This window comes from Lepidochelys kempii, chromosome 21, assembly GCF_965140265.1.
Source record: "Lepidochelys kempii isolate rLepKem1 chromosome 21, rLepKem1.hap2, whole genome shotgun sequence".
Taxonomy (NCBI): Eukaryota; Metazoa; Chordata; order Testudines; family Cheloniidae; genus Lepidochelys; species Lepidochelys kempii.
Window position 1 is genome coordinate 8,718,312 of NC_133276.1, and position 219,014 is coordinate 8,937,325.

General features: G+C 46.6%; 11 protein-coding genes across 16 annotated transcripts; 7 read left to right on the forward strand and 4 right to left on the reverse strand.

The window, feature by feature from the left end:
* Positions 1 to 2,109: 2,109 nt before the first annotated feature.
* On the forward strand, positions 2,110 to 11,671 carry LOC140901169 (chitotriosidase-1-like). The gene is made up of 11 exons (XM_073319515.1): positions 2,110 to 2,236; positions 3,292 to 3,321; positions 4,348 to 4,549; positions 5,255 to 5,311; positions 6,391 to 6,556; positions 7,270 to 7,394; positions 7,535 to 7,658; positions 7,919 to 8,101; positions 8,327 to 8,443; positions 9,505 to 9,637; positions 11,039 to 11,671. The coding sequence occupies exons 1-11, from the start codon at positions 2,212 to 2,214 to the stop codon at positions 11,320 to 11,322; spliced, it is 1,446 nt and encodes a 481-aa protein (XP_073175616.1). The 5' UTR covers positions 2,110 to 2,211; the 3' UTR covers positions 11,323 to 11,671.
* Positions 11,672 to 12,509: 838 nt separating this feature from the next.
* Positions 12,510 to 23,845, forward strand: LOC140901170 (chitotriosidase-1-like). Its single transcript, XM_073319516.1, has 10 exons — positions 12,510 to 12,622; positions 13,201 to 13,230; positions 14,318 to 14,519; positions 15,124 to 15,180; positions 15,532 to 15,682; positions 16,611 to 16,735; positions 18,646 to 18,772; positions 20,765 to 20,947; positions 21,173 to 21,289; positions 23,347 to 23,845. The coding sequence occupies exons 1-10, from the start codon at positions 12,598 to 12,600 to the stop codon at positions 23,488 to 23,490; spliced, it is 1,161 nt and encodes a 386-aa protein (XP_073175617.1). The 5' UTR covers positions 12,510 to 12,597; the 3' UTR covers positions 23,491 to 23,845.
* An 8,325-nt stretch (positions 23,846 to 32,170) lies between these two features.
* Positions 32,171 to 36,702, forward strand: LOC140901483 (chitinase-3-like protein 2). The gene is made up of 6 exons (XM_073320408.1): positions 32,171 to 32,181; positions 33,146 to 33,283; positions 33,413 to 33,536; positions 34,245 to 34,424; positions 34,699 to 34,815; positions 36,497 to 36,702. Exons 1-6 carry the CDS (start codon positions 32,171 to 32,173, stop codon positions 36,638 to 36,640), a joined length of 714 nt encoding a protein of 237 aa, XP_073176509.1. The 3' UTR covers positions 36,641 to 36,702.
* Positions 36,703 to 63,342: 26,640 nt separating this feature from the next.
* Positions 63,343 to 71,264, forward strand: LOC140901161 (acidic mammalian chitinase). The gene is made up of 11 exons (XM_073319497.1): positions 63,343 to 63,367; positions 64,263 to 64,292; positions 65,878 to 66,079; positions 67,013 to 67,069; positions 67,176 to 67,341; positions 68,255 to 68,379; positions 68,848 to 68,971; positions 69,117 to 69,302; positions 69,847 to 69,966; positions 70,089 to 70,230; positions 71,026 to 71,264. The coding sequence occupies exons 1-11, from the start codon at positions 63,343 to 63,345 to the stop codon at positions 71,262 to 71,264; spliced, it is 1,416 nt and encodes a 471-aa protein (XP_073175598.1).
* A 2,058-nt stretch (positions 71,265 to 73,322) lies between these two features.
* On the forward strand, positions 73,323 to 80,227 carry CIMAP3 (ciliary microtubule associated protein 3). Its single transcript, XM_073319678.1, has 6 exons — positions 73,323 to 73,425; positions 74,129 to 74,271; positions 75,347 to 75,445; positions 76,808 to 76,941; positions 79,196 to 79,313; positions 79,889 to 80,227. Exons 1-6 carry the CDS (start codon positions 73,401 to 73,403, stop codon positions 79,955 to 79,957), a joined length of 588 nt encoding a protein of 195 aa, XP_073175779.1. The 5' UTR covers positions 73,323 to 73,400; the 3' UTR covers positions 79,958 to 80,227.
* A 4,090-nt stretch (positions 80,228 to 84,317) lies between these two features.
* On the reverse strand, positions 84,318 to 94,236 carry LOC140901160 (acidic mammalian chitinase-like). Its single transcript, XM_073319496.1, has 11 exons — positions 94,188 to 94,236; positions 93,551 to 93,606; positions 93,097 to 93,126; positions 91,617 to 91,818; positions 90,407 to 90,463; positions 87,815 to 87,980; positions 87,420 to 87,544; positions 86,844 to 86,967; positions 86,513 to 86,695; positions 85,938 to 86,054; positions 84,318 to 85,174 (listed from the first exon to the last, which is right to left on the reverse strand). The coding sequence occupies exons 2-11, from the start codon at positions 93,564 to 93,566 to the stop codon at positions 85,040 to 85,042; spliced, it is 1,155 nt and encodes a 384-aa protein (XP_073175597.1). The 5' UTR covers positions 93,567 to 93,606; positions 94,188 to 94,236; the 3' UTR covers positions 84,318 to 85,039.
* Positions 94,237 to 99,646: 5,410 nt separating this feature from the next.
* On the reverse strand, positions 99,647 to 107,003 carry LOC140901167 (acidic mammalian chitinase-like). Its single transcript, XM_073319507.1, has 11 exons — positions 106,979 to 107,003; positions 106,723 to 106,752; positions 105,536 to 105,740; positions 104,625 to 104,681; positions 103,539 to 103,704; positions 103,060 to 103,184; positions 102,609 to 102,732; positions 102,327 to 102,509; positions 101,349 to 101,465; positions 100,884 to 101,019; positions 99,647 to 100,062 (listed from the first exon to the last, which is right to left on the reverse strand). The coding sequence occupies exons 1-11, from the start codon at positions 107,001 to 107,003 to the stop codon at positions 99,794 to 99,796; spliced, it is 1,437 nt and encodes a 478-aa protein (XP_073175608.1). The 3' UTR covers positions 99,647 to 99,793.
* A 4,557-nt stretch (positions 107,004 to 111,560) lies between these two features.
* On the reverse strand, positions 111,561 to 124,035 carry TAF8 (TATA-box binding protein associated factor 8). 4 transcript variants are annotated; one of them, XM_073319730.1, is made up of 8 exons: positions 123,978 to 124,035; positions 122,540 to 122,696; positions 121,500 to 121,598; positions 121,132 to 121,194; positions 116,371 to 116,495; positions 115,876 to 116,023; positions 115,397 to 115,539; positions 111,561 to 114,934 (listed from the first exon to the last, which is right to left on the reverse strand). In XM_073319730.1, the coding sequence occupies exons 1-8, from the start codon at positions 124,008 to 124,010 to the stop codon at positions 114,791 to 114,793; spliced, it is 912 nt and encodes a 303-aa protein (XP_073175831.1). In that variant the 5' UTR covers positions 124,011 to 124,035; the 3' UTR covers positions 111,561 to 114,790. The 4 variants fall into 4 exon arrangements, with proteins under 4 accessions (XP_073175831.1, XP_073175830.1, XP_073175833.1 ...); XM_073319729.1 differs by having other exon boundaries at positions 123,869 to 124,023; XM_073319732.1 differs by lacking the exon at positions 123,978 to 124,035 and adding an exon at positions 123,958 to 123,973.
* A 1,134-nt stretch (positions 124,036 to 125,169) lies between these two features.
* On the forward strand, positions 125,170 to 185,639 carry CCND3 (cyclin D3). 2 transcript variants are annotated; one of them, XM_073320144.1, is made up of 5 exons: positions 125,170 to 125,437; positions 168,824 to 169,039; positions 178,619 to 178,778; positions 179,788 to 179,930; positions 185,156 to 185,639. In XM_073320144.1, exons 2-5 carry the CDS (start codon positions 168,869 to 168,871, stop codon positions 185,324 to 185,326), a joined length of 645 nt encoding a protein of 214 aa, XP_073176245.1. In that variant the 5' UTR covers positions 125,170 to 125,437; positions 168,824 to 168,868; the 3' UTR covers positions 185,327 to 185,639. The 2 variants fall into 2 exon arrangements, with proteins under 2 accessions (XP_073176245.1, XP_073176244.1); XM_073320143.1 differs by lacking the exon at positions 125,170 to 125,437 and adding an exon at positions 166,288 to 166,617.
* A 712-nt stretch (positions 185,640 to 186,351) lies between these two features.
* BYSL (bystin like) lies at positions 186,352 to 202,828 on the reverse strand. Its single transcript, XM_073320142.1, has 7 exons — positions 202,490 to 202,828; positions 200,712 to 200,877; positions 199,958 to 200,096; positions 198,442 to 198,575; positions 197,301 to 197,461; positions 196,413 to 196,515; positions 186,352 to 195,520 (listed from the first exon to the last, which is right to left on the reverse strand). Exons 1-7 carry the CDS (start codon positions 202,767 to 202,769, stop codon positions 195,172 to 195,174), a joined length of 1,332 nt encoding a protein of 443 aa, XP_073176243.1. The 5' UTR covers positions 202,770 to 202,828; the 3' UTR covers positions 186,352 to 195,171.
* Positions 202,829 to 205,186: 2,358 nt separating this feature from the next.
* MED20 (mediator complex subunit 20) lies at positions 205,187 to 217,158 on the forward strand. 2 transcript variants are annotated; one of them, XM_073319921.1, is made up of 4 exons: positions 205,187 to 205,380; positions 210,674 to 210,828; positions 213,687 to 213,940; positions 215,281 to 217,158. In XM_073319921.1, the coding sequence occupies exons 1-4, from the start codon at positions 205,223 to 205,225 to the stop codon at positions 215,494 to 215,496; spliced, it is 783 nt and encodes a 260-aa protein (XP_073176022.1). In that variant the 5' UTR covers positions 205,187 to 205,222; the 3' UTR covers positions 215,497 to 217,158. The 2 variants fall into 2 exon arrangements, with proteins under 2 accessions (XP_073176022.1, XP_073176023.1); XM_073319922.1 differs by lacking the exon at positions 205,187 to 205,380 and having other exon boundaries at positions 210,754 to 210,828; positions 213,692 to 213,940.
* Positions 217,159 to 219,014: the final 1,856 nt, after the last annotated feature.

The following is a 219,014-nucleotide window of genomic DNA, read 5'->3' on the forward strand; positions in this document are numbered from 1 at the left end:
TTCCTTGGCTTTCTTCTTGTTGCCAACATACCTGAAGAAACCCTTCTTGTTACTTTTAACATCTCTTGCTAGCTGCAGCTCCAGGTGCGATTTGGCCCTCCTGATTTCATTCCTACATGCCCGAGCAACATTTTTATACTCTTCCCTGGTCATTTGTCCAATCTTCCACATCTTGTAAGCTTCTTTTTTATGTTTAAGATCCGCAAGGATTTCACTGTTAAGCCAAGCTGGTCGCCTGCCGTATTTACTATTCTTTCGACACATCGGGATGGTTTGTCCCTGTAACCTCAATAGGGATTCTTTGAAATACAGCCAGCTCTCCTGGACTCCTTTCCCCCCCATGTTATTCCCCCAGGGGATCCTACCCATCAGTTCCCTAAGGGAGTCGAAGTCTGCTTTCCTGAAGTCCAGGGTCCGTATTCTGCTGCTTACCTTTCTTCCCTGTGTCAGGATCCTGAACTCGACCAACTCATGGTCACTGCCTCCCAGATTCCCATCCACTTTTGCTTCCCCTACTAATTCTTCCCGGAGGAGGAGGGCATAGATAAATCTGATACTTTGCTTTCATCAAAAATTAAGTTCTCTTTTCCCCTGGCAGGCTGCAAGACACTCATTGCTAAGTTATATCCAAGGCAATCCCAATCACTGTTCTCCATTGACTGGATTTTTTCCTAGGTTCGCATACATTCCTGGTGCTATACAGTGCATAAAGGGTTATTTGATGCATCCAGTGACAAGGTCTCCAGCCTCATATAAAGTCAACTGGTTTCTTGCCTTTGAGCAAAGATATGGTAATTAGCTTTTGTCCTAAACAGATTTCCACTTTCCAGACTTGTTTTAGGGCTTTATTTTCTTTCACAAGCTGGTTAAAGACCTGCCTTTAGCAGAGTCACTAGTGTAATAACAACAAAGTGACTGAAAAGGCCACTGTCTTAATCCTCCTTGTAGGTCTTAAAAGTCACATCTGCTGGCCTTACTGACAGGTGTTTGCTCTCTCCTCCCGCAGAGCTGTTGCAGACACGGGAGGAAGATCCAGATTTTATTCTGTCTTGTGCATCATTCAACAGAATGGTCAGCTAAATTCCGCCTGCAGAATCCTTATTCCCTGTGATGTCAGACAGCAGGAACCCAGCTGGATTTCTAGATTCAAGAGCGAGTTTGTGACCCCAGCAGTCAGTAAAAGTATCTTTTCACTTGTAAACTGAGCAAGTTTGATCTGGGAGTGATTGAGGCACAATAAATAGATGACCTCATGGTGTCATTTTACAGGTGGGAGCATACGTGCTAGAACTAAGGGTGCATAGCCCACCACTGAAATGCAGCCACCTCTGGGGTGAACGGCAGCAGCTGGCCCATAGTGCTACAAATTTCAGCTTGGAACACTGTGGCAGATTCCTATCCCCCTTTATGAAAGAGCTGTGGGATCAATAGGTCCTGGTTTTTAGCCAAGTCTTTACATGGTTTCCAATATTTTGAGACCGCTTGACTCAATTGCAAGGAGCCGAGAGGCACTGATCATTTTGTCTTTTTCTGACACAAGGGTGAGTTCCCTCAGAGAATGTATTGTAGGAACTCCTTAAAAGCCACATCATCTACTAGTGTTACAGGAGTGCTCCGTACAAGAGAGATGTCTGTATGTATGCAAATAATTACTAGATAATGTGCCAGTAGGTAGCACGCAAGATTACGTAGCATTATTTCTGGGTGTTATAGGATTAAAGCTTATGCTCAAATAAATTGGTTAGTCTCTAAGGTGCCACACGTCCTCCTTTCCTTTTTGCGAATACAGACTAACACGGCTGCTACGCTGAAACCTTCTTTTTGTTGTGCACCATATTCTAACAGGGCTGCTCTTAACTACAGCAGGGCTCCTGCCAAGGATCAGTGAATCAAAAGTATAATTAGTCAAACAGAACATGTGCCTCAAGAAATGACTTTAGATCCTTAAAATCTTGTGATTCAGTGATCACTAGTGCAATTGCAAAACCTGTCCTTGAAAATTTAGGCGATTGAGCAAAATTTCTGCACATGGCAAAATCCTTTAACTGAAGACTGGCGACATGCACTCCTCTCAGTTCAACACAGCTGCCCTGCATGGGTGTGATCAGCTATAAAGAGAAAGCCTGAGCCCAGGCCAATGCTGAGCATCAATCTGCAGCCAGAGGCACATCCCAGGTCTACAGAACCCAGCCCAGACCATCTGCAGCCACTATGGGCAGGGCGTTTGTTTGGGTTGGTAAGTTTGCAACTGGAGATGAATTTATGTGGGATGTAACTGAACAGGACTGTTGAGTTTTATGGGATTTGGATGTGAGACTGTACCATGTATTCTTCCCCCATGGCGTGGATGAGACATTGGGTTAGGCCAATGGCATCCTGCAGAACACCCACTACTAAAAAGTGGGTGAGAGAAAAGTTGCAACTGTCTAAACTGAAACCCAACATTTCTTGGGTTAACCAATGCTGGGATGCTTGACTACAGTGGTGTTGGTGGAAAAGAGGAACAATATCATCCCCATAAGGCAACGTAATATTATCCTCCATCTTGCAGCGGGGAAAACTTTAAGGGACTTTCTGAAGGCCATAGAGGCAGACTATTAGAGCTAGAGTTAGAATGCAGGAGTTCCTGGCTCTCAGTCCTGTGCTCTTATTCCACCTCTCCCTGCAAATTACTTAAATTACTTTTCAAGGTAGTTCTCTTTTAGTTCTCCTGGGTACGTTACAGGAGAACCTAAGCTCCGCTCCGCTATAACATGGACAGTCTTTGCTGCCACGTGCCGAGGCTGGAGACTGAGAGCGACTTTGTCTTTGGAACTGACTTTGCAACATGTGGTTCCCTCTGGTTTTGAGTTTATTTGTATTGCAGTAGTGCTTAAGTACCCCAGTCAGGAGCCAAGGTCCCATAATAACAAGTAAGGGAAAAGACAACCCCTCTCCAGGTGGGGAACAAGGAAGCAGAACAGAGGTGCAGTGGCATACGTTAGATAGTCACAGTGGTCTCAGTAATAACGGGTCCAAGAGGATATGTGTGGTCATTAGTTATGCAATGGACTGTAAACTTCTTTCTAGTAGGAGAATTTCTGCATTTCTGCACATTTTAACCTTGTAACAGTTACCACTAATGAACACGAGGCTGGAAGTTAGCAGGCCTGCGGGAGGGATTTTTAAATAACAATCCTCTCTGCATGCATCCGATGAAGTAGGCTGTAGCTCACAAAAGCTTATGCTCAGATAAATTTGTTAGTCTCTAAAGAACTCCTAATCTTCTCTTCTGTTTTTATTTTGTCATAGGTTTAGCTGTCTTGCTGTTTCTCCAATGCAGTAAGTCACCTTTTCCATGATTGTCCATTTCTTAAAAGAGTCATGGGCAGCAGAAAAGAAATCACTTTGGGTAACAGAATAAGGCCCAGTGTTTAGCTAGGATTCAGTAAAGCTGTTTCCTTGTTCAGAGGGTTAATTTTTGAAGTCTCTGTGGTCTCTGTGAGCCTGATCCAAAGCCTACTGAAGTTTCATTAACTTCAGTGGGGTTTAGATACCACTAATAAGCTCGAGTCAGTTACCTGTATGAATGGTACCTCTGTGAGCGCATCCACAGCCTGCATGAGTGTAACTTAGCTACTTTCAGATGCAATGCTGCTTGCAGGGCAGTGGCAAACAAACAGCTGCTCTCCCATACTGTCCCATACGACCACAAATGGACCATACGCTGGGGGACACATTCACTTTAAGAACAGAGGCAACAGAGGTTGTTCCTACTTAGCCGACTCTTTTCCTGTCTCCATTCAAAAATCGGGCGCAACAGACCCTCTTCTCACGAAAGCTTATGCTCAAATAAATTTGTTAGTCTCTAAGGTGCCACAAGTCCTCCTTTTCTTTCTGCAGATACAGACTGACATGGCTGCTACTCTGAGACCTGTCTTCTGGAACTGTAACACTTAGCATGTCTTAGATGTTCAAAGTCCTTTATCACTGCTGTACTGCAATTCTCAGTGGGGTGGCCACGGGCCACCGCTGTGGGACAAAGTACAAAGCAAAACGGCAGTGAGGCCTAGCATGACCATTTCTACACCAAGATGTGCAACCCAGCTTTTCTCAAAAGCTTTCGTCACCTCAGTACCAAAGCAGACCAGTCCCATTCCCCAGAGACAGGAAAGGAATTGGAAGGGAATTCCAGGTCCTTCTGGGTTTGGGGAACCATGACTCAAGAGCTTGAATACTGATGAATACTAATGAACTCAAGACAGTCTGTGAGGTCCCATGTTATCAGCCAGCTGAAGGGGTGCATCGCATTTTGATTTCTTGCCTCAATCCTCGTCTCCTCTTGACACCTCTCTCCTATTTCCACAGGCTCTGCTTGCAAACTGGTCTGTTACTTTACCAACTGGTCCCAGTACAGACCAGCCCAGGGGCGCTTCCTTCCTGAGGACATTGACCCCAACCTGTGCACTCATCTCATTTATGCCTTCGCTGGCATGGACGTCAACCGGATCACCACTGTGGAGTGGAACGATGAGCAGCATTACAAGACTTTCAACGGACTCAAAAGCAAGTGAGTCAAAGGGGAGAGGGGCCTATCTCCCAGGGCTGGGGTCTCACCCCTAGGTACTGGGGCCTCTGGGTTTATCCTGAAGGAGGAGGCAGACCTGGGATTTAAGCTAAGGCTGTTTCTAGCTTCACCGAGGGAGAAAACACCTTTGGAATCATTATTTATCATGTGCTCAGCTATGTACAAGACCAAGTCAGTCCTTGGCCCAAGGACTTTAGTGTTTAACCTATCCTCTCCACGAGAAGAGTGAATGTGACAGTTTGAAGAACTCATGTTGACATCACCATAAGTGTTAAAAAGCCCAACTTCTTGCGTCTGAGAGGGATTCTTCTCTGACAGATCTGCTCGGACACAGAAAAGGACATGAACAAGTTTTCAGTAGGGTTATAGCAAAATATAATGTATCATCAAGCACTGGGGCAGCAGCTAAAATAGAGGGGGAAAAAACCCACCATTCAGTATCTCCGCATAATCTGGGGACAGTTCCTTAAACTTCAGGGATGTCCCAACTTCTCCTTCCTCATGTTTATCTATAGGAAGGTTTGAGGGTGTTTACATTGCAGAAGTATGGAAGCTTTCCCCCAGATTAAGCATCCGGATTATGTCTGTGTTTATTAAGATCGGAGAACACTTGCAAGTCCAAGTGCGAGGGATACCATGAAAGTGAGCTTTTTCAGCTGCTTTTAATAAAACCTTTTCTCCCCCCAGGAATCCTGGGCTGAAGACCCTCTTGGCCATTGGTGGTTGGAAGTTTGGCTCTGAAAAGTAAGATGAGAGGATATTTGTTTTCTGCATGCAAAGCGTGAGGTGGGGGGAGTGAATTATGCTAAACCTCAAAATCCTGTGAAGTCCAGGAGAGTCAGAACAGTAGCATGGAGGAAGGAGATTGTGCATTCTGTCTACCTACATTACGCACATATAAGACCACCATTGCCATAGTATCCGAGTGCCCCATAACACACTTGTAGTTAGCCTCAACACCTCTGTTTTCCCCATTGTACAGATGGGGAACCGAGACACAGACACTCCGTGACTTTCCCGCTATCGCCAGTCGGTGACACAGCAGGAACTAAATCTGGGTTTCCTCACCCCTAGACTAGAGCCCAGTTCATTAGTATTCTATTTCAGAGCTCAGTCTCCAAAGGCAATCAGTATCAGCTGTACACCGCCTCGTGATGCCCACATCAATGTTCAGTACAACCGGGAGTTAGTGGAGTCACTCCAGCTTGACACTGGTTTAAGAACAAGATCTCGCCAGGGGGTTGTTTACCCCCTTTTTTTTACTAAAATTTGTCATGGCTGAGGTTGCCTCAGAATCTTCATTCTGGCCTTGTTGTCATGAAGAGGTGGTCTTGGAAGGCAGAAGCTCAAATACTGTGTCTAGCACTGAGATTTGTGTGGTAACATTTTGGGAAGTTTCCAAATCTCTCGTGCTCTTTGACAACAATACACTTCCTAGCAGCTGTGAAGTCTTTGGTGCTGACAACAATTCATGTCATCAGTGTTTAGCAACTTAGATTTTTTTATATTCATTTGTAAAGCTTTAAACCTGAAGCTCTCCCTGAAAGCTTCCTCCATAGCAAACAATATTCAGAATACTGTTTTGCAGACAGAAAGTCTCTTTCCTGCTCTGGATGTGACATGGGCTGGAATTTAAAGTGAACTTGGGCTGAATATGGCCCTGTGAGCACCAGTGGCCTTGCACCGGTTTTCTCCAAGCTGTATGTAGCCCTCTGTGCTGCTGAGTTTACCTTCTGGACGTAGCAACTCTAAACTAGCCCCCAAATCTGCAGCGGGTGGTTAGCGGCACGGATGGGGTAGTTAACGTGTCACTTCCGTGTTAGGTTCTCCAGCATGGTGTCCACGCCTGGTAATCGGCGGACATTCATCCTCTCTGTGGTTGAGTTCCTGCGCAAGTATGAATTTGATGGTCTGGACCTAGACTGGGAATATCCAGGTGCAAGGGGAAGCCCACCTGAGGATAAACAGCGTTTCACTGCTCTGGTCCAGGTACAGTAAGACCTAGAAGTACAGCCCCCTCCCTCCACCGCCAAGGCAGAGATATAAGGATTCAGGACGTGTGCTTTGTCCTCACATTCCACCTGCAAACACTATGCAGTCTGCAGAGTTGAAGTCAAAGCTGGAGCGCTCTCTAAAGTAGAGACAGACAGTTTACATATGAAAGGGTCAGACAAGTGACGGAATCAAGTCACCAGAGTGTTCAACCATCTGAACCATGTTTTTTGGATCCAAGGATTGGGCTCGTCTCTAGCTCAGAGATCTCCAAAGAGTGGGGGAAGAGTGTGATCAAGGGGCATACAGGTAAGGTCAGGGATTGGACTTCCTAGCCTGCTGGCGGCTGGCTCTAGGAATCCCCACCAGATGAGCAGACCCTTAATGCCACAGTGTCAGAAGAGATTGATCAGCCACTTTGATTACGTGCTTCCTGGAATCTATCATCAAGACCTGTGCCTTCGCAGAATCAAATCATTCACAGCATCAGCCCTGAATACGTTAATACATTGATCAAATATGTGATCTAATTGGCGTGACCCACAGCTACCAGAATGCTCAGGACCCTTCTCTAACTGTGTTTGTCAGACGTGTGCAGTCTCTCCTTTAGTTTAGATTTGCCTTTTTTAAAGAAAAAATAAAGATGGAAGGCACAATTAAAAGGGGGATAATTGATGGTTGTTTGTGGCTTTCTATTATTCCCCCATCAGGAAATGGCTGACGAATTCAAGGAGGAAGCCAAGAGGACAGAGAAGGAGAGGCTACTGTTGACTGCTGCTGTGGCAGCTGGGAAGGAAAACATGGATGGAGCCTATGAAGTCAAGAACATCTCAAAGTGAGTCTATCCAGCCATGCAGTTTTACAGAGGACAGTCAAGCTACAGGACCAAATTCTATTTAGACCAGGATGCTTTGCAATGCTTCTCTTGCAGAGGGGAAATCAATGTCATCTTAGTTCCTTATTCTCCCTTTGTAGGGCCTTAGACTTCATTAACCTCATGACATATGACTTCCACGGTTCCTGGGAAAAGATCACAGGACACGTCAGTCCTCTCTACAAAGGGAAGACCGACACTGGATCCGCTGTGTACGGTAACACGGTAAGTATCAAAGAACTCTGTTGGTGACCCCTCCGTCCTGACAAATAAATAGAGCTCAGCTGCAGGAAATGGTTGAAAAGTCACATTTCCAACAAACCTGCATGTATCCTCCTTCCCCCCGGTGCAAGTATCAGATCTTGCGTCACAAGCCCCAGACAACAGACATTCAGTGGCTGTATCACAGTTTGGTTGCAAACTCCAAAAACTGTTCCAGTGGCCCGGTCGCATGGAGAGACTTCATGTCTGATCCCCTCGTACAGGACTATGCTGTGACATACTGGAGGAACAAGGGTGCTCCAGCTGAGAAGATCATCATGGGAATCCCCACCTATGGACGGTCTTTCACCCTCTCTTCCTCCGAGACAGGTGTTGGTGCCCCTGCCTTTGGGCCTGGATCACTCGGCCCTTTCACTCGAGAGGCAGGATTTTGGGCCTATTATGAGGTAGGGAAGAATTCACTTTTCCTGTAAGCGGCTCATTAAATGGTCCTGGGTCTACTGTGATTTAAATATGGTGCCTTGAAACTGCCCCTTTGATCCTTCTATTGCCAAACATGCTAATATTCGTAAGATTCCCCAGGAGAATCGGCATCCCCCTCCGTATTAATTCAGAGAGGCAGCCAGTCTCGATGGTCTCTTCCCATCTCTCCATTTCTGTATTTTTTTCAGATCTGTACTTTCCAGAAAGGTGCCACCACCAAAAGGATCGAGGAACAGAAAGTCCCATATTCCTTCAAGGAGAACCAGTGGGTGGGGTATGACGACCAGCAGAGCATTAAAACCAAAGTAAGCAGTTCCTATGTATTCTTCTTGCCACACATTGTGGAAGGCTGAAGGGGGGCTGTCAGAACCTTCCCGGAGCCCAGAGAAATGGGCTCCGCTTTGCCTCGTTGTGCATATCAGCAGACAATGCTTTGTGTGTCCCTAGCACTTTGCCTCTGAGAATCTCAGTGCACTTCACCAAAGTTAACCTGTTAAGCCTCCAGTCCCGCCTACCTTCTGGGAAGGCTAGGGTTATCCCATTTTACAGATGGGGAAATCAAGGCACAGAAAGGGAACGTGACTCGCTTGAAGTCACAGCAAAAGATGAGACTAGAAGATGACTTATGTGGTGTGCTGTGAGTGGAAGCATGGTCTGGCGGCTAACACCTAAGTGAGAGCAGGATGCATCTCCTGAGCAGTGGAGGAGTAGGCCAAGTTAGAATGGAGAGTCTCCTCTGTTCCTATCTTAGTACCTGGGGTGCATTGTGATACACGAGAAAGGGAGTGAGCTGTGTGCCACAGCTGGGTCTTGTCCCCTTGCCAGGGGAGTTCAAAAGCCTTGCAGGTGAAAAACATAGAAACTACTCTCAGTGATGTTGCACGGGAGGAATCAGTCAAATTTGGCCTGTCAGCAGGTGAATTCAGCAAACAGGCCCCCCCACGAGCCCACACAATCTTTTCCTTGCGTGTAAGTGTAGCAGAGAGGATCCAGACAATGTTCTGGGGCAGGGAAGTTCCATGACTTGCAATCTGCTCCACCCTGGCAACAGGAACTTAAGGTCATATGAGATTTCAGACCAAGCAGGACGTAGCACAGGGCTGTAAACATCCCAGACATGAGCACCCTTCGCCCCAAAGGGATTCCTGCCTACATGGAGATTCATTCGTTCAAGCATAGGCAAGCTTTTAGCATGCACTTGCCCCTTCTCCCATCCACCTCTCAACCTCATAGCTGATTGTTTTGGATTTTCAAGAGGCTCCTTAGACAATAACAGTTGCTGGAGTTCTAACAGAGGCGAGATGTTTTAACTTCCATCTCCCACCAGCACCCAATGTCACAGTTTTGGAGTTTTTTCCCCTCCCAGGTTCAGTATCTGAAGAAAAAAAGTCTGGGAGGGGCCATGGTCTGGGCCATCGACCTGGATGATTTCAGCGACTCATTCTGCGGCCAGGGGAAGTACCCTCTTCTGCAAACTCTGAAGAAAGAACTGAGATGCGGTAACACATGAGTTCATGGTCTGCCCCACACAGATAATGCAATATCTTCTTGACACAGGTCTTTTTATTATTGGGCAAGAGAATTTGTGTGGGGTGGGGAGAGAGAATGAATTGCAAACTTGCACCACAGCCTCAGCCTCCTCTGAATGCTTTCGGGGTCCCCAGGGAAAGCCCTAATGACAAAAACATTTATGGAATGGACCATTCTTCTTTTAAATGCCCACATCCAGCTTTTCGTGTAGCGTGCAAAGGCTGGAGCTGCATCACTGTTGCAGGGCTCAAGCCTAAAGAAGGGAGCCTGGGACACAAAACACCCTGAAGAAAGTTGTCTAAAATCTTTGCATTGGGCCATGTTGTTATGCCTCCTAAAATGCACTCATGCAAGCCCATTGTGAATACTGGGGAAAAAAGCCACGTAACTAGGGAAATATAGAGAATTGGAAGAGTTTGCATCTAACGCTCATGATCTGTGCCACCAAACCTGCCAAAAGCAGACTGGGAAATTACACATCAGAGACCCCTCCCCAGAATCATAGCTTTGTATCTGATTAGCCCAAATCTGATTTACTTTAAAGCACGTCTCTGGTAACAGCCTTATTTATTAGTTTCTCCCCCAGGCCTGTTTCCATGTTGTTCCCCATGTGCCCTGTTCTCTCTGCTCTGCCAGACCACCACCTTCACACATTTGTATCCCTCTTGGAAACTCATTTCTCAGACAACCCTCCCCATCAACTTTCAACCCCACCCTATTTAGATACATTACAAAAAAAGATCAACCAGAAATACTGCCATGGTTTGTGCATGCCTAAAGTAAATAGCCACACTGCATTGCTGTAACATTTGTCCTTACATATCCCATTCCCCTCACTTGTTTTCCTCCCCTATGTCCTGGGCAAACTCTTCAGAGCAAGATCCTAGGAGACTTTGGGGTGCTATCAATAATCTATCCAGCCACCATGTATTTATGCTTCAGCATTAAGTCACCTTTAGTTTTACAGGTGTCTGTACCCAAAAAAGTCTTTGAATAGTGTCGCATAACATAGTCCATACTTATCGCACAAACAGTAATTCACCAGATCACTTTCTACATCATTTGATTCAGAATTAGAATCCTTGTGGACTTTATGCTGTGTCCACTACAACTGCTGCGTATCAAAAGGTTGTCCTGTTGTTGGTTTGTTCTGCCCTATAGAGCCCCTGATCTAGCTATCGGCACCTTTACATCATCGCTCGTTCATATTTCACAATAAAAAGCCCAGTGTCACCTAACAACCATTTAAACCCACCACCAAGCTGTCTAAAACCTCCAAGGGATTGACCATAAAATGTCTCCCTTCGTTCCATTTTCTTTCTGACTAGTAGATGCCGATAACACTGTTCCTTCTGTTAATGCCCCCGCAGGGCTGATTCAGACAACGCCTGTTTCAGAAACCACTATCAGCTCCACGACATCATCGCCAACTGTTTCCTCCTCAGCCCTCAGCTTCACTACACTACCATCTATCCCCGCCACAGCTACCAACTCCACGACCAGCAGGTTCTGCCTCCATAAGGCCAATGGTATCTACGCCGTCCCCGAGGCCAACGCCATGTTCTACATATGTGCCAACAGGCGCACCTTCCGAATGTCCTGCCCGGAAGGGTTGATTTTCGACTACTTATGCAAATGTTGCAACTGGCCTTAAAAGCAAAGAGCCTCAAATCACCTTCATGGAGAATTAAATAAGAGATCGATTTGTATCCACTCAGATAGTTTAGTTTCCTCCGCCATCAAATCAGAGCTTAGGAGATGGTCTATATTTCAAGTGTACCCAGCAACCTTCTTCTCTATCCTTGGTGAATTACTTTCAGGAGCAACAACTATCTCAGCAATGCATGTCAGAGTTAGGGAGGAGAGTGAGCGGGAGCAAAATATTGGCACTAACAAGCAGGGCTGACAGATTCTCAAACTGTCATGCGTTTATTTCTTCATTTTGCACTGGTCTCTTTTAGAGTCTGGCTTCATCCTCTATCCTTATTTCATGTTTGTTTGTTCCAAGAAAATAAAGCTTTCATTTCTAAATGAAGTTGTCGTACTTTTCGTCTATGGGGTAGAAGCGTCAGGCCCTATAAGCTCGTGTTGCTACTGAAGAATGGGGCAGGGAGGAGAGAAGGAATGAGGAGATTTATGGCCTCCTTACATCAATACAATACCCTAGAGTTTGACGTGTGGTTCACTAGACAGTACAGTAAAGCATAATGCTTTATCTCAGCTCCATATTATTCCTTTTGGCGAGCTCAGCAAGATAAATACAAGATGTACTGGAGTGTCTGTAGGAGAACACAATCTGCTACTAGTCCAGTCTGCCACGGGTGTCAAAGCAAGCCAAACAGTTTCTGGTAACACCCTCTCCTTGGTGAAGTAGCCACAGTAGCAGAAGTGGAAAAAAACAACCAGGCTTATCAGGGTCTGAGGCCCTTTGGGGCCAACCTTGCTGCAGTGAGAACTTGCATGCAATGATAAAGGAATGAGGCTTAGAGATTACACAAGTCTCTCCAGTACAATGACACTATTTAAAGAGTCTTTGCTCTACATCTTCAAGAAGAGTAATAAACCACAGAAATTTGTACCCAAGATCTCCCGCTCCTTGCCTCGGCACCATTTGTGTTTGTACATCAGGACAGAGCCAGGCTGATGGTAGGTATTGCAAAACCTACACAAGCGTGCACACACATGGTGCATGCTAAAATTGCACAAGAATTCCTTCACTAAAAATAGCCAGCTGAGTTCTCTGAGAGACAGAGTAAATAAGGCGGTTCCTTTGTGAAAAAGAACTTGCAGAGTTTTCGTAAATCAGGGTTATTGTGTCAGACAGGTATAAAATGTGGCAATGAAAAGCAGAGACCAACCATTTTGCAGTCAGATACTGTTTCCTCCACACCACAGTGAGAGAATCCAGAGCAGAGCTGTATGACCCAGCATGGGACAGGCAATCATTTGGGCTGGTAAGACTGGAGCTGGTGACAAGTAGTTTAACTCTTGTGCCAGGTGTCACTGAATAGTCCCTAAATTGTATGGCAGTTTGGTGAAGTGGACGCGATGGGATTCCCGACTGTGGAAATCTCAATGAAACAGGCACGTGGGGTGGATGTATTTGGAGACTCATTTGTTAATGGATTGTGACCAGGGCCACCACAAAGCAAATTTTAAAGCAAGAAAGTAATTGAAGATGCTTAAAACAATCTAAAATTTTGTGATGGGCCAAGCAGAAAAGTTCTTAAACATTCAGAAGAGATTTTAGAAAGAGAGAGTTCCAAATTCTGGCTTTCATTTTCGCATCTGCAATTTGTGCTTGCAATCAGGTGCTTCGACATTTAAGTGGCCTAAATTGCACCCACAAACTGCAGGTGCAAGAAGAGGTGTTGTTAAGGCCATTGTGAAGATTTCTTAGACATGTGCATATGCCTCTTTGGGAGTAGGGAGGTGGGGTATTTATCATCCAAAACTCTAATGCTATTTTACTCTCATATAATCCACACCATCTCAAAGATAGGTCTTTACCCTTGTTCTTGTATTTCTCTAGGTTTAGCTCTCTTGCTGTCTCTACAATGCGGTAAGTAGCCACCTTACATTATCCCCTGGTTTTACAGAGGCCAATAGAAACGTGATTGATCACATGGGATGGGGAAGAAAAGTTGTTGGGTTTTAGTAAGTCCAGTTTGGGTGGGATTTTTGATTCTTGTACTGGGCCCTGCAGTTCAAAAGCATAAGGGGAAAGTCCTTCTCCTTAAAAACATCTCCAAAAAAGCTGTGCAAGGCCTATTCACATCCTGCATGGGTACAAGCTGCCTGCAAGGACATGGAGTCATTTGAAAAGGAAGGAGGGAAGTTGCAAGGTTAGAAAGAACTGCAGGGATCATTCTGGCTGCACGTCCACTGCCTCCCTGTCTGAGACGACCACCAGCCAAAACCTCCCCTTCTCTGCCTCCCCCTCAATCCCAGCTACACCCATGGCAGAGAGACAGATGCACCCCCCTTCTTCCAATGATTTAATGACCCCTGTTTTACTGTAGAGCATGGGCAGTCTAGCGTGCCCACTTCAGTGCTCTGTGGTTAATATTGACTCCTCCATCTATGGCTTTCAGGTATAAATCCCAGATCTCTGCAGGCTACAGTCCTGTCTGCTAGCATTGCATTGCACAAAGGTGCACCATGATCCTTAGTCACTAACAGGGGGAGTGGATCGCAGAGCTGCTTTCATCCTTCAGAACTCAAGTCAAGATTCCTCCTCCTTTGGCTTTTGTTCACCCAGCTATCGCATTACAAGTAATGCACCTTCTAGCATCGCAAGCTGCCATAGGCACGATAAGGCTCAGTATGTTTTGATTCATCCTGCAGATCACAGCTTGGTTATTTTATCAGGTGGGGCCTGGGCACCCCCAGGAAGAGTCTATCATGGCGCTGCCCCATAAGAGTCATGCCATGTTACGGCCTCTCATAATAGATCACTGTCTACCCGAGGCCCCAAAGGAAATGCAACAGAAACCGCAATCCACTCACAAAGCTGTATTGATATTAGAGGACTAAGAGGCCATTCGGGCCCCTGGGGTATTGTCTTGTTGGGAGATCCCTGGGGGTGAGAGAGATAGCACAGTGATCTCAGGTTTTCATGGCACCCAGTCCTCTCACTGTCTCCCCAGGTTCTGCCTCTAAGCTGGTTTGTTACTTCACCAACTGGGCCCAGTACAGGCCTGGGGAGGGGAGATTCCTTCCTGATGACATCGACCCCCATCTCTGCACCCACCTCATTTATGCCTTTGCCGGCATGAGCGACCACGAGATCACCACCGTGGAGTGGAATGATGTGACACTTTTCGAGGCTTTCAATGGCCTTAAAGCCAAGTGAGTAACACGGGGGCACACCTGCTTCCCTGCATCTGGGGTCTCGCCGCCAGGCTGGCTGCGGGAGAGAAGGCTCACCCTATGATCGAAGGGTAAGAGTTTTCCCAGGGAGTATCGTGTCATCCTCAGGGGATAGAGTGCATGTAGCCAGAAAGCAACAGAAAGCTTCCAGGGGCGGGGAATTAAACAAAACTCCACAGCTGAGCATTCACTTCAAACCCAGTTCCGTGACAGAAGATGAGGGGAGCGGCTGCTCCCCACATCTCGCCCGCAGCCAGTTCGGAGCTGGATTTGCAGCTAAGCAGAGCCTGAGCAGGCGAGTCAGCCAGCTTTCCACTACTCCTGGGTAGGCCTGGCCTGAAACCACCCTGGGCATAGTTTAGATCATCCAAAGCTCTCCAACCTATTTTAGCTAAGGCAGTCCCACAGGGACCACTGTGCTAGCTGGATCCGAGTGCCACGCTCTCCCTTCCTTGCCCCCGACACCCACCTCCATGCAGACGGGGGGAGTGGGTGGGAAGGAAACTAAGTCTGTCGAGTGAAAGATTCCCCATAGGACAGCCAAGCCAACCTTCCATTGTTTAAATGCACGTTTCCCCTGCAGGAATCGGAACCTGAAGACCCTGTTGTCCATTGGAGGATCAAACATGGGAACCGAACGGTAATACTGGGATCTGCGTTACTATTCCACTTCTGAGTGTGGAAGTTAATCTACCCTCATGACACACCTGCTCAGAACAGCGGTGGACTCGAACCCACCACCTCCAGCTCTGGGAAGGCTTTTAGCTTATAAACCTGGAGGTTGAGGAAGGAGGAAATTGGTTCCCCCAAGAGCAGATGTAAAGGAGTTTGGGCACGTCTAGTGTGCCTTCGCTGTTGCATAATTATTGTCCTTGTAATAGACAGTTTGCAAGCTATGAAGTGTGTATTTTGAGTGCAGCCAATTCAAACCGTACTGGGAATCTATACTACAATATACATGAATACAGAAGGCATGTCACTTTCATTCCAGCTTCTCCCACATGGCTGCTTCGGCTGCTAATCGCTGGACATTTGTCCGCTCTGTGGTACAATTCCTCCGGACGCATGAGTTTGACGGACTCGACGTAGCCTGGATTTACCCAGGGAGGAAGGATAAGAGACATTTCACTTCTCTGATTCAGGTACAATAAAACCAGGGGGTGTGGTCACAGTCTGCAAAAGGGCTACCCAACAATGGCAGAACATACATGTCAAGCTCATAGCCTACTGCACCCAGCACATCACACACCCAGTGGATCTCCGGGGAGGTGAATTTTGTCCGTCTTTCGTGGAGACGGAACCACTTTCAGAAAGAGTTTGGACATAAGGGGAATTCAGAAACACATGAACATTTAGGAAGTATCACCCAGGAAAGCAACAACACAGTCATGCTGTGTCAGACTTTGGAAGGTCTGAACAATGCCCATGAAATCCTGCTGCACAGCCACTATGCTAGGATCATAGCCCAATTCCTTTCCCTCCAGGCACACTGTTGCGGGGACCCTTCCGGGTCTCATTTTCACTACAACCCATGTGCTCCAGCCTGGGGAGATGGAGAAACGTGGGCTTAGTACTAAGGAGCTGGAACATTGATACTGATCCTAAGAAGATCCAGAAGTAAACGAATCAGGGTTAAAAGAACCCACAAGGAGTTTCCGAAAGGATCTACAAAAAGAAAAGCAGGACGTGTGGCACCTTAGAGACTAACACATTTATATGAGCATAAGCTTTCAAAAGCTTATGCTCAAATAAATTTGTTAGTCTCTAAGGTGTCACAAGTCCTCCTTTTCTTTTTGCGATACAGACTAACACGGCTGCTACTCTGAAACCTGGCATTAAGAAAGGATCTAAACACTCCTAACTTCAAATCAGAAGCTAACCTCAGAGAGGCTAGATAGGAACACCCATGGAACCATCACTGCAGGGTTCCTTGCACCTTCCTCTGCAGCAGCTGGTACTGACCAGTCTCAGACAGGATGCTGGGCTAAATGTGCCCCCGGTCTAATCCAATGTGGGACGTGCCAATGTTAATTCGGATATTCAGGTGAGCTGCTTACTTATATCTTCTAGGAACTAGCAATGGCATTTGAGAAGGAAGCTCAGAAAACCAGAAAAGAGAAGCTTCTACTTAGTATTGCAGTGTCTGCTGGAAGGATAAATATTGACACAGGCTATGAAGTCGACAAAGTCTCCAAGTAAGTGTATCCAGTGACACGATTTTACAAAGGCTTCTAGAGAAGCTGTAACCAATCAGGAAAAATACCTGAGCATCGTCGTGAACAGTTCAATGAAAACATCTGCTCAGGTAGCAGCTGTCAAAAAAAGCAAAGCAAAGTTAGGACAAATGAGGAAGAGAATCTTCCTGAAACTGCTCCAATGATATTATATAATTCAGTGGTACATCCTCTGTGTTCAATGCAGGTCACCTTCTTTCAAAAAAGGATAGAGCAGAAATAGCAGGGATTCTGCCAGGCAATATTGCCTAGTGGGTAGGGCACTGGATGGGGACTCAGGAGAGCTAGGTTCAATTCCCAGCACTGCCACTGGTTAGCTGGGTGACCTTGGGCAAGTCAATTCCTTCCTGTGCCTCCATTTCCCAATGGGTAAAATGGGCATATAACAATATTGACCTCCTTTGGAAAGTGCTTTGAGATCTATGAATACATACACATGCAAATATATATAGGCAACAAAAAACTAGACACCTGGAGAGAGTTCCATAAAGAGATATTGGAGACTGGCTTAGAGAGATGAGTAAAAGGGGTTATGACAGAAAAATAAAATAGTGAATGGTATAGAAAAGGTGAGATTGCCAGCTCCTATTTACCATCTCATCATGGAAGAGAAGGGGAACATGAAATCACATGAATGCCACTGGAAATTTTACAATATAGATTAGCCTGCAGAACTCATTGCCACAAGATAAATGACAAGGATTAGACTACATTCATTTAGTTTTTTTGTTTTAAGAGCTATAAATCTTCACAGCTCAGGCCATCAGCCAGTCATCAGTTGACAAGGTTAGATGGAATCTTCCATTAGAGCAGATTCATTCCACAAATGTCCCCAATGGATTTTCTGGCACCTTTCTTTAAAATATCTGGTGCTGGCCGCTATCAGACAGGATAGTGACTAGATGGACCCTGAGTCTGATTCATTATGACAGTTCTTAAGGTACATAATCCACATACTTGGCCATATACAGTTACCCAGAATGCTTCATATCCTTGTATGCTGTTAGAGGTGCTAAAACTAGAATCTGGATTCTGAAACTCAATCACATGTCAGGAATGCTCCTGCCACAAGAGTTTTGCTTCCATGTTCAAGCCAGAGCCAGAAAGGGTCCATGTTCTTTTTTTCTTCTGTGTACAGCTGAGTTCAGGGCAGAATGAAATCACACTATTTCCACCTCTCAAGATTGCAGAAGTTTCACCAACAGAAAAAGTCAGCAGATCTTGTCAGATGAGACAAGTTGGGATGAAATGTTAGGAGGACAGTTTGCAAGAGATTCCACCTTATCAGTGGATCCAAACCCACACACTCATTGTGTGAGAGGCTGAGGGAACTGGGTTTTTTAGTCTGCAGAAGAGAAGAGTGAGGGGGGATTTGATAGCAGCCTTCAACTACCTGAAGAGGGGTTCCAAAGAGGATAGAGCTCAGCTGTTCTCAGTAGTAGCAGAGGACAGAACAAGGAGTAATGGTCTCAAGTTGCAGTGGGGGAGGTCTAGGTTGGATATTAGGAAAAACTATTTCAGTAGGAGGGTGGTGAAGCGCTGGAATGCGTTACCTAGGGAGGTGGTGGAATCTCCATCTTTAGAGGTTTTTAAGGCCCGGCTTGACAAAGCCCTAGCTGAGATGATTTAATTGGAGTTGGTCCTGCATTGAGCAGGGGGTTGGACTAGATGACCTCCTGAGGTCTCTTCCAACCCTAATCTTCTATGATTCTATGATTCCAGTTCAGCCTCAAAATTATTAAACCTAATCCAGATCCGAATGTAAATATTAGGTTGTCGATCCCTCGCCACACATTATTCCTGTGTGCCATTTTGAGGATGTTTATTTTGGGTTATGTAACTTATCTCATTCTCTTTTTCCTTTCCTGCAGGATCGTGGATTTTATTAACCTCATGACCTATGACTTCCATGGGGCCTCCTGGGAGAAGACTACAGGACATGTCAGTCCTCTTAACAAGGGAAGGAAAGACCTTAGAAGTGCTGCATACAACAATGTTGTAAGTGCCAAAGATCCTTTTGTCTCTCCTCCCCTCATCCACCTAAAGTTTTACAAGCAATACAAGTTCTGAAAGCGAGGAAGTGACTTGCTTTGGAACTGTTTCCACAGTAACTGAGCTAGCTACCAAGTAGACAGAGAGACTCGTGATTGTGACTCCTCCAGATGCCTGAGTACAAACAGCCCTGTACTTTGCAAACATTCCTACAACACAGTAAAGCAGGTCAAGGGGTATTTTCAGTGTCGACAGATGACGGGGCACGAGGGATGAGGTTCATCAACAGTAGGACCACATCCTTCCAGCTCTCCTGAAGATATTCGGATGCTGGTGTTGGGCTATAACCAGCTGCCCGAAGTTACATGGTGGCAGATAGTGTAGGACAGTAATGTGTCTTTTTTTTAAACTGTATTTAGTGTCTCCAGGTAAGTCCGACGTGGTCTGGGGTTTAAGTCTGGCTTGGATCACGCAGGAGAGGAGTTTGGCAGTCCCAGTGTAGATGCGAGTTGAAAGTCATGAGTAACTCCATTGTAGCCCAAGAGTGGCAGTTGTGTCAAAACAGCTTTAAGCAAGAGAAGAAATCTGGCCCCTTTGCTCTAATACAGCGTTTCTCAAACTGGGGTCCGCAAGGATATTCCGGGGGATCCACAGGCCCCGCTGATCAACGCCTCCCCCTCCCTCCCAGCGCCTCCTGCACTGTTCCCTGGCATGCAGGAGGCGCTGGGAGAGAGGGAGAGGAGCGGGGATGGGACACGCTCAGGGGAGGGGGTGGAAAGAGGCGGGGAAGAGGAGGGGCAGGAATGGAGCAGGGGTGGGGAGAGGTGGAGTAGGGGCAGGGCCTGGGGCTGAGCGGGGAGCTTGGGGGTCCAAGTAAGGTTGCCAACTGTCTAATCACACAAACCCAAACACCCTTGCCCTGCCCCTTCCCATGAGGTTCCGCCCCTGCCCCTGCCCCACCCCTTCTCCGAGGCCCTGCCCCACTCACTCCATCTCCCCTCCCTTCATCGCTCGCTCTCTCCCACCCTCACTCACTTTCACCGGGCTGGCGCAGAGGGTTGGGGTGCTGGAGCAAGTGAGGGGTGCGGGCTCTGGGAAGGAGTTTGGGTGCAGGAGGGGGCTCTGGGCTGGGGCAGGGGGTTGGAGTGCGGGGGGGGGAGGGCTCTGGGAGGGGTTGGGGTGTGGGAGGAGGTGAGGGGTGCAGGCTCTGGCCAGCAGGCACTTATCTCGGGCGGCTCCTGGGAAGTGGCGCAGCGGGGCTAAGGCAGGCTCCCTGCCTGCCCTGGCCCTGTGCCATTCCTGGAAGCGGCTGGCACATTCCTGCAGCCCCTAGGGGAGGGTCAGGGGGCTCTGCGCACTGCCCACGCCTGCAAGCGCCACCCCCGCAGTTCCCATTGGTTGTAGTTCCCAGCCAGCAGGATGGGGATGGGGGCACTGGGGATGGGGGCAGCACACAAAGCCCCTGGCCCGCAAGAATGTGCCAGCCGCTTCCAGGAGCGGCATGGGGCCAGGGCAAGCAGGGAGCCTGCCTTAGCCCCACTGTGCTGCCAGACTTTCAGTGCCTAAAATCTCCCAGTTTGGCTTCAGTAGCCTCCAGGAGATAGAGCCTGACTCCAGGAGACTTCCGGCAAAACCGGGAGGGTTGGCAACCCTAGGTCCAAGAACAATTTTAAATCAAAATTGGGGTCATCAGGTTGCTAAAGTTTGAGAACCACTGTTCTGATACACAAAATTATCATGCAATTTAGCAGTCCAAATGGTGAGGCCAGGAAGAGGAGAGGACATGGTGGCAAGAAAGAACATCCTGATCTCCTCACACGGGGAAACAGTTGTTTTGGGGGGAGTGATAGCTCAGTGGTTTGAGCATTGGCCTGCTAAACCCAGGATTGTGAGTTCAATTCTTGAGGGGGCCATTTTATTTATTTTTTTTAGGGGGGGAGGGGGGAGAAGGTCTCAGTTTAGGCTGCCAAATACACGTTTAATATTTCCTTCAAACAGGACAATGCTGTGAGACACTGGGAGAGAAAGGGCGCCCCAGGGGAGAAGATCATCATGGGAATCCCAGCCTATGGGCGGAGCTTCACCCTTGACACGCTGGATACAGGCGTTGGGGCCCAGGCTTCCAAGGCAGGACTGCCAGGCCCTTTCACTTCAGAAGCAGGATTTTTAGCCTATTATGAGGTAAGGGGCGTATTTGTTCCATCTGGGCGTACTTTGGGGGAAGCAGCTGTAAGAATAATCTGTGATTTTGCATAATCAAAGGGAAGCTGTGCTCAGTTTTCTAACTGAAAATGGTTTCAGTCTGCACGCCGAGGAGGAAAAGGCTCATTTCCTTTCCTCCCCTGTCATGCTGGCTCCGACCCAATACCCTCAGCCTCATCCTGCCTCCGATGTGTTTTGTTTTAGATCTGCACCTTTAAACAAGGTGCCACCACGGAGATGATTGAGGAGCAGAAGGTCCCTTACTCCTATAAAGGGAACCAGTGGGTAGGGTACGATGACGTGGAGAGCATTAAAACCAAGGTAAGGAGGGCCCCAACCATTTGCTTTGGGCCGAGAGTGACCCGACGTCTGGCGCCAATGAGCATGACACCTACTTCCCGCTGAGACGTATGGCCACTCAGCCAAGTCACATGACAACAGTAACAGCTTCATTTTAGGCAACATGCATGAGGTTTCATCCGCCGTATCAGGCTCCCATCGCCACTCAGGCTGAGGTTCTGCCAGCCAGGTCCATATGGGAACATTAAACAAAAGTAGCTGGAGGAATGTGACTATTGCTGCGACAAGCAAACACCATTAGGTGCGGTGGGAGCTGCCCGTTCCCACTTTTCCATTCTAAGCTTACCACGCATTTCAGGGAAAATATTGTTCTTCTGGGCTACAGCTTCTTGTGTCCTCAGCCCAAAAGGCAGCATAGAAATGAACAGAAATCAAGAGTATACCTGTTTGAATTCTGCCGGGGGGGGGGGGGGGAGAAAGAATTGCCACCACCCTCCTCCCCAAAACTTATTGTAAACATTGTGCTGGTGCTCGCATGCCTGGGTACGTCTAAATCTTCCAACTTGCCTTGGGTTGAGCATTCAGATCAGAACTAAGGAAACAAGTTCTACGCATCTGGGGCAGCGGAACTGTGGGGGTGGATGTCTGTGCATGACACACTGAGTGCAACATGAGGAGGACTGTCAGTATCAAGTATGAGGCCATACGGCTTTCTAAGGGCAGGCAACGGAAAACAGCCTGGCTTGATGAAAAGTCGGATAAACCTACCACAGATAGGTCAGCTGGCTGCTCTGTTTATGAGCGCCATGAGGGGAGGAAGGGTCATGCTTTTCTTGCTGTCCTGAGAGAAAGCAAGTCTCCATCCCCCTCCGCACACACACAGCGCAGCAGTGGCTGCTTAGGATTAGTGCCAGACTGAGCTATGGATATCCACCCATCAAGTTTAGGGGGAATATTCTTCTCCCCAGTCAATTCAACCTGGATCACACACCCCCTATTGTACTTCGGAGCTCTCTGTTGCGTTTTGACAAGGGACGTTGCGCTGTAGCCAGGCCTCACCACAACACTGACATCTGGGTTCGGAAGCCCTATTTTACAAGATAAATTGCCCAGGGAAATAATGCAGCTCTCAGAGCCAGTGTTTAAGTGTAAAAAGCAGATGCTGGAGAGAACTCCCAATGCCACCCGCAACATGTGGGTACCAGACAGGACCCAGCCAAGATGGTCAGGGACGCACCCCCATGCTCTGGGTGTCCCTAAGCCTCTGACTGCCAAATGGTGGAACTGAACAACCAGTGGATCACTCGATAATTGCCCTGTTCTGTTCATTCTCTCTGAAGCATCTGGCACTAGCTGCTGTCAGAAGACAGGATACTGGCCTGGACTAGTCTGACCCAGTATGGCTGTTCTTATGCTCTTATGAGTACTCACCAACACAGGGGTTCTCAAACTGTGGGTTGGGGCCCCAAACTGGGTCATGACCCTGTTTTAATGGGGTTGCCGAGGTCGGCTTAGATTTGCTGGGGCCCAGGGCTGAAGCCAAAGCCTAAGCCCCATTGCCCGGGGCCAAAGCCAAAACCCTTGGGTTTCAGCCCTGGGTGGCAAGGCTCAGGTTACAGGCCCCCTGGCTGGGGCTGAGGCCCTTCAGTTTGGCCCCCCCACACACACACCAGGGGCGGTGGGGTTTGGGCTTTGGTCCCCCCTCCTGGGGTCATGTAGTAATTTTTGTTGTCAGAAGGGTGTCATGGTGCAATCAAGTTTGAGAATCCCTGCACTAACACAATGAAATCCCTCCCTTAGATCCCAGAGGAAGGTCAAGCAGGGAACAGGTGTGAAATATGATTCACAAGAAAGCCTGTTTCAAGAGGCTTTTGCCCAAATGGAAAGAGAGTTCAAGATCTTAGAAAGTTTGGAGAGAGACTGTCCCGTTCACCCCTCTTGCCCCGTCAGGGCTATTTCTCACTTTAGTATCATGTTGAAAGGAGATGCCCACCTGACGGAGCTCAAATAGCACAGGGGCATCTAAATGTCTGTGCCTCATTTCACGCCCTCTGTTTTTTCCCCTTTCCCTCCCTTAGGTTAAATATTTGAAGCATCGTGCTTTGGGAGGGGCCATGGTTTGGGCCATTGATCTGGACGATTTCAGCGGCTCTTTCTGCCATCAAGGAGCTTACCCTCTCATACAGACACTGAAGAGTGAGCTGAGCGCTGGCAGACAATGAGTGATTGCACTGAAGTGCAAAAGTTGCCAATATATACAAAGAAAGTGATCACTGGAGGTTTTGGAAGCATATTGATTTACTTTGCCAGTAGATCTGAGTTAGCTTTGCTTGGGTGTCTTTAAGATAACAATTGTATAAAATTTGAACGGCAGCAGACATGAGAAAAACCCCTGTTAAGCAGAGACAGTAACATTTATTATTAACTATATGCACAAGTGGCTGCTTCTTTTCATATTTTTAAGTTGCTTTATAGCTAAAACTGTCCACCATAAAGACAAAGGTGGGGACCACAAACACACTGGATCTGGGTTTAAATTTTCCTGCTTGTATAGATTAATAAACTATATGCTAAGAAGCCCAAAGATCTATACTTGCTTAACACAGAACCACTTGAGTAAAAATCAGCATCTGAAGGCCACACACACAAAATGGGGTCAGAGATAGAGACGTTGCTTCTTAGCCAATCTGATCAACCGAGCACAATTTCCCATAGGACAAAATTTCCTTTGGGGGATTAAAAATCTAACTCATGATGGACGTAGCTGTCAAGGATTTAACGAAGCCAGAGGATCCTTCTCAACAGCAAGCCCTAGGCGGTGAACTCACTAATAGGGGACAGGATGATCCTTGCACTTTGAACTGAAGATTACAAGAATGAGACACATACACGCACCTCTTCATCAGACCATTCTTCCGTGAAACAGACTATCTTGCAATGCACTTTTAGGTAGAAGCCAGTGACCATGTCACAGAGCAGGATAAAGAGAAAACTGACTGTCCCCTCTATTCGACATTGGTGAGGCCTCATCTGGAGTACTGTGTCCAGTTTTGGGCCCCACACTACAAGAAGGATGTGGATAAATTGGAGAGAGTCCAGCGAAGGGCAACAAAAATGATTAGGGGTCTAGAACACATGACTTATGAGGAGAGGCTGAGGGAGCTGGGATTGTTTAGCCTGCAGAAGAGAAGAATGAGGGGGGATTTGATAGCTGCTTTCAACTACCTGAAAGGGGGTTCCAAAGAGGATGGCTCTAGGCTGTTCTCAATGGTAGCAGATGACAGATCGAGGAGTAATGGTCTCAAGTTGCAGTGGGGGAGGTTTAGATTGGATATTAGGAAAAACTTTTTCACTAAGAGGGTGGTGAAACACTGGAATGCGTTACCTAGGGAGGTGGTAGAATCTCCTTCCTTAGAGGTTTTTAAGGTCAGGCTTGACAAAGCCATGGCTGGGATGATTTAACTGGGAATTGGTCCTGCTTCGAGCAGGGGGTTGGACTAGATGACCTTCTGGGGTCCCTTCCAACCCTGATATTCTATGATTCTATGATTCTATGTCCCTTCTGAATGCATCCGATGAAGTGAGCTGTAGCTCACGAAAGCTTTAGCTCAAATAAATTTGTTAGTCTCTAAGGTGCCACAAGTCCTCCTTTTCTTTTGTCCCTTCTGACTAACTTTCTCTGCTCCTTCACACCACACAGACAGGATGATAGGTACTTTACAAACATTGGTAGATTAAGAGGTGGGACATACAGAGACATGCCACAAGACACTTCTTTTATGGCTCACAGGAAACACGACACAGAAATCAGTGTTTGTAATAATCTGATGCTATGGCAATTGACACTCTCCCCATCACAAACTTTGTCCAATATATCAGTGGAGTGATTGTCCAAAGGAAAGCCTTTTCTTTCCAAACTGGTGATTTGGCCTTGAATACAGTTGGTTGTGCCAACAATAAGTTTATTAGGCCATGTAGTTTTCCTGTCTGTACCTGCATTTCCTCAAATGCATTTTGAGGATCTAGCCTAGAAAGAGAAACTTTTCCGGATCACAAAGAGGTCCGGCCCTTATCATGGCTGCTAAAACAAACAACTTAGCTTAATATTTCAAGATTTGTGTCTCATCTCTAGCCAATGGCTTAGCATAGCTATTTTCCAGAGTTTTCATTCTGCAGGCCATTTTGAGAGAGAAATTAAATCAAGTATAAACATTGGGGGCCTCATATCATTGATTGTATTTCTGAAGGAGCCAAAACTCAGGATCTGGCTGGGAGATAAGGTCCATTTGGTAGCTCTTCTTTTTCCTTATAATCAACTATGGATAAAAATCACATGGTACTATAGCAGCCTACTGACACTGCATTCTAGTAATTGCCTAAATGTGATTTGCATTTGTCTTGACCCACTTATCTTTTCTAAAGACTAATATACACAACTTGGCATTTGTAGAGGGCCCTGGACAACTTTAGGATCTTGATTTGCTTTGGAACAATGAATGGTTAGCAACCTCTAGAGATGCAGCAGCTTTCAGGAAGCCAAAGCTGGGACTTGTACCACTGTTTCTAGTATTACAGAACTTTTCTTCTGGCTTGAAAAATGCAACTTCTACCAGCTAGGGAAACTCCTCTTTGCCACATTGATATAGAAGAGCAAGCAACACTGACACCTACTGGTTGGTGACTTGAATTGCATGGATAGACCCATCTGTGTCTCATTTCTTTCAATGTGTAGCAAAAACCAGGCAGCAGGGAACCGGGGAGGGTTGAAGGCAGAAACGCTAGAGTTAAGTGAGAGAAAAAGAAAAATAAGTCTCTTGGAATAACACTGTTTTCCTTATCCCAGTAAGAATGTCTGTTCCGTGTTATAAAAAAGTGGCTTTATGATTCATCATCATTGTGGCAACATCACCCTGTTCACAGGCCTGTTGGTAGGTAGTTTACTTCCCCTGTGCACAAAGAAACATTCCTTTTCCTTGCTTCTTTCTCTAAGTGTTCACAGGAGTCTTAAATCCTCCCCCTGGGAGTGAGTTCTCCCTGTTTTTTCCAGTTATTTCCCCCCCCCCTTCCCCAGCTTTTAAAAGAGACCTGATTTTTTTTAAAAAGTCAACTTAAAAATGTTTGTGTAATTTAGGAAAATGTGGGATCCCTTGCCACAGATTCTGGGGATGTCCCTCAAGATCAGAATCACATTCTGCCAGAGTCTTTTATGGATTGCTTATATTTTTAGAGGCAGATTGTTCATCTCCTCCAGACTCAACAGCTTCAAAGCCACCCCTTTTCCCCCCGACACACACCACCACCACCCCCTCCAGATTCAAACTGCATTTCTACATATGTGCTTTCATTTTGTCTCCTGTAGTGAGAGATCAGCAAGCAGTTCAAAGGCAAACCCAGGAAGCATACAGCCAAAGGAACTTTCTCTTTCCTTTACCCCTTAGAATTAGGTGGACCCTGAGATTGTTATTTGCAGCAATGCTGAGCTTATCTTGCAAGAGGAGTGATAAAACAGAATAAAGCTGGATACTTGTTTTGTTTGTATAGTCCACCAACCCAGACAAACCTGGGTTTTTGATCAGGTGACAGATCATGCTGGGTTTTCAGGGCATTCAAAACACCTCTGGCTACAAATGAGATTAGTTTTGTATAGCTGGTTTTCCTCACAAACTTCCCCTGTGAATGGAGATAGGAAAATCTTTTTAAAAAGGAGTACTTGTGGCACCTTAGAGACTAATCTTTGAATCAATAAGTAACTGCCAAGTTGCCTCCAGCATCTGAAACTTCCCCCAGTGACAAAGTACAGGACAACGATTTAAAGAGAAAGAGGGTCGTATTTTGCCATCTGAGCGGTCTCCTCTATTTGATGAGATCAAAGTGCTTTCCACAGATGAATCAAGCCTCACAGCCACTCTGTGCTATCCCCTTACTTTTTCAATGACCCTAAGTAGACCTAGTTTCTGACTCTCCGCCCTGCATATTAACCGCCACATCGTCCTTGTTCTCTTTGTTAGAAGCTTTAGATGTATTGGTTTCTAGTGATTTTATAGGATTGTGAGTTTTGCCTACAGTTCCCCACCTCCTGACTTAAGAGGAAAAAGACCTCTGGCCAGCCAAATACTGAGTAAGCATCTAGACTTACAAATCAGTGCATGTTTCAGAGTAGCAGCCATGTTAGTCTGTATCCGCAAAAAGAACAGGAGTAACAAAGAGACTAACAAATTTATTTGAGCATAAGCTTTCATGAGCTACAGCTCACTTCATTGGATGCATGCAGTGCATAACATTTAGAAAGAAAATGCCTGTTGGCAATGCAGAGAATAAAGATCAGCCTGCTTTCTCCTACATTAAACTGCATTACATTTTGCTGTGGGCAACACAGCTCCAACCTCTCTCCCTAAGTTTCCCTAGCAGAGTGCTTGTGTGGGAAATAAAGAAAGGGGGGAAAGACCCCCCCGAAATAAATACCCCACAACTCCCACATGCAGTCTTTAAGGGCTTCTGATTTCACACACCCACCTTCTCCACCGATCACTGCTTGCAAGATGCTTCCTCACTCATCCCTTTACAGCTGGGGAAGGTAATGAGAGTTATCCCAGGTGTCTTCCATTAGGGTCACTTCCAGCCTGTGTGAACACACAGAGACACACACCCAAGTGAAAAGTAAATTAAAGAAATAGTATTTTCTAAGTCAGTGGCTCTCTCGACCTTTCCAGACGACTGTACCGCCTTCAGGAGTCTGATTTGTCTTGCGTACCCCCAAGTTTCACCTCAATTAAAGACTACTTGTTTACAAAATCAGACATAAAAATACAAAAGTGTCACAGCCACTATTACTGAAAAATTGCTCACTTTTTGATTACCATGTCATTATAAAATAAACCAGTTGGAATATAAATATTGTACTTGCATTGCAGTGTATAGTATACAGAGCAGGATAAACAAGTCATTGTCTGTATGAAATTTTGGCTTGTACTGACTTCGCTAGTGCTTTTTATGTAGCCTGTTGTAAAACTAAGCAAATATCTAGATTAGGTGATGTACCCCCTGGAAGAGCTCTGTGTACCCCCAGAGGTACATGTACCCCTGGTTGAGAACCACTGGTCGAAGTGACAGATGAGAGTAGATATGGGCCAGAGCCAAAATGTGGGTCAGATGTGAATTTCAGAGGGGAGAGTATTGGATCAGATGATCTGGTTCAGATCTGTCTCTGATTCAAAGGGCAGATTCCCACACAGGCTTGTATCAGCGAGCTGATGCCCGTTCTCCTGCCCACCAGCAGACCTCAATCTACATCACCCAGTTCAATCCCCGTAATGCCCCAATGAAGCAGACACAGTGGCATGGTTCTATTCCCTGCCCTGTCACTGGGCTGCTGGGTGAGGCTGGGCAAGTCACTTAGCTGATCTGTGCCTCAGTTTCCCCATCTGAAAATTGGGATAATGATGCTAATGACCGCCTTTGTAAGTGCTGTGACACCTGAGCAGGATGTGGGGATTGTGGGATTTTGGCTGGGGATGGGTTCAAGACATCTATGCTGCTCATAAAATACAGGGGTACCAATGAACCTTAAACTCATTTCCATTAAGTAAAGGAAACATTCATTTCAGCCATATAGAGCATCCTGGCTTTTACATTTCTCACACACATACACACACACACACACCCAAACAAACTATTTTTGGCTTGACATTCTTCACACTTTGATTGTCTTAGGGCAGAAGAGAATCTCTTTGGGAATGCATGAGGTTAATCAGAAAAGCAAGCTGTTCATGATTTATGGGACTTAGAACACTTAGGGTATGTCTACATTGCAATTAAAAACCTGTCGTTGACCCACACCAGCTGACTCTGGCTCGCAGTGTTCGGGCTGCAGCCCAAACTCTGGGACCCCCCCACCTCACAGGGTCCTGCAGCCAAAGCTCCAGCCTGAGCCCGGAAGTCTACATGGCAATTAAACAGCTCCTTAGCCTGCGCCCCTTGAACACAAGTCAGCTGGCACGAACCAGTCACGGGTATCTAACTGCAGTGTAGACATACTCTTGGTGGCCTTTCATTTTTTGATAACCATTCTATAGACTCTAGCCACTAGCTCTAATAATACAGAAAATACCATACTCCTTTATGTACATTATCAGATACACAACCACAGCTGATCAATTTCCATGACCATAACAAGATTGATACCTGCCCATTATCCACATACGGCATTCCGGCTTTCCGTTGCTATGCCTTTAATTGTGAATATTGCTAAACTACATCTCTCATTTCTTAATAACTCCTATATGTTATTGTGGTCTAACTACCCAGTTACTGCCTTATTACCGGATTGCTAAAGGCACCCCCCGCCCCGCGACACACACACACATACTCCCTTCTTGCAGAATTCTGTGGTGTACTGTATTTTTCATGGTTACTTGTTTGTGTCTCGTAATGAAAGTTCAGAATTTGTGATCTGGGCTTATCTTCTTGGGCCTACCAGCATTTAGCTAAGATTCAGCCTTTGGTATGACTACTCCCACAAGGCCTCCCACTAAAAAAAACAAGCCTTTAACCATAGAAAAGCCTAAAAACCCAATTATGTGTGTTCTCCTACTTGCTGTCACAGACTTCATAATGTGCTAAGCATGCTTAGCAAAGAATTATATGTTACCCAAAACTACAAACCCTCCAAGATCAGGCCAGGGGAGCAACAGTCAACAAGCAGATACTCGCAGAGAAATTATAACTGCTTTCAGTAGGGTGTGATGGAGTGGACAGATATGGGATTCCAGCCCTACTTTCCTCTGTAATTTCTTATGGGTGTCTTGCCCTGTCATTTGCAGGACCCTGTATGAAATCTAGCATAAAGCTTTGTTCAATTCCCTCTCAAGATGAGCTCGCAAACTAAGTAAACAAGCACAGCTCTTTAGTTAGTAATTAAAGGTCTGAGAACAATAGACTTGATTTAGCTGCTGAAGGTCTCCATGGACGCCTAAATACAAGAGAACTAGAATTACTATAAAAAGAACTGAGGAGTACTTGTGGCACCTTAGAGACTAACATATATATTTGAGCATAAGCTTTCGTGGGCTAAAGCCCACTTCATCAGATGCATGCAGTGGACTCTTTGAAATCTGCAAGCTGAAGCTGTTCCTTGAGAAGGTAACAAAACCGGCATTCTCAGTCTCATCCTAAAAGCTGCAGATAAAATTTCTTTTTCTAAGCACCCACCCCTTGAGAAGATGGGTCGAAGACTTTCTGTCTAATATTGGATCCCCTAAAGGACTTCCAGACAAAATTCCTGGTTCCACAGGTTGGCAGTATAGGATGGTGTGAAGAAACTTCCGATCCTTTCTCTCAAGAAATAAGCTGAGTCTTCAAATGAACCAAACCACTCAGTGATGATTATTGTCTGATATTTTAGACTGCATGCTCTGCATTCTAGTCACCTTGCATAGAAATATGAAATGCTGGGCCAGATTTCCAGAAAAGTTGATGCGTAATTGCACTAGCTGAAGTGTGTGTGAGTGTGTGCACCTAATTTACATATGTCACTGCCATGACTACACTCCCAGTGTGGTTATTTACGCGTCCAGATAGCCAGTTAGATAAGAAGGGCCAGATTCTCAGCTGGCAAACAGCAGCAGTGCTCCATTGACTTCAAGGTACTATGTCCATTTACACCAGCAGAGAAAATGATCTGAAAAAAATCTAGTTTTGTTGTTCCATTATTCCAGGAGAACTGGAATTATTGCAGTGTCTTAACATCTGTCAGCTGGCACTCTGACTTGAGAGGACAGCAGCTCCTGAGTTTGGGATCGTGCCCTAAGATCTCCACAGTAAAGATTCCCCTTGGTAAATAATCCCCAACGGATTTAACAAAGAAACAGCCTCTAACTTCATTTTCCCGAGGGATCTTACTAATATGCCCCTATATTACCCTATATACCTATGTGGAGTAAAGAAAATACCATGTGAAGACCGTCAGTGCCTTTGGCATTTGCTGACAGCAGTTTGGATTTGCAAAGGTCCTAACAGAGGACTCTCTTAGGGTGACATTAATAAATATCTATGTTATGGTATTGTGCTAGGAGCTGTACTACAGTAGACATAGACATGGTCCCTACTACAGCTGGCCCGGGGCTGTAGGATGGCTGGGATCTACTGGGCACTGGCTCCCTAGCAGCTGGTCACGTAGGCTGCAGGAGAGGCAGGGAGCTGGCTGGACAGACAGAATATTTTTTAAATATCCATTCAGTGAAAATTTTTCCATATCTGACGTTTTGTTACAGTTCTGAGCAAACCTTCTTTGATTCCTTCACGGTCCAGAAATTCTGGTTCCTGCTCAGCTCTAGTTCCTATTCCAAAGATGTTACCGTCCAAATTACTTAACAGTGAGGACCCCTGGGACCTTCAGGGCTCCATTATACTTCTCCAAGGTCAACTGCTGCGCCCTTAATTTGGCCCCCTCGTATGTACGATAAGTCTTTAATGACATGCTTACCTACTATATTTTCCACCGGACCTCTGCCTCATTCAGTGCACAGGATAGATCTGCTCTGGGGGTGTGTAGTGAAGGGGGCTGATGCCTGTAGAAACCCTGCCTCCTTTGTTGTAGAAGTCAGAAGGTGTGCAATAGATGAGGCAGGGGACTGCAAGATGAGAAAAGAGGGTCTCATGATGAAGGCAACTGCATGCTGCCTTGCAGAATTGGGTCCTATCCCTGCTTCTGCCACAGAGTTCCCATAAGTTGCTGGGCAACTCCCTTAAACTGAACTTTCCACACGTCCGTTAACGGTGTGTTCTGGATGCCCAACTTGAGACCTTGGGAGCAAGCATTCCCAGCTGCCACTGAAGTCACTGGGAGCTGTGCTTTGAGAATTCAAAGTGCTATTTAATGCTACGTACTCTGACGTATCAGGCGTCATGCGCCTCAAGTAGGTCATCCAAAATTAATGGGCACTTTTGATCTTAATTTCTCGGTGCCTCATTTCCAGACCTGTAAATCAGGGATAACAGTATCCCCTCGCTGCACAGGGTATTGTGAAAATCAATCAGGTAATGTTTGTGACATTCTCAGATATTATCATGATGAACACCATAGAAAAGGCCATGAGGAAATTAATAATTCTCTATTCAGAGCAAGGTAAGTAAACAAGGCTTCAGGCTACATGCTGAGTAAGGAGGAGAAAACAAAATGTTGACTAGCTGGGCATTCAGTGAGCACCATTCATCCTGTGTACTCAGTGAGGCAGGGGGCGAAATATATGTGATCATATAATTGAGGATTATAGCGTAATGCATACACACAAGAGGGCAGAGTTAAGGTTGCCAGGTCCACCTTAATTCTGACATTTCCTAACTTTTGAGTGCTTGACTTTGCAACCTTAGGATACTTTTGATGTATTTTTTACGTGTAATATTATATACAGTGAAAAGTGTTGATGAGAACAGTGAACAAATGCATCCGGTGCAGGGAATATTGTGTAGTGGTTACAGCGGGGGAGTGTGGAATCAGCACTCCTGGCTTCTGTTTGTAGCTCTGCTACTGATTAACAATGTGCCCTCAAGGCAAGGTGCTGATCTGCAAGGTAACCAGTGTTTCAGGTTTTTCCTATGGGAGTGACTTCCCAAAAGGCATGTGGAGAACGGGAATAGCTCCACCCATCCAGAAAGGAGATTGCGCAGTCATTCCCACGTCGGAAAATCCCTTCCTAGCAAAGAGGAAGAACTTGTCTCTCCTATTTTATTTCATGGCTGCTGAGTTCCTGTAAATTGGGGAGGGTGTAACAGCCAGATCCATAAAAGGAAGGTCGAAGAACCCAGATATTGACACCGTGAACCTCTATTCTCTGGGCCACCACAAACAGAGCAATTGCACCCAGCCCATCCCATATCATGAAATGTCTTGGAGGAGCTGGCAAAAGCATTTCAGGAGAAAGCTCAAAAGACAGGGAAGCAGAAGCTCATACTGAGTGCAACAGTGGGAGCTGTGAGGGCACTAGTCGACACAAGCTATGAAATCGACAAAATCTCAGAGTGAGTGCACACAGCCGCACTTGGATTCTGCACAGAGTAATTAATCCACATGTTCAGCCATGATCCAAGATGCTTTGCATTTGCACCCATTCCCCAGGACACCTTCTCATTCTGTGCTCTCCTCTGCAGGGCTGTAGATTTCCTTAACCTCTTGACCTTTGACTTCCATGGTTCCTGGCAAAAAGTCACAGGACATGTCAGCCCATTTCTCCAGGGTAAAGAAAACTCCAAATCCTCTTCTTACTGTAATGTTGTAAGTGTCAACTTATGAATTTCATGGGAGATTTCTGGTACCATAACAAATGGATCATGGGGTTGAGGGATCAGGAATGTGAGTGATCAGTGTTCCAACAATAAATCAACATTTATGAGACTATCCCCTTCTAAAATCCTTAGGACTCTGTGTGTCACAACCCCAAGCATATAGAAATGAATGAGGAAATTCTCCATTTGTTTGTGCCATCTCCATGGGTGTAGACACCCATCTGCAGAACAGTTCTTTATCTCCAGTAACCAGAAATCACATTAACATTACAGAGTGGAATTAACATCTAGGGGCAAATGTTCAGTGACCCATCAAAAAGACACGTGCAAAATTTGCTGATGCAAAGTTGATGAGTTTGCACATGCTGGATGAGTAATTAGCCATGCAAATACACAGCACAAAAAGACCAAACTGGCGCACGAGACAGTGGGATTCTCTCTGCAGAGGAAACCCTTTGCCACTTCAGCCTGTAGGGAATGTGCTCCCAGACCACAGAACCGTTTGCCACCATTAAGAAGATCCATGCCCAGAAATATTAAGATGCAAGCTGTCATAGAGCTCTGATTGTAGGATTAGGTTTTCCATAGCAGAATAAGAAGCCAATCATTAAGCAAATGCCAGCAATGCTACCCTACTGTAAATTCAGTTTACGGTGCATAATATATTATAAACCATATGTCATACCCCCTCCCACAGGACTATGCTGTGAGATACTGGAGGAGCAAGGGTGCCCCAGCTGAGAAGCTCATCATGGGAATCCCCACCTATGGACGGTCGTTCACCCTCTCCTCCAAGACAGGCATCAGCGTGCCCGTCTCTGGGCCTGGATTACCTGTCCCATTCACTCAAAAGGCAGGATTATTGGCCTATTCTGAGGTAGGAAGGATGCTGCTCTATTTAATCTTGCCCTGATTTGGGGATGCAGCTGAATCAGTGTCTCTCTTTCTATTGGGACCAGCCGTTGGGATTAATTCACAAGGTTTTGCCCTCGCACCCAGGAAATCATCCTTATGCAATGTGAATATCTTAAACCTTCATGGCTGTCGTTTCCGGGTGACCGTCAGGCTTTCCAACAACACCTTGAGAGTGACCCAGCAATGACATTGTTCTCCGGTCTGCAACTGGTGGTGTGGTTTTGTTTGTTTTTTAGATCTGTACTTTTACACCAGGTGCCACCACCGAGCGGATTGTGGAGCAAGAGGTCCCATATTCCTACGAAGGAAACCAGTGGGCAGGGTATGACGACGAGCAAAGCATTATAACCAAAGTAAGTATGTTTAAGGAGGAGCAGGGTAAAGTCTGCTCTTCTTACGATTGTGACCCCTCCTCCCCCATTCCCCTCTCTACAGTGATCTATTCCAGGCTCTGGTTAAAAACCCATCACCAAATTGAAGGGAGGGTTGGGTTGGTTTTTCTAGCTGCTGATGGAGTCAGACACACCTGGATCCACATCTGGATCCTACCAAGGCACTCCCTGCCACGTCTCTGTTGGGGTTATAAAAATGCAATGGGAGAACAGTTGTGGAATGCATCAGCTCGAGGGGCGCAAAATGCTGGCTCGTCCCCCGCCCACCAAGGACCCACTGCCAAACCCAGCATCTCTTTCTAGGCACAGTTCTATTTACCAAACATAGGTGACAAGCACAAAAACAATTCCTCAGTCCATACAGCACCCAGGGGCTTTCCCCCTTTCCCTCTCTTAGTCCCTCCTGCTTCATGGCCTTCTACAGGATTCTTCCCTGCCTACCTCCCCATCCTAGGGCTTTCTCCCTGGAGGCCCTGTTTCCCTAGCCGGTTCCCACTGCCTCCCCTCCCAGGGAACTCCATGCGACTCCTAATCCCCCTTCCTCACTGACATCCAGATTTTTATAGGGAACACCTGTCCCCTCTGCAGCTGCACCTGCTTAATGAGCACCGCTGGCTGGCCCCAGCCCTTCAGCCCATCAAGGGGCAGGACACCCTTTGACACAGGAATTCACTAGAAAAGTGCTCATGGAGGAGATTACTCCATCACTCCTTCACCTCCTTACCCCTGCACAATGACACACGCTATACCCTGGGCAACAATATACATTGCCAGTGAAGTGCAGCCAGTGGACCAGCTTCCTGCCTTGGGAAAGAGAAAAGGTTCATGTTCAAAGAGGAAAACGGGATTGCGGGGGGGGGAATACCTCCCAGTGCACAGAGCCAGCATGAGGCTTAACATTTAACTCTCATTGGAGCTCCCAAAATAAGACTGAAGTAGGACTTGACAGCAGGGGTGTCGTTTCAGAAAAATTCCGGGCGAGGGGGTAAGGCTGGGGGATGGGAAGAGTTGTGTCAGCATATAGAGTATTATATGTGATTGTATGATATCCAGCAAGGGCCGGGGGAATGGAGCATATGGACCTATGAAAAGTCTGGGAGGTGGGCAAACCAAGATCTGGGGGGAGGGCAACGGCCCCCATTGCCCCATAGCAAATGATGCCCCTGCTTGAGAGTTGCATAGGCCTGGGGCTGGTGGATTTCACCCATAGCGCAGAGGGGGTCCAAATATTGTGTCTCACCTGCAACTAATCAGGTTTCAGAGGAGCAGCCGGGTTAGTCTGTATCCTCAAAAAGAACAGGAGGACTTGTGGCACCTTAGAGACTAGCCAATTCATTTGCGCATAGGCTTTCGTGGGCTACAGCTCACTTCATCGGATACATAGAATGGAACATATAATAAGAATATATATATATACATACAGAGAACATGAAAAGGTGGAATAAGAGGCTATGTTCTCTGTATGTGTATATATATATCTTCTTACTATATGTTCCATTCTATGTATCCGATGAAGTGAGCTGTAGCCCACGAAAGCTTATGCGCAAATAAATTTGTTAGTCTCTACAGTGCCACAAGTACTCGTGTTCTTTTTGCACCTAATCAGGTTCTTCACGGGTTTTCTCCCTGCCCCCTCTGTAAGGATCAGTATTTGAAGAACAACAAGTTGGGAGGTGCCATGATTTGGGCAGTGGACCTGGATGACTTTGCTGGCTTGTTCTGCAACCAGAAAAAACCATATCCTCTAATAGGAACTGTGAAAGCAAAGCTGAGCTCCGGCAATTGAGTCAACAGAGTGTGAAGCTATGAATGCACTATGAGGAAGACATCTCGCTTTCTTTCTTTGGATGGGGAAAGGGTTTGAAGACCTGCTGGGGAACATTCATGCAGCTCAAAAATAACACTCATGTGTGGCAGACCCGCTCTCTTTCACCAGCACATCCACTAATGGTTTCCTCTCCTTTCATTTTGTAATAAAGCCATGGCCAACAGGGCCCCTTCACCTCAGAATTGCCCAAGGCAGAGAGCACCACAAACACGCTCCTCACCCTTTTTCACCTTACACTGCGTATTGTGTCACCCAAGTGAACCAAACCAGTAGGAGTGAAAACTGTTTAAATGAAGCAATAGGAAAGGAGATGGACTTCCCACCCCCCAAATTCTTCCTCAGAAATAATGGTGGGTGAAATGTCCACCTCAAGCCTCTAACACAGAAAAGCACACGAATCAACTGTAAATGGAGCAGGAACCTCCAGCTCTGTAAACACAAGCTCATTAAGGGCTGCAGCAGTCTGATTATCACATCCCAAGCCTCATTATTATTATTCGCCCCCCGATAAGCTTCATCGCCTCTCTGCAAATTGGGGTTATTCCACAGCTGGCCCATAACTGTATCTTATCAAGGTCTTCAGCATAATCTTATCTTGGTCCAGTCAGTGAATGCTTGGGAAGAGATTTCCAAAGGCAAAGGAATGTTGGCAGTTTATGTTCCCCGGTACCGATTCCACTGAAAGCAGTGGCTAATCAGTCTCCTTTTAGAGCTACAGGGGGTAAGCAGTTAGCAGGTAGGGTGACCAGACAGCAAGTGCAAAAAATCAGGACGGGGGTGGGGAGGTAATTGGCGCCTATACAAGACAAAGCTCCAAATATCGGGACTGTCCCTATAAAATCGGGACATCTGGTCACCCTATTAGCAGGCTACTGGTAAAAGCCAGGATATGGCTCTCTGTTTTCAATATATCAAAGACCTATGGAGCAGTCACCCACTAGTAAACTATAATTCACCTGGAGGAAACTCTGTGTCATATTAACCTCTTCTGGTTGCCAGTGGATCTGCTGAGTGGGAGGTATGCCATGTGTGCCCCTTAGACTTTCAATGGGCATAGTCCATATACCCAACTATACTCACTACTCCAGGCTTGGAGAAAACCAATGTATTGCAACACCAATGTAAATGGAAAATGCCACCACCCTAGTACTCAGCATCAGCTGTTATTAAATAATCATTGTCTGACCTGCCCATAACTTCCCACAACTGTGAAAATTTAAATCAGTACAAATAAAAAATGCTTAAACCCTATAATTTTGCACTACTGTGAAAATGTAAATAGATAAAAATAGAAAAAGATGCTTAAAATAAAAGTTGATTATATATCAAAATGATTTTTAAAATATCAAATTCTGCCAAGCATCATGATATTGCACTGAACGGCTCTTTAGAAGTAAATGGACAACGTTTTATTTTCTTGCAACATGAGATAGATAAGATAGATTCATATAAGGACTCATACATTAGGCAAAAGATGGGGAGCCATGTTTCTGGAATAACTCATATTAGCATTTGCTGCTTTAGCTGAGAGCCACGCTGGACAGCTGGGTTGACATTCACTCAGTTTCCTGCATCAGGCACATGAAAACCCTTACACATGCTCACTGAAAGTGATAACTGTGGCTGCAGATCAGAGTTGGTCAAATTCAGAATTTCCATTTTGCGGGAAATTCTGGCATTTTTAATATTTGTTTTCATTCTGAATTGTGGGGAAAAAATAAAAAGGAAATTGAAATTTCCATGAAACGAAATTTGTTTAAAAATTTCATGTCAGGTCACTCGAAACATTGTGTTTTTTAAATAAAATCAAAACATTTTATTCTATTTTTGACTTTTTTCAGTCATTTTGAAATGAAAAATTGAAACATTTCACTCTGATAAGCTCAAAACATGACTTTTCCAAATGGAATTTCACCAAAATTGACATGTTCCCACAGAAAGCTTTGATTTTGATGAAATGGCATGATCTGACAGAAAAACGTTCCATCTGAAAATTTTTGACCAGTGTTATTGTAGAGTTGGTTATTCCCCCATTTTTCCTGCCTTCCATCCTTCCTCCACCCCCGTGTTGGAGCCCGGGGAATCTTCCAACCACCAGGAGCCAACCATCATCTTCTGGCTGGGGGTCTCCCTTCAGAACCCTTGTCATAAATATAAAGGGAAGGGTAAACCCCTTTGAAATCCCTCCTGGCCAGGGGAAAGCTCCTCTCACCTTTAAAGGGTTAAGAAGCTAAAGGTAACCTCGCTGGCACCTGACCAAAATGACCAATGAGGAGACAAGATACTTTCAAAAGCTGGGAGGAGGAAGAGAAACAAAGGGTCTGTGTGTCTGTCTATATTCTGTCTTTGCCGGGGATAGACCAGGAATGGAGTCTTAGAACTTTTAGTAAGTAATCTAGCTAGGTACGTGTTAGATTATGATTTCTTTAAATGGCTGAGAAAAGAACTGTGCTGAATAGAATAACTATTTCTGTCTGTGTATCTTTTTTGTAACTTAAGGTTTTGCCTAGAGGGGTTCTCTATGTTTTGAATCTAATTACCCTGTAAGGTATCTACCATCCTGATTTTACAGGGGGGATTTTTTTTATTTCTATTTACTTCTATTTTTATTAAAAGTCTTCTTGTCAGAAAACTGAATGCTTTTTCATTGTTCTCAGATCCAAGGGTTTGGGTCTGTGGTCACCTATGCAAATTGGTGAGGCTTTTTATCCAACATTTCCCAGGAAAGGGGGGGTGCAAGTGTTGGGAGGATTGTTCATTGTTCTTAAGATCCAAGGGTCTGGGTCTGTAGTCACCTAGGCAAATTGGTGAGGCTTTTTACCAAACCTTGTCCAGGAAGTGGGATGCAAGGTTTTGGGAAGTATTTTGGGGGGAAAGACACGTCCAAACAGCTCTTCCCCAGTAACCAGTATTAGTTTGGTGGTGGTAGCGGCCAATCCAAGGACAAAGGGTGGAATATTTTGTACCTTGGGGAAGTTTTGACCTAAGCTGGTAAAGATAAGCTTAGGAGGTTTTTCATGCAGGTCCCCACATCTGTACCCTAGAGTTCAGAGTGGGGAAGGAACCTTGACAACCCTAATATTCTGTGATTCTGTGATTCCCATGGCTTGGGATCTCCCTGACTGGCTCACTGCGCCGTCTCCTCTCGGACTATGCCATGAACTACTGGAAGGACAACGGTGCCCCAGCTGAGAAGCTGATGGTTGGATTCGGGGCCTATGCCCACACCTTAACCCTCAGCAACCCTTCCAACATGGCCTGGCTGCCCCAACGTCTGGCCCACGTGCCGCGGGAGCTTATATCCAGTCAGCCGGGACCCTGGCCTACTTTGAGGTAAAACTATGAAAACAGGTGTGGCAAATCAGAATGGTTGTTAGCTATGGGCATTCGCACAGTATTGTTACTGGAGGACGTGTCTGCAAAAACAACATTTCTGATAGAGACACTTGGGAACAGAACGACACAGCTATGTTTTATAACACACATGAGCTTACGCCATCATCGCAAAAATGTTACTTAGCTGCTCAAGGGGTTGTTTGCTCTGGTGAGTTCAGATAGTGTTGCCAGCAGACTGGTAACACCTTCACTGGGTGGAACCATGACCATATTTACTTTGGCTGCAAGTCGTTTGGGGCAGGGACCATCTTTGTGTTTGTACAGCACCTAGCACAATGGGGTCCTGGTCCATGAATGTGCTCCAAGGCGCTACCACAATACAACTACTAAATAATAATGTTCAGTCTTGATTCACACCTGCACCTTTGCAATTCCACCAAGACTGCAAAACTGTAGCCCTGTCACAACCAGGTTGTGAGTGGGCAGGCCTAATGACTGGGTCAGGAGTCAGGCCTAGTGGTTCAAGCAGGAATCAGGGAACTGGAGACAGGAAGCAGTGCCCAGGGTTTTTAAGAGACCCTCTCCTTTTCCTAATGCAATGTTAGTGACGTGAGGTTCTGAATCACAGTGGCTTCTTGACAGCAGGAGGAAGACCTCCAGCGGATGTCTGCAGCTGGTGGTATTCCTGAACATTAAAACTAGCCTGGTCGGACCTACAGGATACAGTGTGCTGGGTCAGTCCAAAGAGACTAAGGAGTTGAATGAACAGTCAGATATAGGCCTCTAGATCAGTTAGGATAGAGTCACAGACCTTCCTGGACCACCTTAACAAACAACTTTTATGTCCCAGGTCTGTACCTTCTTGAAGACTGGAGCCACCATCGTGTGGAATGTCCCTCAGGACGTCCCTTATGCCTACAAAGGAAATCAGTGGATTGGCTATGACAACCCTAAGAGCTTCGCCATCAAGATAAACCTGTTGTCTGTCATCTCTTTGTGCTCCGGGTAAGGGCTTTCATCCCTGTATCGGGCTACAGAGCTACACTGCTCTCTGGAGCGTGGGACAGAGGCCACTATTCCATACTATCCTTGCCAGTTAACGTCTTACAGGATCTCCACATTGCTTCTTCCTCAGCCTAGAGGATCCCACTATCGACTGAGATAAGAGTGAATTCCCCTCTGTTTCATCATGCTTCTCAGGACTAGATGTGAACCGAGACCCTTGATATTCCTTACAGGTTCCTAGGCTCAGGCCAGAAATGATCAGGGTACCAACACTATACAGTGTTAACACCTTGGGATAAAGTGCACAATTTACATCCAATACATATTGCTCTAGTTTGCTGTGAACCTGACCCAAAGCCCACTGAAGTCAATGGGAGTCTTGAATAGACTTTGAATCAGGTTCTATGCCAGCTCTGTTGCTATTTAAAGATTTAGCTTGCAGCCCTTTATCCACTCCCATTGACGTCCAGTCTTTAATGTGAGCAAAGACTGCAGGCTGAGGCCCTGAAACGTTCAGATAAGATATAACTTCAACACAAGGGAAAGCATGGTTTAGAGTATCTTTACTGATGCATTTACAACTCTGCTTAAAAATCTTCTCTCACAGGCAAAGTGGCTGTTGGAGAACAATTTTGGAGGTGCCATGGTTTGGGCTATTGATCTGGACGACTTCACTGGCACATTCTGTGGAGAAGGCAAATACCCTCTGATGAACTCCTTGAAATCTGTCTTGGGTGTCACCATGCCCAGGAAGTAACACCCCAGTGCCTGAGGCATGGAGTGAGATGACCAGCATTCATCTGAACTCTTCTCCAGGCCTGCATCTCCTCCTGTCTTACCTCCTGCAATCTCCTCCTCTTTGGCCATGCAGACACCCCTCTCAGGTCTATTCAAAGAGCTGCTGTTGAGACCATCTTCCTGGCATGTCATTTGGACCACGCCAGCCCCACCCTGCTCTGAATGTTCTTCCTTCTCCACCACACCAAATTCAAGCTACAACCTATCCTAAAGGGTGACCCAACACTCTCACAAATCTTGGGAGACAGGCCAGTCCTTGCCTACAGACAGCCCCGCAACCTGAAGCAAATACTCACCAACAACCACATACCACACAACAGAACCACTAACCCAGGAACTTATCCTTGCAACAAAGCCCGTTGCCAATTGTGCCCACATATCTATTCAGGGGACACCATCACAGGGCCTAATAACATCAGCCACACTATCAGAGGCTCGTATACCTGCACATCCACCAATGTGATATATGCCATCATGTGCCAGCAATGCCCCTCTGCCATGTACATTGGTCAAACTGGACAGTCTCTACGTAAAAGAATAAATGGACACAAATCAGATGTCAAGAATTATAACATTCATAAACCAGTCGGAGAACACTTCAATCTCTCTGGTCACGCAATCACAGACATGAAGGTCGCTATCTTAAAACAAAAAAACTTCAAATCCAGACTCCAGCGAGAAACTGCTGAATTGGAATTCATTTGCAAATTGGATACTATTAATTTAGGCTTAAATAGAGACTGGGAGTGGCTAAGTCATTATGCAAGGTAGCCTATTTCCTCTTGTTTTTACCTCCCCCCCCCACAGATGTTCTGGTTTAACTTGGATTTAAACTTGGAGAGTGGTCAGTTTGGATGAGCTATTACCAGCAGGAGAGTGAGTTTGTGTGTGTATGGGGGTGGGGAGGATGTGAGAAAACCTGGATTTGTGCTGGAAATGGCCCACCTTAATTATGCACAGTGTAGGGAGAATGGTCACTTTGGATGAGCTATTACCAGCAGGATAGTGAGTTTGTGTGTGTGGTTTTTGGGAGGGGGGTGAGGGGGTGAGAGAACCTGGATTTGTGCAGGAAATGGCCCAACTTTATTATCATGCACATTGTGTAAAGAGTTGTCACTTTGGATGGGCTATCACCAGCAGGAGAGTGAATTTGTGGGGGGGGGGGTGGAGGGTGAGAAAACCTGGATTTGTGCTGGAAATGGCCCACCTGATGATCACTTTAGATAAGCTATTACCAGCTGGACAATGGGGTGGGAGGAGGTATTGTTTCATATTCTCTGTGTGTATATAAAGTCTGCTACAGTTTCCACGGCATGCATCCGATGAAGTGAGCTGTAGCTCACGAAAGCTCATGCTCAAATAAATTGGTTAGTCTTTAAGGTGCCACACGTCCTCCTTTTCTTTTTGCGAATACAGACTAACACGGCTGCTACTCTGAAACCTGTCCTCCCCTTGAAACCCCTTTTTGGCTCTGTTCCCCACCTTCTTATCTGCTCTCACATCCTGTTGTGTTGCTCCCTCTGCTCTGCCAGTGAAGCCAGCCTTCCGCACCCGCTTGCTGCCTTATCCCACATGCACCTTTGCACTTGCTTCCACATCCCCCAGGCAAGGAAAAACCTCCCCAAACACCTCTGTGAAGCTGCTACCCTGCCCTCCTTTAACTCCCTCCTCGAGAGGCACGTCTACCGCCATGCCTCAGACGCTTAGAAGAAAGCACATTCTAATGCCTCCCCTTTGCATTTCTTTCTTTCAGACTGCAAGGTTCCAGCAACCACCCCGGGTACCAGTGCTAACCAGCCAGCCACGGCGGCTCCTTCCAAAGGCAGCGGCAGCTGCAGCGGAAGCTCCAGATGCAGCAACTTCTGCTCCGGCAGAGCCAATGGCCTCTACCCAGATCCCAGTAACAACCACGCGTTCTACCACTGCGTGAGCAGGAAAACCTACCTGCAGTTCTGCCAGGCCAGCCTCGTCTTCGACTCCAGCTGCTCCTTCTGCAACTGGGCATGAAGAGAACCCCCACTAGATTCGCAGAGCTCATGGCAACAGGTGCAGACCTCAGACGAGAGAATGATCAATAAACGCGCATTGCATTAAAATAACAATTTGTGGTCTCTGTCACTGTGTACGCACAAAGGTAGCGCTGGGCTAACAGAGCAGAGTTTGGCCTTTTGGGCAACATAGATTAAACAGCCATTAAATAAACTGTTTTGTGATACACATTCCCACTAATATGGTATGTGAATGAAGGAGGGAGACTGCTTCCCTTTCCTGGCTTGCTCAGAAGGGAGCTTAAAGGAGACAGTCTGGCCTACTGGACAGACCACGGGCCAGGGAAGCTGGACTTCTAGGCTGTTTCCAGCTCTGCCACTGGCTCGTTGTGTGGCCTTAGGCAAGTCACCCCACTTCCCCCCTGCCTCAGTTTCACCATCGGTAAAATGGGGATAATGATCCTGGCCTCCTTTGAGATCTACACATGAAAGTGCTATGTAAGAGCTATGTGTTATTTTGCATTATGGCATTAAGAATCGGCCCAGAACAAATAGACACCCTCTTTGCACAGAATAACATTATATCTTTAAAAGCCTCCTTGGAAATAGACAATAAAAGTAATTTTACTAGTCCTTCTTCACTTACTCCCAGTATGTTCCAGGCTGAATTAAAGCCTTCATGAAATCTCCATGCGACACTACCTGCATAAAGAACTGGAACACTAGAAATACTGGCAGGCTTCACCATTATATGGTTAGACCAGGGAATGAACAGAGAAAGCTTTATTATTAATAATGTTGCCCCTTTTGGCCCAAGCAGTTAGCCAAAATTCAGGGTCTGACAGGTTGTTTCGGTTAAGAGGAGAAATTGATGATAGAGGGTCAGGTACCTTTCATGCAATCATGCTTATTTACAAACAATGGACAAAGTTCTGTTTCCTTAAATAGAGTAGGACTCAAACAGCATGAGTCAGTTTCTTTGCTCCCAGTCCCAAGCCTCTTTCCAACCAGCACTCTGCCCAAAAGCTGTCTGATCTTTTCCCACATTCACAGTACACACATGTCTCTGGTGGTGTCTTGGCTTCCTCCTCTGTCTGCTCCACTGGTATTTCTGCTGCTTCTCTCTCACACACAACTGCAATCCAAGTAATCGCCAACTCTGTGTTTGTTCTCAGATCCATGAGAAAGCCCTTGGCCCACATGGCCCAGCCACTGCCCAGGGTAGCAAGCAGTCTCGTGATTGGGTGTTGGTTTTCCATTGTTTCTTCTACCACCAAACAAAGGGACATTTGTTCCCTGGTTTAGCCTGAACGGAAGCTTGCTAACACACCCAACAATTTCAACCAAACCCCAGCATAGCAATAATATTTATTATGTGTTATTAATATAATGCCCTATGTACCCATGGCATGGTGCATTTGCTTATGAAAATCTAGGCTTGAAACCTACTATATATAAAAAGGAAGCAAAAATTCAGCAGATAATAGATAAAACTATGAAATATTGATGGGAGAAAGCAGAGAGTGGCAGAATGGTCAAGAAGAAGAGAAAGTGCAAAAGAGAAAGAGGAATTCTAATCTCCAAAAGTACTTCACAAAGCCATACCAGAATCTAGTTATGCAGATTACAATTGTCTTTATACCAAGAACACAGAAAATCATCAGGAAACCAATGTTGGCTCCTCTACCACGAGTGCAGCTAGCCGTCGTACCAAGCAGTATTTCAATCATGTCAATAATTTCTAACTCCTTTCTATGAAGATACATTGACATACACCATGTGCTCCCTGGCTGACTTAAAGCATCTGCTCCATGGCTTGATTATTCTCAGTGGAAAGAAGTGTCGCTCTCATTCCGTTAAGTCTGGCCCTTTTATAGAATCAGTGTGTACCCCTTGCTCTAATAATCAGTGCATAATCAAACAGTCCTGTGGCATCTTTCCTCTTTTTCCATTTGGAATTGTCTCTACCTCAGTAGGGCCAACACCTTATAGTTTCTCTTCCTCACCATTTTGGGGCCATGGGGAAAGTCTGCCTGAGGGATCTGAAATGAGGCGAACACCCTAGCAAAGCAAAAGGATTTCTTAGTGGAGTGGCATGTTGCCCAGCAAAATATTGGTTTGCCCCATGCTTCATTCCAGCCCGTCCAGCATAGTCACTGGCCCCTGTAATGGAGTTGGGCAGACAAAAGGTAACTGCAGTGCAGGAAGCTGCGTACTTTGCACACGCTGCAGGGACTTACAAGTGAAGCGGTGTATTTTGAGTGTGCGCAATTTCAGATCTGAACACCCTTTGAGCATGGGGGAAGTTGGAATTTAGATTCAGACCCAGACTTCAGCTCTTGCTGGGCTGGGCCGGGCTGGGCTGGGCCATCAACTGCAAAGACCACCTAAACCTTGGGGAGATTTAGATTCTGCTCTGGTTACTGAACTCCACAGCTTGGGCCCATCTCTACTAACTACTGTGGATGCATTCTTCATGAGCCTTCACATTACTTGTTCTCTGTCTGTTACCATTTATTTCTGGAAGGGGAAAAAAGGATTAAAGTTAAATACTGAGCATTGCCTCTTTGTCTTTGTCCTCAGTGTGCAACCAGTGCCTAAGTCCTGATTGAGTCCTCTAGGCATGATTACAATATTATTGTTAGTAGAAGCCATGCTTCACATTTCCACCTTCCTCTGCAGCATGGGGTGTTGATAACCTACTGGGAACAGCTAGGCATGTCTCACCTAATCAGTTCCCTGCCACTGCAAGAATCACAGGCATTGGTGATGCTTTCGTCTCTGGGCACACCACCGTTTCATTTCCCAAGGATTAAAAAGTTTTAGTTTAACTAAAGTCATTGGGCTCAACACAGGGGCATTTGGGTAAAATTTCTGGTCAAACTATATCTGTTTGATAGTGCCTGTATCAGCACCACCTTCAAATGCATAGATTGGCTTTGAATTCTGACCTATCCGAGCCTGAAAAACAATATTTCATAACACTCTGTATCCTTCATTGTACAAAGCCACTGTTGCCTTCATTGACCTTCCCATCTCTCATTTACCTTCCCACAATCAGAATCATAGAAATGTAGGGCTGGAAGGGACCTCAAGATATCATCTAGTCCAGCCCTCTGCGCTGACGCAGGACCAAATAAGCCTAGACCGTCCCTGACAGGTGTTTGTCCAACCTGTTCTTAACACTCCGATGTCAGAGATTCCACAACCTCCCTTGGAAGCTTATTCCAAAGCTTAACTACCCTGAGAGTTAGAAAGCTTTTCTTAATATCTAACCTAGGTCTCCCTTGCTGCAGATTAGGGCCATTATGTCTTGTTCTACCTGCAGTGGACATAGAATCAGAGAATCACAGAAGATCAGGGTTGGAAGGGACCTCAGGAGGTCATCTAGTCCAACCCCCTGCTCAAAGCAGGGCCAATCCCCACTTTTTGCCCCAGATCCCTAAATGGCCCCCTCAAGGATTGAACTGACAACCCTGGGTTTAGCAGGCCAAGGCTCAAACCACGGAGCTATGGAGAACAATTGATTTCCAGACTAATCTCCGTAACAAGGACAGGTGGAACAAAGGACTTATATAAAGCAACAGACCTTATACGTTAAGGTTACGGGTATTTTCCCCAGTACGTCTTTTTGCACACTGCTTTTGTTACCGCACTGCCCGAGAAGCATGTTGGGAAAAATTTCCCAGGAGGCTCTGCCCTCTCACATCCATTAGATAAAAATAATTTGAAATGATTGCCTATGTGTCTTATTCATCTGCTCTTGAGTGAGTTCAGACCCAGCGTGGTCCTTTGTGGTTTTTTCCAGGGTCTAATGAAATGAAATCTAGATGACTTGGTGGAAATTCTCTGTCATTTCATTTTACAGGTTGTTACAAAATGTTTCCGGGCACAGGGACTTGGGGGTCTCTATGCTATGCTTTTACAACACCCTTTTCACTAGCATTGCTAGTGTTTCATGCTCCCAGTGTCTAAGCTTGGCCAGAAAACAAAGACCAATGGTGCCGTCTGGTCTAATAGGGGGATGTTGGGAAATGCATGGAGTAGGGGACAAGGAGTCAAACTCCAAATTCTTTGCTGGGGCAAATGGGCAAAACTTCACTGAAGTCCACAGAGATGCACTCATTAACACCAACTGATAATTGGGCTTCTAGACTCCTGGTTCTATTTCCAGTCTGGCACTGATTTGGTGGGTGACACTGAGCAAGTCATATGACCTCTCTAGCAGCTTTTTGGTGGCCCATGTGAAATGAATTAGCAGTCTCAGCCTATTTCCTAGTTCCTATCACAAAAGCACCAACTTAACTGGCCCTTGTAAGGGATCGGGACATAGGTGGTGTGGTCTGGCCTAGCAGTCACAGCTGGGCCAGTGTCCACAAATAGTTAAGGGTAGCCACAAGGCAGTAGTGGTGGGGATCAGAGTAATTACTAGAGCCAGGATCAACAGGTATGGGTCAGGGTCAGAAACCAGAGATGGTTACCATGCTCAAATCAGGACGCAAGAGTCAGGATCAGAGTCAGGCTGGGGTCAGAGACCGGCGATCAGAAAACAAGGTGAACTCTGGAGTCACAGCAGGCCAATGATCTGTACGATGGCCCAAACAGCTTCCTGGAGCACTGTGCAGGGTTAAACAGCGTGCATGGGCCAATTAGAAGGCTGCAGGCTGCTGTCTCTCTCAACCCTTTGGGTGGTACTTCCTGAGGGACCTAATTCTACAGTGCTCCTTGTAGCTAGCTCTGTGTAGCCTCCTTGTGGCAATGTGGGAATATCAGCTGTCCCCAGGTTCTAGACCTGTGGATTTTTACAGCACCAGCTGAAACACTGACTAGCCAAGGGTTGGCTGGGCCATAATGAAGCTGGAAATAAGCAACAGGTGTTGAGCAGATAGATCTTTGTTCATATGGCATAGCAGTGAAGGGGCATGTCTTTCACAGACACTGCAAATACATACACCCGTTATGAACCCAAGACATAAAAATGGACACAAAGTATGGTGAAGTCCACACACAGCTGACACTCGATCAGCAGGACACAGGAGGAATACGGACTGAGAAGTGACCGGTAGGTATTAGAACAGACTCTTAAAACACCACTCCACCAGAAGAACCAAGTGCAGAAGAACCAAGTCATCACAAGACACCCCCCAACTCTAACATCAAACTGCTTGCAAGTCTACACAGGACTTTGTGCAATAGAAGACAATACCTTAGTTCCCAAGCTAAGAGAAAAGGAGTTGTTTTAAGTTATATATACATGATGAGAGAGATTTTGAGAGAGTGTAATAGGCATTTATATTTAACATTCTGTTATGGTATTCATGTTTAATGTTGATGTCTCAAATGTGAGAAAAGGGCTATTTCCCTAGCTTTCCAATATGGACATTGTGGTAAGACAGTATGCTTATGTCTAGGAACTTAGAAAACTTTAAGAAAATGCTTGATGAGAAAAATGGTACAGGTGGAGAAAGGAATAACGCCTGAAATGTGCACTGTCTTGGCTCTCTCTTTTTATGCTCAAAAACTGAACATGGTGCCAGAAATGAGATGGCTCCTGCAGGTCTATGAAATCAGAGATGTAGAATGTTGTGGGGAGGGGGGTCAAACAAAGAGAAAGTCATCATAATCCTCATGGCAGCATACCAGATTCCTGTCCCTGAGCACACGAACATAAAAGGAGATGTATTAGCAATGGACTAGCCTAGCAGGGTAGTTCATACAAATGTTCTTTATACTCACTTTAAGGCCCCTTTACGCTGGCCATGTGGTGTCAAGTGGGCTTAGTATCAATGAGAATCTGGCCCAATAAATCAAGCAAAATTCACATCTCTCTACAATAAGTTTCTGTGTTGCAAACATGAAACATGCCTGTTTCAATGCCACCTTCAAATGCCAACCTTAGCTTTCAATTCTGACCTTTTCAAGCCTGAAAAACAATACTCCATATCACTCCATCTCCTTCATAGAACAAAGCCATTGCTATGCTGATTGATCTTTACATTTCTCTGCATTTACCTTCCCACAATGTCCAGACTAAGCTCAGTAACAAGGGCAAGTAGGACAAAGGATTTAATTAAAGAAACAGACCTTATATGCGAAGTTTACTGGTATTTTTCCAATTTTTGTTTTTGAATCGCTTTCGTTATTGCACCACCCGAAAAGCATGTTGGAAAAAATTTCACAGGAGGCTCTGCTCTCTTACCTGCATTACATAAAAATAACTTAATCTTATGAATTTGCTTTTGAGTGAGTTCAGAATCAGCGCGTGATATGGGATGGTTTGAAAATCCTTTGTGTTTTTTTCCCCCAGGGTCTCCAACTAAGTCTAGGTGACCCGGTGAAAATTCTCTGTCACTTCGGTTTATTACAAAACACTGCATAGGACAAGGTTGAGAGGGTCTATGCTGTGTTTTTACACCACTATTTTCACTAATATTGCTTGTGTTTCATGTTCCAATGTCTGAGCTTGGACATTTGTGGCTATTGGGCAAGGAGGCTACATAGACATGGCTACTGCAGCACGATGCAGTCACCACAAGGAGTTGGTGACCAGTTATCCCATCCTGAAATACCCCCGTGTGACTGAAGAGGCAACCATATAACGTGAGAGCAGTGAGATCAGGCTTGGAACATCACTCATATAAAAGGGACAGCTGGTAGTTCTGTATCATGGTCAGTATCACCAACTGAGCAGAGATATGCCTAAATTGAAAAGCAATGTATTGCAATAGCATTTTCGTGTCGAGAGTTTGACCAGTACGTTCAAGGATGGGAAACCATTCAAGTAGAAAATGATCATAAACCACTGGAGAGCACTTTAAAAAATCATTTCTAGTGGCCTTAAAATGCCTTCACCTCCGCTACTGAAAATACATGTAAATTGTAGCGTTGCAAGCCACGAGAAAGGGACTTAGATGTCTATAGCTAGCTTCTTATCCAGAGCAAGCCTTGGAGCATGAAAATGTGGTAACTGAACACGAATATGAGATCTTCGATCTGATGGCAATACAAAAATCATGGAAAGACACAGAAAGCATTGACCAACCAAGGCATGTGTTAGTTTCAAGGCAAACAAACTTTACAAGACTTGGAATTACTCATGTCGGCTGTTTGGTCAGGATGGCCAGACACCAGGGGAGAAGCGCCACCTGCCACCCAAGAATGCTAGAGCTAGGGAGCTGAGCTGAACATTCAAGATAGCATCATAATGCCCAGATTTTTTTAAAACAAAAACTCTGTCAAGAATCCAGAGCCACTCTGAAACAGCAGCCTGGATCTGGGATGCCAAAGACATCACGTACCAGCCAAACATGACGAAGGCTATCTGACACGTGTGGAGCAGCTGGGATACATCTGGGGAAATGCAGGGCAAGCAGCAAAAAGGGACCATTAAAATACACTGCATCCCCCACAGACCTTGGAGCAAAGTAGGAATAGACCTTTTCATGGCAAACCACACTCAAAGCAAACTAGGGAAAGCGGTCTAGATGAAATTACTATAAGGTGGGTACAAAACTGGTCGAAAGACCATGCTCACAGAGTAGTTATCACTGACTTGCTGGCAAACTGGGAGAGTGTATCTATTGGGGTCCTGCAGGGTCAGTCCTGGATCCAGTACTATTCTATATTTTCATAAATGACTTGGGTAATGGAGCGAAGAGTGTGCTTATAAAATTTGTGAATGACCCCAAGCTGAGAGGGAGTGACAAGCACTTTAGAGGACAGGATTCAAATTCAAAACTACCTTGACAAATTGGAGAATTGGTCTGAAATCAAGAAGATGAAATTCAATAAAGACAAATGCAAAGTTCTACACTTAGGAAGGACAAATCAAATGCATAAATATAAAATGGGGAATAACTGGCTAGGTGCTAGCACTGGTGAAAAGGATTTGGGGGTTATAAATTACAAACTGAATATGAGTCAGCAATGTGATGCAGTTGTAAAAAAGACTAATATCATTCTGGGGTGTATTAACAGGCGTGTCGTAGGCAAGACATGGGAAGTAATTGTCCTGCTCTGCTTGGCACTGGTGAGGCCTCAGCTAAGCTACTGTGTCCGGTTTGGGGCACCATGCCTTAAGAAAGAGGTGGACAAAATCGGAAAGAGTCCAGAGGACAGCAACCCAAACAATAAAAAAAACCCAGGTTAAAAACTTATGAGGAAAGGGTGAAAACACTGGACATGTTTGGTCTTGAGAAAAGAAGATTGAAGGGGGATCTGATAGTCAAATAAGTTAAGGGCTGTTATAAAGAGGGTGGCAATCAATTGTTCTCCATGCACGCTGAAGGTAGGACTCATAGTAAATTGGCATCATCTGCAGCAAGGAAGATTGAAGATAGATATTAGGAAAATCTTTCTATTATAAGGATAGTTTAGTACTGGAACGGGCTTCCAAGGGAGGGTTTGGAATTCCCAGCATTGGAGGTTTTTAAAAACAGGTTGGACAAACTCATCAGGGATAGTCTATGTTCACTTGGTCCTGCCTCCGTGCAGAGGGCTGGGCTAGATGACTTTGAGGTCCCTTCCAGCCCTACATTTCTATGATTCTAAGATTGTGGGAAGGTAAATGAGGAGAAACGTTGATGCCCAAGCTATGGCAGAAAACTAGGGCAACAGCTATACCAAAACCAGGAAAGGACCACTCCCTCCCAGCTAACTCCTGGCAGATATAAATTATGAGCTGTGCTTAGAAACTTCTGGAGAGACTAATTCTGCAATGAATCTTTCCCACAGCAGAGCAGACTCTGGGTGATGACCAGGCAGGATTTAGACCTAATAGGAACACTTGTGACCAAGTTCTTGCTCTTGCCACCTGTATAGAAAACAGCTTCCAGCAAAAGGAAAAGGAAAAGACAGGGCTGTGTATTTTTATTTGCCAGCCACGTATGATACTCTGTTTACAACAATGAAGTCATTGTTGCCCTTTTTTTGACCCAAGTGGCGAATCCAATTTCTGGGCCATGGGAATGGTCCCGTTGGAAGTCTGGTACTCTTTTTGATGCAATCTTATTTTTTAACAAGGTGTCATGGGCGCCTCTACTCATCGTTTGTCAGCACCTCCTCCTGGCCACTCTGGGGATTAGCTCTATTAGCCCGACGCCCTCTCCTTGTAGTTCCTCAGCCCGCTGTCTCACTTCCTTGGTCTGTGGGCCCTCTCTTGCTCCTCGGGAGCTGCAGGCCCTCATCTTCATGGCTCAGCCCTCCGGCCAAGTCACAAGATTCCTCCTGTTCCAGAGTAACATCAACATCTTCCTCGCCATCCCAGGCAGTCCTTAAGCCCACTGCCCTGGCCGGGCCACTCCCTCAGCAGCTAGAAAGCTTGGCCCCAGACAGCCTCCAAGTCCACTGCCCAGATTGTGCTACTCACTCAGTGGCTGGTAGGGGAACCCAGGTCCGCCCTCTACTCCGGGTTCCAGTCCAGAGCCCTGTCTCCAGCAGTGAAGCTCTGGGCAACCACAAACCTTCCTGCCCACCCTTGGACTACTTCCAACCTTGCTTACCCCAGGCTCTCATTCTCCACCATTCTAGCCAATCCCCTTTCCTCTGGGTCTGCTAGACAAACCCCTCCTTTTGGGTCCAAATCCCTTCCTCTCCTTTGTCCTAGGAAAAGTGACTGCAGCCCCTTTCCTCCTGCCAGCTCCCTGGTTTCACAGCAGCCCTGCCTGAGCTTCAATTAATTAGGGCTCAACTCTCATCCTAAATGTCCCCCCAGCTTGCAGCCTAATAGGTTAATTGTCCCCTTTGGCCTACGTTAACCCCTTCAGGGCGAGCATGGGGAGCACACCCCATCACACAAGGAACGGACAAAGTCCTGCTTCTCCGAGCGCAGGAGGAACGAACAAAAGGAGCAATTTCTGAGCTCATAGGTTCAAGCCTCTTTAGCCAACAGACCCCAGAGCGTTCTCTCTAGCTTTTTCAAGGGTCACACGGGGAAAGATCTATGGCATGGCCGCTGCTGGCTCGGGTCAGCTGGCACAGGCTGGCAGGGCTGGGGTGGTAGGGCTAGAAATAGCTGAGTGGATGTTCAGGCTTAGGCTGGAGCCTGAACTCGAGGGAATCTCCACCTGAGTCGGGCCAGCTGCAGTCTTATTATCCCTATGTAGATGTACCCACTGTGCTCACAAGCTACTGCTTGGCTTTCTTGCTTTTTGCCTCTGTCTGTTCCTGTATGCAGCGTAGCTGTAGCCATGTGTCAGTCCCAGGATATTAGACAGACAAGGTGGGTGAGGAAATATATTTTACTCGACCAGCTCCTGTTGGTGAGAGAGACAAGCTTTCAAACCACACAGAGCTCTCCCTCAGCTCTGGGACCTGAAGAATCATGGACTGAACGGAGACATTGGATTTACAGCTTATCACAACAGTCTGTAACCCATTAACCCCCTATTGACTGCAGAAGTGTTAACAGACCACTCTATCTTGAATGATCCCTTAGAATATGGGCTAACTAGGTATGCTCAGGTTTCAGAGTAGCAGCTGTGTTAGTCTGTATTCGCAAAAAGAAAAGGAGGACTTGTGGCCCCTTAGAGACTAACCAATTTATTTGAGCATAAGCTTTGGTGAGCAACAGCTCACTTCATCGGATGTGAGCTGTTGCTCACCAAAGCTTATGCTCAAATAAATTGGTTAGTCTCTAAGGGGCCACTAGTCCTCCTTTTCTTTTTAGGTACACTCAGCAATCTATCCCACCTTACATTTAGCTGTGACCTCGACCTAACAAAGAGCTCTGTCTCTCTCACCAACAGAAGCTGGTCCAATAAAAGATATTACTCCTCACCAACTTTGTCTCTCTCTTCTTGTCTGTTCTCAGTTTCTGTGTGTTCTCGCACACCTCCCACACACCCAGTCCTGCTGACAACCCCTTGCCTACCTGGAGATAGCTTCTGTGCCTTGTTTTAGATGCACCCGCCCCCAAAGCTTTCTTACAACTACCTTAAATGAATGGCGCAATCACACCTCAGTTTAAGCAAGGTTTTAACTCAACCCACAACGAAGTGTCACCCAGCTCATAACATTATTCTTGTCTTAAATAGATGTAACTGAAAGCAGAACTAGACCCTAAGTGCCTTTAGTTGGCAAAAATGGTTCAGGTGAGCTGGTTAACTAAATTGTGTATAAAAATCCTACACCTTCTTGATTCCAGCCAGACTAGAAAAGCCTTGTATACGCAGATTATATAACACAATATCTGTGGTTGTACAGTAACTATTTAGTACTGTGTAATCTATTATATAATCTAAAATTAATCAGTAGAACAAGCATTCCCAACAACAGTAACACTGTAATCTATTTCTACCAGGGTCCAGCAGCTCTGTAAAATATAAAGACTGGTAACACTGTTTTCTTAGACTCAGATTCTCAAACGGGTCCACTGTACCACAGATACTGGTTTCCATTTTAGAACGTGTTACATGCCGCTAATCATCAAATGCCAGAATCTTCCCTTGGCTTTGGTGATAGTAGGATAGCACGGCCCAGAGGGAAGTATGACATAAAAGCCAGAGAGAGGCAATGCTGGATCAGTACAGAGGCAAGATGGCCAAGCTGATACTTCTTACCAGTAAGTCCAGTTCTGTAACTTCTCTTATAGTGGCATGTACTTGGGGCAGCTAACCACTCCCACCGTTCACGATAAAGCTAGTTTGCTAGTTCTATCAAAGTGAACACGAGCGTGTCTTCTCCAGCTGATGTATGGCCCAGAACCCCAGTATCAGGGAATGATAAGTAGCACTGCCCCTAGAATTTAAAAACAAGTGCAGCAAAAATTCTGAGCAAGGCTAAAATGTAAAAAAAGAGAGAGAGAGAGATGTTTTAAAAGACTTACAAAGAGACTAGTTAAAGGAAAATGGAAGTTTGTAAATATAAATGTTAATTAAAAATACAGCAAGATGTTTTCCCACATGCATAACTGGAGAGAAAACGGGCTACTGCAAGGGACAAAGAGGGAGGCAGTGTTTCCTAGTGGATAGAGCACCAGCAAGGCATTCAAGAGACCTGGGTTCCATTCATAGCTCTGCCATGGCCTGCTGAGTGACCTTGAGCAAGTCACCTCCCTGCTCTGTGCTCTGATACTGACCATCTTTGTAAAGCACTTTGAGCTCTATGGACGAAAAGTTCTTCATAAGAGCTAGGTATTAATAATAATGATACTTTATAATAATCTGTGATATGAGTTATATATATTTTATTTCAGAGGGGCAGCCGTGTTAGTCTGTATCAGCAAAAATAACAAGGAGTCCTTGTGGCACCTCAGAGACTAACATTTATTGTATTAAACACTTGCTGTTAGAAAGCAAACATTAGAAAGCAAAAATAAACACACTTCTTGATATTCCCATTGTTTTCATATGCATTCCCAGTGTTGTTTAAACAGCTGCTGAATTGTAAAATACACTTCAAAGATATGAAGACTCAAAGTTGTCAATGAACCAAAGAGAATTGCTTTCTTTACTACACCATACTCTAAAATGCACAGTAATGAGGCTCAGGAGATATTTTAGGTGAAGCCCTGATACCAGTCAAGTGGTTGCCTAGTCCCAGGTTTAAAGTGGTAATTATTCTCTTTTTCTTTAAAGGGTTGGCACGCCTGCTGAATGCACAGATAGGTAGGAGGGTTTTTTTATTCTGAAAACACATTATTATTTTTGTTTCCCCTTTGGGACAGGAGGATATTTTAATATATTCTGTATTATTTTAGGAGTACTTAGAGACTAACCAATTTATTTGAGCACAAGCTTTCGTGAGCTACAGCTCACTTCATCGGATGCGTCCACTGAATAGGTAGGTCAGAACTTGACCTCTATCTTAGTCATTACCAACACTTGGATAGTGTTATGGGGACAGTTCCACTTCAGAAGATAAATGGACATCCTAGACATCGGAAAAGGATCTGATATTCAAATGTTGAATAGCAGGGCAAGTCATAAGGTCACCCCTGTTCTGGTGTGTGCACTGAGCCTATGAGGGGTTTCCTCAAGCACACACCTGCACCTACCACCTAGTTCTAAGCACTCATGGGCATTATGGGTTAAATCCTCATCCCATCCTAAGGACGCACAAGACCCAAAGAGGAGTAGAACCACCGTGCAGGAGAAGAGGGGTAGGCTGTGGAGAAGCCAGGCACTCAGGAAGTGGGAGCATGACCAGTGTCACCATTGTGGAGCCAGCACTAACAGGACAACGAACCATTCAGTGGGTTAAAAAGGACTGGAGATAGATGTATGTAATGATCCCCACAGGTATCTGGACTACTTCCACGTATGACAGCCATATGGCGTCCATGGCTCCTGGGAAGGATACAGTGGAGAGAACAGCCCTCTCTACAAAGACCCGGCTGACGCTGGTAGCAATGTCTACTTCAATGTTGTAAGTATATCTTGAAAGCTTAGGGCCAGGGTCCTTTCGGTCTGTAATGACATCAGCCTTTACAATTGCAGAGGTGTAAGAATTAACATGGCAATTAACAGTCCTTGGAGAGACTAACTCGTCTGTTGCCTATAGGATTATGCCATGAATTACTGGTGCCCCAGCTGAGAAGCTCATTGTTGGATTACCAACCTATGGACACACCTTCATCCTGAGCAACCCTTCCAACACTGCTGTCGGCTCTCCAACCTCAGGACCGGGGCCTGCTGGACCTGACACAAGACAGTCTGGGTTCTGGGCTTACTATGAGGCATGTGTGCTTGCTCATACCACACAAATATTAAATCACTAATACTCACGGAGAACTGTTAGCCAGTGCGTCATAGGCTGAAATTAGGTCTAACAAACGATCCCATTGACTAATTGCAACTAGCTAACTAATTCATCAAAAATTACAGTTTGTTCATGGACAAGAGAAGAGAAACAAGGATCTAGATTCACAGAATACCTTATTTTTAGTGATTTATTCTGCCTGATTTAAAAATAGACTATATTACCCTAGCTAATTTCAGCTGAATGTATCAGAAACAGAATAAAATGCACCCTCATCCTTGCACACCATAAATGCCTTATTAGACACAAAGGGTAAATTAATGGATTATTAATTACTGAGTCCACAAGGTAAAGCAATCAGGGAGCCTACTCGAATTCTTTCCCCTGCAGTGTGTCTAATTCTTCCACATCATCTCTTGGCGTTATTTAAATTAATTTAAATGAAGCTGATTAAGGAGTACAAATCCTTAGAGACGATACTTATGGTCATAATTAACGAATAAGTCAAAGAAACTGTCACAGTTCTCTTTTACAGGACACTTGTTAAAATCCTCACTTCCACTTTGCTTAGATCTGCACCTTCCTGAAGAACAGAGCCACCCAGGCTTGGGATACCCCTCAGGATGTCCCCTATGCCTACAAGGGCAACGAGTGGCTTGGATATGACAATATCAAGAGCTTCAACATCAAGGTATGATGAGACCTTCTGGTGTAACTAATGCCAGACAAGGCTTCCATTCAGCATGAGCATTTGGGCTGATTTTAGCTTCTCTCCTGGCACTTAACAGGCTCAGTGGCTGATGAAGAATAACTTTGGAGACGCTATGGTTTGGTCTCTCAACCTGGATGACTTCACTGGCACGTTCTACAACCAGGGCAAATTCCCCCTGATCAACACTCTGAAGAATGCTCTTGGACCGCAGAGCGCTAGTGAGTAACTCCAGTAGGACGAGCTCCCATAATTAACTCCCTGGTTGCACACAGAGAGAATCTGCATGCTAGCAGGCGTCTATAATGTTGCTTTTGGCCTGATTCAATGCACCCCTGAATAGCCACTCTCTCAAGAGTAATAACATATAGACAAGTGACTATCTACAACTCCCTATTTTAGAACATTTCTACCCTTTCCCCTTTGTGGGAATGCCATAGAGTTAGGTGCAAAGTCAGATGTTAAGTGACACAGGGGACTAACGCTACAGCTTTTCATCTCCCTGAGACTTCGCTCAATTCAAGTCATGATTAAGGATATGAAAACATGGCTTTCAGTCTTTTGAAGTGTGGTCACAAGGCAAAAACAGTTCGCAGTTCAGAACGATTGATAGTGTCTGCCCGCAATTAGACAGGGGCTGGAACAGCAGGATCGAGACTGAGCTCTACTCACAGAGCTGTGGGGAGGACCTAGGAGCGGGGAAGACGGGGCTGCTGTGGATCAGGAGTGAATAAACTTTGCCTAAACTTTGGGATGCTTTGGGAAGCTGAAACTGGATCCAAATCTGAATGTAATGGTTTCGTTTCCTCTTTATAATGAAGCAATCAGAAGCCCAAACTTCAGCGAATATGAATTCAGGAACTAAAATTTGTTTCTTGGGACTCCTTCGCTGCTGAAATGGTGGGGGCCATGAAAACGGGTGGGTAGCTAGATAGCTCATCCTGAATGGAGTGCAAACCTGGCCCATTTCCTGGTAGAATCATAGTGGAATGGTAATGATCTGCTTTTATTTCAGGCTGCACTGCCCCTGCTCAGCCCATTTCTCCAATCACAGAAGCTTCCAGTAGCGGAAGCAGGAGTGGCAATTCTGGTAGCAATCCCCGCAGTGGTTCAGGCAGCAGCTCAAGCAGCTCTGGAGGCACCGGCTTCTGTGCTAGCATGGCCAGTGGCCTCTTCCCCGATCCATCCAACAGTAACAGCTTCTACCACTGCATGAATGGGAAAACCTACCTGCAAAAATTGCCAGGCTGGCCTGGTCTTCGACTCCAGTTGCTCCTGCTGCAACTGGGCATGAACCGATCAGGTTATGATAACTAAGTAACCATCCTAATATGACCAAAATTCCACAAATTCATTATGATGAAATAAAGCATTCAGCAAAAAAACATTGTGTGACTAACTGCATCTTCTTTAAGAGCAGCTGAATTTTCATTGCCATGATATGACAGTGGGGGTCTCCTCAATCAATTTGCCCACATTACTGTAATATCCAAGCACCTCACAACTTTTAATGTAGCTATCCTCACAACACCCCTGTGAGGCAGAGTGGGGCTATTGTCCCCGTTATATAGATGGGAAACTGAGGCACAGAGAGGTTAAATGCCTTGCCCCAGATCATACAAGAAGTCTGTGGTGGAGCAGAAATTGAACCCGGCTATCCCAGGACCCAAGCTAGCATCCTCACCAAGCTCACACTAAACCACCAAACCTCCAGCTACGCACCGCCAATACACCATCCCTGTAACGGTAGCTGACTGCACTTTGGTCACATTCGTAACATTATCTCCAGGGATGTGCAGGGACGTCTTTTTGCTGGTACCGTCAAACAAATCAGGGATTATTATTGTTTAACAAATAGCTAGGGGTGCTAAGCCGCTTATTTTAATACTTCAACTACCTCAGTCAAATCAGATTCTCAGTAGAAGACGTTGGTCTGGTCCCAAAGGAATTGTGTGTGTGACCTGCTCTGCTTGCTATACAGGTAATCCATCACCACTCAGTGTGGTGCTCTGTCCCCCTCTTGTGGTGTCTGGGCCACAGTTAGAGGGGCACAATCCAGCATACACACAATGATCAAACAATGCACTTTCAAAGGACTTTTATTATGGGTTAAAAAAAAAAACCAACAACCAATGATGAAAGAACAACAAAAATCGCCACGTGTGACAGAAGGCAGAGTGTCTCACTTTGTAGGATCCTCTGCCTTCAGCTGTCTTGCAGCCCCACCTCCCACCCCCCGGCATATAGAGTGACACAGTTAAGTTTAAAGGTGGCGTCTAACAAGGAGATCAAAGCTTTATACCACACATATTGTTTTGCGGGTAAAATACAGACACAGCAATCTCACCAACAGATACTACAGTGATAGAAGATAGACAGACAGGTAGGTAGGTAGGTAGAGAAAACCTGTTAATGTAAGGGTTGACAGAGACCTTCGCATCTGAAAATCCAGGTGATCCACCACACCACACCACACACTTCATTCCCCACAACAGACATATTTAAGCAGTGTGATCTATTATAATATGACAAAGAGCCATGGCCCTGCAGTGAACAACGTTATGTCGGCTGCTTGATGGCAGAGCCGCGGTTCATAGTTCAAGGGAATCCTTTCTTTGATTTTGGTGAACATGAGTGTGACAGATAGGGTAATTTCCTGAAGTATCTTTGGGAGGTCTTATCATATTAAGTTTTTGTGTCATTGTGGGCCAGGGTTTGTATGCAATTCCATGGGGAAGAGGAAAACAAAGCCCCCTCAGGAACTAAGAACAGTGGGATGTGATGAGGCAAATTAACTCAGGCTGTAACACCTCCTGAGAGGTCCCACCCCTGAGAAGGTTCACCTATATTGGCTCAAACTGGATTCTCCACAGGCCAACAGAATGGATAAATGGATAAATAACCTGAGACTCTGGGCCTGGTTTCTGACCCAGCAAACAGACAGGACCTCGTGACCAAGGTAGGAGAGGACCCCAATCTTTAGGGAAGGGTTGCAAGGACTGACACTGACCAGAGCTCTTATGGAGACTGAGGGGATGACCTCTGGTAAGCTTATTAGCATCTATATAGGTTATTTAATTGTTTGAATAGGTTTTCTCTGCAATGCTCTCACCAGAACAATAGATGTGCTTGCTTAGAAAAAGCTCTGTGGTAACTTAGAACCCTGGGCTGTTTATAGGGTTGCCAGCTTTGGTTGGCCGAATTCCTGGAGATTTCATCACATGACATAGTCTTTAATTAAAGATGAATCTTTAATTCCTGGAGCCTCCCAGGCAATCCTGGAAGGTTGGCAACCCAGCCGTTTATGGGCTCTGAGGAGAACACCAAAGTGCAGGAACAAGGCCTCTTTGGACAGTCTGCCTTGCTGAGGGAACTCACAGTGTACGCCAGGGACTCAGCAGCTTGGGGAAACCCTGGTCAGGTGTCTCCACCCAAGAGAGGTGACAGCTGAGGAGCAGGGAGCCTAGCATGCGTGCCCTTGCTGGGCTATAACGTGCAGTTCCCCTCAACCATGACAATGGGTTTCCAGTACGAGCTAAGGTTGCAAATGAACTTGACAACTCAAAGCACCAAACCAAGTTATAACAAGGGCAAATGGCTGGAAATTGAAGCCAGACAAATTCAGATTAGAAATAAGGGTGCAAATTTTTAACAGTGAGGGTAATTAACTATTGGAACAATTTATCCAGGGCTGTGCTAGATTCTCCGACACTGGCAATATTTAAATCAAGACTAGATGTTTTTCTATAAGATCTGCTCTAGTTCAAACAGGAATTAATTCAAGGCAGTGTAATGGCCTGTGTGAGACAGGAAGTCAGACTAATCACAATGGTCCTTTGTGGTTTATAATCTATTAATCCAGTTCACATTTTGGTTTTTGCCTATTTCTACAATCTAACTCAGCCAAATAGAATACATGGGGAGTCAGTTCACTTTGCACAAGAGATGGAGATACTGGGCCCAATTCTGATCTCATTTTACAATTAGTAAATTGCTTAACTCCATTGATTTCTGGGCTGAAGTGGGATTCAAGTCCCACTCCCACTTAAAGGAAGCAGATTGTGGATGTCATAGCATACACACAGAGAAATTATATAAAAACATAAGTACTCTTGCTGGAAGGTTGCAACATAACATGACTTTATTTTTTAGAATTCAAAACAATAACACACCAGAGAGAGACAAAGCAGGCTGCTCCCTAAAACAGCGAGGTACAGCTCACTCCACCTTACTTTAGGCTGACTGGTTTCAAACTGACTGCTGCTAGACCTAGTTTGCACACTTCCTTACAGAGTCCCCTCGCTTGTAAGCAGGCCCAGGGAAAACCCCTGACATTTAGAGTGACAGTCTATGATTTTAACAGTGTTTAAATAAACCACAATAGTTACATAAAGTCTTTAGTTCTCTTGGCATCTCCAATCTCATTCAAATAACAATATTTACAGTTGTTTTATCTAGACCAGTGGTTCCCAAACTTGTTCCGCCGTTTGTGCGGGGAAAGCCAGTTTGTTTACCTGCTGCATCCACAGGTTCGGCCGATCGCGGCTCCCAGTGGCCGCGGTTCGCTGCTCCAGGCCAATGGGAGCAGCACAGGCCGAGGGACGTACTGGCCGCTGCTTCCCACAGCCCGCAGTGGCCTGGAGAAGCAAACTGCGGCCAGGGGGAGCTGCGATCAGCCGAACCTGTGGACGCGGCAGGGGCTTTCTCTGGACAAGCGGCGGAACAAGTTTGGGAACCACTGATCAAGTAACATTCAACAAACCTATTAAAAGGTTATTTGCATTGCAAATAATACATTACAATACATTTTCATTAGGGACATTAAAATAGTATAAGAACCAGCACATTGGAAAATGCATGTTTATCTTTTATATCTCCTTAGGCCTGCCCTTTCCACATTGGCAGGACTATTACACAAGATAGGTTACCTAGAAAATTGGAATCTATTTTATTACAAAGGAAGGTTGGAAAGTTTTGTTGATTTATCCATTAGCTAACCATTAAACTCTGTTAGATACCGCATCGTTTGTGTCTGTTTGGTGACAAGGTGACTGTGTGATAAAGAAGGAGGCTACATGGTATAAAAGAACGAGAGAAACGTCATTGGATCAGTACAGAAGTAAATCATGGCCAAGCTGATCCTCCTCACCAGTAAGTCCATGCGTATTATTTTATATTGGTGCATATTTTTCACAAGAACTGTGCAGCTCTATTCTTGGTCACTTTAAGCTGCAACTGCAAAGAGACGTAGCACATCAGTAGGTCCTTACGGAGCACTCATTTTGTGCTGCATTGGAGCATGTGCTGAAGATCAGATTCACCGTACTAAATCAAGCCATTTGGTCCAGCTAGACCAGTGGTTTTCAACCTGTGGTCCATGGATCTCTGGGGGTTCGCAGACTGTGTCTAAGGGGTCCACAAAAGGTTGTCATTATCTTCTAACAGTGGTTTTCAATCTGTGGTCCAAAGACTATGTCTAAGATTTCCAAAGGTGTCCTCACCTCCATTCAAAATTGTTTAGGGGTCCGCAAATGAAAAAGGGTTGAAAACCACTCATCTAGACTAGTGCTTTGCCCATAGCAGTGGACAATGCCTGTGCTTGGAAGAAGGTCAAAGAACTTCCCAATGATGCACCAACCAATTGTGCAATGCTGTGCATAGGGTGGAAAATTCCTTCCTGACCTCCTATGGCATCAGTTTAACAGCCTGAGATATGATATGTGATCATTCCTATCCTCAGGACTTATCGGTCAATTATCTGACCTTCTTGATAAATACAGCTACAGTATTTGACTGAATCTTCCATGAATGATGTATGCTAAATTCAATCCCTGAATATCTACAACTTCCATTGATATCACTTATTCATGGGCAGGATTTGACCACTTGTTTGCAAGGTACGTCCTTGGGAAGGTCTTATTCATGAGTGCAATATGGCATCTTATGACTAGAATTGATGGGAGGTATTTGAGCCCTAGGCTTGTGAACTGTTTGTGCATTTTGCATTTTATTCCGATAGTCTCTTTACTTTTGCTTTTCTTGACAGGTCTAACACTTTTGCTGAATGCTCAGCTGGGTGAGTATTTTTCTTAAATGACTTTGTTCTTTCTTTGATATTTGCCATATCTTACTTGTATTGTGTCCCACCCATGAATGAAGCCCTATATAGCTATTTGCAATGTCTGAGGCGCATTTAAAATGGATCCAAACAAAACAATGACGTCCCATCTACATCCCACTCACATAGCCCCTCTACAGGAGATAGCAGTCGAACAGATAGAGATACATAGAGCATGGTGAATAAACAATTCTGTGAAGCTGGGAATGGGCAACAGGGGTGCATCACTTGATGATTATCTGCTCTGTTCATTCCCTCTGGGGCACCTAGCACTGGCCACTGTCAGAAGACAGGATACTGGTCTAGATGGACCATGGGCCTGACCCAGTCTGGCCGTACTTGTGTTCTTAGGAGAGCTCATCCACAATGGCAAGTATAGGAAAACAGGAAAGCATAAGATAAACATAAACTCTTAGATATAACCCATCCCTTGGTTCCTTACAGACCTACATTGTATGAGGAGCAAGATGGGCTTTAAGGAGAGCCCAAAATTCAAATGCGTGGCGTTCATAATTTAATCAGTGCACTCAGAACAGTGCATTAAGCCATCACATTCAATCAGTGACCAAGCTCCATTTTCCTTCTCTGCCAGACAAAACTGATGAGCTGTTCTGTTGTTTTAAAGGTAAAAGGTATAAAATCCACATAAAATTGACAGGCTCCAATTCTCCTGTCACTTACACTGGTTTTACTAATAGTGTAATGCGATTGACTTCAGTGGCATCACTCCTGATTTACACCCTTGTGAGTGTGTGGAGAATTGGGCCCATAGTTGATATTGACTAGAGCTGATTGAAATTTTGAAGTCTTGTTTTTGGGTTTTGGTTTTTTTTAAATCACCCAAACAGCTGGTGACACTTTTTGAAATTGAAAATGTTGACTTTTCAAAATGATAAATGTTCAGATTTGAATAAAGGGGAAAAACAGGGTTTGTTTTTTTAATTCCCTCCTTTTCTATCAGCTCTCATATTAATAGAAGAGACCGATGCCTAAGAATTCAAATAATACTGTTTGCCTGCCATAATTAGCAATGTTATCCAACCTTGCCATTAGTAGCTTGGTTGCTTCCATCATTAGTATCCTCAGTGGATCAAATCAGGATCTGGATTATATCATCAAGACATTAACCGGACATTCATGGGCTCATTCCTACCTTCTACATTTTATGAATTGTGGATCCACAGACACTGGTACCAGACCTAAATGGGGGAGTTTGAAGAAGCTATGCAGCAGCCTTCCTTGTCTTCTATTCCTATGTTTCTACACTGTGCAAAAGTGCTGCATTTTTCCTGAGGGTTTATTTTGTCGGCATTGACTTTACTGAAACGACCTCAAAGCAGCAAGCACCATGTCCGGTAGTAAGTGTTTTCAGAGTTGGGTCTTAAAGGATTAGAATGCTCCTCCTCATCATCTCTACTCTGAGGTCCCCTTGGTGTAGCCAGAAAGAGTCCTATCTGTGGCCATGCTTCATTTTCATGAACCGGCGTAGTTTATTATAACAAATATCCCTGTACCATCTCCCCCTCCTCTTGGCCAAAAACAGGTTCTGCCTATCTGCTGACATGCTACTTCACCAACTGGGCCCAGTACAGACCAGGCCTTGGGCGCTTCATGCCTGATAACATCGACCCATGCCTCTGTACTCATCTGATCTATGCCTTTGCGGGCATGAAGAACAATCAGATCACTACCATCGAATGGAACGACCTGACTCTCTACAAATCCTTCAATGGTTTGAAAAACCAGTGAGTAACCCAATGACAAGAGACTAAAGATAGATTTGTGCATTAACACCTGACTGTACGTACTAGATCCTTAAAAACCTCTGCATTATTATGAACAAGGCACTGAGACTTCAGAGTGAAGCACACATGACTGCTAGCTTTATGGATCATGTCTGCATTGCAGGGGCATCTGCACAGTGCTGGCTGAGCTCCCAAAGTCCTGACCAGCCTGCACTGGGCTCAGCGTGAAACCTAGAGACAGTGTCTTCTTTGGTTGCTCTAAAGTGCTAGGCATAGTCCCAAAACACCATAGTAACCACCCTTGAAGATTTGAGGTATTGTTGTAGAGGGAGATGGTACAGCAGCTCAAGAGAATCCATGTCTAGATCATTATTTACCTTCAGTTACTATGATCCTATATCCAAAATAGATTTCTGGGAACTTAAAGCAATATACCCAAGTGTATATTCTATTTATGTATATTATATATAATATGTTCCCATTAAATACATATCTAAATCAAACTGAGCTAATTTCACCAATGAGTGATCAATTGGGAGATGGCCTATCAATTTCTAAGGCTCACTTAGGGGTGAAATATGACACGGTGGATAGGAATCAGATCTGGGGTCCTTTCCTGGCTCTGCCACTAACGTGCTGTATGACCTTGGGCAAGTCACTTCTACTCTCTTTGCCTCAGTTCCCCCATCTGTAAAACAGGGATAATGAGATGCTTATCCCTCTGTAAAGTGTGTTAATCTCTATGGCTATAAAAGAACCTCTATAAAGAGCTAAGTATTACTGAGCAAGGCAAGGCAACACAACGAATCTCAGAGCACACTAGTCTCTCTTCTATCTCAGGACAGCAATTACAATACAGTGGGACATACCAAACCAGAATTCCTCCATTTGTTCTTTATTCATACCTCCCCGCCCCCATCTCAATCTTTGTAGGAACGGACAGCTGAAGACCCTCTTGGCTATCGGAGGATGGAATTTTGGAACAGCTCCGTAAGTCCAACCCATCCCTTTCTCTCTGACTGCATCCTGGTATTTTGAACATTTGAGGGAGTGAGTGAGGCAACAACCTGACTCCCTTCCCCTTTTTTCTCCCTAGATTTGCTGCGATGGTTTCCACTCCCGAGACTCGCCAGACCTTCATCAGCTCTGTCATCACATTCCTGCGCCAGTATGAATTTGATGGGCTAGACTTTGACTGGGAATACCCTGGCTCCAGAGGCAGCCCAGCTCAGGATAAGAGCCTCTTCACCGTCCTTGTTCAGGTAAGGAGGAAGCCAGCTCCTCGGTGCTGACAGAAACCTCAGTAAGAAGAAGAAAAAAAGTCACATTGTTTGTACAATGCACTACAAATGCTCCAGAGATGCATGTAAAACGTAAACGCATATAGGATACCAAAATACTGGTGATATTAGCAGAATTATTTATTCATTAATTAGTATTCAGCTCAGCAAATCTCCATGGGATTCTATAGCATAGATAAGAATGGCGGATCTGACCATAAATCAGCTGTAGGTTTATGATCATATGGAAGAGCCCTTAGTACTTGTAATTTCACAGCTGATGAATATTAAGGACGGGGGTGAAAATTTCAAAAGTGTGTAAGTGACTTAGAAGCTAAAGCCCGATTTTCAAAAGTGACTTAAACACTTAGACCCAAATTTTCAAAAGTATCTAGGTGTGTAAAAATTCAGACAGGTACCTAGTGTAATTTTCAGAAATGCATGAGCACACTGGACACCTAACTCCTCTTAATTTAAATGGGAATTATGCACCTAACCCACTTAGGTGCTTTTGAAAATCTGACCAGTCAACTATCTGCATCTTTAGGTGCCTAAGTGCCTTTGAAAATCTTCCCTTAGGAGTCTCAACGTCATTGAAAAATCAATGGGACTTGGGCTCTGAAGTGCCTAAGTCACTTTTGAAATTGGCACTTAGGAGCCTAACTCACTTAGATGCTTTTGAAAATGTTACCCGTCTTCTTCACATTGCCAGACAGAATTAACAAAACATGGGTGGACAAAACCGAGCAGTCTAATGGCCCTACTCATTGCAGTAAGAATTCTCAAGGAGGGAATGGGGCCATTTCTAATTTACCAGGTGCACATCAAGGGCGACCAGTGTTCAGTGTTGCTGCTCCTAACCAATTATGGGTTGTTGTTTTTTAATCTGCCTTAGGAAATGCTAGAAGCCTTCGAGCAGGAAGCCAAACAGGTTAACAAACCCAGGCTCCTGGTCACCGCTGCTGTGGCTGCAGGGCTCTCTAACATTGAGTCAGGCTACCAGATTCCTCAGCTCGGCCAGTGAGTACCATGCTTTCAGATATACTCTTCATCCCTCGCTTAAAGCACAGGCCACATTCGAGACAATGAATATATTTCACTGTGAAAACCAGCTTCATGTTCAAAAGCCTCAAGCCTGGCTGCCAAATTAGGCACCTAAATAAAGAAAGCCCTGATTTTCAAAGGTGCTGGGCACTCACTAAAACTTATGGGAGCTCTGGGGCTCGGCCCCTCTGAAAACTCAGACCAATATGGATTTAGGTGCTTGACTTGAGCCACTGAAGTTTGAAAAATTTAGCATCTGTAGTGAACTTTTGGCACTTAAAGCAGAATCCATCCTTTATCTACAGAGATTCTTTAAAGTAGACACTAAAAATACAAGGGCTGTTTATATCACTGCTTCTGATTAGGCTTTGAAAAGCCACTGTTGATGAGGAAATGAACCATTCCGAGATGAAGACAATAGCGAAGGTAATTTTATCTCCTCAGGTATCTGGACTACTTTCACGTGATGACCTACGACTTCCATGGCTCTTGGGAGGGATACACTGGAGAGAACAGCCCCCTGTTTCAAGGCCCCACTGACACTGGCAGCAATATCTATCTCAATATTGTAAGTATATCTTGACCAAGATCCTTTAAGGCCTATAATGATAGGAAATTAAGAACAAAGAACTGATCCTTGAAAACTGCAGTGATGGAAGAATTTACCTGCCACTTGTGATCCAGAGTCTGTAACTCACTGACTGTTTTTATAGGACGATGCCATGAATTACTGGAAGAACAACGGTGCCCCAGCTGAGAAGCTTATTGTTGGATTCCCAACCTATGGACACACCTTCATCCTGAGCAATCCATCCAACACTGCTGTCGGCGCTCCAACCTCAGGACCGGGGCCTGCTGGACCTTACACAAAACAGTCTGGGTTCTGGGCTTACTATGAGGTTTGTGGGCTATGTAGTTGCAGTGCACAAGTGAACAAAAATATCTGCTTGTTAAAACAATCTCAGGCCATCACAATGCATATAAATCAGAGTATAAATACTTCTATCGGAATAATTGTAACTGAGTATACAGAAAAGCAATTGTGACATCTAATATTAATGAATACTTAATCAACCCCCATCATGGATTAACTGTTTTTCCTCTTTCTGCTTAGTTAGTGCTAGAATTAGGCCCAAACCAAAACTCAGGAACCATACGCCCCAGACCTCTGAAAGCAGAGTATGAAACAAGAATTTAAATTTCATAGCTTAGCTCCTCAGTGACTGACAATAAAAAGCTGACATCTGTCTACTATGTGCTAGAGAACAGGCACCCGAGTATAGGAGCCCACAAGGGCCACCCATAAAGTATGAGATGAAAACAAGTGAATCTGTTTTGTACAAGAGTTGTTGCTTCAAAACTGCTGTTCCGTTTTCTGTCCATTGGCTATCTGGTTGCAGCAGTGATGGAAGATTTTGTTTTGTTTCACCCCCCTGTTTTTAGATCTGCACCTTCCTGAAGAATGGAGCCACTCAAGTGTGGGATACCCCTCAAAATGTCCCGTACGCATACCAAAGCACTGAGTGGGTGGGATACGACAACATCAAGAGCTTCAACATCAAGGTACGATGGGACCCTCTGACCTATCAAAACCAGTGGGATCCCATTCTGCATCACTGTAGTTCCTTGAGTCTCTTTTTTGTGGGCTTTGGACTGATCTTGGCTTCTTTCCTGGCCCTTAACAGGCACAGTGGTTAATGAAGAACAACTTTGGCGGTGCTATGGTATGGACAATTGACCTGGATGACTTCACTGGCACGTTCTGCAACCAGGGCAAATTCCCCTTGATCAGCACCCTGAAGAATGCTCTTGGACTGCAGAGCACAAGTGAGTGACTCCAGCAGGACAGGCTCCCAGAATTAGCACCCTTTCCTCAGATGTACATGAGAATTTGAATACGCCCACTGGTGTATATAATGCTGAGCTACACCCTCTCAAAAGAAGCAATTTTATATCCCCGCCTACAATTCACCTTCCATTAAATTCTCCTTTTGTGACTCCCCATCCCACCTTCCAGTCAAAGCACGGCTCTTTAGAGAGACCAGATTTGCTGGGATTCAAACGAACTGGTTTACTAAGGGGACTCCCGGCTGTTGCTAACCTAGCTTGAGCTAGTTTATAGATGCCCCTGCCATCTGGCAGAGCCCTTTAAAGATCTGTGTTCTGGAAAAAATTAACAGCTGCTCTAGTGGATCCCCTTGGAGATCAATCTCCTTTTACTTGAAGCTTGATTATTTTACGTTTCTGGGCCCTGATTGCCCAGTAATTTCCACTGCGTGCAACAGGTTTACAACAGAGGTGAGTCTGAACCTCTGAATCCATCAAGGAGGTACCCACTGATCACCCGATCCAAAACCTGCTTACGCCAATGAAAAGATTCCCATGGCTGTCAGTGGGAATTGAATCAGATCCTTCTTCTTCCAGTGTTTGATGCAGTCATCATGAGGCTCAGCCAGCGCACGGGGGGGGGGGCCTGTCCCTCTCAAAGACAGCAGACTGTGCATGGTATTGCCTGCTTCTAAGCACTGCATCTAATAACCATGGTCAGATACTAGAGTGATTGGGCATGTTATAAAATAATGGATTGTTATAGACCGATCTGTACATCATTTTCTGCTTCAGGCTGCACCGCTCCTGCTCAGCCCATTTCTCCAATCACAGCGGCTCCCAGTAGCGGAGGAAGTGGAAGTGGAAGCTCTGGTAGTGGCAGTGGGTTCTGTGTTGGCAAAGCCAATGGCCTCTACCCTGTTGCCAACAACAGGAATGCTTTCTGGCACTGTCTGAATGGTATCACCTATGAGCAGCATTGCCAAACTGGCCTGGTCTTTGATACGAGCTGCAGCTGCTGCAATTGGGCATAAACCAGGATCTCCAAGCAGATGAATTTGATCCAAATTCCCTATAGCTTTATGCATATCACTGAAACACCAAAATTCTGAAATAAAAGCCTGTAGCAAAAGCCCTCATGTGTTTATCTGTTTTACTGGACAGTGACTTCAGCATCACTTTTTATTGTTTTAGATTTATTTTTAGATAATGTGTCATTTTTAATTTGCCCCTGGGCACAGAAATTTTATTCTTTGTATTAAAGGATCACCAACTGAGATCGGGGCCCTGTGTTGGTAGGCACTGTACATGCACACAATAAGAGACAGTCCCTGCCCCCAAAGAGTTTACAGTTGACACACAAGCACACAAGACAAGGTAAAGGAAGGTTTATTATCCCCATTTTGGGGAGCTTAGAGAGACAGACTGACATGCCCAAGGTCACACAGGGTGGTCTATAGCAAAGTCAGGAATGAGCTCCTAAATACCAAACCAAAGACTTAATCACTAACCAACCAATATTGTGCTCAAGGAAAAATGCATGTGTCCCAAAGTGTGAAATGTGCCATTTAAAACTGTTTTTATCACACCGTCAGCTAGACCTTTGCTGAGCAGAATGAAACACAACAGTAAAAACACCAGAAGCTGCGAGAGTCTTGTCTAGCACTCCTATAGTTGCTCCCAGCAATGGAGCAGCACCCAAATTAACAACAGAGGGAAATTTCTGGCCAATAAGTCAAGTGAAGAAATCCTCCCAAAAGGAGCCAAATCCAGCATTCTGCCCACTCATGCCAACTGTACATTTTGACAGCCATGACAGCAGCTCCTACTGCCTCAAACTTAGGTGAGATAAGAAATAAAATGCTGGCAGAGTTAACCCAGACTAAGACTGATTTTTAAGCATGGGGGAGGGGAAAATATGAGAAATTTGAAAGAATTGAGATTTAGTTTGGTGCTTTGGAAAAAAAAGACATGCTGGAGATGTTGCTATTCTATTCTGCTCTGTTTTTATCATTATTTTTGTATTGTGATAGCACCTAGGACCCCTGGGCATAGACTGGGACCCCATTGTGCTAGGTGCTGTACAAACACAGAACCAAAAGACGATTCTTGCCACCACACCCCCCCACCACCACCACCTGAGAGAGGACCATCTAATAAAACAAGAGACAGCAGCTTGAGACAAAGCCAGATGGGGGAAACAATGAGACAATATTGGTCGGAATGATAGGCAGTGGTCTTAGCATGCCAGCTGCCTAACTACTGCCAGTTATAAGACATCTATCTAGAAAGCATCTAAAACAGTGTGTGCGCCAGGGCGTGAGGCTGTAGGATAGGGATGCTTTTAAACATAGGTGCTGCACCCCCTGGCCTGAAGTGATTTCCATCATACACAGGGTTTACAGTTTGGTTCAATGGCTCTCAGCACCCTCCTCCTCCCCCCCCCCCCCCCACTTTACACATTATTCCAGCACCCCTGCTTTTAAACAAGGCGGGGTGCTGATAGGATCTGGCCCCCTGTGGTATTTCTCATCTGAATATTCTGTGGCTTGGATGCATATTATTACTGAGAGTCCCCTTTTGCTAGAGGAACAGGAGGACTTGTGGCACCTTAGAGAGGAACCAATTTATTTGAGCACCAGCTTTCCTGAGCTACAGCTCACTTCATGGGATGCACCCGGGGCCTCCTTTTCTTTGTGCGGACACAGACTAACAGGGCTGCTCCGCTGACACCTTTTCGCTGGGTAACCTCGGCCCAACCCTGCAGGCTGGGGCCAGGGGATAGGAATGGGTCAGGTCGGAGCAGCCGCCCGCCACCTCCAGCCTCACTGCGAGCAGGAGACCAGCGCAGCGAGCCAGTCCGCGGAAGGACCGCCACAAAACAGCCTTGCCCGGGCTCAGAGCCCGCACCCGCGGTGCCCCGGTGTCTTTTGGCTCCGCCGGCAAATCGCTGCTCTGCGCGGTGCGCCCCGGCAGGGCGGCTCTGCGGCGGGCAGGGCGCCGCGGCCAGTGGGCGCCCCCGCGGGGCCGCAGCCCGGCGCTGGGCGCCCGCGGGCAGGAGCGCGGAGCAGCCCGGGGGGCGCGGGCGCGGCCGCAGCCGGTCGGGGAGCCCGGGAGTCCCCGCCCCCTCCCGTGGCCATGGCAACGGGCCGTACACACGGGCCGGCGGCATGATCTGGGAGTGGGAGCTGACCGGTGAGCGGAGCCGCGCCCAGCCCGGGCACCTCCCGGGGTGGGGGGCTCCCCCATCCGCCTCCGGCCCGGGCACCTCCCGGGGTGGGGGGCTCCCCCATCCGCCTCCGGCCCGGGCACCTCCCGGGGTGGGGGGCTCCCCCATCCGCCTCCGGCCCGGGCACCTCCCGGGGGGGGCCTCCCCCATCCGCCTCCGGCCCGGGCACCTCCCGGGGGGGGGGGGGCCTCCCCCATCCGCCTCCGGCCCGGGCACCTCCCGGGGGGGGGGCCTCCCCCATCCGCCTCCGGCCCGGGCACCTCCCGGGGGGGGGGCCTCCCCCATCCGCCTCCGGCCCGGGCACCTCCCGGGGTGGGGGGGTCCCCCATCCGCCTCCGGCCCGGGCACCTCCCGGGGTGGGGGGTCCCCCATCCGCCTCCGGCCCGGGCACCTCCCGGGGTGGGGGGGTCCCCTACCCCCGCCAGCCTCCGGCCCGGGCACCTCGGGGGGGAGGAAGGGGCTTCCCCGCCCGCACCGAGCCCAGGCACCTGCGGGGGGGGGGAATCCCTCGCCCATGTCCGGCCAGGGCCCCCCCCCCCGGGGGCTCCCCAGGTGATGCTGAGCAGAGCCACCGCCTGTGGCTAAATCACACCCCACGCGGGGGGGGGGGCGCCAGGTCGCCACGTGCTTGTTCTAACTCCATCCCCTTCTTCTTTCCTGCATCTGTAGCGGTGCAGAAGCGAAACTCGTTTGGATCATGTCAAGCCAGGAAAATGTTCCCCTTTCACCATGCCCCAGACAGACTCGGGAACCAGCTGGTCCCCATCCTTGGGGACCCCTGTCGTGGGCCCGGGACTTACCACACTGAAGAGGTGAGTCTTCTGCAGTAGAGCTCCCATCCCAGGGTAGTAGGATGAAGAGCCAGTTTGTGTCGCCAACCAAGATTGAGTCTCACCTGGCCTGGGGTATTTAATGTATTCAATGAGACAGTCCCCGCCTTGGAAAACTGTCTTTAGAGAGGTTTCAGAGTAACAGCCGTGTTAGGCTGTATTCACAAAAAGAAAAGGAGTACTTGGGGCACCTTAGAGACTAACCAATTTATTTGAGCATGAGCTTTCGTGAGCTACAGCTCACTTCATCGGATGCATACCGTAGATACTGCAGCAGACTTTATATACACACAGAGATCATGAGACAATACCTCCTCCCACCCCACTGTCCTGCTGGTAATAGCTTATCTAAAGTGATCATCAAGTTGGTCACTTTGGATGGGCTATTACCAGCAGGAGAGTGAGTTTGTGTGTGGTGGGGGGGGTGGAGGGTGAGAAAACCTGGATTTGTGCTGGAAATGGCCCAACTTGATGATCACTTTAGATAAGCTATTACCAGCAGGACAGTGGGGTGGGAGGAGGTATTGTCTCATGATCTCTGTGTGTATATAAAGTCTGCTGCAGTATCCATGGTATGCATCCGATGAAGTGAGCTGTAGCTCACGAAAGCTCATGCTCAAATAAATTGGTTAGTCTCTAAGGGGCCACAAGTACTTTTTTTCTTTTTGTCTTTAGAGACAAGGGGAATTTTTTTCAAGAGCACATAAACGGGGTAGACTCCTGAGTCCCATTTTGAATTGTACCCAATAGAAACAAAAGAAGGCATTATTATCCCTCATTTTCCAGCTGAGGCAGAGAGAGAATTAAGTGACTTTCCCTGAATCATACACAGAGGCTGTGACACAGCCAGGAATTGAATCCACATCTGATTCCCTGGCTCCTGCTTTAATCACAAGACCATCCCACCTGTGACAGTGACAATTGAAAAAAGGCCTTTTCTTGAGTTAAGAGACTTTAACAACAGGTTGGTCTCTAGCTGCTCAAATGCATTAAACCATAAACTGACGTGAATGACATCGTAACTGGCACTAAACATGCTTCTGCTTTTTACATACAGAGGAGTAGCATGATATATGCCTTGACTCATAAACCAGAGAGCCTCAAAGGTTATGTACTGGGAGCAAGAACATCCCTACGTTTCCCACCAGACTGCAAGGTAAGGAAAGCACACTCTACTGTGCGTCAAGGCTGCTGCGTGTTCCTGTGGGTGGTTAAAAAAATAAATGCACTGTAATTCCATCACAAGTGCTTGTGATATGTATGCCAAATTTCCATTCACTTTGCTGGCTACTGCAGATATTTGATGACAGAATTAAGCAGGTAGGGCCAGATTTTCCAAAGTATCCCTCCATCCATTTAAGCACCTAAATAAGTGGCCCAAATTTCAGAATGACTGAACATGCCTGGTGCACATTGGGTGCTGAGCTCTTTGGCAATTCTGATCTCTGGTTCACACAAACCTAAAAGGAGTCTTACTCTGAATTTTTTTGGGGGAAAAATACTTTTTCATTTACTAGTCACAACTCTATAAAAATAAGATAGTTCTACAAGGATTGCTAGTTTAGAAATTTATTCACTCTGGGTGAAATTCACCCTTGTGCTGAAGGCTAGCTCAATGCACCACTTAAATTCCACCTAAGAAACAGAAATTAAGCAATGGATGGATCTTATGCTGATCCTCTGCCCAGTGCTGAATTTCTCCCTCAGTTGCATATATATATATATATATATATATATATATATATATATATATATATATATATATATATATATATATATATATATATATATATATATATATATATATTTCATTAGAGATTACTCTGATATGCTGAAGCGTGAGGAAAGTATTCAACTATCCCCTCTACGGCTGATAAAGTAACCAAATACAAGGAATCCTTCTGTCACCTTCATTGCATGAACTTCTTAACCTGCTGAAGTAGCTCTTTGTTCTTACCTTCCTCAGCCAAGAGGATGTTTATCAGAAATAGATGTTGTTTATGAATTATAGATGGTGTCTAGATACAATGATGATGGGCACTTCAGAAATAGATTGAATCAGTTAAAGGGACAAACACAGACCAAACTTTGGAAGCTCGGTAATTGCAGGTTTCCACAGAAATACCCTACATACCTGCAGATCCCTTCATTGCTCCCAGAAGATAATAATTTTAGGAGTGATAGGGCACATACCGATATAAGATTAGTAGGAAAGTTTCATAGACGCCACCAAGAAAACTGCCCAGCTTTAAGGTTTGTGCTTTTCGGCCAAAGCATCTCTAGCAATCCAAAAACAGAACAGAATTACAGACTTCCTAAAATATATGGGTCCTGTCCTGTCCTGATTCTTATTTACACTCCAACCACTTTACACTGCTTTGGCAGCGTGCGTACATTTACATTTGCAAGCACTTTAAGGCCCCTTGACATGGTGAGAGCAGCTAGACTGTAAATGAGCATCAGGCCCCCAGTGCTAACTTCTTTTCTTTTCTTTTTTAATCTGCTGCCTGATAAATAGACCGTCACCCCTGGTCCTGGAACACACCAATCAGCATGGGTCAAAGACCGGAAGTTCCAGCCTACCTACGCCCCATTTTCTGTCAAGTCATCACGATTTCCGCAGAAGGCTCTGGATAGAGAGTTTTTCCCTGGGTACTATAAATCTGTTTCTCACTCCTTTAGCAGCAAGGTAAAAGCCAGCCTAGGCATTAAGGGATAGGATTGCAAAGGCACAAATGGGAGGTAGGCAACTGCGTGCCCTAACTGCCCTGTGTTGTGTACCTTGAAAATCTCACCTGGAGTGTATAAAGACACCCTACACCCCGAGGTTCCAATGTTGCCAAGACAGGGTAAATTTCAGCCAGATTTATCGATAGAAGCAAATGGCTCCAAAAAAAGCACAAAATCGATCTTCAGATGGGAATCTACCACACATGCCACATTGTGATCACTTAAGATGTCACTAACACAAGTGGAGGATGAGGTCCAAAATCCTGCTTTCATAAAATAGAATGTAAATTTCAATTTAACCACAGCACAAAACCAGGAAATCTTTTGGCACAATTCAGTGAAACGGAATCTCCACTCAAGATAAGCTCAGGGCTCCAATAGCAAGGGCGCTAAACATGTTAGCGTTAAAGCCCATTGATTGAGCATGACAGAGGAAATTGCACAGCATCAGTGCTGCCCTACATCGGGCTCCAGTTAGTGTCTTAAGCTCTTCATTTTCATGAACATTAAAAAACTGCCCCATATTCACCAACAGACTGGAAAAAAATAGCAAGGTTATGGTGATCTCCAAAAAATACTTCTGGAAACAGAAACATTATGCAACAGAAAAAGATTAAAGTTAAAGCTACTATTGCATAGATATATTTTAGTGGACAAAGTCAGCTTTTGTGGTTTGTAGTCACAATCTGTAGTGTAACAGTCTGATTTCTGTTGTTTTGATTATTTAGATCATAGTAAGACAAGAAATATTCACAGCAAAAAAGAGAGACTATGTTGTCTGTTTTACAGATCTCCTTTTCACATAGCATGTTTAGAAGCATGCCTTTAGAAATCAGCATCCATGAACCTCTCTCCACTATGAATTTGTTGCAGGGATCTCATTTTTTTTCAATCTTTTGATATGTTTGCAGCATACCCTGAGTCTGAAGGACTGGATCAAATACAGAGAGGAGAGATGTAACCAGGGACTGCCCCAATAGCAGTGCCTAATCGATTTCATAAATGATCTGGAAAAAGGGAGAAACAGTGAGGTGGCAAAATTTGCAGATGATACAAAACTACTCAAGATAGTTAAGTCCCGGGCAGACTGCAAAGAGCTACAAAGGGATCTCTCAAAACTGGGTGACTGGGCATCAAAGTGGCAGATGAAATTCAATGTTGATAAATGCAAAGTCATGCACATTGGAAAACATAATCCTAACTATACATATAACATGATGGGGTCTACATTAGCTGTTACCACTCAAGAAAGAGATCTTGGAGTCATTGTGGAGAGTTCTCTGAAAACATCCACTCCATGTGCAGCAGCAGTCAAAACAGTGAACAGAATGTTGGGAATCATTAAGAAAGGGATACAGAAAATATCCTACTGCCTCCATATAAATCCATAGGACGCCCACATCTTGAATACTGTGTGCATCTCAAAAATGATATATTGGAATTGGAAAAGGTTCCAAAAAAGGCGACAAAAATCATTAGGGGTATGGAACGGCTTCCGTATGAGGAGAGATTAATAAGACTGGGACTTTTCAGCTTGGAAAAGAGACGACTAAGGGGGGATATGATAGGGGTCTATAATATCATGATTGGTGTGGAGAAAGTAAATAAGGAAGTGTTATTGACTCCTCATAACAGAAGAACTAGGGGTCATCAAATTAATAGGCAGAAGGTTTAAAAAAACAAAAAGGAAGTATTTTTTCCACACAACACACAGTCAACCTGTGGAACTCGTTGCCAGAGGATGTTGTTAAGGCCGAGACTATAACAAGGTTCAAAAAAGAACTAGATAAATTAATGGAGGATAGATCCATCAATGACTATTAGCCAGGATGGGCAGGGATGGTGCCCCTAGCCTCTGTTTGCCAGAAGCTGGGAGTGGACGATAGGGGATGGATCACTTGATGATTACCTGCTCTGTTCATTCCCTCTAAAGCACCTGGCATTGGCCACTGTCAGAAGACAGGATACCGAGCTAGATGGATCTTTGGTCTGACCTAGTATGGCCGTTTTTATGTGATGACTACTCAAGATTTAGAATCCCAGTGTGATGAACCAAAGACCATATCATGCACATCTCCTCGTGGATCAACGTGGCACTTCTAAATCAGCAGAGTATAAACTCCTTGTCTAAATCAGTTGCAGAAATTAGATCTATTTTGTGTTCATCTTCCTTTAGACCTGGAACTTATGAAGCAGACAAGCTGCCACACAAGAAAATCACCTGGCCAATGAAGTTTGGGTCTCCAGATTGGTCTTTAGTACCAGTGCTAGAGAGGAGGACTCTAAGAACAGAGGTATGGAATTTATGTAAAGGTATCCACATAGTTATTGTTTACTTTTGAGATGGGACTTGGTTGATCAAGGCATCAGACAAAGGAAACCGTACAGTTACCCAGAGGGACTAATGTCATTCTCCCCGTGCAGCATGCTGTACATAGAGAAAGAGAGGAAAATTACTAGAAATCCAAGAGGCTTAGAAGCAATGGGAAAGAAACATGACTGTTAATGAAGTTATGGTTGGGCATGCAGGGACTAATTTATGAAGAATGGGTCTGGAGAGAGGGCTGAAACAGTAAACTGTAAGTTATCTAGGACAGGACAGTTCCAGTCTAAGGATATAAAGAACCTCAGGAAATATGCTAGGGCAATGTCTCATGTTTCCCTCTAATGCTAATCCACATAGAGGCTAATACTGCTAACAGCTAATGAGAGTTAGTCCTGTAACTCAAGCGATAGAGATTCAGAGTTCAAACCGCACTCCCGACTCACTCTGGAGCTTCTTAAACTTGCCTATTTCTTTCAGCGCTGTTTTACAATGTGCTCTACTTTTAAAAGCTGTTACATCCATCCATATTTATTTCTGTTTTAGCTGATTACAGATAAAGAATTCAGGAAACATCGGAATCGATTGGCCTACTTGAGCTTATACTACAGCTGAATAGTTCTACCCATCAGAGTGTATCTTTTCCTTTCCAATTCTGTTTTTAGCTGCACCAAGAATCGGGGTGTAAAACTAGTTCTCCTATGCTACTCGGACTCCAAAATCAGGCTGCTTCATAGAGAACTGACCAGTGTTTCCATTAGGGCTTAATTGGTGTCATTTCACTTTTTTTTTAAAAAAAACACATCAGGTTTGGAACATGCTCCAGTGTCAAAGTGTATGTGGCCAGTGTGTGTGGGGGTGAAGTTTAATAAAAGTCTGACTTTTGGTGCTAGTGGGTTTGATTCTCTACTGCGCTGGGTCTTGCACTGTGATTGACAGTAGTGCAAGGTGGGTTTAAAAGGCTAGCAAATCAGAATGTGCAGGAATAAGCAAAGTAGTGGAGGATTAGGCCCAGTGGCTAAACTTGGCATGGCTAACAGTGTTGGTGCTGCATTTCCAGCCAGCAGCAGGTGCTTATGTTCACCTCATAAGCCTGAGGATCCTCGTCACGTAGATTGAAATCCATAGGAGTTAGGCCCCTAAATGCCGTTTAGGTTCTGGCCCATACCATTTGTTGCTCTTTCACAGAGATTGTGATGGAAGACAGATGCTGCCAGAAGGTCATCAGCTGTGGATCTAGAAAGTCTGCTTAGTGTTAATAAAAAATAGAAGGGGTTGGGTTTTTTTTTATTCTAGCAACGTCCTGCTTATTGGAGGACCCTAGAAAAGCAAGCTGCCCCAGGGCATATCTACAATACAAGCTGGAATTCATGACCTGGAGGTGTTTGGGGGAGGGGGAGGAAGAGTTAGGAAGGGGTTGAAGATGCACATGCTTATCCATTTCCTGTGTTCTTTCTTCCCACTCCCTTGCATGCTTGGAAGTCTCTCAAAGAATAGATGGATTTTGAAACTAGTAACTCCACCACTGGAATGATCCTCCAACGCGGATACCCCCTTCTAGCCATAAGCCCTCCTGCGCCTTCCCCAAATGCAATTAATAAAATCTAGCGAAAAAAATAGAAACAAAAACCCAGTCCCGAGCTGAGCTTTTACCCCAAACAGGGAAAAGTGCCAGAAATTCCATAGAGTCCATTGGAGACTTTGTTATTGATCCTGATTTTACAGGGAAGGTGCTCAGATGCTACAATGAGGGACAGCAGCATAAAACCCAACGATGGATAGATAATTTCCATGCCAAGCCTGTATTACCTTCTGAAACCATTATAATACAAGAGTAATCCCTTGTCACGCTAAAGGTGGCAGGTTATAGCTCTGAACGCAGAGGCTTTAGTGGCAGTTGCTGATATTTCTTAAGCAACATATTATCAGTCCTCATAGTAACTGTGCTTCCTCTTATTACACACCCTCAGAAATGCGTAGTTTTTCTTGACGGCATAATTTATCTAAATTCATGCTAGGATATCAGGGGCAAGGAGGTAATGTTTGTGCATGGTGTGGGAAGTCCCATTATGCCAGTCACTATATCGTTTTCATACATTCATTCAGAAGCCACGGACCTCAGTACATTTTCGTTTGTGCAACAGCTGCAGTACAATATTCATGGGATTGCTACTCTTCAGTAAAGTTACAGGAATTCACCTGGAAATTTTGTGCACAGGTCACATTACTGAGAGCCTTCACTGTCATAGGGGAATAACTCAGCTAGTGAACGTACCAAGTCAGCTACATAAAATCTTTCAGGTATTCTCTCAATGGAGAAAGCTTTCCAGAGAGTTAGATGTATTTATTTCAATGTGTTAGATTTCTTTGGGACTTGTGGAATTAAAATTACACACTCTTTTAGCTTTAATCTTTCCTCAGAACCCTAGGGATTGATGACATTATTATTATTTAATATTTACCTCACTCAAAGGCCCCTTGCCAGGCAGAGCCCCATTATTTTAGGCACATAAACACTGGCATCTCACCTGGACCAAGATGGTGAAGCGATGCTTGTCCTCGGGGGGGGGAGTCCCTAGAACATGTTCAAAGTCCAGGTCGATCCCATCAAACCCATACTGATGGAGGTACCCAATGACGGAGTTGATGAAAGTTTTGCTGACAGTGGCTGTGGCCACCACGGTAGTGAACCTGGGAAGAACGGATTTCTTAGTTAGACTGGAAAACCATCCTCACTTTGACTCCCAACCCTACTATTCATCAGCAGCAACTCCTCTGTCTATTTTCCTGGTCACCCCTTTTGTAAATGCAGCTCCCTGCCTTCCCAGCCCAAGTCAGCCTCCCTTTCATTGTCTCTGCCATCATTTTCATCTGTCATCAGAGTTGCACATGGTTCACAAGTGTCTCTTTCACCATGGTCATCACCTTTAAAGTTCCCTTTGTGCAGAGGGCCAGCCTGAGCCCATTTAGGCCCCCAAAAAGAGGGCTTATTTGGTGCTGGCCCTCTGGACAGGGGTAGATTTCATCTTTGGAACATGTTAAGTGCCACATGAAGACTCTTTTATTCATCACTATCCTAATCTTCATCCCCCTAGACTCTCCTCATCACCATAGCCATCCTCCTCTTCCTCCATCACCTATCTTTTCGCTATCATTATCCCCATCAACGCCACCCGCTCCGGCTCTGCTCTTGACCAGGGGACCATCAACAGCCATCACCAACGTGTCACCAGAATGTTCATTTCCATCCCTAGCCATCACACACAACTCAGGGAACTCACGTCTGGGTCCCAACGTTCCATCCTCCAATGGCTAGCACGGTGACCATTTTCTTGTTGCTGTGGGAGAGAGTAGGAAAAACAATGAAATATATTTAGAGAGAGCAAGGCATCTGTTTGTTTTTTTAAAAATCAAGCTTTTCCTTCTAGAAGGGCAGATCCTCAGCTGGTGTAAATCACCGTCACTCCATTACAGCCAATGGAACGATGTCAGTTCACACCAGCTGAGGAGCTGGCCCAGAGATTTAGGAACTATGAGTTACTGACCATTGAACCATGGGCCGAGGACATTATTGTTCCATTCGTACGGAGCGATCTCATTGTTGCTCTTGGTGGCAAAGGCATAAGTTACATAGGTACAGAAGCATAGGTCCACATTTGCTGGTTTATATGTGGCAGTTCTATAAATCAGAGTAATAAAATAAATAATAATAAATTGACCACCGATAGAAACATCACATAAGATGTAACAGACAAATATCATCAAAAAACAGCCTGATATATTGTCCCCACGTAGCCAGAAAGGTGGTATCAAGCCATCATTTTCCTCCCGCTCCACTTCTTCTGCTAAAGTAGGTATCAACTGGTGATTTGGTCCCTCCCCTTTTGCCTACCAGTGGAGAGGGATATACAGCTGGTCCATGAATTGCAGAACTTGTATGGGATGTGTGGGCCCCAAAGCAACGGTACCCCTATTGGCCTCTTACTTTGCTTGTGCTGAACATGTGTAACTGAACAAGTTATATAAGAAAAAGAGTTGAAGGTTTTGTATAGAGGGGTGATCAATACCGTATCACCATAATGCACAAGATACTAAGAACTAATGCAAGTTCAACAAGGTAAACAATTACGTTGAGATTACATATGGCCCAATCACTACAGCCACTGGACTCTCCCTTACCTGCTCTATCAACCACTCCTCCTTGGCACAGACACCATGCCAGCACTGTGAAAATGCTCTTATCTGAAAGGCCCAGGGTGCCTCTTGTGTGTTTGAACTTGCTTTAGAAAAAGATTGAAGAATTCACTGGAGAAGAGCTAGCCAGCCATTGAGAGTCAAGGTAGTGTGCTAAACAGCCGCTCAGATTTTCTTCCAAGCTAACAACACTACAGAGCCCTGAAGAAATATCTACAGAAGCAAGGCTGGAATTTGCATTGTATCAGTAATATTCATGAACCCAATGTATTCTTCTCCATTCTCCCCATAGGCTATTATTCCTGACTGACAGGACACAGCACCAACCGTCCAGCAGCATTGTTCTCACCTATCGCTCATCCCAGCATTAGCCCCTTATCTCCCCACACTAGGCTTAGTTGTGTCCTTCAGGTGAGGAAGGAACCAATTGTTTTTCAGAATAATTGTTTCTCATTCAAATCAGCTGGCTTTACAGCTGCATAAAGATGACTCATGCTCTTTGGGCTTGAGAACTTGATCTCCCAACACCTGTTCACCTGGGAAGTGAAAGTCGGACATGAGCAATGGCCCATCTAGTCCAATATCCTGTCCCCAACAATGGCCAGTACAGCAGGTGTTTCAGAGGAAGGTGCAAGACACCCTGCAATAGGCACTGATGAAATCATAAAATAGCTCGTCTTTGTGATGTTGGAAGGAAAACTGAAGGGAATTCATATGGTGCCGCAAACACAAAGCAAAACACTATCATGAATAAGGCAATACTTTCTTGCTTTTGGTTGCATTTATTTATAAAGGAAGGGACTCCAAGAGTGCTTACTATAGGAATACTACAGCATTTTGAGACACATTACATCGCGGTTCCAAAGCAAAACATGGACAGCATATTTTATGTAATCCCAAGATTCAGAATCAACGCAGTACTGAAATGGAATAGCCAGACTATGTGATCTGCTGAAAGCCTGGATCTGAACTCTTTCTGGAACATGGTCCCACCTCTGGATATTCCAAATTTCTGGACTGTTGATAGTTTTGGTTTGACCCACTACAGAGATATGGGCTAGATCTAAATGTAGAATTTCACCAGAGTTTGGAGGTTTGGGGACAAAGGGGTTTGGAGCTAGGTCTCTCTTGGTATATTTTATACATAATTAGAATTCTCTCTGGTGTTTTGTGAGAGGGTTCATACATATACTATGACAGCATATGGAATGGGTCTGAAGGACCAGACTGAATGCAGTAACTTCTGCTCCACAGCCAGAATGTCAGCTTGGCCCTTGCATCATGGTACACTGTGGCAGCTTTGTCAGCACAAGATTTATTTACAGGTGTTTGAATCCAAAAAAAGCAGATTAGGAAAAACAGAGTTTAGTCGTTTCTGCAACTATGGCCTGATCCAATAGAAAAACTCCCCTTGACTTCAGTAGATATTGGATCAGGTCCCTGGACAATAAATATGATGTTTCCCTCCCTGCTATGCTCCTTTCTTGTCCAACGATTTGGCTCTCAGTTTCCAAGGAGAACCTTCAGCTTCCCTACAAGAGGGTTGGCTCCTGCACCACAGAAAGAGCCAGTGAAATCATCCATGCCAAGAGCCCAAACCATGGCTCCTCCGTAGCGCTTCTCCTTCAGGAACTGGGTCTGCAGAAAAAGAACAGACAGCTATGTGCAACGTCCACTGCTATTTAAAACTGGCATGTAGTAATGTGCCTTAGGGAACAATACTGAATTGGGAGGGGGGTGGCTCAGATGAGGTCTTTTGTATCTCTAACTTTGCCTCCATTGACACCAGGTAACCAGAAATTGTTTCAGAGGAAGCACAGCATCTGCTAGGCAATAAAGTGGCCCACACAAATACACTTACAGTACAGCGTGCAGCGCAGCACCATATGTGCCCAGTGCAGCAAGAATGTGCCAAGCAGACTTCAGTGAAACATATGTAGGATCATCCTTGTGTGGTGGAGCCACTTGGGATTGCTAAGAACAGGTGAAACGTACTCAAAGCTCCTGTTATTTCCAGTTGTGCCTGTCTAACCAATCACAGTGCAGGCCTTGAAATAAATTCCTTTCTCTGGAGAGGTTTCTATAGTATTTTAGTGCGATTTCAATTATATAAACTTTAGGAAGAAACGTAATGTCTCCACTTGAGCTCTGAGTCTTCTTCCTCATGAGCCCTACCACTCCATTCCTAACAAGGTCTGCTCAGAGGGCTACATCCCAAGCTGGTGTAGGTTGGCATCATTCCACTGACTTTCTAGGGGGCCACACTGATTTACATCGTCTGAGGATTTGGCCCCGTGCCCCTGCCCGGAAGTTGGCATTGTCTCATCCACTAAGGGACACTTATATGTTCCTGTTTCCAAGGCTTTCTAATGAGGATCTTGTGAAAATGACAAGAACCCACCTTGATCTCAAAGCTCCTCACATTGTCATATCCGACCCACTCTCTGTCTTTGAAGGCATATGGGACCTTCTGCGCTTCAATCCAGCTGGTGGTGGCTCCTTTTAAGAACGTGCAAACCTGTGTAAATGAAAGTCAGTAACGGCCAGTGAGCCAGATTCACTACATATGAGGACACATTCTAAGTTTAAACAGAAAGTTTGGGGGGGAAGAGATGACTTAAGCAATCTATAGTCCTGTCCATTACAACAAATGTTTGTCACATACAAGAAAAGTATAAACAAATAAAAAAGCAAGTTTGCTCTAGAAATCTTGTATGGAGGAAGAATGGTACAGTGGTTAGCACACTGGCTTGGGACCCAGGTTCAAATCCCTGCTCCACCACAGACTCCCCGGTGTGACCTCAGGCAAATCTCTCTGTGCCTCAGTTTCCAATCTATAAAACAGGCATAATCTCCCTGCCCTGCCTCACAGGGTGGTCAGGAGGACAAATACATTAAAGATAGGTGCTCAGACACTACAGTAATAGGGGGCCATGGAAGAACCAGCGATAGATATAACTTGCTTGAAATGCTTACCTCAAAGTAAGCCAAGATGCCAGATTCACGGGTATACACCCCAGGAGACCCACCCCCGGAGGCTGGAGCACCAACCCCAGTATTCGTAGTAGAAAGCTTGAAAGTTCGTCCATACGTTGGGAATCCCATAATGAGTTTCTCAGCTGGAGCACCATTATCCTGCCAGTATTTCATAGCATATTCCTGTAGGAAGAAAACCCTTCACAGTAACATGACTTTCACCCCAGACAAATACCAAACCCTGGGCCTGATCCATTGAAGTTGGTGGAAAGATTCCTATTGACTTCAATGGTCCTTGGATCTAGCCCTGTATTGTTATTTGTTTTCTTACACAGTTGTAGAAAGGAACTTTGTCATAGTCATCCGAGCCCTTGTGCAAGGGGCTGTTGTGTCCCGTGACAGACGCCCAACTTCCATGGAAGTCGTAGGTCATCACATTGATAAAATCAAGACTCCTAAATACAAACAAAACAAATGCCACAGTAAGGAATCCATTTCCTAAAAGACTAAGACCTCTTCACTCTGAAGGGCTTAAGAACACCAGACTAAAGAAGTACAAGACAAGCTAGATTGTGTTAAAGATGGTAAGTCCTTCAGGATCATCCTTAGATATTGGATAACAACATTTGATGTAGAGAGCGATCTAAACTGAAACCTTTTCTCCAAGCTCCCAAACTTTGGTGGTTTGGATAAAATTGGACTAGGATCCGAATTAACCCTGGGATTGATTTCATTGGATTATTCTTTAATGTGGATAGAAAAGAAGAGCAAGACAGACAAACTTTCAGGATTATTACCTAACGACATCTACTGGGACTACATCCAAAGTCAAGCCAACAGACCCTACAATGCACAGACTTTTCCTTATGTTCTCGCTAGCCATCTTGCAGAAATCATTTTGACTTACCTCCCCAGTGCAGCAACTTCATATCCAGCATCCATGGTGTCTTTACTGGAAGACACAGCTGCTGAAACCAATAGCCTTGCACGTCCTGTTCTTTGTCCTTCTTCAACAAAAGCTGCTACCATTTCCTGCAAGTATAAAACAAAGAGCAACGGTCAGTCTTGTTCACTTGAGATAAAGAACAATCTAATGGGAATTAGGCCTTTTTTAAAATTTGCAAACGTCTGCAAATAATTTGAATACCCCTAATGTTGTCTGTGATCACCCTTTATCTCATGTCAAAATAAGCACTTTTCAGGCACAACTAACAAGTTACAGGATTACACGTCAGCAATTAACTAAAACATTTCAATGACTTTGATGAGCTTTGGATCAGGCTATCGACTGTACTCCTGTACCTGAACTAAAATGGTGAAGCGATGCTTGTCCTCTGGAGGGCTTCCCCTGGAACCAGGATATTCCCAGTCGAGATCTAGCCCATCAAACTTATACTTGCGGAGAAAATCAATCACTGAATTGATGAATGTTTTACGATTAGCAGGCGAGGAAACCATGGCAGTAAATCTGGAAGAAATCATTTTTGTCTGACGATTGCATTATTAGCCCCACCCGCCTTTGGTCCTCCAGTCTTTCCAGATGGCCAGATTCTGAGCTGGTGTAAATCAAGGTAGCGCCACTGATTTCAATGGTGTTATGTTGTTTTCCGCCAGCTGAGGACCTGGCCCATAGTTTCCATCATACCATCTATTATCTCAACAGCCTTATCTCTCTGCTGATGTCTAATGCTTTTCATTATTGTTTTTGTAATCAGATTTCTCTTCTCTAAACCTTTTCCCTTCATCTCTTCCCCCTCCACATCGTTGCAACATTACCTCCTCTTTTCATCATCTAACCATCAATTACTAACAAAACAGAGGTCTAAGCATAAGGCTCGATCATGTGCTGAGCCCCCAGACCCCAGTCCAGCAAAGCCCAGCTTTAAGTCCAGGAGTAGTCCCCGTGAAGTCAATTGCACTGCTCACATACTTAAAGTTATGCACATGCTTAGGTGCTTTGCTGGATAGGGGCTCAGCACCTTGTAGGATTTATCCCATAGCACATGATCCAAAGCCTGCTGAAGTTAACGAGAATCTGTCTATTGAATTCAATAGGCTTTAGATATATCCAGGCTTGGAAGGATTCAGTTTTAAATCAGAAAAATGTCAGTACACAAAGTACGCTCATACCTTAAATACTGCATGCAGATCTGGTCACCCCATCTCAAAAGAGATGCATTAGAATTGGAAAAGGTACAGAGAAGGGAAACAAAACTGATTTGGGGTATGGAACAGAATCCATACGAGGAGAGATTAAAAAGACGGGGACTGTTCATCTTAGAAAAGAGAAGACTTAGGGGGATATAGAGGTCTATAAAATCGTGAATGATTTGGAGAAAGTGAATAGGGAAGTGTTATTTACCCCTTAACATGGCACAAGAACTAGGGATCATCCATGGAAATGAATAGACAGCAGCTTTAAATTAACATAAGGAAGCACTTCTTCGCACAACGCACAGTCAACCTGCGGAACGCATTGCCAGGAGATGTTGTGAAGGCTATAAATATATCTGGGTTCAAAAAAGAATTAGATACGTTCATGAAAGATAGGTCCATCAACAGCTATTAGCCAAGATGGTCAGGGATGCAATCCCATGCTCTGTATGTCCCTAAATCTCTGACTGCCAGAAGCTGGGACTGGACAGCAAGGGATGGATCATCCAATAATTGCCTTGTTCTGTTCATTCTTCTGAAACATTTGGCACTGGTCACAGGCGGAAGACAGGATACTGGGCTAGGCAGACCACTGGTCTGACCCAGTATGGCCATTCTTATGTTCTTATGATTTCACCATACACACACAAACTGATAAAAAAATGTTTCCAGCAATAATAATAAAAATTTACAGATAGACCAAGTAAGAAAAATGCTGCCCGACAACTTCTTAGAGTCAAAATCCAGTGCTTTAGACTTCTGAATTAGGTTTCTTACAAATGTACTAGCCAATGAATAGTCCAAACAGGTATGACTTGTTGATATAAGGACATGTGATGTTGACAATTTGTATTTTAAGAGTTAATAAAGCTTTAACATTTTGAATCTCAGCATTTACAGTCATTAAATAATTGTTTGACATCCCCCCATAATTTCATGCAACTTTAAAAATTTAAATTTAAAAATTCTTAGAAATAAACATTAATGTTATCCATCAAAATTATTTTTAAAAATATATCAAATTTGGCCAAGTCCAAATATATCCCATTATCTAGACTCTGGAATAATAATTATTATTATTTGTGTTGCAGTATCACCTAGAGGCTCAAAACTGGTGCTCCATTGTACTGGGCACTGTATAAACACATAGTAAAAGTCAGTCATTGCCCCAAAGAGTTTACAATCCAAATAGACAAGACAAAACCAGGGTGTTAAGGGAAACCGAGGCACAGAGAAGGAAGTGACTTGCCCAAGATCACATAGCAAGTTAGAGGCGGAGCTGGGAATAGAACCCAAATCTGAGTCCCAGCCCAATGTTCTGTCCAGCCAATCAGCCTTCCTCTTCATGCAGTAAGAAATCATATGCTCTTATGGATAAAGCACTGGATTGGGACTCAGAAGAGCTGGGGTTCTATTCCTGACTCTACCATTGTTCTGTTGTGTGACCTTGAGCAAGTCACTTCATGGTTCTGTGTCTCAGTTTCCCCATCTGTACAATGGGAATAATGATACTGACCTCCTTTGTAAAACGTTTTGACATTTTCCAATGAGCTAAGCATTATTATTATTGTTATTATTACTACTGTAACCCATGTCCTCTATCCCACATTGTGCGTTATACTTTCTCATTTTGATTGCCACTGTCTTCATTAACAGTCAATACAACTGTTAAAGGAATATAGGACCCTCTTCCTTGCCGTCACCAACACCATCTTAAAAAATGAAGGGAAAAGTTCTTACTTTTGAGTACCAAAGTTTCCACCTCCAACAGCCAGGAGCGTGACAAGTTTCTTATTTCTAGAAAGCAGGAAAAAGTATTGGGGGGGGGAATTAAGTCAATAAAGATGATTATTTATTTATTTTTAAAATCTATTGTCAGCTTTTAAACAATCTTCTCTATTCACACCTCCTTAGTGGAGTTATTCCAAGTTTACACCCCTCTGACTGAGGTCAGAACCTTGCCCATTATCCTTTGCTCATGACACTGAAGTCTACTGGCATGAAACTGATTCAACACCGATACATCTAGAGATGGGTTCGAACAAAGGCCAGAAACTCAAAAAGCCCCTCCTAAATTTCTGAGGAATTGAAGTTTGGATCTGAATATCATAATAAGGGCCTTTCTGGAACTCCTGATTTGAACACCTCTTTGGTGTTGGTGAGGGTTGCAATGCAAACCCAGTTCTAAATTTTGCAGAGCAAACCTCTCTCTGTTTACTTGACAGGTTTCAGAGTAACAGCCGTGTTAGTCTGTATTCGCAAAAAGAAAAGGAGTACTTGTGGCACCTTAGAGACTAACTGTTTCTTCATGGTATGATGAGGCAACCAGAATAATCTAAACCTGCCTTAAGCAGAATTTTAAACAACAATTATCAAGTGAACTGTAAAGAAAACAACCCATTTACTTCCTGTTTTGCTACTTGTTGATGAACAAAGACCAAAACTCTTGGAAAAGGTTTACATTTTGATTGGTTTTGTTTGTTTTTTCTTGGTTGTTGGGGCCCTGATTGTTCTTTTTATTCAGACCTTGTCTATCCTAGGAAACTCTTTGCACAGCCGGTGAACTAGCAGGGTTATAACATGAAAGATACCAGGGAAGACTTATTTTTTAATTGGTAGGGAAAATTATTTGTACTTAGACTGTATAAAACTCTGGATTTGGTTTGTTTTTACTAATAGCTGCTTTAACTAAATGTTCTTTTTAAGAAAAGGATTTTGCAAACACATTTCCCAATCCACATTTCTGAGACACTCAAAAGTCCTTCAACTAAAAACTAAGGGAAAATATGATTTTGACATCCTGGTTATTTCTAAGAATAAAAAACAAGCAGGAAAAAAAACCTGAAACACAAGGAAGCAAAAAGGGGCACAAAACCCCATGTTATTCATTTATAGGTCACCTTTAAATGAACTAGTTTTTAAAATCCTCTACACATTAGACGTTACTTACTTCTCTTTTAGGGCATTGAACTGCCTGTAGAGGGTTTCATCATTCCATTCCACAGTGGTGATCTTATGGTTATTCATCCCAGCAAAAGCATAGATCAAGTGGGTACACAGGAGGGGGTCCACATTTTCTGGAGTGTACTTGGCCGGTCCTGTCCTGTACTGAGACCAGTTAGTAAAGTAGCACACAAGTTTGTAGGCAGAGCCTGGTTAAAAAAAAAAGAACAAACAGTGGCACCGGTGTGTTAGTAATACGTCATAGGTGGGATAAATCTAGGAATCTCATGGGCTGACGGCCACCCCAAACATGGCATGGCTACACAATCAACTGGTTAGAATTCGTGAGCCATGATCTCATCTGTATATACTGTATTAACGACTGATGTCTCAGGGCTGTAAACTTTAAATCCCTATGTGGGGGGCAGACTTTTTAAAGATATTTAAGTGCCTAGTAAGATTTTCAAAAGCTCCAAAGCACCCAGCTCCCAGGAAGTCAGACACCTCTCTACATCTTTAGGCACTGGCTTAAATACCTTTAAAAATCTGGCCCAACATTCCTTGGCTACTAAGCACCAAACTATAAATGGAGTCAGTACTCCAGATTCCCATCAGTGCTTCTGCATGGTTCTCTTGCTTCCCAGTTCACGGCAGACAATGTAGTGGAAAGGACACACATGTTTCATCCTCATAGACAATATGACATCTGGAACTTTATCTATTACAGGTGTGTGTGGCTGGCAATATAGACAAATGACATCATTTTCACATTAGATCGGGGTGCTGGAACAATTTTTATAGTGGGGGTGCTGATGATGGAAACCATGGAAGCCATGTATTTGGGTTGTTATTACTATTTCAAGCCAGGGGTATGGCAACACCCCCAGCACCAGCACCCTTGTTTTAGATCATATATAATTCAATAAAGGGCCTCATGTGAGTCCAACAAGTAAAACATACACCAGTTGCCCTAATGACAGGTTTCAGAGTAGCAGCCGTGTTAGTCGGTATCCGCAAAAAGAAAAGGAGGACTTGTGGCACCTTACAGACTAACAAATTTATTTGAGCATAAGCTTTCGTGAGCTACAGCTCACTTCATCGGATGCATTCAAAGTTGCCCTAAGTTATACATATGTTCGTTCCATGTGGAAACACCAGGTTAGTATAAAGCTTCCCCTCCCCTTGTCAAGACTATGTAACACTTTCTCATCCTTTGCCAGTCCTAAAGTCCATATTCAGCGCCTGATTTTACTCTCGCACTGGTGTAAATCAGGAGTAGCTCCTTCGAAGGCAATGGAGTTGCACCATTGGGAGAGGATTATCATGTCATCAGTCTTCACTTAGGCAAAATTCTCATGAACTTCAGTGACAGATTTGCCTGTAATAGGAATGGGTGAAAACTGAACAGGGACTTGGGGATTTGACCCATTGTCTCTATTTATATTATCGGCCCCCAGACACCTAAACAGGGAACAAGACATTCTTACCCAGGTGCAGCTGCACAAGAATGGCCAAGCCTGCAAACCAAATGAAAATGCATTAGAAAATAAGTCAGTCTGGTACTTTGTACTTTTGGCACCCATTCACTTAGGGTGAAATTCATTCCTGCGCAGAGGGGCCAGCACCATTTAAACCCCCATTCGCGCCCTCAAAGTGCTGCATAGGCCTTCTGCATGTGGGTGAATCTTACCCATTAGGCATAAGGTAGCCAAAATCCATTAGAGCAAAGTCTTTGCTGAAACATTCCCATGTAGGATGCTGCTGTTTCATAGATTTTGAAGGCCAGAAGGGGCCATTAGAAAATCTAGTCTGACCTCCTGCATAACACGTTAGAAAGGCAACAGATTTGTTTGAGTCTCATCCACAGCTTTCAATTCCTGGGTAAGGATTCCCCAACTGTAATGGTTAAAGTGTCACTGGGAAGGGATCAGATTTACTCACCAGCCCATAGCAGCATCTTCCCCACCTCAGCTTCAGATTTTGGCTTCAGGAATTACCTATAAATGGGAAGGGGGAAAAAAAAAAAAAAGACTTGTATAGGAAACATGGGACCAACAGTGGAAGTTGCAGGGTAGACAGGGGTCCAGGCAGCTGCCCATGTTTGATGCAACTCTTCTCAATACTGTATAAGTCTAGGTGACCCAGCAGCTGAAATTCCAGTGATCCCCAGTACAACTGCTCCCAATGTTGTCCCCTCTGTTGGAGCTGAACTGGACATAACAATGAAGTAAAATTTTAGAATGTGGTCCTAGTGCAGATAGGACTGAAACAGGGAAGAACAAATATTAGTGCTCTGCTAACAATAGTTTAAAAACACATGGGAATAACTGCAGCAGCTATGCACACATAAAAGCAAGCGTATAACGTGCGATTATAAGACACATACTTTCTCAATGCACTTGGCAAAAAATCTTTTTAAAACCAAACCTATAAAATAAATCATGCATTTTAAGTTACCTTTCCAGAGTCTCCTGTATCCCCAACTTAGACCTGTTGCCACAACTTACAATTCAACTCACAAAACAAAGCTAAAATTAAATGAACCCCTCCTTGATATGACCTGCATACAACCACTGACCTGGCAAATCCCTGCAGCATAACCCAGGGTAGCTACCTGCTTCTTTCTGTTGCCTACCTCTGCCTATTATATATACAGGAAGGATATCCACTCCCATACAAATATACATACTGAGCTCGCATTTGTTAACTCCCCACTTCCTGCATTTTTCCCTCATAAACCCCATGATCAGACCAATGTTTTCAGGAAATAACCATAACAGAATTGCGCCATAAAAAGGCAGCTGGTAAAACTTGTTCTAAAGAAGTCACCAGCTTAGGTAAGAGCAGCAGTTCCAATTAATTTTACCCCATTTACCAGGCCAGTCAGTGGCCCACTCACTCCTCCACCACTTTTACATTGCATAATTCAGCATAGAGCGCTCGCCAGGCATCACAGAGTGTCGTGCAATGTACCATGGTGCCATTATTTTGCACTTTTATCCATGCATTAATTACTATTATTAAATATTACCATAACAATTAAAGGCTTAACTGATTGTGCTGGGCGTATAGCAAGAGAGAGTCTCTGCCCTAGAAACCACTGTATAAACAGACAAGACAGAGAAAGAGAGGCAGAATGGAAATGTATGTCTTGCCACTTGCTCTCATCCCTTGTTGGTTAAGTGCCCCAGTTACTAATTTTCTGCCTCCTTCCATTTACAGAAGTAGAGTGGCATGAAGTTTGTCCTGATATTCATCTTATGGGTTTAAAGGTAGAGGAGGCCTGGGATTATTTTAAATTAAAGCTGCAGAAGCTATCGGAAGCCTGCATCCCAAGAAAGGGAAAAAAATTCATAGGCAGGAGTTGTAGACCAAGCTGGATGAGCAAGCATCTTAGAGAGGTAATTAAGAAAAAGCAGAAAGCATATAGGGAGTGGAAGAAGGGAGGGATCAGTAAGGAAAGCTACCTTATTGAGGTCAGAATATGTAGGGATAAAGTGAGACAGGCTAAAAGTCAAGTAGAGTTGGACCTTGCAAAGGGAATTAAAACCAATAGTAAAAGGTTCTATAGTCATATAAATAGGAAGAAAACAAAGAAAGAAGAAGTGGGACCGCTAAAAACTGAGGATGGAGTGGAGGTCAAGGATAATCTAGGCATGGCCCAATATCTAAACAAATACTTTGCCTCAGTCTTTAATAAGACTAAAGAGGATCTTAGGGATAATGGTAGCATGATAAATGGGAATGAGGATATGGAGGTAGACATCACCATATCTGAGGTAGAAGCGAAACTCAAACAGCTTAATGGGACTAAATCAGGGGGCCCAGATAATCTTCATCCAAGAATATTAAAAGAGTTGGCACAAGAAATTGCAAGCCCATTAGCAAGAATTTTTAATGAATCTGTAAACTCAGGGGTTGTACCGTATGATTGGAGAATTGCTAACATAGTTCCTATTTTTAAGAAAGGGAAAAAAAGTGATCCAAGTAATTATAGGCCTGTTAGTTTGACATCTGTAGTATGCAAGGTCTTGGAAAAAATTTTGAAGGAGAAGGTAGTTAAGGACATCGAAGTCAATGGTAAATGGGACAAAATACAACATGGTTTTACAAAAGGTAGATCGTGCCAAACCAACCTGATCTCCTTCTTTGAGAGAGTAACAGATTTTTTAGATAAAGGAAACGCAGTGGATCTAATTTACTTAGATTTTAGTAAGGCGTTTGATACTGTGCCACATGGGGAATTATTAGTTAAATTGGATAAGATGGGCATCAATAGGAAAATTGAAAGGTGGATAGGGAATTGGTTAAAGGGGAGACTACAACGGGTCCTACTGAAAGGTGAACTGTCAAGTTGGAGGGAGGTTACCAGTGGAGTTCCTCAAGGATCAGTTTTGGGACCAATCTTATTTAATCTTTTTATTACTGACCTGGGCACAAAAAGTGGGAGTGTGCTAATCAAGTTTGCAGATGATACAAAGCTGGGAGGTATTGCTAATTTAGAGAAGGACAGGGATACCCTACAGGAGGAACTGGATGACCTTGTAAACTGGAGTAATAGGAATAGGATGAAATTTAATAGTGAGAAGTGTAAGGTCATGCATTGAGGGATTAATAACAAAAATTTTAGTTATAAGCTAGGGACGCATCAACTAGAAGTAACGGAGGAGGAAAAGGACCTTGGAGTATTGGTTGATCATAGGATGACTATGAGCTGCCAATGTGATATGGCTGTGAAAAAAGCTAATGTCGTCTTGGGATGCATCAGGAGAGGTATTTCCAGTAGGGATAAGGAGGTTTTAGTACCGTTATATAAGGCACTGGTGAGACCTCACCTGGAATACTGTGTGCAGTTCTGGTCTCCCATGTTTAAGAAGGATGAATTCAAACTGGAACAGGTACAGAGAAGGGCTACTAGGATGATCCAAGGAATGGAAAACTTGTCTTATGAAAGGAGACTCAGGGAGCTTGGCTTGTTTAGCCTAACTAAAAGAAGGTTGAGGGGAGATATGATTGCTCTCTATAAATATATCAGAGGGATAAATACCAGAGAGGGAGAGGAATTATTTAAACTCAGTACCAATGTGGACACAAGAACAAATGGATATAAACTGGCCACTAGGAAATTTAGATTAGAAATTAGACGAAGGTTTCTAACCATCAGAGGAGTGAAGTTTTGGAATAGCCTTCCGAGGGAAGTAGTGGGGGCAAAAGATCTATCTTGCTTTAAGATTAAACTCGATAAGTTTATGGAGGAGATGGTATGATGGGATAACATGGTTTTGGTAATTAAATATTCATGGTAAATAGGCCCAATGGCCTGTGATGGGTTTTTAGATGGGGTAAGATCCAAGTTACCCGGGAAAGAATTTTTTGTAGTATCTGGCTGATGAATCTTGCCCATATGCTCAGGGTTTAGCTGATCGCCATATTTGGGGTCGGGAAGGAATTTTCCTCCAGGGCAGATTGGAAGGCCCTGGAGGTTTTTCGCCTTCCTCTGTAGCATGGGGCACGGGTCGCTTGCTGGAGGATTCTCTGCTCCTTGAGGTCTTCAAACTACAATTTGAGGACTTCAATAGCACAGATATAGGTGTGAGGTCTTTTTTAGGAGTGGTGGGTGAAATTCTGTGGCCTGCATTGTGCAGGAGGTCAGACTAGATGATCATAATGGTCCCTTCTGACCTAAATATCTATGGATCTATGAATCTATGAATCTTCCCTTTCTTCCACTGCTCCTAGCATAACCCACCGGGTATCGCACTAAATCATTCCGCTTCCTCCTTCAAGGTTTACACCTTTCATACGTTTGTAGGCTAGTATGCTCCTCCTTTTACTCACTGTGGAGCCAAACTGCAGTATAGGTTGTTTAGCTCGCTTCATCTTTTCTCATCTACCAATACCTCCAGCTCCCTGATCTTGTCCGAGATCCCTCTAACGTTGCCACTCTGTTCCATGTCATGTTCTAAGTGCACACCTTTGTCCAGTATGATTGTATCTCACCCTTCTCAACTTTTTCTTCCTCAGCTTCACCAAGACTAAAATTCATGGATGAGTAGAAGAATATGGCAAGATGTTAGAGACAAAGAAGGCTCCTGGTCAAGTTCTGACCCATTGGACCTAACTGAGCCTCGTTTATACTCATGAAACCTGAATGACATCTTGAGCCAGATCCTGAGCTGGTGTAAACTGACATAGCTCCACTGAAGTCAATGGAGCTGGGCCCATTTACACCCACATGGGATCTGGCCCAAATCTCTATTGAACAGGTTTATATAGTAGGTCATGATAAATCCCCCAGATTTTTTTTCCCTTTGCCACTCTCAGGAGAGAATATGGGAAGCAAACAATGCTTCCTCTGAGATATCTCGTCTGCAGCCTACACTGTGACTGTCCAGAGAGGCGAAAAATACCAAACGCCTACTCCCTGCTGCAACGATGGACCCGCAAGTGGAAATAACCACCCAGACAATGAACCCGCCATTCCTAAAACTCATGTGAAGTGACTGCCTGGTTCCTGTGTTCAGTTCCAGCCTCCAAGGGAAGACAGCAATGGGAGGTCTTAAAAGAAAATACGGAGATCACTTCTAAGTCAGTGGGCCAGATCCTAAGCTGTTGTAAAAGGTAAATGGTTCTGTTGATTTGAAGTGGTGTTACACCCATTTATACCAGCTGAGGATTTGGACCAATAGGATGATGTCTGATTTTTTCAGCCCCAGTTCCACCCTCAGTTACATGCATGACACAGTAGCCCCCTCAACCTGTGAGTTCCCTCGGTTTCATTAAAAACTTTGAACAGCAAGAGCAATGGGCTAGATGAGACGTTACTCCTTAGGAGGCTGGTATTTTTCAGGCAGCCAGCCAGCTGGCAGAAGCCAATGCAATCAAACCTGCAGCAGCAGGGTAATCTCCTGGCGATTACGTTCCATGAACTGGTCCGAAAAGCAGAGGTAGCAGGTGCAAAGATGTCTTCCTGTTAGGGTCCTTTCTGTGAATTAAAAATACCCTAAACTAGAGTCTATGGCATGAGGACACAGCATAAGAACTGAATAGAATAGAGCTTATCACCTTCTTTCTGAGGAGGCCTGTCAAGAACCCCTCTAGACCAGGGGCCTGAGTCTCTGCTCCTTTACACCAGTTTTACCACTGTGTCGCTCCTATTATCTTTATTATTTATATTTGGCCCAGTGAAGTTACTCTAGGATTTACACCAGCGTCAGTGAGAGGAGAAGTAGGGCCAAGCTGTGCTTTTTATGTCTGTTAGGTAGCTAGGGTCATTATGAAAGGTAAATGTACGCTTCAAGGTACCCACTTGAATTCAATGAGATTTGCTACTATGATTTGTCTTCCCAATATATGTTCCATTGTGACTTACGGCCGCAGGAACCTTCATGATCTTGAAGTCTTCTGATGCTTAAAGGTGCAACCCTGAGATAATTTAACATACATTAGGGGCTATAGCTTGTAGTAGACTGTGCCAGTGGGTGCAAGGCTGTGCTATACAACAACCGCAGCTATTCATTTCCCACATTTCTCCAAGCAGGCTCGACCACTGCGTGAAGATGTCTTGTGGAACCTCCCCTGCTGGTGAAGGTTCCACAAGACATCTTCACGCAGTGGTCGAGTAAATCCCAAAATAAGGACTTGGTCGGCCCAGGGGATAGGGAACTGTACTGGGTATCAGGAGATCTAGGTTGTGTTTTCAGCTTGGGCACTAATTTGCTACGTCACCTTGGGAAAATCACTTCCACTCTCTGTGCACGAGATTCTCCATCTGTAAAATGGGTATAAGGTTATTTACCTTCCTTTGAGATTGAGGGAAGAAAAGTGAGATAACTATTAATTATTATTATTAAAAATTACATGAGCTGAGATGGAGAAGGACACAAATCTGAACCACAGAAAGATGTCTTAGGAAATATCTGACTAAGCCACGCTCAGCCTGTGTTGAATATCTTGCCTATGTAGTTTTGCAATGCATTAACAGAGAAGACACTATATAAAAGAGATTATTATTTATTACTGTTAAAAGCAGGGTCACCAATCACACAGCAGACAGACCACACACATATTAGTGCCTTATTGCCACCACTTGGCTTTTTTTAATAGGGCAAGAGGGATTCTGCCGGGAATGATTCGAGTTACAGTATGTTACTCATCAGTGTTTGTTCTGAGCTGGGACTGGGGTTAATATTTTGGATAATTACAGCACTTGCAGCTCTCATCAAAGATGAGGCCATCTGCACAGGTAAAGTGGTGAGTCCTGCCTCCAGCACATACGTAGAATTTTGTATTATCTTTGGGGTCGGCATAGGTACCATCTTGTCTACCAGCACAAAATGAACCATCTCCCCCCTCAGTTGGGGGAATAACTGGAGAGGTAGTTGTACTGTCATCTGGAGAAGGCGTGGGGTCTGGTGGAGGGATGTCTGTCGGGCAGTTGGGCACAATCGGATCTAAAATGAATAATTAACAAGTCATTAAGATACATGGATTCAGCCAGATTTCATCTACACATGTATTCCTGTATGCCTGTCTATGTTTCTGGACGCTATGCTTCATAATTTGTAATGGCTGTTATCTTGTTTATCACCCAGGGCTCCTGGACTACGAGCACGATCCTGTATAACTTGAGCTAAAGGACTGGCCCCACCCCCACAGGTAAGAGCTGTAGCAGATTCACATCCTCTGCAGATCAGGCACAGAATGGGCATGGTTCACACACTGACAAGCATGTTTCAGAGACATGGTCTAGACGTCTAATCCTGCCTCTGGATTAACATGGCCTTGACGAAGTCACGTAACAATTCAGAGCCTCAATTTCCCCATCTGTAAAACAGGGCAAGTAATATTTATCTGCCTTATATATGTTGTGAGGATTAACTATCTTACAAAGCTCTTCCAAAATGTAAAGTGCTATATAATGGCTCAGTGTTAAGACACCACACATAGCAAAATGCTGAACTTTGCCTCATCAGTAGTTTTCTAAAGCTCATATTTACCACATGACAAGCACTTGCATGTTTATAGGCGTGCAAATGGAAACAGGAGCTCCAGCTACAAATATGTGTTTTTGGGGTGACACTCACCTCTGTGCAGAGGGCTAGCACAAAACCAAAAATTCAGGCAGTGCTTATGTTCTACTTAATACCTATATTGAGAACTAGTCCATGTTCTGGCCCTCTGCAGAGGAGGGAATTTCACCTTAGCAGTGTGACAAACATATACTGAACCTCCTAATTATATAGGCCTGAAATACTCATTAGCACCTTCTTACCTTTTGTTTCGAGGAGTCTCTTCAGCTCACTTATTAGAGGATACTTTCCTTCATTGCAGAAAGAGCCCTGGAAATCATCCAGGTCAATAGCCCACACCATGGCACCTCCAAAATGTTTCTCCTTCAAGTATTTGACCTATCAAAAAAATTCGTACAACTATCAATAAAATTTCCACAGCTGCTTAAGAATTCCTTTAAGAATTTCAACACACACACACAGTGAAACCAGTAATTGGCTAGACAGCCATAGATCACAGAACTTCTAGGCAGTAAAGCCCCAGCTCAAAAAAAATGCTTTGGGAAACATTCCCATCACATTCACAGTGCCTTAGTGCAATACGAACGAGGCTGAAAATATCTCCCTTTATCGAGAGACTCTGAAATGCACAGAATTTAAGCCAAGTGCTTCCTAATAGTAGGAGCAGAGCATAAGTAAAGCTCACTTTAAAATGTTAAAGGTCTTACTTTGTGTTTATAACTGCACATGTTGTCATATCCAACCCATTCATTCCCCTTAACGGCATAGGGGACTTTCTGGTCCTGAATCCATCGTACCTGAGCAGTCTTTAGGAATGTGCAGATCTGCCAAAACAGCAGGGAGTTAACACACAGTGGGCCTCGTTCAGGAGCCAAAAGGTGAAGTCAATGGGCTAGATCTTGTCCCCCCTTTTAGTCTGCAATCCAGCAGCCTAAGTGGTCAGCTAGGAGTTACTCTGGTGGTGTAGAATTGGTGTACCCTGCCTTACCACCTCCTTGCAGCCCCTAGGCCACACAGCTGACAGGAGAGAAGGTGATCACATCACAGCTATACTCCAATCCCCCAGAATAGCCCCTTAGGCTTTGCAGCAGCAAAGAGTAGCTTAGAGCAGCCTTACTTTAATTGGCATCAGGGACTGCATTGGCCTGGGGAATAGGGGAGAAGAAGTGGACACAAAGGGGGGTGGTACAGCCACGTTTGCCCCACCTCCCGTTTGGGACCAGAGCTGAATGGAACTCTTCCAGACCTGAAGATCTAGCCTGCTAGTGTCCCTGCAGTACAACACTAGTGTAAGTGGGAAGAGAATCTGTCCACTGTACAGGAAGAGAGAGAAGCTTAGACAAGAGATAGAAACTCAGCAACCAGCCTAAGCAAAAAAGAAATATGTCACCTATAAATCATAAAAGTACATGCCATAAAACACTAATTATGGGCCAGATTCTCAGCAGCTACAAACTGGCATAGCTCCATTGAAATCAATGGGTCTGATTCTCATTTACACTCAGGACCCTCTACCTCTCTAGTGGTGTAAAGGGGCCCTTAAAGTGAGCATACGGCCCCTTTGCACTGCCAGAGTGAAGTAAAGGCATCTTAGTTTCGCCTGAGAACCAGGACTAATGGAACTAGCTCAGTTTACATCAGCTCAGGATCTGGGCCACAAAATGTAATTTTCTCAAGCTTCTCACCTCATAATAAGCCCAGAAACCAGCTTCCCGGGTGTAAGGCCCAGAAGACCCAGCCCCAGAGGCTGGGGCACCAACAAATGTGTCACTGCTGCTAAGCCTAAAGGTACGCCCGTAGGTGGGGAATCCCATCAGGAGCTTCTCGGCTGGGACACCGTTATCGTTCCAGTATTCCATGGCATATTTCTGCAGAGATCCAAATGGAAAATCTTTTTACCACCAGTGCCCGTTATCTCAGCTCCCTCTTGGAGAAATAAAAAGGGAATTTGCTGTCTGTTCCCTTACACAGTTGAAGTACTTGAAGTCACCATAGTCGGCAGAGCCTTCATAGAGCGGGCTGTTGTGCCCTGTGAAGGAATCCCAGCCTCCATGGAAGTCATAGGACATCACGCTGATGAAATCGAGAAGCCTGGTTTAAATTAAATGAAACAAACAAACAAACAAAGAAAACACAGTTAGGAATATGATTTCCTGATGGACAAATGAGTCAGCAGACAATACATCATCCCACGTTGACCTAAAGGATGCACAAGACTTTGGGCCTGAATATCCATTGCCTAGAACCTTATGCTGTCACTTACGCCTGCCCAAAGGGAGTGTAAATGCTACCATGGGGATTTAGTAGCGTTTTGCACCCACCGATTTTGCATGGGTACTAATGATGAGGCAAGGGGCAAGGCAGCAGAGAACCAGGCCAATCGCATGTCAAGCACAATGCGGGAACCAGTCCACTCACTTCCCTATCTCAGCAATTTCATATCCAGCGTCAATAGTTCCTTTGCCAGCAGATACCGCTGCGGTAACCAACAGCCTTGGGAGTCCAGTGCTTGCAGCCTCAGCTTTAAAGGCTTCCAGCATTTCCTGAAAATGGAAATGAGAGCGTTGGCAGTGATTCTTGTAAAAATGTCATTCATGTCTAGCAGGAATATCTATCTAGAAACAGCCCCACAACCTGCCCTTTGCTATATATACACTCCTAAAGATCTTCACAAGATTCCTTCCATGTCTCATTGTCCCCAAAGCCCTTGCAAGATGGAACAGTATCTTAAACAAGGTCTGATACCATAGTCCACAATAGTTGGACTCAAGTTACTAAAGGTGAACTAAAATAATGCAGTGCCAATGTAAACACTGCTGATACACAGCTTGGTGGTTCAGATCTGACTCACTCCAGCTGATATACAGAATAACTGAGAGAGCGCACTGGTTACTCACCTGAATCAAGATGGTGAAGCGATGTTTGTCCTCGGGGGGGCTACCTCTAGAACCTGGGTATTCAAAATCCAGGTCGATCCCATCAAACCCAAACTTACGGAGGTATGCGATCACCGAGTCAATGAACGTTTTACGATTAACTGGTGAGGCAACCATTTCAGTGAATCTGGAAGAGGATAATTCTTAGACAACTTGGCCCCCTTTTTTTTCTCCACCAACACATGCAAAGCAGACTTGTTCAGTTCCTCTTTTATAAATGTAATTGTCTTAATACATAACAATCTAATTAAAACCCACTTCCATTAATCACCTCCCTTGCTGTCATTAGCAACGTGTACCCAATAATCCACAATTAATAAGTTCTGTTATCACCAAACTCCAGAGTCTGAAGACCTGCGTATTTATCTCAGTCTGCCCTCATCTTTATCCTCCTCCTTCTCCACCATGAAACTATCCTCACCAAAATTCATCCCAACCTGTTCTCTACCATTGTCGTGTGTCCACTAGTACCACCATCCCATTCTCTGCATGATCTGTTTACTCAGAGTACCCTTAATCACTTTCCTAGCCATTATCTTCACTATCAGCTTGATCCACCATTCAATGAAGTCAATGGAAAGACTCCCACTGGATCAGGACCCATCTTCATTATCTCATCATCGTTACACTACCATTTTCTGTTTAATGCTCCCATTTTCCGCTTGGGATTTCCAACCACTGCAATATCCAACCTAACTTTTCCCAGCCATCCCCTGCTTACCCATTCTCCACAATCACCTGCCATTCGTATCATGAATGTCTAATCACCATTAACTATCTATATTTTCATAATTCATCACCATTCTTCTCCTTATTTCTTCAACCATTGTCACCAGCAACCACAGTATCATCAATACCCAGTTCTTCAGCTACCCAGTCACTACCACAGTTTACATCTGGTCATTCACATCATCATCGTGAGCCTAATCCTATCCCCCGTGAAGTCAATAGCAAAGCTCTCACTGACTCCAAAGGAGCAGCAGGAGGCTGTATGTTGCCAAGGTCTCAGCATCATCTTTGTCATTAAGTCAAGGGAAAAGTTCTCACTTCTGAGTGCCAAAGTTCCACCCTCCAATAGCCAGGCTGGTTACAAGTTTGTCGTTTCTGTGACATGAGAAAAGAAAAAGGAAGGTCAGTAAGCAGCAGTCACTTGGTTGCGTTTGAGACTTGGCTCAGTTGTGAACTTTTTGTTGTTGTTATTATTTTTAATTTGAGAAAACCTATTCAGTTCTTTTTGGTGATCATAATTCAGTATTGGTAACAGTGTTGCCTAGAGGCCCCAAGCCAGATTAGAACCCCATTGTGCTAGGTGCTGTACAAACACATAGCAACAGACCGACCCTGCCCTGAAGAGCCAACAGTCTAAACAGATAAGACACACAACGGGTGGGACAAAAAGAAATGTTAGCATCCCCATTTTACAGATGGGAAGAGCGAGGCACAGAGAGACCAACTCTGTCAGAGCTGGGATCTGAACCGAGAGCTCCTAAATTTCTGTGCAATGCCCAGCCACAGGGTTCCTCACCTCCTCTTTGGTTTAAAAACTGTGTTTTTGTAAAAAATAATAATAATAATAATTTACACTTGAACTGGACTCCTGTGTCAGACCACATTCCAGCCATGAGTAACCTAATGCATCCAAAATATACTAATCTGAAAACAGGGTTGAATACAATCGACCCTTAGGACTTGATCATGGAACCTTGACTCACACTGGTGCACACTTACACAGTTCCACCAAAATCAGCGGGACTACTTGTGTGAGTAAAGTCCCATGAAGGTTGTGGAACAGAGCCCTTAATGAAAGCATTGCTGCTAGATATCTATTAAACTATTCCTGTTCTCTAATAAAGAAATTCTTCATTGCTAATAGAAAAATCTCAGTTTTACCTGGCAACAAGTAGTATTTTTTAAAAGCAAAATTTGCTTTAAATCTTGTAAAATTGGAAAGTGCTGACCTTTTCTTTAGTGCTTGAAATTCTGGGAAGAGTCTATCTTCATCATTCCATTCATATGGGGCAATCTTATTTTGATTCATAGTTGCAAAGGCATAGACCAAGTGGGTGCATAGATTTGGGTCCACATTGTTTGGGAAGTACTTGGCAGGTTCTGGCCTGTACTGAGACCAATTAGTGAAGTAACACACAAGTTTGTAGGCAGAGCCTGGCAGGAGAAAAGCAAATTCCAGATATTAAGATGGAAACGTCGGTTTGTTTCTTGATGGAGACATCCGGTGTTATTGAGTGTGGAATCAGACGTGCGATTCTCCTTTCACCAATGTTGGTGCAGGAGTAAATCCACTGATGTCAATGGAACAACACTGAGGTAACAAGAGGAAATTCTAGCCTTTTCTTGCTCATCTTCTGATCATACAAATAGATGCACCGGTCCTGAGTGTGAATGGGGATTTCATTTAACAGTCACTTTCTACTCACAAATTCTGCCTACGCAATGCTACCCTGGTATGTATATTTTCTGCATCTACATCTAGGAGTCAGTCACATGTCCCATTCAAGCAACTTCCCAATGACATGTTCCCACATGTTCCCAATGACAAATACAGCAATAAACAGTGTTTTTGAGATATCACCAAGGTCGGGGCGTTCCCTTTCAACCAACCACAACGCAGAGATAAACATTTGGCCCAGAGCAGAACAATTATGTTATCGACAGGATAATCTTGCTTAGTTAGAAACCAAGGCCCAGGGTGAGTAGACTCAGCTATCAGTCAGCATTAGAGAAAACAAAGACTACTGGTTTTATTGCCCCTTGCTCCAGTTTAACACCGAGTTGCATGAAAGACACGTGCCCATTCTTGAAGTCAGAGAATGGTTGTTAGAAGGAGCAAAAATGGATGGAGCCAACAAAGGGAAACATTAAAGAATAACGAAGAGGGATCAGTGAGTCAGATCCTCAGCACGAAAGCTTATGCTCAAATAAATTGGTTAGTCTCTAAGATGCCACAAGTCCTCCTTTTCTTTTTGCGAATACAGACTAACACGGCTGTTACTCTGAAACCATAACTACACTGAAATTGAGCTACACCGATTGACACCAGCTGAAAGTCTGGCTAACTGTTCTTTCTAACTGTATTGCAGTTTCATCAGGACCCTGTGCACAAAAAGAAAGAATAAGATGCTCTTACCCAGCTGCAACTGCACCAGAATGGCCAAAGCTGCAAAAAGGAAGAATGCATTAAAAATAAACTTGACTAGAGCCTTTCAATGCTTAAATCAGTCCCAGAGCAAGTAAAACTATTCCATGTACATTGTTACCCAGACACCTGCTAGGACCAGTTCTAGAACACACTGTCCCTGGGCAAAAGGCTGTTGCCTCTGAGACCAGCCATCCAGGGAAGTTATATCCTGATGTAGTCAGCAAAGGCAGAGAGAGTTACTCACCGACCCACAGCAACACCTTTCCCATCTCTCCTTCCAAGGGAATGTCCCACCGAGGGAACTCAGAAGTGCTTTATGTGGCAGAGGCAAGTCCTTATCAGCGTGGAACCTGAACACCTGCATAAAAGACAGCAGAACCACAAACAAAATAAAACAAACAGATAGAAAAGCTCATTTATTCAAGGACATCAACACCTCCAGTGCCAAGGCTGGGGGTGGGAAGTTGGAACCAGATCCCCTTCCATTTATCTAAGGGAGTGGAGAGCACCAATTCCCTCTGGGCGAAATGCCGCCCGAGACAGAGGGCCAGCAGAACGCCAGGCACCGCTTATTCCCTCAAAATGGTTTTGAAGGAACCAAACTAAAATGTTAACAAAAAGTATTACTGCCTAGATCTTGTGCTGCAGGTGGGGACTCACACACACCACCCCAGGAGGGTTCGCCAACAGTGTCTCCATCCTTTGCACCTCCCCAATTCTGGGCTCCAGGCTGCCAACAGCTTCAGGTGGCCCTAGGCCAATATGGCAGCCGAGGCTCATCAGAGTGCAGGGAAGGCCTGGCCATACCCATTTCCCTCAGCCGGGCCCTCTGTGCCAGACACGGAGACCAGAGGATGCATAGGGATTGCTACACTGGCCTTCATACATTGGCAAATACCCCTACACTGGGATGATCCTGCCATGGCTAGCTACAGCAGCTTTTTGGCTCAAAGAAGCCCCAACACAGGGGAGAATCTGGACCTCTATAAGTCTAAACCTACGGCCACTGAAGTTAGTGGGAATGCTCCTGTTAAAGTCGATGAAAGTGCATTAGGTCACTGGATCTGGCCTAAGGTGCTTATCCCCCCCCCGACCTCATGTAACTTGTTTATCCACTGCCCTCCTCAGAAACTTTAATCCCCTTGTCACCCAGGCTATATTGGCAACACATGAAAAGATAAGGACCGAGAGGGATAGACACAAGGGGGTGGGTACAAGGTTTGCCAAGAGAGGGGCCCTGATAAGACCCAAGCATGCCAGGTGCAAAAAACTCCAGTACAATTAACCTTCAGAGAGTGACAAATGGCCTGGAGATAGACTAATCGCTAAAGTAAGTCAAGGCTGTTGAGCAGCTATCCATCGCTACTTGCATAACTGGTTGGGAGAGCTAGATTATGCATATCTCTAATATACTCCCCCTTTTCCTGCACCTTAGCCTACTTCTGTGCTGAACCACCGGCCAGAGCTCAAGTCTTTTCAGGACCTTAAACAAAAAGAATTAAACTGCCATGACAGAGAGCGTGCTCCCCAGTACTAGATGTTCTGTCCAGTTCCTCCACCAGCCAAAGGCAAGCTTTATGAAAGGTGAGCATCTCTTCTATTTCTTGCCAACGTCTCCTCTTCTTCTCAGAGCATTCCAACCCAATAGATCTCACTTCATACAAGAGTTATGCACAGGAAATGTTTCTCTGTTGACGGTCAGGACGAATACCCTTGCTTCTGATTCTGATTGGAAGGGATTCATACCAACCATCTTGTAAAACCGTGTCATGCATGTCAGAATCAAATACTGTGTCTTTCTCTCCGCCAGCCTCAAGAATCCCTTGGGCCACCTTCTCAGTACACAGAGCGTCACTCTCTGGTATTTTGGTACATTTCAGAAAACTAAGCCTTAAGATCTGATGCACTCATTACACTTCCCTAGGCCTTTTCTAGAACCCTAAAGTCCTCAAATAGTCTCCAGCACTTGACTTGGGACCAGTTCCTAAGGCTACCCACACTGCTCCGTGATATAAATGATAACCAATTCATGCTAACGCTGCACTCATAGAAGTCTAAATGAAACCAATTGAAATGATGAAGTCACAATGAAATGTTTTTACCCTTATTGAAGCAAAACGAGAAAGTCGAAAGGATTCATCTCAAGGTCCTGGGGAATTACAGACCTGTCAGCCTAACTTTGATCCCTGGGAAGATACTGGAACCAATTATTAAACCATCAGTTTGTAAGTACCCAGAGGCTAATAGGGTTATAAGGAATAGTCAGCATGGGACTTCAGTAGGACTATTCTCCCCGTAGGAAAATCGTGATACTTACTTCCTTAATTCAGCTATTTCATATGCAGCATCAATAGTCTCTGACAGTCCACACAGCTGCTGTGATCAACGGCCTCCGGCATCCAGTGCTTGCAGCCTGAGCCGTAAAGGCTTCCAGCGTTTCCTAAGGGGGGGAATAAGGACCGCGGTCACTCTTGTGGGAAGGTCATTCGCTTTTTTGTGCTAGCTTGTATGAGCCACACATGCAGGCACCCGGTGCCTAGCATTCTCTCAGTAGTCTGCACAGACAGCTAGCCCAGGCCTTCACTTAGTCACAGAGCCGGGTTTGACAGACGCTGAGTCTCCACAGCTCTTAATGAGGTCAGTGGAGCGAATACATGCTGAAGGTTAAGCATGTGCTCAAATTCCTTTCTGGATGGGGGCACAGGATGGAGGTGTGGGATAGCACGTCGGTGGCTCACCTGAATCAAGATGGCGAAGCAATGCTTGTCCTCTGGCGGGCTGCCCCTGGGACCCAGGTATTCGAAGTCCAGGTCACTCCCATCGAACTCAGACTTATGGAGGTAGGCGATCCCCGAGTTGATGCTTTTATGGTTACCTGGTGGGGTAACCACGTCGGTGAACCTGGGAAGAAAAGGTGTCCTAACTGGACAATAGCACTATCACTCCTAATTCTTACGTGAGTGACACCCCCAGTTCTGATCCCACTGAGAACGGGATTTGGAGTCAGGGAGCCCATCACCAGGAACAGGACACCAGCTAGGTCTCTGCAGTATCTGCAGATTAATGCAGTGACCATAAACTCTGGGACAAAGGAAAGACAAGGGAGAATCAAATGGTTACATAAAAAGTTTAATCAGGTCTGATGGTGGTGGTACTTTATATCCCAACTGACAAGGCTCCAAGGACAAAATGCAATGAATCTTGCTAGAAAGAGTGACCGGTTATGGGGTGATTACACTCAAGGCTCTGCCTCTTCATCCCTTGTGACTCTTCATGACTACACAGATGCTGTGGGATAAAGCTGCCTGTTCCCCATTGCCTTCCTGGTATAGCCATCCAAAGGAGACAGTGTGGCCTCGCAGATAGGTCACTGCGGACTGGGACTGAGGAAATCTGGGGTTTTGTTCCTGGCTCTGCCACAAGCCTGCTGGGTGACTTTGTGCAAGTCACTTCCTCTCACTGTGCCTCAGTTTTCCCAGATGTAAAATGGGGATAATGACACTGATTTCCTTTGTAACGTGCTGTGAAATCTACACCTGGAAAGTGCTGTATAAGAGCTAGGTATTATTCAGATACAACGGGTCCCCAGTCCTGCAGTTCAAGAACTACTTCTTCTGGCAGGGATGGATGTAGTGATTCCAGATCAGGATGTGGGATGTGCTCATTTGTATCCTGATACCCAGAATGACCTCCCAGCTCACAACAATGGTAGTGGTTGGCCTTGGGAACAAACCAAACGTTGCATGCATATTTATGGATGAGGCAAATACTTCGTGTGCTTGGCAAATTAGAAAAGAGGAAGGGCTTTCCCATTCTCATACTCCCCCCATCCCTCCCTCAGGAGAGAGGAGAAATGAAACCCATCAGATTTCATGAAACTGAGCAGATTTCAGTCCAGACTAACAACAGCCCACTGCCTTGCGTTACATAAAGTAGGATTAATTTAGGGCCCGATGCTGCACCCAGTTCACGTGCATAGTGCCTCACGTTATGAACAGGACAGGGAGCACAGGGGACAGAAATTCTGCATTAATGACACATTGCTGTTTGGCCTTGGTTACTCTGCCTCATAGCGTAAGGGGGGGCCTAAGAGGGGAGTGTATAGCTAAGCACCATATTAACACTCTTGGTGATTGGGATCAGTCTTAACCTTCGGTCTGTGCAGACATGCCCATTTTCTCCTCAACCCTCATTTACCCTGTGCTGTTGTAGTGAAAGGAGCAATTGCACGCAGAGTCTATGGCTAGCTAACCATATACCTTTCTTCTCAGTGCAGAGGACTATGCCTAGCACTGAATCTCAGTTGCATTCACGTGCAGTCTTCCGCTCACACAGGAGCACAAGATCCTTTCAGGCTCTTCTGTGAGACACCCAAGGAGCTGCAGGGGCCAGGGCTTTTTTTTTTTTTTTTTTTTTTGCAACTCCAATGAAAGCAACGGAGCTAGATCAGGGTAAAACTGGAATAATGCACTGGGGTACCAGACCCCAGATGCAGTCCATGCTAGTGCAGTGACAGCAGGGATAGTCTTCAGTACCAGGCATTGCTCTCCAGCTCAGAAATGTGGCAAAATTCCAGGGCTGGCCTCGATGGTGGAGTTCTTACTCCAGAACACGGAGGAAAAGGCTGAACACAAACAACCAAGGGAAGCTGTTAATCCTGGATAGACATTCAATCAATCCCTAAGTGCATCCAAGGTTCACACGTCAACAGTGACTCGCTGTTATTAGAGACAGAACTTCTTTTATTATGAACTTAAAAATAATTATTTTCACTCTACTTTTGTCCAACTCAGGTTTTTATCATCAAAAAAGCCTAATCCAAAATGTCCAAACAAAAATATAAATTTATAAATATACAATGTATGTACATACATTCTTCTATACAACAAATGCACTGGCAGGCTTGACAATGGCATGCGCAGGGCTCTTTCGCCAGGGATAACGTTTCAGAGCTTCTGGCTGGATTCTGAGCCTCCCACGATGGAACAATTCAACCTCAGGGAAAAAGGAATTTTACATGTTGGTCCTGGTGGCATTTAGGCCCCAATCCTGCTTCTGCTGAAGTCAATGGCAAATCTCCCACGGACTTGGATGGTACAGAATGAAACGCACACATGGCAGGCTCCGGCCTTTGCATTTAGAATCTCCCTTTAGCAACCAGTTTTTACCCTCATCCTATTAGACATGGGAGTGATGTGACATCACCATTAACTACAAACAGCCACTGCTTTGGCCAAGGTTGTCTTCTGAAGATAGGAGGATTCTAGCAGAAAAACAAGGCACGTCCAAGCATGGACACTTCTTTACTCCAACATCTCACCCACAGCACACAGAGCCCTTGCTTTCTGAAAGCAGGGTCTCAGCACAATAATTGGCTTGAGTGAAGAGGTTGTTGTGATTACTTCCCCCTAGCACCTCCCCATGCCACACTTTTCCTTCAGCTGGGAGGACAAGGAGACTTCTTCCAGTGGGTAAAGTATTGAAGCATAAGAGAGCAGCACCCTACCCTCTCCGCTGGGCAATGCTGCCAGCCTGCCAGGGGCATTGCTTCCTGATCACAGTCTCATGAGGCAGCATGGTGAATTGTTCCAGGAATCATCAAACCAGCTAGTACCGAGGGAAGAGACCGGAAGACAAAGGGATATATTTCTAGATAGCTGGAGAGTGATAGGTGAGAGGGCAACTATATAAACCACCGGGTACATGGACAGAGAAAGGGAGGTAGAGCACCAAGAGACTGATATTTCCCATAGATTTCTGGTTCCCTGCCCAAATGCACAGTAGGCTGGATGTTAGTGGAGTGACAGAAAGGGCTGAGCACGACCAATTTCATTGCAGAGATAGAGAGCTTAAAGAGCTGGCTTACTGAGGTGGAAAGGGAAGGAGATTTTGATACTTTTCATCTCAGGATCTTTTCCACATATGCCTTCTAAAAAAAAGGCCTGATCAATTTTGCTTTCAGTTTCAATAGCTCTAAAGTGTTTCGTTTCTATTTTTCCAAAATTTAATTTAAAAAATGCTTTAAAATCATCAACCTGCTGCCTACTTTTCTTCCTTGGGCAGCCCAATTTTGGGAGGGGTAGTGGTTTAGCTAAACCTGTATACATGTGCTTCAGAGCAAAACCTTCCCGCTTCCAACAATAATAGTGTTTAACAAGGCAGTCTGAAGCGGTCAAGCCATTTGCAATTGACACTCTGACCTCTGCAACCACTATGGGTGCAATGTTTTCGTCTGCCATGTAATCTCTGCCATTGCTGAATATTTTCACAGAGGCATCTTTTCATTTAGCACTAGCAGTCAGAGAAAGCTATTTGGTATTAGGGGCAAACCCTCGCTGGGTCCATGGATTTACAGCATGGAGTTTCTCTACTCAGGTTTTACTCATCCTTACTCAAGGAAAACTGTTGAAGCCAACCAGTGTTTTGTCTGAATAAAGGCTGAGTGAAAGTTAAGTAAGGGCCTCAGGATCCAGGCTTGAGTGAACACTTATACCATCCCTAGGTCACTGATCATGCTAGAAAGAGCAGTGTTTTTTGGCTGTTAAAGAAAAGGAGTCTTTCCAGTGAATAAAAGCCCTGTATTTCCGCAGGACAAAATGGACCATAAGGACAGACCGTCAATTGATTCTCATTTCGTATTCCAAATTTTCTAGCACAGTGGGTTTCAAACAGCTGGCAGACTCTCAGGGGACCTGTATTGCACTGAAACCAAACAGAATCGAAAGGGAGCCTGAAGCAGCTGTTAGATCTTGCCATTCAGACAGCTGGAAAACATTCTCTAACTGGAAAGGTATAAACAGCATGCTTACTGCTTTTAAGTGCAGCTGTAGTCAGAAAAGCATGGTATTCTGGACCTCTGTATTTATTCCCCTCCTCTTAAGTGACACACCAGATGCACTCAGTTTACCAGATTTAAAAACAAAAAACAAATCAACTTTTAACTGCCAACATTATAAACAAAGTTTGAGAACTGAAAACGCACCAGGGACTCTTCTGCCTCTTACTGGACACTCTCCTCACAAATAACGCCTCTGCACAGTGAATTTAGCGGATTCTGTGCAAAGCAGAGAGAAATCCAGCCCTATGGTTAACAGGCATAAAATCTTGGACTTTTGCCAGAAAAATGCACGAATAAGACAAAGACACACAAGAAGCTGATCTATTGATTAAGAGGGAACCATTCTGACAGATCTGTTGAGTAAGAAGGGGACCACAGTTAATTTTCTCACTATAAATGCACTTTAAAAAATAGTGTGAACATTTTCTGCAACTCCACATTTAAACACTAGAATAAGTGGCATACTTGGGCAGTCTCCCTCGTGACCCTGATACACATGCATAACCCTGCCCATTGCTCCTGAACAAGGGGATTTAGGCCAAACCAAAACACCAACAACTCTGAATATTCAGCAACTTTGGATCTGGGTCTAGATTTCATGGCAGGACCTCTAGCTCTGGACAACCTCAAACTCTAGGGAAGTTTAAGATATGGAGCTTTGTGCAGCAGCCCAAGCCAATCCCTGGTTCAAATAGAGATCACAGTCAACAAGGGACCATGGTGTGAATCCTGGGCACACCAATGCAGACAGGCAGAGTGGAATGGACAAGTCTTTCTTTGAGTCTAGATGAGGACTCCACCAGCCTGTGGAAGCACATCAATTCTTGCATTCTACACAGTCCACTGGGAAACGTTAAGCAGTGAAAACCCTTCTGCGTGCCTCCTCCTTACAGGACGAATCCATCCCATGAAGAGGGGGAATGTCACAGCTGCAGCTAGGTGTTCTCTGGAGTAGATGGGCTGATTCCAGTGTGAGGACTGGTGGCTTCCATGCCCCTTCCCTACTGACTGTGCCAAGCCAGTGGGAGATGGGGGGGGAGGAGGAAGATGGGGGAGGAGAAGTGTAGTTTGGTATGTACAGGAGGTCATTCTTCTGCTTCAGCCACTCGACCAGCAGCATCTCCCCTCATTGTCCTGTGCCACTCATAGCAGCAAAGGAAACCTCCGTGGGACAGCCAGCGGGCCTCCTCTTCCTCCATGCAGTCAGCTTGCTGCAGCTCACTTCTTCCTGCGGATCTTGGGTTTTTTCACTGGCCGGAGGTAGGGATTGTCTATTAGGCTCTCCTCTCCGTTGCGGCTGCCGGACAGGGATGCATTTTGCTGTAGCACTGAAGCATTCTCTTTCTCAGCTCCCGAATCATCCTGCCAAGTAAAAATAATAAATATTTGAAGTTAGGAACAGCTGAGCTGAGGGAGTCTGCAGACCAAAGAGATACACAACAACCAAGAGCAATAGGGATAACGAACAATGAGCAGCACTCAGGGAGATGATCCTTGTTTCCTACTGGGAGTAGATGCCTATGGGAACAGTACAGGATTCTAGGGAAATCCTCTTTCCTCTGAGGTTGCAGTGAAAGTTCCCTCATATAGTCAGGATCCAACATTAACAGCCACAAGGCTCTATTCTGTGAGCTGAAGCATGACAAAGATCTATGATATTTTGCATGTCATTTATACTGGTGCAAAGGGGACATAAAATGGTACCCAAATCAACGCTTGACACTCTGCCCAGGCATGTCAATGATGATTCAAAGGGCAAGACAGGATAATCAGACCCAAGGAGGATCACAATGGAGAGTTCCAAGTTTCTGATCCTGGGCATACCGTGCTCATGTGGAGGGGGAGGTTTTCCGTGTCCGTCTGATCATCTTGCTCGGATGAATCCGTTTCCTCCATCTGCTGCATCTCCAGCTCAGAGGGGAGAAGAGCAGTCAGGTACGGTATTGTGAAAGGTCTGGCAGCAATCACTAGGGACGGGGAAAGGAGGGCACGGTTAGCAACTTAGGAGACTTGCTTCTCAATTAAATGTGTGTTATTTCTAAGCCAACAACTATCAGGAAGCACTGAAGCAAACGTACTATTAAAAAAGCCCCAAAAGTGTTTAACCTCTCCTGAGACTCAGTCCCCTATCTGTAAAATGGGGCTAACAGTATTTCCTTACTCCACAGGGTTGTTGTGAGGATAAATACATGAAAGAGTCTGTAGTACTCCGATATTACATGGGGGCCATGCAAAAACCCAAGATAGATAAAAAAATCATTTATATTTAGTGTCTGGCATTGGGCATCTTAGATAGCTCTTACATGGGAACGTGCTGACATCATCCTTGAAGAGACTCTGCGTCTCTCCCGTCTTTGCCATGAAGCGAGTCAGAGCTCTTTCCACATCACGCCTCTGCGATGCTGCCTTTTCCCGTAGTATCTGGTAATCTGAAACTGGCTCCCGGTACGTCTGTTGGGCAGGAAGGGAGAGAACAAGGAGATGTGCAGACTTAGGACTTGCAGGTACTAGCTCTTTAATAGAGTTACCGGATGCAAGACAGCCAGCTCAAGTTAAAGACACTATTGGTGAGTGGATGACACAACAAAACATAGAGCTCTCAACTAACAACGCCTTGCAGCGAGCTGCAGAGCTCAGAAATACAGAAACCTGTGGCCCAGTAAATGAGATGATTCACAGTAAATGAGAAAGTATCCTAGATAAATGGGTACCAGGCTTACATTAACAGTGCTTATGTTGCTGCTGCTGCAGAGCCAAAGAGACGATGAATGACATTTTGTAAAGTCTTTTCCACTCACCGGAGTTTTGATGTAGGTGTGAGGATCCGGGAACTCAGGAAAATGGCCGGGGATGTGGGATGGATGGGGTTTGTTCTGTCCCGCCGTCAGGGCTTTGGGAGTCACTGGCTGATTTGTCACAGGCGCTGCAGTTAGAATCATAGAATCATAGAATATCAGGGTTGGAAGGGACCCCAGAAGGTCATCTAGTCCAACCCCCTGCTCAAAGCAGGACCAATTCCCAGTTAAATCATCCCAGCCAGGGCTTTGTCAAGCCTGACCTTAAAAACCTCTAAGGAAGGAGATTCTACCACCTCCCTAGGTAACGCATTCCAGTGTTTCACCACCCTCTTAGTGAAAAAGTTTTTCCTAATATCCAATCTAAACCTCCCCCACTGCAACTTGAGACCATTACTCCTCATTCTGTCATCTGCTACCATTGAGAACAGTCTAGAGCCATCCTCTTTGGAACCCCCTTTCAGGTAGTTGAAAGCAGCTATCAAATCCCCCCTCATTCTTCTCTTCTGCAGGCTAAACAATCCCAGCTCCCTCAGCCTCTCCTCATAAGTCATGTGTTCCAGTCCCCTAATCATTTTTGTTGCCCTTCGCTGGACTCTCTCCAATTTATCCACATCCTTCTTGAAGTGTGGGGCCCAAAACTGGACACAGTACTCCAGATGAGGCCTCACCAATGTCGAATAGAGGGGAACGATCACGTCCCTCGATCTGCTCGCTATGCCCCTACTTATACATCCCAAAATGCCATTGGCCTTCTTGGCAACAAGGGCACACTGCTGACTCATATCCAGCTTCTCGTCCACTGTCACCCCTAGGTCCTTTTCTGCAGAACTGCTGCCTAGCCATTCGGTCCCTAGTCTGTAGCTGTGCATTGGGTTCTTCCGTCCTAAGTGCAGGACCCTGCACTTATCCTTATTGAACCTCATCAGATTCCTTTTGGCCCAATCTTCCAATTGGTCTAGGTCCTTCTGTATCCTATCCCTCCCCTCCAGCGTATCTACCACTCCTCCCAGTTTAGTATCATCCGCAAATTTGCTGAGAGTGCAATCCACACCATCCTCCAGATCATTTATGAAGATATTGAATAAAACCGGCCCCAGGACCGACCCTTGGGGCACTCCACTTGATACCGGCTGCCAACTAGACATGGAGCCATTGATCACTACCCGTTGAGCCCGACAATTTAGCCAGCTTTCTACCCACCTTATAGTGCATTCATCCAGCCCATACTTCCTTAACTTGCTGACAAGAATACTATGGGAGACCGTGTCAAAAGCTTTGCTAAAGTCAAGAAACAATACATCCACTGCTTTCCCTTCATCCACAGAACCAGTAATCTCATCATAAAAGGCGATTAGATTAGTCAGGCATGACCTTCCCTTGGTGAATCCATGCTGGCTGTTCCTGATCACTTTCCTCTCATGCAAGTGCTTCAGGATTGATTCTTTGAGGACCTGCTCCATGATTTTTCCAGGGACTGAGGTGAGGCTGACTGGCCTGTAGTTCCCAGGATCTTCCTTCTTCCCTTTTTTAAAGATTGGCACTACATTAGCCTTTTTCCAGTCATCCGGGACTTCCCCGGTTCGCCACGAGTTTTCAAAGATAATGGCCAGTGGCTCTGCAATCACAGCCGCCAATTCCTTCAGCACTCTCGGATGCAACTCGTCCGGCCCCATGGACTTGTGCACGTCCAGCTTTTCTAAATAGTCCCTAACCGCCTCTATCTCCACAGAGGGCTGGCCATCTCTTCCGCATTTTGTGATGCCCAGCGCAGCAGTCTGGGAGCTGACCTTGTTAGTGAAAACAGAGGCAAAAAAAGCATTGAGTACATTAGCTTTTTCCACATCCTCTGTCACTAGGTTGCCTCCCTCATTCAGTAAGGGGCCCACACATTCCTTGGCTTTCTTCTTGTTGCCAACATACCTGAAGAAACCCTTCTTGTTACTCTTGACATCTCTGGCTAGCTGCAGCTCCAGGTGCGATTTGGCCCTCCTGATAACATTCCTACATGCCCGAGCAATATTTTTATACTCTTCCCTGGTCATATGTCCAACCTTCCACTTCTTGTAAGCTTCTTTTTTATGTTTAAGATCCGCTAGGATTTCACCATTAAGCCAAGTTGGTCGCCTGCCATATTTACTATTCTTTCGACTCATCGGGATGGTTTGTCCCTGTAACCTCAACAGGGATTCCTTGAAATACAGCCAGCTCTCCTGGACTCCTTTCCCCTTCAAGTTAGTCCCCCAGGGGATCCTGGCCATCCGTTCCCTGAGGGAGTCGAAGTCTGCTTTCCTGAAGTCCAGGGTCCGTATCCTGCTGCTTACCTTTGTTCCCTGCGTCAGGATCCTGAACTCAACCAACTCATGGTCACTGCCTCCCAGATTCCCATCCACTTTTGCTTCCCCCACTAATTCTACCCGGTTTGTGAGCAGCAGGTCAAGAAAAGCGCCCCCCCTAGTTGGCTCCTCTAGCACTTGCGCCAGGAAATTGTCCCCTACGCTTTCCAAAAACTTCCTGGATTGTCTATGCACCGCTGTATTGCTCCCCCAGCAGATATCAGGAAAATTAAAGTCACCCATGAGAATCAGGGCATGCGATCTAGTAGCTTCCGTGAGCTGCCGGAAGAAAGCCTCATCCACCTCATCCCCCTGGTCCGGTGGTCTATAGCAGACTCCCACCACTACATCACTCTTGTTGCACACACTTCTAAACTTAATCCAGAGACACTCAGGTTTTACTGCAGTTTCGTACCGGAGCTCTGAGCAGTCATACTGCTCCCTTACATACAGTGCTACTCCCCCACCTTTTCTGCCCTGCCTGTCCTTCCTGAACAGTTTATAACCATCCATGACAGTACTCCAGTCATATGAGTTATCCCACCAAGTCTCTGTTATTCCGATCACGTCATAGTTCCTTGACATCACCAGGACCTCCAGTTCTCCCTGCTTGTTTCCAAGGCTTTGTGCATTTGTATATAAGCACTTGAGATAACCTGTTGATCGCCCCTCATTGCCAGTATGAGGCAGGAGCCCTCCCCTCACAGACATTCCTGCCTGTTAAATAATAAAAACTTAGTCCTCATTTTTCAGCCCAATCCCCAGCATAAGAGGAGTGTAAGCAGAAATGGAGCTGATCTCTCTATCTATAGACCATCTATAGTATAACCAGGGACAGACCATTTCCCCTAGGCAACCGTTTCAGACTCCATTCTAGAGCACTCCAAGGAACAATGATTAGTTGAAATTGACAATGAACTGCACTCAGCCCACCACGTATGTGGACAGCAAACCCCATATAGAGAAGTTCAACGGGCAATGAGGTAACACTGGAACAGTACCAACTATTTTGACAAATGGGGCCCTATTCCTTCATTTATCATTTGTCAGTTACAGAAAATCTGAATACAAACTGCTCTTCCAGTAGGTAGTCATCTCCATCGTGCCTCAAAAGAACAGAAACTCTTTGGGTGCTGTGACGAAGCGGGAATGTTCTTAATGTTTTCTCTGAATACTGTGTGGGTGCCTCAGTTTCCCCTATGCAGTTCTTCAGTATCTAGGTGGTGGGATAAGGGGATGTGATTGTTGCAGAGCCCTAAAGGGGCTGCACAGAGACTGGCCGACACCCCGTCTCCTGGCAACTGATGGCCTGGGCCCCTCTCCTCTGCAAAGGTGCCAGCTGAAGGTGTTGGAGAACAGAGAGGTCAGCTGACCTCCTGGCCCGGGAAAGAGACAAAGGCTGGAGGAGGAGTTGGTGGGGTGGAGGAGGCTGGGGGAGACTGCTGGAGAGAGTTTCAGTTTTGGAGCTGGTGGGGGAAATGGAAGGAGGGCCAGATGGGCCTCTGGCCTTCCTGCCCCCCCATGGGGAAATGGAGTGGGGGCCAGATGGGGCTCCGGCCTCCCTGTCCCCCAAAGATGGACCTGACTGAGGGGTCCTGGTCTCTGTACCTACAAGCTCTGTTTTAGACAATGTTCCTGTCGTCTAATAAATCTTCTGTTTTACTGACTGGCTATAACGTCTGACTGTGGAATTGGGGTGCAAGACCCTCTGGCTTCCCCAGGAGCCCTGCCTGTGCGGACTCACTGTGGGGAGCACACGGTGTGGAAGGGGATGCTGAACGCTCCAAGGTCAGACCCAGAAAGGTGGAAGCTTTGTAAGCTTTTTGCCCCGGAGACAGTATGCTCACACAGAGGAGGCTCCCTCAGAGTCCTGACTGGCTTTGTAGGGAGTAGTTCCAGAGCATCGCCCACTGAAGTCGTGACAGGTGCATGCAGAGGGGCTGGTGGAGTGCGGAATACAAGTGCATTCACCCATTTGGTGGGCGTACCCCCAAGCTAAGATTTTACAGTCCACAAAATTTTAGAAATGGCCAAAAACATTTACAGGCACAGAATTACTTGTGGATTCACAGGTTAGTCAATTTCTCTTCCGTTTGTCATCAATTTCACCTTCTGGTTGTTGTGCACTAGCCAGACTCTGCAATGTTTAGGATACAAAACTTCAAGAGGGATTTTTATTTGTTAAAAATGTTACTTTAAACAAAATAAAGTCCCACGGAAACAGTCTGTTGGTCTCAGGATCCATAAAATCTGGGGTTTTTTTTACTATACGTAGGTTTTCAACCAAACATCACCTGACAAAATCCCTTTAACAACCATTTCAATCTATCTATATTACTTTGAATTATTTATCTACTATTGTTTTGCATGGCACCAATTTACTTGCTTAGTCCAAATTAATTCCCTTGCTAGATGATAACCCACGTACGTGCAGTGATGACCATCCGCTGGGAGCGCTTGGCATATGCAGGGAGAGTTTCTACATTGAACCCTGAAACACAAGAGATGGGGAAACAGAAATCACACGAGTATCAACAAAACAAGGACTAACGAACGGGGGTGCTTGCTCATATAGAAAACACTGCTTCTTGGCTCAATTCTGATCTCACTGAAGTCTATAGGAATTTTGCTATTTACTTCAATGGGAATAGGACAGAACTCCAAATGATCTCAATCTATATTTATACCTATCTGAGCATGAAAATACCAGCAGGAGCAAGCGTAGCAAAACAACCCTCCACCCGACCCTTCATGATGCAACCATTGGAGCTTGCTGTGAACCAGTCTGATCCTCACCCATTTCGACTAAGGTAACAACAATATCCGAAAGGGTCGGCTGAGTTCTTGCTGTATGCTCACAGTAGGACTTGGCGCTCCTTCCGATTTCTGACACATCTGGAAAGAAATGTCCAGCAGAACACGGACATTTGAAACAGACCATGGCTTACAGATTTATATCAGACTAATCCTGATTTCAGACACTTATACCTGATGAGAGCTTCAATGAGCCCTTTCATTGAGGTTAGAAAGGAAAGAAAAGGTCTTCTGGAATACAAAGTCTTATGCTGGATTTGTAATTCTTTTGTAAAAAAATGGCTTTGCATCATTTAATGGAGACATTAAGATCAAATAATCAGACAGCGTCTACCAAGTTTGCAGCACATTCATTTGCAAGCATGCAAAACCCCAGGTTTGTGAACTCAGAAAAACATGTGTGCTAAGCAGTGAGTGCACAAATCAGAAAGTTAGGTGCATAGTTGTCTATCTTAGGTACGTCTATGGTCCCCTTTACTAGAGCATCAGCACCTCACAAACTTTACTGTATTTATCTTCAAACCAACCCTGTGAAGCAGGGCAGAGCTATTTACCCCCATTTTACAGATGGGGAACAGAGGCAAAGAGACACTAAGTAACTTGCTCAAGGTTTCAAAGGGAGTCCGGGGCAGGGCAGGAAACTGAACTCAAGTCTCTTAAGTACTAGGCTAGTGCCTTAACCACTGGATCATCCTTTCATTCTCTAGTTACCTCATTTACACAAATGAATAAGTGCTTGCAAAATATATACATTTAAGATTGGAAGTCTGTTTGAAAATGTTGCCCTAAACTTTAGAAAGAGACCAATGTAAAGCTTCAGTAATTAAGAAGCAATTAACTACTGGTGATCTGTCAGGTCTGTTTACATTATAGCAATGTTGCTGTATCATGGGTGCTCATTTCTATTTCCAGTAGGAATACCTGATTTTAAGACCACTGTATTTTATTTCAGAAACTATGCTGGCCTCTCAAATCTCTGCTTTATTGGTTGAAATAGCTGCACCTGTGACACAGATACTTACAGCTCTGTAACATCTCCGTCAGGGTTTCCACCGCTGCCTTTTCGGCACTCTCAAACCCAGCCTCTGTCAGCAAGGAGCTGACCACAACCTGCAGAGTCCTTCTCCGAGCCAAGTAATAATTATCTGCGGGTGTTGTTGAGTGTTTGCCTCCTGATCTCTATAGAAACAGATCCCCCCCACACACACACAAAAACAGGAGATGTCAACAATGACTTCACCGAAGTGAAAAACACCACCACTTGATCACAGAGGAGTAGGGTACAGAAGGATATCATGCAAGAGTCTAATACCAGTTCCCCAAACCTCAACTCTGCCAATATCACCTCAGCCCTGACTTCAACACCCCCTCCTATTCCAGTCTGGCAAAAGAACTGATTGGAAACAAGCATTAGGAATCACACTGATTCTGTTGCATTGTCAGGCTAAGTCACCAGATGGGACAGGACTAGAATTAGACTCACAGCACTGGACCAATTTGGAGTGCTCGGGGGCAGAACTGTGAGCATGTTGCAAGTGGAACTTTAACAAAGCAGTGCCGTGTAGTGTTTACAGCAGGATACTAGGAGCCAGGCCTCCAGCTCTGCCTTGATTTAATAAACCACGAGTCTCTCCTTCAGTCTGCTTGTCTTCTCAGACTGTAGGCTCCTGGAGTTAGGGCCAGTGTCTTGTACATTAGGGTAGCACTTGGCTGCTACTGAAATCCAAATACATAACAGAAATAAATTAGAAGTAAGGAGCAACAGCACCTCCTATCTGATTCACTGGCAGTTGTGGGTGCGTAGCCCATTCATATCTCTGCACCTCAGTCACCCACTTGTAAAACAGCCCTGCCACCATACTGCCAGAACACTTCCTGTTTCTCTACACCTCCCTGCGGGAGGATCTCAAAGACAAGCGAGCCCCCCTTTTCCACAGGAGCATGTTACTCGCCCCCTCGTGCCCAGGGGCAAACAGCGGCCCAGGGAGGGGAAAGCAGGTCCGCAGCAAACCAGATGAGCTGGGCCCAGTCCTCCCGCCCCGGCACCCCACGTGCCCCCTCCTCTGCTCCATCCCCTCCCCGTGCCAGGCTCTGCCCGACCAACGGGACCCCACCCCTGGGCTAAGCCCTGCCAGGGCACTAGACGCTCTGGGGCTCGCCTCGCAGCCCCCCATGCACTGTCCCTTTAAGACCCGCCCACGCCAATCTTCATGTGATTGGCAGCGACCGCGGTCAAGCAGGCTACAGGCACTTCGGCCAATCGAAGGCCAGCTCCAAACCCCGCCTACTCCAGCAGGTCAGCCAATCAGAGCCTCCCTCTCTTCGGCCCAGCAGGCCCCGAAGCCGCCCACCCGAGCCGCAGCCGCTTCGACGCGCGTCGGATAAGCCGGTCCCCCGGCCACCTTGACCCGTGCGCTGGCCATTCCCCAAGAAACTTAACCCCCCGGTATCCGCCGTTACCGTGCCCGAGCCGCTGGACACCGTGTCCGCCATCTTGAATCCATGGGCGACGACGCGCCTGCGTGGCCGCGCGGGGCATTATGGGAGTTGTAGTCCTGACGAGAGGCTGGGGCTGCAGGGGGAAGCCAGTGGCATAGGGGCTGCGATGGGGAAGCTCGTGCTGAGTCTGGGCTGCAGAGGAGCCCTAGGGCTGGGGACCTGAGCGGGAGCTGTCTACCTGAGTCTGGATAGAGCCTGAAACAGCTCTAAGGAGTGTGAATTGCACAGACCCGTTGATTTAAAGGGTATCACTGTTCACTATTTCACTGCGGATCAAGGGACGACAGAGTCTGGCTTAGGGGTGGAATTTGCGAGGACACCGTTCATTTATTTTTCCAGTTCACAGCCTGGGCCAGTCTCAGGAAGACAGGACTTTGTGTGGGACTGGTCCAGGGCGCTACTGAAAATCCTGGAAACCCTCTGCAGTAGCCCTTCTCTCCGTTGCTTCTCCCAAAATACTGTTCCCCAAATTGGTGTGACCCCAGGATCTACCCCCAAATGTGTTAAAGATCCACTCAATCTGTACCCTAGTCAGATGGTACAACGGCGCCAGAAAGCAGTGCAGTGCAAGAGATGCGGTACCTGTCTAGAAACTATCTATTCTCTCTAATTGCAGTACAAATGAAAGGACCCCCATAAGAAAGGAGCTCTCTGCCTTTCTGACATAAGGGATCAAGGAATAGTTGGGTTGTCCTTAAGGGAATCTGCTATTTATGTCGGACTGGAAAGAGCTGAAGTTGCTGTTAGCCCTGTTGATGCCATTTCAGTTATTTTATTTCAGTTTGGCTAATAGTTTCATTTCTTTACCACTTTTGCAACCACAATAAAACATCTGACATTTACGCAGAACCTTTCATCTCAAAGGATGCTGCTGAGTTTCAGTGTCCAACGGATGGAAAGTTTGAATCTACAAAAAAGGTCTTTTATTAAGCTCATATGAAGGGCCTAAATCACTTGGCCGGGTTGTTTGAAATATTAATCGGATTGTTTCTCAGTAAGCAGTGCTTTCTGAGCACAGCTTCAATTTCCCTTCTAGGGTGTTCAGATCTTGTGATCAAAACTTTGGTGAATGTCAGAAGTCGGTTGTGTGCTTCAGAAACTACAGAACAGGAAACCCCCCTTCTACAGCTCCCACCTCTTGCTTCCTGTTTAACTACATGTGTGGGGGAGAGAAGCATGTTAGGAACCAATAACTTTGTTGCAAAAAAGAAATGTAAACAACAGCTGCCACGCTGGAAATTAAAGGTCCTGATCTCGGTCAATTCAGATTGCAATGCAGCTTCCACGCAGCGCTTGTTTTTCAGAAGCGATGGTAGCGAAAACAGTAACCCATGGAAAAAGAAAGGGGTGGAGGAGAGGACAGACTGGATTGCTGAAAGGAAACATGTCCGGTGCAGCAAATTTCTTGATCGTCAAGAAAGGTAGGAGGCAATTTAGTTGCATTTTTACTGTAAAGTGTAGATTGAAAAGGAGAAAGAGAGAGATCTCATGTCATAAACAACAAAGGACCAGGAAAAAATTGGTGCCAAAGAGGTTGGCCGAACATAAGAACCTCGGAGACACTTCAAAGTGGTTGCTTGGCAGGGAGTGATTGTTTATTGGAGGTAGATCTCGGTGCAGGGTTGATTATGGATATATATCCCCTTGTTGTGCAGATGGTGTCAGAACCCAACAAACCAGTGACGCCGTAACTTCTGTAGCCCACGGCAGGTGTATGTGGCCTTGCCAGAAGTGCTGGAGTGGAGGCGTAGAAACTTTTCTGCCCATTGGTGAGCTGAGATGTCTGTGTCTTCTTGCAAAAGACACAGGGCATGATTTTCACAAGTGCTGAGCTCCTGCATCATGTAATTGGAGTTGCAGTGGCCCAGCACTTCTGCAAAGCAGGACCATCGTGAATAAACCAAGATTACAGGTGGACATGGGAGAAGCTATTTGTGAGAGGACTTAGCGCTGGTACCTTATGATGGAATCTGCTGGTTAACTGTTGACATGGGTCTGAACCAGTTTGGGGAGGGAGCGCTCTAGGTAGTCTGGATTGAAAACCTCAACTCACTGCAACCGCCTGGAGCTAAAGCACAGGGTCAGGCTTAGCCAGTAATGTTTATAAGAGTAATAGCTGACTATCAAACCAAGAGGTAGCATGTCATACCTAGTATCTGAATATCTGAATTCATACCCTACCTCCACCTTGGCTTATGAGGTACCTAGCATGGCATGTCTGAATCCATAGCTGTAGCTTGGCATACCTGATATCCATCCATAACATGGAACAGCTGGTACCTACCTGTAACATGGCACGCCTGAATCCATAGCAAGAAAGTGACGCATCTCTGGGGTGCCAGGATGTTAATTCACTGTGTGTCATATATCTGTCAAGCATCATGTGAAACCCAGGTTAGGCATGGAAGTGAAATGCTAATATGGCGAGATGGGAGTGGTGATGGCTGAGAGAGCATATGAACATCAAGCACCACACCAGAGCATTGAGCAGTGGTGCATTTGCTCCGTGTAAATACATCAACTGTCTCTAAGTCCAAGAGAAATATCCCACAAAAAATAGCTCAGCTTCTCCTTATCCTTGGAGGATTAGGGCCAGAAACTCAGCCATTTCATGCAACAGGGAGCCCTTGTGAGGGATAAGTAGGTGGTGGTACAGTACAGAGTGAGGGAGTGTTATCTAGTGCTTAGAGCTTAGGACCTAGTCTCGGCTCTGTCACTAATTCACTCAGTGACCTTAGGCAAGACATTGTTGTGCCTGAGATTCCCCATTTATGCAACAGGAAGGATGTTAATATTATCTACCCACCTGTGTTATTTACACTGAGAACCTTGTGTGAAAGGTGTGATATAAATGCAAAGCATTATTAATTATTCTTGTTGTTATTGCTATTTGTTTTATTATCTCAGGCCTTAGAATTCCCTCTACTTGATTGGAACTTTTGCTGTCCTCAAGACTGGTAGCCTGCCTTCCCATAGTTTGAAATATCTAGTATTTCAGAGTGCTATGATAAAGGGGAATTTTAGGAAAATGTAGGGCATCATCAGACCCTGTGACAAACAGGAAGACTACTCTGAGTCTTGTAAAACAAGCAGAGGGAAGGCTCTGTTTGGGTAGCTCATCACTGAAATCTGTTGTGAACACCTTTGTCCTCCCTTCTTAAGGCCTGGTTTTATTGTTTGTTTGAAGACATTTAGTCTCTTTGACACACAAAAGGGAAACCACTTCACCCCAGTTTGGTGTGGACCCCCCAACAAACTCTGTGTAACAAAACAAGAACAATCCCCTGCAACAACAACAACAAAGGGTGGGGGAGAGAAACTCCACTATAATATTTAAAAAATTCCATACCAATAACCAAGAGTGATACTTAATAATCATGTCCATTGCCTCTTTCACCAAAGAATCTCAAAGCACTTTACAAACATCCATAAATAAAGCCACTTGTCAACAATACTTCTCAAAACCAGGAATAGAACTCAGGATTCCAGATCCCCAGGGCTTAACCAATAGACCCACTTTCCTTAGAGCCTGGAATAGAACCCAGGAGTCCTGGCCCACTCCTTGCTCAGACCGCTAGACAGTACCACCTTCCTTACAGTAACCACAAGAGGCACAAATCTGCATAGAACGGGTCCGTCTGTATCAGGGAGCATTAGGGTGAATTGCATTTAAGAAAATACCCAGATGTTTTTGGTTTTGTTCAATATCTTCATAAATGATCTGGAGGATGGTGTGGATTGCACTCTCAGCAAATTTGCGGATGATACTAAACTGGGAGGAGTGGTAGATACGCTGGAGGGGAGGGATAGGATACAGAAGGACCTAGACAAATTGGAGGATTGGGCCAAAAGAAATCTGATGAGGTTCAATAAGGATAGTGCAGGGTCCTGCACTTAGGACGGAAGAACCCAATGCACAGCTACAGACTAGGGACTGAATGGCTAGGCAGCAGTTCTGCGGAAAAGGACCTAGGGGTGACAGTGGACGAGAAGCTGGATATGAGTCAGCAGTGTGCCCTTGTTGCCAAGAAGGCCAATGGCATTTTAGGATGTATAAGTAGGGGCATAGCGAGCAGATCGAGGGACGTGATCGTTCCCCTCTATTCGACATTGGTGAGGCCTCATCTGGAGTACTGTGTCCAGTTTTGGGCCCCACACTACAAGAAGGATGTGGATAAATTGGAGAGAGTCCAGTGAAGGGCAACAAAAATGATTAGGGGTCTGGAACACATGACTTATGAGGAGAGGCTGAGGGAGCTGGGATTGTTTAGCCTGCAGAAGAGAAGAATGAGGGGGGATTTGATAGCTGCTTTCAACTACCTGAAAGGGGGTTCCAAAGAGGATGGCTCTAGACTGTTCTCAATGGTAGCAGATGACAGAACGAGAAGTAATGGTCTCAAGTTGCAGTGGGGGAGGTTTAGATTGGATATTAGGAAAAACTTTTTCACTAAGAGGGTGGTGAAACACTGGAATGCGTTACCTAGGGAGGTGGTAGAATCTCCTTCCTTAGAGGTTTTTAAGGTCAGGCTTGACAAAGCCCTGGCTGGGATGATTTAACTGGGAATTGGTCCTGCTTCGAGCAGGGGGTTGGACTAGATGACCTTCTGGGGTCCCTTCCAACCCTGATATTCTATGATTCTATGATTCTATGTCCTTGAGTTCCTATCTGGCTCCCTAGGCTGCAGCCTTGGCCTAGACAGGTAGTGCCAGCTTTGCCCTGGTGATCATGGAGTGCCAAGTAAGCTGGTGACTCACACGGCATCTTGTCAGGTCAACAGTATTATTAGTGCTCTCCGCACAGTATCTGTAGAACCCAGAGCAGAGCTGCCTGCTGCTGGTTTGTTTGCCTTCCCTTGACATTTCTGGTGTTTTACAATTGGTGGCCTCTTCTATCTACCAAGAGAACAGGGCTCCCCCAGCCCACCCCACCCGAAGTTCTGACCAATAGCAGAGAACAGAAGGCTACGCAGAGTAGGCAGAGCCTTACCCAGGGACCTGGGCCATTGTTAACAGCTCAAGGTAGTATTTCTTCCAGACCCCACCTTCCTTTCTCAGCTGAGGACAGCAGCTGCAAGGACACTGGTAAAGCCATCACACGTGTACTGAGGTTCCCGCGCGCACACGCTGCTGCGTGAGTCTGCATGCACAGAGTGATGCCCATCACTTTTGCACATTCACACTAATACGTCGGTGCTCACAACTCTCACATGAATCCTTCCACATCCACAACTGTCACCCCACCCCCCAACACACACACAGCCTCCCTCTCTTGTGCTCACTCCACAGACTGAGGGCTGCTGTGATCACCACTATTTAAATTTCAGTTTAGGTGCAACCTCCCTGCTCCTGACATGCTGCCAGTATGACTCATCCTTTGGGTGCCCGTTTGATAGGTTTGACTCTCTGGAGCAACAGTTTGCACGCCTTGATCTGCACCTTTTCACTTCGCAAACCGCAATACCATATTGAATCACTGTGGGGAGCTGTTAGGCAAATAACAGGACTGTCTCAGTTAAGTCTCATCTGTGCGGTTTGCTGGCATTACTTTATTCTCTGTCCATGGGTAGGTATTCTTTTTCTTTCCTTCCCAAGTTACCTTCCAGACCCAACTCAGGAAACAAACCCCGCTCTGAAACGAAGCATGTAGATCATTATATTACAGTGGCTTTGTTTGGCACTAGTTCAGAGATGGGGGGAAAACCGTGGAAAAAAGTTGTGATTGGTTAAGACAGTGTTGTCTAGTGGGTAGAGCACTTGACTGGGACTTGGGAGAATATGTTCAATTCCTGGTTGTGCCACCAGCCTGCTGGGTGAACCTGGGCAAGTCACTTTCCCTTCCTTGTGCCTCAGTTTCCCCATCTGTAGAATGGCGATAATGACCTCCTTTTTAAAGTGCTTTGAGATCCACTTATAAAAAGCACTAGATAAGCACTGGGTATTTTATTCTTCAGCAAGACCACCTGGCGGGGGAAAGGGGCAATTTGCCTCATCCCCCGTTTGAGAGGGCTCCCAAACCGAGTGCTGTTGCAACCTGGCACACAGGGTTGCAGTGACACTCAGGTTTGTCCCAGCCACTCCTTCATCATGATACCCTTCGTCATGATACCCTTCGTCCCCTGCCCACAGGGAGCCAGGCCTAGCCCCATGGGCAGGAACCAGTGTTGCACGGTGAGTGGGGTGGGCTCACTCACCAGCACACACCGCTTGCTGCCAGAGCCTCCTCCACTTCTAATTGTTTTTGAATGAGGCCCCCCAAAAAACCTCCATGCAGCCCTGTTATTCAGCTTTGCGAGCAAGTTGATGGATAAGGAGCCCTGGAAAACTTTTCCCATGCAGTGTTTCATGGCCTCACTGCCCATGTCTTGCTCTGTGAAGAGCAAGTTATCGAATGACCCAACTGAAATCCAGAGCTATGAGCAAACAGTCCCAGTGTTATAGGTACAAGATCCATCCCCATGGTACAGTAAAAAACAAAGCTTATCCATGCTTTATGGCATAAACCCACCTCTAACTGATAAGGATTTAGAAAAAACTTCCGCTATAGGCAAGTTATTCCATAAATTCTCACTGCGGAGTTTCTTACCTCTGAAGCTGCTGGTACTGGCCAATCTTGGATTTGGGACTAGAAGAACCCCATGTCTGGTATAGAATGGCAGTTTGTATGTTCCTAATTAGAGCAAAGCAAGTACATAGCTTAAAATTCATATTACTTAGAGTCATGTGAAATTGTGAACTAAGTTTTCACTGGAAGCATTTGGCTGCTGTCATTTTTTCCATTTTCCCCAGAATCTTATGAAATTGGTAATCTAGCTGGAAGGGGGGAAAAGCAGGATTCTCACCTTTCACATGTTTTTCCGGTAAAATCTGTTTTTCTCAAAAACTTTTTATTTTCATCCCTAAGTGTTTTTCATTTTAGCAGGGAAATGTTATTAAAAAAGGAACCACTTTCTAATTTGTGGCAAAAGGAAAAAAAAAAACCTTGGTGTCAGATGTTTTGAATTGTGTTGGGAGTATTCTGCATGATTTAGTCAGACAGAGATAGGAGTGGGAGTCAAGATTCCTGGGTTGTGTTCATTGAACTGTTGTTTGACAGCACACAAGCTCATATAACCTCCCTGTGCTTCAGCTGAACCGTTAACATGATGCTCACTGATCTCAAAGGAGGAGCGGTAAAGCTTCAATTCATATGTGTAAAGGATGACAGTGATTCCAGGCTCATTAGGTGTGACTAGATCATGACATTGTCAGTTTTACTCTCGGGAAGCACTCAGGTGTTATGATGAAGGAGGCCACATAGAAACATGGAAGGATAACTTTGATGTTTTCAGATCTAGACTGTATGGCTTTCTGGAAGATATGCTTTAGTCAGGCATAAATTGTTGGGCTTAATATAGGGGTAACTAAGTGAAATTCTGTGGCCTTTGATACACAGAAGGTCAGGCTAGATGATCTGTGGTCCTTTTTGGCTTCAAAATCTATGGCTAGATAGGCAGACTTTGAAAAGCATGCTTTGCTAGACTTGTGGTCCCAGCCGCTGAAAAGAGTTAATTTCCTTCCCTTTGTTTTTGTCTTTTGTCCAGTCCCAATCTGTATTCATCGAGTAAGATCTCCTACAAAACAAGCACCTTTATTTCCCAAGTACTAGGATATGGGGCAGGGTAGCCCCATCTCTGCCCCTCCTTCCTTACCTAGCTAATGAGGAACCCAACAAAACACAACTTTGATTACCTTTGCCACGAGAGGGCGGCGCGTTACCAGAATACTTTCAGGCTCCTTCTGGAGTTGTTGAAAGACATTGTTACCTTCCAGCCTTGCACAACCTAGGGGGAAAAAATCCTTTCTTCAGCCTTCTGCTGCTGAAAACCTTTTACAAACATAGGAATTGACAGATTGGATCAGATCGGGGTCCATCTAGTTATGTATCAATACCAGATGTTCAGAGTATGTTGCAAGTGGGCAAGTATGGAATAGCCTATCTACAGAGAAGAAAGAAAAGGAGGACTTGTGGCACCTTGGAGACTAACAAATTTATTTGAGCATAAGCTTTCGTGAGCTACAGCTCACTTCATCTGTAGCTCACGAAAGCTTATGCTCAAATAAATTTGTTAGTCTCTAAGGTGTCACAAGTCCTCCTTTTCTTTTTGCGGACAGACTAACACGGCTGCTACTCTGAAACCTGTCCACAGAGAAAGTTTCTTCCTAACCCTATCAATCAGTGGTTGGCTTATACCGTGGAGGAGAGAGAACCATAAAGCAGGGGACTTACCGTCATGCTGTCATTGTTATTTTTATTATATTAATCCTATCTATTGTAACTGAATGCTCTAATTGTTCATATCAATAGCTTTTTATTTAAACCTACTAAGCTTTTATTCTCACTGATATGTTGGCCACAGCTTTGTTATCCAGCTGTATATGAAATCCCGGTGTGGTGGAGGGGCAAAAAGGGCTAAAATGATCCTTGGATGTTTTAACAGGGGAATATTGAGCAAGAGTAGAGAGGTGATATTGACTCTCTAGGTAGCACTGGTGAGACTACTGTTGGACATTGTCTCCAGTTCTGGTGTTCACACTTAAAAAAAGTGTGTGGAAAAATTGTAGGGGATCCAGAGAGAAGTTAAAAGAATGATCTGTGGTCTGGAAAACACACCTTAAAATGAGAGAGTTAAGGAGTTTGGTCTTTTTAGATTGAAAGATTAAGATGTAATTAAATCACAATCTATAAATACCTACACAGAGGACTCTTTAATCTAGCAGACAAAGGCACAACAAGATCCGGTGGCTGGAAGTTTAGGCCAATAAAGTTAGAGCTGGACATAGAATCCACATTTTTAACTGGGAGCATAATTAACCACTGGACCAGCTTCCCATGGGAAGTGGTGAATTCTCCATCACTTAGAGTCTTTAAATCAAGATTGAATATCTTTCTAAAAGGTAATGCTCTAATTCAGCCACAAGTTATTGGGCTGCATGCAGGAATGCATGGCTGAAGTTTTATGGCTTGTATGATGCTGGAGGCTGGACTCGATATTCACAGTGAGGTAGGTATTGTACTTCCAATTTCACAGATGAAGAACCGAGAAGAGAAGTGATTTCCCCAAGGTCACAAAGGGGAGGCAATGTCAGGGCTGGGATTAGAAATCAGGTGTTCCTAGCTCCCAGTCCTGCACTCCCCCTCTCCTCCATTCTTGTTGAGGCATCAGAGATGATAAATCCAGGGTTTCTTAGCTGTCTCACTCTCCCAGGATGACCCTAGAGCACCCTGTAAAGACCCAGCAGCTGGCCAGATTGGAACCCCAGGGTGCATCTGTGAGTTAAAAGGGGTGCTGGGGATACTGCTGTTTGCTGGATCTTTTAGATGACTCCCACATTAAAAGCTGTGCATTTCTGGTCTATAAGCAGCACGTGGCTCTGCTTCTGAGTCACAGTGGCCTATCTAATCGGCCAGGCATGTAAACCCATACCTACAGGCTGTCCCAAGTCTCTACTGCCGAGAACTATTGCAGATCTCTGGTCAGCTGGCCCTGCCTAATCAGTGACTCACTGGGTTTTGTGCTCTGTTCTATTCTCTCTCTTCATTTGACTGAAGCTTTAGGGTTTGAAGGTTACAATGAGATCAGCTCAGCTGTACCGGGAAAAGAAGCTTTCAGTGGGTCTTATCACTGGTCAGATGCAAGATTTTCCTTCTTGGAAAGGCAAAGGAGTGGATGTGCTGGAACAACCAGCCTGCTCTGATCAGTTTGCACAATACACAGTGAAGGGAGCCGAGGAGTGGGGAGAGTCTCTCCATCACAGATGCTTAGCACCAGTTGGAGGGCATGTGGTCCCCACTCTGTGTCTTCCCTCTAATGGGAAAGATCTTTATAATCTCTGCCTCATCAAATAGAACTCCTCATCCTCAACATCACAGTCATGATTCTGCCTTCCCGCCCTGGCTCGGGAAAGCCTCCTCCAGCTCGCCTCACCAAAAGGTCTCTCTTGTCTCACAGCTGCAGAGCATTCCAGAGACACTGGCCCAAAGCAACCCTTCGGCTTGCTACCAGGTATGTTGTGAATTGCAGTAGCCCACTGGGATTGCAGGGGAGTGGAGGATTCAGCCCAGAAGCTGAAGCAGAGAACTGACAGTGAAACAGTCAACATGTCCATGGCCCAGCCTTTCTTTTGGCAGGGCCAGGCTTGGTGGAAAGCCCCATCAACTGGGACATTTAAAACAAGGCTGGAAAAAGATCTGGCCACTAGGCTCCCGGTGGGGAGCTATTGAGCTCTTTCATGGCAGGGACTGTGTGCATTTTGTGTCCTATACAGCACTGAGTGAGTTGCTGATGCTTAATAATTAATAACAGACTAGATGACCTAATAAAGGCCATTTCTGTCTCTAATGTCTGGGATTCTATGATCTTTTATCTGTTCTTCTCCACTTGCAAGGAATTGGACGCCATTCTGGTTCATTTATCAACATGTTCCAGCTAGAGGGGCTTAGCTTCCAATTGTCCCTAGTTCTCGTGGACATCAGGAAACACCAGTGGCTCAGCCATTATGTGTGGTATCACCATCAGATAACTGGGCCAACCACAGGCTTATTCTTCTTACAGTAACTCTGGAAGGAAATCTCAACAGCACTGTCCCACGTGCTACAATTTGGCCTTGAAAAGCATCATTGATTTCCGAGTGCCCCTGAGTACTCTTGTTTCTGTCAGAAGCAGTGATTGCTGTGGATTCGCTGTATTCACGTCATCTGGCTTTTGAGGTGAGCCTGAGAGCTGGGATATTAACTTATTTGTTGGTCCCATACAATACAATGTCCAACCCAACACCCAGGAACAGGAGAGGAGGAGAACCTCTGTTTTTTAAAAGGTAGGAGCAGTTGCTGTGCAGTCTTGGTTATACAAGGGATTGTATCCAGCTTCTTTGGTCTGCAGCATGGTGACCGTGCAGAGCTTGAGAAAGGACGAGAGATTGCAATCCCATAGCAGATCTATACAGCCCCTCTCAATGGCATGGAATCTTTTCCATGCAGCCATTCAGGAGCATGTCAGTGGATACCAACCTCTCTCACGTGACAAGGGTATTTAACTGTCAGTAAGTCTGACCTATGTCAGGTGACTTTGGCCAGGAAATAAAGTTCTGTCTCTTATCAACCCTCCTGTGTGTCACAACTTTATTACAAGGTGCACAGGTCCACACGTGGCCACTCGGGACACAACTCCACATCCCCCACTTGGGCAAAGATCCATACCTCTGTCTTCCTGCCATCTATCACAGACTTCAATTTCCTCCCAGGCTGATGTTAATAGAAGAGGAAGTTGAGCTCAAGGCCATGTTCTATTAACAGTTTCTGGTCCAAACATTAGGGGGCAGGGTAAGCAGGAGACATTTGGGGTCAGAAAATTCAGACTCAAACTCCTCTTCATTCCAGAAACTGGCTGCTGCAGTGCAGGATTCTTCCCCCCCCTTGCAACTTGGGTTGTGGGAATGAGCCCTCAGACAAAATGTCCATGTAACCAGATCTCTTCTCATGTATCATGACGAGAGATGGGCCTGAACTGCCGCCTTTAGACCCAGATCTGAACCCATCCAAAGTCTGAGGTTCCTCGGATCCAGGGTTTTGATGTAAACCACGATAGAGACTGGGGAGAGAGGCAGCCATACAATTTGCCTTTGGATCCAGCCCTCCTAAAGTTTTGGATCTGAGACTCTGGTCCAGGCCCATACCTGGTTGTGAAGTTATGAATGTGATGTCCTGTTGCCATGACACCAAGGAGGTGAACAGAATTAACCCCATGTCTACTGAACCAGACTCAAGATTGTCTGGGGTTAGCAGATTTGCAGCTGGGCTCAGCTTCCCCCATGCCTCACTTCAGCCGCATGCCCAGCCCTTAAACAGCCTTTAAAGTACCTTCAGACTGCAAGTGTGAGTAATGCGGAGTAAGATGGGCATCATCTCCCTGATAAACCTGGCGCTGGAGTGAAAGGGAGGACAGGACTATGTCTGCATCCTTTCATGTCTGAGCCACTTGTGCACCTCCCCCTGTGGCTGACAGCTTGCCAGAGGAAGCCCATCTCTGCTTCTGAGCCAGAGGTGCACCCAAGCCACGGTGCCGCATTGCATGTGCCTTTGATCGCTTTGCAAAGAGCAAGGTGTTGCCGGCCCTGTGCAGTGACAGCCTTGCTCCCAAGGCCCAGCGCCAACAGCTCTCTCACTCGAAAGGGGCCGCTTATCTCAGCACTTTACCACATTTGGGTTTCTTGCCAGTGCTTTTGACGAGCTGCCTATCGTCTTCAGGAAACCACATGGTGGGTGGTGCCCTTGCTGGGTGGGGCTGGGGGAGGGAATCCTACTCCTCCAGGTTGCATGGCTTCAGGAATTTAGCTGGGTTTGGGATCCCAGTGACCTGATCTAGGGAAAAGTGTTAATATTCTCTGCCTGAGCAGAGCAGAGGTGCCTGCCCTTCCCATGCAGGGGTAGTCAGGGTAGCAGAGCTGGGCCAGCATAAATAATTCCCTCAGCATACTACAGGGGGGTGTTGTGAGTGGTCCAGAGTGGCTGGTACGTGGAGTCATACCCTCCTTGACCAAAGGAGGAGCACGCTAGTTGGAAAAGCTCCCCGATTAAGTGCTTGAACTTTGGCGGCACAAAGCTATATATTTGATTTGGACTGAAGGAGCCTTTCTGAGCTCTTCCATAAGGCCCGGGCCATAGGAAGTTTTTTGTGTGTTTCAGTGGGGCTCTGAGCAGCCAAGGGATATCAGTAAACTGGACTTCAAGACCTTAGTATGTTGGTGCCCAGTGTAAGCATGGCTCACTGCCGGACCTGTCAGAGGTGGAATCCAGAGGCTTTATGAGCATTTGGAGACACTTCCAGGAGTGATGGGTGAACCTCTAAAGAGTCAGAAAAGTAACCCCAATACAGAACCTTATCTGCGCAATCTGAACCTCCTATGTCATATGGGGAAGTTTGGTCCAGCAGCTAGAGCACTGGGCTGGGACTGAGAGCTAGGTTCTCTTCCTGGCTCTGCCTCTTGTGTAACTTTGGGCAAGTTGCTTCACCTCTGTCTGCCTCTGTTTTCCTCATCTATAAAATGGGGATAATAATCCTGACCTTCCGTTGTAAAGCACGCTGAGATCTGTGGGTGAGAAGAGCTGGTATTATCAAATCTGCAAATCAGAACTGGGAATGTCCTAAGAGGGGTCTGTCTTTTTCCCGGCTGGATCCTGGAAATGCAGAGACAACAGCAACATATGACATATAATGACAAAAGTAAACTTATCAAAACTTCCAAACAGGTTCACTTGGAGTTTGGGGCTAAGGTTTGGGCCGATTCTTATTTGATCAAATCCAGCTCCCCCGCCCCCAACTTTCAGGTGGCATTTGAATTTTCACCATCAGCGGAAGAAAGATCCCACAAAGGACAAAGGCTGGGGTCTATTCACTGTAATCAGGAAAGGGGCCTCATGGAAAAGACGCTTGAGTAGGAAACCCTAAGGTGGAGAGGGTTTAAAAGTCCCTTGATCAGCACTGCTGTTTCTTCGTGGCCTGATTTGAAACAAGCTGAGCTCTTGCCACACTCGTTGACTTCAGCAGGCGCTCTGGTTGCTCAGCACCTCGAAAATAAATGTGCAGCTGTTTGTAAAGACCCCTCTGTGTTACAGCGAGTGAATAAAGCGTCTCCAAAGACCCTTCATCCCCAAGGCACACCTGCAAATGTTTGATTTCCCCATCGGGTTACTCAGTTAGATTTCATCCTAGCAATGAATAGAAGAAGCAAAGAATAAAAGCAAAGAATAAAATAACACCAGCTGATGAGCAAAATGCTTGGAACCCTGTATATAAACCTGGTGCTGACTTGGAACTCACAAGATTTCAATTTTACGGCACAAAAGGGTCCCTCTGCGAAGCTTAGAGTTAAGTTTCTGGCTAGTGGGAAGCAAGAAGTTTCCAAAGCTGCCGATGGACTTTGGCAAAGGTAATAGGTTGCTATAAGGGAAGCTGTAGCCCTGAGATAACGCTGGCAAGCACAGATGTAAGCAGCCAGCAACCGTGGGGGGTCTATATAAATGGGGCATTTTCATGGGCGTTTTTTCACACATCATATTTGCCGACAGGAAAAGTGGGTCTCGACCCTGGGCTGCCTCACTTTGCTTCAGAGAGAATCCACCTCTCTCCTGGAGTGAGATGACCATGCAGCCTCTGTAATCTGTCAGCCCTGACTTCCCCAACTGCCCTGCCTTTGTCCCCAGGGCAAGAAGGAAATCCAGGCTCCATCTCCATCCACTAGGTAGCCCCTTCACAGTGCTCCCTAATGAGACCTTGACCTTACCCGCCCCCTGTCTCCCACGCACCTCTCTTAGGAGGAAAGGAGGCTTCAGGCTCCAGGACATATGCCTAAGACCTGGGTCATCATCCCTTTGCCCCATGACTGCTCAGGGCCTTTACCCAATCATCTTTGTTAAGAGCCAGATCCAAAGCCCATTGACGTCAATGGAAGTCTTGAGTCTTTGGGGACTAACGGGAACCGTGAATCCAAGCCCCTCTGAAATCCAGGATCATTTAGACACAGGGCTTAAGTTCATGCCTGAGGCCCATTTCCACTCGTTAACCAGGCAGTAGGAGTTTTGCTTCTCGTGGGGCATCATCAGCAGCAGTCAAAAGCTGGAGAGACACAGACAGGCAGAGATAGGGGCCGGTGGCTGGCAGCTGTTCAGGATACGCTGCTGATTCTGCGTAGCCCATCTCCCGCCTTTTTGGAAATGGACAGTAAGCGGGGGGAGAGAGAGAGAGAAATAGCTACTGATAAAGCCTCGCACAGACGAGCAGCCGTGCTCCGAGAGGGCTGCGACCTGCAGCCCGTCTCTGGGGATCTGCACCAGCTGGGAGACAATGATAGGGTTCACTGCTCGCTCTGTTTTTTCACGCTCCCAGCTCTGGGGATGGGGTCGGATATAATCTCCCTTCCTTCCTCCCTCCCTCCCTCCCCTCCTCCCTTATGTCTCCATCTCTTCCTCTTTAGGTCTAAAGTTGTCTCTTTAACCCCTGTTAACTCGCCTCAGCAGATTTACTGACTCTCCTCCCCTCTAGTCTGTTCATTCCCCTAACCAGCCCACCCCAAACAGACATCTGGCTTTGGTCCCCAGGGGGGCTGCACTCAGAGGGACCTCGCTGACCAGGCTGGCTGGCTGTGGCATTCTGGGAAATCCCACGGTGCTCTCTATCACATTAAAAGTGAATTTAAAAGAGTTCAAATAAGGTGAGAACATGCTTAGGCAAAGGAAGGCCAGTGAAAGCGGGATGGCTTGGGGCAGGGGGTGAGGTGGAGTGTCCCTGAAGACAGGCTCCCTCAGTGTGTGAGCTGGTGTCGGTTGAGGAGTTTGATTTTCCCAGGCTGGGGAGACAGGGTCTGTGCTGGGGTCAGAGGGGGAGAGAGCCCCCTGGGGTTTGGGGCAATGAAGCATATGCTTGACAGGGTCTAACAGAGAGAGGGCAGAGAATAATGACTGTGCTGGAGTCAGATGGGGAGAGGGCTCCCTGGGGCTGGGGATAATGGAGTCTGTGCTGGGGTCAGACGGGGATGGGGGCTCTCTGGGGCTGGGGTGATGAGGTCTGTGCTGGGGTCAGACAGGGATGTGCGCTCCCTGGGGCTGGGGTAATGGGATATGTGCTGGGGTCAGATGGAGATGGGGGCTCTCTGGGGCTGGGGTGATGAGGTCTGTGCCGGGGTCAGAAGGGGCAGAACTGTCCCTCAGTCTGGGGTGTAATGGGGTCTGCTTTTGGGTGAATATTGAGGATTGGGGGGTCTGTTCACGTTCTGGGGTACAGCTTTTATCCAAACCAACTCTCCTGCGCGTAGCCTGGCGTCTGTGCTTGGCGGCTAGCTCCTAACATGGCAACTGACTCCTAACTCGCTCAGTGGACTCCCAGGCTCTCTCTGCAGTGAGTGTACAGAGTTCCCACGGCACCCGGCAGAGAGCCTGTGGCTTGGGGGTACGCGAAGGGCTGCAGGTCACACTTCACCTGCGAACAACTGTCACCACTTGCAATCTCGTTTTCTTTTCCTTTTCGTAACAAATGAGCAGGGTCCCCACATCTGGCTCGGCGGTTGAACAGGTTCGATTTAATCATAGTAAGATACAAGAGACAGAGCAGAGGGAAAGAGTGTGGGGGGGAGCACCGAACACCTGTTCACCTAGACACAATGGGCCAGGTTCAGGTTTGTGCTGCGCATGCGAGTGCTCCAGGAAAACCACAGCCAGCAGTGAGGGCACAGGGCGGAAGTTAGCTGACCAGAGTCTGCCTGGAATGGAAAGTCATACGGTAGGCACCTCTTGCAGAGGCCCACTGCAAATTACATCACAGGTGGAGGGGAGCCGGGGCCCGATCGGCATGCTGATGCATGTCTGCAGCCATGCTGAGCCAGCATTGGCCTCCGTGCACATTTCCCCACCCGAGGGCAAATGATTCCTGCTGGGAACAGCATGCACCAGGGGAGTATGGGGCAGGCAGGATCTGGGGACACATGAATGCTGTTTTTGGAGCACGATGGTGCAGACATTGTTAAAAGTGTGATAAACCCTCATGCTTCAGGCTCCAAACCAACCACTGACTGCCTGGACACAGGAACAATCTTCCCCGGGGCAGGTTATTCTGTAATTGCCCATTATGGGTTTCTTTGCACCTTCTTCTGAAGCAGCTGGCACCCGCCATTGGTATAGACAGGATAACAGACCGTGTGGATTTCTGGTCTTGCAAATCCTCTGCACAGCTGGCCCTAGGTGTTTTGCCATTTTTTGCCACTAGGGCCAGGTGGCACAGCAATTCGGTGCCCACAAAAGTTGACACCGAGGGCAGCTGCCCTGTTCCTATGTTCCAATGGCTGAGCCATTGTGTCTGTTCGCTGTGTCCCCACTGTCTCTCTGCACCAGCCCTATATCAGAGGTGCCAATCCCAGACCAGAAGGAAACGGCGGTAGGCACTGAGCTGATCAGAGAAGGGAGAAGGTGGTATCTCTCCTGGAAACATTTCACAAATACTGCTGAAAAGCCTATAAATATAAATTAGTCATAGTGATGAATTCACTGATACTGAATATCATTCAAGTTAGCACAACAATCCGAGCTGGGGCTTGCTTGCAGTCATCCTATTTGAAAAGCATTAGTCGCAAAAGGCTGCACTGATGTTTCTTTCATTGGTGATAAGGAGGGAGAGGAAAATGTGTACCAGATTCCCATGCTCACATGGAATCCTTCCCACCTGGGTGGGTTTTCTGTGCCCACCTGGAACAGACTTTAGAGTATATCACCTGGAACCAGTTGCAGTGTTATCATAACTCCATAGCACTGTCTAGCAAGAACAACCCAGACCATATTGTGAACCATGATCGAGCCGTTTATATCACACTGTCAATATAAGTGGGCTGGAACCTAGGCATGTCTCCCCCAATTCATAGATTATACAATCAGATCGGACTTTTGTAGTCATCTAGTTTTACCACCTGCATAAGACAGTCCATAGGACTTCCTTGCATTCATTCTTGTTTGAACTAGAACTTGTCTTTTAGAAAACCATAGTTTGCCAGAAGCTGGAAATGAGCGAAAGGGAGTGGATCACTTGATGATTCCCTGGTCTGTTCATTCCCTCTGGGGCACCTGGCATTGGCTACTGTCGGAAGACAGGATACTGGGCTAGATGGACCCTTGGTCTGACCCGGCATGGCCGTTTTGTGTTCTTATGTTATGTTCATCCAATCTTGAGGTAAAACTTGAGAGTGAAGGAGAATCCACCACGACCCTTGGTAAGTCGTTCTGATGGCTAAATATCCTCTCTTAAAAATTTGCGCCTTATTTTCTAGTCTGAATTTGTCTAGCTTCAACTTCAAGCCATTGGATCTTGTTATACCTTCGTCAGCTAGATTGAAAAACCCTCTATTATCAGATTCCCACAGTGAAGGGAAATTTTGCAGCATTAGTCTAGCATAAAAGCTCTATGTCGTGTCCTCTTGACAGTGCCAGGTGATAGAGGCATGTCGGGAGCTGGAGGGAATGTGGCCAGAGAGAACTACACTCTGACTATTCTCATCTGATGGAGCTATCCATAGGGAGATACTTACCGTAGGGTAAGTTAGAGAAGCCACTGGGGCTCCTCTAAATTATGCCAGCAGGTGGACAGGCCCAACGTATGGAAGGCTCAACGGCAGCTTAAAACCATTCCTTCCTGAGATGTGTGGCTCAGGACGTGCATCTCAGAATTGGGGTTTCGGGGTGGGGAGATAAATGCTGATAAAAACCAGGCTGCCCTACATGTTTGGGATCTACCTGCCAGGGGTCGAGCATGTCTAACTCAAAAGGTGACAAATTTTGCCATGCGATCGGTTACAGTGGCATCAGGTTTCTACTTTCTTGTTACTTTTGTGTGTGTGTGCATGCGTGTTAACTGAGACAGCAGTTTTTCCTCCCTCCCACCCCCAACCTGATTATTGATGAAAGCAGATTTGACATGCGATAGGCCCCGAGATAAAAGCAACGTTACGAGAGAAAATAAGCAACGGCTCGGAAAAAAAAAAAAGCCAAAGATCTGAGCAAGACAGCGCAGGGGTGTCGGATGTCACCCAGGCCCGGCCGCTCGCCAGCGCTCAGGTGCAGCTGGGAGGAGGTTGGCCTCATGAAAGGGTTAAGGAGAGGAAGGCTGGGAGGTTTGGAGCCCTTTTCAGAAAGGTTTTGAAATCTGATTTTCTTTTTGCAACTGAGTGAGGTTTATCAACTTCCTATTTGAGAGCAGAAGTGGGAGCTGGTGCAGGTCTGCCGCCTGGGCCCTTTGCAAGCTCTGTCATTCTTTATTACTAACATAGCACCCACATGGGAGTCTCAAAAACGTGAACTTAAATGGGAGCAAGAGCAGGCGGATGGGCGAGCACATGTTCCAGCACTCATTGCTACACCCTTTATTGGATCGTTGAATTCTGTCCCCGATGCACCTGCACATGACATAACCTAGCCTTTAGTTAGTAGCAGTATTGCCTATCTTCTAGCACTGTCTATACTTGGGATTTAGCCATCAATAACCAGCGACTGATGTAGCTGCACTGGTTCAAACTCTTAGTGCAGTCAGACAATGCCGCTATTTGCACCCGTAAGGCTCAACCAGACAGTAAGCTCAATTGGTACAAATTGCATCTTTCCTTGGCTACCCATAGGGTTTACATTAGTAGCAGGCTACTGGTGGCTGAATCAGGGCTAATCTCAGGAACAGACAAGAGCTAAATTATCTTTGTGGTGGGCTTGCAGGCCAGCATTATACATGCGAGTGGCGACATGCAATATGTCCACACCTTATGGGCTCCATCATGCAATGAATTGTGCAGCCACAGTTGCCATTGCCTTCAACTGGCACTTTGCAGGCATGGAAACATAAATGTGCACCTGCCCAGAGATTCAGTGACGTACGCATGCTTTGGATTGCTCCCTCACAGAGAAGCACTGCTGGGTCTTTGCTCTGGGAGAGTTTTTAATTAAAAAATGACTAATTAATCCTAAACTCAAATATGTGGACACACACACACTCTCACACTTACTTTAGGGAAGGAAGGGAATAAGCAAGCGCAGGTGGAGGGAAGGCTTGTGGAAAGTACCTTTCAAACCAACCCTGTTTAGATTTCACCAAGCCAGTGAAAGGATAAGATGAAAGCTCTGGCCTTTACTGGTCTGGTATATTTAATTTCATTAACCGCCAAGGCCGGGATCAACCACTTTCTTGGGAATAACCCCAGGAAAGCAGAAAACCCAGCTGGGGCCCCTTTGTGGACATTTCCCCAAATTATTCTGCCAGTGGCTGGCGCTTCAGGGCTTTGCCAGAATCCTCCTCAGCATGTCAGCTCTTCCATGTGGCTTCGAGGCAAGTGTGCATGTCACCTCCTGCAGTCCCAGTCCTGTTGGAGTCTGTGGTGCTACTGAGGCACCTGACCCCCTAATTTCCATGTGGGAAGGGTGGATCCATGCAGAGGGGGTACCCTGTAACCCCAATATTGGCCAGTCTGGCTCCCCAATAAATTAAACAATGCAAGTAGAACCAGGGAGGGGAATAGCACAGTGGATCCCTGATCCTGCCTGGGGTCTCTAGGTACCAGTGCTATATGTATTGATCACACTAGTACCAGAGACCTGCGTTTCATGGAACTTCCTTCTTCCCCCTCCCCTTTGCTGGTCATTTGCCAACGTTCCAAAAAATCAGTGAGTAGAACTCGGTGAAAGTTTTCATACTAAGCTTTTGTTCGGTGAACAATGGAGAGTCAGCAGCACCAACGCGGTTTGCAGATGCGTGTCGAATTCACCAAATAGTGAAAAAAACCTAAAGCAAAAATTCTGAAAAAATTCAAAACATTTTATTCTGACATTTTTGAAAGGAAATGTTTTGATATTTTGGGTTGAAATTTCCTTTTATTTTATTTTAATTTTTGATTAAAAACGCTCAAAACTGAAATGAAATGTGTTTGCTTGTTTTTACCCAGAATGGATTTTTTTTTTAAACTTTTTGATTGGCCAAAAATTTTGAAAAACAGTGGTTGTGGTTCAGCCTGAAATTTATTTTTCCTTTTCAAGTTTTTCAAATGGCCAGAAAACCAAAACTGTGTTATTTGCCCAGCGCTATTTGAGAACCTGACCATTATCTCTGCAAAATCTGTTGCGGAAAGATACAGGCATTATGTACAGCCAGTCACACTTACCTGATCCCTGCATGTCAGAAGCTGACGTGCCATAAGAAGGATTAGAAAGATCTTATACTCTACACTGATATGTGAGTTCATGTAGGCCTATATATTTATATGTTTTGCGCAACGTTTCATACTATTGTGTTTCGGTCACTTACCTCTCCTCCATTGCATTTGGTGTTTGCCTTTGCCAATATTGTTGAATCTCTTTAAAATTCTCTATGATCTGAGCACAGACTGAATTGCTAAAAAAGAATGCACCTCAGCCAGACCTAAATAAACCCCTTTGGTGGCTCAGGACAGCCAACGCAAACTCAATTTTCAAGATGCTGCATTTGCTTAGCACCTCCAAAGCAGTAGTCTGCAAACCTAGTTTAAAGAAGCATCAGTGTGTGCAGCCAGATACATCTTCCTCCAGCACGTAGCTGCTTGTGCAAGGTCTTGGGTGAGCCAGATTTGCACATGCAAAAAGTGATGGGAGAAGGGGAGTAGAAAGCTATTTGTGTGTAGGGCACCACAGCAGTTGTCAGCTGTGCACCCAACCATCAATCTGTGCAGGTGAACTGAGTTAATCGTTATTGAGCATTTATTTTCCATTTCTTCATTTACACCCTGCAGGAAGTAAACAAACAGTTATGTGTAGCTATAATATAATCACCGGCCCTGGGCTAAAGGGTGGTAAAAATAGGTTTGCATATTCTGGGGCCAAGTGAGTTGAATTCTTTTAAAAGTTATACACACCAGTTGAGATTAGTGGTGTTGCCTGGGTAGAACTGACAGCAGATTTTGGCCCAGGGTCTTCCTCTTCTGTGTCTTATTTGTATTGACTATCTGCTGCTAGCAAACAAAGGCACTCACAATTAGGAATGGGACACTGAAAAGCAAACTCAGCTCTTTGTGCTTGCTGGGATTCATTCACTGAAGCCCACATTTTCTGATTTGGGCTGGATTTTGAGACAGGCTGGGCATTTGCTCCTGCTGAAGTCAACAAAGCCCCACAGATTTGCAGCAGATGAGGATCTGGTCCAAAAGCCACAGGCTAAAAAGAAATGACAAAATTGTATCAAGCAAAACCCATCTGAGAATCTGGTGGCCATTGGGTGCAAAAAAACCCAACAATGCATTAATATTTCTTCTTTTCTATATTGCCGGTAGCTCGCAAAAGCCTTAGTCAGGATCAGGGCCCTGCTGTGGTAGGTGCTATACAAACACATAGGAAGAGATCTTCCTGCCCTGGAGGGCTTATAAACTACTTATGAAGGAAGGTAGTTAACAAAGAGTATGCCTGAAAATGGAAATACACTGTCCATTGACATATCAAATTAGTATAATGATCTGAGTAAACCAGCGTGTCTAAACCGAATCATCTCTTGGTGGAATGACTTATTGGGGGTTTCCAAAACATGTGGTTGGTCTTTCTGGAGGTCTCTGACTTGATGAGTATGTGCTTATAGATGACATTTAGATGAGTATCTGTGTCCTACCTTTCAGACTTACTATTGCATCTGATGTAAGGCTGAAGCTGAAACAATTCAAGGATAATCAAACCTTGATTATCCAACTGTTGTCGGGGCCATTTTGTTTCCTAAGGGTACTGAAGAAGGTGGGGATTGGTTGCTCTGGCAAGAATATGCAAGAATCTAATCTCTGCAGAAAAGGCTTTCTGCTGTTGAGATTAGAAACTCCACAGGATTTCACCAGCCAAGCTTACAGACTGCAGACATCAAACTTTGAGAGATATGTTGTTATTAATTATTTAAATTGCAGTCACATCTAGAAGCCTCAGCCAAGATCTGGGTCTCATTGTCCAAAGTGCTGCACATACCCATAGTAAGAGAGAGTCCCCAGAAGAAATTCCAATCTAAACAGACAAAGGGCAGAAGAAATATATCAGATAGGATGATGTCTATTTTACAGATGGGTAATTGAGGCACAGAGAGATTATTTAATTTACACAGGGAGCCTGAGACAGAGTTGGGATTTGAACCCCAATTTCCTGAGTCCCAGTCTAGGCCACAGGACCATCCTTCCTCTCATATTATCTGCCTGTGGGTAACTGGCAGTGTCACTTGACTCAAAGGGTTGGGGTTCCAGTGTGCATTTAGCCCACTGTGTGGTATGATGATGGGGCTTTGTGTAGCAAGACTGTTTTCCTTTTATATATGCTGATTTCCCCTATTGTTTCTGCATTATTTTGTGTAATGTCCTTTTTAAGCTTATCACCACTATAACGAACAAAACCATATGAGTAATCTTCTCACTAAATAAAACATAACGTTTTGTAATTATCTGTCACCTTTGCACAATTCAATTTGTATCCCAAAGCACTCGAGCAGCTCAACACAATGAAGCACAAACTGTACACGGGGCTCACTTCGTCCACTGTGAAAACTGTAACGGGAATAAAAAGTGGCAGTTGTTGAAGAGTTCACGGCAATACAATATAAGAGGCTTTTCCAATGGAAACTACAGGAGGAATGTAGGGAGGAAGAGTGGATAAAGGATTCATAGACCAATGCTGGATGCCTTTGACTCTTTCCACTAAAGACGTAAGCAACTTGTATTTATACTGCAGTTGGAAATTAATAACCCACAAATGTAAATAATACTTAGCTCTTAAAAAAGCCAGGTATTATTGTATTTCCATCCACAGATCTCAAAATACTTTTCAGATAAGGAAACTGAGACAGAGAGCGAGGAAGGCCCACATCCTCCAAGGTATTTATGGGCCTAACTCCAACTGATTTCAGTGGGAATGAGGTGCCTAAATACTGCTGAGGATTTGAGCCTAACTGACTTGACCAAGGTAATGCAGCAGGTCAGTGGCAAAGTAAGGAAGTGATCTGATTGCAGACTGCCTCCCCCTTACCACTAAATTCTAATGATGTCTGAACACAAAGGGATGTAGCTGGTCTATTAATTCATGATCATCACTTCCATTAGCATCATTCCCACCCATGCTGAGACAAGAAAGGTCATACAAAAGAAATTATAGGGGCACCTCAGGCTTGTCTATCCTTCCAGCACTGCCGTGGTGCAGCTGTGTTACTGTAGCGTTTTGTAAAGACACTACCTATGCCCGTGGGAGAGCTTCTCCGGTTGGCGTAGGTATTCCACTTCCCCAAGAGGCGGTGGCTGTGTCGATGGGAGAAGCTCTCCCGTCGACATAGTGCTGTCTACACCGGGGGGGTAGGTCAGTATAACTGTATCGCTCAGGGCTGTCTATTTTCCACACCCACAAGCGACGTAGTTATAGTGACATAAGTTCCTAGTGTAAACCACACCTCAGGTTTGTTCCACTTCTCAAACTGTCTCTCAAATGTGAAGTTCATCCCAAACGTTCTCTGGTGCTGTCACCACATCATAATAATTGCACTACCTGGTGGATGGAGATCTACATTAACTAATTCATCTGCCTTCAACCACACGTGTGGGATTTGCAAGAGCACTCAGTGTTGGCGTGACTCTGAAGTCAATGGTCAAATTCCCAGTAACTGCTGTGAAAGCTTGGCTAGACCAAAAGTTGACCACTATTGAAAAATGCCTCTCCCCCATATCTCTGCAACTCAGTTAATGCAGATTTTGCTTCCTTACTGCTTACGTCCAATTAATTTGTAACTTGTCACCGATTAAAAATATCAGAGACATTAGCAAATGGACATTAATGCGTCCTGCCCGCCCTCCCAAACCCATAACTGGACATTTCCTGCTTGTTGTTATGTCAGAGAGAGAAAAAGCCACTAGCCATGTCACAGCCGTAGAAACCCGCGCCAGAAGTTACCTCTCTGAGCCATAACAATGTTCTAGATTGTTATGGACAGGGCAAGTGGGTTTCAAAATTAATCCAACAAAATGGATTGAGCAATTTGTATCATTGTACAAGATGTCCAGTGCTTAACATGCTGGGGTTGCTATCTAATTAATAATTAGCACTTGGTAATTATCTGCTGATTGTTAAGAGGCCAGCCACTTCCCAGGGCCTGAGGTCACTCTGCAGGTACCCTGCCTCATTTTCCCTCTTCTTCAGCTCAGAGCCCCTTAAATCAAACAGCTTTTCTCTGGCTCAGTCACACCCCTCCCAACAAAAAAGTATTCCCAAAATAAAGGTCTCAGATCTGCAGCATGTCCATACTACCCATCTTTCCCACCAGGGGCCTCCTGGGCCTTCCCTGCCTCCAGCCATCTCGCCGAAGACTTGGGTTTTCCTGCTTGAATCTGCTCGCCCCCAGCAGCCATTCCCTGCTTTGGTCGGCCTACTCTTCGAGCTGGGGGTGGGATACCCAGCTGGAGGAGACAACCCTGAGCTAGCTCAGTCAGAGGTAGCATGCTAAAAATAGAGTGCAGTGGCAGTGGTGTGAGTGTGCGTGCGTGTGCACACACACACACACACACACACACACACACACACACACCTACTATCCCCTCCAGCTGCTGCAGCTATACTCTGTTTTTAGAATGCTAGCAGAGCTATGTCTCCTCCAGGTGGGAATTACAGCTCCAAGTGTAGACATATCCTAACTCCCTGAGCATCCCCTTCTCTGGTTGCTTTCTGCTGCTCTTTATAGGGGAATCAGCACCTCCAGACTCAGCTGGTTCTATCATACACACACCCCATTGCATCTGTAGTGGACAGGCCTAATAGGATCAGGTTGGCTGGCAAAGGGGCAGGTCACTCCATTACACTGATAATTTAATCTTAATCACAAGTTTATTCGTCACACAATACATGTCGGGAGCACCTCTCACCAAAGGCATTCCATGTTATGAAACTTCTTTGGCTAACTGACTGTGGGGTGAGTGCAAAGGGCCAGCTCACAGCCTACATACCGCTTAAGCTCTATTTGGAGGACTGAAGGGATGCTTTGGCGGTGCATAGGCGTTGTGATGGCTCCTTGCAGGGGTGTGTTTCACACTCTCTGAAGCCTCGTTTGTTAATATACTCTCCTGCAGACGTGCAACATACGTAGCACATTTGTGTGGGCTACTGCATTACATTTCAGCTCTGCAGTGCTAGGGGCGTAGTTCCAGGGCACAAGCCATCTTGTGAACGTGCAAATTTTCACAGACAAGCCAGTCACCTAGTTCACATGCAACTTTGATTGCTCGACCACCTTTGAAGATGCAGCCAGCCACAAGGGCCTCTTGCCCTTTGCATTGAGAATAAAGCCATCCTTACAGACAGGGCCCTGCCTGCGCTTCGCAGGCGAGGCTCCCAGGGCGTTATGAAGCAGAGCGCCAGATGCCGATTGAAGCACTATCTGTCGCTGTCAACATGAAGTTGTTTTTTTTTCTTTCAAAAGGAGAGAGATTCTAAGAAACCCGGACAACAAACTGCAGGCGGGGAAGCTGGAGCACAAAAGGACCTTTTACTTATCTCTGACCTTTCTGGCATGGACGTGTGTCGCAGGGCGTCCTCTGAGAGCTCCGATAATGCAGAAGCTGGGATGCATTGATTAGGCTTTGAAACTTCAGGCCACCATCTGCAAACATCTCCTAAAGACCCACACAGGAGTAATAAAATAAAGAACGGGAGAGGGAAAGAGAAGGCCAAATGCAAAGCTCTAGTAAAAGGACATTGCACAGGGGAGGTATACATTGGCTGTGGGCGGAATCCAGGGCATGGGGCACAGACATGGCTTTTCTGTCGCTGCTACTATAGGGTCATAGCAGCATCTGCAGCCCCTGCAAGTCTCTCATGTAAGTATCTGTGTAATTTGTTGAGCTATGGAAAAAGCGGTTGCAGATCTGACAGTGTGCGGGGGGCGTCGGGGGTTGTCTCTCTGAGCAGCCTGTAGCATCTTGCCTTCTTCCATATGTACACACCAGAATTGTGCCTCCCAGTTCATCTGCATTTCAGCCCTTGTGCATATGCAGGTGCCGTGTAGTTAACAGCCCATTCCCTGGCCAGTGTATCCATGCTATGACTTAGGGAAACCTGATGTCAGGGAGCTAGAGACAGAGAAGGTATGTTTGTGTCCAGCAGCCTCAATACAAAATCCCCTTTATATTCATCCCAGCCAAATCCTGTCTCTTCTGTACCACAAGGGACAGTATGTGGCACAGAGATAAACAAAGAGAGAGAGAGCAACAGATGGAATGTTTCTACTTTATTTTTAGGTAGAAAAATAAAACCCCTTCCCAGGGTCTTTGGAGAAAAACATCCTCTCTGAAGTTTTCTTGTTTTGCTGTGGGGTTTTTTGCACATGCTGTTTCCAGCTGTTGTTGAGGGATGGGCGGAGTCAGTGAAGGATCCTCTTTACAGATGTGAAGTTTGCTTAGAGCCCCACCCTGCCAGTTTGTCAAGTTGCAGTTTCAGTAGCCATGCAATGAGAGTGAGCTGAGGTCAGCCGAGGTGTGGCACTCGATTGTTATCTTTGTGGGGGTTGCAGGATTTTTTCCGCCCCTGGCTTGTTTTTTCTTCCCTTTAGGCTCCAGTGACCCAGCTCTGATTTCCTTTTATACTCGTTAATTGCAGTAACCCTCAGTCCCACACCTCACATGGTAATGAGCTTTTTCTTTATCACTGATATCAATCTCTTAGGGTGTGTCTCAGAACACATAGGCCTGGTCTAAAAAAGTTTTACTGGATAACTATGTTGATGAAGGGTGTGGGTTTTTTTGCTGACATAGTTATGCTGGTAAAAGCCCTAGTGTGGATGCAGTTGTACTGGTACAAGGTGCTTTATACTGGGATATCTTCACTGAATCATGCATAAGGTGTACCACTATAAACCCTTGCATAATGGTATAACTGCATACATACTAGGGAAGTTTTGCCACGTTAACTATGCCTGCAAAACTTTTAAGTGTAGACAAGGTCAAAGGTTCTGTTCCCAGTTCTACCACTGACCTGCTGTGTGACCTTAGCCAAGTCACTTCCCCTCTCTGTGCTTCAGTCTCTCCTCTGATCCTCCTCTGTGTTGTCTGTTTAGACTGTCAGTTCTTCAGGGCAGGGACTATGTCTTACTATGCCTGTGTACAGCATGTAACACAATGGGGCCAAGAGCGTGGTTGGGGCCTCCAGGCACCACTGTAATACAAATAATAATAATAACTTATACTGATTATTTGTTAATTACTAGTTTACTTTCCACAAGCCTTATCTGAGCCATTCCATAGCAGAATATCGTTTTCATGGATAATTATTAGATCCTTTTGTCCACAAGATTGATATGGTTTGATGAGATGAGAATCAATAATACTTTGGATTTTGGCTTTTATCTGAGGATTTTAAAACACTTGTAGCATCTTAGAGTGTTTTAACATATTAATTAATGCACACATAACCCTCCTGTGAGGTATGTACATATTAATCAGACAGATGGGGTAAGTAACTGCAATATGATTGGCTGGAATGCCATTGAGTTACACAAACTCACCCTGGTACAAGTGAGAGCAACTCATTGACTTCAGTGGAGATGTGTCTGCTTCCCGAGAGCTGAATTTTCACCATTACTGCCATTTTACATATGGTAAACTGAGGCATGCAGCAGTTACGTGACCTGCCCTAGGCTACAGAACAAGTCACCAGCAGAACTGGGAAAAGAACCCAGGAGTCCTGACTCCTAGTTTCTTGCTCTAACCACTAACCAACACTTCTTTCTTCTTCTATTGTGGACATAGATAGTTCCACTCTTGGAAATATTATTTATCAGGCACTCTCAGTGCTTCTTGTGCTCCCACTAGGAGGTTTGCTAAAGGAATTAGGAGTGTAGGAGGTGGGTCAGACCCAAAGTCCATCTAGTCCAATATCCTGTATCTGGCAGTGTCCAATAACAGGTGCTTCAGAGGAATGTGTAAGAATCCCACAATAAGCACCATGCTATAATCAGTCCCCACATGAGCACTCTCCCTAATTTTCTAATAGTTAGCGATTGGGTGAGCCCTGAAGCATGAGGTTTAATATCCCTTCTATCAAGCTTATAATTCATTATGATAACTCTGGAAATTCTTGGTATCCATATAAAAATGACCTGTGTCTCTTTATTAATCTTGCTTAGAAATTTCATCATTTGGCCTCATAGGCTTGGAAGGAATCAGGGCTGGCTTTTCACTGTCAAATACACAGCGTAGTTGTAGCCATGTTAGCCACAGACATAATCTGTTGTTCTTTTGGGAAAGGACATCCAGGATCTCCTTATGAGACCCCGTGGAAGCTGCCATCAGAATTTGGGCAATAAAATTCTTTTATTGGACCACTCTATGTTGAATGATCTCTTAGAATATGTGCTAACTACTTACACTAAATAATCTGTCCCACCCTGCCTTTAGCTGTGATGCTCGGAGTACCATTCCCAGATCAGAGGAAGAGCTCGGTGTAAGCTGGAAAGCTTGTCTTTCTCACCAACAGAAGTTGGCCCAATAGAAGACATTAACTCACCCACTGTGTCTCTCCACTGTCAGATATGTAAAGGTCATGTTTAGGCTCATGCACAGAGAACGGCTAGGTGGGAATATTATTGCAATTGAATAAGAAATGGAAAACATTGCCCAGTTACTGCGTTTGTTCTCACTGGGAAGCCTTTATGACCTGCCCAGACCAAGCAGTTTGCTAATAATGCCCAGATCTACCTTTCTTTTCCTACAGACTCCAGCAAAGTGGGGATTCTGTGGAACAGAATGTCACTTGAGGGCCCAATCCTGCTTCCACTGAAGCTCGTTAGGAGTTTTGCTCCAATGGAAGCAAGATCAAGGCCTCGTGTCTTTAACTCTGCTTGGCCCATTAGCTTGTTAGCTTGATCCTTGCTTCTATATTAGGAAGTGCTCGCGGGCGCTGTACGTACCAGAGGGGATTGATTGACTGACCCCCTCTTCCCCCAAGTAACGAACCATCTGTGTTTTGAACCAGGCACCAAGTGGTTACTGCACACATGTGTGTGGCTCCTCGGCCACGGAGCGTGACCACAGGAAAAAGGCTCTGTCCAAAATAGCAAGTGAAGCATTGATGCCCTTCAGCAGAGCCAAGTGAGCCAACGGATTTCACCGGGGAGGCCCAGGCCTTGAGGCGGGGGGGTGGGTTTTCTAGACTCAGTTTATTGCACAGCAATTTGCTACTGATGCAGAAAGAGTGTTTCCCTACCCGAGTGCAGTGGGAGGGCCTAATTCTCCTCTCGCTTACCCCAGGGCATCTCCATTGTCTTCAGTGGAGCTGCTCCTGATTTACACTGTTGTAGGTGAGAGGAGAGTCAAGCCCAAAGAGCTGAGTTCTGAAAAGCAACAGACTTGAACAACAGACTCCTCAGGAGCCCCCTATCTGGGGGTCACGCCTGCTCCCCTTGTCCGTCTGTATGCAACGGCCCCTAATCTCCAAAGCAGGGGCGCAAGATATTGAAGAAGTGATATGGGTTCGTTGAATGGCTTCTCTATCCATCTTCAAACTGTTTATATTCTCCTTTCCTCTCCTGTCTTTCCTTCCTCTCTGCAACAATCCATAATGCATCTTCCCTTGGCTAGAAAAGCAAGAAAGGGCCTTGGGTCACTCCATAACTCCAGAGTAGCTGCCTGAGATGAGGCATGATAACCCTGTAACCCAACCAGTCTCCCCCAATCCAACTGAGATCGGTCAGAGACTTGAATTTACCCCTGCTATTGGCAGCAGATAATGCGACTGCCATTTCATATATTAGATTGGATCACTCAGACTCGTATTCAGAGACTGTCCCCACCTTCTGCATGAGTAGGTTTAAAACCCAGACAGAGGGCAACGCCACTCTTGCCCATACCAGAGAGGCTAGGTTGCTCAGTCTGGAAATCATTCTAGAATGTTTTGAGGCTAGTGCTGGTCACTTGGGGGCTAGTCTCTTCTGCTAAGACTGAAATCTTTCTTACACCTTTGTCCTTCCAAGGATCTGGTCAGGAATCTGGACGAGCTTTTCCCTAGATATCACATCCATTACTAAATGATTAGCGCCTCAATTGTTCAGAAGTGTCATAAATAAACATAAAATAAAATTTTGAACCCACTTCTTCCCCCCTTTGAGAACAATGGGAGTTGCTGGATGTTGAGTTCCTTTAAAAACTCTAGCCCTTGGCCTAGCTTCTCTGTTCTACCTTCCCCCTTTTATCTCTCTTCCTCTTTTTACGAGTGTGTGCGTTTGTCTCTCCAATTTTTTGTTATCTGGCCGGGGTTTGGAAGTTAAAATCCTTTGTGCTGCTCCCTGGCTTGACATTTGCACCCAGATCCTTAGTATGAAAGACCCCAGTGCCTCTGACATGCTGTTGGAACCTGGGTGTGGGAAACAAAAATCTGTATTTCTGCTGTCCATCTTGTGGGCCATTCAGACTTCAGCCTGGGAAATGAAAGCTCCCTGCCGGGCCTGATGGGGCCATTTCCTCATGTAACCTCGCCAGCTGAGCCTCACACATTGGTTACCGAATGAGCAGAGCAATGCAATTCATCTCAGCAATATGCTGAGTACTCTGCACGCTTTTTCTTTCACTCACTACCCATTGCATCTACCCACCCACTCAGTTTCTATCATTTGCCATAATGCACTGGATAATGTTCTATTCTTTCTCTCCCGTGAGCCATGCCCATGGCTTTGAATTGCTCTGGAGATCTTGGTACTGATTCAGAATCTGTCGTGGCTGATCCATTCAGCTCAGTGGGCATCTTTCTGTTGACTTCAGTGGGCTTTGGATCAAGCCTGTTGGGAGGGAGGGGACACTTTTATTCTAACATAAAGCTCTTGGTAGGCCTGAAAAGCACCGTCCCTGTTGCCTGCGCTGAGGCTGTGTAGATAACCAGCAGCTCTGATGCTTGTTAAGGGTGGGAGTTCTGCGCTTATCACTGATTCAGGTCTGGACTCGGGCTGGCAAAGAGGACACAGGGCTGAGAGGCTTCCTTACCAGAGCAGCAGAGTGGGGGGCCAACAACCGTACTTTCCTTTTCAAAATGGTCCCCTTGGCTGAGCTGTCATTTGCCCCGTAATGGGAAATTACCTGTATGGATCTAGAGTGACAGCTCAGCAGCTTTACAGCCGCAAATCAGAGCAGTGGAAAACATATGCAAACGATCGTTGCCCGGAGTAGGGCATGGGGCAGAGATCTGTGGTACAAACCCTGCATGAGGACTGAGCCCATGAGAACACATCTGAGCGGGACCCTCCAGTATGATGCTGCCCCTGCCCTGCTTCCTCAGAGCACTGAGCTGTGATTCAGCTGCAATCTCACCTGTTCACTGTTGCCTAGTGGTTAGAGCACTGGAGTGGGCTTCAAGAGACCTGGCTTCTAGTCTGGGTTCTGCTGCTGGGTGGTGTTAGCCTCGGTTTCCCCTTCTGTAAAATGGGGATAATCATACTGACCTCCTTTGGAAAGCGCTATCTAGGCGCGAGGTGCGGTTATTACACTATGCTTTCTCCCCTAATACTTCTCACAGCTTCAGTAGCTGCAGCAATGGTGGGAACCCCACCGAAGACCAGTTGCCACTGGATGCCCATGTTTTAACACCTGTGTTGCCTGGATTTGCTGTGGGTGACGGGCGAGCACTAGCCGACACTAGTGTAGGGCTCCCACCACTGCTCCCAGGTGGAGTTGCATGGGTAGTAACAACAGAGACTTTTACTGGGAAAAAGCTAATGTACAGCATGAAGTTCCCTAGATCATAGAATATCAGGGTTGGAAGGGACCTCAGGAGGTCATCTGGTCCCACCCCCTGCTCAAAGCAGGACCAATCCCCAATTTTTGCCCCAAATCCCTAAATGGCCCCCTCAAGGATTGAATTCACAACCCTAGGTTAACAGGCCAATGTTCAAACCACTGAGCTATCCCTCCCCGCCCAGAATATCAGGGTTGGAAGGGACCTCAAGAGGTCGTTTAATCCAACCCTCTGCTCAAAGCAGGACCAATCCCCAATTTCTGCCTCAGATCCCTAAATGGCCCCCTGAAGGATTGAACTCACAACCCTGGGTTTAGCCGGCCAATGCTCAAACCACTGAGCTATACTTCCCCCCTCCCCCCAGCTATACTTCCCCCCTCGCCCCTTATAAAACAAAGCACATCTTTGATTATCCTATTGGAGCGATCTGGTCAGCTGAGCCAAGGAGCCAGCCTGCCCAGCATGGTGCTCACTACTGCAGATGTTAGCACTTGTTTTGGGGACATGGTCTGTCAGTTCATCTTACAAATAAATATACTCTGCTACAAAAATAAATCAAGATGCACTCATGCCTATTCACAGGCACCTATGGGTTTGTCAGTTTACAGTGGGAAGGAAACTTGCCACTTAATTGCTACAGACAATATCCTGCTAGCAGCCCAACCTGCACGTCACAGTTCAGTGGATCCGATTCTCCATTGCCCCGGGGTAGTGTGGTCACATCAGAACGGTAGCATTTTACATCTTCTTTGCACTGGTGTAAATGACTAAAGAAGGTGTAGGGCAATGGAGAATCAGGCTCCCTGTGTGAAGCTCATTGCTGGGGGATGTAACAGGCAATCTTATGGGACATGGAAACTCAGAACAAGTATGCAGTGGTATGCTCCATACTAGATGAAATGGCTAATGTATAAGGCCGAATTATGGTGTCATTTGCACCGGTGTAAATCTGGAGTCTCTTCACTGAAGCTCTGCACAGATGTAAGTGAGATGTGTGTATACATTCAGGGAGCTTATTTCATTAGTATGTTAATTAATGTAACAGCAGATTTATTTATAGGATTATATGTAATGACAAGAAATTTGCTAGTAGAGATGCATATATATTGTCTTTTATTGTGGATATCTTGGAAATTATAATGGAAAGTGATACAATGAAGTCTGCATTTGTAGGGAAGGGCATTCGTCTTATGGAATGTGGTCTAGGGTTTAGCGGAGGGGATTAGCATCAGAAGAGTCTAAGCTTCTATTCCCACCTATGCCGCTGACTCCTTGTGTGGCCTTGGACAAGTTACGTTGCTTCTCTGTGCCTCAGTTTCTCCATCTGTAAAATGGGGATATAATATCTACTTTGCAAAGGGTGTAGTGAGACTTAATTCACTAGTGTTTGTAAATCTTTGGATGGAAGGCATTAGAGAAGGGCCCAGTGATATTCCTCTCCCTTTGATCTGTGACAGGGGCTGTGTTTGAGCAGGGAGAGTTGGATGTGTCCCCTCACTTCACAGGGTCAGGATGGACGGGGAAGTACACAATGAGTAGTGGTTGGCATCCTGCTGCAGAACGGCAGGGTGACAGCAAAGCTATTCGGTGATCCTTGGGACAGTCCCTTAGGTTTCAGACCTGCAAGTCTGCAGTGCACAGCACTTCCATGTATGCAAAGGTGGAGCAGTCACTAACCTTCATTCTGCTAGAGGAACTCAGATCTCCTCCGCTCCCAGGAAGAAGCTGACGTGGGGCTAAATATTGCATTGATTGATACCCTGTGAAACCTCACTGAAATCGGTGGGGTGTAAATCAGAGCTAAATCTGGACCCTCCAGTTCACACTCTTCCACTCTAGGAAGCCATTCCAGGGTCAACACAAGATTTTCCCTGTCAGTTACTCCACGGGTGCACTGAGTATAGCTAGCAAGCTTAGTGTAAAGGTTTATTGGCTGGAGGGTGTGGGATTTGCCTTTAGTCCAGATCGCCTGTAGTTGTTCTGTCCAGCCCCTGTTAACAAGGGATTAGCAGTCCCGGTGCTGTGCAGCTGGGAGAAAGGAGTAGGGCTCTTTCTTCCTGCCCTGCCCCCATCGCCTTGCAGCCACTGCACACCTACACAGATACACACACACAGAGCCACATCCACACCGCTCCCCTCCATGAATAGTGTCCACACTAAAAGGCATGGAACCAAATCCAGACCAGATTCTTGGCTTCCTCTGAGTCCCACCCACTGACACCAGCTCTGAAGCTGGCCTGCAGTGCTCTGCTTAGTGTCAGGCTCTGAGTCCATTGGGACAGTGAGCAGCAGGGTAGGTTTAAATACAAGCTTTAATTTAAAAATATCATAATGTGTGGGTCTCGCAGTGTGGATATTTGCTTGTTTATTTGCCCTTTTCTCTCTTCAACTATTCTTCGCCATGGTTTATTACTATGGTACCGTAAGTCCGTGATCCTGGTTCTTAGCACATGAGCCTTGGGAAAGGGGACATCCCTCCATCCACTGTCCAGCCCTGCTTTCCTTAGGGTAAAGGGATACATTCCTTGCACACCCTGACTCCTACATGCAGATATTTTTGTGGCAGAAGTTTGGATCTGAATCTGGGTCAGAACTTTTTGGCTGCTCCCCACCAGTGTCTATAATGGATCAAAACTAAACACTATGACTAACACCTCCAAATCTGAGGAAGGTTCAGATCTAGATCTGGACTCTATGGCTTGGGCCCATCATTGAAATAAACACTTGGGGGCCAGTCCTGCCTTCTCCCCCGCAGCCTCAGAGTGTCCCCTAGCAGTTGAACCAATGAGGTTCTGTCACACAACTTTGGGGAGGCAGGATTCCTGTGTTCTGCACTGCGGGAGGGGTCGAGCTCAGCTCTGGGGGGGTCCCGGTTACACTAATTCCAAAGGGACAGCTTGGGGCAGCGCTGGAGGATCCGTAGTTATGTGTATACTTGCATAGAGGAGGCACGTTGGGTTGTAGAGTGCCCACTATCTCCTTAGGCTCTTGTAGAGCAGAACAGCACACAGCCTTGTAATGAGGCAGGGTAGTATTGCCTTAGACTGTAAACTGTTTGGGGTAGGGATGAATATGAATAAATATTTCAGTAATAATTCAGACTCCAGTCATTTCTGTCACTTACAGTAGCTCTTTTCATTGGAGGATCTCAAAGCACTTTACAAAGGCAGGTAAGTGTCGTTACCCCCATTTTACAGATGGGGAAATCAAGGCACAAAGAAGGGAAGTGATTTGTCCATGATCACACAGCAGAGCCAGGAACAGAACCCAGGCATCCTAACCACCAGTTTATTGCCCTATTGACTGGGCCATGCCATTTTGTCAATGGCTGGATTGGCGAGTCAAGAGGCATTTTGCTGGCTTTGCCATGTAAACAAAAATAACATGTAGCCAAAAGTCATTTAAAAAAAAAAAGATTTAAAACATCCTGGACACAAAACATTGTGTGCAAATCTTGCGTAATGTGATCTACTGGGGTGGGGGAAGGGGAGAAGAAGGAGTGACAAGGGAAGGGCGTGTTAAAAAATATATTTTATATGTAAAATTTACAAGCTCTTTTTTTAATTTGCATGAACTGTAACCACAGATAATCCCCTAAAATTAACTAAATATAATCTCAATTTGGGGGCTTTCCAAGCCTCAGTTTGATTTCTGAAATTGGTTAGTTTCACTCAACTATCTTTCTTTCTTTCCCACTTGAATTTGGTTAGTTTCTAAAAGGCCTGGTTCAGAGACAAAAGCAACCATTCACCAGGTGATGCCTGAGTTTGGTACATTTTTGAGTCAATGAAAATGCAATTTAATTTTAGATCGTGTTAGGAAAAGGGAAACAAAAGCACAAAAACAGCTGCTAAAAGTGACAGATGGACAGCTAAAGGCAATAGGTACTGATGCTTTTTGTAAAGTCAGGTGAAGTGCTCATTGGACCAGATCCTCAACGGCGTCCATCAGCACCATTTCTGCTGAAGTCACGGACTTCACTTGGAGTTACAAGGGCTCAACGTTTCTGAAAATCAGGCCCAACGTACCCCACAACTGAGACCCCCAAAATCAGTAGCCACTTTTGGAAATTTTGACCCAAGTGATTTGTACAAGGTCCTACAGCCAGTCGGTTGCAAAACCCCATTATAGGGTAAAAATACAAGACATATGATTTCCCTCTTCGTAAGAGTGGTCACTTCCTATCGCTATTTAGGTCTGTTCTGCAAGCATCCCAAGGTATGTGTTTGTGTACAGACAGCTTTTGTACTGCTTTAACTATATTGGTTTAGAAACCGATATCGCTTGTGTGGACACAGCTATACCAGTATAAAGGTGTTATACCGGTATAGATTATTCCCAGGCTATTATGGTATTAGCACTCGTATACTGATATAATTACATCCACACTGGAATCTGTACCAATATAATTATAATGGGTGTAAAATCACATCTCTGACAGAAGTAGTTAAATCAGCTGTGTGTCGACCAGACCAAAGAGAGAGCTGTCTTCTTCAGAGGGCTTGTTCTACAACATGATGCAGTTAAGGATTACTGACATTCGGTGTTCTGCTGCTCATTCTGATGAAAACACCATGAAATAGTTACTTGTGCTCAAAAGTTTGACAAGGTCTGAGGAAATGGAGCATAATAGTTGCCATTATTAGGAAATAGCATTAGGACATACATCCCATGGGTCAAATCCTGCAATACTAGGCCAAACTCTCCTTGAAGTCTGTGGGAGTTTTTAATGAGAATGATTAAATTATGAGAAAGGACATCAAGGACCCCTTTAAGGGTTGTGTTTAAAGCATGGGACCAGGAGCCAGGACTTCTGGTTTGTACTTCCCACTGTACCAATGAATTGCTGTGTAACCTTAACCTTAACCTCTCTGTACCTTTAATTTTCCCCTCTGTAGAATGGGCATCATATGTGCCTGCCGCAAGGGGTGAAGTGGGTCATGAAGTTTAGCTAATTAAGATTTGTAAAGTGCCTTGAGATTCTAAGATGAAAAGTATGCAGTATTATTATTAAACTCTCACATGAAATCTGTCTGTTTTTTAGTCTCATTTTGGGTATTTCCTACAGTAAATTTTATAGTTATTTGCTCATTCATGTGGGTTTGGTTTTCGGGACCTTCATGTACATTAAGCAGTTTCACTATGACATCATTGACAATGCTTTAGTCAGGTCTGACAGAGAAGAAAGAGGATAGTCTCGTCCTGAGCAGTTCAAAGTTGAATGAATAGTGGCTGCAAAAGGCAAAGAGAGAAGGATGGAAGAGGTACCCCCTCCTGTCTATGAACGAACATCGTGGTGGTGCAAATCAGTGTAGCGCCATCAAGGTCAATGGCACCAAAGTCAACTGACAATCTGACCCAAACTGGATCGGTTTATTTAACGAACAGCCTGACACATTTCTCCAGCCTTCTTCCTAATGGTGGTCAGAATGTGAATTTGGTACCTGCTGCCCCCTTCACAGAGATTCTGGCCCTGTAGCTTCAGTGCCTCTTTAAAAGCTCCTAGTGCTGGTGACTGTTCATACATCATCTGCATACCAAAAAAATGATCCCCCATGTGATTCAGCAAAGGAAAACATTGCTGGTTTGAGATCCAGGAGGTCTAGAAACCCTCAATTTTTTTTTCTCTTAAGGAATTTCCTTTTTTTAACATTTCTGACTTCTCTACCACTGAAGCCAGGAAGTTGTCTATCCATGATCAACAGTGACCAGAATTTGGTTTTCCGGGAATGTACTCCCTTCCCTCCACACAAACTCTTGAAGTCTGTAATTTGCCTTTCTAGCCTGATAATGTGGCTGGCAGATGCATCAGTTTTGCCAAGTCATCATCTGGAAGGAACACTTTCTCTCTTATGCAACAGCCTTCATTTCCCCACTGCTCCCCCCACCCCACCCCAACTGCATTGACTTCAGCTTCAACATATTTCTAACAATCAGGCTGAGTTAAACCCACCCATGGGACACTAAGCAAACATGAGTGAGACCATTATGTCTGGTATATGACCTGAAACTTTCAATTTCAAAGGACATAGTCCAGAAAATGTAGGGACCAAGAACCCAGCACTGTGGTTTCCCTTTGCTTGGCTAAAGAAAATAGCTGCTGTCTATTTTTACTGAAAATGTGGGATTTGAGGCCCTCCTCACGCTGTGTACAAAACAAAAAATGCCGCCAACAATAAAGGAATGGGGCGGGGGTCACCCTGGTTTGAATCCATCTGACTGGTCTACAGAAATGCTCTCAGGGATCCTTCAAATATTTCATGCCCACACAGCAGGAAGTGAAGGAAGGTGGAAGAAAGTTGTAATGGGAGGTATATTTTTGGAATGTCATATCACCTACTGTATGCAGTGTAGTTGTAGCCGGGTCCGTCCCAGGATAGAGCTCTGTGTGGCTTGAAAGCTCGTCTCTCACACCAGCAGAAGTTGGTCCAATAAAAGATATTACCTCACCCACCTTGTCTCTCTAATATCACCTACTGAAATTCCCCTTTTTCATTTTAGGACTGGGATAGAATCAATATAATTCCACATACTCTCGCCACTTTACTCCTCATCTGTGCTATGTTGCTGTAAGATTTTGTGTGAGCATTGTGTAACACACCATACAACCAGTACCAAGATACTATGATAGTTATGATGATGGGATCATTAGAAATGGCATAGATAGATAGATAGATAGATCAGTCTAATGCTTGGTCCCATATTCCTTGAAGTAAATGGACATTTTAAGTACTAGGGTGTGATTTATATCAAATCTGGCATGTACATGACCTTCATGTTTATGGAGATGTAAAATGAGCAGTATTTTGAACTCTGAAGCCTCAGATCAAAAAAGATTTTTTTCTCTTCAGGGTCAATGTTCCTGAACAGGGCAGATAAAGACTTTTGTCTTGTTCTGCTTATGCTCAAAAATCAACAAGTTTATAAAATGTGTTCGTTCTTGGTTACTGGTTTTTTATAATGATTGAACATAGATTTTTAGAAGGTCAAGCAAAAGTATTAGATGCCTCAAAGTGGTAGTGAATACAACTTGGGAAGAGAGAAAGAATAAACTCAAAGATCTGGTTGGTCATTCAATCTTTAACTTCTTTGATCCTCCATTCTTTTAAGATGAAATGTTATACAAACATATTTCCAGGAGAATGGTCCTGGAATGCCTTATACTAATCTAGTGCTTGTACTACTGATCACAATCTCCATCTTAGATCCATGACACTTCATCCAACATGTCCATGATATCGGTGTATTCAGTTTCTCCTGAACATGGTGATTTACACAGCCTTTTTCCAAGCCTCCTAGTAGGGATTGCTTCAGATAAACTGAACTTTGGCCACCCCAGTGTAAATCCATGGGTCAGCTACCGCTCCTCAGCACCCCTAATGTGGTTTTAGCAGAGTAACACTGCAGCATAAATTGCTACATGTGGCCCTTTGCAAAGCGCCTTCTTTTGAGACATTTAACCCCAGGCTGGATAAAGCACTAGAAAATAGAGTCAGGAACAAATGAATGGAGTAGATGATCTAGAAAGTATTTTCCACCACTAACCTCTATGATTATATGATTAATCATCCAGCTTCCAACTGTTCCTACAGTTGCCATATTACAGCACTGTGATAGTTTCAAAGTTCATATGAGCTGGTCATTTCATTTTAATCCTTTCCCTTTCATATTCAGAACTTTCTCAAAATTTGACCTTTTGGGCTGAAATTTCTCATGCTCACTCTCAATCTGATGAAGATTTTAATTTTTTAATTCGAAAGCTTGAAGAAATTCCATTCAGCTCTTTTTCTAATTCTTTATGTGTGAAGGGAACATGTTTTTCATTTTAAATGATGTATTTTGACTTTCTTTTGAGCTCGGATAACTCAAAAACAGTTAAATCTTCACACTTGACATATAGGTAATCTGGAAAACGAGCTAATCTGTGTTAAATTTGAAAAAAAAAAGGTTTTAAAAGAAGAAGTTATGAACTTTTGAAAACCGTGTGTGAAAACCATGTGCTGAGCATATGCAGGGCTTTGATTTGAGTATGCAGAGACACGTAATAAAAGCTTTAAAAAAAAATCTCCCATCATTGCTAACACTAGTGCAGCTCCAACAGTGTTAGCAACATCAGGAACACTAATGTAGATAAGCCTGGTATTAATTATTATTATTTATTATTTGTATTATAGTAGCGTCTAGAGGTCCCAACAGAGATCAGGGGAGGACCCCATTGTGCTAGGCACTTTTACAAACACAGTGAGAGATAGCCCATGCCCTAAAGAGTCTCTAGTCTAAATAGGCAAGAGCTCAGGATAGTTTTCAAAAGTTCAGAATGTTATTTCAAAACCATTATTACATGCTGTTAAAAACACCAGTAGCTGCGGAAGCCTCGTCTACAGAAGCTCCCAGTGTTGCTATCTCCAGGGAAGCTGCACTAATATTAGTAATACTGGGATAGGTTTTGGAGGAAAAAAGCCCAGTGCAGACATCCTTTCAACAGACTCACATCTGATTATTCTCAGGGCTTCCAGGAGTCCTAGATAAAAATAGCTGCAGAATTAAACATTGAAGAGACTGAAATAATCGATTAACAGAGCTGGCAATTGTTCTGCGAGTTCCAGATTGTCCTGTTTTGAACCAGGGGAACCCATGCCCCATGAGGAATACTCATAATGTGCTCACGGATCTTGAAACTTGATGTGGTTTTAACACAACTGGATAACATTGGTGGTTGAACTGATGATAGACAGATACTGTAGTAAAGTATTACTAATGCTAATAATAAATAACAACAACAAACAACCCCCCCTCATCTGGGTTTCCCCAGTCCAATCTTTCTTCTTTCTTTCTGTTATTTGGACTGTAAGCTCTTTGACTCAGGGCAATATTCAGTTGTGCCTTATGTACAGCACCCAGCACGTTATCTGAGGCAGCGTGACACTGATGGATTCCGTGCGATGTTTTGTCGCCTAGCATCACTGCAGCATGATGAGGTATCGAAGCGATTGATGTCTTGATGCAGGATCTTCGTAGAGTGACCAGATGTCCCGATTTTATAGGGACAGTCCCGATATCCGAGGCTTTGTCTTATATATATTAGTCTACAGAAGAGAAGAATGAGGGGGGGATTTGATGGCTGCTTTCAACTAGCTGAAAGGGGGTTCCAAAGAGGATGGCTCTAGACTGTTCTCAGTGGTGGCAGATGACAGAACAAGGAGTAATGGTCTCAAGTTGCAGTGGGGGAGGTTTAGGTTGGATATCAGGGACAACTTTTTCACTAGAAGGGTGGTGAAACACTGGAATGGGTTACCTAGGGTGGTGGTGGAATCTCCTTCCTTAGAGTTTTTTAAGGTCAGGCTTAACAAAGCCCTGGCTGGGATGATTTAGTTGGCGTTGGTCATGCTTTGAGCTGGGGGTTGGACTAGATGACCTCCTGAGGTCCCTTCCAACCCTGATATTCTATCATATAGGCGCCTATTACCCCACACCGAACCTGATTTTTCACACTTGCTATCTAGTCACCCTAGGTCTTTGGAAGGCTGCCATGGGTGAGCTTGTGTCCAGTGGGTGGAGTGAAAAGTCAGTGCCCCTTTCCACTGGCTGGGGAGTAGCTGCAGTAAGTAGCAAGAGACCATGAAATCAGAGGGGAGGAGGGGATTTGGGGGGTTGGGAGGGGGGGGACGTGGCTTTCCAGTGCAGTGGTTGCAAAAAGGAAAATTGTGGGAGGGGGAATCTCACTGTTTTTTTTCCAGTCTAGAGCGTATGGGCGGGGACACAGCCCCCTCTCCTGCAGCAGGGCAGCCGCCTAGCCCACCATGGGAGCCAGGGGGCTTCCACTCCGGGCCCCTCTCCTTTCCCCCCCCCTCCGGCGGGGCGGGGCCCGCCGGCGGCCCCGCCCCTTCCCTTCCCGACATTCTAAAAACTGTTACCCGGGGCCCAGGCGCTGTCAGTGCGGCCGGGAGCGCGGGGCAAAGCGGCCGCTGGCTGGGGTCGGTGCTGCGTGCTCGCCCCGCTCCCCGGCTGGGAGCGCCCCCGCCTTGCCGCCGGCTCCCGCCCCTGCGAGCCGTGTCCCGGCTGCACCCCCCCCCCCCCAGTTCTCCCACCGCCCCCCCGGGATCCAGGCCCATGGAGCTGCTGTGCGCGGAGGGCCCCCCGCGTGTGCCCAGGGCGGAGCGGGACCTCCAGCTGCTGCGGGACCGGCGGGTGCTGCAGAACCTGCTGAGCCAGGAGGAGCGCTATAGCCCCCGGGTCTCCTACTTCCACTGCGTGCAGAAGGAGATCAAGCCGTACATGCGGAAGATGCTGGCTTTTTGGATGCTGGAGGTACGGGACCCCCGGCCCCCCCCCCCCCAACCCGGGTCCTACCTCCCCCGCCCACCACCACCACACTCCCTCCAAATCCAGCCAACACCTCCTTTGTCCCCACCGCAGACACCGGCTGCCCGGCTCCGGCAGGCGAGAGGGGCTGGGTGTGGGGGAGAGAGAGCCCCACCCCGATCTCACTGGAGTGTGAATGCAGGAGAGGATGTAGTGGGGTCACCTAGTGGTGGGGGCAATTGGGGGGGGAAAGATTTTTTTTTTTTTTTTTTTGGTGGGGAGGTCATTCGGTTTGGGGGATCTGTGTCAGTTGGGAGGGGTGCTTGGGGGGGGGGGGTCGCTTGCTGCAGGATGAGTTCCAAAGGAGAGAGTCTGATGGGGCAGGGAGAGAGGCCTGTGGTTTGTGGGGGTTCAGTCTGTGGTGGGAGGAGTCTGGTGCTCAATCTTTGGTGGAGGGGGGGATGGTTAGGCAGGGGGAATAGTGGGATAAGAGGGCATTTGAAAGAGGCCTCCCTCCCCCTGGGTTTTTGTAGTGGTGATAGCCCTGGGGTGCTTGGGAGCATGATTTCCCCCCTCTGCATATGGGGAATTGCAGCATTTCCTTCTGCACCGAGAGGGTCACCCCCACCCAGACAGCATGCTCTCTTCCATGCCCTGGCAGTGTGTGCTTTTTCCTCTAGGGTTCCCATCTGTCTTACCCCAGTCCCCAAAACTGTCAGTCCAGAGAGCTGGGGTTCCAATGCAGCTGTAAGAGAGAGCCTGGTTAGAAAAACATCACAACCTCCCACTCCACTGAATTAAAAGGAATGCAATCTTCAGCATTAAACAACTTAATGAGGACAATATCTGAGATGTCTCCGTCTCTTTTCATAAATGATCAAGCAGTGAATAGTCTAGACTCAGAGGAAAATGAAATTACACGAGGAAGAAACAGAATCTGGATTGAATTCAGTCTGTCGATCTCTCCACCCCACCGGCTGTCGCAACAAACTGCCCGTTTCCATTTTTAAGCACATGCCGATTCCAACTTTTTAAATTATCCTCTGTCTTAAATGTGCTTTCTGAGATAAAAGCTGCTCTGGGGCCTGATCCTGCAAGACCCTGAACTCAGTAGGAGTTGAAGGAGTCCAAAGTAACGTTAGAAGCTGTATCACTGGGATTTCCTAGGGGTGCGGTTTAATAGGATTTGAGTTAAGACCAAATGTAGGTCGTATTGCAGTCGGTGGCACAACTTCCATTGACTTCAGTGGCAGCCGGATTTAGTTCTAAATGCTAATCTTTCATTTTTTGTTTTAAATGAGGGTGAGGGGGAATGCAGCCAAAATTAAATCTGTGAAATGAGAAGTGAGTCTATTTTTTTTTTTTTAAAGGAGAAAGTCTCTGGCATGTGGTTTTATGTGGGTAGAGAGTACATAGGGAGGCAAAGTTACAGTTTGAAAGAGAAGGGTGATCTTTGCTATAGCACAAGGGGAAACCTCAATATTTTTGTAGTTCTGTTAAAACAAGGAAATAAATATGGCCGGTGTATTAATAGCATACTTGAGGGACTAGAACAAGGGACTGAAATTCAGGACTCCTGGATTCTGTGTATGCCTGTCATAAGTGTGGTGTAGATAGAGGAGAGGAGCCAGGAGTTTGAACTCGGGTTCTATCCCTGGCCCTGCTGGTGACTCTTTTTGTGATGTTGGGCAAGTCACTTAGCCCAGAGTGTTCAAAAGTGGCACTGATTCTTGGTGCCTTAGTTTTTGGGTGGCCAGCTGTAGCCACAATGGGACTGATTTTTTTCAGAGGTGCTGAGCACCCCCATTCAAGGAGAGCAGAAAGTGATCAGCACATCTGGTCATTAAGACCTAGATGCTTGAAGTTGGGGAATCAGAAACAGAGGCACTCAAAATCAGTGGACATTTTAGAAGATTTTGGTCTTTAACCTCTCTGTGCTCCATTATACCCATTTTACTATTTTCCCTACCTCCCAGGGGAAGGTGAGGCAAGTTGTAGGACATTGGGCCAAAGTCTCTGCTGGTGACATGGTGGAGTTACACCAGCAGAGAATTTGGCTCTTAAGGCCAATAGTGCTTTGAGAGCACCAGACGAAAGGCTCCACAGAAGTGCCAAACTCCGCAATAACTAGTAGTTTTGAAGTCCTGATATGGACAAGAAGTGAGGAGTCCTGCATTTAAAACACTTCGTTTCTTCTGTTGGCTTTCATCAGGTGTGTGAGGAGCAGAAGTGCGAAGAGGAGGTCTTCCCCTTGGCCATGAACTACGTGGATCGCTACCTGTCTTCGGTCCCTACTCGAAAAAGTCACTTGCAGCTTCTGGGGGCTGTCTGCATGCTCCTGGCTTCCAAGCTGCGAGAGACCATGCCCCTGACTGTGGAGAAACTCTGCATTTACACAGACAATTCCATCACACCACAGCAACTCTTGGTAACCTCCCCACGCTGCCTAATAGAGCCTTTCACCCCACTACCCAGCTCTCTCATCCTCTACATGCTGCTGCTGCTGCTTGGTGACATACCTGCCCTGTGGCTCCTTCTGTCTTCCTTCCCCTGTTTCCCCAAGTGCCTTCCCCCATGTTCCGCAAATAGCCTCTCTGCTTCCTTGCCCAAGTGAACACACTACGTTTTGGAGAAGTAGAACTGCACCCCTCACTTAGACCCGCCACCTCTGCCTTGGCCGCATGCAGCCCTGGTATTACTCCCCATTGATTACTCTGATCAGCACAATCATGACACTGAGGTTATACAAAACATTACCTGTGTTAAATACACATCCCCATCATTGAAATTCACTGTGTCCCATGTTGGGGCTTTAATAGCTCTGGATCAACAGCCCTGGAGAGATCAAAGGCCCTTATTCACAGAACAGGTACTGTAAAAGGCAGTGGATGGGGAAGGTCCTATCAATATGCCTATCTGCCCAAACCAGGAGGCATTTCATCTCTGGGGATGAGAGGGGAGTTTAGTTTCCATGTCCTCTCACCCTTGGTCTTTCTTCTGAGACTGCCCACAGGGGGGCCGGTTGTGATGGGGGGGCTTTTGTGACCTAGATGCCTGCCCACCGGGAGACCACAGTCCTTGGAGCTCAGAGACCAAGGTGGTAGGTGCTGTAGAGGGGGCTGGGAATGATTTAGGGAAGTGTCATGGACTTGCTGCCGTTTGGGATCGTGTGTGGGAGGACAGGATAGTGCAATGGGAACGAAGTGAAGCCATTTTTACAAGGTCTCAAGTGACACTAGGACTTATTCACTTAACTCCATTGCTGCCTGGGTGTCCCATGGGGTGGAGTCTTCTTGGTGGAGCTCAGTCAATGGGGGAGGAATGTGAAAGGGCTTCAGCCATGTTGGAACATGTGACCTTCAAGAGGGAACCACCACCTGACTTCAGTGTAACAAACATCCCTTTGGACGGTTTGTCAAACAGAATTTCCTAGGGTTAGTCATCTGCTGGTTAGGTTATTTTTGAGGAGTGGGGGTGGTGAGATGATGTAATAATGATTCGTCCCCGGGGTGGGGAGTGGACCCACTAAACTTTCAGGGGGGAGCTGATAGACATTTCTCGTTATTGGAGAACTTTTTTTATTATCATGCAAATGAGGATTGGGGGAAGTTCCCTTCACCTCCATGCGACTTCCCCTGAGATATATGGAGGATTGCTATTGCTTCGGTAACATGGGTGGAGGATGCTCGCAACCAGAGTAGGTGGATTCTGCCATATGTGATGGCCAGGTACGGCTGTCCACAGGAGTTGCAGGTGCACATTGTGACTGTGGAGTTGGCCCCATGGTTGGAATGCAGCTCTTTGCCTGTGCTGCTGTAGAGGAGGGTCATGCTGGGCATGAAAACTCTACTGTAAATAAATCTTCACCCCTTGCAGCACTTCCTGATTCTTGAATATATTCCATGTGTGTAAATCCCATGGATTATAGAGGGAGGTATGTGCCTAGAGTTCATTTCTGGATCAGCTTCCAAATTAGAGGCTTGTGTGTGTGTGTGTGTGGGCCTGTGGTAATGATGGGGATTGCCATCTGGCAGAGAGACAGATTCAGTTTCCATTCACACCTGGGCCTGCAAAGGTTGGGGCAGCTGCAGGGGCAGCAGGCCGAGCACCTGAGCAGGAGCGGGGGCATGAGTTATCTTCTGGGAGGGTGGGGTGCATTTAAAAGAAGAGCTGGGAAGGATGTTTTCCCCCATGCCCACAGGAGAGAATGGGATGGATAGGTCAAAATGCTCTGATTCCATGGCCTGTTTGCGTGTCTGGATTTAATGCTGGGGAAAGATGCCCAATTGCCAGTCCTGGAGACCGAAGGTGCTTCGGCTGCAGCAAGGCAAGCTTTCTCCCACATGTTGCTTCATCTCCATTTCTGACCTGAGCGCTGGAGCGGAGGTGGGGATTTAGTCTTCATGGCCCAGGCAGTCCTTCGTCTCTCTTCTGAGCCCACCAAGCAGTGGAAGCTAGGTAGTGTCCATTGCAGTTATTTCTGTGATCGCTGAAAAATTTGGACTGATTGCCACCAGACACCAGTCTTGAACAATGTTCAGGTTGGTTCAGCTGCCTTGAAGTGCAAAATAAAATCATTTTGATTTTTGGCTGTGGGTTTGGGTTTTTTTAAATGAAATTGTTCAGGCTTCGTGTGTAACTGGCATTACTCTTTGAAAGCTCAGTTAGGGAGGGCCAAAATGGCAGGTAGTTCTGGGCGTGCTTGGGCTGTGAAAGAGGCACCAAGCTTGAAGTTTTCCTTTCTTTTTAAACCAAAATGCTCAGGGCTCCACACTTGGAGCCATTTCAAGGGTTTGTAAGCAAGGAATCTTGGGTAAGATGTGTCTAAATACACACACACTCTCTCTCTCTCTTTTACACACACACACACACACACGGTTATATTGTCGGGGGAGAATAAGTAGTGGTACTCTGCCAGGTGCCTCCCACAACCCAAGCTCCACCTATTTGTGACACCAAAATGAGACACCGCGCTCAGTGGATCGTGTGGCTCTTCATACGACTGTACCTCTCCTTTCTGTCTGTCATCTAAGTTCTTGTATTACCACTCATCACCATAATATCAGAGTACTTCCTTTTGTGAAATAGTGAAGAGTGCTGACATTTACATTTTCACCAATAGGCTTCAGCGTCAGTGCCCAGCTGAGATGAGCAAGAACGGTTTCACCCTTGGCGCCAAGCATCCTGCCTTATGGTGCTAAAGATGGGCTTCTCATTCATGTGTCCATGGCCAAAAGAGTGGAGCCTCCCACACACTAGCGTGGAGCTCCAGGGGCAGTTGTCTCTCTAGTAATTGGGGTTAACTTGTTTGTTTTCGAGGAGATTGAGCAGAAGGTGAGTTGCACTGTGGTTAGGGGCAGCAGGTAGACCAGAGCAGTTGCGGGCCTGGAGAAGGGCTTTATCTTTGAAGGTTATTGGGAAAGAAGACACCTATAAGGCTGTGATCTGAAAGTCACACCAGTCCTGCTCTTGGTAAACTCTCTGTAGCCCAGCTGGGAACAGACAGTAGTATGACTTACCACTCTAATCCCCTCTTACTGGGTCATAGGCTCCACGACCTAAGAAGGATTACAAACTCCCCAGGATAACCTTGGATGGAACTAGTGAGGTTTGCATTTGTGTTGGGATGTGACAGAGTTAATGCTCTGCTTACAAAACCAGAGAAAGCTGCTGCTTTCCTCCTGTGTGCTAATAATGTTATCGACTTCTCTTCTTTCACAACATTGCAGTGAGAGTGGGTAGGGAGGGGAAGGAGAGCTTCTTCATCACGGTTCGGACAATGGATACATCCTGGCCTCTTAGCACAAATCTGTGCTTCCGGCGCACTCTCCTGGGCTCTTGTAAGGGAAGCTGGCTCACTTTCCCAGCGGGTTCACTTCCTCCTCTTGGAGAGGATGCCTGGCTCAAGCTTGGAGTTCTAAAAAGGATAAATTAAAACAAAATCTTGATTAAGTTATTCTTGGCAGAAGGAAATGATGCAAATGAAGGACTTGTCCACTTGGAGGAAGTTGGGTTTCCGTCAAAGGGCGTTATCTAACCATCTTTCTTTTTTTCATTAAACCACAAGGCTAGAGGCTTTTCTTGCATGTGCAGGATGGTACTTAGCCACAAGATGGTTGGAGGGAGCAGCTATTGTCAGCAAGTCATACCGTCCATTGGCTTGGTAGGACCTGGTTCATTTATTAGCTGTCCTGTTATCTCGTCCTCTAAGAAACCCCCAATCCCTAGGTATTGGAGACCATGGTAATAAAGAGATTATAGTTTTGGCTTCCAATATAGTAATGGTGCTTCCTGGCATCTTGGTTGCCCTGAGGTTTCAGAGGTGTTAACGGTTTGTGCATAACCCATGTGCTCTTTGCAGGGCAGCAGAAGGGAGGTGAGAATGAAGATGACTTGTGCTGTTGCAGCCCAAGGCAGTTTCACTTGGGCTGTTAGCCTGAAGCGCATGGTGTGGGAGGGAAGAAATTGCCAATGGGTTGCCAATGTCTTTGCCGTAAAGCTGGAGTCTTGCTTTTGTCCTGGCCATCCCAGCTCCTGCTGCTCCAGCCTTGCAAAATCAATGCAAGTGTCTCAAGCAAAAGACCTTACCGGCATCTCTGCTGATTCTCCAACGTAGGTGGCAGCATTGACTTTTCTTCCTCCTTCCCTCTTCCCAGAGTCCCATTCACTGATGCTTTTCTCCAGCTGCCATCTTCAAAGACCACTCAGGACCTGCTATCTGGTACGGCACACTCCTGGGCTTTGACCTTTAGTATGTCTGACTTCCTGACGGCAAGGCAGTTGTGGTCAGAATTCAAACGGGCTCAGTACCCATTTAGGCATCAAAATAAGTGGCCAGATTTTCAGAAGAGCCCAGCACATTGGGTGCAGAGCTCTTCTAAAAATCTGTCCCCAGTTCTCCAGGCTAAGCCCTTGAAAATACGGCCATTGCTGGGGGAGAGTTATTCTGTATAGCTCGAGTGCTCTAGAGACCTATGGAAAGGCAGGTTCCTCTCTTAGAGGAGCTTAGATTGAAGGGTCCAGTCCTGCAGGGTGCCAAGCATCCTCCACTTAAGCTCCCAAGCAGGAGGGTGCCCTTAGACAGATAACACAATGAATTGTGCCAGCAGCCCATGGTAGGTAGAGATAGGGAAAGAGAGACAGCAGTAGACTGTGGGAAGTGATGACTGCTCTTGGCAGAGCATTTCCAAGGAAAGCAGATCAGGCAAGTTTTGCTTAATTCTTGGGTGCAACTGATGTGACCGTTCTGTTGGGGAGTTGGAAGGGGGCAGAAATTGTTCCAGCCTTTACTATACACTGGAGCCTGAGCTCCGATCCTTCACAGGAGACAGACACAAAGAGTTAACCAGAGTTTCCTATTTGCAAATGGACTTTCACGTGCTGCTCATTTCAGTAATTCTGCATCTGTTGCTAAGTAGGCTAGGTGACCAACTGCAGCTTTGGAGTCTCTTCCCACTCACTTCTTGAGTCAGCCGAACGAACGTAGAGGAAGGAGGTCGGAGCTGCTCAAATCGGCTGTTTCTAATGTAAAGTGCCGGTCTGCTGTGAAAAGTGAATTTACAGTGGCACCTTGCTGCTCATCAGCTCTGCTGACTGTAGTGACAAAAATTAGCATGAACTTCATCTCCCATTACTCCTGCAGAGCCAGCAGAGTGACAGGAAAGTGAGCCGGCTTCCATTCCTCCTTGGGTGTCTTGAACAGAATTGCTTCCTAAAGTCCAGTCATTTAAACTAATGCAAACTCATCGAAGGCAGTGAGGTTGCACAGGTATTTCTGAGGGTAAAATTTGACCTGCAGCATCTTTATTGAGAATGAAGATCTACAAGAAGGAAAGGACCCAGCTTGACTCTCAGATCCAGGTTGAGTTTGCAGGGCTGCAAAACAGTAAAAACATCTTTATACACGTAAGCACTTGAGCTAGAAATCACTGAGACATGTTAAACACAGGGTCCCTTGAGGCTATGTTTCAGAGTAGAACCACATTTTGGTGTCATCTTGACAGGAGAAGGGGAGGTAACGCACAGTGGAAGCTGCATTACTAAAACCAGTACTGGATGCAGTGGGGAGAGATCAAGAGAGCAGATTTGCTGGTGAAGAACCTGATTGTGTGTGCTCTCCATGCATAGAAATCCCAGCCAAGTGGAGGGGTGTTCTGCACACTGAGTATCCTGCAGGACTGGGACCTGACTTTCTCCCAGTACAGAGAAAATGCCGAGCTAGCTGGGAAGTGTTGATGGCTCTCCAGAGCGATGATAAACGCTGCAGTCTAAAGAAACAAAGGATAATTTCCTATTTTTAATTTTTTTTTAACCATTCGGAGCAAGCCAATTAGATGCCAAGGAAACTCCAGGAAAAGGATGTTTGTGATCTTGAGAACACTGTCGCTTTGGTGTGCTGCTCTCCTCTCTGGTACAGCCTTTTGTTGTGCTTCTTCTAGTGATTAAGAAATTCTGACACGCAGTTCAAAGCTGGAAGCCAGGGAGGGAGGGTGGGGGGCAGAGAGAGTAGCGAGAAGTTTTTATTGGACAGGGTGGTGCAAAGCTTCCATGAGAATGATCCTTTGAGGTGCTGAGAATCTGTAGCTCCAAGACTGTTTTGAGCCTCCCTGCATACCCTGGGAAGAGCTGCTGCTTTGTCTTTCGTGAAAGGACAGATTGAGTCACCCAGACAGGTAATAAAACCAGATCAGTGTCAGTGCTGCAGGGGGGAAATAACCCTCCACACACTCTAAGCCTGGCCTGGTGTGTCCAGGGGGAGCTCCCATGGGCCGCCAGCTTTCTCAGCTGGGCTTCAGTTTTTCCTTGTAGGTGAAAAGGGATGATCTTCTGCCAAACATTTCCTGCAGTTGGGACAGGCTCCCTCTGTCTCTTGTTTGTGGTTGGTATGTCTTGTGTCTCTTCGGTGCTGGGTGGGAGGTCCCAGACTGACCACCTTTGAGGCTTCAGTCTCCTGTTAGTAGAGTCATAGAGTTTATGGCCAGAGGGGACCATTAGATCATCTAGTCTGACCTCCTGGGTAACACAGGCCAGAGAATTTCATCCAGTAACTCTTGTGGTAAGCCCAATAACTTGTTTGACTAAAGCTTATCTTATTAGCCACAGAGCAAATCTGAGCAGTAGCCATGCTTGCTTTCCCATCAGTGCCCCAACCCCACAAAGAGGCCTTTGGGCCTGACCTGGACAGTCTACATATCGGGGCAAAAGGGAGTGTTCGCTTCAGTATGTCAGCCTTCCCGGTGACATTGGCAACAAAGGGATTCGAACCCCGATTCCCAAAGACTTGGATTGAGCCTCGGCAATCTCATTTCACACAGGCAGGCAGCCATCAGGTGGTAACAACTTTCAGTCAGGACTGCCCGAGGCTGTGTCCTAATTAGGAAGAGCTCTGTATCCCATTCCCGATCCCTGGGCTCTCCAGCAGAGGTCTGTTTCTGGGTCCTCTTGCTAGTCTTCAGCAGCTCAGACTCCCCTGTCTGTAGCCAAGCCTGATGTCTGTTCTATATTCTCCTGTAATATGGTGCATCCCAAATGACCTTTTCCTGTGATCTTCAAGACCTGTGGTTTACAATCAGTCTTCTACTTGCTCCTTGCTTTTCCTCACTGCATTTAATTGAAGAGTGTATAGGTTGTTGGGTAGATGCTGTTCTTATGTGCTGCGAAGGTGGAAAGTAAGCTGGTCAGTATAAAAGACCAGGAAACCCATCTGGGGCCAGGAGGGATGGGGACCCAACACCCTAAAACAACCCTGATTCTAGCAAAATGCCATCCACTGGCAGGAAATGGCCTTGTAGCCACACAGTGATGATACCATGCGTTCTGCCCAGTGGGCAATTCAAAACAGGTTGAGCAATGATGTTGTTTAACAACTCAGAACTGGTACTGTTGTGTAAGGAGGAAAGGTGGGGTTTTTGGTTTTTGGTTTTTTTTTTTGCTTTTAAATAAGCTAAGCCAGATCCTTCTGAAAAATCAATCTCACTTCTTCAAAACTGCTTATCCTGGCAGAATTGGCTGCCCTGTCAGTTTCTCTGGGGGGGCAAAATCAACTCCGTAATCTATTTCCATTTAAAGATAATGGGACTTCTGGTAATGGGAACTACACTCTGAAATCAAGTGACCTAGTTAAGGCCAAGTGATGTCAAGAGGTAGAGACACCACTTTATTTGTTGCACTTACATGGCTTCCATCCCGGTAATATCGGAGCGCTTCACACAAGCTTTAGTATACCTGTCTTCACAACTCCCCTGTGGGGCTGGGCAGTGCTATTCTCCCCATTGTATAGGTCATCTTTCCTGTTGAGGTGGCCATGAAATGAAAGGGCTAGTTTTGTTTTGTTTTTTATTTTGTTTTTTAACAAAAGGAGGAAGTGACACCTATTGGCTACAGGAGATCCTGGATTCTATTCCTGGCTCTGCCACAGACTTGCTGTGTGATCTCGAGCAAGCCGCTTGACCTCTTTGTGCCTCGCTTTCCCCCTCTGAAGTGGGAATAAGGCTCAGGGGGCTCTTTGGAAGCTCCATTGGCATGATTCTGAGAGAGGGCGAGCAGCTGCCACTCCAGCTGAAATCAACGGGCGTGCTAGGGCACGGCACCTCTAGGGATCAAGCCCAGAGTCCGTAAAGTGCTTTGAGCTCACCTTGTGGAAGGAGCTATAGAAATGCTGCAGGCTCATGTTCGAAAGGGTCCCTGTCATTCTGTCTGTTTTCTAGTCCTTCCATGTTTAAAAGTTGCTCTTGCAGCAGACCTGTCATACCGCCTCACGCTGGGGTCTCACCAGGTCTTTTGAGCCAAGTTTTGAGCCAAGTTTGAGCCAAGTTTGTTGGACAAGAGACCCTTCTGGAAAGGTGTTGAAGGAAGTGGGGTGGTGACTGGGTTATGCTCTTCTTTACGAGTTGGTAGTGAGCCAGTGACCCAGCCTGGTGCTAGGGGGCATGGTACTGTTGGAGGTGCTGTAAGTAGGCATCCTGACCGTTTGTTGTCACTAAAGAACCCAGTGCCCTGTTCCCCAGTAATACTGGATACTAAGCTTGGCATTGTAGCCAAATTCTAACGTAATCCCCCAGTTAAACATCCCTGTAGATGCCGTTGGAAAAGTTACTCTTCCTTTTCTAAAACAAGAAATGCATCACAAAGTGTCCCGGTTATAGAATGGCTTCAGTGCTCCAACCTAGAGGTGGCTGCATTTCATTAGTCTGTGAAGCAGTCAGTATATACGGTCCAACCGTAAAGTGGTTATAGATGGAGGGTATTAAGGTTCATGCTCCAGGGTGAATTCTGTGATTTTTTTACTCTGGCAGACACCTATTACCATCAATGGGAGGTTAGGTTGAGTGAGGACTGTGCAATTTGGCCCGTAGGTTGGCTTGGTTTAGCTGCACACTCATTCTGTGCCTCGCTGTTGTAAGCATGTAAACTGCATCCACTGCTGGAATATTCAGGGCCGTCCCTTGTAAACTGCTGTGACCGTTCTTAGGTGCAGAACTCATCCGTGCCCGATAGCCCCTTCAGGCTGCACAGTCATAAGCCAGGGGCGTCTCCAGCAAGCACAGAGGAGGTGTACCCATCTCTGTTCCCCTACTTCAGGGAGACATTTTGGGAGCGGAGAGTGGGAGTGGCCAGGGGGTGCCTACACCCTGCTTATTCTGCACTGTCCCAGAGGGGTTATTGCAGCAGGCTTGCAAGTTAAGGAAGCCTTTAGTGCTAGTTAAATAGAGGAGAGGCCTGTTGCTTCCTCTCTTGATCCCTGCGCAAGGCTGTGCATCAGTGCAGGCATGGATTTGTCCCCCAGTCAGACTGGGGGGAGATGAGTCCCCCTGGCAGGAACTTTGCTTCCCCTCTTTCTGTCCTGCCTCATAGCACTGCAGCATGGATGGTGTGCCGCGGGGCTGGCTCCTGCCTAAGCACCGTGCTCTCACGCTCTTGGCTCTCGCTAACTCTCTCTGTAGCAAAGCACTTTCTGTACAGAAAAGTCTGACCTGTTTGTGTAACACTCGCTCTGTCCCCTGCTCAGGACTGTGAGGTTCTCGTCCTTGAGAAGCTAAAGTGGGACCTGGTGTCGGTAATAGCGAATGACTTCTTGGTTCACATCCTCCATCGGCTCCCGCTGCCCATGGAAAAGGTAGAGCTGGTGAAGAAGCACGCACAGACCTTCATCGCCTTGTGTGCCACAGGTACGGGGCTGCTTGTTGTGCTGGGGGCAGCAGAGCTGTCTCATTGGGGCCGGCCAGGCTAGAGCAAGCAACAAGGGCGGGCTGGTGGTTACATCACAGGACTGGGAGCCAGGTAACCTGGTTCTGATTCCTGCGTCTGCCATTCTGACTTGCTGAGCAAGTCACTTGGGGCCTGATGTCCAGAGAGGCTCAGCACCCACATCTGCTGGGGAAATCAAGGTCCTTAACCTCTCAGTGAGTTCATCTCCCGGTCTGAAAAACTGGGGATGATAATACATGGGGTTGCAAGGCTGAGCGCACTAATGTTTGTAAATTGCCTCGAGACCCTCGGCTGAAAGCTGCCACAGAAGGGCAAAGCCCCAATGTGAATATTATTACAATGGCTAAAGCCTGGCATGGTGCAGTCAGCTGTCTGCTAAAGTTACCATTTTGCCTGTGGTCAGCGTCTGCTCTTACCACCCCGCCGGGCCTCTCAAGTGGCGAGAACGGCACAAACACACCACTCCTGAGCGTCCCCCACCACCTGGCCCCTTGGCTCTAGGCCAGAGTTTTAATGTCAGATTCCAAAAGTTAGAGATGGCAAAGGCTTGTTGGGGTTTCCCAGGCCAGTGCAGCATCACTCCCTTCTGGGTGCTCTCCAGTCTAGATCTAACCACCCAAGCAATGCGGTTTCCAGTACTTCCCCTGCGGAGCTGAGATCTCAGTGCATTCCTGACATTCAGGCTACGCTTTCCTTTGCTTAGGGCTTGTCTACACGGAGTCTTACTCCAGAATAGCTATAGCACTTTAATTCACACCCAACCTTATTGTGGAATAACTTCCCTGTGTAGACAAGCCCTTAGTTTTACCCCTTGTTTCCTAGTCCTATCTACTGCACCACTGTAAGCCATGCCTCTTCCTGTCTTGGACTGCGCCACTTGTTAGTTTGACAAGGTTGCTGGAGGACGCAGCCACATTCACGAGGATCCTTGCTAACACTCCTTACTCCTTTCCCTGCCTGGGTTTGTAGATTACACCTTTGCTATGTACCCTCCGTCCATGATTGCAACGGGCAGCATTGGCGCAGCGATTCACGGCCTGTCTGTCTCGGCTAACTCTTTCTCCGGCGAGGCACTCACGGAGCTGCTGGCCAGCATTACTGGCACAGAGGTGGTAAGTACTGGTTTGGGGGAAGTGCAGCACAGAGGTCTGGGAGTCAGGGGACTGAGGATTCGGTTACTGGATTCACTGCGTGTCCTTGGGCATTTCAGTTCCCCTCTCTGTGCCTGAGTTTCCTCATCTGTAAAATGGACACCAGAATGCTGCTCGCCCACCTATGTAAAGGGCCTGGGGATTATTAGCTGGAAGGTGTTTTATAATGCAAAATAGTATTTATTATCTCTGCCCAGGCACTGCCAAGCTGATCAGACCACTGGATGTTGCTGTTCTGGGATGGGGAGACCACCAGGAATCTGTTTGGGGGTAAAGAGTTGGAATCTAAGTGAGAAGGCAGCACAGGGGCTAAGCGATTATGCTAAGGAAAGTCTGTCACCTTCACCCTGTTGGGTAGTTGGATTAAGCTAGATCTAGAAGGTCCCAAGGCATTTGTGCTTATTCCTAGCCTCCCAGCAGAGGTGCATGGGCTGGGGCTTAAGGCAGAGGAGAGGCTGCATACATACGTTTGGGAGAGAAACCTGTGTCATCAGGAATGGCCAGGCAGGGATGGGAGAAGTAGCTGCTCAAGCCAAGAAGTGTTACAGGGCTTCAGTGCCCAGGCCTGAAGTCTCATTCTGCAGGGAGGGAGGGATAGTTCTCTTTCTCACAGTCAGGTTTGGGGTCTAGGTCTCCTTTGTTCTCCAGCTTCAGATATAGGGGTTGCTGCCCGCCCCCCATAAGTGACCCTCAAAGTAGAGAAGGGACAGGGCTTGGCTGTAATGGAACGAAATGGGATTCTTCACTGAGGCTGCTGGACACAGGCAGACCCTGTGGTTCTCTCTAGCTCCCAGACTAACTTGGTCTATGCTGCTTAGTGTCCTCACGCCAGGTCTCCCTTCGTCCTGGCCTGGACTAAGCAGTCATGGAAGGGATGCTCACTACACTATACCACCCAAATGTCCAGACTGTGGTAACCCTTTGAGTGTTTTTGTTATTGGAGTCCCCAGTCTCTCCCCGAGCATCTGGTTTCCCCTCCTTCAGGGCTGCTTCAGCCTCCCACCGTCTGCTCCTTCTCTCCTTGCTTCCGGAATTACAATGCTGGGAGGGACAGCAGTGTGGCCTCCTGCAGACTGCTGTATATGGCTGCCATCTCGTCAGCCCCATCCTCTCCTCCCCAGCTGCTGTCCTTAGACTGAACGTATCTTCTCCACGCACCGTGTTGGCTCAGAAAGCTGTGGCTGAAGCTAGGCAGAGACTGGCTTTTTGGGCTGAGTCTGTACAACGCCTAGCACAGTGGGGGCCAGGGCCGTGACCGGGGCACCAAGATGCTACCATAATACAAATAATTAGTAATACAAATAGTGCTGGCCCTTGCCACGGCTAGGTAGGCGCAAGGGGCTGTGAATCTTCACTGGCCAGCAGTCACTGGCAGGGATGCCCTGGAAGGAAGCGTTAAAGATGCCGCTCTTCTCCTGCCTTTTCCAGAGCATAACTACGCTAGCCCGAGGTACTACTCCAGTTCATAGCATGCAGCGGGGTGCGTGGCTGCTACGTGCCAAGGTCTGTTCCCCCACTGCCCGGTCGTACGATGGCCCGGATCGCTTTCCCCTTTTGTCCCGCATGATGGGAGGCGTGCAGGAAGCCTTTGAAAAGCAGGCACAAAGGGAGGCACCCCCTCACCTGAGTGGACAGGTGTTAACGGGATTGGGTTGACGGTGCTGGGGGAAAACAGGCTCGGCAGCTGCTAACCTTGCCCAGTGTCCGATTGCTGCTGCTCTAAGCGTGGGCGGGTAGGGAGCCAGAATCCGGGACTCATGATCAAAGGTGGATGCGCAAGGAGCCGTAAGGCAGGAGTGAGGGGAACTCGACCCTCAGCACCTTTTGGGGAGCAGGTGGGGGGCTTGAACTAGGATGGTTCAGTTCCCTGTCTTCAGTCATCCCTTGCTCTGAGCACTGGACCTCAGGAGCCCCTTTGATCTCGGCGTCTGCCTAGGCACAGAATGCTTGAACTCTGGCGCGGAGTTCGTTACCCTCCCCCAATAGCCGCTCTGGGGAATTGGGAGGTTTGGGGCTGTACTGGAGCCGGGAGAGGGATAATCACAGCCTAGCATTGTCAGAGGAGGGCTGGGGGGGGGCTCACTTTATTTGCTCAGCGGTTTTTGTTTGAGCCTTTAAAAAGTAACTTTGAATTGCCTGCAGCCAGCTGCTCGCAAGCTGCTTCAGTGAATGGGGCAGCGGCTGAATGCTGCCCTGGGAGCAGAGTTAATTGGAGCTGGCGGAGGAGAACAGGTGGGAAGCAGGGAAGATTTCAAAGGCCTGCGAGGGGGAACACAAAGGAAAGATTAGAGGGCACTGGAGTCACCGAGACCCAGAGCTGTTACTAGGCTGCCTCCCCTTATGTAACCTCATCGGCGTGTGCGCTCAGTGCAGTCTTTTCTCCCAACCCCCTCCCCGTTTCCTTCGGCTTCACTCCAACTTCTCCATGCCAGTCCTGTCTTCAGGGCCCATCTCCTGAGCTTCGGCTGTTGTTATTTATTCTTTGTATTACTGCAGTACCTAGAAGCCCCCTTCCTGGACTAAGACCCCATTGTGCTAGGTGCTGTACAGACAAAGAGCAAAAAGTCGGTCTCTATCCCAAGAGACAGCCATGTCCTCTCTAGCTGCAGTAACCTTTCTTTGGGCTACTTCCACTGGAGTTCTAGTGGGTGGAGCATGGGGGAAGGATTCCAAGCTTGGGTTCCTGGGCCCCGACTCCGCCATTGATTCAGTCCCTGAGCTTGGCCAGGTCTCTTCCCCTTCCTGTGACTCAGCGTCTCCACTGCTTAAATAGAGGATGATGATAACCTCCTTCCCTGAACCCTTAAGGCTTAATTCATGAATGCTGGCGGTGGTGCAGAGGCATTAAGGACATGCAAGGACTTAGTGTTCTGCAGGCTGCACTGCATTGCTCTGTTCTGCCTCTGCTACCAGGCTGATAAATTCCTGCCAGGGGTATCTGGGCCGTAAGGACTCAGGGCCTCAAGCATCGAATAGGTTTGTTAATCCTTAATGATTTTAAGCGTATGATCACCGAGGGATCCCGTTTGCTACTTAACAAGTCTTTGCTCTCTGATAAACGTGCCCCATCCAAGGTTTGAATAGGAGGGTGCAGCATTAACCTGCCTGTCTCCCTGGGGATAGAGTCCTCCTCCCCCTTTCCTGTAAGGCATGGGACCATACCTCATTTTTTAAAGAGGCATCTGGTGAAAGGTGACAGCCCTAGATTCTGGGCTCCTTTACACAACAGGTATTGCAGGGGCAAGGGGCAGGGCAAGCGTCCCACAGCATACTCTGCCAGCGTGCAAGGCCCCTCCAGAGAGCCAGAGGAGAGCTCCCTCTCGATGCCTAGACAGTCCATAGCATCTCTGCCGAAATCACCCGCAACGGGGCAGGTTGCAGTGGTGGCTTTTATGAGACACAGACCTCTGTCTCGGTTCCTAGTAGACCTAGCCGCTGAATTCAGAGAGGCCATCCAACAGTGGCAGCTTCTGGTTACTGCCGACCTGGGCTGAACTCAAACCAGGGTCTCCTTGTCTATCCCCTGCCCCTGCAGCCCATAGACGTGGCCTGCTGGCTGTCCCCTCTCCTTCTCCTGCCCTGGGTCTAACACAGCAGGGAACTGGCCAAGAGGGGGTTTAGAATGGCTGTTGCTGGGGCCCCGTGTACAGCTCTTTTCGCCTCGTTGCTGCGGGTAGAAGGCTAGAGGCTATGCTTACTGGAAATGACTTGGGGAAGGGGAGGTGGGTGTTGCTATTTTTGCTTGCCACATCCTCTGTCAGTTTCTAAGAACCAGTTGTGGATTCCTGGTAAGAGGTTCTATGTATGACACAATCCTGTGAACAGAGACGGCCCAGAGTCCAGCCGGGCTCTGGCCAGAACCCCAGCTCTCGCATGTGCAAAATGCCACCATCCCTCCTCAGAAACTGGGGGCAGAGGGCAACCTCTGCCCTTTATAGATGCAGGAGGTCCCAGACTCCGCTGCATCTTGTGCAGCACTCTGGTGAGTCACTTGCAATCTAGTGTCAAACTGGAGGAGTTTCCTCACCCTGCAGAGGCTCTAGGGGGATTGTCTTCCATACTTGCCGGGCTCTGCTAATTAAAATCATTCTTGCTTCAATGTTTCTCTGAGGCTGGGCATTTCCCTTGCACCAAGCAATGCACTGGACCTAGGATCCTGGACAGTGTTGCTAGGAGACGCAGTATTGGGCTCCCAGTGCATGAAGAATCTAGGGAAAATGAGATGAAGCTCTCTGATGGTATAGAAAGTGTAAGAGCCTAGTGAGGAGCATACTTCATCATGTAGATGTACCTGCATCCTAAACGTGTTAATGTCCTCTGCAAAAACTGAGAGCTTTGCATGAGACCCTTGGATTGGGATAGCTGACTGGAGTCTGAGAAGTCTGGGTCTAGCTTTCACAGAAAGAAGGCGTGGAGTTAAGTTGAAAACTGTTCCCCAATGTTCCTCACTTTACTAATTTCCCCCACACAGCACAGCTTGGTCCTCTGTCCGAAATGAAGGACCAAAAACTGGGGGTTTAATTTAACTCCCCAGAAGGTGCCAGATACCGTGGTGATTTGGGGCTCTACAAGAACTTAGGCAGCCCCGTCAGAGACTGAGAGCTCTGAAGGAGGACAAATGGGAGAGAGAGCGAGTATGTGTGCACTTGCTGGAAGGCCCAGGTGACTAAAGAAACAAGCTTCTCTTGGAAGTATTGAAAAACTTCTCTGTGCGTTTAGGCTAATGTGTGTGCAGTCTGACACAGGTCCTTGCTCCGTGTTATTAATATAGGTAAATAACAGTGCAGAAGCTGTTTACTTCCAATAAGAGAGGAAACAAAAGTAGGAAAAGCCATGATATTGTGGAGTTGAAGAAGGGATCATGTCTAGGGAAATTGCCTTTCCAACCTCTCCCAATGCTCCAGAACAACCTGCACCCCTCCGTAGGGACCTTCATGAGAATCCAGTAGAGTGGGGAGAAGAGGTGGAGTCATTGCAGAGCATTGTCTTAGAAGGGGCTTAAAGAATAAACTCAGATAAAAAAAATTGGAGACGCTGTGTCTAGGACTAAGCCTCGTCCAGCCATTTAGATGCTCGGGCGTGAAATATAGCCCCGCACCTGTTTAGAGACATCAGCAGGGCTCTCTGATTTCCGAGAGGCAGAGTGGAATTGAAGCCTCTGGTCTTGTTTCTTTCCTCTCTCGCAGGATTGCCTGAAAGCGTGTCAGGAGCAGATTGAGGCAGCCTTAGCCGAGAGCCTGAAACAGGCTTCCCAACCCCAGCAGGAATACAGCTCCAGCAAGACTCCAGACTACCCGGCCAACCAGGACGTCAGCATGACCAGCACGCCTACAGACGTCACAGACATCAACCTGTGATGAACCCCCCTTCCCCATAGTCACCCAGCCCCATGAGAACAGGACCTCACAGTGGAAGGGGAGAGACCTTGTGGAACCTGCTGCCCACTAATTCTGTCCGTCTGAAACACACCAGGGACTCGGTCCACTCACCTGAGAGGCAGCAAGGACCCATCAGCTGTCCACCCATCAGCCCAGTAACATCAGAGGGGGGGTGAGAGGATAGGTGGTGATGACCTCTCAAGAGGAGGCTCAAGCAGGTCGGCATCTGGCAGTAGTTTGCTGTCCACACTGTTAACCTGCCTCACCAGATGGGGGGGGGGACTTTTTGTGGGGGGCAGGGATTAAAATATATCTGGGGAGGGGGTGAAAGAGCCTAACTTCAGTTTTAAAGAGTTTTTCAGTTTGTTTGTCTGAAACATAGTTGGTGCACCATTGCCGTTTGCTGTCTCCTAGGGAACCTTGGCCTCAACCACAGCTAACCCTTCCGTGTGCGCACTTTACGCACGTTAAGGGCTAGCTCTTTTATTACCTTGGCTTCTGTGGTGAAGAAACATTTACCCAATGCCTCCTGCCGTGGAGCAGCCCTCAGTCCCTAGTACAACATGGTGGCTTGGTTTTGGGCTGAGAAGATGGGTTGAGGGGGAGCCACATGGAGGAAAAGAAGAGGAGTGGGTGAATCCATCTCCTCACTGCTCAACACCAGGCTGGTTGGGTTTCTCCTCCTGGCAGGGAATAGCAGGGTTGCTTCTGTCATTGTTAACAGGGAGAACAAGGGTCTGGCTTTTTGTTTTTTGTGCTTGCTTTGTGCAAGTGCTCCCTGATTTGGGGATAAGTCTTAAGAGCTAGTACCTGGGAAGAAGGAGACCTTTAGTGTGAGGCTCACTGGGTGCAGGATTGGAATTGTACTCACTGCACGTGAACTACCTTAAACCACCTTTGCACTGTGCCATTCTCCCAAGAGGCGTTAACCAATTGCTTAGACAAAGGAAGAAGAAATGGAAGATGATTTGCAACTTCCTGGCAGGAAACTGAGGTGTATTCCCCCCCCCCCCCCCCGTTCCCAAACAGTGCCTTTAGCATCCTTCCACATACCTCCATCAATTCGCTGTGCCACCAGGGCTCCCACGGGGAGATGAGTTAGTTCAGACACCACTCTTATTTTTAAGTATATACTGAATGTGCTGCTATAGTCCTAAATTTCTATGAACTCCTCCAAAAGGTCTCAAATCCAACTGGAAAAATAAAAAGCAGGAGGGTGAGGGCAAGAGAGGGGGCAAATAAATATAGAGTGTTTTTATAGATCACACACACACACCACACACACAAAATAGGCCATCAATACTTCCAAGCACTTATGGACGGAGAAAAGATTTTTGTTGTTGTTGTTGTTCCTGTTTTAGTTTTTTAAAAAGTTTAAAAAAAATGCTGCTTTGATCAGAGAGACTTTTACAGATTACTATTTTATTAAAGGGCAGAAGCCAGCTGGACTCTTGTCTGCTAGGATGGGAGGTAGACATTGCTGCTTACGTTGATTTCTGGGCACTGATGGTGTGTTACTCTGTGACTATGTCGCCCTCCAGGGAGGAGAGGGGGGAAAAACTCCCTCCTAGGCTGCCACTGGAAACAGTCTTGTTTATCAGGCTGCTTTTTCCTTCCACCCGTCCTCCCATCGTGCTTAGCCTGATTTGCCAAAAAGGAAAGCTGTCTGCCACTGACTTCTGCTAGCTATTAAAGTTAGGAGGGGATAGAAATTACATGATGGTTGGGGGCTGTTTGTATAAAAGGAAAAATATATATATATATATTAATGAGTTAATTTAAAAATAAAATTGTTTGAACTATCCATCTGCAGCAATCCCAGTGCTGGGAAAACCAGATGAGAGCATATGATGTTGCAATAAAATAATTTTTAAAAAAAGTTGAAGCATCTGAATTTTCCCCTGAGTCAGATTATGTCTCTCTTTTTTGAGTGCCTGAGCAGGGCATGGCCCTGTATACAAAGAGATCTCTTTAGCCAGGTTCTTATACTCTGAACAGCAACAAAAACAATAACTGTCTCTTCCTTTCTAATCCCTAGCCCAGAATTTACAGCCCAACCCAATGCAGGTGACGTTGTTCAGACATGGTTCACAGGTGAGGGATCCAGAGTTTGACTGATTCCTCAGCTGTGGGCTAATTTGCCATGTCATTGTCCATGAAGTGCATTGTTCCTGAAGGACACTGGGGAGGAAGCGAGTTTGAAGGAGGGAGCGCAAAGTATCAGTAGGGCTCACATGGGAGAAGGTATAAAGAAGAGATGGGGAGGAGCCAAAGAGGATGGTGAAGGGAAAAGCATACACTGGATTAAGAGAAAAACTGGAGGATGGGGTGGAAATGGGCAAGGCCTTGAGGCTGAGAATCTACTTCAGGTAAGAGGAAAGCTGGGTTAGGAGGAGGATTTCAGTGGGGTGTCCTGGACAGTAACAGCTTGGTTGGTGGCAAGGTGAAAAAAAATCAACCGGCCTTAAACTCACTTGAGAAGTGGCTCAACTAAACCAGAAATGTATATTAGAGAAAGACACTCCCCTACCCCATAATCAGAACCCCAGCAATAGGCCCTAGCGGGAGTACCTGAGTAAACCCAGGACTTGGGCACTCCAGTAACTGGGGTCTTTAATAACATGCAGGCTTCCACCCTTCTACAGCCTGGGGCAAATTTTGTGTAGTACCTTATTACTTGCTTTGTTGATGCACCTGTCAGAGGCTAGGTTATGGTGTGGAGGTGGTTGGATGAACACAGTGCTCCAGCTTGAAAGTGGGACAGAGCTCGAGGTAGAAATATATATTTAAAAGCTTTTTTTGGGGGGGGGGGGAGGAGGATACCTGGATCAGGACAACAAGGCCTGGGGTGGGGGGGGCACACCGTAGAAGATAGTGACTTTACAACCATCTACTGACTCTCTGAAGTATCTGTGCCAAATGGTTCAGTACAGCAGATACAACTTAGCATTCACTAAGGAGAGTCTAGAGTCTTCATCTTATCTACTTATGACTTTAAAGGGAGAACATCAGGGAGTGTAGGAAAAGGGGCAGTCCCAGGTGGACAGGCTCCAGGCAAATTACCTAATTTCAACATGATTCAAAAATGGCACTTCCGTCCTCAACAGCTCTGCTCCTTCTGTAGAGCAGAGGCGAGCTGCAGGTGTTAGAAACCTTTACGCTGTCAATACTGCAGAGCCCCAGGAGAGTGAGCTGGAGTCTGCACCTCTGTCCATCACAGGCAGAATATTCTGTTACCTTTCAGTGATGGGGCCAATCCCTCATGCCTGTGTGAAGGGTTGCACAGATGTCACTGAGAGCCTAAGTGATAGATAAGGAAGGTATCCATGCCTGAGGGCAGGATGTGGTGTGCAGACCCTCTGACTGGTGGCAACACATACGGAGGAAACCCAGCTTGACTCTCAGCTCCCAGGCTGTTTACAAGTTGTCATGTTTTATTACAGAGGGAGGGAAAGGAGCTTTTTACACGTAAATGGTGAATTCTTGATCAGGACAAACATGGAACCCCATGATGGCAGTGTCACTTTTCAGAGCTTAGAGAGCTCCCTGAGGGTTGAAAACAAGGCAGCTGGGGGGGTCATGACCACCCTGCCGTTCCCCTTTTGATAATGTTAGTGGGGGAAACCCAGCTGCATGGGAATGGGGCCCCCCTGAGAATCACTGGTAGAGAGCAATGCTAGCAGGGAGCATTTTGCAAGAGTAGGATCATCCTGCTATGCTACCATGACTGAGCAGCTCCAAAGGAAGGAGTAAAGCTCATAGAGGCCCAGCTTTAAGTGGAGCGACGGCCATGTGAAATCCAGGTACAAGGGGGAAGCCTTTGGGTTAGAAAGCCAAGCAGAACACGAATGCACATGGCTTGGGTGACCCGGGGAAGGTGAGCTGACTAGCGGCTCTGAAAAGCTTGTGCTTGAATTAATCAGGGCGACTGTGAAGTAACTGCATCGAAGCATGCACTAGAGAGCGCTGGCTAGGAGGGGTAGTTGGAGTGGCAGGGAAGGACTACGCTGTAGTGTGGTATGGGCACATACCAGAGAATGGGGGTGCAGAGTAAGAGCACGAGGGAGCTGGGACTGGCCCACCGCAGGGAGGGCCCCGCCAGGCACCCAGCTGCTCCCAGGAGTGACTGTTTAGCAGTGGGTACCACAAGCTGACAACTGGAGGTTTCCCCCTTTCTCAGCTCTTTGCATTTGGGGATTCCCCCCTTCAAAGCCGCCACGTTGCTTTCTCACACTCCCCTCCTCGGCTCTGCCTGAGGCTGTTGCGTGTACTTTCCACAGAGGGCTGTGGGGATACGGTGACAGCGGGAGGGTTTGGGCTCCGGCTGCCTGAGCGGAGGATGATGTAGGGCTGATGTGAAAGCCGGCTTCGCGCCTTGCTTCCTCCCTGCCATTCTGCCTGGTAACAGCCAAGCCTGCAGCACATCCTCCAGCATCAAGAGAAACTTTTTTTTTTTTTAAACCTCTTTAGGGTATTAAAAACATCTGGGCCACCACGCTCTTCCCCTAAGGTCATGGCATCTGCTCTGCGAGGGCCTCCCCTTCCCCCTCGTGCCAGCTCCTGGCAGCCTGCTGAGTAAGCACAGAAGCCCTGGTCCCGGTAGGGGGTCCTCACAGCAGGTGATTCCACCAGGACAAGCCATGCCTGGCAGCACAGCGGCTGCCACCCCCAACACCGCAGTCTCCAGGGCTTTAGCCTGGAGCACTAAGCACTTGTATGCCTTCCTGCTCCCTCTAGGGTAGATCTTATCCCTGCCTGCCACAAGTGAGCACGGCTCCTGCTTCTTCTACACCCTGGAGAAAAAGAGGGGGGCTAAGAAGCATGTCACCTGCCTCCTAGCAGAGGACGGCACCCCCCTCACGGATCCGGCGGATATTGCGGAAGGGCCAGGGCCTTCTATGCAGGCCTTTTCTCCCCGGATCCGACCGATCCTAACGCTTGCAGAGTGCTCTGGGACGAACTCCCGACAGTCAGCGTGGGTGACCGAGACTGGTTAGAGCTGCCTCTCACTCTGGCCGAGCTCTCGGAAGCCCTCCGCCGCATGCCCACCAATAAATCTCCGAGCATGGACGGGCTGACCGTGGAGTTCTACCGCGTGTTCTGAGACATCCTCGGCCCAGACCTAGTCACCGTCTGGGCCGAGTCTTTGCAGAGCGGGGTCCTCCCTCTTTCGTGCAGGCGAGCTGTGCTCACCTTATTGCCGAAGGGGGACAGCCACGATATACAAAATTGGCGTCCCGTCTCGCTCCTCAGCACGGACTACAAGGTCGTAGCGAAAGCCATCTTGCTGCGGCTGGGGTCCGTGCTGACGGACGTGATCCCCTACACCGTCCCGGGCCGCACCATCTTCGACAACCTCTATCTGATCCAGGACCTCGTCTGTCGTTCGCCCTCCTGTCCCTGGATCAGGAGAAGGCGTTGAACAGGGTGGATCACGGGTATCTCCTGAGCACTCTGCGAGCGTTTGGCTTCGGACCCCACTTTGTGGGTTTTCTTCAGGTGCTGTACATCTTCGCAGAGTGTCTGGTCAGGCTCAGCTGGACCCTGACCAAACCAGTCAGCTTCAGGTGAGGAGTACGGCAGGGCTGCCCCCTCTCGGGACAGCTGTACGCTCTGGCAATCGAGCCCTTCCTGTCTCCTCCGTAGGAGGTTGACAGGGTTGGCGCTGCGGGAGCCAGAGCTGCAGCTGGTCCTGTCGGCGTACGCCAACAATGTGCTCCTCGTAGTGCAGGACCCGGGTGACTTGATGTGGGTGGAGGCTTGCCAGCCTCCTCCGCCCGGGTCAACTGGGTCAAGAGCTCTGGCTTGGTGGTAGGGGACTGGTGGCAGGCGAGATCCCTCCCACCCTCGCTTCAGGCCATCCGGTAGAGCGCGGGTCCGCTGCTCTATCTCAGCATTTACCTTTCTGCCACGCATCCGTCCCCGCCGGAGAACTGGCATGGTTTAGAGGGCAGGGTGGCAGAGCGGCTCCGGAGATGGACAGGACTACTCCAGTGCCTCTCCCTTCGAGGGAGGGCACTGGTGCTTAATCAACTAGTCCTGTCCATGCTCTGGTACCGGCTCAACACCCTGGTCCCGGCCCCGGGTTTCCTGGCCAACCTCCAAACATTGATTCTGGAGTTCTTCTGGTCAGGACTGCACTGGGTCTCTGCAGGGGTTCTCCATCTACCCCTGGAGGAGGGAGGGCAGGGCCTGAAGTGTCTCCGCACTCAGGTCCATGTCTTCCACCTCCAAGCCCTGCTGAGGCTCCTTTATGGTGCAGGTAGTCTGGTGTGGAGCATACTGGCGTATGCCTTCCTGCGCCGCTTCCGAGGGCTCCGATATGACCGACAGCTCTTTTATCTCCATCCGAGAGGTCTTCTGTGAGTCCTCTCCGGGCTGCCGGTCTTCCACCAGGACCTCCTCCGGACCTGGAAACTGTTCACGGTGACCAGGTCCATGGCGGCCTCTGTGAGGGAAGATCTCCTTGCGGAGCCCCTGCTACGCAACCCCCAGCTCCGTGTGCAGGTGGCAGAGTCCCCCTTGGTGTGCCAGAGGTTGGTCTTGGCAGAAGTCACCAGAGTCGGAGACTGCCTGGACTACGACCGGGGAAACTGGCTGGATCCCCTGATGCTCGCTCAGCGCATGGGGCTCTCCAGACCAGGTACTCCCCTGCGCGTACTTCAGGAGGTGAGGGCTGCTTTGCTGCCCGCTGCTCAGATTTACCTCGACTGGGTCCTAAGGGAGGGCGTGCCCCACCCACCCTCCACCCCAGGCCCTCCGCCCCTTTTCATTGGGCCCCCGCCCCTTCACCGTGAGCCGGCTACACGAGCTGCAGCAAGTCCGTTTCCAGACCACACCAAGGAAACATCCATACACGCTTGAGCTACACACCCTTCACGTCCTCACCCTCGTGTCCCGCCCTGACACAAAGTGGCGGGACCTCCTGCCACCTCTAGAGGGTGAGGAGCCCCGGTGGGCTGGCCTATATTCCACTCTGGTCCCGAGGCCCACCAGGGATATCAGTTGGCGGCTCCTGCATGGTTGTGTACTTGGCGCGGTTCACCCCAATCCCGGATACCTGCCCCTTTTGCGGCATGAGGGAAACCCTGGCACACGTCTACCTGGAGTGCGCCAGGCTGCAGCCCCTATTCCAGCTCCTCACAAATATTTTGTTAAGATTTTGGTTGTACTTTTCCCCTCACCTCCTTATCTATGCACTCCCTGTCCGTGGCCCCACTAAGTCATGGGACCTCCTGGTCAACCTCCTCCTGGCCCTGGCTAAAGTGGCCATCTATAAAACCAGGGTGAGGAGGTGGGCCGATGGAGTCTCCTGTGACTGTGGGGCCTATTTCCGATGCGCCGTCAGTTCACGCCTCCAGGCAGAGTTCCTCTGGGTGGCATCCACTGACTCTCTTGATGGCTTCGAGAAGCAGTGGGCGCTGTCCGTGGTTCTCTGCTCGGTGTCCCCATCTGGTTCCCTTTGTTTGACCCTTTGACTACACTCCTGTCCCTGTTGTTCATTAGTTGTCCCCTGTAATTATTTGGTTTTCCAGGTCCTGTGGACCCACCCTCAGGCTGGGGGGGGGGGGGGATCCTTTAGAAGTAGGCAGACTTTGCCCACCCACTTCCTAGATCCCAATAGGACAAGTGAGGCTCAGCGTGCTTGCAGGGTGAGCGGGAGTTAGTAATCAAACCCAGGCGTCCTGATGATTTTGCATCCTGCTCTCTTGAAGTCAGGAGCAGCAGTGGGAGGATTTCTCCTCTCCCCACAGGGAAGGAACTGCCCTTTGCCCTGTCTAGAGCAGGGGTTACATAAGGCCTCCTCTGACGGCCACTGTGCCCGCCCCTTTGCCTGCTGTGTTCTGCCACCTCGTGGGGGACTGAGATAGATCAACCCCAACTTCCTTTAGCTCAACGCAGCGTGAAAGCCTGTGAGCAGAGAGATAACTAGACAAGGAGCTGGCTTAGCAGGCTAGGGCACAGACCCTCAGCCTCCTGTGTTGCTGGGGGAACAATTGCCATAAAGGCCATGGAAGGACTAAGGCCTCCACTGATTTCAAGCCCTCAGCTGTACAGACCCTGACAAAGGCAGTCACCAAGCCCAAACTTCCTGTCTCCTTCCACCTCCTCTCTCAGCTGCCTCCGGCAGCCCCAGTAAATACTGAGATGGAAGGAGCTGACTGCAGTAAAAGAGAATAGGGCCCTCCTCTAAAGGAGTAACCATGGAGCAGGAGCCAATTGAAATCAATGGGGGGGGAGGGGTGGTCAGTGCACATCACAATTGAGCCCTGAATGGCTGGGTAGGATCAGTTATGGGCCTCTTCTTTAGCCTTGGAGTGAATAGCACACGTATCATTTTAACAGGCATGGGTGGTGGGGAGGGAAGTAACTTCCCGTTGGCCAGATGGAGAGGAAAAGTTCAACCAGGCTTTCTGGGCTCTCCTGCATCAGCACATCTACTCGAAGGGACACAGCCAAGGCATGGTTTGTGCTTAATTAGGGTGGGGATCCAAGGACATGGGGAGATACTCGCTCCCCCTTCGTTACACCCTGTGGGGCTAAGTGATATCCCCGAGGTGGCAACTAGAGACAGTACCCCCGAGTGCTGGCTCTGTCACCTCCTGCCTGTGGATTCTTCCCAGCTGCCTCCTCCACAATGTACAGAACTGATACCAACACCCAGCCTTGCTTTTGGCTTCCCTTTCTGTCCCCAACCCCTCCTGGCTTGCAGGCGGCTATCAATCACTTACTCCGAGAGAGCTCCTTTCAAGGCGAAGCTAGGTAATTACAGAGTAGCTGCCTTCCCCCATGACCGTTCCTGCTAAACGCTACGGAGCAGATTGATGGGAGCTCTGCAAATTGTTCAGTAATCTCCGTGCTAGTGAGTGGCTGTCCTGAGGGAGCCAGCTCTCTACAAACAAACCCACTGCTCCATCCGTCTCCCCTGGAGCTAACCCCCCCGTCGCATGCATTACTCTTCCCGTGCCTGCCAAAGCAGCATGGTGCCGACCACCCCTCAGGCAGGGGAATGACGGATTCGGCTCACTGAACTGAAACGTCCGCAGCTGCCAACCCAGGCACCCGGGGCATCGCCCGCCAGCAGCCAAGATGTATGTAGGAGCGCACCATCTCGTTCCCTGCTGTGCAGGGGAACCCGGGGCTGCCTTTCAAATGTATCCTCAGTGAAACGAGGGACAAGACAGAAGGCAGGCTTGGTGCATCGAGAGGAAGGGAAGAGTTCTTCAGCGTGCAACAAGGGGACAGCGGTGCTGACGGAGCAGGGACTGGAGTAGACTGCACGTGCCCTCAGTGACCGCTGCTGAATGCGCCACCTCTTCCAGAAGAAGGAAGGAGCCGGCTCCCTGCCACCTGACTGTCCCTTTAAACTGGCTGCAACTAAATCCTTTCAATTCCACCAGACATTAGTGCACGCTCTGAATGTCCCGGGGAAAGGTTTTATTCTCAGACACAGGAGCAGCCCAGAGCTCTTTCACCCTCCCCGAGACACCTGTTGGTGTCAGGCCAGTAAGCACATCTTCAGATCTGAGCCAGGCAGGCAGGCAGCTTCCACCACTGCAGAGTTTAACTCCCAGGGCAGGTCCAGGTGAAGAGCACGGCCTGCTTCCACCCCCCCCGGGCTACGGGGAAGGAGTCTAGGGGGATCTCAGTGACGGACACCCGCTCGCTTGTTCCAGCCGAAGATCTAGTTCGCCAGCTGAGCCCCTCGTCCCGTGAAGAAGGCAGCCATGGGACAGCGTCCCCAGCAAGCCATGAGCAATCAGACAAATTCTGGGCTGCCACTTCTCCCTGACAGAAAGAGGCCCCACCTCCCTCCCCCGGCCTCACTCCATCGCCACCGGCTGCAGCCCCTCCACGTCCCGAGACTTGGAGTTCACCAGCTCCCTCCTGATCTCTGCCGAGATCTGCGGGTGGCAGTGGACCTTGAGCAGCTCCAGCAGGGACTCCTTCTGCTCCGAGGAGAGGTCCTCCTTGTAGCGCTGGGCGAAGGTCAGGAGGGACTGGTGCCACAGCACGGGCAAGGTGCGCCGGTCCGTCTGGAAGGCTAGGAAGTGGAAGACCAGGGCGTCCACCACGCGGAAGGGCAGGGCATATTTCTTGTCGATGAGCAGGCGCAGGAAGATACTGTTGGCACCGCTGTACTCCATCTCGGCGAGCTTCAGCATGGCAGCACTATGGGGGGGGGAGAGCAAGGTCGAAGCGTGCGCGAGGGTGGTGAGGACTTGGGGTAGGTGCTTGTCGGTCACACTCCGAACACAGTGCGGAGCTCCACTCGTGAGTGGGTCTGGGCACCTTCCAACATGAACAGGCACCCTGCCCCATGGCATCTTCAAGGACAGGCTTTGCCAAGGCCTCCCCTTCTCCCACTTCAGAGCACATTTGTTTCTGGAGTCTGTGACCGCCGCTCTTCCCCCTGGCGGCCTGTAAACTTCCCCACCGTCTAGGGCCAGGGATTGAAGGCTGGCGCGCCCAGGGCCTATCAGCTACCAGAGTGGGCCACACCCTCCTCCCACCTGTCCCTGCAGGTGTAAATCTGTTCCCACTGAGCCGGAAGGGCGTGAAGTCCCCACCCCAAGACTGCGCTGTGGCATCTGACCATCTTGCTCCGCGCCCAGGCATGACCCCAGCACTCGCTCCGCTTCTCTACCCCGGAGAGACAGAATCAAGAGTGGCAGTAAGGGTCTGGTCCCGCACAGCGCCAAGTCCCCTCCATTGCCACTGGAACAGGTGGGATAACCCAGCAGGGACACGATCTCCGGGCTCTTACTGTGCTGCTGAGCTAGGAAACTCCCAGCTACCAGCACCGTGGAGCTGTGGCTAAACTGGTGGCTCTTGGCTCAGGAGCTTGCCAAGGGGGAGAGCCATGAGAATGGGGAACAGTCTGCCCGTGGAAGTGATGGAAGCCCGTTGCTTGGGCTGGAGTAGGTGGGACCTTTCCTAGCTCTGTGAAACGCCAGAGAGGTTTTCTGGCAGAGCCGGGACATTGCTGTGGGACTCCCTGAGGAAATGGGAGAACCAGCGCCTCCCAATCCTCCCCCTGGGGCCCCAGCCCTCCCCACGTTACCTGGAGTGAAGGACGGGGATCGAACACTTAGCAAGAATGCTCCCTATGATGATGGCTTCCCGTAGCGTGCAGGTCCCCAGCTCACACAGGGGGATCAGGATCCCTGGAAGGGAGGGAGGGAGGGAGACGAGAGTCGGACAACAGTGCTCTTAACACAAGACGGCTGGACCTGCGGGGCTCAGAGCCTGAAGCCTACCCCAGCCGACTGACCCCTGCCCCAAGCATTCCAATCCCCATGCATGTCCAGCCTGGGAGAATGAACTCTCCAGAGGGGCATCGATGCCGCATCCCTGGGACCCGAGCACAGAGTGTTGCGGGAGGCACAGGATGGGCTGCACTCTTTGCCCCTGCCAGCCTCATCAACCGACAATACAAATGGACACAGGAGATCAATTCCCAGCTATGGGTCGCCTGCCGCGAATGGATCTCACCCACCTCTGACAGGTACCAAAGGGGGCTGTCTGTTTTTGGCACTTATACAGCTGATGGTGCCAAGAGCGTTTTAGTGAACTGAATATTCTGATCTAGCCACTGCTGGTTCAACAGGCTTCTTGCCTGCAGCTGAAGGACCAAGCACATTTCTGCACCTCACTTGCTTTTGCTCTCATGGTTTCAGCCTGCCTCCCTCCCTCCCTTTGCTGCTGCTGTTCAACTCTGGAGAGCATTTCGGGGTTGCTGCATACACGAAAAGTTCACTGTGCAAAAGAAAAGGTTAAACATGCCGCTACTGGACAGCCAAAGAGAGCAAGTAGGTATCTAAGTCCTCCACCGCCCAGAGAACAACTCCTAACCTAGCTATGACACCAGGAACGCTTACACAACCCAGCCAGGTCACTGCACTGCAAGCCGGACCCACCCTACTCTTCCTGCCACCTGGTTTCTTTTCACCTTTGAACCAGGCTCCCGGCTTGAACAAAGCCTTCTTCAAAGCCATGTAGAGGTGGAAATTGAGGCGCTTGTACTCGGCGATGTCATCCCTCACTCGTGGAAGCAGCACCAAGTTATAGAAGCGCTGGGCCATCCTCTCCTTCAGGTTGGAGGAAAAGATCCTGGCAGGAACGAGGGAGTGGGAAGTTAAACTGAAGTCTCAGCCCCCATCCCAGCGGCCCCAATGAAACCAAGCAGGAAGCAGTGCCTAGTACTCCCATCTGAGGATCTCCCTTTCCCACCACGCACATCCTAGTTTGCTGGTGGCGGTTTTGTTACCCCATGTTTGAAGCTTCTGTAGGAGAAGCCCAACACGTGTCCTGCTGAAATCCAGGCTGGGCTGGGGTGGCCTAATAGAGGATGAGGACTCCTGGGGTTCTGCCACTGACTCGAGGGTGAACTGATCCTCTGTGCCTTATTTATAAAGCAGGAACAATATGCCCTACCCTCCGAAGAGGGGGAAGGCCCTGAGGCCCAGCGAAGGGGCTTGGAGAGCTGGGCTAAGAAGTGCTTAGAAGCGTATAACACTCTGCGTTACCTGCCGGGCTTAGTACCAGAGTGCAGGGGAATCAATGAAGTGACTAAACAGCTTCTTTTTAAAGACTGGTACTCCGGCTACTCAATTAGACTCCAGCTACAGCTTCAGAGACTGTGGTCCTGTACTCTGCTGCCTGATTGTGCAGAGCCCAGAGTAAAACAACCAGTGTTACGCAACGTTTTATAGTTTGGGATCTGAACCTGTAATATCTAAATCAGACACGCTTCCAGCGTCACAGGCTGCAGTTCTCACCCCAACTGCAGGCAGGACGAGCACCAAGCTAAAGGGCAGGTTACTTAGGAGTGGTTACAGCTATGGAGAACACACCGAAGGGAACTGTGCACTGGATCAGGATGGAGTCAATCTCCACTCTCTCTAGCATCCATGAAATGCCAGATCCACAGCACTAGCATGGGTTTCCGGAGGTGGCAAGCAGCTTGCTTCCTCGGTCTTTCGGCTAAGCTGAGAGCCAGAGGTTGGTTAGGATTTCAGCGACATGGCAGGAGTCCATAGAAAGCTCCCGTAAAACCCACAATCAGTAAAACCACGGCAATTATATCATACCTGGTTGCTTGATACATGGCAGCTGCAGTCCATGTTTCTGGCTCTGTGATGTAAAGGATCTGCTCCCAGTTTGACAGCGCTGGGATGATTTTAAATGCTTTGGGGAGTTTGCCACTCCTGTATTTGGATAGCACCTTTAAAACAAAAAGTATGTGGAATGTGGCCTAGTGGTCAGAACAGGGACCTGAGAGCCAGGACCGTGGAGTACCGTTACTAACTCAATGTGTAATTAACAGGGTCAGCTACCTCCTGAGCACCTCCTCATGACCGGAAGTCATTCTGCGGCACCCTGCCTCTGTTCCCCTCTTCAAGGTCCCTTAATACCTCGCTCAAAGCAGCTTGAAACATTCACCTCCCATAGTCCAATTTATCCCAGGCCCCAATTCAGTGTCTCTCTCCCCTAAGGTAGGAAATACCCAACCATTTTCCCTATAGCTGGGTCCCAATTCAAAGCCTCTCTCTCGTCAAGCAGGAATTTGGCCCTCTAGGCCCCAATTCCCAGGGTCTCTTCCCCTTAAGTAGGAAGTCCCCATCCCTCCTTCCCAGGGCTGGGTTCTAATTCAACAGTCACTCCCAGGTTTACCTAGCTAAACTTCAGCCTTCTAGTTCTCACTTCTCAACTCCCCTGGTGTCAGGGTCTTCTCTGCAGGAGCCTCTCTCATTTACTGTAGTTTCCCAATCCCGCCCCCCTCTCTGCAGCCTCCTGCTGCTCTTTATACGGGAACCAGCTGTCCTCCATCAGGCCCCATCAAAGCTGCTAACATGGATCGAGTGGTCTGGGGCAGTTATTTCAGTCATCAATGGCGCCAGGCCTCCAGCCCTTAAGGGGAAAGCCACCCTGTTACAATGACCTTAAGAAAGTCACTGGATCCACTTTCTCCATCCACAGGATAGATATAGCAACGCACCTTCCTCAAAACGCTGGTGTTTGGGAGGCATCATTATTTGTAAAGCGCTTGAGATCCTTGAGTGAAAGACTCAGTGTAAACAGCAGCTAAATCATTTAGAAGCCTGCGGAGAAGGAGTCTATGCCTAGTGAACACTAACGAATCATCCTGAAATTCCTCTCTGTTCACAGGCGCACACGCTTCTCAGGGCTCCTGGACCAAAGAGAATTTTAAAGCCAGCTCTCGAATGCACTCTCACTGCCAGCTGAGCAGTAAAAAGTCTCTCAGCGTAAGAGTATAAATTAACAGCCCACATCTTTTTGCCTGCTGCAGATATAACGATAGCATGGAAACCTCAGACCCTGCCGAGTTTGCAATCTCCTTAATTACCCTGAAGAGCTACACAGCATTGCTGTACAGTGACAGCTGTCACGTTCTGCCCTGGAGATGGGCACAGGCCAGCTGCAGGAGAAGATATTTTTCAGCACAGGCCATGAGGATAAAGACACAAGCCACAACGATTACGAATACTGGCTGCTGGAGCCGCTGGGCTCGATTCGACCTGGCTCCTCACAGAGGGACGGCATTTTGAAAGTGGAGGCTGCTACATTACATGCTATTGCTCTTACTTCTCGGACACCCTTGTAGACCTCCAGTACGCGGGGGTCCAGCTGAGGCATGGGGTGGCCGGATATTTCCGACATCATTGTCTCCACCTCTGTCTGCTTCTCCGTGATCTTCTCCATGATGATATCGGCGAGCGTGAGCCTGGCAGACACAGGGGAAGGAAACTATGTAGAGCTGGTCTCTGGCCTAGAAGAGCATCAGCCTGTTCCTTGGCGAACCAGGCAGCAGGGCCTAGGGGACTGAACACTGCAACAGGAATCAGAGGACTTGCTGATCAGGGGCCTGCTGGGTGACACTTCCCCTTTTTGTGCCTCTGTTTCCACTCCCACCCTTGATCTCTCCTGTCTTTGGGGTAGAGACTGTCTTACTGAGCGTGGGTACAGTGCCAAGCACAAAGGGAACCCTGATCTCAGCTGGGCCTCTCTCTAGGCACTACAGTAATAGGAGTTACTACGTATGGCCCCGTGCATGCGTGATCTGAGAGGAAATGAAGCATTATCTACTGTTTGGAACACAGGGGGTCCTAGGTTCTATTCTTAGTTCTGCCACAGACTTGCCTTATGAGCTTGAGCAAGACAATTCTCTCCTATGCTTCAGTCTCCCCAGCTAAAGAAGAGTGACAGAGCTTTAACCAAACCCACCTCCCAGGGGTCAGTTAACCTCTTCAAAGTGCTGTTCTGAACTTGAACCCTATTTGAATACTGCGAGGCTGCAGGGAAACACTTCTATCCCATGGCTCAGGGATTTGTTTCCTACCTTAGCGGCGGATTCTTGTTCATGAACATTTCAATGGCTCTCTCGTCCTCAGGGTCCACTGTCACCTCCTCACAGTACTCCCCCTTTCCCATGGATGCAGCAGCCTTCTCCAGCGTGGGCCACTCATCATCCTCTGCGTCAGAATCCCCATCGTGTGATCCAGACCCTGGAATAAACCAGGCACAGTTAAGGTTGGACAAGTCAGGGAGCAGAGTTGCTTGCCTGCAAAGATACAGTTCCACAAGAACATTCCACTCAGCTCTCCACACTCTGATCTCCAACCCTCTCATGTGGCTAGTGAGGTGAATTTGCAGAAGCCCTTTCTAACAGCAGTCAAACACCCGCTATGGGAAGGGGCACCAGAGATTTCCAGAGGCAGTCCATCTGAAGGGACAGTCAGAATTAACATCCAGGCCCAAGATTTGCTTATCTTCTGCCAATCGCCTAATTAACTAATTAACGGGATCAACCAATAAGGTTGGAGAACAGCCGTGCAATTAAAAATTACCCTGCCAACTTGAAGCTTCATCAACTAAAGAGTTAAAAGCAGCTTCAGGTCCTACACATGTGCCTAAGTCCCCCCTGCTCGTTTTTGTGGGATTCTAACCATGGTTTGTTTGTTTAATTTTTCTCTCTCCTGTTGCCATGGGAAGAAATCGCTCAAGCCCACAGAAAGCTGACTTGAGGCCCTGATCCTGCAAACACATACTGAACTTCATACTCACACTTTAATGCAACTAATCACATGTGTACGTATTTGAAGGATCACCGACTAAGGCTCACATTGTAAAAGGTATTTAGGTGCCCAACTCCAACACCTTTAAAAAGCTGGCCTTAAATGACCATTAAACTGACTCAACACCATGTGCTGTCAAACGTACCGTAAAAAACAATATATGATTTGGGACAGCAAATAAGGAAGAACCTCATACCCAAGTGAAAGGATGGTCTGTTGAACAGATCACTGGACTAGAACTCAAGAAACCTGGGTTCAGTTCCTGAGTCAGCCACAGATTTCTTGTGTGACTTTGGGCAAGTCCCTAGATCTCTCTGTGTCGCTGCTGAACGGGAAGGATACTTCCCTTTGTCTGAGAGGTGCTGAAAGGATCAGGTACTAGAGCGATGAGGGCTGTGTAAGTATACAGACAGGTGGATAAAAGTGGAGGAGGAGGAATGAAGGGAGACAGAACGCCTTCCCGGGACACAACTCAGCCAAGGCACCCAAGTGAACACACCTATAACTTTCGCTGCATGATCAGGAGCCAGAAACTCTGTTTTACATCTCATCTGAAAGGCAGCAGCCAAGGCAGCCCAACGCCCCCTTCCACTATGCTGGGACTCTCGTTGCAAACGGATTTAAGGTGAGCACTGCCACCTACTGAACTGCCAACACCACTTCCTGAAGCCTTCTGGGGCGTCCTGGGGAAACCTGGGAAAGACCATAGTATGTCTATCCAGGCCTAGCTTTTAATACTCTTCGGGCCTGGGAGGGGGGAGAGAGATCTCCCATGAGAATTCAGCAGGGGGTTCGTCTCTTCCCCATCAAACCTGCTATGTCAAAGGGAAACAGATGGGGGGTGGCTGGGTTGTGCCCACCCGGCCGAAACTGAGAAGCAGAGATCAGGCTCGTTAATAAGGGACGGAGCCCACCCCCGTGCTCGCTTCGCGGGTGTGCTTACAGCCAGCTCCGCGCTTCCATAAGGAGCGGCGTCCACCCGGAGCAGACCCAGCCCCGCTCACCCCACCCCACCCCTCTGGCGTGCTCGGTGCCCGCTCACCCAGCACCGTGGTCTTCTCCTTCTTCGGCCCGGTTCCTCTGCCGGGACAGTGCTCGGCCTCCAGCTCCTCCTGCTGGATCCGCGCCTGCTCCAGGATCCTGCGCGACAGCTTCTCATCCACGTACTGGTCCTCCTGTTCCCCACCGCCATGCTGCCCGCCTCTGCCCCGCCTCTTCACCCGCGTGGTGGGCTTCACCGCGTCCCCTTGTACGATCTGCTCGGCCAGGGGCACGTTCCCGGCCGCCTCCCCTGCGGCCCTCCGCCGCTTGGCCTTAGGCATGTTGATCCAGCCCCGCGGCCCGCGAGAAAGCCCACGTGTGCCAGGGAAGGGGAGGGGCAGCACCAAAGCGCATGCGCTCCTGGAACGTTGCGGCGCCTTCCGTTCCAAAACGGGCAACAGCCCTGTCGCAAGGCTCGGCTCTTAAAGGCGCAGCCGTCCTATTTTACAAGTGCCTTCTGGGAACCTCTCCTCAGGTGGAGTCCTTCATCCTACAGGGTGGCAATTCTGCAACAGAAGAGCTTCAAAACCAGACTCCAAGGAGAAACTGCTGAGCTTGAATTAATATGCAAACTAGATACCATTAACTTGGGTTTGAATAGAGGCTGGGAGTGGCTGGGTCATTACACATATTGCATCTATTTCCCCATGTTAAGTATCCTCACACCTTCTTGTCAACTGTCTAAATGGGCGGTCTTGATTATCACTACAAAAGTTTTTTTTTTCTCCTGCTGCTAATAGCTCATCTTAAATAATTAGCCTCTTAGTTTGTATGGCAACTTCCACCTTCTCTGTATGTATATATATAGCTTCTTACTATATGTTCCATTCTATGCATCCAATGAAGTGGGCTGTAGCCCACGAAAGCCTATGCTCCAATAAATTTGGTAGTTTCTCAGGTGCTATAAGTACTCTTGTTCTTCATCTGACAGAGTCCATCATCCAGAGAGAGTTCAGCTTTCAAAGCAGCAAAGAGAGAAGGTGGATTTATTGAGACAAGGGCTGGACCCACCTATTAACTCCATTGAGATACATTAGGCTGGAAGAAATTGATGGAGGGCTAGGGAATATTGATTACTTGGCTAAATAATTCTTAGGACCTTTCATTTTTGGTTTTTATTTTATTTTTCTCAGGAATTTATTGGTGTTTATTGCAACAAAAACAGGTGAAAATCAGTGGAAAAAACAATCATTTTTCTAGGTAAATATCTGGGTTTATTTTGGTGTATGGAAGGATGAGGGAAAGATATTCAGTAGATCAGGGGTAGGCACCCTGCAGCACGTGAGCTGATTTTCAGGGGCACTCACACTGCCCGGGTCTTGGCCACCAGTCCAGGGGGCTCTGCATTTTAATTTAATTTTAAATGAAGCTTCTTAAACATTTTAAAACCCTTATTTACTTTACATACAACAATAGTTTAGTTATATATTATAGACCTATAGAAAGAGACCTTCTAAAAACGTTAAAATGTATTACTGGCATTACTAGAGTGAATAAATGAAGTGAAGAGTGAATAAATGAAGACTCGGCACCCCACTTCTGAAAGGTTGCCAACACCTGCAGTAGATTAATGCTTTGATGAATGGACTTCAAAGTGGTTTGCTGCAGAACTAAAACAGAACTCAAAACACAACGCCACCTCTGAGTTTATGAAAACAATACCTCTCTCTAATCCCCAAATAAAACTTTTCATTTGAATAAACAGTTTACTGTTGTAGACGTAGAACCAGTAGCCTATAAATATTTACGTTTAATACTGAGGCCATACCATCCTTTTCACCTTTTGTTTTATTAAAACTTTTGTATACTTACTTGTGTTCTGAAACATATTCTAAGACAGATTTTCGTTTTCTTAGCATTTTAGTTTGATGTGTGTCAGATCTTTAATCCGTTATCTGCTAACAGCTTGAAATGTGTACTTGGGTGGGCGTAAGATTCATCAGTACATTCAGATGTGCACACACTTCAGAGCTTGCGTGCCTGTTTGTTTATTGTGTGTATCTTCTAAACGAATACATAGCCTTACCTCGGCAGGCAGCTTTGCTTACACACACAGACTAATGTATTATCACAACAGCTATATCTCATGCCATGTATTGTATTTCCTAATCAAACAAGTTTTTTTATATATATTTGACTGGTACAAAGGTAGGGTGGAAAAAATAATACTTTTTGTAAAACTCAGGCTTTATTTGGTAAAAATCCGTTTAAACTGAAAACGAAAGGGCTTAACAATTCTTTAGAAGAGCTGCCCCTCCTAAATGTTGCCCTCTTTCTGACGAAGGATTGTGCAACGTGTTTCCCTCAGGCCTTTGTCAATTTCCTGCTGGGACACTGGGGACCATTGACACAAGAATCGTGTCCCCTGGTTCTGCAGTCCCCTGCCAAGCAGTGTGTCTACTCGAGGGGGGAGAGACCAAGATCCGCAGCACACATACCAGATCTCCACTAGGGCTCGTTCAAATCTTTAGCATCAGTGGTCATGTGCCCCTAGGCTCTTAAAACCTGGTTTTAATCTACCCCCCCCCCCCCCCCCCCGTTCGCGCTCTCTGCCATCTGCGGCTCACAGTCTTTAGCTACTGATCTGCAAGCAGGAGGAGGAAGGTAGCACCGTGACCTACAGAGAGGCAGGGGGCCTGGCCTGAGACTGGTATCCTCCCCTCTTGATTACATCATTTCCTGCTTATTGCTGCTCACTGGGATAGTGGACAGGGAGGGGCTGCTGGGTTAGCAAATGTGCTTCCTGCCCAGGAGAGAGAGAGAGGCATCCATATACAAGTCACTGCTGCAAATAGATTTGAAAGACTACATAGTATCAGCTGAGCCTCCTTCTCCTTCCCAGGGACTAGTCCAGCCCTACGTGCAGACTTCAGGAACCATGGGAGTCACCTGGTAGGACTTTCTATGTTGCGGGGTTAAAAAGCATGCCAGTGGCTGGGTCTTTATTGACTTGCCATGAATGTGACTGCATGAGGTTTGTAGACTGGTGTCTGCCAGGATAGGTCCCATCATTGCACGGGGGGTGGGGCGAGCTCCTGGCACCGAGCCCTGAAAGGTTACTTCCTGAGAAGGATGAGCTCAGGGATGCTGATCCAGACTGCCTTGGTCCTTGCTGGGATGCACCCTGGCAGCTTCTTCAGCCTGTGCTCCTTGTTGGTGTTTGAGCTGCTGCTGGCGCTGGCGAGCCAGCACCACCATGCTGCCCCCGCTTGGTCATCGTCACATGGGTCCCGGTGGGGATAGGGGGAGAAGGCACCCCACAGAGAAGAACACGGGTGAGGCAGGATTCTTGTTTAGGAGGGTGTGGAACATAAGAGTGGCCATTCTGGGTCAGACCAATCATCCATCCAGCTCAGTATCCTGTCTTCCAACGGTGGTCAGTGCCAGGTGCTTTGGAGGGAATGACAGAACAGGGAATCATCAAGTGATCCATCCCCTGTTGCCCATTCCCAGCTTCTGGCAAGCAGAGGCTAGGGACACTTCAGAGCATGGTTTTGCATCCTTGCCTATCCTGGCTAATAGCCATTGATGGACTTCTCCTGTATCAACTTATCTAGTTCTTTTTAGAACCTGTTATAGTCTTGGCCTTCACAACATCCTCTGGCAAAGAGTTCCACAGGTTGACTGTGTGTTGTGTGAAGAGACGCTGCTGTTCAGAGAATGCAAAGAGGGAGCTGGGTCATGTTCTGTCAGGGATCTAGCTGGGCTTGTAATTGTAGAATCACAGAAGCTTAGGGTTGGAAGAGACCTCAGGAGGTCATCTAGTCCCACCCCCTGCTCAAAGCATGACCAACATCAACTAAATTGTCCCAGCCAGGGTTTTGTCAAACCAGGCCTTAAAAACCTCTAAGGATGGAAATTCCACCACCTCCCTAGGGAACTCCTTCCAGTGCTTCACCATCCTCCTGGTGAAATAGTGTTTCCTAATATCCAACCTAGACCTCCCCCACTGCAACTTGAGGCCATTGCTTCTTGTTCTGTCATCTGCCACCACTGAGAACAGCCGAGCTCCATCCTCTTTGGAACCCCCCTTCAGGTAGTTGAAGGCTGCTATCAAATCTCCCCCTTACTCTTCTCTTCTGCAGACTAAACAAGCCCAGTTCCCTCAGCCTCTCCCCATAAGTCATGTTCCCCAACCTCCTAATCATTTTCGTTGCCCTCTGCTGGAATCTCTCCAATTTGCCCACATTCTTTCTGTAGTGCGGGGCCCAAAACTGGATGCAATACTCCAGATTGGCCTCGCCAGTGCATAACAGAGGGGAATAATCACTTCCCTCAATCTGCTGGCAATGCTCCTACTAATGCAGCCCAATATGCCATTAGCCTTCTTCGCAACAAGGGCAGGCTGCTGACTCATATCCAGCTTCTTGTCCACTGTAATCCCCAGGTCCTTTCTGCAGACCTGCTGCTTAGCCAGTCGGTCCTCAGCCTGTAGCAGTGCATGGGATTCTTCTGTCCTAAATGCAAGACTCTGCACTTGTCTTTGTTGAACCTCATTAGATTTCTTTTGGCCCAATCCTCCAGTTTGTCTAGGTCACTCTGGACCCTGTCCCCACCCTCCAGCGTGTCTACCTCTCCCTGCAGTTTAGTGTCCTCTGCGAACTTGCTGAGGGTGCAATCCATCCCATCATCCAGGTCATTAATAAAGATGTTGAACAAAACCAGCCCCAGGACTGACCCCTGGGGCACTCCGCTTGAAACTAGCTGCCAACTAGACATTGAGCTGTTGATCACTACCCGTTGAGCCCGACAATCTAGCCAACTTCCTATCCACCTTATAGTTCATTCATCCAATCCATACTTTTTTAACTTGCTGGCAAGAATACTGTGGGAGACAGTATCAGAAGCTTTGCTAAAGTCAAGATATATCACGTCCACTGCTTTCCCCATATCCACAGAGCCAGTTATCTCATCATAGAAGGCAATCAGGTTGGTCAGACATGACTTGCCCTCGGTGAATCCATGACGACTTTTCCTGATCACCTTCTTCTCCTCCAAGTGCTTCAGAATGGATTCCTTGAGGACCTGCTCCATGATATTTTCAGGGACTGCGGTGAAGCCGACCAGTCTGTAGTTCCCCAGGGTCTCCTTCCCATTTTTAAAGATGGGCACTATATTTGCCTTTTTCCAATCGTCTGGGACCTGCCCCGATCGCCATGAGTTCAAAGATAATAGCCAATGGCTCTGCAATCACATCAGCCAACTCCCTCAGCACCCTTGGACGCATTAGATCCAGACCCATGAACTTGTGCATGTCCAGCTTTTCTAAATAGTCCTTAACCTGTTCTTTCACCACTGAGGACAGCTCACCTCCTCCCCATACTGTGTTGCCCAGGACAGCAGTGTGGGAGCTGACTTTGCCTGTGAAGACCGAGGCAAAAAAAGCATTGAGTACTTCAGCTTTTTCCACATCGTCTGTCACTAGGTTGCCTCCCCCATTCATTAAGGGTCCCACACTTTCCCTGACCACCTTCTTGTTGCTAACATACCTGTAGAAACCCTTCTGTTACCCTTCACATCCCTTGCTAGCTGCAACTCCAGTTGTGTTTTGGCCTCCCTGATTACATCCCTGCATGCTCGAGCAATATTTTTATACTCCTCCCTAGTCATCTATCCAAGTTTCCACTTCTTGTTAGCTTTCTTTTTGTGTTTAAGCTCACCAAATATTTCACTCTTCCGCCAAGCTGGTCGCCTGCCATATTTGCTATTCTTTCTGCACATCGGGATGGTTTGTTTCTGCACCCTCAATAAGGCTTCTTTAAAATACAGCTAGCTTTCCTGGACTCCTTTCCCTCTCATATTAGCCTTCCAAGGGATCCTGCCCATCAGTTCCCTAAGGCAGTCAAAGTCTGCTTTTCTGAAGTCCAGGGTCCGTAGTTTGCTACTCTCCTTTCTTCCTTTTGTGAGGATCCTGAACTCAACCATCTCATGGTCACTGCTGCCTAGGTTGCCACCCACTTCTACTTCCCCTGCCAATTCTTCCCTGTTTGTAAGCAGCAGGTCAAGAGGAGAACGGCCCCTGGTTGGTTCCTCTGGTAGTTGCACCAAGAAGTTGTCCCCAACACTCTCCAAAAACTTCCTGGATTGTCTGTGCACTGCTGTATTGCTCTCCCAGCAGATGTCAGGATGATTGAAGTCCCCCATTAGAACCAGGTCCTGTGTTCTGGAAACTTCAGTTAATTGTCCGAAGAAAGCCTCGTCTACCTCATCCTCCTGGTCCGGTGGTCCGTAGCCGACGCCCACCACGACATCACCCTGGTTGTTCTCGCTTCTAAACTTAACCCAAAGACTCTCAACAGGCTTTTCTCCAGTTTCATACTGGAGCTCTGAGCAATCCTACCGCTCTCTTACATACAGTGCAACTCCTCCACCTTTCCTCCACTCCCTGTCCTTCCTGGCTTATAGCTTATACCCATCCATGACAGTGCTTATACCCATCCATGACAGTGCTCCAGTCATGTGAGCTACCCCACCAAGTCTCTTATTCCAGTCACATCACAGTTCTTTGACTGTGCCAGGACTTCCAATTCTTCCTGCTTGTTTCCCAGGCTTCTTGCGTTTGTGCACATAATACCTAAGATAACTAGCTGATGGCCCTGCTTCCTCAGTATGAATCAGAAGCTCCCCTCCACTTCCCCCTTGCACCCTCCTCCTTGTGTTTTCTTCAGGTATCCCCCTTACCTCAGGGCTTAGGTCACCATCCCCCGGCGAACCTAGTTTAAAGCCCTCCTCACTAGGTTAGCCAGCCTGCCTGCGAAGATGCTCTTCCCTCCCTTCGTTAGGTTTCAGCAAGCTATGTCCATATTGCAATGGACATTAAGGGCATGGAGGACATGTATTTAAAAACAGGAGATCAAGGCTTTATACTGCTCAGGAGGGAAACAGAAGAGCTCTAAGAACATCTGTGGTCAAATGTGCTCTTGGTTATCTGGAGCTACCAGCGTAATAGAGCAAAAACCTTGTGTAAAACCTTCTGTGTGACGCTTGTTTTATATGTTTATAGGGTGACGAGGAAAATATATCTTGACAGTGTCCCATCTGTCCCGGCACTTGGCCAGCACCCATTGCAGTGGTTCTTTGTTACTGCCTGTTACACTTGCTCTGCGTGCCTTGGGGTTTTCTTAAATGCCCGTCACAGCTGAGTTGGGATGGCTGAATGGTCTAACAGGCCAGATTCAAAGCTCTTCTTATCCTCTCCTGGGTGTTCTAGCTTCCTTGCAGAGCCATGGGTTCAAATCCTGTTCCTGACCTATCTCTTTAATGCAGCAGTGGGCAAACTATGGCCTGCAGGCCAGATCCGGCCCACCAGCTGTTTTAATCCAGCCCTCGAGCGCCTGCTGGGGAGTCGGGTCTGGGGCTTGTCCTGCTCCAGCCGGGGAGAAGGGTCGGGGGCCGCTCCACACAGCTCCTGGAAGCAGTAGCATGGCCCCTCTCCGGCTCCTACGCATAGGGACAGCCAGGGGGGCTCAGCTCTGCACGCTGCCCCCGCCCCCAGCACTGCCCCCGCAGCTCCCATTGGCCGGGAACTGCAGCCAATTGGAGCTTCTGGGGCGGTGCCTTGAGATGGGGCAGCGTGTAGAGCCGCCTGGCCACAGCTCCGTGTAGGAGCTGGAGAAGGGACATGCCGCTGCGTCTGGGAACTGCTTGAGGTAAGTGCCGCCCGGAGCCTGCACCCCTGAGCCTGCCCCAGCCCTGATCCCCCTCCCACCCTCTAAACCCCTCAGTCCTAGCCCCATGCTAGAGCCCTTACCACCTCCCACACCGCAACCCCCATTTTGTGAGCATTCATGGCCCGCCATACAGTTTCTATTCCCAGTTGTGGCCCTTGGGCCAAAGAGTTTGCTCTTCCCTGCTTTAATGGCTGGATGTCTTTCTAAAAGCAGTGCTGTAGCTCAAAAAGAAGTGTATGGCTTTGATAGGGCAGGGAAACTCAGCCAGTAATTTTTCTGTGTTTTTCAAGAGGTCAGACAGGACTATCACAGTGCTCTCTTCTGGCCTTAAAGTGAATGAGTCAAGTATGGAAGTACTCTACAGATCAGATAACTATCATGCATGTTGGCTTCTAATCTCTATTCTAGACTTTATAAGTACATTGACTGGCTGAATTTGATTCTGACTTGGTTATCATATCTCTATGTATGCGATTACTGAATCTTTTCTGTTGCTTCCTTGTCTTCTATGACAGTGTGTCTCAGATGCCCGTGGCAGAGGGGAAGAGCGTCCAGCAAACAGTTGAAATCCTAACGAGGAAACTGGAGCTGCTGGGAGCAGAGAAACAAGGAACATTTTGTGTGGACTGTGAGACCTACCACACCGCTGCCTCCACCATGGGCAACCAAGGTCTGCATTTCACTTCCTTTCATGGAGCGATCAAAGCGCCCTGTGGCGATGGTTAAGGCTGATGGCTGGAGCTGGTATAACTCCACTCGAGCAATGTTCGGGGAAGTAGTTGTGCTCTCATTTTCTGACAAGGACGTCTAATGCCAGCTCTGAGTCTGAATCTCAATCCCACTAATGCTTTTTCCCCCCCTTCTTTTCTCCAATTATTCAGGGTGTCACTACTGCAATAACTTGGTGGTAGCTGTAGGGAAGAAAAGTAAAATAGGGACCAGATGCATGGATTCTGTTCTCAGAATCCATGCATTCTATTCTCCCTATGTTTAAAATGTACATAACAATACTGACCTACCTCACATGGGGTTGGGTGGCTTGACTGCTGATAATACAACACTTGATGGTCTTTGGATGAAAGATGTTACATCAATGAAGATTATGATTCACTCCCCAAAAACTTCATTAACACAGAGTTAAGACTGACCTGCGATGCCTCGTACCTTCTGAGTGCATCTGTACTTAGACTGCTGAAAACCAGGAAGTACAGAGTTATGGTACTCACCAGTCCTGCACCCTTCATACTACCCTCTTTGAGTGACACCCCAAACCTGCTGTTACAGACAGTAATAATCGGTCCTTCTGCTTGTCATTCTGCAAGGGTACAAGGAAATGCTGGTCAAGGTTAACTGTTAACAAGTATTTGAGGTAGTGAATTTCCCTTGTTCTTTGAGGAAGTGGTGGTACTGAGGGCAGGGGACAGTTTTCCTAGGGAGACCAAGAATGGTGGTGTCACTCTTTTTAAGTGGAGGGGCTCTATCTCAGGGCACCCTTTCTTAAGCAACTTCAGATGTAACCCCCTAGCCCTACCCTGGTTCCTCAGGATGCACGGGAATTTTTCAAGATCATCTGAGCGAGCATGTAGACTACAGAGCGCTTTAAAAAAACGACTCAACTAGTCTCACCTTCAACTGTCATGGTGTTAAGCTTCGCTATAAGTGTCTCTAGAGGTCAGCAGTGAGCCTGTGCATCGCGTATCTGTCTGGTCTGTGAATGTGGTCTGTGCAGAGTTCTCTGTGAACACTAGGCTCTCTGGCTCAAGGTATTTCTTGCAACCTTGCCCTGCTGTTGGATTTTGCTGATCACTTACATGCAAACAGCGTGGAAGAAAAGTAACAGAAGTTTGATTTTTATATTTTCTTTTTTTTGTGATTTCCATGGAGGGAAGTCTTGTCTGCACAAATCTGCTCAGGGGCTAGTTCTTTAAATAGGCAGCTGCACAGTGTCCTAGCTCTTAGTTGTGAAGCCCAATGTAAAGCAATTATAAAGCGTACACTTTTCCTTGAATACCCAAAACAGCTTTCTGCTGAGGGCGTGCCCTAGTGGTTAATGAATCAACAGTGATCAGAAATTTAGTTTGGGGTCTTTTCCTATGTAACATCTTTAAAAAAGAACTTCCCTTCACAGCTAAGTAAAGGCTACGTGGTATGGCATTTCTTGTGTTAAGCTCTCATTAAGAGTCTAATTCTGGTTGTTGGGCTTGGTGTGTGGGTGACTGGGTGGTGTGGTGGCCTGTGATATACAGGCGGCCAGACAGGATGATTCGGTGAATGAGAGTTAAGACTAGACTCCACCTATCCCCCTGGACACCTACTCCAGGGATGGACAAGGACAGTAAGCAGGTGCCCAGACTCCGGAACTACATGGGCAAGGGGGATTCTTTATTTCCCCTAACTCCCGTGCAGGGATGTACAATGCAAGTCACAACCTATGTTATTTATAATGCCTTCGAGCCACATTGGAACCCCCTTTTGTGCATGAGGAATTACTCATGCTGCTAATCTCGTTGACTTCACTGGGGCTGTTTGTATAATTGCTCTTTCGCAGTTTGGCCCTTAGATCGTTAAAGCAGAAAGAATATTAGAAATCCAATGTACTCCTCAGTGTTCATGCTCTTTATTTACATGTTACCCTTCTCTCATCTTGGGCAGCGTAAATCAAGGTAATTTTTGTCTCTCATCACTTTGTCTCAGCACTGCAGGTTTTGGGTTGTGCGTACTGTGGGAGTGGAGCAGGGGTTATTTATCTAAAAAACTGTTTCCACTGGGATTTGAAAAAAAAACAATTCCTATTTGTGTTCAGTTTTGCAGAAGTGTTGGAAGGGTTCTTAGTTTCACTCCAGTGCCTAAATTTTGGCCCAAACATGAGTTGACGGTGCCCCTAAGGAGTAAAGTTGCTGAGACTTCATCGTGGTGGGTCAACGGTTCGATCCGTTCATATGGAATATTAAAGGAAACCTGGCTGCAAATATTGAATTTGTTCAAGTTGGGCTCTCTTTTTACAAAGGCTGGAGGGCATCCAGTATGCGCGCTCTTTGTTAGACATTAAGTATCTTCAGTTCAGTAGACCGTTCCCACCTCCCTTCCCCAGTAAAATGTCCCATTTCCCAAGCTGACATACGTGTGTATGAGTGAGTGAATTGGTAAATGGAGACACGGCAGTAAAGTTAGCAGTCAGATGGCTCTCTAGAGTAAATATAAAACATGTTTATAAATTTGAGTTTTGGGCTCCTACATCTCAGTGGGTGCAGGAAATACAGAGATCAGGGCATGCTTTGGAATGGCAGAAACCTTAATGTACCAGCTTGAGGTTTTTTTTTTTTTTATGTTTTGTTTTTAGATCATAAACCAAACCCATACGCCCAGTGTCCAGAATCTCATTAAACATTCATTAGGAATACAGAAATCCTGAAATAGCGTTTCTTTTGTCCCTGTCTTTGTTGATTGTAACAGCTGTTTCTTCTTGAAAGCATGCAAGAGGGAAGAGGCATCCTTTCTACAGTTAAAATACCATTGCTCTTGTTCCAGGGCAGGCTGGCAAGCTGATGTACGTGATGCATAACTCTGAATATCCCCTCAGCTGTTTCGCTCTCTTTGAAAACGGCCCCTGCCTCATAGCAGATGCCAACTTCGACGTCCTGATGGTGAAACTGAAAGGCTTCTTCCAAAACGCCAAGGCAAACAAGATAGAGAGCCGGGGTACGCGGTACCAGTACTGTGACTTCTTGGTGAAGGTTGGCACTGTTACCATGGGGCCCAGTGCCCGAGGAATATCTGTGGAGGTAAGGCTGTTCGTTCCTTGAGGTGGCTAGTCTCATTGACTTCAGTGAAACATAGAATCACAGAATCGTAGGACCGGAAGGGACCTTGTGCTCCCTCTGGCTAACAATGAGAGGATTGCGATTAGAGTCAGGAGCATCAGTCCCAGCACACCAGCTGCCTAAATATGGGCAAGTACTTTGTAGGCATCACGACAGAGGTGCGTTTGAAGGACGATGCCATGGCTTTGCCGACGTTCAAGGGGAGATCTTCCAGTGTGTATGAGATGACCCGGGAAAAAGTGCAAAGGTGTTTGAGGGGAAAATAAGACTAATGGGTAATAACAATTGGCATCGTTAGCAGAGTAGAGGCATGTGTTGAAGGCTCAGTCGTGTGTATGAGAGGATAGGTGGGGCTGTGCTAAGCTAGGAAGCGCCCCTGAAAGTGAAAATGAGTGGTTTGTTTTAGAAGCAGTGGAAAAGGGGAGCCAGATTTTTGTCTTTTTTTTTCTAAACACTTTTAAATCCTGTTTTACAAATATTTGATTGATCACCTCATTGGACATCTCTAAACATGCATTTCAGCGTGCCTAGTCAATAGCATTATTCTATATTTCTGTAGAATAAAGACAGTTGCCATAATGATAGCAGCATTTCTATTGATCTTAGGGTTAGCAGAAGCTTGCCTTATACCAAACTTGAGTTTGGGACCCAATTTGAGCTGCCTGTCTTGTTTTTAGTTAAACAGGGTTTCCAAAGTACGTGTCTGGTCTTAATTCTGCTTATAAACAATGCCCCCACCCTCACCCCTTCTTCCAAAACACCAAGGCAAACAAGATGGAGAGCCAGGGTACATCAAAAATGTTTGAGGTTTTTTTTTTTTTTTTTTTTCCACACACACACACAATCTAACAATCCACCTCACTTCTGACACGCAACATCCTTGTTATTCCAGACCCAAGTCCCTCCTGGGCAAAGTGGCATTTGAACTAAGGTCTGCAGAAATGAAAGGCTAGTGCATTAACCTCCGCTGTGCCATCTAGCCCCTGGAGTACCTAGGTCATTTAATAATGATGCATCTGCAGCTTTCTGATAACCTTTAACTTCCCTCATCCCCATTGCTTTTGTAAGTAAAATTCAGGTGAGTTCCTTGAATGTTTTCCAGGGTGCTGGCTCGTTTAATTTTTTTCCCTCCTTCGCTTATTTGATAAACATCTCCTTTTAGTTTGCATATATGAGGAGGATTGTATATCCCTTTGTCCCCAAGGGATTGACGCGTTCTGTATCAGGGTTCAAAGTTAATTGTCTCCTGTGTGGTTCCCATCCACTGCTCCGTGCTTCCGTGCTCCTGTTTCTGTTGCCAGGTGGAATACTGCCCATGTGTGGTAGCCAACGACTGCTGGAACCTGCTCATGGAGTTCATGCAGAGCTTCATGGGGAATCACACGCCTGGAATCCCATCTGTGTTTGGCAACAAGCACGACAGCATCTACAGCCCAGGTGACACAATGGCTCAGTACATGGAACTGTTCAACAAGATCCGCAAACAGCAGCAGGTGCCTGTAGCTGGGATCAGATGAAGAAGACTCCAGGAGACCGTTCTTTTTTCTTAAAGTGACTATCCTCTTTTTTCCCAATTGTCCTCGTGGATCCCCTTGCTCAGTAATGTCCTAAAGATGTCTCCCCCTGTAGAAAAGCACCATTCATCTCCATATAGCAGGGGTAGAATCAGTTTTTCCTACCTCCACGCTTGGTCTCAAATATAGTGTGTGTTTCATCGCTCCATTCAGTGGTTAGCCCATTGGCGCTGGTGTGTCTCAATCCACCGGTAATGCTTGATTCTGGGGATAAATGTTCTTCTGCAGAAGGATAAAGTAGAAGATCCAGCTGTGTGTGCACACAGGCAGGGTTTTATTGTCCCTCATTTTCCCTAGCGGCTGACTGGTGAATGTGGGTTTGGGGGATATTCATATGGAAGCATTTTGGTACCACTTTAATAATAATAATTTTTAAAAGGCTTATTTTCATATAAGGATGTGGAGTCTCTTTATCCAGCAAGGGTAGTCTGTCAGTCTGTGTGTGTGTCTGTAACAAATTTTAATAATTTGTCTCTGGTGCAGAAGTTGTGTCTTAGCCGCGTTTATCTTCACACCCTCAATGGCAAATAATTTCCTTTTGTGACAAAAATCTCTATCAATTCTTTGCTGTCCCCTTGTGGTTATGTTCCTAACTTGCTATCATCTTTGATAGCTGATGAGTGGATTAAAACCTTCTGGCTCTCCGATGATACAAATGGAGTCTGGCCTTCCTGAAGGATTCTTCTCATCTGTTGAAACAAAGTATCTGCCACCCTATCTCATAGTTAGAAAGGGATCTGATAATATGGATAGAGGTCCCTTTGCTTTAAATCTCTACTCACCTGCGAAGTCCCATTGATTTCAGTGGGACTATTGAGGTGAGTAAAGGTTTGCAAGAGGCAGACTGTAGATTTACTGCAGGGCTTGAATATCATACAGCAATGATTTATGTATCTGGATGGAAAGCTAGGGCAATTCCCTCCCTTTAAACCATCTGTGCCCTTGGCTCTAAACACTGAGTAGCTGCCTGGCTGGGGAATGTAAATTCCTCTCTCCTCTTTATATTTTTCTGTGTTTTGTGGTGTTTGCTAAATAGATAGCAGCATGGCCTGTTTACCTCGGTTCTGCAGCTGCAAGACCTTTGTGTAGCTTCCCTGAAACGCCTTCCCAAGGAACTTCACAAGTAAATAGCTGCTAGGCAAGGATCTTCTCTGCTTAATTTCAGAATTCTGCGTCTTTGAAATGAGCAGGACTATCCTGGCCCTGCAGCCACTCCTCCTGCTGAACTCCCACTGAGGTCAGTGGGAGTTCCATGTCCAGAGGCTTTGCAGGGTTGTCCGTCCTTAATTCATGCCTTATGTCACACCAGTTTGAGCAAGTAACCTGAGGGACCAGAGTGTGCCTTCTTTAAAAAGCAGATTCTGCATCTCCAGCCCATACACGGAACTTGCCCTACAGCCCTGTGTCTAAAAAGTAAACTGGGCAAAACAGAAGTCTTGGACCTAAAGAAACCCAATGATCTTCCAGGCAAGCTGCAGTTGGACAGGGTCTGGGGAGGAAGGTTGAAGATATGTTTCTGGAGGATTGGAGAGAGAACAACTGTTTTGTTGCTTTGATTTACTGGTTGGCTGAGTTAGTTAATTCATTGTTTATATATGATTGATTGGTTGTGTTTTTTGCTGAAGGGGGGGTCATTTATGTCTGTAAGTGTAATTCATTATTGTTATGGCACCTAGAGCTTGTTATATGGACATTTTTTATTATTATTTAACTCTGAATAAATTAAATAACTTGGCAGTGAGTGTTGTAAGCCCTGGTTAAATGATTTGCAACAAACAGTATTTAAATAAATTAGCAATTTGAACATATTGGAAGCAGGGGGAGCTAGTTTGGGGTCCAGTCTTGCAACTCAAATGCAAGTTACTCACTGAATTCTAATTCTCTCACTAACTTCAGGGGAGAGTCTTGTGAGTAAAGCTTGCAGAGTGTGGCCCTTAGCTCATTATTACTCTGTGTAATTAAGTGTGGCTAGGATCTTTTTTTTTTTAAAGAAAATACTGTGGAATTGTGACTGGAAGATTAGGCACATCAAATGTTGCAAATGTCTCTTTCAATACAAAACACGTTTTGGTATCTCAGATGCATTTTGTAACCAAAGTCACATGTCTTTAAAGAGTATAATGTGTGTGCTGGATCTTATTGGTGTTCATTCTCTTCTTAAAGCCGGTTACTGTTCTGCAGTCACAGAGCTGGACCCCTTGGGCTAAATTCTGCTCTTAATCACATCTGTACCACTCCAGTGACGTCAGTGAGGTTGCATGGGTGTGAGGATAGGATCTAGGCCCATTATCTCTTAGTAAAGGCATCCATTGATGTGACTGCCTTCTCTAAAGTAGGGGATTGACATTTCTTTTGCTCTCTGGGGCCCCTGTTTTGATGGGGAAAATTATTAGCCCTTCTCCCCATCCCGTCAAGGCTATTCCAGGGCCAGCTGACTTGGCTTCAAACAGCAGTAGTCTGCCGCTGAGTGTTAAGAAGGTTTTTCAGTCATGTCATGTTAACTTTATTGAGCCAACGCAGTTGAAAACTCTACCATTTTTGCCTGTCATTACAGATTAGATTTCCCTGCTACTTTGCAGCATTTTCAGAGTGCACATACAATTTTGGAAGGGAGGCTCTCCTGTGCACCAACTTGGGGCTTGCCTCTGCTTCTCTGGAAGTCACTGGGAGTCTTTGCCACTGATTTCAATGGGAGTAGGATTGGGCTCTACATAACAGTGATCAGCTCTAGATCTCAGTGCTTTTTGAATGGAGGGATGTATTATTATCCTCATTTTACCACTGAAGAAACTGAAGCACAAAGAGATTAAATGACTTTACCTAGGGTCACACTGCAATTCAGTGGCAGAGACAGGAACAGAATCTGTCTCCTGACTCAATAGTGGCTTCAGGGAGGGAGCCAATAGCACAATGAGACTATTATTACTGATACAAAACTATTCAAGATAGTTAAATCCCAGGCAGACTGCGAAGAGGTACAAAAGGATCTCTCAAAGCTGGGTGACTGGGCAACAGAATGGCAGATGAAATTCAGTGTTGATAAATGCAAAGTCATGCACACGGGAAAACATCATCCCAACTATACATATACAATGATGGGGTCTAAACTAGCTGTTACCACTCAAGAAAGAGATCTTGAAGTCATTGTGGAGAGTTCTCTGAAAACATCCACTCAATGTGCAGAGGCCGTCAAAAAAGTGAACAGAATGTTGGGAATCATTAAGAAAGGGACGTATAAGACAGCAGAAAATATCATATTGCCTCTATATAAATCCATAATATGCCCACATCTTGAATTCTGTGTGCAGATGTGGTCGCCCCATCTCAAAAAAAAAAATATTGGAATTGGAAAAGGTTCAGAAAAGGGCAACAAAAATGATTAGGGGTATGGAATGGGTTCCATATGAGGAGAGATTAATAAGACTGGAACTTTTCAGCTCGGAAAGGAGATGACTAACGGG

Excerpts from the sequence above, each read along its gene's own strand:
- LOC140901169 (XM_073319515.1), top strand. The coding sequence starts at position 2,212 with ATGGGCAGGGCGTTTGTTTGGGTTG. Across the intron at positions 7,659-7,918 it reads CCGCTGTGTACGGTAACACG|GACTATGCTGTGACATACTG; the intron begins GTAAGTATCAAA and ends CCCCTCGTACAG. Across the intron at positions 8,444-9,504 it reads AGCAGAGCATTAAAACCAAA|GTTCAGTATCTGAAGAAAAA; the intron begins GTAAGCAGTTCC and ends TTCCCCTCCCAG.
- LOC140901170 (XM_073319516.1), top strand. The coding sequence starts at position 12,598 with ATGGGACAGGCAATCATTTGGGCTG. Across the intron at positions 15,181-15,531 it reads TCAAACATGGGAACCGAACG|CTTCTCCCACATGGCTGCTT; the intron begins GTAATACTGGGA and ends CTTTCATTCCAG. Across the intron at positions 18,773-20,764 it reads GTGCTGCATACAACAATGTT|GACAATGCTGTGAGACACTG; the intron begins GTAAGTGCCAAA and ends TCCTTCAAACAG.
- LOC140901483 (XM_073320408.1), top strand. Across the intron at positions 33,284-33,412 it reads GAAATCGACAAAATCTCAGA|GGCTGTAGATTTCCTTAACC; the intron begins GTGAGTGCACAC and ends TCTCCTCTGCAG. Across the intron at positions 34,816-36,496 it reads AGCAAAGCATTATAACCAAA|GATCAGTATTTGAAGAACAA; the intron begins GTAAGTATGTTT and ends CCCCTCTGTAAG.
- LOC140901161 (XM_073319497.1), top strand. The coding sequence starts at position 63,343 with ATGGCCAAGCTGATCCTCCTCACCA. Across the intron at positions 66,080-67,012 it reads TTCAATGGTTTGAAAAACCA|GAACGGACAGCTGAAGACCC; the intron begins GTGAGTAACCCA and ends CAATCTTTGTAG. Across the intron at positions 68,380-68,847 it reads CAGATTCCTCAGCTCGGCCA|GTATCTGGACTACTTTCACG; the intron begins GTGAGTACCATG and ends TTATCTCCTCAG.
- CIMAP3 (XM_073319678.1), top strand. The coding sequence starts at position 73,401 with ATGATCTGGGAGTGGGAGCTGACCG. Across the intron at positions 75,446-76,807 it reads GTTTCCCACCAGACTGCAAG|ACCGTCACCCCTGGTCCTGG; the intron begins GTAAGGAAAGCA and ends CCTGATAAATAG. Across the intron at positions 76,942-79,195 it reads GATAGAGAGTTTTTCCCTGG|ACCTGGAACTTATGAAGCAG; the intron begins GTACTATAAATC and ends ATCTTCCTTTAG.
- LOC140901160 (XM_073319496.1), bottom strand. Across the intron at positions 87,545-87,814 it reads GCTTCACCATTTTAGTTCAG|GAAATGGTAGCAGCTTTTGT; the intron begins GTACAGGAGTAC and ends TTATACTTGCAG. Across the intron at positions 86,968-87,419 it reads GAAGTTGCTGCACTGGGGAG|GAGTCTTGATTTTATCAATG; the intron begins GTAAGTCAAAAT and ends GTTTGTATTTAG.
- LOC140901167 (XM_073319507.1), bottom strand. The coding sequence starts at position 107,003 with ATGGGAAAGGTGTTGCTGTGGGTCG. Across the intron at positions 106,753-106,978 it reads AAAGGTGTTGCTGTGGGTCG|CTTTGGCCATTCTGGTGCAG; the intron begins GTGAGTAACTCT and ends TCCTTTTTGCAG. Across the intron at positions 103,705-104,624 it reads TGGAACTTTGGCACTCAGAA|ATTCACTGAAATGGTTGCCT; the intron begins GTGAGAACTTTT and ends ATCCTCTTCCAG.
- TAF8 (XM_073319729.1), bottom strand. The coding sequence starts at position 123,940 with ATGGCCAGCGCACGGGTCAAGGTGGCCGGGGGACCGGCTTATCCGACG. Across the intron at positions 115,540-115,875 it reads TGATGTCAGCACGTTCCCAT|TGATTGCTGCCAGACCTTTC; the intron begins GTAAGAGCTATC and ends CCCCGTCCCTAG. Across the intron at positions 114,935-115,396 it reads TCCCCCTCCACATGAGCACG|GATGATTCGGGAGCTGAGAA; the intron begins GTATGCCCAGGA and ends TTTACTTGGCAG.
- CCND3 (XM_073320143.1), top strand. The coding sequence starts at position 166,420 with ATGGAGCTGCTGTGCGCGGAGGGCCCCCCGCGTGTGCCCAGGGCGGAG. Across the intron at positions 169,040-178,618 it reads TCACACCACAGCAACTCTTG|GACTGTGAGGTTCTCGTCCT; the intron begins GTAACCTCCCCA and ends TCCCCTGCTCAG. Across the intron at positions 178,779-179,787 it reads CATCGCCTTGTGTGCCACAG|ATTACACCTTTGCTATGTAC; the intron begins GTACGGGGCTGC and ends CTGGGTTTGTAG.
- BYSL (XM_073320142.1), bottom strand. The coding sequence starts at position 202,769 with ATGCCTAAGGCCAAGCGGCGGAGGGCCGCAGGGGAGGCGGCCGGGAAC. Across the intron at positions 200,097-200,711 it reads AACAAGAATCCGCCGCTAAG|GCTCACGCTCGCCGATATCA; the intron begins GTAGGAAACAAA and ends TGTGTCTGCCAG. Across the intron at positions 197,462-198,441 it reads GCCATGTATCAAGCAACCAG|GATCTTTTCCTCCAACCTGA; the intron begins GTATGATATAAT and ends CGTTCCTGCCAG.
- MED20 (XM_073319921.1), top strand. The coding sequence starts at position 205,223 with ATGTGCTTCCTGCCCAGGAGAGAGAGAGAGGCATCCATATACAAGTCA. Across the intron at positions 210,829-213,686 it reads CTCCACCATGGGCAACCAAG|GGCAGGCTGGCAAGCTGATG; the intron begins GTCTGCATTTCA and ends CTCTTGTTCCAG. Across the intron at positions 213,941-215,280 it reads CCCGAGGAATATCTGTGGAG|GTGGAATACTGCCCATGTGT; the intron begins GTAAGGCTGTTC and ends TTCTGTTGCCAG.